Consider the following 288,358-nt stretch of genomic DNA (forward strand, 5'->3'; position numbering starts at 1 on the left):
AGCCTATTATATAATTAACTGTTGAATATCTCATGTAATTTATTGAATACTGTACTGAAAGTGAATAACAACGGTTGTATGCGTACAGAATGGTTTTAAGTGTTTTAATGTTTTTTAAAATTGTTTTAATGTTTTATTTTTGAGAGAGAGAGAGAGAGAGACTGAGAGGGAGAGAATGAGTAGGCTAGGGGCAGAGAGAGAGGGAGACAGGATCCGAAACAGGCTCTAGGCTCTGAGCTGTCGGAGCTGGATGCGGCGCTTGAACTTGTGAACTGTGAGATCATGACATGAGCCAAAGTCATACACTTAACCGACTGAGCCACCCAGGTGCCCCAAGTGTTTTAATGGTTTTAAGGGTATGTTTACCCTCATGATTGAGTGGCTGACTATGTGCTTAATCACTCTTGCACCATCTTGAAGTTGAAAAATCATTAACTTGAACCATGTAAGTTGGAGACTGTAGTACTTTTCAAAGATGCTGACTCTCCCCTCTCCTGTGTATTTCTTAAATCTTGGTGAAGGGAGTGTACCTGGCACTCTTAGGGATATATGGTTACAGGTAAGTGGAAATTTGTTGATGAATAGTTCATGCCAACACTCTTACAAAACAAACTACTAGAACCATTGAATTTATATATACATATATGTGTATATGTCAATATGTAATATTATAAATATATATAATACATATTACATATATCTAATCTCATCTAAAACTATTTTCTTCTTCGTCTAGCACTCAATGAAATTTCTCATGTATTCTCCATACTTTTGTCAAGGTAAATTTGTAAACTTTCAACTGTCTTGCTATTTAAGTCTTGCTATACAAGTTTGACGTTATAACTGGCCCCCAGAATATGCTGGAATCTGATTCTAAGTTGAGGGAAAATGTAAGTATTGGGAGTAGAGAATAAGAAAAACTGGCCTCTTCATGCAAGATGTGGCCTCCACAGATTTGGTGAAGTCTATATAGATTTCCAAATAAGGCAGGAATGATCTCTTCAGACCAGTGAGAAGGGGTTGCTTTTGTTTGATGAATGAGGCTCAAACACTGAGAGGTTATGAGTTAAAGATACTTCAAATTATTTGAATTCTACCATGTGCCCATTTCATTTCTTTGGTTCTGCTCTTTCCTGAACAATGCCTTAATCTTCACAGAAGAGTTCTGACAAGGCTATGAATTCAACTGACATTGTAATTTGGCAATCTGTGGGCTCAGACTTTGAGTGTATTTGGCTCTTTTAGGCCCATGGCTGCAAAGAATAAATTCTTTTGTTACTATCAGAGGAAGTCCTTGATTTTTGGTTCCTACTTTAAGCTAAGAATTTAGAAATCTGATCTTATCACTGTCTTTAAGCTGTCCAGTGTTAGTATAAATAACCACCCCACCCTTCACTTTCTGCCAAAAGTTTTGCCTTCCATGGGCACGTCATTCTAGATGGCTGCAGTTTTATGCCATATGTGTACTGTATGCATTGAGAATCCCAAGCAGGCTCCACAAAGTCAGTGTGGAGCCCAATGTGGGGCTTGAATTCATGAACCGTGAGATCACGACCTGAACAGAAATGAAGGGTTGGATGCTTAATCAACTGAGCCACCCAGGAGCCCCTGTAGATGCCTAATTCAAACAGAAGAGAGTTCATAAAAAGCATCTGGTATTATAGTTTTTTATGAGGCTGGGTAGCTAGTAAGAATGTCCAAATTGCATTACAGAGCTGGTCTGGGGAAAACACTACTGCCAGTATTATAGAGGAGAGGTACCACATCACCCACTGATACCACACACTCCCACACTGAATCCTGGCCTTAAGAGTCATGTGTGCATATCTGTGTGTGTGTGTGTGTGTGTGTGTGTGTGTGTGTGTGCGCGCGCGCGCGCGCGCCTGCATGTATGTAGGGGGACTAGGAAAGTAAGTGTCTGGTAGTTTTGGCTCCTACAGTGGAATGTAGGCTCTCTGCTTCAGAGAGAGGTGATGTCCCAAACAGAGCGAGGATTTTGTATGCTAAAACAAAAAATGTCCACTGCATGAGTCACTGACATATGGAAGGTAATGTAATCAATTAGGAGAAAACACATTGCATTTAAATTTCACATTTATGTGAGGTTTCGTGTTAGTCTGGGTCTTCCAAAAAGCAGATGCCATAATGGCAAGAGATTTATCGGGGAAAAAAAACCAGTGGAGATTTTAAAGCAGGAGAGTGAGAGCAAGAGCACTGACTGGTTGGAAAGGTAAGAAGTAGAAAACTAGATAATGAATGTATGTATGTGATATGAATGAATGTACAGTGAATAAAGAATAAGTAGATAGATTTTTACAAAATGGCTATTGGAGGGGAATGCTATCTCAGAGCTAATCTTATTTACTGATGAATTTGTAATAAGTTTAGGAAAGATTGGAAGAACCAGAAAAGGAGTGACGGCTTGGCACTCAGAAACACTGAATGACAGTGCTGGGGCAAATTCTGCCAGTCTTTCCAATATATTACTCCCTTAACTGTTCCTTCCCATAGTCAACATCTAAAGTTGCTGGTTAAAACCAGTAAAAAGTGTAGCTGCACTGAGAATCCAAAAGTTAGCTTGAATATTAAAAGTGCCAATGGAAAGGGAAAGGGAAAGTTGCAACACAGTTTTATGAAAGTGAAAGGTAGACATAAGAAGACTGATTTTTTAAAGTTTATTTTTGTATTTAAGTAATCTGTATCCCTAATGGGGGGCTTGAATTCAGCACCCGGAGACAGAGTCCCATGCTCCTCTGACTGAGACAGCCAGGTGCCACTGCTTTTCATATTTGGAAGCAAAGTTAGTATCAAGGGGATTTACGATTAACAGGGTTGTGCACAGGAAATGCCATCTTGCAAAGAAATATTTCTGGAATCAGATTCCAAAGGAGGAACTTGCAGTGCAATTATGGTACTGCTGAACCTTGAACAAGAGATTGCATGGTAGGTGGTGTGTGAACTCAGGAACCTTGTAACAGAAACAGGATAGAGGCCGGATTGGAAGAAAAATAAAAAAAAAACACCATTTTTTAAAGTGAGGATGGGAGTGTAATTCAAGAGGACTGCTAAGATTGTCAAGGCAAGAAGCCTTCATATTCGTCCAGAGGATAATCTTACACATCCTTTTAATGATCAGTTCCTCAAGCCCCTAACTTGTTTCCACCAGTTTCCTCTTTTTTTTTTTTTTTTTTTTCTGTTTCCTCGTGAGGAGACCTGAGAGGACCCTGAATCCGTATCATCCTGAAGTATGGAGATTTAAGACTGAATTTCTGTTGATGTCTAGGGAGAGTGGTAAATTGTTGGGAAAAACCTTATACTTGCCCCAAAAGACAACATTTTTCTACAATATTTTTCTTTCCGGGGTGGGGTGGGGCGGTATCTGTGCTTAAGATCAAGAATTTAAAAGACCCTACACACCGTCTTCTAGCTTAGAAAGTCTCCACAGAGAGAAGAAAACAGCAGGAGCAGCTGCCCGGTCTTCGGTGACGGCGGGGCGTACACCAGGCGGAGACCGGGCGGGGCCGGGGCCCTAGGATCCCGCTGAGGGCGAGGCCTGCGCGCAGCACAACCACGTGACTCCTTCGCCCCTTGGGACACCGACGCATGCGCGCCGCGCTCTCGACGAGGCGGCTTTGGTGTTGGTGGCGGCTGCCGCGGTGGCTGTGGGACGGAGACGGTGGAAGTGCCATCCTCGGCTCGGTTGGCCCAGACTGCGGCTCATGGCCTTGAGTGGCATCCGTCATCAGGTCAGCTGGGGCGGGCGTCTTGGAATTGGCCTGGGGGGTGGGGTTGGTGATTCGAGGGACTGGAAGGGGCCTGCCTTGTTTCAGGCCGCACTGGGGTTGCGGCCTCCCTCTCCCGCCGTGTTTGAGGCCAGGCTTGGCCTGGCCTCGGCTCCCAGCTGTCCATTCCTTTCTCCCTCCCACCTGTTGGGTGGAGCAGTGGAAGGTTTCTGTTCTTAGTTAGACCAAACGCTTCTCTGACGAGTGCTTACGGAGCGCGGGGAAATGTGGGCCTCCACCTTGATATAGGAAGCGTTTTGGGGGTGAGTCTGAAGCCCTTGCTTCCTCAAGAGATGCAAACCAGTGTGCCGGGACAACCGGGAATGGAAGGGACTCAGTAGTAGCCGCTAGAGAATTGGGAGAATTCAAATTCTGTTAATTAAAGCTTGTAGGCGCCTTGTAGGGGCGCGCGCTGCGTGTTCTGACTACACTAGTCACACTTTTAGGACCCTGAGTCACAGCACCTCAAATACCGGCCAGAGGTTTTGGCGGCACAGGATAGAAGCAGGAAAAGCAGCCATTGAAGATCTTAATAGGATCTCTTAAAGAAATCTATTTAAAAATAATGTTTACCTTTTGTAGGCAGAGACCAACAGTGTGTTTTTCTCGCTTTGAAATTTAGTAAGTAGTACTGCTCTTTTTATCGATGATATTATAATACCATATTATTTTATGCCTATTTTTTAGTTTGGTGTTCATGTTGCCTTCTCTTTAAGGACTTCTTGTTATTTGGCAACTGATCCAATCTGTTCAGAAATACTTTAAACTTTTTTACAGCTGGAAAGGTTGAAGCTTACAGGGAAGCATGAAGCTCGTGTTGGAACTTAAGTGTTTTGTATGAAGCTCGTGTTGGAACTTAAGTGTTTTGTCTCTGGGAGCTTTAGTGGATTGAAAAAAAACAAACAACTGTCAGGTACCCCCCCCCCCCTCTTCTTCCTCCCATTTATAACCTCATTCTAGAGTTGCAAAAGTTGGAACTTTCCACTGTTCAGCTTCTGGTAGGGATAAAGTGAACTAAAGGACTTCTAAAGAATACAGTTCTTAGACTCTGAACTCTGGAATAATTAGGTGTTGACCAAAGATGGCTAATTAGTAGGTGGTATGAGATATTTGAAATGAGAATTGAAAAGCAGAATTTTTTTTTTTTTTTTTTTAGTGTCAGAGTATTTGGTAATATTTTTACTTGCTTACCTATAGTTGAGTTAGAAAAAGAATTTTGTAAATCAAATGATAAAAGTGTGTGTGTGTGTGTGTGCACACTCCCGTGTTTTAATGATAAAGAACAGGGATACCTGGCTGGCTCAGTCAGTAGAGCATGGGACTATTGATGTCAGGGTTACGAGTTCGAGCTCCATGTTGGGTGTGGAGATTACTTAAAAATAAAATCTTAAAAACTAAATAAATAGAACAGAACCTTCTGTGGTATGTTAGTAAGTAATTCCACATAGAACATAGGATTTTCTGTGTATGCGAAAAATAGTCAAAGGAGATAGGAAGTAGTAGTAGTTCCAGTCAAATGGTGATTTTTTTTTTTTCAAAGACCTGAAGATGACGCAGACATTTATGTAAATATGTGTATATAAAGTTGAGTTTTTGGAACATACTAAGTGTTTAATATGTGGAAACTTAAAAAAGGTCTATCTGTGAACATTCTGTTTAGCCTCTGAAAGTCGTTGCCAAAACCAGTGGTTAGTCTCTTTTCTTAACAGCATTTGTTTTCAAATTGGCTTATCTGTGTTTGAGGAACAGAGTATCTGATTGTAAAGCTAGTTGATTTGCAGTACGCAAACTACTGACTTTTTAGTCCTTAGATTTTTTTTGTGTGTTGCTCTGTTTATGAAAAGAATAATAAACAGTATGATCTTGAGTGCCTATAGAGTTAAAAGAGAAGATATTAAATTAGACTTCCCATTCTTAGTTAAGTATGGGTTAAGTGATCCGCCAAAAAGACCTTTTAAATTTTAAGATGGCATGCTGAATTGTTAGTGAAATGTTTAATGTATGTTATAACTGAACTAAAAGTTCAATGTATGATAAAGAACTGTATTTATTTAATGTACTACACTGTCAGTTTATAATTTATCATGTTTTCTTTCGTGCTTATGAACTTTAGGTCTATCTAATAAGATTTTGTAAGAAAGTGCAATGTAGTAAAAAGGCATTGATTGGTTTGGTGAGTTGAGAAAAGGAGGAAAGTTTTGTTAGGCTCAGAAAACAGGGTGAGCCAAGGCTCAGACATGAAAAATATATTGGGCTTTGTAAATGGCAATGAGGAGGAATACTGTAGGATTCGTATGTTTGAAAAGTTACGTCACTCACTTTTTCAACAGACATTTAATGTGCTGTTACATACCAGACACTGTTTTAGGTTCTAGGAACTCAGTACTGAACAAAACCAAGATCTCTGTTCTGCTGAATTTAACATTACAGTAATATTAATTTATCCGTAGCCTTAGTGTAGCAGTGTTTTTCAATTTTTTGTGACTGAGACCTGTAATAATTTGTACATGTAATAGTGAATCCCAAAAAACAGTAGTTGCATTCTGTATGTGTTTCGACAATAGGCCCTCAATATGTGCCTGAACTCTGATACTTTGTTTTCAATTCTATATTTTTCTATTAAAAAACAAACGAGAAGCTGATTTACGAGAAGCTGATTTGAAAAGCTGATTTGAAGCGGTCTAAAGTTTGATAAACATTACTTAAGAGGGGAGATAAAATAGGAGCACCTGGCTAGCTCAGTCAGTAAAGCATGCAACTCTTGATCTCCGGGTTGTGGGTTTGAGCCCCATGTTGGGTGTAGTGATTGCTTAAATAAACAAACTTTGGGGTGCCTGGGTGGCTCAGTTGGTTAAGCATCCGACTTTAGCTTAGGTCATGATCTCACGGTTTGGTTCGTGAGTTCTAGCCCTGTGTCGGGCTTTGAGCTGATAGCTCAGAGACTGGAGCCTGCTGAGAGAGGGAGACACAGAATCTGAAGCAGGCTCCAGGCTCTGAGCTGTCAGCACAGATCCTGATGTGGGGCCCGAACTCACAAACTGCGAGATCATGACCTGAGCCGAAGTCAGACGCTTAACCAACTGAGCCACCCAGGCACCCCCAAAATTTTTCCTATTTTATTTTTCATTTGCAAAAAAGAACAAGCTGGTCTGAAGCAGTCTACAGTTTGAAAAATGTTGGTCTATTGAGGGAGATAATGATTACTTAAACTATAGCAATACTACTGTGAGTAAAAAGAAGGGGATGGTTAATTCTTATGTTAGGGTATACCAAATAAGTAAATTATTTACCATGTTATAGTGTAATACTATGAATAAAGGAAAAAAAAAATAGGGGCACCTGGGTGGCTCAGTAGGTTCAGGTCACGATCTTATGGTTTGTGAGTTCAAACTCCATATCAGGCTCTCTGCTGTCAGCCTGTCAGTGCAGAGACTACTTCAGATCCTCTGTCTCCCCCCCCCCCCCCCCCCCCGCTTGCACTGTCTCAAATATAAATAAATATTAAAAAAAAAAAGATTGAGGAAGGTAAAGGGAATCATGTGTGCTGGGGATGGGAGCAAGTTACAATTTTAAATAGGGTTGTCCAGGTAGGTCTTATTGAGAAAGTGACCTTTCAACAAAGGAGGAGATAAGGAAGTTATCCATATGAGTATCTGGGAGAAGATAATGCTGGTAGAGGAAACAGCCACCTAAAAGGCTCTAAGGCTGGAGAATGTGGTCTGTTTCAGAGAAAACAAGATGTCATTTTGACTGGGGCTGAGTGAGGCCAAGGGTAGGAGAAGATGAGGTCAAAAGGACAGTGAGTCATGGCAAGGGCAGTGACTTTTACTCTGTGAGAGCAGTGGAGTGACATGGTCTTATTTATGTTTTAAAAAGAATACTATCTGCTGTATTGAGAATGGACTGGGGATTGGGAGCTGGTGGAATGCAGCAAAAGGGAAGAAGCGGGAGACCTGTAGAAGGTTATGGAAGACTGTCATAGTATTGTAGATGAGAGATGAGTGGTTTGAATGAAAATTATAAGAAGTGTGATGCTGAATATAAAAGATTCCGTAAAAAATTGGTTGGGTGTGAGGGAAAGAAGAGTCAAGCAAGGACGAGTCCCCGAGATTTTTGGCCTGAGCAACTGAAAGGAGGGATTTTCTGTCAGATGGAGAAGGAAATGGATAGAGCAGGTTTTGGGGGAGAGATCAGAAGTTCTTTTAAGGACATTTTATAATTTGAAATGACTGGATGGGAATTTGGGAGTTGGCACATAATTAGTATTTAAAACCATGTGAGATTGGGGAGTTAATGGATGTCGGAGTAGATGACCAAGGATTGAGTCCTGGGGCACTCTAAAAGATCACATAGATGGGTGCCTGGGTGGCTCAGTCGGTCGAGTGTCCGACTTTGGCTAAGGTCATGATCTCGTGTTTCGTGACTGTGAGCCCCGCATTGAGCTGTGGGCAGACAGCTTGGAGCCTGGAGCCTGCTTCGGATTCTGTGTCTCCCTCTCTCTCTGCCCCTCCCCTGCTTGCACTCTGTCTCTCTCTCAAAAAAAAAAAAAAAAAATCACATAGAAGAGGAATACCCAATTTGCCTCAGGAGACTGTCACTCAGGTGAGAGAGTGATAGATAGTGAGGTAGGAAGAAGAGATGATGTGATTTGGAAGCCAAGTGAGAAAATATATCAGATGGGAGAGAACATTATCAGCCCAAGGAGAGTGTTGGTTGAGAAAAACAGCTGAGGACAACATCTTGGGAGCTACCAGTTCTTTTTTTTTTTTTTTTTTTTTAATTTTTTTAAATGTTTATTTATTTTTGAGACAATGTGAGAGACAGTGCAAGCAGTGGAGGGGCGGACAGAGAGAGACACAGGATCCGAAGCAGGCTCCAGGCTCTGAGCTGTCAGCACAGAGCCCGATGTGGGGCTCGAACTCACGAACTGTGAGATCATGACCTGAGCCAATGTTGGATGCTTAACCGATGTTGGACGCTTAACCGACTGAGCACTCAGGCGCCCCGGGTGCTACCAATTCTGATAGACTGTGAGAAGAAAAAATTTCTTCCAAATGGTAAGGGAGCAATCCAAGAAGGTAGGAGGAAAGCTAGGTAAATGCGTATGTCAGAAAAGGCAAGGAAAGAGAACCTTTCAAGTAGAAAGTCATCATTCCTGTTGGATGCTGTGAAGAGTGAATCAGAGAAAAACAAAACAAAAAAAAACAAGAGTAGATCAGAAAGATGAATTAGGAAGCATTCAAATGGATTTATACACAAGAAGATTGTGACCTTGGCAAATTTCAGAGTGGTAAGGAAACCAAATTACCAAGTGAATGGAAGTTAGAGAAGTAGAGATAACAAGCTTAGACAACTTAGTTGACTTTGTCCTTAGAATAAAATCCAAATTTTAACATAGCTTATGCTTGATTACCCTTTGCTTTTTTTTTTTTTTTATGTTTATTTAATTATTTTGAGAAGGAGAGGCAGAGAGAGAGGGAGAGAGCGAGAGAGAATATCCAAACAGTCACAGAGCCTGACATGGGGCTCGATCTCAGGAACCATGACATAATGACCTAAGCTGAAAGCAAGAGTCAGATGTCCCACAGACTGAAACACACCCAGGTGCCCCTACCCTTTGCTTGTTTTTAAGTTAAGCTACATTGTAGTATATATGTTATAAATTATTATATAAAAGAAGAAAAACATTTACACATGTTGAATGCTAGTGGAATAGATTTTAGTACACTGAGAGAAACTGATGAAGAGTAAAGATAATTTAAGAAGCAACATTCTTGAGAAGATGGGTGGGAGAAATGATCAGATCATGAGTTGTTCAGGGTATGACCTTTGGTAGGAGCAGAGATACTTAATCAGTTATGACCAAGGCAAGGAGGAGGACCAGTAATGATGGATTTCAGCCATTATAGGAGTGCTATAAAACAAATACTTTGAGAGGGGAAAAGAGGCAAGATTATAAATGAGGTGAGGGGGTTGGGAGGTTGGTATCATAATATATTTCTTGGAGGTGTAAAGAATTTTAAGAAGGAAATGGAGGATTAATGGAGATCTAATAGGATAAAGACTGACCACTGGTTGTGGCAAATAGCTCACTATGAGAAATTAGTATTTTTATTGGAGTGATATGGGCTGGACTGCATAGTGTACTAACAGATGGTTAAATTATTTCTAACTATAGAAATGTCACTTATTTTTAGGTATCTCTTTTATTGACTTTGTTAGTCTAAAACTTACAGGATTTATCATTATTTCTTTAAGAGAAAATTCTACAAGTGTTAGTGTTAGGTTAAAATATGCTTAATTTTAAAGTTTATGCTATATGTTGGCATATTGAAATTTTAGAATATAATCCCAAAGAAATAGCTATTCAAAAATAAGTATTTACATGAGATTCACTGTGACATACTTAGTAAGTATTAGGAAGGACTCAAACCAGATTGAGGGATATTTAAGCAAATATGGACATAGGGTCCTTCTTGCTTAGCGGTCTTCTCTGAACATGCTAAATAAACACTTGTCTCAGAACGTGGCTCTTTCTGCTGCCTGGAATTTTCTTGCGTTGCATATCTGTATAATTGACTTTCCTACTACCTCATCTTCTCCTTTGTTTTGTTCTTAGTACTTAATGCCATGTACATACTGTAAACTTACTTTTTTTTTTTTAAAGAGATGTCTGTATTATTCAACTAAGATGTCAGCTCCTTGTAAGGACTTTGTTTTGTTCAGTTAAATTTCCAGTACTAGAACAGTAATATCTGACACACAGATGTTGCTTACTAAATTTTGAATGAATATTATTACACAGGGAAGTGATACTGGTTAGAAATTTTTTAAAAGTCCTAAATGGAGGGGATTCAGCATAATTTGTACACCTAATTTCAGTAAAATAAAAAAATAACATAAAAAAAGAAATAAAATTGTGTAAACCCTAAAGGACAAAGAACAGAAGAGCAAATCAGCATGAGAATTAACATCTTGGAAGAAACAGATGGACAGGATTTAACTGATGAGCTTAGGTTTTCATTTTTCTGCGTTTAGTTCTGTACTTGCACAAAGGGAAGTTAATAAAAAAAAGTAAGATGGATCCTCCCACAAAATTCCAGAGAGGCTCAGGAATTCCGGGTACCAAGCGCCTCTGAAGATGAGAGTGCTGAATGGAGCTAAAAATTCGAGGGTTGGTTGAAAGTCTGGAGTAGGTTAGACCATAGATTTTCCTTCTCCATGTAGTATAGACAGCAAAAAAACTGAATGCTAATTATTTGAAGAGGGTGGAACCAGAGAAGTGTTGACACAGGTGGTGGGAGGTGGGGCAAGGGTAAAGGGTCTTGATGCAAATGGGAAATGAATGAAAGCTTACATACTGAATGGTGACATCACTAGCCCTGTTTATTTTCTTTGATCCCAGAATGCGTGTTGCCTTCTTATAGATTTTTAAGTTGAAACATTCTTCTTTGGGAAAACTTAACACAAGGGAAGTGATGTAAAGCACTGACATTTAGTGAGCTCCCCCTCAATAGAATGCCATCCTGTGTGGAGCCTCACCAGTTTCCAAACTTGTATCTAGCTTCTGATTTTTTGTGATGCCTCACACTCCTTCAACAGCAGTTTGAAGACCACTCTACTTGGGAGAACAAAGCAAATATTCAAAAGACACTCAGAAGAGATAGTGCTGAGAACAGAAGAAAACTTAAAAGTGACATAGAGAGAGCAGGAGATACTGCACTAGTGAAACAGGAATAGGAAACTACAAAATAGATTATTCAGAGAATTAAAAAAGGGAATTAAAATAAAAATCTAGTAAAAGTGATCTGAGGAGAATGGGGATGGGGATGAGGTAAATGAAGGAAAAGGTAAGAAAAGTAGAGAATCAGTCCAGGAGGTCTAACACCTGAGTAATGTGAGTTCAAAAAAAAGATAAAAGATAAAACCAAGTGGAGAAAATATCACTGAAATGATACATGTGGAACATAAGAATTGAATGATGTAAGTATCTAGATTAAAGTAGGCCTCCGAAATAAATGCCAGCAGAATAAGTAGAAAAGAGTCACCTTAAGGCACATATCATTCTGGAATTTCGGAACACCTGGGATGAAGAGAGATGTTAAACACTGCCTTGGAGAAAAAACCAGGTCTCATATAGAGGAATTTTCTCAATAGGAGTACACTATGCTAGGAAACAATGGAAAGATTCCTTCAAAACTCCTTTTTTTTTAATGTTTATTTTTGAGGTGGGGGGAGGGAGGGAGGGAGAGAGAGAGAACGTGATCAGGAGAGGGGCAGAGAGAGACTGAGACACGGAATCCAAAGCAGGTTCCAGGCTCTGAGCTGTCAGCGCAGAACCTGATGCAAGACTCAGACTCACAAGCTGAGATCATGACCTGAGCCAAAGTCGGATGCTCAACCAACTGTGCCACCCAGACAGGCGCCCCCTTATCTATCTATCTATCTATCTATCTAATCTTTATGCCCAGCATGGGGCTCAAACTCACGACCCCAACATCAAGAGTTGCCTCTTCTGACTGAGCCAGCCAAGCACCCGCCTTCAAAACTCTTTAAGAAACAATTATTTTCATTCTAGAATTTTATATTTAGACAATCTATCATTCAATTGTGAGAATTTTAGAATTGAAAAGTCTTAATTTTTTTACACCACATACCCTTTTTGAGAAAGTTATAGAAATAATTCTCTAAAAGAGGGAATAAGTCAAGAAAGAAAAAGGCTGTTATAAATGAGAAATAAGTGAAAGGAATTCCTTGGATCAAAATGAACAGACAAAACCTAGACCAGACAAGCTATTCTAGATTGCTGCAGATTAGATAGTTTTGGAAAGGATGTCTCCTGAAGGGAAAATGGACTTGATACTATAAGTATCAGGTGTTTTGTTTTGTTTTGTTTTGTTTTTTAAGTAAACTGTGCCACACATGGGGCTCAATCAGACTCATGACCCTGAGATCAAGAGTCGTATGCTCTACCAACTGAGCCAGCCAGGCATCCCAAATGTCATTTTTTTTTTTTTTTTGAAGGACTTTTATAAGGCCTCTACAGGAGTTTGGAGTCATTTTCAAAGACAGCCAAACTTGAAAATAATAAGGAAAGATTTAAAGAGGTAGAAGCAAGGAAATGTAATTATAGTATATAAGGTAGCTTGAAAAAAATGTTTACAGAGGCATGCTAATGTAAACCTGAATGTTGATTTAACTCCAAACTGATAGAAATTAGAGCATATGAGAGGGAAATTGTGAAGGTATGTTTGGTACAATAGTTAAACCCTAATCTTCTGTAAGATGGTAAAAAATGTCTAAAATTGAAAAATCAAGAAATAAGATAGATCTCCAGATAAACTCTATGTTGACTACTAGTTTTAATGAAGTCAAAGTCAACAGCTCTTTCCCTCCTAATACTTATGCAGAAAAATTTAAGTGCATTGTGAAGTTCTTTTTTCTTTTCTGTTATTTAAGAAAAATTTTTTGTATGTTTATTTTTGAAGGAGAGTCAGACAGAGAGTGAGCAGGGGAGGAGCAGAGAGAAAGGGAGACAATCCAAAGTGGGCTCCAGGCTTTGAGCTGTCAGCACAGAGTCCAACTCGGGGCTTGAAATTCACAAACCGTGAGATCGTGACCTGAGCCGAAGTCGGAGGTTAGGAAGGAAGGTTAGGATGCTTAACCGGCTGAGCCACCCAGGTGCCCCTCCTTTGTTATTTTAAAGTATAACATCTTAGGTTTAGATAAAACTTTCTAAGGAACTTGTTTGCCGTGATACTTTTCATTTATGTGAATTTATAGACCTCCACATGCTTTTATCTCATCTGATCTTAACAGCCCTGTGCAAGTAGTATAAAGTGTTTTAGAAGTGAGGAAAGTAAGAATGACCTAGGATCACATGCTTATATTAAGGGAGAGAAGTAGGACTTACTCCCCCTACTCTGTTTATTCTGATATTTACCATTTTATATCTTCTTATGATGAAAGAAAGATCTGGAAATTCTAATTCCTACTAGTCTTTTGTACTTTGTATTTCCTAATTTAGTTATAATTAAACTGTTGTCTTACCTTTTATTTAAAATTGTGATAAAAACCACATAACATAAAATTTACCTTAACTATTCTTAAGTGTATAGTTCAGTAGTGTTAAATATATTCACATGGTTATAAGCAAATTACTAGAACTTTTTATCTTAATCTGAAACTACACTCATTAAACAACTCCCCTTTCTCCCTCACTCCATTCCCTGGTAACTGCATTCTACTTTCTGTTTCTATGAATTTGGTTTGTGACTGGCTTACTTCACTTAGCATAATGTCCTCAAGGTTCATCCATATAGAATATGAAAGGATTTCCTCCATTTTAAAGGCTGAATAATATTTCATTGTATCTACCACATATTATTTATCTGTCAATGAACATTTGGTTTGCTTCCTTCTTTTGGCTGTTGCATATAGTGCTGCTAATGAACATGGATGTGCATATAGCTCTTTGGGTCCCTGCTTTTAGTTGGATATATACCAAGTGGGATTCTTAGGTCATATATAGTAGTTTTGTTATTACTTTTCTCAGGAAACTCCATACTATTTTTTATAGCAGTTGCATCATTTTACAATTCCACTAACAGTGTATGAGGATTCCAGTTTCTCCTCATCTTTACCAACACTTGTTATTTTCTGTTTTTTTTTTTTAAGTTTATTTATTTAGTTTGAGAGTGAGAGTGTGCAGGAGGGGCAGAGAGAGAGGGAGAGAGAGAGAGAGAATCCCACACCCCATGAGATCATGACCTGAGCCAAAATGAAGAGTTGGACACCTAACCGACTGAGCCACCCAGGCACCCCTCTGTTTTTTTGATAGTAGTTATCATAACAGATGTGAGGTAATACCTCATTGTGATTTTGTTTTGCATTTTTCTGATGATTTGTGATATTGAGCATCTTTTCTTATGCTTCCTGGCCATTTGCACATCATCTGTGGAGAAATGTCTATTGAAGTCCTTTGCCCTTTTTTTTTCTTAGAAAATTTTTTTTAATGTTTATTTTTGAGAGAGAGAGAGACAGACAGACAGACATACACACACCAAGGAGGGGAGGGGCAGAGAGAGAGAGAGGGAGATACAGACTCCGAAGCAGGCTCCAAGCTGTCAGCACAGAGCCTGATGTGGGGCTCGAACTCAAGAACTGCGATCATGACCTCAGCTGTAGTCAGATGCTCAACCGACTGAGCCACCCAGGTGCCCTGTCCTTTGCCCATTTTTATTTTTATTTTTTTTTATTTATTTTTTTTTTTTAATTTTTTTTTTTAACGTTTATTTATTTTTGAGACAGAGAGAGACAGAGCATGAACGGGGGAGGGTCAGAGAGAGGGAGACACAGAATCTGAAACAGGCTCCAGGCTCTGAGCTGTCAGCACAGATCCCGACACGGGGCTTGAACTCACAGACCGCGAGATCATGACCTGAGCTGAAGTCGGCCGCTTAACCGACTGAGCCACCCAGGTGCCCCCTTTGCCCATTTTTAAATCAAGTTATTTTTTTTTTTGCTGTTGTTACTGAGTTGTAGTTCTTTACATATCCTGGATATTAACCCCAATTGGATATAAGATTTGCAAATATTTCCTCCTATTTCTGTAGGTTGCCATTTCACTCTGTTGATTGTGTTCTTTGATCCACAAAAGTTGTAAAGTTTGCTGTAGCCTATTTGTCTGTTTTTACTTTTGTTCTCTTTGTTTTTGGTGTCATTTCCAAGAAATCATTGCCAAATTCAATGTAATGAAGATTCCCATACGTTTTATTTTAGAAGTTTTATATTTCTAGGTTTTACATTCAGGTTTTTAATCCATTTTGAGTTAATTTTTGTATATGGTATAAAGTAATGATCCAATTCCATTCTTTTGCATGTGAATATCCAGTTTTCCCAGTACCACATGTTAAAGATACTGCCCTTTCTTCATGGAGTGATCTTAGTAGCCTTGTTGAATAAAACCACCCTGTGACCCAGCAATTGCACCATGAGGTATTTATCCAAAAGATACAAAAATACAGATCCGAAGGGGCACATGAACCCCGATGTTTTTAGCAGCATTATCAACAACAGCCAAATTATGGAAAGAGCCCAAATGTCCATTGACTGATGAATGGTTAAAGAGTTGGTGTGTGTGTGTGTGTGTGTGTAAACATACATACATATGTACATGTGTATAATGGAATATTACTCAGCCGTCAAAAATAATGAAATCTTGCCATTTGCAACGACATGGATGGAGCTAGAGTATATTATGTTAAGCAAAATAAGTCAGAGAAAAACAAATACCATATGACTGCACTCATATGTAGAACTTAAGAAAGAAAACAGATGCACATAGGGTAAGTTGGGGGAGGGTGGAGAGAGGGAGGCAAACCATAAGAGACTCTTAAATACAGAGAACAAAGACAGGGTTGTGGGAGGGGTGGTGGGTGGGGGATGGGCTAAAATGGGTGATGGGTATTAAGTGCTGGATGAGCTGATGAGCGCTGGATGTTACAGGTAAGTGATGAATCACTGAATTCTCTTGAAGCCAATATACTATATGTTAACTAACTAGAATTTAAATAAAAACTTAAAAAGAAAATCATTTATATATGCAAAAGTTTCTTTCTGGGCTCTTTGTTCTATTGGTGCGTTTGTTTTTATGCTAAAACCATGCTGTTGTCTTCTTCCTTTTGTTATTTTTTACCCCTTTGCGGTTTTGCTAATTGGAAGTTATTGTTGTTAAGAATAAAGTGAGACCAGTTAATTGCCACATTATGAAGAATGTGTTGGAATAACTTACTGAAAAATAACTTTAGTGTATTCTTTTGGCTATGTGATTTTTGGAGTAATCAGAAAAAATGATCTCCCTAAGGGTAAGGATGATGTTCTTAATTCTTCTTACAACACTTTAATTGCAGGGTGTGGAGTAATTGATAATGTCTGAAGATGCAGGGGTGTGGTAAATTTGCTGATTCCAGAAGAAACCATTTTGTTCCACTTAAGTGTGCTATTAGAGTAGGGCTGGTAGTAAATGACTCAATGTATCAGCCAACATTCTTTGTTTTTTTGAGTGGCTTTGAAATAAAAGGACACAAGTCAGTGACTGATTTACATATTAATCTTCAAATGTGTCTTTAAAGAAGGGGGGAAAAAGGAAAAAATAAATTGAGAACTTCTTTGCCTTTTTCTAGGCTTTCAAATGGCTTAAGCCTGGAAAAGCTTAGGACATTAAGCAGTAACTTTTTTTCTGGTAGTGTAATACTGTACTTTGAATTCTCCTATACTATATACTGGTGAGATTGCTGCTTGTTTTATTTCTTCTCAGAATCCTCTGTAGACTTCATCTCTGTCTTTTCTTCTCAAATCCCTCTGGCTCTACCCTGCTTACCTGCTGCTTACCTTCCACTTTCCCCATAAAACCCTGTTCATTCTGGTCAGTTTCTCTTGTCTCTGAATCAGTCCTAAATTCTACCCGTTTGTCTGTCAAGAAAGATTATTCTATCAAGTCAAGTGGACTTTTCTTCTATTCTGGAGTAATTATTTTCCTATTATTCTAAAACTTACAGCTTTTCAAAGTTAAGACCACGTTCTGTATTTCATGAGGCTCTTCTAGATGGCTGTAATTTTCAGTTGATTTCTCTAAACTTTGTTTCATTTGAAATTCTCTCTGTTATGCCTGGTTTTTTGATCTCTCTCCCACTGAATTGATAAGAACTTTATCTTATACTTAGGTATGCTCTACCAGCAATGTAATATAGTACTGGATATACATCAGGCATTAAAAACTTTTTGTTTCCATCTGAATTCCCCCCTCATCTTTTTTTATTTTTTTCTTCTCTCTACTCTTCCCATCCCTTCCCACTTCTTTTTTAACATTCCTTAGATTTAGCTGATTATAGTTAATTCTTCCAGTGGCATTCAGCCTCAAAAAGTCTCCTGATTTAATATGTTAAATTTCTTTTTTGGGAAAAAATTTGCTTCATACTGTATTTTTAAATAATGTTTTAAACATGTATTAAAGTTTGGATTTCATATCTGTTTGACAATTGACCTTCTATACACATAAGCTAGTAAGAAGGCAAACTCACAGAAAATGTTTTACAATGAAGATCATATTTCCTTAGTTTACAAAGAACTTATATAAGCCAATAAGAATAAAAATTAGTAATGCAATAGAAAATGTGAATATAGGTTGTGAAAAGGCATTTAAGAAAAAAAGAAAAAAATAGAAATTGGGCTTTTTCATAGTTAAATGCAAATCACAATGAGGTACTACTTTTTTTTTTTAATCAGATAAACAAAAATTAAGTTTTATGGTACTTACAGCTGACAAGGGGAAATGGAGAAATGGCCATTCTAATGCATTGTTAGTGGGACTTCATTTGTCTGCAAGTAATAGAAATTAGGACTTCGTTTGTCTGCAAATAATAGAAAACCTGTCTATTGATAGTAGTTTAAACTAATAGGGACTTACTTTCTCGTACTGTGTGAAGTTGACATTGTGTTATTAGTAGCTTGATGATGTTAGGGCTGGCATTTGAGATTTTTTTTAAATTAAAATATTTATTTTGAGAGAGAGAGCAGAGGAGGGGCAGAGAGAGAGGAAGGGAGAGAATCCACACTATCAGCACAGAGCCTGACGTGGGGCTCGATACTCTGAACCATGAGATCATAACCTGAGCCAAAAATCAAGAGCTGGACACCTAACTGACTGAGCCACCCCGGTGCCCTTGGCATGTTTGGAAAAAAAATGTTTATTTAAGTAATCTCTATACCCAATGTGGGGCTCAAACTAAGAGTTGCACGCTCTTCCTACTGAGCCAGCAGGTGCCCCAGGGCTGGCTCTCTTAATTTTCCTGGCCAACCCCTAATTGACTGCTTCACGGACATAGGTTGTTTTAGATACGATAATGTTCAAGGTGAGAAGAAATTGGTAGAACCTACACTATTTGTGACTGTTCCGTTTAATCAGAAAAGCAGAATCTTTCCCAGGGCTCTGTAGCAGATGTCTTTTTCAGTCTCATGATTCCTTCCTTATATGGGATTAGGTATATTGCTACTTTGACCAAGAACAGTGTTTTATTAGGAAGATGGTGAGAGGGGATATTGGATTAGGCAACTAACAGTGTCTTGCCACATGGCTAATGCAATTTTTCTAGAGGTGAAATGTCAGCATCTTCTCAGATTTAATATACACATATTCTTTGATCCAGTGGTTCCATTGTTCAGAGTTTACCCATGAGTAAGTTTCTGTTCTTCTGAGTTACTTAGAGAACTTGGTAGAAGTACAACTTTCTGGGGCTGAGTCTGCATCTCAGAATCATTGGAGTTGGGACCAAGGAATCTGTATTTTAAAAAAATGGCCTACTAGGTGACTATTGCGTGGAACTGCATTTGAGAATTTCTGTATAGACTGTAAGGAAACTCAGTTGTTTTTTTTAAGGTTTCATTTTAAATGTTTATTTATTTTTGAGAGAGAGAGAGTGTGTATGTATGTGTGCACATGAACTCGGGAGGAGCAGACAGAGAGATAGAGGATCCTAAGTGGGCTCTGTGCTGACGGCAGAGAGCCCAGTGCGGGGCTTGAATTCTACAAACCCTGAGATCATGACCTGAGCCGAAGTTGTACCTTAACCGACCGACTGAGCTACCCAGGCACCCCCGGGAAACCCAGCTTTTTAAAGTAGACATTAAAAAAAAAGGCAGCCAGGCAGCCATTGGCATGCATAGCTGGCTTTTCTTAGAACGAAACAAAACGCCTCCTTTTTTCCTTTGCTTGAGCCAAATTATTGCAGATAAGCCAAAAGAAGTAATCATCAGCCCAGTTATATAGGGAGAACAGGTATTAATATCAAATATTTTTATTGTGTTTCATTTTATTTGGTATAAATACCTGTGTGTCTCTGTGTTTTCATGTATACAGTATATACATAATGAACATCTTTCTATATCAATACAAATGTATGTATTTCCTTTTTAATTATTATTTTGTATAAATATGCCATTTACTAAAGCAATTCTGTTAGTACTTCCTTCTCTGGTTGCTGTTATACAGTGTTGTAATGAATGCTTTTGAACAAATAAATGTTTTTGTGTGATTATTTCTATAACATGAAATACACACAATTTCCATTTGGTACATTTTACTTGACTGTCCACCCAAGAGATATCTTTCTAATTGTTGCCAAGTTAATATCTCATTTTAATTTACATCCTTATTAGTAAAGATATGATGCTTTCATGTTTATTGGTCACTTTCATTTCTTTTTTTGAATTACTTAGAGTCTTAGTCATCTTTTTAATTATATTGTACTATATTAAGTAATTGTGTATTCTGAGCATATTTTAAGAGTAAATCAGTTTTATGGTCTGTTTAGTTTTGAGAATAATCCCTCACTTTAATAAATAAGACACATTTTATGATTTAATGATTCAGTTTCTATTTTAACTGTTAGTGAAAGGGATGAAGCCAGCTGTTAAAATCTATTGTGTTAATATTTTATAGGATAGGGGTGCCTGGGTCGCTCAGTTGGTTATGGGCTGACTTTTGATACTGGCTCAGGTCATGAGATACCCCTGCGTCAGGCTCGGCGCAGAGTTTGGAGCCTGCTTTGGGATTCTCTCTGCGCCCCTTCCCAACTCGCTTGTGCATGTAAGCTCTCTCCTTCTCTTTCTCTCAAAATAAACATTAAAAAAATTTTATAGGAGGGGCACCTGGGTGGCTCAGTCGGTTAAGCGTCCGACTTCGGCTCAGGTCATGATCTCCCGGTCCGTGGGTTCGTGCCCCGCGTCGGGCTCTGTGCTGACAGCTCAGAGCCTGGAGCCTGCTTCAGATTCTGTGTCTCCCTCTCTCTGACCCTCCCCCGTTCATGCTCTGTCTCTCTCTGTCTCAGAAATAAATAAGCATTTAAAAAAAAAAAAAAAAAATTTTATAGGATAAAAGAATAATCTCTTACTATTTTGTGCTCTTAATGAGATGATTAATTTATTATATTTCAAAAATGTTTATTTATGGGGGGTAGAGCATGAGCACGGGAGGTACAGACAGATGGGGGAGAGAGAATCCCAAACAGGCTCCATTTCTCAGCATGGAACCCATGCAGGGCTGGATATCACAAAACATGAGATCATGACCTGAGCCGAAATCAAAAGTTGGATGCTTAACTGAGACACCCAGGCACCCCTGAGATGATTTAATTTAAAAGACTTTATGCAGTTGCTATCCAGATTGTCAAACTTTCATAAATGTATTTTTAATAACTTTATTCATTAAAAAAATCACTTTAATTTTTTTAAATCTTATTTTGTATCTTCTGTAATAAAATCAAACCTAAGGGTACCTGGGTAGCTCAGCTGGTTAAGCATCTGATTCTTGGTTTCAGCTCAAGTTATGATCTCATAGTTTGTGGGATTGAGCCTTGTGTCGGGCTTTGCTCTGACAGCATGAAGTCTGCTTGAGATTCTCTCTTTCTGCCTCTCACTGTGCTCCTCCCCTGCCCTTATGCATGCTCGTGTGCGTGCTTTCTCTCTCTCAAAATAAATTAAAAAAGTTAAACCTAGTTGCTAGCAGTTTTAAATTTATAAGTATGTGTGTTTTCTTTCTCCTTTCTAAAACTTTATCCTCAGCTAAGTAATGAACCTCTCTCTGAAACATTTATATCCAAGACCAGAATATGTTTTGTTAATTTTATTTTTTTTTTAAATTTTTTTTTTTAACGTTTATTTATTTTTGAGACAGAGAGAGACAGAGCATGAACAGGGGAGGGGCAGAGAGAGAAGGAGACACAGAATCAGAAGCAGGCTCCAGGCTCTGAGCCATCAGCCCAGAGCCCGACGCGGGGCTCGAACCCACGGACCGTGAGATCGTGACCTGAGCTGAAGTTGGACGCTTAACCGACTGAGCCACCCAGGCGCCCCTGTTAATTTTATTTTTATCCTACAGAACAAATATTAAAGATATTTTGGTTTCCCAGGATTAATAGCAAGATAAATTTAGACATTGGGTTTTTTATTTTTAGCTAGCTAGGAAACATTGAATTCTAGATATGATTATTTTGAGGGAGCAGGCATAACACTCAATTATTGAAGAATGAATTAAATCCATCTTTACTTCACTTTTACTCAAGCACCCAGCAATAAAATAGCAAATTTTGGGGAAATTTAGATGTTATAGAAATTCATTTATAATATAGAAACTAGCCTGGAGCCTGCTTCAGATCCTGTGTTTCCCTCTCTCTCTGCCCCTCACCTACTTGCATTCTCTCTCAAAAATAGATAAACATTAATTTTTTATTTAATTTTTTATTTTTTTATATGTACAGAAGCTAATAGGGCACCTGGGTCACTCATTTAAGCGTCTGACTCTTTCTTTCAGCTCAGGTCATGATCTCACGGTTTCAAGCCCCACATTGGACTCTGTGCCGGCAGCTGGGAGCCTGCTTGAGATTCTCTCTTCCTCTCTCTTTCTGCCCTTCCTCCACTTGTGCTGGCTCTGTCTCTCTCAAAATAAATAAATAAACTTAAAAAAATTTAAATACAGAAACTAATAAACTTGCTAATAATAACTTACAGGAGAGATCAGAATGAAATTACTATATTGCTTTAGTAACTAAATTACTATTGCTTTAGTAACTGCGGCTTTTAAAAGGTGATTTCGATGATGACAAATAAACATTTAGAAGATGTTCCTCTTTGTGTTTCCACAGATCATTAACTGAAGACAAAATAAGCAACTATGCAAAATTCTCACATGGAAGAGTACAGAAATTCTACTAATGGCAGCACAGGCAACAGTTCAGAGGTAGTGGTAGAACAGTCTGCTGATTTCAGTACTGAGATTATGAATGTTACGGAAATGGAACAGTCCCCTGATGGATCTCCTAATGTGAATACATCTACAGAAGAAAATGAAATAACAAATGTTGTGGACCTTCCAGTGACAGAAACGGAAGCAAATTTCCCTCCTGAATATGAAAAATTCTGGAAAACTGTAGAAAACAATCCTCAGGATTTTACAGGCTGGGTATATTTGCTTCAGTATGTAGAACAGGAGGTTAGTAACTATTTAAATGGGACTAGAGGGACAGGTTAATCAAGTAATACCTGATGAGGCTTTATTGTTTTGTAATTAAAGTTGCATCTTTTATAATTTTCAGATTAAGTTGAATAACATTGGATATGTACATTTTGGCTTCAAAGGATAACTTTCATAGCATTTGTATGTTATGGAAAGACAATATTAATAGACTCAAAGTCTGACATTTGTAAAAATTGGTGTGTGTGTGCATGCATGCATGTGTAGAATCACTGAATTAAAAGGTTACCTTTGAATACCTTGCTATTCAACAGAATTATGTCCTTTTGTTTCAAAGGATTAAGATTGTATATGCAGGAAAAAGAGATGTTGTGTGTGTGGTTTTTAAACCTGTCATTTATTTTGAGATATTACATTTGGAAGAAATAACAAATATTTTCTGACAGAAACCTCCAAGGTTTTTAAACACCTTGTTTTATTTTCATCAGAATCACTTGATGGCTGCCAGGAAAGCGTTTGACAAATTTTTCATACACTATCCATATTGCTATGGTTACTGGAAAAAGTATGCAGACCTTGAAAAGCGGCATGACAACATTAAACAATCAGATGAGGTGCGTACATTACTGAATAAAATTGTCTCCATTAGGTACTGTAAGCCAAATAATAACAAAACAAAGACTTTTTTTTTTGGCTGGCAGTACCTACGATTTATGGTCAAACAATTTTATAGGGTATTTTATTTGCATTTGTCACTCTTGTGGCATTTGTAGCTAATATTTTCTCTCTTTGTTGGCAGGTGCGTTAAACCTCTACAGTTTGTCAAGCTTTGCAGTGCAAGCCTCTGTATTACACTGCAGCTTAACAAGTAGGGCAGGGCTTTTCTCTCACTTACATTTATTTCTCATTTTCCAAACAATATAGTTGGTTTGCTAGTCACATTTGCTACGTCTTATTGCATTTTTGGTCAGACGCTGTCATTGATGCTCTAATGGGTCTGTGCCCTATGGTCTGTAACCCAAAGCCTGCCCACACAACCCGGTCAGAATGCAGGGACTGCTGCGCTTTGAAGATCAAGACTCTGCACGTGGGGATCAGAACATTGCCATGTTCTATCCAACCTCCACCCAAATGGTAATGGTAGATTATTTAAACAAAATTCCAGTAATTAGTATTTCTAAGGTTCACCGGATAACACAGTGTTGCCTCTCTGTTAAGAAATAATTAAATATTTGAAGTACAGTTTGTTGTTTTCTTCTTAGGTGTATCGGCGGGGGCTTCAGGCAATACCTCTTAGTGTTGACCTATGGATACATTATATAAACTTCTTAAAAGAAACATTGGACCCTGGTGATCTTGAGACAAACAGCACAATAAGAGGGTATGGGAAACATTGATATTCAAATGTATTCAAAGTAGGAATAAGTATTCTGATGTTGATAATAGAACTACTTATGCATGGTAAACTGAATGTTTAACATGTATTTCTTTTTCACTATTTAAAAAAATGATACATGTAATAAACTTAATGCATGAATATAAAAATTGCAAATAAAAATATCCTCCTTCATTTGACACCTCTGTTCCTTATGTCCCCAATCCCATTTCTTTTGTGGTTTATGAATTGTGTGTTCTTTAATACATACATAGATGTACATACATGTGTGCATTTTGTACATACATGATTTTTTAAAAAATATAACAGAATGCTTTGGAATCTCTCCCTACTGTATATTTTTAACCATTGCATAAGTATTTTGTAGTGTCAAAGGTACTATCTTTTATTTGACCAAATCCTTATTCATAGGAAATAATCAGTGCTGTAGTAAACATGTCTGTACAAAGTCATTATTTATGTAGAGCATGCTAGAAATGGAATTTCTGTCAAAGAGAATCCAGGGCTAAGTTTTATCAAGTGTTATTTCAAAAGTGGTATCATTTTTAAATTCCCACAGTATACATGAGTAGTCTTATTTCCCAAAGCTGTCCATGCCACTTCCAGTGGTAGCTCGTTATTTTAGTTTGTGTATCTCTAGATTGTTCATCCTAGTTTGTTGTTTTTTTCATATACTCGTATAAGCCATTTACTCATTGCCTGTTCATATCATTTGCTCATTTTACTTTTGGATTGTCTTTTTCTTACTGATTATAGGCATTTTAAAATGTGTTTTCTTTTTTTATCAAAGTATGTGCATATAGTTTAAAAAGTCAGTGTTAAACTGCTTAAGTGTTAAACCCCTGTTGAACTATTTTAGCTGTTTTTTCTGACATTTTCCCACATGTTTATAATAGCAATTCTTTACTGCTCTTTTCTGTCTCTTCAGTTCTTAAGATTCTGTGATGGTAGAGGAGAACTTTAGCTAATGTATACTCTGTTTTCCCTTTACTTATTTTCCACAATGGATAGGTTTCAAAGCCTTCTATTTTTCTTGGAGTTAATTACCCTTTCTTACATCTCCCTCTTTTTTCCCATTTGCTTAGTTTTTCTTTGAACATTTAAAATTTCCCACTCCCTCCCAACAGCTAATTTCAGTAGTCAGTACTAATACAGACTTTCCACGATGTACGAATGCTTTGTTAAGTCATTTTTTGAAGCTAAAAAAGTGTATATATCTAGTGTTATTCTACTTAATCTGAAAACTGTTAAAGTTATACTCAGAAATATAGAAATTCCATTTTTTACCCTTCCTCTTGGCGGGGTATTCTTCTTGGAACCTTCTTTTCTGTAGTCTGGATTAGTCTCTGTTTCTATCTATCGTACAGCAGTTATTTTGGAATTTCCTTCTTCTCCTAATTCTAGCATATGTCTTTACTTCTTTCCTGGGTTTCAGGCTCTATTTTTGAGAGTTTATTAGATGCTACTTTTTCTTGATTGATGTGTGCCTTTAGAGGAGTGTAACTTCTTGATAAAGGATGCTTGGGATGAAAAAAAAATTAAGATTTTGTATGCCTGAAACACTTAGTTGATGGTCCAATGGGGTATAGAACTTCGAGTTGGAAGTAATTTTTCCTTAGGGCTTTGAAGGCATCTCTCCATTCTCATATTGCTTCTGGTGTTGTTATTCAGAAGTATGATAATGCTCTTCTGGATTCCCTTTATATGACTTGTTTTTCCTCATGGAAGCTTATAAAATGATTTATCTTTGATAAAAATGCAGTTTTGTTTGTTTTTTTGTTTAAAGAGTAGATCTTTGTTTATTTACTTATTTTGAGAGAGTGTGAGCAGGGGAGGGGCAGAGTGAGAGGAAGAGAGATAATCCCAAGCAGGCTCTGTGCTACTAACACAGACATGGGCTTGATCTCATGAGCTGTGAGGTCATAACCTGAGCTGAAGTCAAGAGTCAGATGCTTAACCAACTGAGCCACCCAGGCGCCCCCAAAATACAGTTTTCTAATGATATGCTTTGGTGTGGGTTTTCTTTTTCTAATTCATTGTGTTTTACTTAGTGGGTCTTTTCAATCTAGGGTGCTCATGTCTTTCTGTTCTGAGAAATGTTATTATTAGGGTACCTGGCTGGCTTAGTCCATAGAACATGCAGCTCTCGGTCTTGGGGTTGTGAGTTTAAGCTACATGTTGGGTGTAGAGTGTACTTAATAAAATTAAAATAAAACAAAATAATTAGTATTGTATTTATTTTTGTGTTGCTAATTTCCTTTCTATGTTTTTCTCTGTTTTAGTTGTTGGACATTGGATCTTGTTTTAGTCATTTAATTTTCTTATCTTTTACTTTTTTTCATGTCAGATATTGTTTGACTTTTGAGGTATTTCTGTGACCCTTGTATTGGATTTTTAATATCTGCCATCAGTTTTTTTTTTTTTTTTTTTTAAATTTCTTCCCAACGTTTTTTATTTATTTTTGGGACAGAGAGAGACAGAGCATGAACGGGGGAGGGGCAGAGAGAGAGGGAGACACAGAATCGGAAACAGGCTCCAGGCTCCGAGCCATCAGCCCAGAGCCTGACGCGGGGCTCGAACTCACGGACCGCGAGATCGTGACCTGGCTGAAGTCGGACGCTTAACCGACTGCGCCACCCAGGCGCCCCTCTGCCATCAGTTTTTTAACGTCCAAGAATCTTTCTTGTTCGTTGTTCCGTTTTTTTTTTTAAGTTTATTTTTGTGAGACAGCATGTGTATGCGAGCAGAGGAGGTACAGAGAGAGAAGGAGAGAGAATCTCAAGCAGGCCCCATGCTGACAGTGTGGGGCTCAATCCCATGAGGCATGAGATCATGACCTGAACCAAAATCAAGAGTCGGTTGCTTAACTGACTGAGCCACCCACGTGTCCCTCATTGTTCCTGTTCTTATAGTCTCCTATTCTTGTTATGTGGGTTAATGTATTTTTATTATTTTTTAAAAGGTATTAAGAAATGTTGATGTTTTCCTCTACTCCCAGCACTGTTTCCTCTAAAGTGTTTCTGTTTACTTGTTTTTGTCTCTTGACTTGTCTGATACCTGGATTTGTGTTCATGTGAAAGGTGTGATTTTAATAAATGGAATGTAAGCTCTGTGGGTCTTATTTGTGGGCTATTAGTTGGCCTGGCAAGCTTCACAGTAGCGTGATCAAGTGGCCACTCAGGTTTTTGTTGGGGGAATCCCAGTGTTGGTATTCTTATATCATACTCCTGTGTCAGGTGGTTTCTCATTTAAGGATCATCTGATCTGCCTGGAGAATGTATACCTAGCTCCTGAAATCCCATAGCTGGGCAGAAAAGAAGAGGGTTTAAGGTTTCTTACCATTCATTAAACAAATCTTGTAACATCCTGTCTTTAGTTCATTACCTTCTTATCATACTTCCTCTCCCAACTCCCCAACTTTTCTTAGTGTCTGATGTGTTAATTTCCTGAATCATTTTGGGATTCTGCAGGGGCAGTAACATGTGTTTTACTGTCTTAAAAAGGTTAGATATAAACATACACATGTGCACGCACACACATACACACTCAATCCTTTATTACCTATCTTAATATATTCCCTCCAGTTTTAGCACATAACACATTCTTTAAAGTTTGTTTAGGATGTTTCTTTATCGTGTCTTTTTATCATTTTTTTCTTAATGTGGCTCAGTCTTTAATCTTTTGTTGGTGTCTGAGTTTTGTGCCTATCTTGTCAAGAATATATAAATCTGGTGTTTTCTTCTAATTTCTTAATAGTTTTTTGTTACCATTTATTCATCTAGCATTTAAATTTGTTATCTTTTTTAAGACACAAATTAACCTTTTATTTTGTCAGGCTTTTCTATGTTGGTTTAAAATAACTTCTTTATCATATACTAATCTTTCACATGTACATTGATCTATTTTGTTTTCTTGAAACTATTTTGTGATCCATTTTTATGTTACCTGGCTAGTGCCATACTTTTAATTACTATAGCTTCCTAATTTCTTTTGATGTCTTTCAGGAAAATGCCACTGCATTGCCCTTTTTGTATGTTAGCTCAGTGTTAGAATTTGTTTTACCTGACCCACTCAAAATTTGTTAGAGCTTTGATTGGGATTGTATTAAAGTTGTAGGTTAATCTAGGCAGGGTACTTTTATACTGTTAAAAACCCCTGTTGATTATAAGATACTTATTTTGAAAATGTGTATCTAAAAGTTTTATCCCATCGGGATGTCAAATCCAGTGATTAAAATTGCTTACAAAAATCTCTTTGAAATGAGTTAGGTAGTTTAAAAATACATGTGTTTTTTTTGTTTGTTTTTTAGTTATTTTTTAGTTAGCTGGAGATGTAGCAGGAGAGACTTTTGAAAGTTTTAAAATATATGTCTACTTCTCATTCCGTTACAAGGCAGCTGGGTCCCTTCTTGGAGTTATTTTTCCAGAAAATTATTCCTTAAATTGAGATAAAATTAGTTTCTGTCTTCTGCCCTAAATGTATCTATTCAACATTTCAAGTTTAACAAATATTTAAGTGTCTGCATTGACACTCTATATGTTTGCAGTGTGTATGTTTTGCATTATAATTCTGTATAAGATAAAATTCTATAAACATACATATATTCCCTTTTTGTTTCCTTACTCTTTTTTAATAATTAGTTATTGTATACTTTTGTTATTCCTTCTGCTTTTTGCTCCCTGCTTATATGAGAAGCAGTTGAATGTAATTTTGAATTTAGCATAATCTTCTGAAATTTAGAAATAATGTTTTAATTTTTAAAAATTTTTTGAAATTGAGGTATAATTGACATAATAGTTTTAGGCGTACAACTTAAGAATTTGATATCTGTATATATTGCAGGGTGTAGAAATAATATTTTAAAAGTGATTTTATCTTGGAAAGATAACTTAGAAGTAATTTAATTTTTCAGAACTTTCGAGCATGCTGTTTTAGCTGCAGGAACAGATTTCCGATCTGACAGACTATGGGAAATGTATATAAACTGGGAAAATGAACAGGGAAACCTGAGAGAAGTTACAGCTATATATGATCGCATTCTTGGTATTCCAACACAGCTGTACAGTCATCATTTTCAGAGGTGGGTGGAAAAGTCCTATCATTAAGATATATTATGATTAATCAGGTAATTCTTAATATTGAGGATTGTAATTCTCTTGAAATGTCATGTAAGATTCTTTCAGATACAAACAGGAATAAAGTTTCTTGCTTGATAATCACAATTTACACACTTTTGAATTTTGATATTTTTCCACATACCTTATGAAATGTTTAGGAATTTTAACCATATTTAAACAGAAGTTTCTCTATACCCCTTTTATAGATGAAGAATAATGGGACTCCTAAGATATTTCAGAGTGGTGAAGAATGAGAAAATAGAATCAAATTTTAATTATTTTTTGTGGTACTAAATTAACAGTGTACATGGCACATAAAGATGCTTATTTAGAACTTAATGATTTACTTAGGATGCCTTGGTTGGCTTAGTCAGTGGAGCATATGACTCAGTCTCAGGGTTTTAAGTTTGAGCCCCACTTTGGGTGTAGAGATTACTTAAGAAAAAAAAGTTAAAAAAAAACAACTTAATGATGTACTAAAGGTACATTTTTGTGATTCATATAATACCTTATGTTCAAAACTGTGAAAGATCTATTATTTATGTAGTAAATCTAGATCTGTTTATATCAAAATCAAAATCAAAAATAATTTCATTTAAATTTTCCACTATGAATTTGTCCTGACTGGTATCATTTCATTTTTATGAGTACTGTTAAAACAACTAATTCTGTGTGATACGATTTCCACATTCTGTTTTCTGATGTACTCAAAGTGTCCCACTGATATGGACTCAAAGTCTTTCTGAACAAGAAAGTATGTGTTGTAAGTATTTACTATGTTGATAAATACTTGCTTTTTTAGCTACCATATTTTCTATAGTTATGTTACAATTTTTATAAGTAGTATTGTGTTAAAGGCTGTAAGTTAGGTACTTTTTGAAGGATTTTCTAAATTTTTCTTTACTGAAAAAGTAGAAGACTTAATGAAGCATCTGAAAAGTACTGTGGATCAATTTGCTAAAGACAGAAGTTATGCTGATCCAGTTTAGGAATAGGAATGATGTAGATCTGAATATACTGTCGTTGTTTTTTTATGGAGTATAGGAGATGCACAGGTTTCTAGGCAGAAACTTGCTAAAAGACATTATTAACACAAGACTTCCCGTATGCAAATGCTTGGTGAATGTTTGAAAGAATGAATGAATACAAAGTTTTTAAAAATCCTTATGAGAACAAGAGGGTGCCTTTTCACATGCCAATTTTTCTAGGATCTATCGTATAGATACAAAGTCTGTGACAATAAGAACTTTATTGTTGGTAAGAAAGATAAATTAGGAAACACTTGTCATATACCATTTGCCATGTACGAGATGCTGTTCTGAATCCCATATAGTTAATTTAATCCTCACATGAAGCCAGTGAGGTATAGGTACTATTATTATCCCCATTTTATGGAAGTAGAGGCACAGATAGATTAAAATACTTGCATGATGTCACAGAGTTAGTTAGTTGGAAGCTGTTTGGAGCGTAGACAGTGTGGCTCCAAAGTTCTTGGTATAGTTTCCTCCACATCTTTTTTTTTTGTTATTAAATGAATATCCCACTAGATTTTTAAAAATGTATAGATGCTTATAATAGACATTAGTGGATTGCATTACAAATATTGCTCTTTAATCTGCTCTTGTTCTTTTAATATTTTGACATTTTCCTTATCAGTGTATATAGCAAACTCACAAGTAGTGTTTGTGTAAGTAAATCTTATGACATGACTAACTGCTTTGAGAACTAGGGGAATGTTTTCTTTTGCCTAATACACTCCTCCTACTTAGTTGTTTATTTAGCACTAGCTATGTAAAAGATTATATACCATTTAAGTTGTAGAAATAAAGGCTCAAACAAGTTATGTGTGAATGGTGTTGGCCGTCAATCTTGTTGACAGTGTAGAAGAGGAAGCGCATATTTTTTTTAAAAAGTGTTCTAAGTCCTGTAATAGTTTTTCTGTCGTGTAGGTTTGTATACTGGATATACACTGATGACATCTCTAAGAAAGTATCTAATTTAAAATATTGTTAGCATGTGGACTTTGTTGATGTGATCTAACTTCTCAGACCCATGCCCTCGTAGTTCCTAAGCTCCAGAAATAATATCTAAATACTGATAATTTCCCAAAGGGCAGTATTTTTTACTTCTATGGCTGTGATACCTTTTCTGCTTCCCCATTTGTCTGGTTGCTCATATGACTCAAAACCAGATAGCTTAATGTTTTCTATATGAAACTTTCTCTAGTTTAGCAAAACAGAAAGTATTTCTGTCATTTGTGCCAGCACTCTGCCTATTTATTTACATTGTCTTAACGCTAATAACACCACTTTAAATTTATGTCTCTTGTATATAGTTCTTGCACATTGGTCAGTTTCTGAGACTTACTAATACTTTTTATCCTTAATACCTAGGAATAGGGCTCAGTATATTAGATACTCAGCCATTCTTTATTGAATAAATTAGTTTTCAGTAGAAAAAAGGCTGATGAAAAATTACTGCTTAGTATTCCTATTTTATCACCATTTGAAAGAATTTCCTATATAACATAGCAGTTATTTTAAGTTTGTGCTCTGTAAGTAGTTAAAAGTTTTTTTATTTGTATCCTAACAATTTTAATATTTATATGAATATTAAATCTGTTCATTTTCTTACTATACTTTTGAGTTCTTCATTAAAAAAATTTTTTTAATAAGGAAGTCTGTATTTTTTGTCTCCCAGTGGTGAAACGGATCCAAGTTAAGCCTCTGTATCCATTGACTATGCAAAATTTAGATTAGTTTCCAATGTTATTTACATACATGAGTGACAGCCTTAAAATCCATAAAAATTCAGGTGTCAGTAGCCTAAATCAGTTTTAAGAAACTTGGGAAAATATCCATAAGATTGGAACATAAGATAAATATACAACTATGTGTAATAATTTGATTGGAGAGGTTGGTTTGGATCAGCATAAAGACTTTATCTAAGGAGATTGGATTTTAGCCTGAATGCAGGGTAAATGTACTGAAGTTATTTTGACATGGGCTGGGGGGGCGGGGGGTGGGGAGGATATGATCATGCTTACTATTTTGTTTTTCATGTTTACTTTTTAATATTTTTATAGCAATATTGGGGTTGAGATGGGAATAGTGAGACTAGAGGCTGGAAGAGCAGTTTATATTTATCCAGGTGAAAAATGAGGACATGAAGACATATTTAGAAGGTGAAATCAATAGGACCTGGTACCCAGTGGAATGTAAATGATAAAAGCAAAATAGAAGAGATGTAGAAACTGAGTGGTTGGCAGTACCATTAATCAAAATTAGAAATGCTGAGGGTGTTGATTGTGGATGAAATGACACAATTAGTTCAAGATGTTGCATAAAATTTCCAAATTTAGATAGTGTAGCTATTTTAGGTCTTTAGCTTGGTGTTTTTTATTAAAATTTGCATATATATAAACTAGTGTGCATGGATAAAATGAAATGACTTTTTTTCCAAAACACTTTTTGCTTAAAATTAACCTATTTCTTTGTGCAGAGTTTTGGCAATTGGATAGAAAAGTATGGGCTTGAGTTACAGTTTTTAGAGTCACCATAGGATGCTTATTATTTCTGTATTAATAAGATTGGGCATGAATTAAATGAAAATAGATGAGAACAAAATGTCAGATGGAGTCCTTGGCAATCCTAACATTTAGGGACTGATAGGAAGGGACAACCCTCAGAGGAGATCAAGGATCAGTCAAAGACTTGGAAGAAAACCAAGAACGCAGTAACTCTGAGCCAAGGGCAAAGAAGGTTCTAAAAGGAAAGTGTGGTTAAAGGGCTTAAGTAGTGAAGACTTAAGTGATAGTGATAACGTTTAGGATAGAGGCTGTACTGTGAAACAAGTGTCCATTTAATTTTGCATGTAAAAGGCACTTGGTGGCTTTAATTAGGGCAATTTCATTGAAGTTTTTGGCACAGACACAGATTCAGGAGTAACTGAGAAGTGGGAAGGAGCTACAAATGTTTGTTGATCATTTATAAATGATCATTTATAATTTAAATAGGGATTACTATTATTTCATTTTAAAGTAATTTTGCAGAAAGAAAGAAAGAAAACTTTGCAAAATAGCATTGTGCCATTTTACAGATGAGAAAGCCAAGACATAAAGAAGGGAAAACTTCCCATAAGTCAAATAACTAATAATGGACAGAACTAGGATTTGGATTTATGCCTCTCCATGCTTTTTCCATTCCATTGCCAAGGCATGAAGAAAATTAAGTTGTCTGTAGACCATTTAATCAAGTGGTAGCTTTCACCATAGACAAGGAAAGGGTTTGGTTTTAAATCAGAATTTTTTTGGAAGAGTAATGTGTAGTAGTAATTGAAAATGGGATCTAAAATTACGCTTCGTATATAGAGCATTTATTTTCATTGGCTTCTTTTAGATTTAAAGAACATGTACAGAATAACTTGCCTAGAGATCTGTTAACTGGTGAACAGTTTATTCAGCTGCGAAGGGAATTAGCTTCTGTAAATGGACATAGTGGTGATGATGGTCCTCCTGGTGATGATCTACCATCGGGAATTGAAGACATAACAGATCCAGCAAAGGTAACTAAACTTAGGGAAAAAATCCTTGAATGCATGAGAAACTAGACTTTATATCCCTTTACTTCATGTGTTGTATCACTTGTAGCTCATATAAAATTAATTTCTGATTGAGGCAAGTGGGAATTCTTTAGCTGTGGTGTAGTTTAAATACAGATTTAACGTGGAGAATCTATTTTACTATGAGACACCTGGAAATAGCTTAGAAGGGGCATTTTGCCTGTGTTGTGATCTACTAGCCCCTTTTAAATACACACATGAGAAAGTGGGTTTTTTAAAGGAGATTTTTAACTAACTTTTAGTATTGTTAATTGTACTTTACACATAATTGATAACAGCTTAAAACTTATCACAATTATAAGATTAAAGTAGGTGTGAATAATACTTAAATGTAAGCAGTAATATTAAAAAATTTCATTATCTAACTTGTGTGATTTAAATTTTTTCTTTTTCTTCCCAAGCTAATTACAGAAATAGAAAACATGAGACATAGAATCATTGAAATTCATCAAGAAATGTTTAATTATAATGAGCATGAAGTTAGTAAAAGGTGGACATTTGAAGAAGGTGTAAGTGTTTTTGTTTTGTAATAGGCTTCAAAATATAAAGATAGGAATAATGTATTTTTCCGTTTTGAGTAATGTCTTTACTATTTTGTTTATTTAAGTAATAAGACATTTGTCCCACTTATCTCTACCATTATCAGTTTTCTGTTATTAATTTTAGAATCTTATAGAATGAATTCAGATTTACTTGATTTGCAAGATATGTCTACTCTGAACCATTTTATTATAGTTCTGTTTTTAGAATCAAGTTTGAGTTCATACTTTACGTATTACAAAATACACCCATTTTAGATGTGTAGTAAAATGAAGGTTTTCCCCTCACAGATTCTAATTATTTTTGTTTTTGAAATAGCTTTATCGAGATATAATTCACTTACCATATAGTTTACCCATTTAAAGTATATAATTCAGTAGTTCTTAGTGTATTCACAGATACATGCAGCAATCACCATAGTGCATTTTGGAACATTTTCATCACCTCACAAATTCCTTACCCTTGGGGCGCTTGGGTCACTGAGTTGCTTAAGCATCCGACTTTTTTTTTTTTTTTTTTTAAGACATTTATTTATTATTGAGGGAGAGAGAGAGACACACAGAGCATGAGCAGGGGAGGGCAGAGAGAGGGGAAGACAGAATTCGAAGCAGGCTCCAGGCTCTGAGCTGTCAGCACAGAGCCCGACGCGGGGCTCGAACTCACAAACTGCGAGATCATGACCTGAGCTGAAGTTGGTCGCTCAACCAACTGAGCCATCCAGGTGCCCCAGCATCCAACTCTTGCTTTTGGCTCAGGTCATGATCTCCTGGTTTGTGAGAGAGAGCACCACATCGGGCTCTGTGCTAACAGCATGGAGTCTGCTTGGGATTCTCTCTTCCTCTCTCTGCCCCTCTCCTGCTCGTGTGCACATGCACATTAAAAAAACAAAACAAACCTTGCTTTTTAGCTGTCACCCCTCTACTACCTCACCTGCCTGCTCTAGCCCTAAGGTACCGCTAATCTCCTTGATGTTTCTATAGATTTACCTGTTCTGGCCTTTCATATGAGAGTGGAACCATACAGTATTTGGTTTTTTGTGACTGGCTAGTAAATTCAGTTTTGGCATGTATAATGTACATTATGGTATGGCACACTACAGCAATTAGGACATAGAACTAGTCTGTCATCCCAGAAAGTTCCCTTGGCCCCATTTCATTCAGTAACCTGTATCCCACTCCTAGCCCCAGTTACCTACTGATCTGCTTTCTGTTATATAGCATAATTGTTCAATTTTAAATTACTCAATAAAGAAATAAATTTGCTGAAAATAAAAAAAATTATGTAGTGCCATTAAAATGACTAAATAAATAAAGAATACATTCTGTAAAGCCTAAGAAATTTAAGGGGTTTTAGTTGTAAGTTTTTTTTATCATGAAATATGGTGATGAAAATTTTCTTGGTTCACCATCATTAATTATGTACATAGTTTAGATAGTTTGTATTGTTCCTATAGTCTAGTGTTTTCTTTCGTTGCAATGTCCTACTTTTTTTTTCCTGTTATACTTTTGTTACAGATTAAAAGACCTTATTTTCATGTGAAACCATTGGAGAAGGCACAACTAAAAAACTGGAAAGAATACTTAGAATTTGAAATAGAAAACGGGACTCATGAACGAGTTGTGGTTCTCTTTGAAAGATGTGTCATATCATGTGCCCTCTATGAGGAGTTTTGGATTAAGGTAAGAAAATTATATGCTCTGAAACTTGCACATATTATAAACATTGATCTAGTGACTAACCTTTTTTGTACTTCTGTTGAATGTTGTTCATATAACTATATCTGTTGCATTAGGAGATGGTCTGCTTGCAACCAGATTTGACTGCTGCATATGCCAACCTCGTTGCCTCTCTTCGTCCTTCCTTACAGAAACTAGTCTAGTGGTTCAATAAAGGTGCTGAATGGGTTTAAAAATAGAATTTTATCGTTCTGTCACATATTTAATAGCTTGTTCAACTGTAAATTATTCAGTATTTCCTCTGTTTCTGTACGTAGTATGCCAAGTACATGGAAAACCATAGCATTGAAGGAGTGAGGCATGTCTTCAGCAGAGCTTGCACTATTCATCTCCCAAAGAAACCCATGGTGCATATGCTTTGGGCAGCTTTTGAGGAACAGCAGGGTAAGAATGAGGAAATTCAGTTGATATTTTTGGGATTTTAAGTTAACTTCAAGATAAAGTTCTAGGAATTGAGTGTTGAGGGATGGTATAGAGCAGAGGTCAGTCTTGTTTTTTGTTTTTGCTTTTCTTCCTTCAGGGGGTAAACTTTTTTTCTATTAAAGGCCAGATAGTGAATATTTTAGGCTTTGAAGGCCATATGGTCTCTTTCCTGACAACCCTGCCATTGTAGCCCACCCAAAACCATCTGTAGACCATAGATAAACAAATGAGCACGGTTATTTTCAATTAAAAAAAACAACCAGGCAAAGGGCTAGATTTAGCCTGTGGACTGTTATTTGCCAATACCTGGCATAAAGGATATTTCAGAAGTTTAAATCAAAGCATAAACATTTAATTAACATTTCTAGGTAATATTAATGAAGCCAGGAATATCTTGAGAACATTTGAAGAATGTGTTCTAGGATTGGCAATGGTTCGATTGAGAAGAGTAAGTTTAGAACGACGGCATGGAAATATGGAAGAAGCTGAACATTTGCTTCAGGATGCCATTAAGAATGCTAAATCAAATAATGAATCATCGTTTTATGCTATCAAACTAGCCCGACATCTTTTCAAAATACAAAAAAACCTTCCAAAATCAAGAAAGGTGCTTTTGGAAGCAATCGAAAGAGACAAAGTATGTATTTGTATTTTAGAATATCTTCCATAAAAAAAAAAAATAAATGGTCGTTTTTGTTTTTTTTCTTTCCCATTTTGGCAACTATGATGAAAGATTTGGTCTGTATGTAATATATTTTATTACTAAATGAAGACAACAGTCCCTCTAAACTGATGTTGCCATCTTTAACAATTGTTTAAATTATTATGTATTAAAAGGTTGAGAAAATTAAGATTATTGGGTTAAAAAGTGTTGCAGACATTGTGACACTTTGTATTTCCCTCACATTTAGAAATTTCACAACAAATTTACTGATAGTTTTAAGTAGAGGACCTGGGAGAGTACTTTATAAACAAAAACATGGCAGATGTCTACGTTTTAGCAACTGTAACAGTGAGATTCTTTTTTAAAGTATTTCGTTTTACATATCGGTTGGCAAAAGGCAGTGTATAGGAAATTTCTTACTTTTTAGATTTTAAGCTAATGACAGGTCTGTGGAACTGTGGAAACCATTTTTTAATGTTTTGTATTTGTCATGGTAGGTCAAGCCACAGTAAACCTAAGATAAGATACAGGGTCTTAACTTATTGGCATTTAATAATTTTAATAGTTGGGGAGATACCAGGATGATGTCATTACTTATCAGTATGCTAATTAGTTTTTTCACCTGTTATGTGTATGCTGAAAATATTTAACTTGAGTTACATTTTAATGACTTTCAATATTTTTCAAATTTAGACATAAAAATTAAGACATTTTAAATATCTGTGTTCTAATCAAAACATTTTAGAAATATTATTAATTGATACTGCTTTTTACACAGGAGAATACAAAGTTATACCTCAATTTACTTGAAATGGAATATAGTGGTGACCTCAAACAAAATGAAGAAAATATCCTAAATTGTTTTGACAAAGCTATACATGGTTCATTACCTATTAAAATGAGAATTACATTTTCTCAGAGAAAAGTGGAGTTTCTTGAAGATTTTGGTTCAGATGTTAATAAGTAAGATCTTAATTATATATTATTTGAATAATAAATGAGCATTAATAATTTTGTATGAGTTTAATGATTAGTAGAAGTTAACATATTTCTTTTTCCTCATATATATGGGGGTAAATTCAGTTTTGCAAATGTGTATGTGTAACAGGATATATGGTTTGTCTTTCCTTCAAATTGTTTTCAAAATTTTGGCATTGTAATGTAAACAATGAGAAGGCAAGAAACAGCAAATCCTTTGAAAAAGTAAATGAGTCAAGGCTTGAACCTTGAAACACAGAAACAGTATATACACCACAAAAGGTGGATGTGGTTAATCTAGAATAGGGATGCCATTTTATCTCTGATTGGAGGAAACAGTATGGTTGCACAGATGATGCCTAGTGGCCTCATTTCATGCATTGTAAAAAGCTGAAAGTTGAGGGTGGTGGAAGGGGGTGTACTCTAGGGGATTTGGGAAAAGGACAAGTTTGCAACTTATATTTACAAAATAGAAGAGCAGAAGTATTGATTAGAGCATTGCTGCTGTTCCATTCTTAACTGATTGTAGTAGGGAACTATCACAGTTCTTATAAGGCATGTCCCTTCTCTAATTACCCTAATTTAGAGTGATTTCTATTGAAACAGCTGTTGATAAAATGAGGATTATTTGTCTCTGTTTGTGTATGTGTGTATACATTTTTGATGGTTGAGTAAAATTAAAAAAACATTTAACAGAAGTTAAATTTTAATACAGTTGTATATATGTGCTTTACATCATAGTAAATGTTTTCCATGAATTGTCTAATGTAAAATACCTAACAGTCTAATGAGGCTGTAGGTACTGTTCTTATTTTTTTGTTGCTACTGTTGTTCTTTTAATAGATGAAGAGAGGCTTAAAGAGATTAGGAAGTTTTTCCAAGGTCAGTTAGCTATTATTACATTGTGCAACTGGGATTAGAACTTGCTTCAAAGTCTATGCTGCTAACCACCTGTGCTGTATATTTAGTGTCTTCTGTTTGTTTTGCACTGAAGAAAGTGCACAAAAGAAATGGGATATGTAATTCTAGCTTCTAGTCTAGTTGGATGGTTTAATCAGAGGAAATAGGTAAGTATATGAGGTGGCACAGAACTGTTAAGAAGGCTGTGCTTTCTATGGATCAGAATGGATTTGGCATCCTTCACAGAGGAGATGGGGCTTCATTTGGGTACTATGGGATTCTGGTAAGGAAAGAATAAAATTGTGGAAGAAAGTTAAAGTTCATGTGAAAGTAACATCTGCTTGATGGGAGGATTTTTGAAGTAGAAGGTGTGATGTTGATTGTGCTGTGCTTGGTTCAGAGCACACGCAGTGCCATGATTGACAGTAGGAAGCTATTAAGAATTTTGACTGGGATTAAATGACATATTTGAAATTGGCAGTAATATGTGGACAAATCAGAGGCTTAACACAAAGATAACAGGTCCTTGCAAATAAAATTATAGAGGGTCTGGATATCAGGTCTAAGATTGTTGTAGTTGAAATTTAAAAAGGGTTTGACTGAAAAATAGATGAGCTTAGAAATTAGAAACTTAGGAATTTAGGTAGTATGTATTGGTAAGAACTGATTTTTTATTTCTTTTTAATTTTAGTTAGCCAACATACAGTGCAGTATTGGTTTCAGGAGTTGAATTCAGTGATTCATCACTTACATACAACACCCAGTGGCCACCACAAGTGCCCCCCTTAGTACTCATGAGTTGATGTTTAATTCAGCTAAATATATGCTTAAATCCTAGCTGTGTCACTCATGAGTTGATGTTTAATTCAGCTAAATATATGCTTAAATCCTAGCTGTGTCACTTAACTATTTGTGTATTCCTCACTTTTCAGATTTTCTCATGTATAGATTGAGTCTCTTACCACCTAATCCATAGGTGGATTCCTTAAGCCTTAAGGAAATTAGTCCATTTAAAGTGCTTGGTGTTGAGGAACAACCAGAGCACTGGGATTAACAATTTCATAGCCTCTTGAACATTTTGGGGCCAGAGTTATTTGTTGTTATCATTGGATGTGTATATATGCAGATTGCTCAGGGATGTTGTATATGCATGTAAATTATCAAGGTCATTTCTACAGAAATGTTAACTATCTGTGTTAGTAGGGTTAATGATTACTTTAAAAAATAAGGCCATGTTTGTTTTTAAAAAAATATTTCAGAAAATGGTAAAAGGAAAACAGAATCTTTAGGATTTTTCTGTCAGTTTGGCTTCAAGTGACATTGTTTTTGAAGTTCTGAGTTCCAGGTGAGACTTAATACACGTACTATGTCGGAATTTTTTTATTAAAAAAAATCTTCATCAGTGATAAAAATTATATTGTACTTTTATATTAGTTCTAATTCAGTTTATCACATGGTCAAAGTTTAAATACACTTGATCCTAACTGGTGTCAAGTGTCTTTAATAAGCATGGTTAGATTTCAAAAATGTAGAAATTACAGAACGGTCAGGACTTATTTGCACTGGACAAAAACACATCCTCAAGGCCACTGTCTTAGTTGTAGAATAACTTCTTAGGCAGGCTCTCCCCTTGTTTTAGAAAGGATAATAAAAGGTAGCTCTTGACCAATATCCCATCAGCTCAGTCAACTGTAGTAGTGAGAACAGGCACTTTTCTAGTAGCTCAAAAATCCTGGGAGTTATTAAACATCTTGGTTTGGGTCAAATGTTCACTCTAAACCAGTGCTGTGGTTGGCCAGTTCTGAATCCCTGAAGCCCCATTTGAATCACATGGACTGAGAAGGAAAGTATAGAGCAGTGGTTTCCCAAGAGGAAATAAATTGGAAAAGGTGGCTGGGAGGAGGTTTGCTTGCACGTTCGTTTAAAAAAAAAAAAAAAAAAAAAATTATGTTTATTGCAACATATTTTTGTTACCAAGTGAAAGTAAGTCCAAACTTTAAAACTTTAACAGTTTGGCTTTTGTATATTCCATAGGATGTTATTTTTCCTTCCCTCTCAGGCTTCTGAATGCTTACGATGAACATCAAACACTCCTAAAAGAACAGGATTCTTTAAAAAGGAAAGCAGAAAATGGGTATGTAACTTCTTGCTCAGAATGATTCATGATGCTTAAAAAAAAAGACATTTCATTGCTAAAATGCCTTTAAAGATAAATATTAAAAAAAAAATTTTAATGTTTATTGTTTAGGGGGCGGGTTGTGGGGGGGGGAGCGTGCGTGAGTAGGGGAGGGGCAGAGAGAGAGGGAGGGAAACACAGAATCTGAAGCAGGCTCCAGGCTCTGCTCTGTTAGCACAGAGCTGAACCCAGGGTTCATACACACAAACTGAACTGTAAATCATAACCTGAGTTGAAGTCGGACGCTCAGCGCCCCTAAAGATACATACTTTTAAATGTTGCCTTCAGGTTGTGGTAATTTAGATACTTTACATTCATGATTTGAAAAAAAACTGTACAAAACTTGAGTAGTTGAGAACTTTACTAAAACAAATGTACACAGGTAAAAATGTAAACATGCATACATTTGTTTTAAAAGTACTTACCTGTGGGAATTTAAAGTTTTTTCCCTTGTATTTAGGTCAGAAGAACCAGAGGAAAAGAAAGCTCACACAGAAGACACAACTTCATCATCTACACAGATGATTGATGGTGATTTACAGGCAAATCAAGCGGCATATAATTATAGTGCCTGGTATCAAGTGAGTTCACCTAATTGAATTTTTTGCTTGTAGATGTTATTCAAAAATGAAAATAAAAATAATTTAATAATAATTTTTTATTTAATAATTAGGATAATTTATTTAATAATAAAATTAAAAAATTAGGATAGTCTTTTTTTTTTTTTTATAACAACTACTTCTATTCCAGACTGTATAATAAATTGTCTTTTGTGGTTAAGTCTTGGAATTTTAGCACTGAACACATGCCTGGTTTCTTAAATGTATATGCTTTAATTATACTTTCATAAATGGAACCGAGCCAGTTTTAGCATGCTAACATGTGCTTTTTCCTTTCAGTACAATTATCAGAATCCGTGGAATTATGGACAGTATTACCCTCCCCCTCCAACCTGATGGGAAAATATATCAGATGGAATGTATTAAAAGTATGAAATTATTTTTTTTTAATGAGGGATGTAAACATAGCATAAGCTTGTTGTATTTGATAACTTGTCTTCCTGTTTTCTGTGTAACATGATTTGTTTAGTAATAGGGGAAAATGTCACTTAGTAGCTTACCACAGATACTATTTCCTACCATTTATAAAATTTACTTTTTATTGGAGAACTATTTTTTTGATTTTTTGCATTAAGTGGTCTAGAATTCTTTTGCAATGGATTTGCAACAGAAATCCTTTGTAGCCTTAAGGGGTAGGAAAAAAACTGACTGGAAATCATGTCAGTGTAGTTCAAGATACTGAAATATCTAAGGGCTGGTTATTAAGGATTTACCTCCTCTGTAAAAAAAAAAAATGGATTTTTAACCTTTAATGACAAGGTTTTGTCTGTTTCAATTATCCTTGTGAATTTGGATTTAATTGCAGAAAAGATACACTATTAAATACTATGTCTTGGGATAGAGATTATAAATGAAAAAATGGAGTGTTTGCATCCCTTTTAAAAAATGAAAATCATATCAAAAGTATGTTGTTTCAGGAGACTTTGTATTTAGAATATTCATGTAAAACTTGTGAGCAAGCTTTCATTTTGATCAAACTGATCATCTTCATTTTTGTAATAAAACTTAAGACTCCTTAACTAATTGTTATGAATTTATTTGGGGGCAGGTTCACCTAACAATATTAACTTTCTCATTATTAGTGGACCATTGGTTTTGAAGTATACTTTTCTTGAATTTAGCTAAAATCACACCATTTATAGCTTTTTGCTCCCTCTGTTTCTCTGCTTGTCTTCTCACTATACAGGAACATTTATTTAAAGAGGAGTGTGCCTCTGGAAAAGCTGTCTGGACAGTTTTACTATAACTCCCTGTTTTGATTAAATGTTAGTCCTGGTTAACCTAATCAGAACAATTATCTATTAACAACAAATCAATCAAGACACTGAATACATTTTATTGAGCCTTTCAGTTTACAACATGAGGTAAAAGGAAAGTCAGTTCTCTTTAACCAATATTTTACACAGCTGTAGTAAAATATTTCAAACTTTAGGGAATTATAATGGATTACATATATTAAAAGTTGCGGATCGGGTAAACAGTATCTGCATTCTTGAATTTTCCAGTTGACTCTTCCGTTACAATAGTAACCAGCTCTAATTAGTTACATAAGTTTCTTCAAGGCCATGTTTTATTGTTGCTGATGTCTTTACATCTGAAGCATTGCTATTTCAGTCAATATCCACTAATTCCACTTCAAAAATGAGTTTTGCATTTGGTGGAATTCTGTTGCAGAAGTCAAGGTAAACTTGATAAAAATTACTTCTTCTTTCACTCCCAATATCCTCAGTCTAAAATTAGCATTATATCTAATGGATATTTGATATTAACCTCAAAGAGAAGGGCTTTATGAATGACTGAGAGGCTAACACATACTAGCCTAGTGGTTCCCAAAGTATCTTTGTGAATGGTGATCATAATCTACTAGTATAGGCTGACAAGACAAGTTGAGTTTGGACTAGGATCTTCCTTACCTGGATGCCTCACCAGTACTCCCAAATTAGCCACCACCTAATGAAGATGGTTACTCAGTGCTTTAAAAAAAACAAAACAAAAACAAGGACGTGATTTCAATCTAGCTGGGTGTATAGGTTATGTTAAATCAAATTTCGTATGAGGTAGTGCCTTATATTTGCTGTGATTTTTAAGATGCCAAGTTCAGAAAAGTGTTATTTTTATCTGATTGGTTTTGAGATGCTTCACATGAGAGAGAGGCGGCTGTCGTTGGGCCATCTAATTTTGATAGGCTTAGAAGAGGGCTATATTCCTAAATAATTTTAACTGATACAAGTGGAGAGAACTTCCAAGTTTTTTAAAAGTTACTTTAATCCAACTAGTACAATGGGAATGGAACCAACAAAAGAAAAAACAACTTCTCAGTTATTGGATTGTTCTGATCATAATGGTCAGGAGCCATGTTTATTTTTTTGTTTATTTTTTTTTTTTTTAATTTTCACAAACTGGGCCTATCAGAAAAGTACTGTCATTAGTAGTAATCACAGATGCTTACACTATGGTGGACCCATGGTCCCCTTAAATTTCACAACCAGTAATCCCTAACATATGTTCCATTTCTAAGCTTTGAGTACCCATTTAAATGCCTGAAATTATACTGCAGCATAAAATTACCATGAGCCATACTTATACCCTATAATTTGCTATAGTTGTTTGTACTGGACATCTTAACTCCTTTAAGTAAATCCTTCAAATAGTAACAACTGCCTTTCAAAGATGAAAACGTAAACCTCACAATTTAGCTCTTAAAAATCAAGAACTGATTTCAAGAGGACAAAAATGTAAATTCTATTCTAGCTCAGGTTTGGATACTTTGTACTACTAAGACATGTTAACTCCTGTCTCTATTGGAGGTGTCTACACAGAAGCATCTAAGTATTAGGAATACTGGTCTGGACATGATTCCTGATCTGGAAATTAACCTAGATAGCGTCTTTTATACCTTCAGGTGGTCTTCATGTTTTTGTTTGTTTTTACTCACAAAGGAGAAAAGGATACTTGGCATCAGGCTGTCCTTTCTTTCCATAAGCCCATTCTGGTTCAATCTCTAGTCGAGCCTTTTCTCCTTTACTCATGGTCAAGAGTGCTTCATCCCACTAAAGGCAAGAACATGAAATAAATACTAATGATAATTTGCAAAAACTACATGTAAACCTAGAAAACAGTATATACCAAAAAGCATTCCACTACTGAATTTCATTATATTCTAAGGTAATGTCCTTGGGTGAATCTTGGTCCTTTATTTCCTCATTGCAAAAAAAAAAAAAAAAAAAAAAAAAAAAAAAAAAAAAAGATGTATTAATTTTAACTAAACTCTACCCCCAATATAGGGGTAGAGATCTTCATAACTCCAAGATAAAGAGTTGCATGCTTTACCAGCCAAAGCAGCCAGGCACCTTGGGTCTTAAAGTCAGTTACCAAAAAAAAAAAAAAAGAGGTTAGAGTGGGAGAGAGCCAAAGCATAAGAGACTGTTAAAAACTGAGAACAAACTGAGGGTTGATGGGGGGTGGGAGGGAGGGCAGGGTGGGTGATGGGTATTGAGGAGGGCACCTTTTGGGATGAGCACTGGGTGTTGTATGGAAACCAATTTGACAGTAAATTTCATATATTAAAAAAAAAAAAAAAAAAAAGAATAACAAAAAAGTGCTCTAATCATTCCAATGACTCAGGAAATTCCGAGAGTTTTAAAAACTCTGTGCCAGGAACCTGAGATAAAGACCAAATGTATATTTGTTATATCACATCACAGTGCCCAAGGTGAATACAATGCTTTGTTTTCATATTTGTTTTCTGTGACCTTGAATCTGCAAATATCTGTGCAGTAAAGTATTACTGGCTAACAAATCTATATTATTACGAGTAAGTCCCTTCGTCTCTATAAAGATATCTAGTTAACTAGAAGATGAGAAGGCATGAGGTCACTTCACACTTACTGTTCCACATCTGTTTACAAAAATTCCAAAGTAGTCCTTCGTGTCTATTTTAGAGACTGTACATGTGTGGTACATCTCCTTTAAATGATGAAGACACTACTAGCAATGATCACTAACAAAAAGTCATTTAAATAAAATACCTTATAAGTTGACAAAAAAAAAAAAAAAAAAAAAGTCAGTTACCAAAACCAGTTAAATCAATAGGATGCAAAGATATGACTAATATCATATACTCTGTTGAAATGTCAGTCACATAAAGCTTAAGGGATAGAGATCTGTTACATAATGGCAACTAAGAATATGGTTCACTAGAAGAAATACACAAGCAAATTAGTCACAGGAATAGAAAAATTGATCAGTTTGGTATATAGTTAGTATCAACTAGGTACAATCAGGTAGCAGTTAAGGTTATTTTCAACTAAACCTTTAGTTTGAAGATGTTTTATATGCTATTTTAGGCTCTGGATACGATTGAGTTGTATTTTAGGACTTATCACAGTACAAAGAATAACATTGAGGATTCTCATAAATGCATGTGAATAGGTATGTCAGTTACAACGTTTGATGTTGTGAATAAAGACCATTTAATAATAAATGGGCCCTAGAATGACAGCTTCAGTGAAGCTGATAATCAGTGCTACTATCCATTACCTCCTTTTGTACACTGCAGTGGTCACTGCAGCTCAAGCCTATCTTCCCCTTTTCTCAAAGTCTCCTGTTACCTCTCACAAGAAGGGGTGGGTAAAAAAGGCATCCTTAGGTTTGAAAGATTTTTTGGTGTTTGAACCTCGATTGTGCAAGGTGAAAAAACTCAGAACAAACTCTTTCTTCTATGAGTAATTCAGTGAAACAGGTATTTTACCTTTCTCTACCATGTATAAGTAGTACAACTATGTAACATTTTGCAAGAATCTTAAAAAAAAATTTTTTTTAATGTTTATTCATTTTTGAGAGCGCAAGCAGGGCAGGGGCAGAGAGAGGGAGACAGAATCCGAAGCAGGCTCCAGGCTCTCAACTTTCAGGACAGAACCTGACGTGGGGTTCGAACTCACGAACCAAGAAATCATGACCTGAGCTGAAGCTGGATGCTTAACCAACTGAGCCACCCAGGCACCCCTACAAGAATCTTAAAGATAAATTTATTTATTTATTTAAAAAAAATTTTTTTTTAATGTTTATTTATTTTTGACAGAGATAGAATGCAAGTGGGTTAGGGGCAGAGAGAGAGGGAGACACAGAATCTGAAACAGGCTCCAGGCTCTGAGCTTTCAGCACAGAGCCCGACGCGGGGCTCGAACTCACGAGCTGTGAGATCATGACCTGAGCCGAAGTCGGACACTCAACGGACTGAGCCACCCAGGTGCCCCAAAGATAAATTTAGAAAGCCAAACTTTCTGACAAAGAATTACTTTAAGAAGAAAAACAATATTAAAAGGGGCAGGCATTTAATAACATGAGTCTCTACTATATATTATGTGCTGCAGTTAAGCTTATTTGTTTAGCAACCTTGAGGAAGGTTGTACTGTCCATAACTGAGACCCAGAAAAATTGTGCCAGATCAGTTAGCAATGATAGCACTTGATTTGTTAGACTCCAAAGATTTTTTTATCATAGCCCCAATCCTAATTCTTTATGGCACCATACCACAAGTAGCATGTGCCAGAACATCTGTTGATTCATTGCCATTTTTTACTTACTCCTCTGATAACTTTGCCTATTCCAACCTTAAAACTTAAAGGCTTGGCGTTTTTCTTCTTCTTTGAACCTGTAAAACAAATTTTCCTTATAATGCATGATGAAATTAAGTTTCATTGGAAAAACAGTTGACTTAAGTCTTTAAATTGATTTTAGAACTTACCATGCATTTGAAAAGAAAATAAAAATTCAGGAAACTCAAAATTCTATCTTTACATATAGTTATGGTCTAAAAGGTAGAGGAGAGGGACCTATATTTACACCACTAAAACAGCACACTATTCTCCCTTTTACATTGAAATATGAAAGCCTCACTTTGGGACATTAACCAAGTTTAGACTAAGCTTCCCTATATTTTGCTTCCCAATTACCAAGAGATACTTATTCACCCAGCCAATAGTGAATTGAAGACCTCTTCCAAGTAAATCACAGGTGCAAAGACTTCTGGAAAAATTGACAGCCAAGAGAAAGGTACAGCCAACTGCTCATGTACCACACAAATATTTTGCAATGCCTTATAGCTAAAAAGGTAAGATTACATTTAGACTTACTCGTTTGAATATTAGTATCAAAAACAGTCCCATCCTGTAGTGTTCCTGTATACCAGCAGTGAACAACATCTCCCTTTTTGGGAAAGTTGGTTTTATCTCCTTTTTTAAGAACAGATTTTACATATTTTGGTGGACCCTAAAAACAGAAATAACACACAGAGTTATTAACTCACATCCTTCTTTTTGAGAAGGATGACCAAGAGAATTCTAATACTACCAACTGAGACCCAAGTCTGGTCACAGAGTTTCAAAGATTTGGCAACAAACTATTTTCCTTCTGGTTCACCTCTGAGTTAAAAAAACCCACCAACTCATTGCAAGTCTGTGATGACAATGTTAGTAAATAGCCTCTCTCTAATTTCAAATAACTTCCAGCCTCTCTGGAAACCAATGTTCTTTTGACAAAATTCTGTTAATTAACAAATCATAAAATAAATCCTGTTATTTTCCAAGGTCAGAAATATCATTACTATTTAATTCCTATAAAATCATAAGGCATTAAATAAAACGCTGTGACTTTTTTTAAAAGATTTGAGTTGTTACCAATAACGAACATTACTGAATATTTTATTATATCCAATTAGAATGAAATACAGTAATGCTCTATTGGTTTCTGAACTTGAAAATAAATTCACACAATGAATAGAATTATCTATAGAAATTACCATAACATGGGGTACCTGGGTGGCTCAGTCAGTTGAGTGTCTGACTTCAACTCAGTTCATGAACTCACAGTTCATGAGTTTGAGCCCTGCCATCAGGCTCACTGCTGTCTACAAAGAGCCTGCTTAGGATCCTCTGTCCCCTCTCCCCCTTCCCCTACTCGTGCTCTCTCAAAAATTAATAAAACATTAAAAAAAAATTACCATAATAGGCATATTATGCTAGAATAAAACAGGATCATCTGGGTCTTCTTTAAAAGTTAAATAAAGGCTTAACCTAATCAGCAGTGATTCCAAACATGTGAGAAAAGCAAGTTTTTATTACTGATAAACTGAAATGTAAATGGATGGTAAGTATGGTCAGTAAAGGAGCAAGAATTATTTGTGCCGGGGCTTTGTTATTGCCTTATAATTACTAACGTCAAATACTGTAGTAATTATGTGAATGAACTAGAATAATGCAAAAAAACCATTAAATTGGTGATTATGGCTCAGACTTCATGGTGAAGGTGCCAGTCTGCTCATGGATGGCATCCATTTCTGTGTTTCACAAAGTGTCTTTTACAGACCACTCATTGCTTAGTATTGTTACCACTGTTAGAAAAAAAGGGGTCTACCATAATTGTTTCGGAAACACCATGTTAAACAAAGTTAAATATGCCTCTATTCTGCATGATTTCTCACAACTGTCATCAGCTAACATGCACTCTGAATCTTCAAGGAGACAGAAAGCACAGGTTTTGATGATGCTAGAAAACAACCTGGACCTTCTGGAACCTATATAACACACTTTAAGAAATGCTGTTCTAGTTATTTGATCTGATTTTGCATTTCACTGCCAAGAACCTGATTGGTTTATGGTGAGAGGTCAGATCAGTCCCAAGGCTATACCTGAGTTATATGCTTGAATGGACCTGGCTTTAAGAAAATTTCTTAGCTTTGCAGCAATTTCTTTAGTTCAGAATTTTGAGAGTAAACATTACGGTTTCAGTTAACTGGATAACATCATAGCCTCTAAACATGAAAGTATGTTACATAATTATTACTATTATCCTTTCAAGAAATATTTGAACATGTTCTATGTGTTAGAAATTGGAGATACATAGGGTGCTGACAGGGTCTTGACCCTCAGTCTAGAAGAGAATATAGTCATGTGTGTAATTACGTGGGTTATGAGACCTAAACAGGAAGCACAGGGTGCTAAGATGCGAAGTTTATAACAGAGAAGAGCATTTTCACAGCAGGGAACAGCATGAAAATAGTATAGTCTGCAAGGGAGTAATGAAGGAGACAATGGGATGAGATGAGGATAGAAAGATAGGTAGCATAAGTTAAGAAACTGTTTTGTTTTAAATCTTCAGGTCACTGAACAGCCAACTAAGAGTTTTAAAAACAGAAGTTATAGAATCAGATTTGTTTTTTTTTTTTTTTTTTTTAATTTGAGAGAGAGAGAGAGAGCGCAAGCAAGAAGCGCAGAGGGCGACAGAGGATCCCAAGCAGGCTCCTTGCATAGGGCTCAATCCCATGAACCTGGGATCATGACCTGAGCCAAAATCAAGAGTCCAACACTCTACCAACTGAGATACCCAGGCACCCCAACAGATCACTGTGACCTAGTAAGGAATGGATATGAAATCAAAGTGGAAGTGGGGAGACCTGTTAGGAAGAGGTTAGTATAGTAGTCTGGATCTACACTAGATATAGTTTTGAGATACATGTACTGCAAAATCAACAGAATTTGGTGATGATTAGATGCAGAGGAACTGTACAGGATGAATCTCAATTTTTAGCTGAAGTATTTTTAGTCATTTCTGACTGCTGAGCCTGAATTCCTGCACCATCTTGCATTTTCTCCCATCCAATATTCATTCCTACTTGAAAACTTTAACATTAAATACATAAAAGAAAATAAATATATTAACGAGGACTGATTTATTTAAAGTCCAGTAAGAGCTATTAGACACGGTTCTTTACATTAAAATAAGTAAGGTAGAGACAAATAATATAGATACCATGTGCTACAGGAATTTATGCAGTTAAGTATAAAGTCTGGGATGGTGAAAACTTCAGAGGAAGTGATGAGCCCATGACCTGGTTCTTAAAAGTGACATTGAATTGACAAATAGGGAGTTAAAGAGAAAGACACATTAAATAAGAAATAAAAGTATGAGAGTGGGAAAGGGCAGTTTAATAGGCAATGAGCAGACATTTGCGGTTAAAGAAGAACGTTTCTACCGAAGTAGTAAATATGGAGCTGGGCAGACACTGGAAAACTTTGAATGCCAATAATGCTGTCCAACAGAAATACAATGAGGACCACAAATATGATTTTACGTTGTCTGGCTGCCACATAAAACCAACACACTCAAAATAATATGTCAGTATTTAATCAATATAAAAGATAGATTATAAATTCTTTTGTAAAAAAAAACCATACCAAGCTTCTGAAACAGAGTGCGTATTTTACACTGAAAGCACATTTTAATTTGGAGTTGCCATAAAGTGCTCAGTAGCCACATAAGGCTAGGGACTGCTGTATCAGAACAGCACAGTTCTAGACAGTACAGAATTACTAAAGACTTCTGAGCAGGGTATGGTTTGCAAAATACTATTTTACTTAAGTAAAACTTATGCATTTTACTAGAATAAATATTTTAGGGCTAAATGGAGGAAGAAAGAGAATGAAGGCAGATCAATGATTTTTCCAATACTTCAGGTCTGAGGACTTGGAATGCCTGAGAATCAAAAAGGAATGAAGATATAAAAAAAAGATTAAGAAAGATTTAAAAGGTTTGAAAAGATGTTTGAGAGCATTAGTCCTGAGGGAGACATGAGAAGGAAAACATTAAAGATTCAGGAATCTTTAATTCTAAGGTAGGAAGAAGAAAATGGTTACAACTATGTTAACATTTTGGTAAAATAGGAGTATAAAATGATACAATGGTGAAGGAGTATGAGGGCTGAGAACTTGTGGGAGAAGTGTCCAGTAGTTTATGTGGGCAATGTGATGGGGAATGCAGCAAGAGATAATATAAAAGTTGCTGAGTAACAGTGAAATTAGAAATCATGCTTGGCTGATATGAAGCATGAATTTATGCCAAACCCAATAAACAGACTATGATTATTTTTCTTCACAGTGTTCACTCTGCAGCTCCAAAGCACACAGAAAGTAGACAGCAGGAATCAGCCGAGTATTAGCTATGGAATCCAGGTGCTAGAAAGACAGTCAGAGTACATAACTGGGTTCAGGCCTGCCAGTTAAATAAAATGAAGAGGTTTTTAAAAAAGGGATATGGTTTAGGATCCTCACAAGATCTCTTTGAGAGTGTCTCCAGCCCTTACAACCTTTTATTTGTAACTCTCTTTTCCTTAAGCTCTTAATGATATACTATCTGCTGCCTTATCCCTCCTTTATTCTAATTTTCTGGAAGGCAAACTATTTTGCTAATTGCTTTTGTAATCCTTTTAGTAATTATTATACCTTTATTTACTTTAGTAGCTGCTCAGTGTTTGCCCAGTACAATATTTGTCAAATCTTGGGGTGCCTGGGTGGCTCAGTCGGTTGGGCGTCCGACTTCGGCTCAGGTCATAATCTCGCAGTCCGTGAGTTTGAGCCCCGCATCGGGCTCCGTGCTCAGAGCCTGGAGCCTGTTTCAGATTCTGTGTCTCCCTCTCTCTCTGACCCTCCCCCGTTCATGCTCTGTCTCTCTCTGTCTCAAAAATAAATAAACGTAAAAAAAAAATTAAAAAAAAATATTTGTCAAATCATATTGGATGTGATAAACCTCAAAACTGCTTTAGTGTGAATACATATCCACAAATATTAATTTGTGCTTTTCAATCAACAGGAAAATACCACGTAAATTAACTAGCTTTAGTTGTATAAACTTCTGTAATTCTGTACCTGAACTTATATTCTGTCCACAAATATCCAAATGCTATACACCTTCATCATTAGGTCACACCTCTTTATAAGACCTGAGGAATATTATTATTACTATTGGATTATTACCACTGATACTAAGTGCTAGGAATGAGTGAGCTTAGTTAGCAAGGTATTATCAGAAGTGTTACGATTGTAATTATTCAGCTCTACTGTGGCTGTTCTCAGTACTGTCCTTGGCTCTACTGAGGCTCTCCATTTGCAGAAATGGTTTAATATGGCTCTTCAAACATTTGTACCAAAATGTAAAAATCTATGTTGGGAAAGATGAGACAGATGACTCCATACCCTGCAGCCAAGCCTGGACTATATCTATTGCCAAGGATAGCGTGTACATTAGAAAAAGCTAAAAATAGTCACAGTGAAGTATCTTTCACTCAGTCCAACTTGGCTATACAATCATGACCTTAAAATGGCTTTGGAAGCTCAGAAGTTCTGGTCAGACATAGAGGAAATATAAAATACAAAGCTAGAGGTTTTATAGGAAAGCCTTATACTGTACAGTACTGGTTCTTAGGTGTTTTTTATGATTTAGTACACCTAAGGGAGAGAACACACTCCAAATCAGTGTTTGGTTCACTGAAAAGTGCCCATACTCCACCACTCCTAACTAGGAGAAATCAGTGCTGTAAGCAAATACTTTTATCAAATTCACATTAGAAATAAAATAATATTCTACACAAACCTCATCCAGAGTCTCTTCAGACTTGGTTTCTTTGGGTTTATCTTCATTAAGCTTCACACTTTTCACCTGCTCAGACACTTTACTTATACTTTCAGTACCCTTGAAACGCTGTAAGGAAAATGTTCACCATATTCAGGACAGGTTAAAAGCTAGAAGGGACATCTAGATTTTCAACATTTTAATTGAATGAACATCTGCGCCATGAATATAGGCTACATTATTCAAATGTAGATAAATGGAAACCGCCTAGGAAAAATCTTCATTTTAATCAACAAATATGACCCTGAAAGTATTTTACAAGATAAATTCTGAAATGAAATCTTTAGAAAAGGCAACTCAGACTCATATATGAATACCATTCACAAAACTCCTTAATAATGACTCTTTGCTTTGTCATTTCAGAATGAACAAATACTGGAGAATTTAAAATTTGTTTTTCTAAAGGCTCAGCCTCAGTCTGAGATTTTAAATTCATTGGCTTAATCTGGAAATAGAACTTACTTTGGATTTTAACTTTTCAGTGTGCTTATTTGTCTTAAACTATAGGGAATTATTTTTAAGAATTTGGTTCCTTTTAAAATATCAAAACATCCTCCCATACTACAGATGAGCTTTGCTAGATTTGACAGCTAGTCCACTTATGACTAGAGTTAAGAAAAACTGCAGGTGGAAAAACTTAAAAACATATTTTGGGAATAAGTTTAAACCTTCTTTTTGCAAATAAAATATTTAAAATAATATTTTGGTAATAAAATGTAACAATACTCACCTTACTTTCAAAAAGATGGTTATAGGCTGTAACCAAATGGTCCTTGTTAGCTGTCTTAGCCACATTTTTAATGTTTCCTAATAACTTATGTTCTGCAAGAAACTACAAAAAAAAAAAAAAAAAGCTGGTTAGAATAATCTCCCTCACGTAATAAGGGTCTAAATGTTAGAAAATTCCCTTTTATGTTAGCAATTATGCCTTCAATAGAACTACTAATGACAGAAGAAATGAAATAAACATATTTATATCCTACTTCATAACAAAAAGATTTATGGAAGATTAAAAATATTACTTATAAAAATTGACAAGAGTGGAACTGTAATATGTAGAAGATCACACTGTTAAATACTAACCCTTTTCCTTCCCATTATGGAACTCACAGAACATTTATACAGCAAGTACACTCTGGTGACTGGACAATGCTGCTACCGGTAGGCCATGGCCCTGGGAGCCTCAAACCATTGGGCATAGCTGTCTTGACAAATCTGTAACCCATTCTTAGCAGACCAGGAAGCATTATTAGCTAATGCTGGATATACGGTGGTTAAGTATATGGGCTGAGGAGTCAGATCATCTGGGTTAAAATCTTAGCTATCTCTTAGACAAGGGAGTAAGCTTTCCTAAAGACTCCGTTTCTGTATCAGAGTGGAAGATTAGTAACAGCATCTATGTCAGAAGGTTGTTCTAAGGACAAATGCAACTAATGCCTTTTATGTACAGCCTGTCACATGGTCAGAACTCAGTATTAGCTACTGGGACTAATAACATAATGTACTTAATAATTCAAAGTAATATAACTCCATTTATCTCAAATAAAAGACTAAATTGGCAGATGGACAACAAAATACTACTATTGAATATTGAGTCATCAAATTGTAACTTCATCTCAAAATCATGTCTTTGTTTTCCTTATTTTATTCTGCTTCCTTTTCTGCCTTCTGGCCCTTGAATCATCATTGTTGTTACTTTCTCAAAGTTCTTCTGGCATCTTCTTTTGATAAGGCAGCTTTTCTAATACTATCACTATTGTATTTTTTTCTCCTCTGCTTTTTCCTCTTCCCCTCTTAGAGAAATGTTCTAAATGATAAAGGTGGCTGGGGAAAGGTTATTTTGATTAAATGGAAGTAATAAGTTGTTTTAGCACTCTTGTGATTTCTTTAGCAAGATTCCAAAAAGAAATCCAAAATATAAACATCTCCTTGATATCTTATGATCAATAGAACAGTGATTGTCAAATATAGGTTTAAGTATGTGAATTAATACTGGAGAATATGCACTCAAAAGGTTAATGCATTAAAAAATACTCTGAAAATTCCAGTCTCTTGAAATTGTCCCATGTAGGCTAGTTTGAGGTTAGATTCCACATTGGGATGATTTGCTCTGTAACAATTTGATGAAGTACAGTACTGAGGCATTAAATGTTATCAAATGATATGCCTAGTTTATTCTGTTGTTCCAATTGAAATATGAACTGACTTAAGAGAAAATAATTCCACTAGAATGGCATGGTCTTTCTTTTTATCCTGTATCCCCAAACACTAAGCGTAGTTCTTGCTATCGATGTATAAATATTTGCTGATGTCAGGATACTTATTATGGGTGTATGGAACCGGAAGCTAGAGAGTAACTATATCTCCTCCTCTTCAAGACACTTCAAAATGAAAATAAAGTACAATCCTCACAGAAGCCAAAAAAATTTTTTTAAATCCAAGTTTAGAACTTAAATTAAAAATTGTAGAGAAATCATACTGCTGCTTCTATTTCCCGTAAGTGGGGGGTATGCAGCGAGCACAAATTATACAGTGGTTCAGCAGTTTAAGAGAGGCATGGTCTTAATTTCCAAAGGGCAGAGTCTGACAAAAAAAACAACAACCCAAAAAGCAAAAAAACAAACACTTATGACCACAGTCAGTTAAGATGGAGACTATATTGAAAAATGCAGCGCGTACAGTATAAAGAATGCCAAATACATTTCTTAAGTTTGTTTATAACAATGGGAGACACTACCCTAAATGCGCATGTAACTCTCCTAAGTATAAAGGGTGAAAAGGTCATGTGAAGAGTCGAAATTTTAAAAAGTTAACCCGCAATCTACAGATTTTTAAAAATTACACGCACTAGCGTTCAGTATTTAGTAACTGATGAGAAAAGCAAATTGAACATACCGTTCCAACAAAAATATTCACAATCCTTCTCATTTCCCTAATGGCCTACTCCCCTGTAAGGGTCTCATCCAGGTCCCCAGTCCTCAGGCACTAGTCCCAACCCCCAGTATCTCCTGTTTGTTTTTGTTTTCTTTTTTTCATGGTTTCCACCCTCACTCAACGCGCCCAAGGAGGTTCTAATTATGCAATTGCTGCCTGCCTGCCTGCCTGCCCCAAGAAATAAAGCCATTCCCTCCGCCCAAACGAGGCAGCCCGGGAAGGCGGGAGCATGGCTCCGCGGCGCACGCGAGGCCTCTCCGGCCTTCCAGGCCACAGGCCGCGGGAGGACGAGGGCGGGGGCACGGAGGAATACGGAATGTACGGGCATCTCCGGGGGGGTGAGGCGTCCCTCAGCAGCACCAGCCCGGCCGCCCCAACGCCTCTGGTACCGAATCTGAACCGTGGTCCTGTAGAAACTTGATAATGTCCTTCTTGGGGAGCTGCTCGCTGCGCAGCTGCTCCACGGTCCAGGCCCGCTGTGGAACAGCCGCCGCCATCTTCCCCCGCTGCCTCTGCTTTACTGAGCCAGCCCGCCTCGCTTCAGCATCGCCCCGCCCCTGGGGCGTGGCGTGGTCTCCGCCTAGAGCTCGGGGAGGCGGGGTCACGGCGCTACCCGTCGGGATTGGGGCCGGTCCTTGAGTGACGTCAAGGCTGTGCTTTGAGGGCTTCTTTGTTGAGTCCGGGAATAAACCAGTTGATGGAGTCCTTGTGGCAGACTATGCGGATGACCTAAAACTGTCATCTGCTCTTAATTGGAACCATTGTGAGGTGATCACAGTTGGTAGTGATTTTTATTTACTAGCCATTACTCCCATTTGTGTATTACCGACGGGCTTCTATGCCTTTAAGGCCTGTATATTACCTGGTTCAAGAAAACAACAGCAGTCAGAATCTAATTTCATTCTATCTAGTTTTAGCCTAAAAATTCACACCTAAATTGGCTTGTCCATCAGAACAACATATGCCCCACCATCTCCCTTTTAAAAGTCACACAAATTAAACTAAAATACAACTTTTCACTTTCCCTGCCCAAGAAATAAAAACACACGAGAAAGTTTGTCTAAAAGCAAGTTCAAGAAACTTGAGCAAATAAAACGATGTAAAGAAGCACGCTTGCTGATGAGGGTGACGTTATCAATGTTCAAAACAACCTCAGGTGAATGTACTTTTTCTCAATACACGAGGAAACAAATTTAGAGAGGTTACTCCAAGTTGCCAAGGTTTAGAGTGGAGAAGTCGGGAATCATATCCAAGTCTGACGTAGAAAGCTATTGCTAGAATAGAATAATGCCACACTGACGCTTACTGCTCTGTATCATTTATGAAGATGTAATGGTGGAGTATCAGGAAAACCTAACTTTTTTCTTTTGGATTTCCCGATAAATACAGTAGGACCAAGCCATTCACTCTTAACAATAAAACTATTAACATAACGGGTTGACTCTCCAAATACAGTGAAAAAGAGACATTTTTTTTCCTCAGTTTGGATAATGAAATAAGACTAGATATTTAATTCTACCTAAATCCTTTTCACCTCATCTTCTGATTTAAAAACACAGCCAATAAGGAATGTTAGACGCTCAAAAACGTTAAATTCACAAAAATATGGGTATCTGTTGTTCCTAGTATCTCAAGGTTATTTATTTTTATCTTTTTAAGCAGTATCACTTGAGCGATGAGGCCCGGACACACACAGTCCTTGGGAACGGAACTTAGATTTAGAGTCTGTAAAGAAATTAACTACGGACCACATTTAGACTAACTCCTTAACAATGCGCATGCGTCTCCGGGAGGCCGCGAGAGTTTCCGGGAAGCCAGCCAATTATATTTCCAACGCAAACTCAGTGGCGGTATTTTCAACTAGATGAACCGGCTGCAGTCCCGCCTTCACGTTCCACTGTTGTGTGCGAAGGTAACCGATGTGGAGCCGAATGGCGGTTGAGCTGCTGCAACTGCTAGTGTCCGAGAGAAGCGTTTGGTGGTTGTCGGCCTAATGAGCGGACGGCAAAAAACGCTTTTCCAGACGTGGGGCTCAAGTTTTTCTCGATCCGTAGGGGCTCCGGCTTGCAACTCTGGACCTGAGCGGCCTCAGAGCCCTGGCATCTCCAGGGCACGTTGTCCTCCAGCGGTAGAGGTTGCCGAGGTTCCGCCGGATTCGGACGATGATGTATTGCTGGTTGCAGTGTACGAGGCAGAGCGGCAGCTGAGTCTAGAGAATGGCGGTTTCTGCACCTCAGCGGGCTCCCTGTGGATTTACCCAACTAATTGCCCAGTGCGGGACTACCAGCTACACATTGCCCGGACCTCTCTGTTTTGCAACACGCTGGTGTGTCTGCCGACTGGATTGGGAAAGACCTTTATTGCCGCCGTGGTCATGTACAATTTCTACCGCTGGTTTCCTTCCGGCAAGGTGGTCTTCATGGCCCCCACGAAACCTTTGGTGACACAGCAGATAGAGGCTTGCTACCGAGTGATGGGTATCCCGCAGTCCCACATGGCCGAAATGACAGGTATTTTAGAAAGAATGGGCTAATTTGAAATTAAGAGCACACATTCTGGTGGAAATGGAAGTAAAGGAATTCCTGACCCATGTGGAATAGTACCCAGATCTCAATATCCGTATTTTACATCTTCTCCCTTAAGGCATTATCTACTTGTAGCAAGTCTGGCCCTAACGAAAAGGGCTGATTTATTCAATTTTCAGAGACTCCCCGTAGTTTGAGCATTTTGAAGCGATTGATTATGTGTGTATACCCCATTGGTAAGCGAACATGAGGTTTTCTGACTTTCTTCCCCAGAAAGATTTCCCAGTTGAAGAAGGTACTTCTCTGCAGCTATTATGCCATTTTGGTAGGAATTCTCTAAAGACAGGCTAGTTTTGTTGTTTTTAGCCATCGTTGACATTTGGGTCACAGCAGAGTTTAAAACGTAACATTTCCGTGATTTGTTAAATTGTTCTTGTCTGAAGGCAGATTACCAAGCAGGGCTGCATTCTGAAATTAGGCCAGATTGTTTATAAATATTTTAAAGATAATAGCCTTGGTGTTTAGAATGTAGGATGTCGCTTTTGTTTACAGGATCTACTCAAGCTTTAACCAGGAAGGAAATATGGCGCAGTAAGAGAGTCCTTTTTCTTACACCTCAAGTCATGGTAAATGATCTTTCTAGAGGAGCTTGTCCCGCTGCTGAAATAAAGTGTCTAGTTATTGATGAAGCTCATAAAGCTCTTGGAAACTATGCTTATTGCCAGGTAATATTTTATTTAAAAGTATTTTGTACTGTGAATATATTGTTAACGACTATTTTGGTGACTACTTCTTGATGGAAGTTATTGATGTATTATCATTATGAAACAGCCTCTTATTTCCGAATAGATGATGATAGGAACTACTTCATTCAAATCAGTGTCTGTGCTGTCTTTTTTTTTTTTTAATCCTTGACAAGACCATTAGTGTCAGGTGTAGATGAAGAAAGCCTAGTCCTGATTGAGGCAGTGATCCAAAATAAGGTTATGGGTGAGTTTTGGAAGTAAGATAATAATCCAAAGATTGGTAGTGTATATGCAGTATCATTCCTTGGCAGCTAGGTAGAAATCATACTTAACTGTCAAGAGTTGTTACCAAGAATGATTGACATAATGTATGGGACATACCTAACACAGAGCCTTCTGTTGAAGGCACATAAATATGAATTACAGAGGTGAAGAGGTGGGATATGGCTGGAGAGGTACTTGAAGTCCAGGTCATGGAGGCATTTGTATTTTATGCTTAGCAGTTTGAATGTTGTTTGTAGGACACTGGGGATGTAGGTAGTGGAGACTCATTGAAAAGTGTTTACTGGGGTGATACTTAAGATTTAAAAGAGATTAGAAGAGAGAAGACTAAAAGTAGAGTGTACGATGAGAGAGAGGAGCAATTTAGGATGACTCCCAAGTGTCTGACTTGGAAGATTGTGCTTCTAGTCGAGATGGACAGTTCTGGAGACACAGAAGATTTGGGTACTGTGGTAAGATGAGTGCAGTTTAGATTGTTGAGTTTGAAGTGTCTGTGAGGAATCTAGCTATCAAGGCCCAGTGGGCAGTGGGAGACAACTTTCAATCTCAGTGGGGAGTTCTGAGCTGGAGATACAGATTTGGAAATTACCAGCATATAGGTGGTAGGTAGTTAAAACTATAAGCTGGTGATATCAGGGAGAAGGTATAGAGTAAGAATACAAGTGAAAATTGATTTTATTTAGTGCAAAGAGATGAATTTTACTGCCAGTTTGTGCATTTGTAGTTTCCTTGGGGACTTTACGTGTTATTGTATTATATCTCTTTGTTGTCTTCTGAAGAGAATAGTCCTCTTTCTTAGAGTTGATTTTAAGAAGGAAATGGATATATATATATATATATATATACACGCACACACACATATATATATCTGTGTGTGTATATATATGTATATGTATATATACATGTATATGTATATATGTATATATATGTGTGTATGTATATATACATGTATATGTGTATATATGTATATATATGTATATATACATGTATATGTATATATATGTATATATGTATATACATGTATATATATGTATATATATACACACACATATATATCTGTGTGTGTGTATATGTATATATTATTAATATCTTTCCAAGTTAATATCCAATGTGTTAATGTTTCTGCTTGAGAGGGGCATTTAAAAATTTTAAGTCTGTGAATTTACTTTGTAGATTTACTAATACTCAGCAACTTTAACTCATTTATTTTATTTGCAAAAAATTTCTAGCATTGTTAATTTTTTTAATTACAATATTGATGCTTTTATTGAGTACAAAGAGACATACACTGACTTCATTAATATCCAGATACCCCTTAGTGTTTATGCTGTATTGAATATTATAGAGTCCAACAGGCGCACCAAGTCCATGAAGAATGTAGCTTCCTGGGTTACAAACACAGCATCATTTCCTCTTCTACAAAATGCTTGAGAATCCCGCTTTCATAAGAATAGTGTATTAGGGACATTTTGTCTTGCATCAGTTTTTAGAACAATTCTACATTAAGTATGATATTTTATCTTTGTGTGTATTCTCTATTATGTTAAAAAAAAATAATGTTTTTTGAGATTAGTCCAAATTCAGTATCTCATTGAATTCATCCTTGACATAGGTTGAAATAAGAGCAGTTTTTAGATAATCTGATTTAACTGTTTCCTATATCTAAGGTGGAAATCTGGGGTACTGAGAGCTGTTCCTGCAGTTGGGTTTACTTAGGGGTCCTTTTGCCTATATAAGGACCACATGTATCTGGTGAAATATCCAATATTAATCATACCAGAAGGGGTGGGTTGAAATCATACTGCAAAGTCTAGAATGATGCTTTGGTGCCACTGAGAAAATGTGTTAGAATTTAAAAGGAGAGGTGGGTTTTTAAAGTCTTTTCCTAAAACATTTTTTTTTTTTCCATTTCAAATCTAAATTCATACTGGTATTTTTTTTCCATTTTTATGTTATGACTTATCTTAATCTGGTAAGTGTGTATATGGATATAGCTGTAAAGCTAAACTGTGGCCCAGACCACAGAGAGTAGACTCTGCTTCTTTCATTTGCCCTTGAATTCTCATTATTTCGATTTGCCTCTAATTAGGCCTTGACATTGTAGCTTTATGTATATAAGAATCCCTAAAGTGTTTTTGATTGGTGTAGAGTATGAACTTGAATTATTTGCTTTTCAGGCAATGTGACTAATGATAGTTCCATCCCTTAGCCCATCAATACTCTGAATAAGGAATAATGATAATAGAACATTGGAACAATATAATAGCTTGTTTAACAGAATCACTGATATTTTTGTATTGGATAGATGAAATTAAAAAAAAAATTTTTTTTTTTTAAGGTTGTGAGAGAACTAGTCAAATACACAGATCATTTTAGAATCTTGGCTCTTAGTGCCACACCAGGTAGTGATATAAAGGTAAGTAAAATGTCTTTCCATTATTAACAGTTGAGAATATAAGAACTTTTGTATGGGGCCAGATCAGTTTGCCATTCTAGTATTTAGTTTGACATCAAGACTGCATTTCGTAAACATGCCTACCTTGGTTGGAGGAGTTTTTTTCTACATTAGTAGTTTTCAGATGTGAGTGTGCATAAGAAACCTAAAGTAGTTTGTTAAAAGTACTAAATTCGTACATAGTATAAGTGGTTTTTAAATTGTTTATATTTTCAGGGTTCTTTTAAAGTTTTATTTTGAGGGGCACCTGGGTGCCTCAGTTGGTTAAACATCTGACTTTGGCTCAGGTCATGATCTCACATTTCATGAGTTTGAGTCCCGTGTTGGGCTTTGTGCTGACAGCTTAGAGCTGGTCGCCTGCTTCAGATACTATGTTTCTCTCTTCCTCTGATCCTCTCCTGCTTGTGCTCTCTTTCTCAAAAATAAACGAACATTAAAAAAAAATTTTTTTTTAAATAAAGTCTGAGATAACTTAGATTTACAGGAAATTTGCAAAAATTGTAATCTCTATCCTTTGCTCAGCTTCCCTTAATGTTAACATAGAACCATAATAAAATTGATAAAACCAGAAAATTAACATTGGTACAATACTAGTAACTACTCTGTAGACCTTGCTTGAATTTGTCACTTTACCCACCACTGTTCTTTTCAGTTCCAGGGTCTGTCTGGTCCAGGATCTCATATTGCATTTAGTTGTCATGTGTCAGTCCTTCCTATCTGTGATAGCTCCTCAGTATTTTCTTGTCTTCCATGACCTTGATGCTTTTAAGAGTAAATGCCAGGGGCACCTGGGTGACTCAGTTGGTTAGGCATCTGACTCTTGATTTCTGACTTAGGTCATAATCTCATGGTTCATGGGATCAAACCCCTCGTAGGGCTCCATACTAAGCATTGAGTCTGTTTGGGATTCTCTCTCTCTCTCTGTCTCTCTCTTTCTTTCTTTCCCTTTCTCCCCCTCTTCCCCACTTGCATGCTCTCTCTAAAAAAAAAAAAAAAAGACCTAAACATTAAAAAAAAAAAAAAAAAGTAGCTGCCAGTTATTTTGTAGAATATTCCTCAGTTTGGGTGTGTCTGATGTTTTCTAATGAAAACATTGGAGTGAGGTTATGCCTTTTTGGCAAGAATACTTCAGAAGTGATACCGTACCTTTCTTAGGGCATGGTATCAGAGAATACATGATGTTGATTTGTCTTACGGCTATTGCTGTTAATTTTGACTTGGTTAAAGTGATGTCTTCCCAGTTTCTGCATTTTAGAATTACTGTTATCCTCTCTGTTTTCCAATGATGGTTCTTGCTTGCAATAGCAATTTCTGTGGTATTTTCCTAATCATTGTTTCCTTTCTCTCATTTCTTTTACATTTGTTAATGTGAATTCTTTTGTAGTGAAAAGCTATTTCTTCTCTCCAATTTATTCAATTCTTTGTATCAATATGGACTAATAGATATTTATTTTAGTGAAAAGCTATTTCTTCTCTCCAATTTATTCAATTCTTTGTATCAATATGGACTAATAGATGTTTATTTTTATCTATGGGCTGCATTCCAGTGTTATCATTATTAATTTTTTGTTCAGATTATTCCATCTTTGGCCATTGGGAGCTCTTTTAAGATGGCACCTATGTTCTTTTGGACATGCACTTTTTTTTTTTCCTTGTGAACACTTTCCATCTTGCATCACAGGATATTTTATGCTCATTTAATATTTTTCATGTCCCAGCCATGGAATCATTTCTCCAGGGAGCTCTGGTTTCCTTTATTAAAGGAGGATAAAAGTGCAGATTTTGAACCCCATCTCATGACACTCTAATTTAGTAGCTCTGAATGGTCTACTGTATTGAGTTTTGAAGACTTTCTATGTTAAGTTTCAATCCTGTCAAGTTGTAAGACTTTTTTCTTCTGTTCATAGCCTTGATATTTTTTCAGAAATTTCTGTACTGTCTCTGCTCTTACCCCAATCTCTTTAAACATGCTTGATGGTTTTTATTTATTTTTTATTATTTTTTAAGTTTATTTATTTATTTTGGGAAAGAAAAAGAGAACCGGTGGGGGTGGGGGGGGGGCAGGGGCAAGGGCAGAGAGAGGGAAACAGAGGATCTGAAGCAGGCTCTCTGCTGACAGCAGAGAAGAGAACCTGATGCAGGGCTTGAACTCATGAACTGAGAAATCATGACCTGAGCTGAAGTTGGACTCTTAACTGACTGAGCCACCCAGGTGCCCCCATGCTTGATGGTTTTTGTCATCTTTCAAGTCTTTGCTGAAATGTTACACTTCAAAAAGTTTCACTCTAAGCTATCAAAAGTTAGCTCTCCCTATGTTGTGATTTCCACTTGTGTGTGTGTGTTTTTGTTCTTAATCATAATATGTCATTCTTTTACTTATTCATTTATTTGTTGTCTTTTTCCCCCGTGAAAATAGTAGCTATATGATTATAGAGATTATGTCTATCTTGGTCATAGCTGTATTATCAACCCAATGCCTGGCCTGTGGGAATCATTCAAATATTTATTGAATGATTAAAAATATTAATGTCTTGGGGCGCCTGGGTGGCTCAGTCGGTTGAGTGTCCGACTTCGGCTCAGGTCATGATCTTGCGGTCCAGGAGTTCGAGCCCCGCATTGGGCTCTGTGCTGACAGCTGAGAGCCTGGAGCCTGCTTCGGATTCTGTGTCTCCCTCTCTCTCTCTGCCCCTCCCCTGCTCATGCTATGTCTCTCTCACTCTCAAAAATGAATAAATGTTAAAATATTAATGTCTTACTCAGTTTTATAAAATGGTCATAATTCTACTGCAGATTATGTGGACCCTCAGTAACTGTAGTGTACTATATTATGTATTGTACCACATGTTGCGAATACAAAGATGATTAAGATATGATTCTTGTTCTAGAGTATTTTTTATTTGAAATTCTATTTATATAATTTGATAATATATAAATTTGTTAAATTGATTTTATATGATTTGTTAAATTGATATTATATAAATTTATATAATACATTTATATAAATATAATTTGAAATTATATTTACTTTGGGGCACCTGGCTGGCTCAGTCAGTAATGCGTATGACTCATGATCTCAGGATTGTAAGCTCAAGGCCCACATTGGGGGTAGACCTTACTTAAAAACTAGTATATACATGCAATTATATTTTGTTTGTTTTTTTGAAAACTTATGAGGCTTTTCTAGCTTTAAAAAAAAAAGCTCTTGGGACGCCCAGGTGGCTCAGTCAGTAAAGCATCTGACTTTGGCTCAGGTCATGATCTCATGGTTCGTGAATTCGAGCTCCGCATCAAACTCTCTGCTATCAGCTTGGAGTCCACTTCAGATCTTCTGTCTCCCTCTGTATCTCTCCCCTCTCCCACTGTCTCTCTTGCTCTGTCTCAAGAATAAATAAACATTAAAATAAAAATAAAGCTCTTAATTTCTAGACACTTTCAGATTCTCCCCCCTGCCCCCCACCCCCACATTGGTTCATTTATTCTTTCTTTCAATTCTTTTTTAAAAAAAAATTATCATTGAGGTATAGTTGACATGTTATGTTAGTTTCAGGTGTCCCACATTAGTGACTTGACAATTCTATACATTACTCAGTGCTCACCACAATAATTAAAGTCACAATTTGTCACTGTATAACATTATTACAGTATTATTGACTATATTCCCTATGCTGTGCTTGTCATCTCTGTAACTTATTTTATGACTGGAAGTTTGTACTTCACTTATTTTGCCTATTCCTCCACCCACCTCTTCTCTGGCAACCACCAGTTCATTTTCTATATTTAAGAGTCTTGTTTGTTTGTTTTGATTTTTAGATTCCACATATAAGTGAAATAATATGGCATTTGTTTTTCTCTGACTTATTTCACTTAGCATATCCATGTCCATCTATGTTGTCACAAATGGCATGATTTCATTTTTTATGGCTGCATAATCAGTGTGTATGTGTGTGAGTGTAACATACACACTATATATATATGTGTATATATATATCACATGTATGTGAGGTATCTCACATATTTATTGAGGTACAATTGGGTTGCTTTCATATCTTGGCTATTGTAAATAATGCTGCAATAGGTCTTTCACCTCTTTGGTTACATTTATTTCTAGGTATTTTATTCTTTTGGGTGCGGTTGTAAATTGATTTTCTTCATTTCTCTCTCTACTTCTTTGTTACTAGTCTATAGAAATGCAACAGATTTCTGTATAATAATTTTGTATCCTGCAACTTTATTGAATTCATTTATTCTAAGTTTTTCGGTGGAGTCTTTAAGTTTCTTTGAACTTTAAAAAAAAAATTTTTATTTATTTTGAGATGGAGATAGAGAGTGTGTGTGCGTGAGCACTACCAGGGGAGGGGCAGGGAAAGGGGGAGAGAGAATCCTAGGCAGGCTCTGTGCTGTGCTAGGGCTCGATGTCACTAACTGTGAGATCATGACCTGAGCTGAAATCAAGATTCTCTTAACCGACTGAGGCACACAGGTGCCCCTTTCTTTCAACTTTGATCACACTGTCAGTATTTGAATTTATGTTTTTGCTCCAGTTCCCTGAAATTACAATTCAACTTTTGTATAAGCTTTCAGTGAAGAAAATTTAGAAGTACAGTATATCCAGAAATATATTCACATTATATATACTGGAAAATATTCTAATTTATCAATAATTAATTTAGTGTAGCATATACCCTATCTCCTCAATTTCTTAACAAGTCAATTTGTAAAGTACTTCTAAGATATGTTTGTGTCATTTAACAGTAACAAGACTTCTCTGTTCTACACACACACACACACACACACACACACACACACACACACCATTGGACAAAAGTGTTTGCCAGAAAACAAGGAAATCTGGGTTGTAGTTCTGGCTCTAAAATTGACTATGTTACATAATGTTTTGGTGATTTATTTGCTAATCTAAAGCTTCTGTTTTGTCTGAGTCTTCATAAGATGTAGATGAAGGAATATATCACTCCCATTGAAAGGTGCAAAATATGTTTGAGGAACTTATTGGATGTTTACTAATATTCTTATTTTTTAGATGCTTGGCTGGAAAGGCTGCATGAAAGATGTTTCAAAGCCTTATCCTCCTATTGTACCACTATTATAGTTTAAAAAAGGTTTAATATGAATTTTACCACTATTTTATTTTTGTTGGTAGCCTAAACTAAAAATTTAACATGTAATATAATTATAATCATACTTGATTTTGTGTAGGCTGTTCAACAGGTTATTACTAACCTACGAATTGGGCAGATAGAACTTCGTTCTGAAGATTCTCCAGATATTTTGCCGTACTCTCATGAAAGACGAGTTGAAAAGCTAGTTGTTCCCCTTGGTGAAGAACTTGTAGCCATCCAAAAGGCATATATCCAGGTAAGACATTTGTATCATAATTCAGGGTTTTGATGAATGAACTGATAATGTATTTTATTTTGTAGAATCTGGTGTGAGCATATTACATATTTATATCATTTTATATCATTAGTATTTGAAATATTCTTTGAAATTAATATTTTTGGAATGAGTACCCTGTTTTGTTAGTTACTATTAATTAAAGAGGAAATATAAAATGATGGACCATTTCTACAAGCCAATAACAACCTTATTTTTTATTTATTAAAAAAAATTTTTTTTTTAATTGTTTATTTATTTTTGAGAGAGACAGAGACAATGTGAGTGGATTAGGGGCAGAGAGAGAGGGAGACACAGAAGCAGAAGCAGGCTCCAGGCTCTGAGCTGTCAGCACAGCACCTGACGCAGGGCTCGAACTCACGAGCTGTGAGATCATGACCTGAGCCTAAGTCGGACGCTCAACTGACTGAGCCACCCAGGCGCCCCCAACCTTATTTTTTAAAATACACCTATTAAAACACACACACATGCGTATAAATAGCAGAGCATAGAAAACCTAAGTGTATAGCTCACTGAATTTTCATGTAGTGAACACACTTAGAATACATGTCCAGATGTAAACAGAAGCTTCTTTATTTTATTTATTTATTTTTTTTAACGTTTATTTATTTTTGAGACAGAGAGAGACAGAGCATGAACGGGGGAGGGTCAGAGAGAGGGAGACACAGAATCTGAAACAGGCTCCAGGCTCTGAGCTGTCAGCACAGAGCCCGACGCGGGGCTCGAACTCACGGACCGCGAGATCATGACCTGAGCCGAAGTCGGCCGCTTAACCGACTGAGCCACCCAGGCGCCCCCAGAAGCTTCTTTATAAGAAAATATATTTTCAGTATTTTCTTCCTGGGTCTCTTATACAGCAATGATTCTCAACTGGAGGCAGTTTTGCCCACCTGGTAACATTTGGCAGTCTTGACACAGTTTTGGTTGTCATAACTGGAAAGGGTAGAGTACAGTTGCTAGTAGAACCCAATATGTAGAGACTAAGAATGCTGCTTAATTCATCTGTAATGAACAGGATAGACCTCCAACCACAAAGAATTATCTGGGCCAATTGTCAGTATTACAGTGATTGAGAAATTGCTTAGACAGTCATCACATCCAATGGGAAAAATTTGAGGTAACACATTCTTTTTCTATAGCTCATAATTAGTGTCATGCTAAGAGAACATTTTGTTTTCATATCTTCATTGTTATGGATTAAAGATGCCTGCAGATTTTTCACACTCCTCCCATGGAGAGAGAAGATGCATTTTCTTTTCCCTCCAATCTAGACTGTCTCTGTGACTCACTTTCACCAGCAGAATGTGATAAACCCTAAGTAAGCCATGATGAAACTCAGCTAAGCCATGTTCAGGAGAAATGAGGAAACAGTAGATAGCTAGAATCGAAGGCATAGACATATGGCCCCAGTCGAGGTATGTTAACCCTTAACCTCCAGCTATTTGAGGCTCTAGACATCAAAGAGCAGAGATTAGCTGTCCCTGCAGTGCCCTGACAGAATTTTTGACTTTTGACATTTTATTTTACAGTAGTTTTAGATTTTCAGGAAATATGCACAAATAGTATAGAGATTTCCATTGGGGAGATACTGTGAGACTACTTGAAAGTCCTATTTCTCAACATACTTTGGCCTATTTTATTTTATTTATATAATTTTTTTTTTTATTTTTTAATATTTGCATCCAAATTAGTTAGCATATAGTGAAACAGTGATTTCAGGAGTAGATTCCTTAATGTCCCTTACCCATTTAGCCCATACCCCCTCCCACAACCCCTCTAGCAACCCTCACTTTGTTCTCCATATTTATGATTCTCTTCTGTTTTGTCCCCCTCTCTGTTTTTATATTATTTTTGTTTCCCTTCCCTTATGTTCATCTGTTATGTCTCTTAAAAATCCTCATATGAGTGAAGTCATATGATTTTTGTCTTTCTCTGACTGATTTCACTTAGCATAATACCCTCCAGTTCCATCCACGTAGTTGCAAATGGCAAGATTTCATTCTTTTTGATTGCCGAGTAATACTCCATTGTATATATATATACCACATCTTCTTTATCCATTCATCCATTGATGGGGCATTTGGGTTCTTTCCATACTTTGGCTGTTGTTGATAGTGCTGCTATAAACATGGGGGTGCATGTGTCCCTTTGAAACAGCACACTTGTATCCCGTGGATGAATGCCTAGTAGTGCATTTGCTAAGTCATAGGGTAGTTCTATTTTTAGGTTTTTGAGGAATCTCCATACTGTTTTCCAGAGTGGCTGCACCAGCTTGCATTGCCACCAACAATGCAAAAGAGATCCTCTTTCTCCGCATACTTGCCAGCATCTGTTGTTGCCTGAGTTGTTAATGTTAGCCATTCTGACAGGTGTAAGGTGGTATCTCATTGTGGTTTTGATTTGTATTTCCCTGATGATGAGTGATGTTGAGCATTTTTCATGTGTCGGTTGGCCATCTGGATGTCTTCCTTGGAGAAGTGTCTATTCATGTCTTTCGCCCATTTCTTCACTGGATTATTATTCTTCACTGGTTTTTTGGATGTTGAATTTGATAATTTCTTTATAGATTTTGGATACTAACCCTTTGTCTGATATGTCATTTGCAAATATCTTCTCCCATTCTTTCATTTGCCTTTTAGTTTTGCTGATTGTTTCCTTTGCTGTGCAAAAGCTTTTTATTTTGATGAGGTCCCAGGAGTTCATTTTTGCTTTTGTTTCCCTTGCCTCCGGAGATATGTTGAGTAAGAAGTTGCTGTGGCCAAGATCAAAGAGGTTTTTGCCTGTGCCCTCCAATTTTAGCATGCAATAATGGTTCTTGCCTGCTACAGTTATTTCTGTTTGCATAATCACGGTTTCTCCTTTTCCTCAATTCTTTCATATTGTCAACTTGAATTCTTATATAATGAAGACCTGTTTCTTCTCCTTCATTTACTAATTCAGTTCTTTGTATCAATATAGACTAATAGGTATTTATTTTTCTCTGTGCACTACAATCTAATACTGTCATTATTAATTTTGTTGCTCATATTGCTTCAGCTTTGGCCATTTAGAGCTCCTTGTGGTTTTTGGGCTTGTGCCTTTTTGTTTTAATGCTTAACTTTCTGGCATCACAAGATGTTTCATTCTCATTAAGTTTTTCTTGTGTCCCAGCCATGGAATGGACCATTTCTCCAGGAAATTCTTGTTCCTTTTATGGGAGATTGGTATTTTCAAACCAAGATCTGTGTGTTAGGTGTGCTCATTGTTACTGTGGTGTCTTGACCTGAGCCCTTAGTGAATTCTTTTTTATTTTTTTTTAAGTTTTATTTATTTATTTGATGAGGGCCCGGGGGGGTGGGGGAGAGAATCCCAAGGAAGCTCCTCACCACCAGAATAGAGCCCGACATGGGGCTCTATCCCATGAACTGTGAGATCATGACCTGAGCCAAAATCAAGAGTTGGAAGCTTAACTGACCACTAACTTAGCATTACTGCTTGAATTCTTATCTGAAGAATTAGAATCATGAGTAAATGTTTTTTTAATTGAGTTTATTTAATTTTTAATTTATTTATTTTGAGAGAAAGCATGCATGTACATAAGCTGAGGAGAGACAGAGAGGGAGAGAGAGAATCCCAAGCAGGCTCCACACTGTCAGCACAGAGCTCAACACAAGGCTTGAACTCATGAAATGTGAGGTCATGACTTGAGCTGAAACCAAAAATCAGACGCTTAACCAACTGAGCCACTCATGTGCCCCAGTTGTTTTAATTTCTTATGTTTTGAAGTACTTTGTAATGCAGAAATAGATAACCAAAATATTCATTTATCATTTAACCTTTAATAAGTCTTTTTAAAGAAAAGTTCTATAGGATTATGGTTAATATTTTTAAATTGTAACAAATTTGAAGCATTACTAATTTAAGATACGGCAAAGAATTTCAAGTAATCATCTCTTTTTTTAAATTTTAACTTAAAAAAAAATATTTATTTATTTTTGAGGGTGGGGAAGATCAGAGAGAGAGACAGAAAACCAAGCAGGGTATTCGAACTAACAACTGTGAGATCATGACCTGAGCCAAAATTCAGAATCCAGCACTTAACTGACTAAGCCACTCAGGTGTCCCTCATCTCCTTTTTAATTAAAAAAAAAATTTATTTAAATATAGTTGTCATGAAATGTTGCAGTAGTTTCAGGTGTACAAAATAGTGATTTGTCAAGTTTATATGTTTTGCTATGCTCATCACAATTGTAACTACCATCTGTCACCATGCGATGTTACTATATCATTGACTATGGTTTCCTTTGCAATGCCTATTTATTTATTTATTTATTTAATTTATTAATTTTTTTTTTATTTAACTCTTTTTACATTTATTTATTTTTGATAGAGACAGAGCACAAGTGGGGGAGGGGCAGAGAGAGAAGGAGGCACACAATCTGAAGCAGGCTTCAGGCTCCGACCTGTCAGCACAGAGTCCACCGTGGGGCTCAAACTCAGAAACTGCGAGATCATGACCTGAGCCGAAGTCGGATGCTTAACTGACTGAGCCACCCATGTGTCCCAATTTATTTTTTTAAAGTAAACTCTTCACCCAACATGTGGCTTGAACTCACTACCCCAAGATCAAGAGTTGCATGCTATACCAACTGAGCCAGCCAGGAGCTCCTGGAAACTTTTTATTTTGATGTAATAATCACTTCCTTAATACTAATACATTTTCTCATGATTAAAATCATTGCATTTATAAGGATCTAAAAATTATAATTTTTATAAACACATATAGTAGGCATTTAATTTTAGTGATATTTTTAGAGTACTTCTGTAGGTATTATGATCAGCAAAACTGGAAGGGAGGAAAAATAAAACTCTACTAAATTGCCCTATTTTAGGAAATATGAATCAGGCAAAAGTTTAAACTTTTATACAACTGTATTGTTGTAGTAGGTCTTCATCAGGAAGTCTCTGTTTTCCTTCCCTCTGCCATCAAACTCATTCCTGCATCAGGACCTTTCGAATGCTGTTTCCTCTGGCTCTTTCCTCAAAACCTGTCAGCATTCACATGTCGGTTCCAATAGTACCTCTTCAGAGAGACTATCTTTGTTTACCTTTCCCTCAAAAACTATAGTATTACTGTGTTTTAGGTTCTTGTACATTTATCTCTTTGTTCACTCTTTGTTCTTTGCTTCCCTTCATCGGATATACGTTTTTATGAAAGTAGTGACTTCATTTGTCTCAGCTACAAATTCTCAGCCGTTAGGACAATGCTTGACATATACTAGGTGCTTAATAAATATTTCTTGAAAGAATGAATCAACAAATCACATTGAATGTACTCAAGGCATTTTGATTTAGTCAGCCAGACTGCAAATATTTACCTATATGCCAGACTTTGTTCTTCATATTGAGATGCATCAGTGAGAAATTAAAAGTCCTCCATTAATTGTGCTTAGATTATAGTGTGTGTGGGTTGGGGAGGAAAGGGACTTAAGAAATACACAGATAAACATGTATGTCTTGTTATTTAAAAAAATTTTTTTTAATGTTTATTTTTGAGAGAAGGAGAAAGCAAGAGAGGGGCAGAGAGAGAGGGAGACACAGAATCTGAAGCAGGCTCCAGGTTCTGAGCTGTCAGCACAGAGCCTGACATGGGGCTTGAACTCACAGACTGTGACATCATGACCTGAGCTGAAGTTGGACACTCAACCGACTGAGCCACCTAGGCACCCCAACATATATGTTCTTAAATTATAGTTGGATCTAGTAATTGGTTATGCTGACTTTCATATGGATGTTTTCTGGGGATAAATGTTAAGTATTCTTAAGTTTTGTTATTTTGCTGTGTTTACTTCAAAACGTAAGACAAACTTCATTTAATATATGACTTCTATTTTAATGTGTGAGGAAATGATTATATTTGAGAAAAGACTTTATTTTTTTAATGTTTATTTCTGAGAGAGACAGAGCACATGAGCAGGGGAGGAGCAGAGAGAATGGGAGACACAGAATCCGAAGCAAGCTCCAAGCTGTCAGCACAGAGCCTGATGTGGGGCTCGAACCCACCCGTGAGCTCATGACCTGAGCTGAAGTCAAATGCTTAACTAACTGAGCCACCCAGGCGCCCCTTGAAAAAGGACTTTAAACTAAACTTAAACTAAATTTCATTGAAATTTGCAGGTTTTGGAAGCATTTGCCAGTTCTTTGATTCAGAGGAATGTTTTGATGAGAAGGGATATCCCTAATCTAACAAAATACCAGTTAATTTTGGCAAGAGATCAGTTTAGGAAAAACCCATCTCCAAATATTGTGGTAGGTATTTTTAAATTAATTTTGAAGAGATTAAGTTTTAGTGCTATGATAAAATGTAAATAATGGTTGTTTTCTTGGTATATATTAGCTCATCAAGAATTCAGATATGATTTATGTAGTTCATAAAAGCATGAAAAAATCTAGCAAGAATGCACCTTAATGCTTTGAATTAAGTTAATTTTATCTTCTAACTTTTAATAAAGACTTGGTATTTTAGTTCATTTCTGTGTTGCAAAATCAAAGTGCTATGAGAGGGTAGATTCTAACTAACTTTTCACCTAGAGCATCATAGTAAGTTTCTTATTTCTAATCTTCTTAGGAAAAAATTAGATGGATAGGAACATACCCATCAAGCTAGGTCCAAAGTTAGAAGAGATGCTCACAAGTACAAAAAGGCACTGAGTCATTCTTTGAACTGAGAGGTAATGCATGTGCAAAAGAACAGAGGCATTGAATGATGGTATGAAGGAGTCAGTGAACTAGCCATTGTGGCTGAGGTAAAAGATCGAGGAAGTCAGATATGATAGTCTAGGTTGTGTGCACACAAGAATGGTTTTAAATATTACACCGAGAAATACTGATTTTTATCTCATAGTATCTGGGGGAACCACTAAGGGAAACTTTTCTGTAAAATTACATTATATTATACTAAACTTTAATAGGATGTGTTTAAATTTCTGCTAGGAGTTAAAGGTTCATTTAAATTTTAAGTACTAAATCTGAACCTGTTGAACTTGGATCTCACTAATGAGAGTTTATATTTTGTAGAGACAGGGTTTTACCCTTTCAGGTAATTGGGGTGCCATTTTAGGGCATTTATCACTATGCTGTGAACATTTAAAATGGCTATTGCTATTTATTGATCTTAAATGCTACTAGGAATGTAAGGTCCAGAATAATAGTTATCTTGAATAAAGGAAAATAATAAAAATCTATTTTCAGTGGTCTCTCTTACCTTATTACATAGTTACACCTGCTGTATGTTCTCATTAAAGGAATACGTATTTCACTTTTCCTTGAGAGTAGTGGTTAAAAGCACAAGTACCCTGAGCCAGAGTTTGTGGATTCAAATACTGGCTCTACAGTTTCCTCATCTATAAAATGGGCATAACCGTAGTACCTACCTCCCAGGTGTTGAGATTAAGTGAGTTTGTGTAAGTGATGTGCTTAAAACAGTGTCTGGTGCTAAGACAGTGTCACATGTTACTATGGTATGTATGTGTGGTGTGAAATGTTAGTGTTAAACTGTCTGATTAAATTCTGTTCTGGTGCCAGTAACATTTATGAGGACAGGCCAATATGTGACTTATTTTCCATTATATCCCAAATATCTATCTCCATGCTTGATATGTTAAATAGTTTTGAAAGAACAAATGAATATACATACTGCTAATAATTTACCTATAATGAGAAACAGTATATGATACATATTTCTCTCCTTCACTTATTCTCTTTAAAGTGTAAGTTTCGTATTGAATTAAAAAAAATAAAGGCACAGATTTTATATGGAAAATACACTGGCCCCTTTCCAAAGCAAGGTCCTATGATATTCTATAGGTAGACCTTCAATAGAGCAGTAAATTCTACACAGAACATGTATCTTTATTTCTTCCTTTGGTTAAATTTGGTCTGTGCTTGTTTTTCTAGGGAATACAACAAGGCATTATCGAGGGAGAGTTTGCTATTTGTATTAGTTTATATCATGGTTATGAATTATTGCAGCAAATGGGAATGAGATCATTATATTTCTTTCTTTGTGGAATTATGGATGGAACTAAAGGTAAATTATATTAAATTATTTAAAGGAATAATGACATGTTATTATTTTGGTTAAAGATATATTGAACACTTGGGTTACTTAAAAATGCTTTATTTTAGGGGTGCCTGGGTAGCTCAGTTGGTTGAGCCTCTGACTTTAGCTCAGGTCATGATCTCCCATCTCGTGAGTTCGAGCCCCACATCGGGCTCTGTGCTGACAGCCTGGAGCCTGCTTTGGATTCTGTGTCTCCCACTCTCTCTGCCCCTCTCCCACTCACGCTCTGTCTCTCTCAAAAATAAAATTAAAAAAAATTTTTAAATGCTTTATTTACTTAAAATGTTTATTTATTTATTTGAGAGAGAGGGAGTATGAGCAGGGGAGGGACAGAAGAGAGGAGAGAGAGAATCCCAAGCAGGCTTCATGCTCAGTGCAGAGCTCAATATGGGTCTCAGTCTCACAAACTGTGAGCTCATGACCTGAGCTGAAGTCGGGAGTTGGATGCTTAACCCACTGAGCCACCTAGGTGCATCCAAAATGCTTTATTTTAAAAAGCAATAAAATAGGGGTGCCTGGCTGACTCAGTAGAATATGCAGCTCTTGATCTTGGGGTCATGAATTCGAACCCTACTTTGGGTGTAGAGATTATTTAACAAAACAAAACAAACAAAAAGCAATGTAATAGTTATGTAACAAATGACTGTTTTTTTGTTTTTGATAAATTGGTAGTAAAAAGCAAGCCATTTAATACATATGTGACTGTGGAACTGAAAACAGTTGCTGGTTTTTATGTTTAAATTAGAAAAATTTGTATTCATTGCTAAAGTTTAATTTCTTTTAATTTTTATTTTATTATTTTTTAAAGCTGTATTTATTTATTTTCAGAGAGAGGGGCTGGGGAGAGGCAGAGAGAGAGGGAGAGAGAATCCTAAGCAGGCTCTGCACCTTCAGTGTCGAGCCCGATGTGGGGCTTGAACTCACGAACCATGAGATCATGACATGAGCCGAAATTAAGAGTTTGATGCTCAACTGACTGAGCCACCCAGGCGCCCCTAATTTCTTTTTAATGAATAATAAATTTGATTAACTTATTTGTTAATTTGGAAAATCTTTACTTAATTTCTGAAGGAATGACTCGGGCAAAAAATGAACTTAGCCGAAATGAAGACTTCATGAAACTCTATAATCATCTAGAGTGCATGTTTGCACATACACGTGGTACTTCAGCAAGTGGCTCTTCTACTATCCAAAAAGGTCTGGTTTTTCTTTTAAAACTTTATATTATTTCTTTATCAGATTAATTTTGAAATTAGACTTCATTGATCCAAATTATCTATAATCACTTTTATTTCTGTGGCAACGGATCTGTTAAATGCTTAAAGATTTTATTCTTTAAGTTAGGATAAGTATATATTCAAGGTTATAAACTTTAAATAGATGCTAGTAGTTGTTACTGTTAGTGAAAATTCTTTGAACTACCAAAAACTGATTTAAAGCTTAATTCAAAACCTATTTTTCCCATCTACTTTGCTTCTGATTTCATCTGGATTCTCTTTCAGAATGAAATTATAATAAAAATTCAAAGTTTATTTTATAGTAGGGCTTATGTGCTACCCAGATGCTACTTAGTATTTAAATGAACAGAAAAAAAGTAAGATTTAACAAATCTATTTTGAAAAGGATAATTAAAATACATTAATTGAATATAGAAAATATAGAATGATTTTTTGGTTTTTGTTTTACAGGAGATAAAGATAAAAATTTTGTCTATAGTCATCCAAAGTTAAAGAAATTAGAAGAAGTTGTAGTTGAACATTTCAAGTCATGGAATAGTAAGTCATGTTTAGTAGCTTCAAGGCAAGACAAAGTTACTGAAAGAGCTAAAACTCTGACTTTATGGGGAAGATGGGCTTTTAATTACCCTGGATAATAAATGTAAAAAAGAAGATTTCGAGAAGTTTTGGGAGGGTGGGACAAGGGACATGGTGGGAATGTTAAGAATAAGGTATTATATGAAAAAGAAAAGTCAATCTGGGGCAATAGAAGGCAAGCAGACAGTAAAACAATATATAATAGTGGGGAGAAGTAAGGCAGGTAAGGAAATAGTCGTGGAGGAGTGCTGTTTTATATAGAGTGTTAGAGAAAGCCTATCTCTAGGGTGATGTTTGAGTCATTACCTGACGGAAGTAAGGTAGTAAGCCTTGTGTATTTCTGGGGGATGATCCTATCAGGCAGAGAGAATAGTAGATTCAAAGTCCCTGAATCAATAGGGTATATGGTATGATTGAGGATCAGTAAACAAACCAATGTGCTGGAGTAGTGTAAGAGTGGTATAGGCCTGGTGCCTGGGTGGCTCAGTTGATTGAGCATCTGACTTCAGCTCAGGTCATGATCTCACGGTTGGTGAGTTCAAGCCCTGCATTTTGGTGTCAGCGCAGAGCTTGCTTTGGATCCTCTGTGCCCCCTCTCTCTCTGCCCCTCCCCTGTTCATGTTCTCTCTCTCTCTCTCTCTCAAAAATAAAGAAACATTAAGGAAAACAAAAGAGTGGTATAGGCAAAGATTGGAGAGGTAGCTTATAGGCCAAGTCAAGGCTTTGGTTTTTATTTTACAAATGTTTGTGCTTTGTGAAACTGTTAGAGGGACCTTTAGAGCAGGAGAGTGATGTGTTCTGACTTACATTTTATTTATGTATTTAATTTTAAAGACATTCTTTTTTAATGTTTATTTTGAGAGAAAGCACACAAGTGTGAGAGGGGCAGAGAGAGAGGGACAGAGGTTTCATAGCAGGCTCCACGCTGACAGCAGGGAACCTGATGTCGGGCTTGAACTCACGAACACAAGATCATGACCTGAGCCGAAGTCTGATACTTATTTGACTGAGCCATCCAGGTGCCTCTAATTTTTTTTTTTTTTTTTTTAATATTTATGTATTAGAGTGAGAGACAGAGCATGAGTGCGGGATGGCAGAGAGAGGGAGACACAGAATCTAAAGCAGGCTTCAGGCTCTGAGCTGTCAGCACAGAGCCTGACACGGGGCTCGAACTCACGAACTGCAAGATCATGACCTGAGCTGAAGTCAGATGCTTAACCAGCTGAGCCACCCAGACACCCCTGACTTACATTTTTAAAAGATCACTGTGGTAGCTTTTGCAGAGTGTAAACATTAGCATCTTAGGAGACTATCGTCATGTTTTAGAAGATGCCAGATGATGGTGGCTGGTGCCAAGATGGTAGTAGTGGAGGTGCTGAGTGGTTATCGATTCTACATATACTTTGAATTTGGAGCCAACAGTATTTGCTGGTAGATTGGACATAGGATATAAGAAAAATAAAAGGAATCCTTTGTGTGTGTGTGTGTGTGTGTAATTGTATGAACAAAAAAAATTAGGAACAGCATACAGAAGAAAGAACATGCACTTTTAGATGGTTTTGAGATATGTAGGTAGAGATATGTAAGTACTGACTAAGTGAAACAGGATCTCAGAAGAATGATCTGGGCTATTTTTATAGAATATGTATATTCTCTACATATATATGAATAGATTTTGGAGTCTTCAGCATAAAGGTAATATTTAAAGTTTCAGAAATGGTTATCATCACATTACCGGGAATACAGTTTAGAGACCAGAGAAGGCCTAGAATGTAGTCCTTTTAAAGTTGGGGGGGATGTCTGGCTGGCTCAGTTGGTGGATCATGTGACTCTTGATCTCAGGGTAGTGAGTTTGAGCCCCATGTTGGGTGTAGAGATTACTTAAAGATAAAATCCTAAAAAAAAAAAAATCAGAGCAAAAAACCACCACAAAGGAGGTTAAGAAAGAAACTGAACAAGTGAATGGCAGAGAAGCTGAGGGAAGAGACTATTTCAGTGAGAAGTAGTGGACTGTGTTAGATGCTGCTGAGAGGTTGGTAAAATGAACTAAAAAGTGACCATTGGGGGCGCCTGGGTGGCTCAGTCAGTTAAACATCTGACTTTGGTTCAGGTCATGATCTCATGGCTTGTGGGTTCAAGCTCCGCGTCGGGCTCTGTGCTGATAGCTCTGAGCCTGGTGCTTGCTTTGCATTCTGTGTCTCCCTCTCTCTCTGCCCCTCCCCCGCTCACACTCTGTCTCTCTCTTAAGATAAATAAAGGTAATAAATTAAAAAAAAAGTGGCCATTGAATTTGGCAATATGTAAGTTATTGATGTCTTTTGTAGAGGGTCTTCAGTGGAATGAAGGTAGAACTTTGGCTGCATAGCCTGTTGAAGCTGATAGGGTTTGCATTGAGAGTAGCAGTTGGTCAGAAGTTGGTCAGATGTAGAGGCTTGATGCTATGGTAATTCAAAGAAGGTTTATCTAGAATAATTTTCTTTGCAACAGCTGTTGCTTTTTCCTTAGGTATTGTGAATTAACTTTATATATATTAAATCATTTAATTCTTAGAGTTTTTATGAAGACTAAATGAGTTAATATATAAAATGCTTAGTGTATGGCACACACATAAAGATTAACATAAATCCTAAGAAAGAAAAGGATTGTCAAAGTCCTAAGCAAGCTTAAAAGTAAATAACAAAAAAACCTCATACAACATTCAATTATTAACCAGTTACTTTGTGCAAGTCTATGTACTTTATATTCAATTCATTTTAGATATGAAGAAATTAAAGCTTAAAAAGATGAACTGTCACGGTTTCAGATAACCCAGAAAATTAAGTGGCCCACCCTCAAAGATCATGTAATTATTCTGTGTATTCTACTACCTCCCAAGCACAGAGATACTGGGATCAGCTTTGTGATTGACTATAGGGTATATTCTATAGTTAGACTTGGAGAATTAAAAAAAAATTTTTTTTTAACATTTATTTATTTTAGGGAGAGACCACAAACAGGGGAAAGGCAGAGAGAGAAAGAGGGACAGAGGATCCAAATTGGGCTCTGCACTGACAGCAGAGAGCCCGATGCAGGGCTTGAACTCACAAACTGTGAGATCCTAACCTGAGCCCAAGTCAGACATCTAACAGACTGAGCCCCCAGATGCCCCTAACCTTGGAGAATTTACAAGTATCTTAGATTCAGGGACAGAATGCTATGGCCTGGATTAAGGAAGTACCTTTAGTGAACAAAAAGAAAAGGAAATATTTATGAAATCAGTGGGAGCTCTACAATTCTGTGATTCTGACTTAGAAAGTAAAGGCGAATAACAGGCATCATGCATGAATTGAAGTACTGGTTAAAAGGGATTCAGGTAATGTTTATTTGATTTGTTTAGGATTTTTATTTGATTTGTTTAGGATTATTATGACAGCCAATGATTTGTTTAGGATTATTATGATAGCCAATGAGAGGTAGGGAGCCAAGAACATTAAAATTACTAGAGAAGGTAGGAGGAAACCAGCAAAGGTTTAAGACATCTTAAATTACTTTTTTGAAAGAATTATCATTCATTAGTATATAGTTTCAGGGTTGTCTTTTGAAATACTTTTTGTATATTGCTTTTAAAAAAAATTGTAATGAGAGTGTTTTTTTGTTACGTAGCTCAAAATGCCTCTGAAAAGAAATGTGGTGAGACCAGAGTTATGATCTTCTCTTCATTTCGAGATAGTGTTCAAGAAATTGCGGAAATGCTTTTAAAGCATCAGCCAGTTATTAGAGTGATGACTTTCGTTGGCCACGCCTCAGGGAAAAGCATGAAAGGGTTTACCCAGAAGGAACAACTGGAGGTAATTACTTTTGGAGGTGATGAATATTAAAATAATATTGATTAGCTTGTATTTATGCCTCTTTTGTTTTAATTTGTTGGTTAGCTACTTTGTTTTTAAGTTTATTTATTTTAAGAGAGAGACGGAGAGGGAGTGCATGTGAATTGGGGAGAGAGAATCCCAAGCAGGCTCCACGCTGTCCGTGCAGAACCCAGCACAGAGCTCGATCCCATGAACTGTGAGATCATGACCTGAGCCGAAATCAAGAGTTGGGCACTCAACCGACTGAGCCACCCAGGCACCCCTCAATCAGCTACTTCTTAAAGATAATTTTATAGTAAACATGTAAATAAACAGAGGCATATTTTGAAAGATCAGAAAAGTGTTTTTTGTGATTTTGAGACTTTATTCAAGTAAGGTAATGTGTAGTGGTTAAGCAGAAAGGCTCTGAAATCATATTACCGAGGTTGGAATCCTGGCCCTACCACTTAGTTCCTCTACTTCTTGTGCTGCAGTTTTCCTTACCTGTAAACATAGTTGATAGAGTTGTCGCAAGCATTAAGTGAAATCATACTGTAGAGCCTTCAGTAAATGTTTACTATTTATTTATTTTAAGTCACTTTAGTTATATATTCTGAACAAATAATGAGCTTATTTCTTTTTTCTGTTATTTAAAAATCTTTTTTTTCCCTTAGATTTTATTTTTAAGAAATCCCTACACCCAAGTGTGGGGCTTAAACTCACAACCCTGAGATCAGGAGTCACACGTTGCACTGACTGAGCCAGCCAGGCACCCCAAAGATGCATTTTTTTAAAAATTTTTTCTTTTTTTTTATTAAAAAAAATTTTTTAATGTTTATTATTTTTGAGAGAGAGAGAGAGAGAGCGAGCAAGCAGAGAAGGGGCAGAGAGAGAGGAAGACACAGAATCGGAAGCAGGCTTCAGACTCTGAGCTGTCAGCACACAGCCTGACACGGGAATCGAACTCACAGACTGTGAGATTATGACCTGAGCTGAAGTCTGCCGTTAACTGACTGAGCCACCTGGGAGCCCCAATTTTTATTTATTTAAGTGATTTCTACACCCAATATGGGGCTCAACTCACAACCCCCAGATCAAATGTCACATGCTCAACAGACTGAGCCAGTCAGGTGCCCTATTATTTAAAAATCTTAATTTAAAAATACAGTCAGATGAAACCATTTATGCTCTGAATAAGAGGTCATAAGTTTTCTAAGTGCTATGTATGTATTTTTGGGATGTTTTAGACTATTGATTTTTATAAATTGTATACAGGTTTCTGTAGATTAACTATAGGTCTTCATTTGAGTAGTCATTGACAATTAGGTGTGTCTTTAATGTCTAATTAATTTTGACAGATCTTTTCTTCAGTTTGTAAACATTAGTTACAAGAGGAATACTATTCTTTAAATACTTTTTATACCAGTCCTCACTGCACTCCGCAGAGTTTGTTTAAGCTGACTGGATCTGTGGGGACAGTCTAAGAGGTTTCCCTGAATCTGAAACAGAATAACTTTACCTTTCTCAAGTCTGATTATATGTATTTTAAAAGATTCAGATATCTAGCAGGTTATTATTACTACTCTTACATTTATATATGAATGAAAAATGAAGTAGCTTTTTGTCTAAGGAGTTAAGCATTTTGAAATACTGATAGTACCAACCTAATCTCTGGCCAGTTTTATTATTACCTAAAATCATTATTTCCTGAGTTTGTCCGTTACCATAAGAAACCTTATTGATTTTATATTAGCTTTGTCCTTTCCTCACTTAGGTCAGTAATATTTTTATATAGGCTAGAGTAGCAACCCTTTTTCTTATTCCTGCAATAATTGCTTTCCTGCAGTTGTATTCTAAAATAAGCTTTTGTGCAAATAGTTTTAAGTAAATTTTTTCATTTCTTTAAAAACAGGAGATAAAGTGAGAGAGGAAGTAGGAGACCAGATCCTTTAGGACTTTTTAGGTCATTTCCATTTTTTTTAAGTTAAAAAAAATTTTTTTTAATGTTTTTATTTATTTTTGAGAGAGAGAGAGACAAAGAGTGAGAGGGGGTGGGGCACAGAGAGAGGGAGACATAGAACCCGAAGCAGGCTCCAGGTTCCAAGCTGTCAGCACAGAGCCTGATGTGGGGCCCAAACTCATGAACCGTGAGATCATGACCTGAGCTGAAGTCGGATGCTTAACCAACTGAGCCACCCAGGCACCCCAATTTTGTTTTAAGTTTTTATTTGAATTTCAGTTAATTAACATACAGTATAATATTAGTTTCAGATGTATGATACAGTGAGTCACACTTCCATACAACAAATGGAGCTCATCACATAAGTGTACTCCTTAATCCCCATCACTTATTTTAGCCATTTTCCTACCCACCTCCCCTCTGATAACCGTCAGTTTGTTCTGTTTCCAGGTTTGTCTCCCTCTCTCTTCTTTCTTTTCCTTTGCTCATTTGTTTTGTTTTTTAAATTCCATATGAGTGAAATCATATGTGATTTGTCTTTCTTTGACTGACTTATTTTACTTAGCATAATACTGTCTAGCTCCATCCATTTCACTGCAAATGGCAAGATTTCATTCTCTTTTATGGCTGAGTAATATTCCATTTTATACATATATACATACACACACACACACACACACACACACACACACACACTATATCTTCTTTATCCATTCATTAGTCGATAGATAGATACTTGGGCTGTTTCCATAATTTGACTACTTTAAATAATGCTGCAATAAACATAGGGATGATATATCCCTTGGAATTAGTATATTTGTCTTCTTTGGGTAAATACCTAGCAGTGCAATTGCTCGATCATATGGTAGTTCTATTTTTAACTTTTTGAGGAATCTCCATACGGTTTTCCAGAGTGACTGCACCAGTTTGCATTCCCACCACCAGCATAAGAGTGTTCCCCTGTCTCCACATCCTTGTCAACACCTGCTGTCTCTTGTGTTGTTCAGTTCAGCCATTCTGACTAGTGTGAGGTGATCTCTCATTATAGTTTTGATTTGTATTTCCTTGATAGTGATGTTGAGCATCTTTTCATGTATCTGTTAGCCATCTGGATGTCTTCTTTGGAAGAATGTTAATTTATGTCCATTTTTAAATTGGATTCTTTCTCTGTTGGGTGTTGAGTTTTTTTTAAAAATATTTTTTAATGTTTATTAATTTTTGAGAGAGAGAGAGAGAGAGAGAGAGAGAGAGACAGAGTGTGAGAAGGGGAGGGGCAGAGAGAGAGGGAGACACAGAATCCAAAGCAGGCTCCAGGCTCTGAGCTGTCAGCACAGAGTCCCATGTGGGGCTCGAACCCACGAACTGTGAGATCATGACCTGAGCTGAAGTTGGATGCTTAACCGACTGAGCCACCCAGGCACCCTGGGTGTTGAGTTTTATAAATTCTTTAGATATTTTGGATACTAACCTTTTCTCGGCTATGTCATTTGCAAATGTCTTCTTCCATTCCATAGGTTGCCTTTTAGTTTTATTGATTGTTTCCCTCATTGTGCACAAGTTTTTTATTTTGATGTAGTCCCAGTAGTTTATCTTTGCTTTTGTTTCCCTTCCCTCAGGATAAGTTGCTACAGCTGATGTCAAGAGGTTACTACCTTTATTCTACTCTAGAATTTTGATGGTTTCAAGTCTCACATTTAGGTCTTCAATCCATTTTGAATTTATTTTTTTGTATGGTGTAAAAAAAGTGGTCCAGTTTCATTCTTCTGTACGTTGCTGTCAAGTTTTCCCAACACCATTAATTTGAAGAGACTGTCTTTTCCCATTGGATATTCTTTCTTGCTTTGTAGAAGATTAATTGACCATACAGTTGTGGATCCATTTTCAGATTTTCTATTCTGTTCTGTTGATCTATGTGTCTATTTTTGTGCCACTACCATATTATTTTGATCACTATAGCTTTGTAATGTAACTTGAAGTCCAGAATTGTGATGCCTCCAGCTTTACGTTTCTTTTTTAAGGTTGCTTTGGCTATTTGGGGTCTTTTGGAGTTCCATACAAATATTGGGATTGTTCTAGCTCTGTGAAAAATGCTGGTGGTATTTTGAAAGAGATTGATTAAATGTGTAAATTGCTTTGGGTAGTATAGACAGTTTAACAATATTTGTTCTGCCAATCCATGAGCATGGAATGTTTTTCCATTTCTTTGTATCATCAGTTTCTTTCATCAGTGTTTTATAATTTTCAGAGTACAGGTCTTTCACCTCTTTGTTTCGGTTTATCCCTATGTATCTTATGGTTTTTGCTGCAGTTGTAAATGGGATCGATTCCATAATTTCTCTTTGGGCTACTTCATTATTGGTGTATAGAAATGCAACAGATTTCTGTACATTGATTTTTTTTATTTAAAAAAAAATTTTTTTTTTTTAACATTTATTTATTTTTGAGACAGAGAGCATGAACAGGGGAGGGTCAGAGAAAGAGGGAGACACAGAATCTGAAACAGGCTTCAGGCTCTCAGCTGTCAGCACAGAGCCCGATGCGAGGCTCGAACCCATGGACTGTGAGATCATGACCTGAGCCGAAGTCGCATGCTTAACTGACTGAGCCACCCAGGGGCCCCTGTACATTGATTTTTGTATGCTGCAACTTTACTGAATTTATCAGTTGTAGCAGTTTTTGGTGGAGTCTTTGGGTTTTCTGCATACAGTATCATGTTATTTGCAAATAGTGAATGTTTGACTTCTTCCTTGCTGATTTGGATGCCTTTTATTTCTTTGTGTTGTCTGATTGGTATAGCTAGACTTCCAGTACTATGTTAAATAACACAGGTGAGAATAGATATCCTTCTCTTGTTTCTGAACATAGAGAAAAGCTCTTACTTTTTCCCCATTGAGGATGATACTAGCTGTGGGTTTTGCATCTATGGCCTTTATTATGTTGTGGTATATTCCCTGTAAACTTACCTTGTTGAGGGTTTTTATCATGAATGGATGTTGTACTTTTTCAAATGTCTTCTCTGCATCTATTGAAAAGATCATATGGTTCTTATCCTTTCTTTTATTACTGTGGTGCATTACATTGATTGATTTGCAAATGTTGAACCACCCTTGGAGCCTAGGAATAAATCCCACTTGATGATTCTTTTAATGTATTTTTTTATTTGGTTTGCTGGTATTTTGTTGAGAATTTTTGCATTCATGTTCATCAGGGATATTGGCCTATAGTTCTCTTTTTTAGTGCTGTCTTTTTCTGCTTTTGGTGTCAGGGTAATGCTGGCCTCATAGAATGAATTGGGAAGTTTTCCTTCCTTTTCTGGTTTTTTTTTTTTTTTTTTTTGGAGTAGTTTGAGAAGAATAGGTTTTAACTCTCCTTTTTAAAAAAAATTTTTTTTAATGTTTTATTTATTTTTGAGAGAGAGAGAGGGAGGGAGGGAGAGGCAGAAAGAGAGGGAGACACAGAATCTGAAGCAGGCTCCTGGCTCTTAGCTGTCAGCAGAGAGCCTGATGCGGGGCTTGAACTCGTGAACTATGAGATCATGACCTGAACCGACGTTGGGAGCTTAACCACCTGAGCCACCCAGGCGCCCCGGTATTAACTCTTCTTTAAATGTTTGGTAGAATTTGCCTGTGAAGCCATCTGGCCCTGGAGTTTTGTGTCTTGGGAGATTTTTGAATACTGATTCAGTTTCTTTGCTGCATATCAGTCTGTTCAAGTTTTCTATTTCTTCCTGTTTCCATTTGGTGGTTAATATGTTCCTAGGAATTTATCCATTTCTTCCCGGTTGTCTTATAATTGTACTTTTGTGGTGTTCTTATTTCTCCTCTATGATTTGCGATTTTTTAAAATTTGGGCCCTCTTTTCTTTTTGATAAATCTGGCTAGAGTTTTATCAACTTTATTGATTTTTTTTTTTTTTTTTTTTCCCCAAAGAACCAGCTCCTGGTTTCATTGACCCATTCTATTGTTTTGTTTTTGTTTCTTTTTTTAGTTTCCGTATCATTTATTTCTGCTCTAATATTTATTATTTCCTTCCTTCTCCTGACTTTAGGCTTCCTTTTTTTTTTTTTTTTTTTTTCTTTTTCTAGTCACTTTCGGTATAAGGTTAGGTTGTTTGAGATTTTTCTTGCTTCCTGAAGTTGGCCTGTATTGCTGTATACTTCCCTCTTATGGCCACTTTTGCTGCATCCTAAAGATTTTCGACTGTTTAATTTTCATTTGTTTTACTGTATTTTGTTTTTATTTCTTTGATTTCTTGGTTGACCCATTCATGTTTTTAGTAGGATGTTCTTTAACCTCTATGTATTTGTGGTCTTTCTAAATTTTTCATGTGGTTGACTTTTAGTTTCATAACATTGTGGTCAGATAAGATACATGGTATGCTCTCAATCTTTGTGAATTTCTTGGGGCCTGTTTTGTGATCTAATATGTGATCTTTTCTGGAGAATATTCCATGTGCACTTGAAAAGAATGGGTATTCTGATATAGGATGGAATGTTCTGAATATATTTGTTAAGTCCATCTGGTCCAGTGTGTCATTCAAAGCCACTGTTTGCTTATTTATTGTCAATTTAGATGCTCTGTGCAGTGGTGTAAGTGGAGTGTATCCATTTCAGTAACTTTGGCTTTTACTGTGAGGGAGATGGGAAAAGAAGAAGCCCTTTTAGAGAGTTTGAAATAGGCGAGGGTTACAGCCTGGTTTATATTTTAAAAGAATCACACTGGTTGCTATCTTCAGAATAAAGTATAGGGTACTAAGGGTAGAAACAGGAAACCCAATTGGAAGACTTATTATGATACCAAGCTAAAGATGATGGTAGCTTAGACTATAGTGGTAGCATGGAAGGTTGTGAGAACTGGTTGGATTCTGGATATATTTTAAGGTCAAGCTGATGGGATTTATTGACAAATTAAAGTGGAGTGTGAGATTGAGGAGGGTGAAGGGTGACTCCAATGATGATTCCAGGAATTTGGCTTGAGCAACTGAAAAGAGCTGCTATTAACGAAGATGGATAAGACTGTAGGAAGAGCAAGTTTTGGAGAGAAATATCAGTAACTTGGTTCTGGATGAGTTAACTTTGACATACCTATGAGATTAGTGTTTTTTGGAGTATCAAAGTTGATGGAGGACTAGTTTATTTCCTCTTAGTATGTCACAGATACAGTTGAATAAAAATGAATTACTAAAAAAATAAAATTAATGAAAACAATATTCATGGCCAGATTTTTTATTATTAAAGCCAACAAACATAGTATTACTCTGTCAAATTTCTAAACACCTGAACCTCAACAGTAATAAACAGTTCACGAACTACACTTTGAGTTGCATTGTTTTAAATGTCAAATAGAGATGTTGAATAAACAGTTGAATATATGAATCTTAAGTTCATGAGTTCACAGGTTTGTGGAAATATATATTTGGGAATCATCATCATCATATACGTGAGACTGGATGAAATTACCAAGTGATGGAATAGAGATAGACAAGATGTCCAAAGACTGAGCCAAGGGTTTCATTGTTATTAGTATAGGCAGTGATTATGATTTCCTTGGGAATAAGAGTAAGTAGCTAGTAATAGTAGAAAAACCAGGAGAGTGTGATACCTGTGGGCCAAATGAGCAGGAGGAACTGTTTAAGTGCTGCTAGTCGCAGACCTACTGCTAGTAGGTCATGAGATGAAAAATGGGAATTGACCTTTGGATTAAGAGATCAGAAGGCAGGTGACCTTGAAAAGGACAGTTTCATTGGAATTGTGGGGACAAGACTGATTGAGGTATTTTCAAGAGAGAACAGGAAGAGGAGACCTAGAGATAGCAAGTATACAAGTCTTTCAAGAATTTTTGCTGTAAAGGAGAGCAGAGATGGAAGTATTGTTCCTTTGAAATTAGGAGATCTAACAATATGCTTGTATACTGATAGGAATGATCAACTGAGAAAGAAAAATTGTTAATAGAGCAGAGACAAGAGTATAGCTAGTATGATCTTTGAGTAGATGAGGAAACCGATGGGATCTAGTATACAAAACTATAGGAGCTGATCTCAGTTAAAAACGCAGTTTATCCAAAACAGCAGGAGGGAAGGTGAACTATTTAGGCACAGATACAGGTGAGTAAGTAGACGTGACAGTGATATCCTGTGGGAGGTCTTTTTTGATTGCTCAATTTTTGTCCTGTCATCAGCCAAGAATGAGGATGGGAGGAAATGTTGGATGGAAGTTTGATCAAAGAGGAGAGAAGAGGATATAGTTTTCTAGAAGAATGGGGAAAGTGAATGGATTAGGGAATATGAAATGATTTTCAGATAGCACTAAAGGCCCTCTCAAGTGAGGGATTATGAGTTTAAAGTGAAACCAATAAGAATGGTTGGTATTTTCTTCCATTCACCTATGTGGGTACAGGCTTAGATTTGGTTGGAAAGTGGGATATATTCAGTGGTGGAGTTTAGTCAGAGGACTATGATAGGAGAGTGGAGTGAGGGTAAAGTGTAAGCAATGAAAAAATGATAGGATCAGTGGATTACAAATCCTGGTAGAATTTGTTTAATTAATCACATATCCCTTTCTATGATTGATTATTTTTCAAAGTCCCGGCAAATTAGTCAGTGTTAGGCAAATAATTTTTTTTTTTTTCAACGTTTTTTATTTATTTTTGGGACAGAGAGAGAGCATGAACGGGGGAGGGGCAGAGAGAGAGGGAGACACAGAATCGGAAACAGGCTCCAGGCTCCGAGCCATCAGCCCAGAGCCTGACGCGGGGCTCGAACTCACAGACCGCGAGATCGTGACCTGGCTGAAGTCGGACGCTTAACCGACTGCGCCACCCAGGCGCCCCAGTGTTAGGCAAATAAATAATAGTTTCATTTATACATGTTACCTAAAAAGTATGTCAACTATCTTTTATTCATCTGTTAACTATTTATATTAAAGAATTATTTTTCTTTTACATTTCTAAGACTGTGACCCATTTTTTGGTGGGGGGGGGAGCAAAGAGGACATGTGTTTTAAGTTATATACAGGTAATATTAGGTTAGTCTTTCCTTGGCTTAATGTGATTCCAGATTCCAAAGAGAAATGATTAATCTTAACTTTTAATCATGATCACTGGTTATCCCTGTACTCTGAGGTTTCTCATATTCAAAGAAAACTCTCTTACTAAGCTACTGGAAAAGTTTACAAGAGGATTTAATATAAGTTTAAATTTATAATCATGCTTTTGAGGTTGTTGTTGTCAATAATAGAGCTAGTTTAAGGATAGGTGCTCAGTTGGTTGAAGTCCTGAGTCTTGATTTCGGCTCAGGTCATGATCCCAGGATTGTGGAATGGAGCCCTGTGTTGGGTATTCTGATATTTTAATAGGCATTTATAGAGGCTTTACTCAAGTGCATGACTGATTTCTCTGGAATACTATCATTCTACTTTTGTTTCTATTCTTTATCTATCTGTTGAATATTATCTTATTACTACCTCTGTCTGCCACATACAAAACTGCAACTTTGGTGTTATGTGGAGAAACTGAGGCTCAGAGCAGTTCAGAATAAGTTTTTAAGGCTCAAGGAAGTTTTTCAAAATGTTTCGTTGACTTTTTATTAATTCTTAGGCTACTGCAGTTTTATTAAAGTGATAGAAATCTTGGTATAGAAGAGGAAAAATAATTATTCCTTTTTGGCTGTTAGTTGAGCCCCCAGTAATAAAAGGCAGCTTAACAAGAGAAAAACAAATAAGTTTATTAACATATATATCTTATGTTATACATGGGAGATACTCAGGGAAAATCAGTAACTCCCTAAGGTGGCTTAGAATTCAGACTTAAATACCATCTTTAAAAAATTTTTTTTTTTTTAATGTTCGTTTATTTTTGAAAGAGAGAGAGAGGGTGCAAGTGCAAGTGGGGACGGGGTGGCAGAGAGAGAGGGAGACACAGAATCCAAAGCAGGCTTCGGGCTCTGAGCTGTCAGCACAGAGCCCGACACTGGCTCCAACCCATGAACCAGGAGATCATGACCTGAGTGGAAGTCAGATGCTCAACCGACTGAGCCACCCAGCTGCCCCTTAAATACCATCTTAAAAGAGAAAGGAGAGGAGGGACATAGGCTCCTAAGTAGAAATTAATTGATTTTTAGGAAAGATGAATGGGCCCTTAGAAGAAAAATGGGAGGTGTGATAATTTGTAATCAAGTTTGTCTAAGTGCAGGAATAACTTTTAGTTGCCTCTCCTTGTGATGAGTCAGTTTTTTCTGGTTGATGAAAATCTCAGGGGAGGGGATTTATGACAGTTGAGTTCCTTTTGGAGAATCTGTTTTTGGACAGATAAGGGGAGAGGAAGCCTTTCCCTGCTTTTGCTGTTTTTCAAGTGTCTACAGTTCAATATTGTCAATAGGTCAAAGCAACATATTTCGGGGCAGTATGTCCTAGACTCCCACAGTCATATTTTGGGGTGGCGTATTCTGCTACCCTTCATTAGAATGGCAGTATAAAAGGTAAGATAGGAGTTTTAGGAGTAATAAAAGTTTTTACTTTAGATACACCAAAAAATAAATATAAGTCTAGGATATGATTAAGCAGCAGTAATTGCTCTGGGCCATTTACCTGCCCATGGCTCTTTTAGTGATGCTAAATAATATCAGGGATTTCTTATTTATGTGTAAATGATTAGCAAACACTTTTGCCATCACAACCGTTATGTAACCAAAGCATTAGGACTGCTCTTTGCATTTTACCACAATCTGTTTTGGTTTATATTGCCATTTTGCCACTTCTTATTCCATGGTATTCTGGATTCTGATTTATAATCCAATTTCACCATTTTGGGGTGAGTGGAAAAGTATGTTTTGACCTACAAGTCTCTTATGTTTGTATCTGGTTATTTTTAAATCATTCTTATTTTAGGTTGTGAAACAGTTTCGTAGTGGTGGTTATAATACATTGGTTTCTACTTGTGTTGGTGAAGAAGGTTTGGATATAGGAGAAGTTGATCTTATAATATGTTTTGATGCCCAGAAGAGCCCAATTCGTCTTATACAACGAATGGGTAGAACTGGCCGCAAACGTCAAGGCAGAATTGTTGTTATCCTTGCTGAAGGACGAGAAGAACGTGTAAGTAGACTTTCAGAAACGAGATTTGATACTTGAAATTTGAGAAATAAAGCCTAAGACAAATATCAATCTGTTAACATTCAAAGTGGAAACAATCTGTAGGAAATTGTGGTTGATTTTTCCCCCCCACTTTGTAGTAGATTCTGACTATTTATTTTCTTGTAATTGGGAGAATTCTTAACTGGATTCAGTCTCTAATTTTTATCCATATTGAAGAAACACATTTTTTGTACTTCAGTACCAACTTAGAGACACCAAAAAAAAAAAAATCACTATTTTTGTATTATTTTGTTTTACTATTTCCCTGTGCTTCTAAGGCTTGTTTTTTATTTTTAGTTTTTTCTTTTAAAGTGATAAGAGACTTGAATTACATCACTCAAGATTATAGTAAAGTATGAATGTATCTTGCTATAATGTTGAGTAACTTTTGTAACTCAATGGGATTATTTCCTTGGCCCAATATGTCGTTTCATATAGATTTTTCGTTAATTATAGTAGTTTTAAAAAAGTGATTTAAAATGTTTAATAGACCCTTTAAAATTCATCCTGAAAAATGAATTTCTCCCCAGATACTTTTCATGTGATTATAGCATGTTATGTAACATTCTTTTGATCTATAAAATGATCTCAATAAATGAAATATCTGGCAGCTTATAAAATCTGTGTACTATCAATAAATGGATTAGGTTATAATTATGTTACCTCAGGCAAACCACTTAACTTCTGTGTTCAGTTGTTAGTTTTCTTATCTGTAAACTAGTCATAATTGCCCATGTTTAATGAGCACTTGCTCTCCTGGACACTCTTCTAAGTGCTTCAGATACATTTTCTCATTTAAATGATATACAGTGTACAGTAAAGAAAGTTGAGGTGTAGAAAGATGAAGTAACAAGCTGGAATAAGGGAATAGTATTTTTAAAAAAAGCAATTTACACTTACATATAAATATTCGCCTTATTCAAAAATGGCAAGATCCTAAATAATAGATTTCCTTTTTGCAATATAGTTATGAAGGTAGGCTTTTACAATACTAGATTTTGAACTGATTTTTTGAAAAATTTTTTTAATGTTTATTTATTTTTGACAGAGAGAGAGAGAGAGAGCACAAGCATGAGTGGGGGAGGGGCAGAGAGAGAGGGAGACACAGAATCCAAAGCAGGCTCCAGGCTCTGAGCTGTCAGCACAGAGCCTGACACGGGGCTTGAACTCACAGACTGCGAAATCATGACCTGAGCCAAAGTCGGACGCTCAACCGACTGAGCCACCCAGGCGCCCCTGAACTGATTTTCAAGAGTTAATTGAACTGGCCTCAAATTCAAGATAGATATTCTCAGTATTTAAGTGGATCAGAGTTTAATTTACTGTTTATAACAAATCCAAACTTCTTGTCATGGCTAGATGATTATTATAGAAATAATGTAATTTGACATTTGTCTTTGCAGACTTATAATCAAAGTCAGTGCAACAAAAGAAGTATTTATAAAGCTATTTCAGGTAACAAGCAAGTTCTTCATTTTTACCAAGGAAGTCCACGAATGGTGCCTGATGGAATCAATCCAGAATTACATAAAATGTTCATCACATGTGGTGTCTATGAACCAGAGAAGCCTTCTCGGAACTTGCAGCGGAAGTCCTCTATCTTTTCCTATAAGAATGGTGAGTAAAAAACTTTGCATTTGAACCATGCATTTTTTCCCCCTGTTGTTAGTTAACAGGCCATATGTTGATATATTTTCTTTTTGAGAAACTCAGTGTATATTTTAGGATGTTATGAGTGTTGAAGAGGATAAGAGATTATTCACGTGACAAAGGGAAGGAGACAGTGACAGAATAGTGATAGAAACTCAGTGTTGGGAAGATTAAAAATGACCTATCAACTCAGAGAATCATCTTTACAAAATATAGAAAAGGAAGGAAACAGTTTTATTATTGAATAGAGATTGAATCAGATTTTAGTGTGCATTCATAGACAATCCACTAAGGTAATACAAAACAGAAATTCTACCCTATACATCCCTTCAGGTAGTTACAATTGTTTACATACATATTCTCAAGATTAATTGTAATTTATCCTCACATAAGAGGATAGCACCTTTTTCTATATATTCTTTCATAGTTCATCTTCAATTCACCTGGTAATTAAGGTAGCCATTTGTGGTAGCTTTAGTGCCTTTATTCAAAGAAATAAGACTTCTTTTATCTGTGCAAATAGATAGTGAAGGGAATGGTGCCTAGGGCTAAACTTCCCTGGTAACTAGGAGAGAGAGTCACTATCTTCCTTGATGTTTCAGAGAGAGTTCCTACATCCTTAGGGAAACCTCTATGGTTGAAATGCTAACTAGAGGCTTGCTCAGACTTTACAGAGATTCACATAAAATACCAAAGAGTTAAAAGATTTATAAACATTAGGGATCTCTGGAATTATTTTAAGAAAAGGAAGGGGAAGGGGGGCTCCTGACTGGCTTAGTGGGTAGAGCACCTGACTCTACATCTTAGGGTTGTGAGTTCAAGCTCCACATTGGGCAAGGAACCTATTTAAAAAAAGAAAGTTAAAAAAATAAATAAAAGATAAGGAAGGGAAATGGTTTCTTTCCCTTTCTGCAAAAGAGATTTTTTTTTTTTTTATTTTTAAATTTACTCTTATATGAGATAGTGGCCAAGTTAGACCAAGTTCCTGGTGATACTGAGTCAGTGAGAAACAAATACTTTGGTGCCAGGGAGCATATCTAGTAATGAGAGTTGGTAGTTTAAGAACTGCAGAGATTTTGGTGATATCAAGAAAATATCTTGAAATGTTAACACTATGAAGAAGAGAAACTGAAAATTTTTTGTTTTAAATTTTGCTTAATCTTTAACTAGAGCTTTTAAAGAATCATAAAATCATATAGTTATATTTTAACATTTGGAAGGAACCTTGGGGATCATCTGGTTAAATTACCTATCAAGATAGGAGGTATTTCTGCAGCTATTTTTAAAAAATATTTTAAGAAGGAGGTCATATTAGCTTTAGGCACTATGTTATATAGCAGATCTATAAAATGTATTCATCTTATACAACTGGAAATTTAGATGTTTTGAGCAAGAACTCCCAATTTTTCCCTCCACCCAGCCCCTGGCAACACCATTCTGTTCTCTGATTGTGTTATTTTAGATAATATTATATCGATAGTCTAATCATGCGGTACCTGTGCTTCGGTGATTGGCTTATTTCCCTTACCATAATTTCCTATAGGTTCATTCATGTTGTAGCAAATGGTAGGATTTTTTTTTTTTTTTTGAGGGTTGTACAGGGGCAGAGGGAGAGAATCTTAAGCTCCACACCCAGCTCGGAGCCCAATATGGGGCTTGATCTCATGATCATGAGATTATGACCTGAGCCGAAATCAGGAGTTGGATACTTAACTGACTGAGCCACCCAGGTGCCCCAGTTAGGATTTCTTTTTTAAGGTTAAATAATATTCCATTGTTTGTACATACCACATTTTCTCCATTCATCTGTCAGTGGACATTTGGATTGCTTACATCTCTTACATATAGTGAATACTGCTACAGTGTACATGGGGTGCATGTATCTCTTTGATTTCAGTTCTTTTGAGTATGTACCCAGAAGTGGAATTGCTGGATCCTATGGTAGTTCTATTTTTAATTTTTTGAGGAACCTCCATGCTGTTTTCTCTAACAGCTGTACCACTCTATGACGCCACCAACAGTATACTGGGATTCAAATTTCTCCATATCCTCACCAACACTTGTTATGTTTCAACTTTCTGATTGTAGCCCTCCTAACAGCTGGGAGATGATGTTTCTTTGTGGTTTTGATCTGCATTCAGTATTCTTGTTAAATGCATATTCAGTCTCAGCTTGAATATCTTTTAATCTAGAAATTCTATTTCTTTATAAAGGTTCTTCCCTATGTAGAAGCCCTATACAGAAGAAGTTTCTTTCATATGTTGAAAAATGTCTTTGTACCTTCTTCTCATTGATTTAGTGTTATTTCTAGATACAAGGAATGGTTTTGATCCTTTGTGTACTTAAGTAGCAGTTCTTTATATATTTGAAGACGATACCTCTCAAATTTAACTGTCAGTTCCACTGATTTTCATACCATGAAGTTTCAAGATCCTTTCCCCCCTAGTCCGTTGCTTTGGATTCACTTTATTAATGTTCTTTCCATTAATTCAGAGCTGTTAACCAGTGTTATTGCTAATTATTAGTAACAGCTAATAATCAGCTGTTATTGGATATGCTTATTAAACCTCAGACAGATCTACTTAATAGGAATATACCTGTCATTCACAATACTTTGCCAGACCTTTGGCTAAAGAAAAAAGATAGTATGTATAGTTGATCCATGAACAACACTGGTCTAACTGTAGTTTTTTTTAGTAAATATAGCTCAGTACTATAAATGTATTTTCTCTTATGGTTTTCTTAATATTTTTCTACATTTATTATAAGAATATAGTAAATAATACATAAAACATAGAAAGCATATATGTTAATCGACTATTTATGTTATTAGTAAGGCTTCCAAACAACAGTAGGCTATTAGTAGTTAAGTTTTAGGGGAGCCAAAAGTTAAGTGCCCGTTTTTAGCTGGGGCATAACCTAACCCCTGAATTATTTAGGAGTCAATGGTATTTTGGATTCTTTTGAATTTATTTAACTAATAATAGCATCAAAACTTGATTAACTTGGCATTAATTATTCTCAGTGATAATTGTATTTTTGTAAATGTTAAAATAAACCATATGTTTAATAATTGGCTCTAAAATGTAACTAGACATGGATGACAAATTTCTTTTGTAAAATTCTAGAACCTTTTTTTTAGAACCTATTTTTAAAAATATTAGCTCATGTTCATGTTTCTATGCTTTTTTTCCCCATTCTCCCTGATTTTTCTTTTTAAAAAAAAATTTTTTTTTTAATGTTTATTTATTTCTGAGACAGAGCATGAGTGGGGGAGGGGTAGAGAGCGAGGGAGACACAGAATCAGAAGCAGGCTCCAGGCTCTGAGCTGTCAGCACAGAGCCAGATGCGGGCTCGAACTCACAAATTGTGAGATCATGACCTGAGCCGAAGTCGGACGCTCAACCGACTGAACCACCCAGGTGCCCCTTCCTGATTTTTCAAGTGTCACTGATTCATCTTGCTAAGATTGTATGTATAAATGTAATCTTCTGTATATTAGTATATAATTCATCTGGGCTTAGAGATCTGAACTTATTTAAAGTGACTAAAAGATAGGAATGCCTTCCAATTTTAAGAGTCTGAGAGCCTCAAATTGTTAGATCTCAAAGGGACCTGAAAATTTAAACCTGTTATTTAACAAAAGCTTTTTTTTTTTTTTTAAAGTTTATAATTTGTTTATTTTGAGAGAGAGAGAAAGCATGAGTTGGGGAGGGGCAGAGAAAGAGACAGAATTCCACGTAAGTTCTGTGCTGCCAGCACAGAGCCTAACACGGGCTCAAACCCATGAACCATGTGATCCTGACCCCAGCCAAAGTGGGACGCTTAACCAACTGAACCACCCAGGTGCCTTCAAAAGCTTGTTATACAGTATTTGGGAATAGCTAAGACAGAAGTTGTCTGATTCCTAATTCAGTAGACTTTCTGATTGTTTTCTGTCCTCAGTGGTATTGGACCAGAGTTTGTTCTTTATACTGTTTATCCCTTCCAGTTTGCTGATTATTTTCCTTTGTAGAGGTTATGGAAGTCAGAAAGGGTTAATTTAGTATACCTTCAAAAAAAATTTTTTTTTAGTTTATTTTGAGAGAGACAGCGAGCAAGCGCATGCACAGGCAGGGGAGGGGCAGAGACAAAAAGAATGACCCAAGCAGGCTCTGCGCTATCAGTGCAGAGCCCCATGCAGAGCTTGAACTCATGAACCCTGAGATGATGACCTGAGCCAAGATCAAGAGTTGGACGCTTAACCGACTGTGCCACCTAGGTGCCCTAATTTGGTATACTTTTTAAAAAAAAGTGTATTATTTCACTTTCTGAAGCAGGTCTTTTCTGTTTACCTCCACGTCCCCCCCTCATTTAAGACTTAAAGCTAAAAATGCTTTTTAGACTTGACATCTTCCCCTACTCCCAACCAAATGTCAGATAATCTTTCAGATGACAATGATAAGTCATACCAGTTTTCATTGGTAAGTTTTTTGACTCTTTTGTGCCAGATCTTAGACAACAACATGGAGAGAGTCCAAAACGAACCAAGATTGAGAGCCTAGCTGCCTGGCTCTGTTACATTAACAAAGTCATTATGGAAGGTTAGCTTCTGGGACAGGAGGCTGTACTAGTACTTTCAAAGAGGTGAGAGAAAGTTAGAAGATCTATAGAAGCAGGAAGTGACAACCAAATGATTATGTGAAGAATACTGGTTTTGAGGAAGAGAATCAGTCATTTAGCAAATATAAATAGATATAAACAGAGAGTTTGAGTTGATGTTGTGTATTTTGTGTTTGCCTAGCAGATTTTTAAAAACTTCTTTTCAATTCTTTTTTCAACTTGTAGGAATGAAGCAAAGTAATTCAAAGAAAGATTGGTACCTATCAGCAGAAGAATTTAAATTATGGAACAAACTTTATAGGTTAAGAGACAGTGATGAAATTAAGGAAATAACATTGCCTCAAGTTCAGTTTTTATCTTTAGAAAATGAGGAAGACAGACCAGTAAGTTGAACATGTTTTCAGATGCTCTTTAGAGTGATAATGCAATAGCTTTGGGAGTGGAGAGGAATGTGTATGTTTAGAATGTCAGCTTACTTAAAAAATTAAGAATGTAAACAGTTTAAAAAGAATATTAATGTCTAAGTTTGTAGAACTAATTTCTTTATATTCTTTATTGTGTATATATTTTTATTTCACTGTAGTGTATCTACATAATGTCTGCATTTTTCCAATTACTTTCTACTATATGAGCATTTCCATAGGCATAATTTCCATGGTTGTTATGTTACTCTGTAGTATACCATAGTTTGCTTCACTACTTATTTTCCTGTTGTGTTTTTGGAATTCTTTTTAATATGTTACTAACAAAATCATGCTGTCATGAGTATCCTTGTACACTTTTTTGAAACTGTGTAAAACTTTTTTTTTTTTAAGTTATTTTGAGAGAGAGAGAGAGAGAAATAGTATGGGAATGAGGGAGGCACAGAGAGAGAGGGGGAGGCAGGGGGCAGAGAGGAGAAGGAGAGAATTCCAAGCAGGCTATGTGCTGTCAGTCGGAGCCTGGTGCAGGGCTCAAACTCATGAACTGTTATTTTATTTTTCTTTATTCTCCTGAGTTTTTAGTTCAAAATACCCAAATCAATTGATTATTTATAGTAGGCTGATTATACTGTTTTTTAAATAAGTTTATGAAATCTGAGTATGTATATTTATCATTTTTGCTATTTTTTAAATCATTATTCAAGACTCAAGACCCAGCCATTGGAATTCATCAACTCTCTCTATCTGATTGGAGAGTATGGCAGGATCATCCTTTTCCTACGTATCAAGTGGACCATTCAGATCGTTGCCACCATTTTATAAGCATTATGCAAATGATAGAAGGAATGAGACATGAAGAGGTAGAGTTTTGTTGTAACTTTTTCTTACTGATATGATGGTGAAACTAGAATACTTGATATTTATTCTTCTTAATTTGAAGTTACAAGAAACAAGTGTTTAATATAAATAATGATAGTTAGAATATTTTGGTTTCTTATAAAGTTCCTTGTGATCTTAATAGGGAACCAGTTTTCTGCCTTAGGTGAGTTAGTAGACTTAATTAGAAGAATATCATCTAAAATACAGATAAACCAGAGTAAAAATTTAATATACTAATGATTTATATAAACTGTTAGTAAAGCTAGTTTAGGATTCTTGTTAGAATGGGATTTATTGAAATATTCTCCATCACATAGGTCATTTGGTGTATGTCTCTTTGATCCTGGTAGTAGTTTAGAGGATTATTGATTACTTGAGCAGTTTCTTGATTTTCTTCCTTGAGAGAATCAGAATGATGAACCTACTATAAGTATGAAATCCAAAATGTCTGGGTTAGAATTCTAACTCTACATCTTACTAATCATGTATCTATAAATTACTTAACCTCTCTGGACCTCAGTTTCATCTGTAAAATGGGGATAACGATAATACTTTCTTCATAGGGTTGTGAGGATTAAATGAGTTAATGTGTGTAAAGCACTTAGAATAGTAACTGGCAGACTCAATAGATTGTAGCTGCTATTTGTATTATTAGCTAGTGTTCATGAATACATATAGAAAGTAATTATTTGTGGATCCCATAAAATCTGCACTTATATGTGTCCACCTCTATCCTAGGCCCAGTTATACATCATTTGGCTAAATGAAATACTCTGTCTGTGGGAAGCATAGACACCAGCAGGGAGACAAACATTCTCAAATGAATACTTAGTGTACTTATTATACAAAAAAATTAGTTAATTGCTCAGTCCCTGAATAGTAGAGGAATCCTGACTAAAGTAGCCACTCAGGAGGAAGAGGGAAGTGTGGGTCAGAAATGGGGGGGGGAGGGGGGGAGGGGGACTATTGTTTTAGATTTAGAGATCAATAAGACAAATTCACTCTAAGAGTTCTTGATTGGGAAATTTGTTAAAAATAGTATATTCCAGCCTACAGCCTAATAGATGTACCGGTACATCTATTTCAGATGCTCTAAAAGCTGTTCTTAGTTTACCTTTATCAAGAGAGTAAATTTAACATACATATATGTGGTTTGCATTTATATACATTAATTACTTAAATATCGGTTTTTTTAGGAAATTAGAATAGTTGCTCAACTAAATGTTAGAAGTGAAAAACTTAGTGTTTATAATCTTATGTGTTTATTAAGTTTGTTCTTTCTGCAAACAGTTATTGTGGGTCTTCCATGTATTAAATTTTGAGGATGCAAAAATATTGACTGATTAAATATAATTTATAATTATACAGTAGTGCCATTTATAATTTTGTTTGATTTATTAGAATAATTTTTAAGTTATAAGAGAAAATTATTTGAATAATGTAATACTGTTTGGAAAATAACATAAAGTAAACTCGTTTAATATTGGCTCTTTTGTTTTCTTGTGACTTTTTCATTTTCCGATTTCCTAGGGAAAATGCAGCTATGAATCAGAAATTATATCTCATTTACAAATGGAAGATGTTAGTTCAACATTTCGTGCTTCCAAGAATGGATACAATCCTCTTGCCAATGGCACCTTTACTAGTAACAAGAAATCATCATTTTCAAGGAATATAAGTCAAGACAGTTCATTCTCAGTGGCAGAATCTGATAAAGAATGTGCTGAAATTTTTAAACAAACTCAAATCAAACCTATTAAAATTGCTTCTTTAAAGAAAAAATCTTCTAAAGAATTGAAAAAAGATCAGCCTAAAAAAGAAAATAATGATGTTGTTATGGATTCTTTAGATACTGATGGCGGTGCTACTGTTGAAAATATTTTTCAGGTAGACGTACTAAATGATAAAAGGGCCTCAGATATAGATGAAGTTGCTGCTGCCGTATGTGCTGTCAGTGAAAATGTTGTTCATCAGCCACGTGGATTGATGGAAGGTCAATTCATAAATAAATCTAGTTCATTTGTAGGAAATTTTTTAGATTCTGGTTATAACAGTTTCATTGATGAGAAATATGTTTCATCTAGCTTATTTCTTCCATTTGAGGAAGAACTTTGTATAACTAGAATAGATGACAGATTTTATAATTGTCATTCATTAACGGAAGAGGTACTAGTTAATGTAGAGAGATTTTTGTCTCATTCTCCTCCACCTCTCATTGGACTCTCAAATTTGGAATATGAAATTGCTAAGGGTTCTGAACTTGATAATTTGCCTTTCCTACCCTGCACTGAGTATTTACAGAATGATAAATCTACCCGTATGATGTCATATTCACCTGTAAATTCTCAACAGGATTTAGAATTGAATTCGCTTAAATCTATTAATCATTCTTTTGAAAAAAGTTGCTTTTATAGTGCAACTAATGATAAAATTTCTGATGACCCAAGCTTCAATGACTATGTTGATGAAGTACATAAAGATAATATAAATGAAAATTTAGTATCCAGCAGTCATATTCAAATAAACATAGGCCCTCCAAAGTATTTAGTTGAAAAGAAAAATTATAGAGATAGCAATGGCCTCCCAATACTGCTCACTGATCAGGATGAGAGTTTACCACTATTCAAAGATGTTAATACAGAGTTTAATGATGTGAGCCTTTCTCCCTCAAACAATAAATATAAATTTTCTTGTGTGCCAGACAAACCTGCTGTAAGTGAAATGGCACCTGTCTCTCAGTTCTTAATTTCTGATGAACTTTTGTTAGACAATGATTCTGAACCCCAAGATCAAATTATCTGTGATACTAATAGTTGGAAATCTCATCAAGATTTGAGAGGTGTGCATGAGGAAAACCTGAAGAGTGATGAATATGTTTTTGACTGCTCTAAGGATTTATTCTCTGTTACTTTTGATTTAGGATTTTGTAGTCCAGATTCTGATGATGAAATATTAGAACATGCATCAGATATAAATAATAAGTTTTTAGATCTATCTGAAAGGTGTTTAGATATTAAGGAGATAAGTGATGCAAATTATGCTTCAAATCAAGCAGTAATACCACGAAATCATGTTGCTAGTTCTACGAGTAGAACCATTACTATCCCATCAAGTGAAGATAAGTGGAGTCCAAATTTTGCACAATTTCCACTGAGTGCAGCAAAAAATAAAGAATTTATGTCTCCTGGTTATTCTCAATTTTCTTTGCCAGTAGGAGAAAAAGTTGTGAGTACACCACTTTCTGAATCAAACACATTGAACTCATTTTCTAAGAGAAAGGAAAAGCCTAGGACACCAGATTCTAATAAGGGAAAAGTAGATCTACAAAGTTTCAAAGAAATATTGAATTCAACTTTTGATGATTCAGGACTTTTTGTAGAAAAGGCTAAAAGCAGGGAGCAAATCAGTCTTCGTCAATCCCGTCATCTTGCTGAAGGTAAGATTCCATCTTAATAAAGCACATAAATCTTGCTAGAATAATTTACATAAGCTTCTGTAATTTTTCAAAATGTAATTTTTCAATATTTGGTGTATTGAATGAGATCACTGATGTATATGTATTTCTTAAGTTGATGCTTACTAATAAAAGATGTATTTTATCTGCATATATTTATGGCATGCATGCCATGGGAAAGGTATTCCTGCCCTTTGGCCCCTGCCCCTTGGCTGGAAAACCCAAACAATTGTGTGACATATACATTTGAAAAGATCATAGTAAATTGTGGAAATAACTACCAAATAAATAATAAGATAGTGGATATTTAGGAGGTTCAGAAGATGACAGAATTGTGGACTGGGTTAGATTGGTAATGTAGATTTCTTAATGTAGATTTTCATTTTGACTCTTCAGGAATATTTACAATTTGAATATGTTGAAAATAATAGGGAATTTGGTTATAAAATGAAAACAAAGGGAAAAGGAAGTGTAAGATTTGGAGGGAACAGTATAAAGTAGATGATTCATATAGCAAAATAGTTGAAAAAAGTTGAGAAACAAGACTGTATTTGGAGGACTGAGATAAGACCACAGAAGTTCCAGAGAAATCTCTGGCTTTCTGTGATCTAATTCTAAACACTTGTAGAACACTAGAAAATATAGTGATAGATGTTTGGTACTAAAATGACTTAGTAGTATTTAAGTACTGTGATAGAACTCAATTCTAGCTTATGTATAGATTATTGTAGCAGGCTGTAGGGTAAAATGAGTTTGCTCTGAAAATTTTTTTTACTTTCCATGTTTATTTTCCTTCTTTCTTTCTTTCTTTCTTTCTTTCTTTCTTTCTTTCTTTCTTTCTTCTTTTCCTTATTTTCATACAAATCATTATTATGATTTCAGGAGTAGAATTTAGTGATTCATCCACTTATATATAACACTGGGTGCTCATCCCAGCAAGTGTCCTCCTTAATGCCCATCGTCCATTTAGCCCATCCCCCCCCCCCCACACTCAACACCCCACCAGCAATCTTTAGTTTGTTCTGTGTATTTAAGAGTCTCCTATGGTTTGTCTCCCTCTCTGTTTTTATCTAATTTTTGCTTCCCTTCCCTATGTTCATCTGTTTTGTTTCTTAAATTTCACATGAGTGAAATCATATGATATTTGTCTTTCACTGACTTATTTTGCTTAGCATAATACACTCTCATTCCATCCACATTATTGCAAATGAAAGATTTCATTCTTTTTGATCACTGAATAATATTCCATTGTGTATATATGTATATATTATATATATACATACATACATGTACACACACCACATCATTATCCATTCATCAGTCAATGGACATTTGGGCTCTTGCCAGACTTTGGCTATTGTCCATTGTGCTGCTGTAAACATTGGGGTGCATGTGCCCCTTCAAATCAACACTGCTGTATCCTTTGGATAAATACCTAGTAATGTAATTGCTGAGTCTTAGGGTAGTTTTAGTTTTAATTTTTTGAGGAACCTCCATACTATTTTCCAGAGTGACTGCACCAGTTTGCATTCCCACCAGCAATGCAAAAGGGTTCTTCTTTCTCCTCATCCTCGCCAACATCTGTTGCTGTCTGAGTTGTTAATTTTAGCCATTCTGACAAGCGTGAGGTGGTATCTCCTTATGGTTTTGATTTGTATTTCCATGATAATGAGTGATGTTGAGCATCTTTTCGTGTGTCTGTTAGCCATCTGGATGTCTTCTTTGGAAAAGTGTCTATTCATGTCTTTTGCCCATTTCTTCACTGGATTATTTGTCTTTTGGGTGTTGAGTTTGGTAAGTTCTTAATAGATTTTGGATACTAACCCTTTATTTGATATGTCATTTGCAAATATATTCTCCCATTCTGTCAGTTGCCTTTTAGTTTTGCTGATTGTTTCCTTCTCTTTGCAGAAGATTTTTATCTTGATGAAGTCCCAGTAGTTCATTTTTGCTTTTATTTCCCTTGCCTCCAGAGACATGTCAAGTAAGAAGTTGCTGTGGCCGAGGTCAAAGAGGTTTTTGCCTGCTTTCTCTAGGATTTTGATGGCTTCCTGTCTTATGTTTAGGTCTTTCATCCATTTTTAGTTTATTTTTGTGTATGGTGTAAGAAAGTGCTCCAGGTTCATTCTGCTGCATATCACTGTCCAGTTTTCCCAACAGCCATTTGCTGAAGAAACTTTTTCCCTTGAATATTCTTTCCTACTGTGACAAAGATTAGATGGCCATACGTTTGTGAGTCCATTTCTGGGTTCTCTATTCTGTTGCATTGATCTGAGTGTCTGTTTTTGTGCCAGTACCATACTGGCTTGATGATTACAGTTTTGTAATACAGCTTGAAATCCAGAATTGTGATGGTTCCAGCTTTGATTTTCTTTTTCAGGATTGCTTTGGGCATTTGGGGTCTTTTCTGGTTCCATACAAATTTCGGGATTGTTTGTTCTAGCTCTGTATAGAATGCTGGTGTTCTTTAGACAGGTGATTGCATTGAATGTGTAGATTGCTTTGGGTAGTATTGACATTTTAACAATATTTGTTATTCCAATCTATGGACATGGATTGTTTTTCCATTTTTTTTTTATGTCTTCTTGAATTTCTTTCATAAGTTTTCTAATAGTTTTCAGTATAGATTTTTCACCTCTTTGGTTAGGTTTATTCCTAGGTATTATATGTTTATTGGTGCATCTGTAAATGGGATTGGTTCCTTGATTTCTCTCTCTGCTGCTTTATTATTAGTGTTTAGAAATGCACCCAATTTCTGTACATTGATTTTATATCCTGTGACTTTGCTGAACTCATGGATCAGTTCTAGTAGTTTTTTGGTATAGTCTTTGGGGTTTTCCAGTATCATGTCATCTGTGAAGAGTGAAAGTTTGACTTCCTCCTTGCCGGTTTGGATGCCTTTTATTTCTTTGTGTTGTCTGATTGCTGAGGCTAGGACTTCCAACACTGTGTTGAATAACAGAGGTGAGAGTGGACACCCTTGTCATGTTCCTTATCTTAGGGGGAAAGCTCTCAGCTTTTCTCCATTGAGGATGATATTAGCTGTGGGTTTTTCTTTGGTATATGGCCTTTATGATCTTGAGGTATGTTCCTTCTATTCTGGCTTTCTTGAGGGTTTTTATCAAGAAACGATGCTGTATTTTGTCAAATGTTTTTTCTGCATCTATTGAGATGTAAATCTTTTATTATGTTATTCTCATTGGCATCAAGGACATGATTTATGAATGTTTCATTTAAGATGAAAACTTATTTAAGGTCTGGAAATATGTTTAATTTTTAAAAATTAACTCTTTTGCATAGTTTTGGATATACTCTAACATTTATATTTTTACCAAGTTTATGTTACCTTTGAGCTTCCAGTATTTGCTTTTAACACTTTAATATTAAGTCTCTTAATGGGTGAGATCATTTTTCCTATCTTTATGTCAGATTTTCATTAAAACTTTTTCTAGCATTATATTTAACTACCAACTATGGGCAATATAAACGTATTTATACAAATGTTATTTTAGTTAAATATGTGGTTATTAGCAAAAGTTATCCTCTTAATTTCCTCACTGGCTCTGTTTTATTTTTCTGTCTCCTGCTGATTTTTTTGGCCAAACTTCTGAAAAACTCTTTTTAAATAATGCATCCATCAGGGGCACCTGGCTGGCTTAGTCAATTAAGTGTCTGACTCTTGATTTCAGCTTAGGTCATGATCTCATAGTTCATGAGATCAGACCCCACATCGGGGTCTTTGCTGCATTGCATGGAACCTACTTGGGATTCTCTCTCCCTCTCTCTCTGTCCCTCCCCTGCTTGCATGCTGTCTCTCAAAATAAACATTAAAAAAAAAACAAAAAACTAACATTAAATAATGTACCCAATCAATAAAATAGTTGTGGATGAACTTAAATCTATTGACCAGATTCATTTTTTAATAAATTTTAGATGAACAATTAACAAGCAGTGAAAGTGAAGATGATGAGATTTTCCGAAGAAAAAGTAAAAAAACAAAAGGAAATGTTTTAGAATCCCCACAGGTGAGTCAGTAATGACAACAATGTGATTATATAAAGGCTTTTTCCTCCCTATCTGCCCCGCCCCCACTTAAGTCTTTTTTTAAAACTTTTTATCTATTTATCTACTTTATCCAGGATGAGAAAAATGGGGAAGTTGTTTCCCCACTTCATGCTGTGAAAAAGCGCAGAGTTCCTCTAAACAGAGTAAGTAGATAATAGATAATGCATAGTAGTTCAAATTATTTTAGAGTAAATATTACAAGAAAAATATTTGTGTAGGTGAATGTAGGTGTATTTGATCTAATAGGTATATGGTTAACACAAGAATAGTAATTCCTATGTGATTGGAATTTCTGTTTCAAATTTATACTTCTTTAAAAACTATTCTTACTTTAGTCAGTACACTTCAGTTCACTAAATATCTGCTCTCTATCTACTGTGTAAGATGCTCAGGGTACTACTATAAGTATGATATCCTGGAATTGTCTAAAGTCACCTACAGTCTTAACAGGAGAGACAGATAAGTAAACAGATAATTTCAATATAATTCTTTAATAAGTGATAAAAAATTATAAGCCTTTAGCTTAGTCCTTAGGAGTTCTGGAATGTTTCTTGAAGATATAAATACCTTAGAGCATATATGGTAGTAAGCCAATGGAAAGGCTTGCCAAGAAAGCTAGCAGCTTAATGAATGATGCAAAGCAGGAAAATAGCATCTCTTTATTACTGGATTGTAAAGACAAAGAGTGCCAGGAAGTAAAATTGCAGAAAAATTTGGGTCAGTTTTGGAAGGCCTTATTCTTTCATTTGCTTACTGAATGGGTTTGAAAGAAGGAAAGAAAGGAGTTCAAGATGAGTCCCTGGTTTTTGGCTAGGGCTGTTTGGAATATGTTTCACAAATTTAGAGAAGGCAAAAAGATGATAAATTCAGTGTTGAGCATGTTTGAGTTTGAGGATTTTGTGGAATAGTGATGTGACAGTGTCTGGCAGGCATTGTCTGGCAGGACTGAATCTGCAGTTTAGGTAGAGGGCAAGTCTGAAGGCTAATGATGTTCATTTGTTATCAGTTTATAGCTATTTGATAACTAAAAGTTGAGATTAGGTAATATTGTGTATTTTAATTCTCTAATGCAATTTAGGAGAAACTGCAAAATTATTAAAAATGTTATCAGCTCATGTTTATTTTGTATATACTCCTATAACACTTCACTAGAAAAATTGCTTTAGCTTGCTACCTTAACTGGAATGTCTGACTGCCTCATCATAAATGAATTAAAATATTGACAATGCTGGTGATCAATCCATTTTAAAGTAAAGTTTTTCCTGTTACTTGAAATTATTTTGGTAAACTTTTGATTGTTTTGATTGGTTTTATGTTGTTCTGAAGAGATATAGTGATAGGCCTCATTGTCAAAATTTGTCATGGTTTTAGTCATTTCTTGGTTGGAAAGGGCTGTACGTTGATGACTGATTCTGAGAGTTATATTTATAGTCTTCATTAATTTTTGTACAGCCCTTTAGGATCTTCTAGAGGAGATAAATGAAAACTATAAGTATTCATCATATGCATTTGATGTATACTAAATTGAATGAAGACTATAGTAGTACCTAATTTAGTGTTTTAGTACTTAGCATCACTTAACTTTTAAATTCTTAAGTATTATGTATTTTTAACATGGCTTTGAGTTGTGAGAGTATTTTATTTTTCTAACAAAAAATGTTAGGTCAACTATTTAAAAAGAAAAAGAAAATAAAAGCAAAAACCTGTGAGAAATACATTAAAATACAATTCAATTATCGGGGCGCCTGGGTGGCGCAGTCGGTTAAGCGTCCGACTTCAGCCAGGTCACGATCTCGCGGTCCGTGAGTTCGAGCCCCGCGTCAGGCTCTGGGCTGATGGCTCGGAGCCTGGAGCCTGTTTCCGATTCTGTGTCTCCCTCTCTCTCTGCCCCTCCCCCGTTCATGCTCTGTCTCTCTCTGTCCCAAAAATAAATAAAAAACGTTGAAAAAAAAAAAAAAAAAAATTAAAATACAATTCAATTATATTTTCTTATGCAAGATATTTTTTGAATTATTACAGTTAGAATTTTCATCTAGTGATGAGAGTGACAATTTTCACAAACAACATCCACAGTTAGAAGACTTCAGGGGTCATAACAGGAATGCAAACAGAGGCATCAAAGTCCAAAAGAAACAGAGTCACCTTAAGGTAAACTTTTTTCATTTTCATATATATATGTATTTAAATATATATATACACACCCATATATCATATGTATTAATAATAAAAATTAGGTTTTACATTAGTAGATTTCTTGTTAAAATTTCTTTATAGGAAAAAATCCAAAAATTAAAAATATTTTCACTCTAATTTTACTTGTTTTACTGGAATTAAAATCTCAAGGTGTGATAGTTTAGTTTCTTTTTATGTTTTGAAATTATCTTTCAGTGCTTTGTTATTTTGAATGACTGAATGAAGAAACTTTAGTGAAAATTTAAGATTCAAACTGAAAAAATACAGAGACAGAAATCTGAGTTTTAGATTATTTGTTTTTACAGTCAGTACATCATTTTTCTTATGTCTATGCGATACTCAAATCCTTGGAAAAGAATCCTCAGCACCTTTTTTTTTTTCCTTTTATGTTTATGAGAGGGAGAGAAGAGAGGGCAAGGGTGAGGGCAGGGGAGGGGCAGAGAGAGGGAGACACAGAATCTGAAGCAGGTTCCAGGCTCTGAGCGGTCAGCACAGACCCTGATGCGGGACTCGAATTCACGAACCACGAGATCACGACCTGAGCCAAAAGTCAGACGCTTAACCGACTGAGCCACCCAGGCACCCCTACACCTTTTCTTTTTGTAATCAACCTTTTTGTGGTGCAGTATTTTTCCTGGCAAAAATTAGCCAGAAGACTTGGGAAACTCTCTGCTTATTAAGAAACATCCAGCAAGCTGACATGCTGAGTTGTACTGTATTTTACTTACAGTAGAGTTATCAGAGGAAAATTTAAATAGGTGTGCTACTTTGGCATTTCTTCTTGAAGTTTTCTTTTTCTTTAAAGCATTGGCAAGAAATCCATTTTACAAAACTATTTCCAGTTATGTAAGAAAGTAAATTATTTTCTTAAGTGTGTTTCCTTGTTTTCTAATTTGTCACAGCTTGCAGCTAGAAAGTTTTTAGATGACGAAGCAGAACTTTCCCAAGGAGAGGCAGAGTATGTTTCATCAGATGAAAATGATCAGTCAGAAAATGAACAAGATTCCTCATTACTTGACTTCTTAAATGATGCAACTCAACTCTCACAGGATATAAATGGTAAATGATATAATGATGCTTCTTTTTCTTCTAGTTTTCAGTGATTTAACATGATTATGTTTAAATATTTTAGTTTTTAAAGATCTTTGAGTTATAAAGGAAGAAAATTTGGTATGTCTGAAATATTTGGTCACTTTCAAATTCTGTAATGTTTGCTTTATTTTAGACTCGGTTGCTTATAGGCTTCTGCTAATTTGATCAGATCTTACCAGAATGACCTGGTTGGGTCAGTGTCATATGTTCATTGTACAAGTAGTTAGTGACTACTGTGTGCTGGTACTGTGTAAAGTTCTTGAAAAAGCTGTATCAGTGGACAAAAATCCTTGCCCTTATGAAGCTTCCATGTGAATGGAAAGAGATAAACAGTATACACAACAGTTTACATAAAAATGAAAAAAAGAGTAAGATGAGGATTTGGAGTGGGAGGAGCTAGCAGTATTAACCATGGACATGGTGTAACTTTAAATAAGGTAATTAGGGGTAGGCTTCATTGAGAAGATGATATTTGATCAAAGATTAGAAGGAGATGAGGACTTGAGCAATGTTGAATGTTAAAAACAGGTGAGATACAAACCTAAATTTATTAAATTTGCCAAGTAAGAGAGATCTGCTTTTGGAAAACAGTCTCTCCAAACAATGCTTGAGCAGATCTTATATATATTAATTACAGATGAGTCTGATTAGAAATAGAATAGAAATAGGAAATAGGAAAGATTCTGGTGAGATTTTGTGTTCTAATCTTTCACAAATCTTGCCATTTATTTTGCTCCTGTACTCTCTGATATGTTGTAAGACAGCAAATTTTCCCAAGCTCTACTTGAGAGAAAAAAAGGTTTTAGGGGCACCTGGGCGGCTCAGTTGGTTAAGCATCCAGCTTTAGCTCAGGTCATGATCTTGTACTCTCAAGTTTGAGACCCGTATTGGGCTCTGCGCTGACAGCTCAGAGCCTGGAGCATGCTTCAGATTCTGTGTCTCCTTCTGTCTCTGCCCCTCCCCTGCTCACGCTCTCTCTCAAAAACTAAAAAAAAAAAAAACATTAAAAATTAAAAAAAAAAAGGTTTTAGAGACTTAAGTTCTCAGTACTATGCCCTTGATACTGATATGACTTGCAGAATAAGGTTTCTTAGTATTATGCCCTTAATGTTCAGTAACAGCGACTTTTGAAGTTTTGCAGTATTAATCTGGCGGGGAATATTGATGCAAAGGCAACAAGCAATGTCCAACTCATGGTCTGACTTATTTTAGTAGTATCACTCTAGCTTCACTGTTGAGAATGGTCTTCAGGGGAGCAAAGGTGGGAGAAGAGACCAATTACAAGTTCATTGCAGTAATCTAAGGAATGATACAGTCTTTTACCAATGTGGTAGCAGTGCCAGGGTCAGAAAGATTGGATTGTGGATACTTAGAGCTGCCAGGTTTTCCTGATGGATTTGAGAGAAAAAAAGGAGTCAGTGTGTTTGGGCAACAGGAAGGACATAGTTGTTGCTGTCTTATATTAGGCAGGCTACAGGTGGAGCCCTTAGGATAGGGAGTAAGGAGATCTGAAACTCCATTTTAATTTTTTTAATTTTTCAAAAGTTATTTTTTTAATAATCTCTACACTGAGTATGGGGCTTGAACTCACGACCCCTAGATCAAGAGTTAAATGCTCTTGTGACTGAGTCAGCCAGACATCCCTGAAACTCCATTTAGACATAGTGCATTTAAAATATGTAGGATTTCAGGGATGCCTGGGTGGCTCAGTTGGTTAAGCGTTCGACTTCGGCTCAGGTCATGATCATATGGTTTGTGAGTTTGAGCCTCGCATTGGGCTCTGTGCTGACAGCTTGGAGCCTGGAGCCTGCTTCTGATTCTGTGTCTCCTCTCTCTGCCCCTTCCCTGTTCATGCTCTGTGTCTCACTCTCTCTAAAAATAAACATTAAAAAAAATTTTTTTTTAATATGTAGGATTTCAAAGTTTTTTTTTTTTTTTTTTTTCCATTTGTATGACATTTGGGAAAAGGTAAAAACAGCAGGGACAGCAAATAGATTATTGTTTGTCATATGATGCATTTGTCAAGACAGAAGTGTATCCTGAAGGAGGATGCATTTTATTGTATATACATTCTACCAAAAAAAAAAAAATCTAGGGGCGCCTGGGTGGCTCAGTCGGTTAAGCATCCGACTTCGGCTCAGGTCACGATCTCACTGTCCGTGAGTTCGAGCCCCGCGTCGGGCTCTGTGCTTACTGCTCAGAACCTGGAGCCTGTTTCAGATTCTGTGTCTCCCTCTCTCTCTGACCCTCCCCCGTTCATGCTCTGTCTCTCCCTGTCTCAAAAATAAATAAAACGTTGGGGCGCCTGGGTGGCGTAGTCGGTTAAGCGTCCGACTTCAGCCAGGTCACGATCTCGCGGTCCGTGAGTTCGAGCCCCGCGTCGGGCTCTGGGCTGATGGCTCGGAGCCTGGAGCCTGTTTCCGATTCTGTGTCTCCCTCTCTCTCTGCCCCTCCCCCGTTCATGCTCTGTCTCTCTCTGTCCCAAAAATAAATAAAAAACGTTGAAAAAAAAATTTTAAAAAAATAAATAAAACGTTAAAAAAAATTAAAAAAAAAAATCTATAAAACAAAAAAAGTCTCTGAAAGCTCCTAGATCTGAGTCCTTCTAAATAAGAAACTAGAAGTAAAGTCTCACTAAGTTTATAGGGATTTAGCATGAGTAAGGAGTGGATAGGTAATCAGGAGGATACCTAGTAGTTGATAGCTATGCTATGGAATGGAGGGAAGGGGAATATTATTCAAAGAAAAAATTATACATCTTGTTCCAAGCAGTGCGGTCATTAAATTAGTGTTAGCCTTGAAAATAACCTAAGTTGATTAATTTAATCACTCCAAAAAATGTAATGGAAAATGAGAGACAAAAATAAAATTGCTCTCTGATTATAACCCAGAAAGTACACATAAATAGAAACTCATGAGTTTCCCAGTTTTTGCTTGACAGCAAGTTATGAAACGACCTTACCTCCTAGCTGTGTCTTTTGATGTCTTTAAGCATATGTTTTCTTTTTTGCCTGGATGTCTTATGTTTTATTTAGTACTTTCTGTAAGTCAAGTACAGTCCTCAGATTTTCATACACATTTATTTTTCATGAAAAGACACTACCTTAATACTCATTTTCAGAGCTAAGGCAGAGAGCTTAAATGAATTGTCACAATCATGCAACCAGATGGTCTGATTTTGAAGGCAAAACTAACTTTACAGTTTTTAATAATTGTTTTTAAACTTGTTTCGATATACATTAAATATCTTTTGTATAAAATAATTCTGCAGGTTTGAATTATGTGAATTTGGAATAGGTCAAAGTTAAATACTCTACTGGTTTTCATTTAAATAATTCTGCTACTTGAAATTCTTACTATCTTTACACAGATTCTGAAATGAGAGCTATTTACATGAAGTCTTTGCGTAGTCCACTGATGAACAATCGGTATAAAATGGTCCGTAAGAAGCATAACAACATAAATATTTTCTCACAGGTATGAACTATAGAAATACAGTGGAGAATTTCCTGATGGTAATGTTGAGATATGTTCCTGTTAATGAAGTCTCCATTTTGTTTCTAGTACTGGACTGTCAGAGCTATTTGGGATAATTTCTGCTCTGACTCAGAAAGGTGGACTAGATGAATTCTCAGAATCCCTTTTAGTCCTAATTTGATCAAATTACCCTATCTTTAATTTGAGCTAATTAGAATATACTGTTGAATTGGTTTCCAATTAGGAGAATATTTAAAAGAAGTGAATGGAATTTAATCATGAGTTACATTTTTATTTCTTATTTTTTCTTTTATTCTTTTATTTGTCTTGAAAATTATTTTTTATAAAGATGTTATTTTCTAAAATTATAGATTATTTTTGATTTATGGACAACATTTTCACATTAGTCTTCTTTGTTAATAAATTGCCAGTATTAAGCTTGGTGTAATGTTCATATCTCTGTACTTCCATTGTGTTTGTTATGTAGCCCTTATCACATTGTTTATAAATTGTTTATTTTTCTGGCTACCTACAAGAGACTGTACATTTCTAGAGAGTAAATCATTCTTTTTATAACCCCAGTCTCCCCATTTTTTTCCATAAAGCATATACTCAGTATTATGGTAGTTGAGCACAAGTGACTGAATTAATGAAGTAAGTGAAATAATCATAAAGATTTCATGTACTTAAAAGAATGTTAAATACATACTGATTTTATGAAAGAAATTTATAATATGCTAATTTGTATTTTTACTGTAGATTCCTGAGCAAGACGAAACCTATTTAGAAGACAGTTTTTGTGTTGATGAAGATGAGTCTTATAAAAGTCAATCAAGTGAAGAAGAAGTGTGTGTTGATTTTAACATAATAACTGAAGATTGCCTTGCAAGTGGGAGCAAAAACTATAGAACCAGACGTGCAGTAAAGCTAAAACAAATGGAGATGAGACAAAATTGTGCACGTTCAAAAAAAAAATTATCCAGAATTATTTTACCCGGTGACTCGAGTGAGGAAGAAAACAATGTAAATGATAAAAGAGAATCCAGTCTTGTGGTTAATCCAAGCACTGTTAATAAGAGCAAACAGCAGGACCATTGTGTCAATAGAGTGCCTTTTGGGTCTTCATTGCAGTCCAAGGACCATTCTGATCCAACTGTTAATCAGTCACTAAAGCAGAGAGGACAGATACCTCTCACTTTAAAAGATGCAGTTTCTGATGTCTCAGACCTCAAACCTCGGAGCTGTAATAAAATTGAACGTACTTCACCACCATTCCCTACTGTTGATTCACAGAAAGACTGTAGAAAATTTCCAATTCATTTGAAGGTATGAATCAAATTAGAGAAAAAGCCTTATGTTTACCGAAAGGGTTTTTTTTGTCGTTTTGCCTTTTTAAGTTTATTTATTTGTTTAAAGTAATCTCTGCATCCAATGTGGGGCTTGAACTCACAACCCCAAGGTCCAGAGTCACATGCTCTTCTGACTGAGCCAGTCAGGAGCCCCTGTTGTTTTGCTTTCTTTTGTGTTTTGTATTAAATAACTAGGTCAAACAAAAATTAGCAAGTGGTGAAATTCTTCAAACAAGAAAATAGCACGCTAAATTATATTGATAATTTGTATAAGGATGCGTAGGTTTTAATTTTTTTAATGTTTATTTATTTATTTTTGAGAGAAAGAGGGTGGGGGAGGGGCAGAGAGAGGGAGACAGAATCCCAAGGAGGCTTCACACTGTCAGCATAGTGCCCACTGTCAGTGTAGTGCCCTATGTGAGGCTTGAACCCACAAACCGTGAGATCATGATCTGAGCGGACATGAAGAGTCAGAGGCTTAACCAACTGAGCCACTCAGGTGCGCCTTTAGGTTTTAATTTTTTAAGTGTGATCACAGTTTTCTTAGTAAAACTCTGTAAGGAAACTTGCTAGTTTTATGAAAAGGAGATAGGAAAATAGTCTTCCTACAAGATAAAATTAACAGAAATTACATGCTCAGAACTAATTCCCCACAGATTAACTTTTCTTTTCCCCGCTGAAGGCTTCAGATATGTAACTGTCTTTATTGAGGAGAAGAGTTAGGGACACTACCTGATTTCCTTCGTTTACATTTCTCTTTTTAGAATGGCTAAGTATTCCAGTTTCCTGCTTCTCCTTGTCTTATTATTGCTGAAATAATCCATCCCTAAAACCACTTTTAGTTTTTAAGAGTTTATAGTTCTAGGGGCTTATAGTTTAATAAGTTTATAGTTATAGTAGTTAAATAGGGGTTAATTAAAAGTTTAGTAACAGGAATCCCTTACCTGTATATAACTGATTCCTTTCCTTGATTGTCATCTTGGAGTGAGACCCAGACCTAACCTTCTATTTCTCTGTAGTATTCGGGTGTTTCAGGCCATTGTGCTGTAGCAACATGCTTCAGTGTTGACCCAGGGGCACTTAAATTGAAGTTTACAGTTTTAAATTGTCCCCAGGCTTTTTTGCACAAAGTTATTTCTTCAAGACATACTTAGGATAAGGTTGACTAGGTTAAGTCTTGTAATAGATTGGGGAAATAGAGGCTACTTCATTTCTCTGAGCCTCAGTATCCTCAACTGTAGTATAAAGATAGTAATCCCAAGGGTCAAGGTAGGTAATATGGTCCCAGATTCATGATGGTTCAACTTACAATTCTTTGACATTATGATGGTGTGAAAGCAATATGCATTCTGTAGAAACCATACTTCAAATATTGAATTTTGATCTTCTCCTGAGCTAGCAACTTGCGGTATGATACCCATCATGTTGGCAGCCACAGTTCCCAGTCACATGGTTACAAGGGCAAACAGCTGATACACTTAGAACTTTTATGTACCCATACAGCCATCCTGTTTTTCACTTTCAGTACAGTATTCAGGAAATTACCTGAGATATTCAACACTTTCTTATAAAATAGGCTTTATATCAGATGATTGCCCAGCTATAGGCCAGTATAAGTGTTCTGAGCACAATTAAGGCAGGCTAGGCTTTGCTAAGCTATGATGTTTGGTAGGTTACTTTAAATGCATTTTCTACTTATGATCTTTTGACTTATGATGGGTTTATTGGGAGGTAATCTTATTATAAGTTGAGAAAGATCTGTCTATGAACAGTACTTTGAAAACCACTAAGCACTAGCTACATTTCTACGTTGGCATGCTCTAGCTAAAAACTGGATTCAGGCTAGTAATACTTTGGGGACTGTGAAAAAAGACACATATATTTTTACAGAAATGTGTTTTAAATTTTCTTCTGTTACCCTATGATTCCATGTAGTATGATTCTTCTCACTTGAAATTAGGAGGGGAAGAATTTGAGGTAGTTTTGAGAAGACAGAAAATAGACTATCTTGTAGAAAACTGTTAGATATATAAAAAAAAGTTAACATCTATTTTGTCATGCATATTGCAAACAGTATTCCATGTCAGTCATTTGCCTTTTTGTTTATTTATGGTGGTTTGTGCCATAGGAAAAGGTAACTTTTTTTTTCAGTCTCAATTTTTTCTTTACGGTTCCTGAACTTCAGTGTCATGTTTAGGAAGCCATTTTCTACTTCAGAATAACTAAGTAGTTCCAGTACTTTTGTTTTGATCTTTAGTACCATTTTTTCCTTTACTACATTTATTTTTTGCTTTTTGGAATTGAATACTGAATTATTTTAAAGATTATTTTCTGAATGATTAGGATTTCTATCTTTAGCTTAGGATATAGAAAATTGGAAAGAGCGCTCTTCCATCCTAGTAACAACAAAAAAAGCCGGATAGTTTCCAGAATCATGGTTTTATCTGAAACTATTATGGAGCTGAGGGTGTAGGACAACCAATTGGTCTCATTTCTAAGGAAAGACAAGTGTCTCCAAAGAGAGACTTATTGATTTGGGACATTCCCTGGGCTCTGTATAATTTGGTAAGAGGAATTGAGCTAAACCTTTTAATAAATTGCAAAAGGCAGTGAACCAGCATGAGAGTTTAGAACCCCTGGGAATTGCAGACAAAAGGGGAGTTCATAACCTTTTGAGGGCTCTTCTCCATAGACTCATTGGGTGTTCACAGGAAAGATTGAGAATCAGAGAAAGCCTCCCTTGCTGATGCCACGGCTTGGGGGAAGTGACCAGCAATTATTGTGGAAAGGCAACAAACCCCATCTGGTTCCTTCTACCGTATTTCCCCTATAGAACAAAAAGCTTTAAGCTGCTGGGGATTACCAGCAGACCTTATAGCTATTCCTCAGGGCCTAGGTGAAGAAGACCCTTTACAGATGGAGGAAGGCAAGAATTAAAAAATGTTCTGTACCTGAGACAGGGGCATGAAAACATCTTGGGCCTAGATCATTAGCTATCTCCAGCCCTGGGAAGGGAGGGCAGGATCACTGTAAAGGTCCTGTTTTGGGAACTGACGGACACAAGTCCTGCTCAGGCTGAAGTAGAATAGAACTTACCCTCTCCTCCTGCCCTGCCACCATGCCACCCCATGCACCTAGCATTCCCTCCAACTAGGCTAGCAAGCACTTAGTAACATAAAAGCAGTCAACTGCTGAGAGGAAGACAAGAGTATGAGGAAAGAACCTCTCTAAGGTACAAGGAAACAGAGAAGATCGAAAGCTGAGAGAACATTTGGAAAAATCATCTGACAAACCTTGTCCCACCCTAAATCCAAATAACACTATGGGAGTTTGAAGCCTCTAGTTGTACCTAGGGTAATCATAGCAATAAACCCAAACTCATCTCAACCTTTGACTAGACCATGATCCCTGGGATCATGACCTGAGCTGAAAGCAAGAGTTGGACGCTCAACCACCTGAGCCACCCAGGCGCCCCAGATGAAGAATATCTTTAATGAGCCCATCAATAGACTTAATACAGCCACAGAAAGAACCAAGAAACTTAAAGCTAGGCCTGTAGAAATGACGCAGTATGAAACACAAAGAGTGAAAAACAGAATGGAGCATCCAAGAGCTGTAGGATTGTATCCTATAGTCTAAGATACATGTAATTGGAATTAAGAAGTGAGGAAAGGATAGAAAGTGTATTTAAACAGTCAATGGCTGAGAATTTTCCAAAGTTAATGAACACTGGCAAATGAGTATGTGAGTCTGTTTTGAGGTCTTTTTGGTATATACCTAGGAATGGAATTTCTGGGTCATACAGTAATTCTCTTTAACTTTTGAGGAATCGCCAGTTTTCCACAGCGGCTGCACTATTTTACATTCCCACCAGATATGTATGTTCCAATTTTTTCACATTCTAACAACGTTTATTTTACTGTTTTATTTTGTTTTTAATTTTAGCCATTCTACTAGGTGTGAAGTGGTAGCTTGGTCCTTCATGTATATAGTCACTTCGGTCATACTGAAGGAAGAAAAAAAGAGTTAAAAAAAAAAAGGAAATAATATTATCAGTAAGAAAAAATCAACTTCAGGTGTTAGAAGTTTTTGGCACTAATATATATTTAACCTGATACCAATATTTTCCACCTTTGCAGGTTGGTAGTGCCCTGGAGGATTCTAGCACGTCAATGGCATACTGTTCCAACTCAAGACCACATTTGGCTGGCACACATGCTTCTCTTAGACTTCCACAGGAAGGCCAAAAAACTTGTATTCTTGTAGATAGTTGTGAAATCACTTCTGGTTCTGAAGTAATTTCTTCCTTAAGAGCAGTTCATGGCATTCACGTAGAGGTCTGTCCTCTAAATGGCTGTGATTACATTGTGAGTAACCGCATGGTGGTAGAAAGGAGGTCTCAGTCTGAGATGTTAAATAGTATCAATAAGAACAAACTCATTGACCAGATCCGGTACCTACAGAGCATGTTTGAAAGAATATGTGTGATTGTGGAAAAGGACAGAGAAAAAACAGGTTTGTGTTTTTAAATGTTTTTGTTTATAAGGCTATAAAGGAACTCAGCTATTATTTAGTTCACTCTTCTGTCAGGATGTAGAAAACTCTTAAAATATAAATACCTGACTCATAAATGTTACTTCATACTTATACAAAGCCATGCTTTTCATTAGTCATTGTGTTTATGTTTTTGTTTTTGTTTCATAAATAGGTTTCTTTCTGTATTTTTTACTCATTGTGTTTAAATGAGTTTGAGAGTTGAAGGGTGAGAAACTGAAGGCAAGTGAACCAGTATGTCTTTTTTTAGGAGCCCCAGAAAGGATTAGCACCTTTCAGGCAGCAGTGGGAAAAGGGACAAGGATTCAGGGGGTTTAGGAGGTAGGATTAGCAGTAGTTGGTGAAAGGAGGCAAGAATTACTTTTTTTTTTTTTTTTAGGTTTATTTATTTTGAGACAGCGTGAGAGCTCCAGTGTGTACATGCACACACGAATGGGGAAGGTGCAGAGAGGGAGAGAACCCCAAGTAGGTTCCACGCTACCAGCATGGAATCTGAAGCAGACCTCAATCCCACAAACCATGAGATCATGACCTGAGTTGAAATCAAGAGTCTGACGCTTAACTGACTGGGCCACCCAGGCATTCCAAGAATTACTCTTTTGTGTTGACCAGTTTCTTGGTCACTGGGCAGTTAGGTAGTGGTGCTCTTTATTGAAATTATGAATATTAGAGAAGAGCAGATTTGAGGCACAAGGGGTGTTCAGTTGAACACACTAAGTTCTTATTTGGTAGCTCAAATAGGTGCATAGGAGCTTCAGTTAGGGGATTTCTATGGCTCATATTTAATTATAGGTGGAGCCCTGAGGATGGTGTAAAGGTCATGGAATATGGAATCAGAAGACACTGAGTTCTGGTGTCACTACAGCTATGTGATGTTGCATTGACAAATCACTCCCTCTGAGGGATTAATAATATACTTGTCCTATTCATCTTTCGATGTTATGAGGATTATGTGAAATCATATAGGCAAATGCCACTATGGAAGAGTTCAAGAATTATACAGTCATAACAGGATATAGTAAAAGAAGATAGCATAGTTTATGTAAAACATTGGTTTGGTAATTGAGCATTGTACCTTTTTATCCCCATGCTGTCACTGGTAAACTGTGGCCTTGGATAAGTCACACTTTCAGTAACCAAGTTTTTTTCTTAGTTTTATTTTATTTGACAAGTGAGGGCTTTATATTCAGTGATCTCTTGGGTTCTCTTAGTGCTAAAATTCTATAATTTCTTCTTCACCAACATATCCTTTATAAAGGAAATAAATTTGGAATAAAGAGAAAAGTAACATTGCAAAAGTTACGGGGGGGGGGGGGGGAAGTTATGTAAAAAGTTTTGTTTTTCCATAATGAAAAGTGCCCCTAAAATGATAGAGGGTAGAATATGGAAAGAAATGAATGGGAAAGGTAAGGAAGTAAATTAAGAGGCAAGAGTTAAAGCTGACATTAAAATGGGTATGCAGGGTTTTGAGTTATTCTTAGAATAAATACGTAAGATTTTGTATCAAGCCAATACTTGAGTTATTTATCAGTTGTAGCATCATGAGGAATTGTAGAGATAAGTAATATGGTCTTGGTCTTCATGAATGAATTATCTAGGAATATAAGCTCTCCTCTGCCTACTCATCTTACTATTTGATACCAACTGAAGACACTTATAAAGATAGTTCTTATTTTAACTCCCAGGTATTTGAGAGTCACTTTAAATCTTTACTAGTAGGGTTTCTCATTAGCATAATGTGGCACTAATTTGCTTAATGGTCGTAGATCTTGGGATTTTAATATATAGTATTAATGATTCTACTTAATGTAAGTTACTCACGTTTGCATTTTCCTAAATATGAAATATTTAGGAGACACATCCAAGATGTTTAGGAGAACAAAGAGCTACGACAACTTGCTGACTACCTTAATTGGGGCCGGAATCCGAGTTCTTTTCAGTTCCTGCCAAGAAGAAACTGCAGATTTGCTAAAGGAACTGTCTTTAGTAGAACAAAGAAAGAATGTTGGTATTCATGTTCCAATAGTGGTGAACAGAAATAAATGCGAAGCACTTCAGTTTTATCTAAGTATTCCCAATATAAGTTATGTAACTGCATTAAATATGTGTCACTGGTTTTCTTCTGTGAGAAAGATGACTAACAGGTATGTCAGTCTTAATATTTTTAAACGGTTACTGTAAAATGATTCTTAGAACTACTTCATAGAAATTTTATTTAAAAAACTAAACATGTATAGTGCGTATTAGAGTATCTCATTCAGTAAAGACTTTTTGCTTCCCAATGTTACAGTCACTGCATGAAGTTGAGGATGTTAATGGAGGGAAAAGATAGGCACCGCCTTTGGGAAGCTTAGAGTCCTCTGAGAGCTAGACAGCGCTTGTATTTGATCTTGCATTCTAACATTTCTGGGCTGTTTAGTTCTAGAAGTAGAAAAATATCACAGTATAGATTTTACTAGTTTTTGATTATTATATTGCTTGAAAAGGAAAATTTTAGAAAATGGGTTATTTTAAATTAAAGGCCCAGGTAAGATGTTGAAATTGTTATAAGTGACTTTGAATATAGGGAATAAGTATGTTTTATTTAAACCATGCTAAGGACATATTAACTAGATGTAAAATGCTTAGAAGAAATGCTTTTCTTAAAGGCTTATGTTTGGTGTTCTTTAAGCAAGTAAGAATATTGTGTTAAGTCAAAAAGTTCTAATTTATTTTTCAGCTCACCTCAAGAAATCTCCACATGTGCACAAGTAACTCATCAGAAGGCTGAGGAGATCTATAGATATCTTCACTACGTATTTGACATGCAAATGTTACCAAATGGTCTTAACCAAGGGAGACTACAATCTGATGCATAATGATACTGCTCGAGGTGCGGTTATGAAAGAACTCTCACAATACTAAATGCATTTCAATAATCATTGCTGTGGTCTGTGATAATCAGTTTAAAATATGTAAAATAATATTCCCACATGTTTTATGTGGTGTACATTTTTATTTATATAGATTATAAATTATTTTAAAAGAAAACCTGACGTTCAGTAATCATTTTCATTAACTAGATTATGAAACTCATTCTTTTACTGAAAAAAAAAAAAAAAAAAGGTTTACTGAAGGAGCTATTAAGAAAGTAAAAGCGGGCGCCTGGGTGGCTCAGTCGGTTAAGCATCCAACTCTTGGTTTGGCTCAGGTCATGATCTTGCGGTTTGTGAGTTCGAGCCCCACATTGGAGCCTACTTGGGATTCTTTCTCTCTGCCCCTCCCCTGCTTGTGCTCTCTCTCTCTCAAAATAAATAAATAAACTTAGAAGTAATAGAGTTAGAGACATATTTTAGAATTTTTCCAAAGATTATAGTACTGTGGTTGCCATTTGTTAGCATTAATAGGTTGAGGTGTCTGCCACCAACTTAGTGGTCGTAATTTTTCCTATATATAAATCATATCTAGAATATTTTCAATGTCCTGAATCTACCTATATATTGGATAAGGGCAGTGTGTATATATATATATATATATATATATATATATGTGTGTGTGTGTGTGTGTGTGTGTATAGGGCAGTAGCTGTATTGTGAGATAAATGCTCTAGTAATTAGTAGAGTTGGAAATTTAACTGAGTATGTTCATCTTACCAAAAGTGTCTCAATCAAGTACAGTCAGATCCTGTTATTATGAACTTCACCTTACACTTTTTTTTGTTGAAATACCATATTCAAAGAAGTGGGATATTGGCTTAGATTTGGGAAATTTAGTATAGATGAGCTGTTGAATAGGGACGTCGTTGTGCCCGTAACAGTGTATCTGTGATATTATTAATATTTTAAGACAGACATCTCCACGTTTATATCTGCAACATCTGAGGCCCTTCTTTCTAGTCAGTCTAGTGCTGATGCAGCCTTTAACTATGGATTCCCACCCCCACCGACACCCCCATTTAGAGTTTATTCTGTTTGTCTTATTTTTTCTTGCTACACTGTAGGGTAGGTGAACCAACATCACAGCGGAGAGGTCTCCTTGCCTTAGACTTGGCAGGGGCTTCAGAGTTCATCTAAATCAAATTGCTTTTTTTCTTATCAGGTGATTGAAGTGAGGCCCACAAACAAGTGACTTACTCAAGTTTACTGGGAAATCCAGAACCAGAACCCAGGAACTAGATACAATTATTTTTCACTAAAAAGTTATTCTAATTGTAAACATAGCTTCCTTGGGGTAGTATAAATTCTTAATTTTTCTGAGACTAGCAGATTTCATAGTTTTGCTATTCAATAATTCTGTCAAAGCCAGAGAGAAAAGAAGTTCTAGAAGTTGTTGGCTGATGTGCAGCTATTGATTTATTTCTCAGGCTTAAATTTACCCTTTAGTATCTTGCTTTGCTATAATGGACTGGACTTTTTGAATATTTCTACCTACAGTGAGCATGATTTAAGCTTTGTCAGTAGAAGGAAGAAAGGGGCTTCTTTCTTGTTCCAGTATGTTGTTTTGCTGCTTCTTGTTCCTCTTACATGGGGTTAGCGGTGCATGTGGGTGGGGACATTTGGTGGTTCTCTGCCTTACCTCAGCAAATTCACATTGACTTGGGCAGATGACCACCTTGCAGCATCTCCCATGCAGACAACAGTGTGCTCAAATTCTTTGTGTCCACCCATCAGACAAAATATAAGTTAACATGGTATGAGGGACATAACCTAGAGGATTTCACTTACTTATGCTTGCTGTGTACAGAGATTTATCCATATTTAAGCTGCAATAGCCTTCATACTCTTACTGGTAACACTGAACTTTCAGCCCTGCTGATGATTAATCTTTAAGCGCGCTTTCAAGTGTCCTTTGGAGGTTACTTCAACCCTTCCTAGCATAACTTATGTTCTGATGGGACTAACCAGGTACCTGGCAGGTGGGATACAATAAAACTGACTAGGAAGGACATTGAAGCAGTTCCAATAGGACACAGGGAATTTGGGGGAGGAGGGCCACACTCTTTGGTTTGTATTAAGTCTGTGCTGCATCAAAATTATCCCTTTGTTTCTCAGTATAACTACCTTCTAACTCCTTAAAAGGAGTTAACGTTAACATTATCCATTAACATTAATAAGCAGCATGGTATTATACCAAATACTGGCAACTTAAGTTCTACAACAGTATTTCACTCTGAAATAATCCCTCATTTGTTCCATCCATCCACAAAGACATCTAAAAGTCTTTGTGGCAGAAACAATTATGATCTCAGTCTAACTGTAATATTCTTGTAAAATCTTATGTTTCTATAAATCCTATAGTTTTATAAACTGACTAAATTCTTAAAAAAAATTATGTTTTACTAAAAGTTCTGGCATTTTTTTGAAGAAACAAGCTGAACCAATAACAAAATGCCTGTTTAATTTTAATGATCCAGCAAAATACAAATCCAAATGTTCTAAAAGCAAAATTTATTTGAACAATCTAACTGGAGAGAAAGGGTAAGTGAATATATACTGTAACCAGAGGAGAAATATTCTGTCAAATTTTAAAACAGAATGACAGAATAAGCTAAAGTTTATTTCCAAAGGAGCTGTCTGAAAGGAGGAAAATAATGTTTTATTAAGACATGGCATATTAACTTGACTCTTTATAATGGTAGATCAATTACGTGAACGTCTAATCCAGTCTTTTTAATACTAAGGCCAAATGTAAACTATGAATGTCTGCATATGTAAATAAGGCTTAATGTGACAAAATTTATTCTCTAATTCTACCTAATAAAAGTACTAAATTTACATAGGTTTCATAGCTGTGCCAAAGATAAATTTTAAGGAAAAAATCAAGTGGTAACAAATGCTAATACAGTTGTCATGAATTTGTAGCCAGCAATACAGTCTACTTTTTATTTCCCCTCCCCTACCCCTTAAGGGTAGCAACATTTTCTTGGGAGCTTTTTAAAAAAATCTGTTTAGGACATGATTTTCTTAAACAGATGCTTAAGAGAGACTTATCTAGAATATTTTAATGTTCAAAAAACAGAAATATACAAGTATGTATACAAGCAAAACAATTTTCCTTATATTTTAGTAACCTATATCAATGAACAGCATTCTACAGAAGGATGTTTTACTCTGAATACAAACACCTAAAACCTTTGAGAAGGAATCCACAATTTCATATGAAGGCACATTATAAGGAAAATAATATGTATTCCAAAAAAAGATATAAATACACTGTCTGCTTCTTGACAAAAATCCTGGAAATATTTTCTCATTTATACTATGCAGAATCAGAGTTTGAAAAATAATAATCTTTCTCTTCTTCATCTAAAGACTCCATAGCATTGGTGAAAAGTTTTCCAATACCAGAGTGTTCTCCTAATTCTGTAAAGAGAAATTTAATAAAAAAGATTAATATACTTCTAAAAGTAATTTCAATGAAATTGAAAATAATGAGAAACTGAATAGGTCTGCCCACTTGCAAGCAGCTAATTTTAGTACCATGTGAATAAAGAGACTATCTTACAATAGAACTGAGCTACCAAAGAAAGATACAAATAAATTACCTTTGTTATACAGAGTTTTTTTCCTTGATGTTGGAGTTGAAAACTCAGTTTCAACCTGTAAGAGAGTTCATGTTAATAGCTAAATAGTACCTCCTGTGAATTCTGCCTCAAACATAAACAGAATAAGCTTGCTTCATCCCCTGAGTACCTCGAACACATGCCTATAACAATACCTAATCACATAAGTATCTGTGAAACATCTAATTCTCCTTTAAGTTGAATTTATCCAGAGAAAGAATACTTCTTCAATGTTATTTCCCACTGCCGGCAAACTATAAGAAAATATTACAAACTAATGCTAATGCTATAGAGGTTACAAGATAGTCTATGGGCCTCTGACAGTTGCCAAAATCTAGGTACTCATTCCATTCCATGACACTAGCAAAACCTAAATTGTTGATAGACAAGTTTTAAGTGTATGATTGAGACTTACTACATCAGTGCTTTTAAACTATTGGCCATGGCTGGCTATCTTTAAAAATGAAAAGGAATAGAATAGAAAATATGACAGGGCATATTCACTGTATTAAGAGTAAATATTGTTGAAACTTTCAAGATACACTCGTGTTCAGATTGTGACGTAAATGTACTTTGAAATGAGTTAAAACACTATTATATCATTTAGCTCTCAAGATCATTCAGTGACATTAAATCAATATGATTCCCACACTGATGGTACATTTTACTCATATATGAACAAAACGAGATTAGAAAGTTCAAGTAGCTTATTATAAAGCTGTATGGTCAGTCAGATCTTGAAATAAAAATTTTTTGACACTAAATCTTTGCTCTTTCTATCCTCATGCATTGACTAAAATATGAGTCAATGAAAAAATAGGACTAAATCACAAAGATACCATAGTTTGGTAGACTACTCAAATTATGACCCATTAAGAAAAACAAAGGCCCAGTAGTGCTTAGGATGATGTCAGAAATGCAGAGAAATAAAAATTATTAATAGGAATAGTCCTTATAGATCTATCCATATGAACTTTTCATCATTATGCAGACAGAACAGACTGAATGGATTAGGATCTTGCTACCACTCAGTATGGTCCATGGATCAGCAACACAGACACCTGGATTTGGTGAGAAATGCAGAAATCTCAAATCTGCTGGATCAGAATCTGGTGTTTAACAAGATCCATAAGGGACTTCTATGCACATTAAAGCTTGTGAAAAAACTGTCAAAGCAGCCTAACTTCACACTGGCAAAATAGGAACTAGAAGCCAAACAAGTCTTTCTTACTATGTTGATTCCAGGTCCTCTGCAACAAACCAAAATTTCATTCTCATAAGGAATGTGAGACTGGAAAAAGAGAATCTAAGAAACATGGAATCTGTCTACACCTTCAATTTTAGAGATTTCTTTTGAAGAATTTAGTCTCCAGGATGATTTTAAACCAAACTGCCCAGAAGTGTCTACCATTTCCTATGGACAAATGAAACCCACAAAGATTGGATGTGATTATGTAATGCCAATGTTTAGTTTAGAAACTCTGAGAAGAATTATACTGCATGCATGCTACAGTAACAGTATTTCAACATGGGCGAGGGAGGAAGAAATTGCCATAACCTGATCAGAAGGAATATACAATCAGGAGAAAAGGTGGTCTTCAACATTTTTACCTCCATAAATTGTATTTCTCTAAGATTAACTACTTTGAGAGCAAGGACTTACATAACTTAAAACTCCACAATTTGCCATCTATCAATATATCAACAGATGTGATGAATAAATGAATACTTACTGTTTTTTTCTTGATATTGCCCCAGACAATGCCACCTTTACTTTTATGTTCTTTTTGCATACGAAAAACATATTTATCACAGTCATCCCTGTTTGAATACAAAATAGTTTTGTCAACATTATCATATTTCTATTCACAGGTTGAACAGCAGTTGACCAAATTAAAATGTGTTCCAAGCTTTATTTAAAAAAATTTTTTTAGCATTTATTCACTTTCGAGAGACAGAAACAGAGCATGAGTGGGGGAGGGGGCAGAGAGAGAGGGAGACACAGAATCTGAAATAGGCTCCTGGTTCCGCGCTGTCAGCACAGAGCCCAATGTGGGGCTCGAACTCTTGAACTGCAAGATCATGACCTGAGCCAAAGTCGGACGCTTAACTGACTGAACCACCCAGGCACCCCTCCAAGCTTTTCTAAAAAGTGTATTTTCTGGGAAACAAAAGCAAAAATAAACTATTGGGACTATATCAAAGTAAATAGCTTCCCCCTCCCCGCCCCCCCACCCCCGGCAAAGTAGATAGCTTTTGTACAGCAAAGGAAACCATCAACAAAACTAAAAGGCAACCTATGGAATTGGAGAAGATATTTGCAAATGACATATCCAACAAAGGTTTAGTATCCAAAATATATAAAGAACTTATAAAACTCAACACCCAAAAAACAATCCAATTGAAAAATGGGCAAAAGAAATAGACATTTTTTCCAAAGAAGACATCCAGATAGCCAACAGACACATGAAAAGCTGCTCAACATCACTCATCCAGGAAATACAAATCAAAACTACAATGAGACAGCATCTTACACCTGTCAGGCTAAAATCAGGGGTATCTGGGTGGCTCAGTCAGGTGTCTGACTTTGGCTCAGGTCATGATCTCGTGCTTCATGAGTTCAAGCCCTGAGTTGGGCTCTGTGCTGACAGCCTGGAGCCTGAGATTCTCTCTCTCCATCTCTGCCCTTGTCCTCATCTCTCCCTCAAAATAAATACACTTTAAAAAAAGAAAAAGAAAATGGCTAAAATCAGCAACACATGAAACAACAGGTGTTAGGATGTAGAAAGGGGGGAATCTTGCACTTTTAGTGGGAATGCAAATTGGTGCAGCCATTCTCGAAAACAAGAGCCTCCTCAAAAAGTTAAAACTTGAACCATCCTATGATCCAGCAATTGCACTACTAGCTATTTAACCAAAGAACACAAAAACACTAATTCAAAGGGATACATGTACCCCGATGTTAAGAGCAGCACTATCTACAATAGCCAAATTATGGAAACAGCCCAAGTGTCCATCAACTGATGAATGGATAAAGATGTGGTATACATATACAATGGAATATTACTCAGCCATCAAAAGGAATGAAATCTTACAATGACATGGATGGAGCTAGAGAGTATAATGTTAAGCAAAATAGGTCAGAGAAAGACAAATACCATATGATTTAATTCATATGTGGAATTTAAGAAACGAACAAAGGGAAACAAAAAGAGGCAAGCCAAGAAACAGACTCTCAACTATAAAGAACTGATGGTTACCAGAGGAGAGGTAGGGGGATGGGTGAAACAGGTGGTGGGTTTTAAGGAGGGCACTTGCTGTGATGAGCACTGATAATACAGAAGTGCTGAATCACTATATCATACACCTGAAACTAGTATTACTTTATGTTAACTGGAATTTAAATAAAAACTACAACAAAAAGGTATATTTTTCTTTTCCATTTTTAAAAAGACCATGGTGTACTGATAGAAATGGACAAAATGCTTCAACCAAACATTTTAAAGGAAACACTGAATATGAGCATTCTAGGAAATTATGGTTTTGCTTACTGTTCATTGTCCCATTTGTGCCCTTTCCAACCACTATCTTGCTGCCTCTCTTTTCCAGAATCCAGAGACTTCTTGTCCCTGGACTCCCTTTTATTAGACCTCTCACTCCTTTCTCCTGTTCACTTTCTTCCCCATCACACTGAATCTCACAGGTAACCATTTTAAGGATATACCTGGTGATGAAAACTCTCAATTCAGTCTTTAATTCAGTCCGCAAGTCTTTTATTTCTACATAGTTACATCTTGTTTATATTCTCCACACCAACTATGAAATTTTTTTTCATTTCTTTTTACTTTCTTTCCCCTCTCATTCTTAGCAAACAGGCTTGACTCAAGTAGAGTTACAAACTGAAGCCAAACAGAATGGCTATTTCATTTCTCCCTGCAATTTCTAGTGCTGCTTATGACAGTAAATCTCAGTTGAACAACACTTCTGATTCTCTTGGCTCCAAGATCCTTTTTGATCAATGATCTTTTCCTTTATGACTATTTAGGAGCAACCTTAAAGGTATGACACGTAGAAATTTCTAAATGTGTGATTGTATTAAGATATTAATGTGAACCACAAACAATGCTGCGTAGCTAGTAAGAAGCCTAGCCAGCTGTTCAGGATCAGTACCTCATGACTCTGTTGTCAGAAGAAGTCACTTCTGAAGTGATAAAAATTGTTTCATTATTGAAAATTGTTATAAAAAGGAAGTAATCTATTCGAGCTGGTGAGTCAAGAGATAGTGTAGAGGCCTAGGAGACATTTTTTAAAATAAAAAAGTTTTAGGAAATATATTCATGATATAAATGAATCTATGTATACTATGTAGTCTATAAGAAAAAAGAATGTATTCCTGTAATTGTAAAAGTGATACACCAAAACTCACTTAAATGTAATTCAATAACCTAGATAACAGCTGGTGATGTTTTTAGTCAAGAAATTTCCTTTCTGAATACATGCTGTTGTGAATTGGAATCATATTGTATATAATTTAACTTCTTAGCTTTTAAAAACTATTGTCTACTGAACACTATTCTTTGTCATTAAAAATTCTTGAAGGCATGGTTTTTAATTATTACTTATTCTATTATGTGGATAAATCCTAATTTCTTAACTTATTGGACATTTAGGTCATTTTTATATTTTTAGTATTATGTTTCATGATGAACATCTTTGTTCATACAAATTTACATACATACTTGCCCAAATATATTTCCTCAGAATTGACTCACAAAACCCAAGAGCCAAAGAGATGAGTATTTTAAAGCTTTTCATGATTTGGCCAACGTGCTTACCAAAAGCTTTGTCCAAAATTATACTCTGAATACTTTCACCTGCAATGAATACTAAATAAAAAATAAACAAAAATAATTTGTGGATTGCTGGGGAAAAAATATGTTTTTAATAAATAAATGCAAATTAAAATTTCACCAAGCTTCAGGAGACGAATGAATACTTTTTTCACAGTCATTATTATTGGCTTTTGCCTCATACCCCATGGAAATTACTCTTACTAAAAACAGCATTGTCCTGCTTGATTGCCAGATAGAATGGCTTATTTTCAGGCCTCATTTTTATTACTTTCCATTTTTTCTCTGTGTCATTCAATTGCTGGCCACCCCTGATTTTTCTTAATTTTATTTATATTTTAAGTGCTTCTATATTCACATAGTTCAAAATTCAAAAAGCTTCCCTCTTATTCTACTCTCCAAGCTATCTTAGTTTCTCTTTGTAGGGATCACCCGTTTTCAATTTATGTATTCTATAAGAGATATTTCATCAAAGGAAAGCAATTCTGTATATATACACATATATATGCAAGTATATACATATACATACATAAATACACAGCTCCTATTTACACAAATGATAACACGTAATTCACTGTATCTACCTTTTTTCATTTAATAGATCGTGAACATTTTTCCGTAATAATAATTTCCTCATTAATTTCTATGGCTATATAATATACCAATTTTTGTGATTAGTCCCAGTGGTGAGGATTCGAATTGTTTCTAGACTTTTGCTATTATAAACAATACCCTAAAAAGCTGTACATTCACTATTCTAAAAGCAGGATGGATAGGTTAAAGACTGCGTGTATTTACAATTTTGATAGATATTTACAAATTGCTGTCTGCAGAGACTGTACTAATTTACCTTCTCCTCACTAGTAATGCATGAGAATGGCTTTCTTTTCCTCTTAATTTGTAGGAGTGCTGTATTAGGAATACTAGCCTTTTCCTTTGATGGGTTCCATATATTCTTTTCTCAGATTACTGTTGACCTTTTGATTGCTTAGGGTGGTTGGTATGGGGTAAAACTTTTTATTTGGTTGACTTTACCATTTGTTTTGTTAGTGTTTTCTGAGTCTTGCATCATAGTTAGAAAAGACTTTCACTAATCTACAATCATAAGATAATCCTCCAAGGTTTCTTTAGGTATATTTTATAGTTAAATTTGTTACATGCAAAACTTTGATCCATTTGGAATTATCCTGAGGTAAAGTGTGAGCTGTGTGTCCCTACACTACTGAACAACACCCCTACTTGTTGAAACTGTCCAACCTTTACTTCTAGAAACTATCCTTTCTTGATTTCCTTTTTAATGATGCCTCTTCTCATTATTGACATCTGCTCTCTTCAACTCATGAAATGCCAAATGCTGATGCAGAGATTACAGTATCATATGCATATTTACCTATTTATAGAGGCTAGCATGCCAGGACTGACATGCTGACACTGAGGAGTTTTTGCCAATGGAAAGACAACTGATGATGGAGTTGTTGGATTTTTGTCCATACTGGGGAGAATATCATCCTCTTCTGCACTGTCCTGGAGACTTGGCAACTAAAAAACAAATATTTCTTACTAGCCAGCAGGCTCCCCTAAGAATGGGATTTCTCATTATCACTAAATATTTTTGGGTGGGATAGAACAGAACCTTAACCTCTAAAAAAACCTTATTTTCTATTGTGTTAAATGGAGACAATGACAAAGTTGTGAAAAGACAGTGTCAGCAAATGTTTTCCGTAATGAGTTAGTATATATTTTAAGCTTTGTGGTGCATACAGTCTCTGTCCCAAATATTAAACTCTACTGTTGTAGCATGAAATCAGACATAGCTATGTAAACAGTGAGCATGTCTATGTGCCAATAAAATTTTGTTTATAGAAAGTGTGGTCTACCGGATTTGATCCATGGGTCATGGTTTGCTTACCTTTGTGTAATCAGAACAAAACAGAATTAATTCACTGAATATTATAGGAACTCAAGCAAGTATTAAACTTTTGTGTATATATCTAGTAAACAGCAATTCAATCATTAAGATTTTATCTAAGTTTACATCAAAACATTAGAAAAAGTGGATTTATCCCACAGAAAATGAACTTACTTCACTGCTTTCTACGTTTTATTATTTTTGTTTTTAAAATGTCGCTACTATTGCATTTAAGCCAAAACATATATAAAACCTGAAATGATGGTAGAATTATATAAAGGATATAACCTCTAAAGGACCATGGTTGTTATGCAGGGAACACAGTAAGAGACTCAGCTGGCTCCTTTAGAGATCTCCCTTTACAACCTCTGTAGGCAAATGGAGCCTAGATAATGATGTTACTAAATTCTTAAAGCATTTGTGTAGCCTTTTAATATTGGAGATAATGTAACAATATTAAGAAATGAGGGGCACCTGGGTGGCTCAGTTCATTAAGCATCCAATCCTTAATTTCAGCTCAGGTCATAATCTAACAGTTTGTGGGATCAAGTCCTTGCATTGGGCTTCACCTGCCAGCACAGAGCCTGCTTGGGATTCTCTCTCTCTGCCCCTCCCTTGCCCCTGTGTGCTTGCTCGCTCTCTCTCTCTCTCTCAAAATAAATAAAGTTAAAAAAATACATTAACTGAGTAAATTAAAAAATTATCCCTGATGGTTAGCTCACTAAAAGATTTTATACTTCTATCAGTTGTCTATATCTATCCATTTTTGCATTAACCTTAATATTCTTAACATTTATATTCTAGAAATAGTCTCAAATTTGTACTTTATATTGTATTTGACCATTTATGAAGAACATCCTTATTGGATATAGATTGCTTCCAGTTTTTTGCTGTAAAGATAAACCTGCAATGAAGGTCTTTGTGGAGACTTTTGGCTTCTTTTGAATTTCTTAGGATAAATTTCCATGAACAGAATTAATCTTATGGCTCTCAAATATTGCCATGATGCTTTCCAAAAGGTATGATTCACTTATACATCCACTGATGTATGACTATTTCCACTGCTTTTTGTTATGGAAATTTTAACTTTTTTGTAAAAGATTCTGTAATTTGGAATATATACATATGATTTACTTTTTTTTCCTCCAATTGCTAGCCAGTATAACTAACCACTTTTCCAAGTATTCATTCAGCCTTTAAAATATTTTCTTGCCCACTTTTCCCCTGTGATCTTGACAATTTTTAGTATTCCAGTAACATCTGAATGAGTTCTTCATATTATAAGCATTGTCTTTATTTGTTGTAAATATTTTTCCCCAATTGAAGTTTTTAGTTGTACGATTTTTCATACTACAAAAAATATTTTATACATTCAAATGTCAACTTCGTGCTGTCATCTAATCCTTCCATTGAATTTACTATAGAGTAGGTAATAATCTTTTCTTACCACCTTTTTTTTTTGTTTTTAAGTAGGCTTCATGCCCAGTGCCAAGCCCAATGTGGAGCTTGAAATCATGACCCTGAGATCAAGACCTGAGCTGAGATCAAGGGTCAGATGCTTAACTGACTGAGCCACCCAGGTGCCCCATCACCTTTTTAAGTTTGCCTCATTACATACAAAATTTTAAATATAGACGTTTAGCCTATTTCTGGGTTTTCAATTTGGCTCTACAACCATTACACTGATGAGAACAGCATGTACTGGCAGACTGCTTCCTACAGTACATTTTGGGTGATGTCTGTATAGGCTATCAATCCTTGGCCTAAATACTAGGGATGAACACTAACCATATATAAAAATGAAAGATGTAAAAGTCAATATAAAGAGAGCAATGATTTCATGCATTTAAGACTCTTACCACTACTCTCTGGTTCTGCAAAGGTGTTGTACTGAAAAAATCATCATGATCATCTTTTGGCAACTGTTCCAGAAAATTCCTCATTTGCTGCTTCCTTTTAAGAGTTCCCACTTTGGCAGTTATCTTAATCATTTGCTTCTTATCGGCATCACCTATTTTGCCTTAAGAGTTAGCAAACATTTTGATAAGGATTTGTTTATAGTAAGTGCTTTAAAGTTAACAGATTTTACAAAACCTAAACTGTTTATCTGTATTAAGTATACTCACCTACTATTAGTAAATCTCCAATATAGCAAATGATTTTTTCTATACTGGGATCTATGCAGTATGACTAGCCCACAAGATACTCATGAAGAAACTACATAAGATTAGCCAGTGTGAGGTGAAAAAGTTCTATACCCTGTGAGAAAGGTTACCTCCCATATTCCCCTTGCTGAATGCCTAATTTATTGATTTTGCAAAAATATAAACCTTACTGGATTAGGGTAGGGATAGGATATGCTCTAAAGCTTAGTACAAGCCCTGTCATAAACCCTGAGCAGGAATGCGTACTCCTGGGGAGTACAAAAACTAAATTTATTTTTAATTTTATTATGAATTTCTAGAGGGTCTTTCCCAAGTGGCCTCAGATTACAATAGACTCTTTGAACAATAATCCAGATATTGGAATCTTTGGATCTAACTGCATATCTAACTAACTGCATCTAGTTTCCTAGAACAAACTCAAAGCACAAGGCTGCTAAGGCTACTATTGATAGAAGTAACTGTCTAGATAAGACCTAAAAATTAAATAATGACCTTTATAGTTCTTTCTAGCTTTAACATTTTGAGAAAACACCTATAAGATGATACATAAATATCAAATACATCTAGTGACTAATCAGAAATCAATACTGAGAACTAGGCAAAAACAATTTATAAAGATTACCATTTTGGCCTTTGGGATTAACTGGTTTTTTCTTAGTGACAGGTTTCTGGGATTCTTTTCCTCTGGGGTCTTCCATGTACTTCCTCTGGCATTCTTCAGCAGATCGAGAACCTACAGCCATTGCTACATCTGACCAGAAACCAGGTTTGTGCTTTGGAAAAGATGCAAAAGCACTATGGAAGACCAAAACCAGTTGAAGAACCAGAAATTCAAATCAATAAAAACAACATCCTGAATGCATACCACTAAATCAATGAGATTTATTGAGCTAAAGGAATCATTCTAGATAACTGTTTGAAAAGAAAATACCATTATTTCCATTCAGTAACTTACTTGAGTGCTTAAAATATAAAGGTGTAATTTTACATATCGAGTAGATACCTTCTATTTTGTTGTATTCTATGAAACCTGAACAATCATCCCAGGTCTTTCTTTCAACATCTTTTTCCTAAGTCCACCTATCAGTGATTTGATCTTCTGGGGGACTTTAGCATGACTAACTTTTCAACAATGTTGCTCAAACCTTGCTGGTGCTAAGTATATTGGAAAATGAGCTCTTAGTTCCTATATACTCTAGGTTATAAATTCTTATTAAAAAGTGTTATTCTTGGGGCACCTGGATGGCTCAGTTGGTTAAGCGTCCAACTCAGTTTCAGCTCAGGTCATGGTCTCACAATTCATGGGATCAAGCCCCATGTAGAGCTCTATGCTGTCAGCTTAGGATCCTCTCACATCCTATCTGCCCTCCCCCACTAGTGCACACGGGCTCTCTCAAAACAAACTTTTTTTTAAAAGTATTATTCTTGCTTTCACTCTATTATAATTTACAGAATGTGATGTTTTATATATAATTGAGGGAAATGAAAACTGAAAGAGAAAAAAACTGTTAGTCAATATAAGGTTGTCATCTAATTTAACAAATGAGTTACATTCTAAAGTTTATTTGTAAATATTCAGAAACTGGTACATGTATTTCTGCTCCCCTCCCTCCCAAATATATTTTACGTATTGCAGTTAAGCTGGCAGTTCAGCCAGAAAAGATCTAATTAACCTATGCAGCGTTATTATGCTGGTAAATTTTTAAAATCAGCTCTCACTGAAATAGTCCTTATTTGTAGTGTTTGCCAATTTCCATATTGTAAGTAACTATTGTGGCTGATTTCAAGCTACCAACATGATGTCTCTGAATGTGGAATAAGAAATGTGTGATAGGACACAATTATACAGAATTTCCACCATACAGACACAAATGATGTGAAGAACTTAAGGCATATATAACAATAATAAAATTTAGTAAAATAATTAGGAAGTGATGAGTTAGGGTATTAATAAATTTACTTGTAAATCTGTGTGAATCTGATCTTGTGAATGGGTACCAGGTGACTACAGAATACCACTCATTCCATGTACAAAAGGAAGACAAATACTTATTGTTAATGAATGCTCTACTCTTTTGCACATAATCATTCTACAGGTGTTCTAAAGTAGAGAACTAAAAGGATATGGAGGCTCAAGCTTCCATTTGTGTACATTGTTTTCCATTTGTGTACATCATTAATTTGCAAGTGTAGAACTGCTAGGACTATTTTTCATGATAAAAATACTTAATGCGGGGCGCCTGGGTGGCTCAGTCGGTTAAGCGTCCTACTTCGGCTCAGGTCATGATCTCACAGTTCGTGGATTCAAGCCCTGTGTTGGACTCTGTGCTGACAGCTCAGAGCCTGGAACCTGTTTCAGATTCTGTGTCTCCCTCTCTATCTGCCCCTCCCCTGTTCACACTGTCTCTGTCTCATGAATAAATAAGCATTAAGAAAATAAAAAAATAAAAATACTTAATGCATTTAATGAGAAATTAGTCTGTAATTAACACATCTCTAGTTTATCCTAGATAATTTTTAAAGGCAAATATAGTCATGTCACTCCAATTCTACTTAAAACTTGCTTTCATAGGTGACAGAGGAAGAAAAAAGCAACTTGCTTTTATAATTCCCTAGCATGAAAACCAAAGCATTTAATATGACTTTCATTGTTCTGGTCTCTCTAGTCTCATCCCGTACTGTTCGTCCCTCATTTTCTGTACTCCACTTATTTTGGCCTTCTTTTAGGATTTCTAAATGTGTTTTCCTCCTATCCACTTTTACATATGCTGTTTTATTTCAAATGAACTTATCATGGAAATTTGGCTTAAATAATTCTTATTTGTCCTTCAGATCTTAGTTCAAGTACCTGCTTAAGCTAAGTCAGATTTCCCTGATCTATATTCTCCTAAACTTAAGAGTGATTATTTGCTAACTAGGTTATAAGCATGATGAGTACAAAACTGGGCTGCAACTCAGAGACATTGGAGTTTAGATCAGAAGTACAAGCAAGCAGGGCACCTGGGTGGTTCAGTCAAGGTTAAGTGTCCAACTCCAGCTCAGGTCATGATCTTGTAGTCCCTGAGTTCGAGCCCCACATCGGGCTCTGTGTGAACAGCTTGGAGCCTGGAGCCTGCTTCAGATTCTGTGTCTCTATCTCTGTCCCTCCCTTGCTCACACTTAGTCTCTCTCTCTCAAAACTAAATGAACATTAAAAAAAAAAGTACAAGCAAGCAAATAAGGCAGTAAAACAAGTAAACAGATTCATAAAGTCAGCCCCTTAAGATTTCAATTTAGTAGGTTTGCATTGGCAACACTTCACATTTTTCAGAAGTTCCTCAGGTGATTGTTCTGCTGTGCAGTCAGGATTAGAATTACTTTATGTTAAAAAAGGAGCATTATATCCCAATTGAGTGGGTAGCAGGAATACGTGATGACAAAGAAAGGTTACAGGGAAGAGGTGACTGATATGTGAGGGAAAATTTGAAGGATGGATAAAATAGAACAGTTGAAAATGAGGCAACAGTATTGACAAAGAAATGAAGATGAGGAGACAGGACATAAGGTTAGGGAATAGACAGTAGTTCGTATTTATAGTATGGTAAATTTCAAAGGAACGGCTGCAGATTAGAGCTTTGAAAAAACTAGAGAGTCCAAACCCAAGCTTGCCATATCTAAATATTTTAGTAGTATGCAGTCTAGGCACCTTAACATATATTTTTTTTAAGTTAACATACAGTAAATGGCCTTTTTGCATATGGTTCTAAGAATCTTAATGGATAAACAGATTTGTAGAACCATGATCACAGTTAGGATACAGAAATGTTCCATTACACTGAAAAAAATTCCTAGTGCATCCTCTTTGTTGTTGTCCACCACTATAATCACCAGCAACTGCTGATCTCTTTTCTTAGTTTTTTCTTTCCAGAATGTGATATAAATGGAATCATACAGTATGTAACCATTTGATCTGGCTTTTTTCACTTGGCATAATGCCTTTAAAACTCATTCAAGTTGTTACACACACCGATAGTTCTTTTTATTACACAGTCGCCCATTCATTTAAGAGTGTACCATGGTTTATGTAGAAAGTTCTATGGAAACCAACAGAACTGAGCTCTATAAAACCACCATATAAAGTTGTTTGTGAACTTCTGTGCTCACACCACAAATTATGATATATTTTCATTTCTGTTCAGCATTTTTTTTTCTCTTGAGACTTTGTCTTTTTTGACCCATGGATTATTCACAAATATGTTATTTAACTTTCAACTGCTTGGAAATGTTCCTTTGATTTTTCTTTTATTGATTTGTAGTTTAATTCAACTGTGATGAGAGAACACCCTCTGTATGACTTCAGTTATTTTAAATTTGTTAAGGTTTGTTTTGTGACCTAGTCAATGTTCTATCTGGTGAATGATCCATCTACCCTTGGGGAAAAAAATGTATTTCTTTCCCTATTGTTGAATGGAATGTTACACAAATGTTGATTAGATAGTTGGTTGATGGTGGTGTTCAGTTCTTGCATCCTTGCTAGTTTTGTCTACTAGTCAACCATTACAAGAGAAAAGCATTGAAGTTTCCAACTATAAATGTAGTTTTAACTTTTCAGTTCAGTTGTTTCCTTTTAGTTATGTCAGACTTTGATTCATGTATTTTGAGGGTTCGGTGCATATACATTTAGGATTGCTCTCTTCCTGGTGAACTCACAGTTCTATCATTTTGTAATGTTCTTTATCCTTGATAATTTTCTTTGTACTGAAATCTTTGATAGGGTACAGCCACTCCAGCTATGAGTGTGCGTATTTTTCTACCTTTCTACTTGTAACTTATCTATTCATATTTGAAGTGAGTTTCTTTTACATGGTAATAAAATGGAATGTTTTTAAATTCATTCCGACAATCTGTTTTTTAAATGGTGCATTTAGATCTCTAACATAATGTTTGGATTTAGGTCACCCATTTTATTTGCTTTCTGTTTTGTTTCCTATTTCTCTATTTCTTTTCTGTATTTTTTTTTTTTTTAGTATTTTATCTATTGTATATAAAAAAAAATCTTTGTAGTTTTTAGTAGTTGCTCTAGTGATTACTACAAACATACTTAACAGTATTTTACTGTATTTTAGTAGTTGCTCTAGTGATTACTACATACTTAAGTTTTTTACTGCTCAAGTGGAATGTAAAAATTTACCATCTTCTCCATTCTTCTTTATATTGCTTTGTATTAAATTTACATATATTGAAAACCCCACCATACAATGTCAATATTTGCTTTCAGCCATTAAACATTTTAAAGAACTCAAGAGAACAATTTATTATTTATCCAGATACCATTTCTCTTGCTATTCCTTCATACCTGATACTGACTGCCTCCTTCCTCTGTCCTCTCCATTCTGTTATTGAGCCTATCTAGTAAGTTTTACATTTTGATTATCCTATTTTTCCAGTTCTAAAATTTCCATTTGATCCTTCTTTTTATCTTCTATTTCTCTCTGAGATTTTCTAAATTTCTGTTCTTTTCAAGAATGTATGCTCTTAGTTCCTGGAGTTTTCTTTTTTCTTTTTTTGAGTAGAGAAATCTGTCTTTATTGGCTAAACAGGCTACTTGGGAGAGATGAAACAGGAGGAGTAGGTGGCCCAGATGCTGGTCCTGTCCTGCTTCAAAGGCTTGTAGGTGGTGAAGAACTTGCCCACGTAGTGGTCAATCACCTTGGGCTTAATTTCCACCTGGTTGAAGGTCTTGGCATTGTAGACAGCCAACACACTGCCCACCACCTCGGGCAGGACGATCATGTTCCACAGGTGCTTCTTAACCACCTCGGACTTCTCCATGGGGAGAGCATCCTTCTGAGGCTTCCTCTGCAAACTTCCGTTCAGCTGCCACCACTGCACAGCCCCATACAGCTGCATCAACGGCTTGTAAGATGCGTCCAGCAGCTGGTCTAAATCCACACCGTGGTATGAGAACTTATGGGAAGGTGCACTTCTTCTTCTGCTCTACTTCTGCCATCTTGTCGGCCTTTTTTTCTGAAGCAATTTTATATACCTGCTTCAGAATCTTGTCAGATAATTTCAACATCTGTGTCATCCTAGCAATGGCATCTGTTCTTTTTTTTCCTATGAGAGTTAAAAATTTTCCTGGTTCTTCATATACTAATTTTGGATTATTTCCTAGGCATTTAAAAATACTGTAAAACTCTGGGTCATGTTTGTATCCTATGGAGAATGTTAATATTTTTGTTTTAGCAGGCAATCAACCTGGTTGTAACCTGAACTATAAATTCTAGTCAGTCTTTTGCAGTTGCAGTTTCAGTATCAGTTCCATTTTTAAAGTTTTGCAGTGATATTAAAATATTCTGTGTAGGAGACACTGAGTGGCTGGCTTGGAAACTGGGGGCCAGTCTACCTCTTAGTTCAGTTGTCAGTCTTGGGTATGCTGTTTAGGATCAAATCCTTAAATGCTCAACTCAGGAGTGAGATCTAAAATTCATAAACAGGGGCGCCTGGGTGGCTCAGTCGGTTGAGCCTCTGACTTCGGCTCAGGTCATGATCTCACTGCTTGTGAGTTCGAGCCCCACGTCGGGCTCTGTGCTGACAGCTCAGAGCCTGGAGGCTGCTTTAGATTCTGTCTCCCTTTCTGCCCATCCCTGGCTTGCACTCTGTCTCTCAAAAATAAATAAACATTAAAAAAAATTTTTAAAAAAATAAATAAAATTCATAAACAACTTTATATAAGGTTGTTTTCCCTAGATCTTCCCTTTGCAACTTTTAGTTCCCCAGGATTCCTGTTTTTGGTTCTTTGGCAGAAAGCTAGGGCTTTAGTTACCCACCTCTGGAGTACATATCACACAACCGCATCTTTCTGCAGTGTGAAGCACAAAAGACAGAAAAAGAAACATGTAACACAAGTTACCCTACACTTTCTGAGTCCTATATTCCAGAAGAGAAGGTTTCCTACTTTCAGGATTTTAGGTGCATATGGGCTCCATATGCTGCTGTGATTTTTACCCCTGCAGGACTGTACGCAGACTGGGCCATAAGAGAAAGGAGAAAAGAAAAAGAGAACTGGGGATTTCTTTCACTGTTTCTGAGTGTTAGTAGTCCCCTTCCCTCTTCCTCAAGCCAAAAATATAAGGCTTTTCTTTGAACTCTCTTAGTCCTGCCTCAGCAACAATTTCTAATTTTTAAGTGGCCTTAATCTAGGTTAAGGAACACCAGAGGAAAACTGGAAATCTGCCCCCACTTCAGTGTTACTTAAAATTCTAGTCTTTCTGGGAATGCCTGGGTGGCTCAGTCATTTTCCTGATTTCCTCATCTTACTGGGAACTGGAATCTTTGCAGTTCAGGTATTAAAATAATCTTCTTAGATGATATGGATATACAGTAAACGTTGAGAACCTTTACTATAACGAAACAACAGGAGAGATAGCTGGAAAGATAATTAAGGTAAAGTATGATATGCTGTCAATTTAAGGCAGAATGATCTCCATATAATTTGAAAATGAGTAAGAATGCAGTGAAGGTTTCTGATGTTAGAATCACAACTATACATTAAAACTAACCTGGGGGCGCCTGGGTGGCTCGGTTAAGCGTCTGACTTTGGCTCAGGTCATGGTCTCACGGTCCATGGGTTCGAGCCCCGTGTCAGGCTCTGTGCTGACAGCTAGGAGCCTGGAGCCTATTTCAGATTCTGTGTTTCCCTCTCTCTCTGACTCTCCCCCATTCATGCTCTGTCTCTCTCTGTCTCAAAAATAAATAAACGTTAAAAAAAAAAACACAAAAATTAATCTGGAGAGGGGCGCCTGGGTGGCTCAGTCTGTTAAGCGTCTGACTTCAGCTCAGGTCATGATCTCACAGTCTGTGAGTTAGAGCCCCACATCGAGCTCTGTGCTGACAGCTCAGAGCCTGGAGAGTGCTTCAGATTCTGTGTCTCCCTCTCTCTCTGCCTCTCCCCAACTCATGCTCTCTCTCTCAAAAATAAATAAAACTTGAAAAAAAATTTAAACACAAATCTGAAGATATATAAAACAGATCACCAGATGAAAAAAACAAAGTACAAATACAAGGCTACTTCCATTAAAGTAGGCAGGCATTAAAAGTCTGAAAAAAAGTAGTGTCAAGAAAGGGTGCAGATGGAATGGTCCTGTGGGAAAATCTATAGTTCCTTGGGAACTAATTAGATTTTTTAATTTTTACTTTTCATTTTATTTATTATTTTTTATTTTTTTACAAAGTTACACAGGAATAAAAAACACTGGGAAGGGGTAACCCCCTCATCCCCAGGAGTGGGCCAGGGGGACAGAGGCTACCTGAGGTATCAATAATGATCAAGGAGTTTAAACCTAGTTGACTGAAAGAATTCCATTTTCAGAATCAGGAATGTCAGACAAAGTAGATAGGCAGGGAAAAAATGTTTGGTTTTTGACATATTAAGTGAGAATCTCTGTAAATGAGATTTATAGAGAGATGTCCAACAGGCAAAGGGAAATAAAAATCTAAATATAAGAATTTAGAACTAGAGATACAGACTTGGGAATCCCTGTCCAAAGAGTAAAGTTAGAACTATAGAAGGAAAAGACCATTGAAGACTACATTATAATAGGAAGAAAGCATCCAAAAACAAGAACTATGGAGAAGAAGGAAAATTATCTTAACTACCTGAAGATAAGACAGAGAAAGAACACTTAAGAAATTAAAAAAGGAGCGTAGTGGCACAGAGATGCCTGAGGAATGGTGTTTCAAGAAGGTAGATCTGAAAATAAATTCCAAATATTATAAGGTTAGGGAGTACTCAAGCAAGTGAATCACTGAATGTAGTATGTTTCTATGCTCTTCACTCTGATCAATCACATCTTCCTTTCTACTAGATCATTTCCATCAACACACCACCATACTCTGGCATGAGTCCTCTTACAAACAAGCAATCAAACATATGTCTTCCCTTATCTTCACATTCTTCTATTACCTATCCATTTTGTTGTCCCCTATCACTGCCAATTTCTTGTGTTGTCCACCTAGGTTGTTTTTACTCTTTCACTCACTCTTCATTGCTTAGCTATGTTTTAGCTTCCAGTGCTACTGCACTACTCAAACTGCTTGTCAAGGCTATGTAGCCAAATCCAATTCTTGTCATACTTGGTTTATTACTAGCACTAACCATGAAACCTTGGATGGATCACCTAATTTTTGAGGCTATTTCTATTCTATAAATGCAGGGAAAAGAGCATCTTAAATAATCTGCAGGTCTGAATTCAGCTTTAAGGTTTTAAAACAGAAAAAATAACAATAAAATATTTCTTAAAATATGAAGATCTGAGAGAGCAGCATTTGTCTATGTTAAAATATTTTCCCACACCCTGAGGTATAAGTGGCAAATAAATTATACTGTATACAGTGTACATGGGATCACTTTATATACATTTCATGGGGAAATGATCACCACAATCAAGATAAATGACACATCCATCCCCCACACAGTTACCCTTTTCCTGAGGGGGAGGGTAGCTGTCTTGAAATATTAAATGGAAAGAAAAGAAGGTTAACTTTTCCTTTGCTCATGTGCAAGTTGTAGAGATGGCCACAAGGTACCTAGTTAGAAGTTTTATCTGTATTCTCCCTATATTCTTTGTATAAATTGTTATTTCTCTCCATGTGTTTTTGGATATTTTCCATTTTAATGATTAGAGGTCACTAAATCAGCCCTTTATTGGAATTTTTACGTCTTCGACTGTTGTGTGGCCACTCTAGATATTTCAGAGTCAAATCTAACTACTTACCAATGAAGTTTCTGTAATTCCTTCTCATTCCATTCCTCATCCTGAATTAAACCAGGAAAACATTCAAAGGGATGCCTGTTTGTCTCATCAGATCTGATCGCCTCAATAACTGGAAACTCATTCCTAATACCAGACTTCTGAAGATTTTCTTTAGCAGAACATCTAGCTTTCTTTTGTTTGATATAAAATTCACTTTCACTTTCTTCAGTTTCAGATTCAGAAATCACTGGGATTTTCCTTGTGGTGTTTCTTGTGCTTTTCCTCAGGTGAACCACTGTTTCTTCAGGATTTCTTGCTGTATTTTTCTTAGCAACTGCAGCTTTCCTTCTAATTCCCTTTTCTGTTTCACTCTCTTCACTAGACAAATCTGATGAGGACTGCTGCTTGTAAAATGACATAGACACATTTTTTATTTTCTTCGATTTTGGTAACAACCTTGCATTTTTCTTAAAGTCAGAGGTGACCATTTGTCCTTTTTTAGGACTAGATATTTTGATTTTCTGGTTGACAGTGAGTAAATCACATTCACTGCAGTCTTCCTTGTTTTTACTTTCATGGCCCTCACTAAACTCAAATGCATTTTTGAAGGTTTTTGTGGGCTTACTGATCAAACTGGTAGTTTCATTGAAGTCTGATTTACTTTCTTTTTGATGCTTTGGCACTGCAAAATCTGTAACTGCTTTAATAGTGCTATAAGACAGATTATACTTCATGCATTTTTGTTCTATCACTTTTTTAGATTTAAGTGGTGTCATTAAAATATAAGCTTTCTTCGGATTAAGAGCCATACATTTTCTTTCTTCGTCCAAGAAAAACGGTTGCCTTAAGGTCAGAATGTCAATGGATACATTCGATTCTTCAGTTCTCTCTTTAATTTCATAAGACAAAACCAAAGATCAAAATCTCAAATTAGCTACAAACAAAGCACAGATTTTTTTTTTCTAAAATAAAATATATATTTTTTTTCTCCATAAACTCCATTGTACACACTACTGTCATTATTAGTTTTTCAGAAGCACCGGTTGATTCAGATTACTGCCCCTTCAATTGTAAACATATTTTTTATACCAACCGGTCCTTGACTTCTTAAAGTCTACTTAGTGTACATATAAGTTCCTCTGTCTGGCCTTCAATGTAGTTCTAATCTCTCACTGTACTCAAATGTGAACCAAATTCTATGTCTACTACACCACGGTTTTCCTGATTCTCAACTTTTCACTAATATCATTCTACATGGAAAGTTTTCTTCACTCAAAAACCAAATCACTACCTGCTTCAATTCCATTCTATAACCCACCTAATCCACAAACTTTATCCTGATTCTCTCATTTGAATGAAAACTCTCCTTCAAATTTCCAGAATACTTTTAAATAATGCCATGTTTGACAATGTGCCTTGCATTATACTTAACAAATTTGTCTTTGAAGTAGACTGAAAAAAAAAAATCCTTAATGGTATGAATTTTGTTTTCGCTTTTGGAATCTTTTTTTCTTTCTTTTTTTTTTTTTTTGCAGTTAGTACAGAGTCTTTCACATGTACAGTAAATGATAAATCAGTATTTGTTAAATCTTATTTAGGTGACATAAGAAAACCAGTAAGGTTGCAAAACCTTACTAGGTATTTAATATACGGAATGGAAGCTATCCTAATTAGGGGAATATGGAACTCGAAAGGTATGGATGGCCCTATTCTCATTCCCAGTGGTGGCGGTGGAAAGACATTTCTGCTGATTCACCCAAACTCCATGAAGTATCATGGATAACAAGCAAACCAGAAATTGAGAATCTTTATTATACTGTGTCACTAAAGAAAGCAAATTAAAATGAGAGAAATTCTCTAATTTGAAACTTAAGAAACCAGAAGCCAAACTAATTTAATTTCTAATTGTAAATTATCCAATTGCAATTATAAATATATACAAATTATAAACTGTCACAGCAACCATCCTAGTTAAATACTTCAATGACCTACACATGTTACGTACCACTTTACAAGATGAATGATAAAATTAAAGACTGATGAGTAATGTTGAATGCTGGGGAGAAAAGAAGCCACTAAATTATAATTCATGGAAAAGTGGTACTGATAAAAGGTAATCAAAGTTTCTATAAGATTTCTCAATGGAATTATCTATCTTTGTGAAGGAAGTGTTTTCTTTTAATTCCTCATATAAATCTGACTCAAATGTTTAACGGGAAATTTGAAAATTTTGAAATTTCTAATTTTGAACAAATCACTTTTAAAATATTTTTATTCATTTTATTAAATAATTTGAATGAAGATTCAAGCTATTCTGGATACTTTAACCTAAGTTACATGATCCTGATAGTCTAAACAGTATTGCCTTCCTCTCTACTTCTTTTAAACACTTATAAATGTTCTTCACTTTCACTACTTTCCACTTATAAGAATACAAAAAAATGCTACTAAGCTGATGGATTTAACTCAATATGAAATTTCAAACTTGCTAATGTGTCAAGAAAAGTTTCTTTAAATCTGTTATATAGGATTTCAATGAAATCATACTGGAAATCCACACTCACACATAGCTAAACTATGGCATTAATTTAATAAAGAGATTCATAGCCTTTAAACATTCCAAAAAGCATATTTAAAATGATATACAATTCTGTTTTTAACAAAAAGATTAGGGAAGCCTGGCTGGCTCAGTTGGTAGAGCATGTGACTCTTGATCTTGGGGTTGTGAGTTTAAGCCCATGTTGGACATACAGTTTAAATAATTAAATAGATAAATAAATAAATAATAAAAATTATTTAGTGCCAAGATAAAGGGAGGCAAACCTACAAGTAAATATGTATGGTATGTAATGTAATGGATTTTTTTACTAATGTAATGGATTTTACAGCAAATCATGCTGTATAGAAAAGCAAAACCCTATTGTACATCTGAAACTAGTAACACTATGTTAATTATGCTTTAAAGAAAAAAAAAGTAATTCTAAAAAAAAAACCAACAAAACAATAGACATTTATAATGACTGTAATACTTAGTTTGCCATTTTTAGATTTGGAAATTTAAGACATCACTTTTATTATATTAAAAACATTTCAAATAAGAGCTGTATGCTTATTATAAAACCAATAAAGATATATCACCTTGCTTCTGACTTTTAATTATCCTTTCATTTGTTCTTTCACAATTTTCAAGTTTCTTTGAAGACAACTTTTCGTATGCTTTCTTTCCAATTATTTCCTTCAAAACAAAAAGTTAGCTTTTTAACAACTACTATCTATAAACATGACCTCAAGCATTTTCACATTATGTATCAAGCATACAAGTATCTAGGTACTTGCCGTTCTACAAATTTCATTAGTGGAGGTATTTAGAAACTCATTTGCCAGAGCCTGAGCTTTGGAAGCACCATGTGGGCATCCACTATCTTAGATATTTCTTTTATAAATTTAATACATGTGATTTGTTAGGTGCAAACACACACACACACTTTAACCCTAACTCTAAGAGCTAACCTTTCTGTTATTACTGATTACACTTTCCCAATGAGACACTGAGAAAATAAGTATCAAGCAAGACATTGCCAAACTGATTGTTAAGCTGATACTTAACAGATACTTAACAAACAAAATGATTTCTGATTTGGTCCCAAAACTTTTTAGTAGCATCACACCATCACTCTTCGTATCATAGGGTATAGTAAAAGTTTACCTGATCAGTTAAGTCATTTTCTCCTCCATTTTGACAAGTATTATGCCTTTGGTCATCTGAGAGCCTTAATCGTGGTTTATTTTGGCAATTATCATGGCACACGTTTAATTCTGGGGCTGCTGGCAACCTCCTGCGCTTACCATTCTTCAGTTCTATGAGTACAAAGATGGAGATTTCAATAAATTATTATATATAAGCTGCCTTTCCATATTAAAGAATTCACTTTCGAAATATTATCTAGCAAGGGCTGTAGGTTAATGTTCATACTTTTTTCCAGCAGGGAGGGTGCGATGGGATGTTAGTCAGATTATAGTTTTGGCAAAGAGTGAACACAAAAAAGTTCTGCCAGCTACCTTTATAGTAATGGACATTCAAAAAAAAAAAAAAAGAAAAATCCAGGCGCCTGGGGTGGGCTCAGTTGGTTGAGCGTTCAACCCTTGATTTCAGCTCAGGTCATGATCTCATGGTTTGTGGGACCAAGACCTGTGTTGGGCTTTGTGCTGAGCGTGGAGCGTGCTTACGATTTTCTCTCTCCCTCACTCTGCCCCTCTCCCCAGTTCAGGCACATGTGTTCTCTCCTTCTCTTTAAAAAAAAAAAAAAAAAAAAAAAAAGCTGAATGCTATGAGCAGACTGCACTACAGTTTTTTAAGTATTAAAAAATAATTTCAAGGCAGTACAAGTCAAAAACTCAATACAATATAAACTATAAACAGATAAATATGGAGCTCATGTAAGAATTTACCACTATATCAGCAGAAAAGAAGAGACATACCCAAATGACAACAATCAATGTCATAAGTGGTGCTGGCTCTTTGCAGAACATCTGTTTGGTTTTCTCTTGCATTATTTTTCGCTGATTTTTGTACGTCAGGGACAAATTTTCCAGTTTTCTGTTTTTGTCTGGCCTTTCTCTCTTTCTTTTCACAAGCCCTAAAACACAAGTGTAATATTTTTCCTTTAATTTTTATCTCAAAAAACTAAAACAAAAAAACTAAATTTAAATAAAGTCCCTCAGATAAAGTTTTATGCGCCCAGCAAAGATTACCTTTAATCTTACATTATTTAAGTCTTCATGATTCTACCCTTTCCCCCACAAAGAACTTAGGTATAAGGTCTTAAGTCAAAAGAATCAAATAAAACTCAAGTGCTTCCTACTCTATGCACTCTTACATCTCTACTTAAGCTAATCCTGTAAAAAAATTACAGGACAAATCCTGCCATTACCTATTTTTGGAAATAAATTTTATTTATTTCACCACATTCATCCACACCACCACATTCATTCAACTACTGTCTATGGCTGCTCTTCTGCTACAAAGGCAGAGTTGAACAGTTGCAATAGAGGCAGCATGCCCATAAAAACACTTCCTATCTGGCTCTTTACAGGAAAAAACTGTCCCCCCCATTCGAAGTTATTATATTGTACTATGATTAATTAACTTATATCACAGTATCCCCTATGAGTTCCTTAAGGGCAAGAATTAATCAAATTTTCTTTGCTTTCCCTGTGCCAATACAGTGTGTGCTAAACAACTGATATTAACTTCTGAAGGAATGAATGAAAGAAAAAGGACCAAGAACTTTACACTCATGTTTAATAGGTACACCCTCTCAAAGGGTGGGTGAATGAGGATGCTTCCTGAAATGTCAACACTGTTATTTTCCTTTTACATTTATTTCATATGACAGAAATTCTAGTAAACTATTGCTTTCTAAAGATCCAAGATCAAGAGAACTACTTCAAAACTTTCATTTGCAGAAAAAAAAAAAGAAAACCAATTTACATTGGTTACATGAAAAGATACATTTGTAAAACCTCCAATTTTATACCCAAAATGGGCACATTTTATCAAATGCAAATTATACCTCAATAAAGTTAGTTTTTAAAAAGTTAAGGAGTACTTTACCTTAATTGTTCCAGAAAATTATCAATATGCTCTTTCCACTTTTCTGGAAAGCCAAACATAAACTTCCTTATGAGATAATTTGGATATCCTATTCAACAAAAAACAAACAAAAAATTACCTAAAAGCCAAAAATTTTAAAGGCATGTAATTGGTTCACTAAGTCATTAAAAACATATACACTTATTGCTAACTGTGGGCCAGGCACAGCCACAAATACTAAGGATTCATCAGTCAACAAAATGAAACAAAAATCCCTGCCTTCATGGAACCTGCCTTTTCATGTCAAACAGAAAGCAAACCAATAAACATACATTTTTTTTTTTGTTAGATGGTCATCAATGCTATGGAGAAAAATTATGCACTTAATGGGTCAAGGAGTATTAGTGTATTTATGCTGAGGGAGGAATGGGAAGCAGATTGCACTTTTAAAAGACAGAGAGGTTCTTACTGAAATAGCATCATTTGAGTAAAGCTCTGAAGGACATGAGGTAGTGAGTTTAATATGGGATTAAAACACTGGAAGCAAAAGGGACAAAGCAAAAGGCTATGGTGTGTGTGTGCCTGGCCTGTCTGTAAAAATTAGTGCAGATGGAGCAGAGTGAAGAAAGGCTAGCACTAGGAGGCTCTTCAGAAGGGAGTAGGAACAGTGGAGGAACATGAAAGATTATAAGGCCTTGTGGTCACTTCACGACCTAGTCTTTGACTGTGGGTGAAATGGGAAGCTATATGAAGATTGTGAGCAGAGGAGCCACAGGATTTGACTCACTTTAACAGGACTGTATTAGCTGCTATTTTGAGAAGTCTGTGGAAGTAAAAGTGAAGAAATAACGAGACCAGTTAGGATTTTGTAATCATTCAGACAAAAGATAAGGGAGATGTATATACCATAGAGGTCAGCAGAGGCCTGGGTTCTGGATATATTTTTGGAGATAATGCCAATAGGATGTACCTACCCACTAGATGTGGGTGTGAGAGAAAAAGGATTTAAGATCTCTCCAAGGATTCTGGCTAGCCACTGGAAACAAAGAAAGGGGGAAGACCATTAAACAGATTTCAGAGAAATCAGGTTTTAGACACATGAAGTTTGAGATGCCTGTAGATATCCTAGTGGAGATGTCAAATGGGCAGATGGAAAATGAGTTGGGTGGCTTGAGGAGTATTTTTGGTAAGAGACATAAATTTGGCATTTGTCATCATATAGATGAAATTTAAAGCCTAAAAGAAATCAACACAGCACTGAGTGTGGAAAGAGCTCTAGTCTATCCTATTATTCAGAGGCAAAGAAGAAAGAGCAAAATAAGCAAATAAACTAAGAAGGAACAGGAAGTGAGGTGGCATGAAAATTGGAATACGGTGTTCCAGAAGGCAAATAAGGAATTAAAAGGAAGTAAGTGTGATTAAGTTCAGTAAACATATATTGGATTTAACAATGTGGGGGCCACTGGTAACTGTGATAAGGGCTGTTTGGTAAAGATTTGGGGTTTAAGGCATGATTAAAGAGAATTTTTTAAAAGTGGGAAAGAATTCAAGGAATTAGATATAACAAATCTTCTGAGTTGTTTTGCTGTAACTAAGAGCAAACAGTGGCTGAAATAAGTGGAGTTAAAAGACTTTTTTGTTTGTTTTTGTTTTGACAGGAGAAGGGAGAATTACTAGAGCGATATCCTTGAGTAAGAGAAAAAATGAGAAATAGAGTACAAATGGAGAGGCTGACAAAGACAACATGAACAGTTCATTCATAACAAAAACAGATATAGATGCAAGCAGGTCAGTTAGGTGATGGTGAAGTTCTCTTCTGATTGTTTCTATTGCTAAGGTGCTCCCCTCCCTGCCACCTCCTCTGTGAGTGGGAGAAAGGAGGAATTGAAAATTTGTAAAAATATGCAATAGTCACTAAGGAGGATGGGAGAGTGAATGCATTAGGGAAATGTGGTAGGATACCAAATGGCACTAAGAGACCACAATTTTTGCTGGTAATCACCATCTTAAAGTAGAATGCTCAGGTGTGTTTTTCTTCAGCCACATTACCATGTTCAAGGCATAGACAGAAAATTAGATTATACCAGGAATGGGGTTGTACTGGGCAGGTTCAATAAACTAGTTAAATTATAGCCTTATAATATCTCACATGAACTTTTTAAAATCACTAGACCGACTCAAACTGTCAATAAGGGTGATTAAATTAGGGAAAAATGACCAACACATATAATAGTTTTACATAATGTGGTCAATTCTGTTTTAAAACTTAGTTTTGATTGATTCATCATTTTAAAACACCTAATTAAGAGTAAAAACATATATATCAGTTAGAAATATGGTTAACTGCTTCACTGAAAGTAATTTATCAACTAATAATGTCAGTCATTACCTGCTTCTTTCATGGAAATCCGGTCTATCATCCCTTTTAATATATAAATGTTGCCTGATAAAGTCTTAAGTTTGTTGTGCTTAATCCGTTCTATAATTACATTACTGTGCCAATATATGTTAGTGATGTCTCTAGGAGAAAATAGCGTAGTTAAGGCCAAAATATTCACATTTTACCAATAATCACAATGTACATATATAAGCATACAAATTATACTAAAAAGTAATAAATTTGCACCCCAGCTACATTCGCAGTGTTATTCATCTAATTACAAAACATCTGAGGGCCAAACATTGCAGAACTCAACTGCCTTGCTAATGTGATCCTCAGAATATGTGCCAAACTGTACTGTGGCCAAACCAAACCACTAATATAAAATTTATCCTCATCAAGGAAGCAGGGGCCTTCTCTAAATAACTGATGCTGACAATGCCTGCAACTTCATCTTAACTGATGCCAACTTTCCAAAGAATGATTTTCCTGTCCCTCTCCTCAGAGCCTATACTGTGTTAGATTTCATGCAGTTATATAGTTTGGATCCCTCTAATCTTGCGGGTTTTTTTTACCCTCACTACACAGCCAAGTGTTTTTACCTTCCTCTTTAAAAAGTACCAAAAAGAGGTTCCAGTTGGGAAAAAAACAAACTGTAGAATCAAATCACTAACCCATAAATCTACTCTTCTTATTTCCTTAAATGATGCTAAGAATATAAAACAGAAAGAACAAAACTTTAAGATGTATTAGATAGATGTTGAACACTCCCAATTCATCAGATAAACATACTAAATACAAGCATAATATGACAGTGAAGTTCCTTTCATTTGGTCAAATGGGATTAAACTCCTACTATTTTAATACAGTGATCTTGTTCCTTTTTATTTTATTTAACTAACATTTAAATAGCACTCTAAAAGCACTGTCTTCAAGTCTTAAAAATATTAATTTAATACTCAAAATAACGCAAGAATGGGTAATATTATTATCACCACTGCACAGAGAAAGAGACTGAAACTGAAAAAGGATAAGTAACTTGTCCAGGTCATATAGCTTGGAAGATAGCAGCAAAAGGGATTCCAACAAGGCAACATAGACTGTCTCTTTGATATTAAGGAAATGGGCACAAGACAAGCAGAAATAGAGTGGGAAAGGCAGATTTTAAATAATCAACTTACAAACTTCTAGGTAAGTACCCTGACCAGTAATATCCTGTATTATTTTATTACAACCTTTTATTACAAATATTGTACCACTAAGAAATTGGTTTCGAAAAAAAGGAAATGGTGGTAAGAGAGTAGCAGAATTAGGCAAAGCCCACTTACCTGATGATACTTTTGCTTTAGGGAGAACCAGAAAGTGCCAATGATTACCTAATATGTAGCTGTATGGCAAAGTTTTAAATAATTCTGATTCCTTTTCTGGATCAGTAATTTAAATCTGGTTGTCCCAATTTACATGTGAGAATCTGAACTGAAATGCATGTAGTAAATATTAGCTAACTATATGTAATTAAGCAGAGAATACCAGTCCACTTATTAGAACCTCTGAAAAAAAAATAAAGCGCTGTGTATATAAATTTGAGCTGTTACTATTCTAAAAGTAACTTAACAGGCAAAACCAAGAAAGCTGTTCATAATCAACATGGTCAGGTACTGCATAGTCATTTTACTTTCCTGTCTTCAGTCTGTAAACTTGTTAGAAAGTCTTTTGTTTTGTAGGAGGATGCTATTTTCCATCAATCTCCTTCAAGCTCTTATACATGAGTATCTTATTTTGTTATACATTTTATAAAATATTGAAATGTTATACTTACGTCAATTTTCCTTCTACACATATAGCAGTATTATTATTGATGACTTTAATCATCCATTCCTGTAGTTGGACCACCTAATCAGCATAAAATGAAGTATATATTCCCTGTATTACTTGTAGCATAAATATTACAAAATCAATTTACATTAAATTAAAAGAAAAACTCATATAAGTAATGCAAATGATTCCTTAGTGCTCATCTATATAAGAATCACATTCTATTTCAAATAGTAATAAGGCATGGGGTGCCTGGGTGGCTAAGTCGGTTAAGTGTCCAACCACAGCCTGGGTCATGATCTCACAGTTTGTGAGTTCAAGCCCCGCATCAGGCTCTGTGCTGACAGCTCAGAGGTTGGAGCCTGCTTCGGATTCTGTATCTCCCTCTCTCTGCCCTTCCCCTGCTCACATTCTCTGTCTCCCTCTCAAAAATAAATAAACATTAAAAAAAATTTTTTTAATAGTAATAAGGTAAAAACTCTTAAATATAATGAAACAGAAAAGAGGGAGAATGAATGGGGGTTATACTGCATAATTTGCTCTCCAATCCAAAATCAATTATACTTCAAATATTATGTCAAATATTTCCACCACTGGAGAAAAAAAATTACCTAAAATTCTAAGGTATCCATTAAAGACAAAAGACCTAACTTAGAAAAAAGAATCAGTTATATAGTATACACTTCACCGTCACTCTTATCCCCTAAAAAATACAGCATTTTGTTTTTGCAAGGTTGATTTTGAGTTGCATTCAGTTTTTTCTAAACTATGAAGGTGATTGCTAATAATCTGTATTTAACAGCAATCTATCCCAAAGCAAACATCTAAACAGCTCAGAAAATTCTTTATTTTAGGACAAAATACAATTGTAGAGGAAAATTTCTATGAATGTCTGTATGAAGGAATTGCTTTTATTGACTAACAATTTAACACTGAACTATTTCTGATGAGAAATTCAGCAAAAGTCATAAAATAATTTGAATAGCCATTTACTTTACATATAAAAAATTACAAATTTATAAAGATAAATTCTTCACTGGTAGTTTTATGCTAAGCCAGAAAAATGTGCTAAAATGGAAGGTGCTCTTAATTATTGCACTTCTCAATTATGTTCATTTTAATTTTTATTTTTTTTCCTCAGTTATGTTCATTTTTAAAGTTACAGGTAGAACTTGGGGAACAGGCAATGAAATTCCTTTTTTCTTTTTAACACTTCCACATCTGGAACTACCTAAGATAGATCAAAGAACAGACAGATGTAGATGATATTAAAAATAAAAACCACTAGGCAGTGCTCCAAGCACCTTAGATTCAATGACTCATGTTAACCTTGTAACACTAGGAGGCAGGTAATATTATCCTCATTTTATAAAGAAAAACTACAAAGTCTAGTTAAATACCTTGTCCATGTCACATGCAGCTAGTGAGGGGCACAGTGGGGTTACAAATTTGGGAATTCTGGCTCTAGTATCTTGTGCCATCCTGCTTACATAAAATATCAAAATGTTTATTCATAGTCATTCAGCAAATATTTCTTGAGCTCTACTATGTGCCAGGCACTGTTTTAGGCAGTGGGTTTTGGCAAGAAAAAAAATAAAACGGCTGCCCTATTAGAGCAAATGTGTAATGTGTGTGTGCATGCACGTATAAGCACAGGGGTTGAGGGGGGAGAGGATGTGTGGAAGCAAGTCGACTGGTGGTGGTTATATCCAAACAAATGGACAAATAATGTCTGCCAGTGATAATTATCAAAAATAATTACAAGGGGAGAAGTAGGGGGATCCATACTTCCCGTGTCTCTCAAAGAAAGAAGTGCAGAAGCCAGAGGACTTTGAACCCCAGAGCCTGGGAGGAAAAGAGACTGAATCTACCAGGAAGAAAACAGGAAAACTGGAGAAAAGATAGGTGGGTGACTGCGAACTGGGGGAGATAAAAAGGGCTGTGTGGGCACGGAGGTGAGAGACTCCCTTCCGCAGAAAAACAAAGGAAACAGAAAAAGCGGCTAGGGAAGTGCAGGACCATATCTGGACAGGAGAAAGACCTCAGACTGAGACTGAGAGGGATCCTATCTCTAACTGAGGGGCTTTCTTTGCACTGGGGTCGGCTGCCTGTCCACGCACCTGGGTAGGTCAGGGGAGCAGTCTGCAGTTGGAGAAAGTGATTCCCTCCCTGCGGGGCTGCGCGATAGTACAAAGCCTGCCTGCGTCTGCCGTCCCCGGGCTCAGTGGCTGGGCTGAGGACACAGGCCGCAGTAGGAGAAGGAGGCCCCCTCCCTGGAGTGCTGTGGGAAAAGACAAAGCCTGCCTGTGTATGCCACCCCAGGGGGCTCCCCAGCAAGGTAGGTCGGCTGGCTGCACAGTCTACAATAGGAGAAAGTGGCCCCCTCCCTGGAGTGCTGTGGGAAAAGACAAAGCCTGCCTGTGTCCGCCTGCGTTCACCACCCCTGGCGGCAAGTACTGCGGTGCAGTCTGCAGTAGGAGAAGGCAATCCTCCCTGAAGTGCAGAGGCACAGACATATCCAGCCAGGACCACATATCGGGCTGCATTGAGAGAAGCTTCCCCAGTGCCAGAGTGCACGGAACAGGACTTTGAGTCCTAGCCAAGCACAGGGTCAGGGGAGTTGGCAGAGAGAGAAGGAATGCCCCGTCTGCAGCCATGGCACAGTGAGGATGACTCAAACTGAGTCCACCGGGTCCAGCTCTGTGGAGAAGAGACTAGGGAATCACCATCTCCCCGCTGCCGCCACCACCACCACCACCACCACCAAGGCAGGGCCTCAGGGATCACTCAAGGGGCCCACAGTGGAGGTGGGTCCAGACTACACCAAACCATGCCCCTTTGCACTGGGTAACTAACTGCCTATCTACCAGAGCGGGACAGACCCTGCGGACAGCTCCTCCAAACAAGTGCAGCAGCGTTGCCTGGATTAACTCTAGGTCAATTCTGGATATATAGATATATTCTACCCACCCCATTTCTCCTCCTTATCTCTTCCTTCCCCTAGGCTGGTTACTCTGGTTATTGGTCTAAACAGACATATTCAATCCATTGTCTTGATACATGTTCTACACCTCCTTCTTAACACTCCCTTCTCTCTCTCTGAAATAATCAAGCCATATAGTTTCTCTGTCTAGGTAACTTTATCTTTGTTTCATTTTCTCCGCCTCCTTCTTTATTTTCCTTTCTCTCTCTCTGGATTAAGCCTTTTAGTCTCTCTGCCTCGTCAATGTTTATTTTTTCTCCCCCCCAACCCCCGCCTCCTGTCATTTCTCTCTTTGTATGTGCTCCTCCTTCAGCACTGCCTCCACCCTCTTCATTACTTGTAGTTGGTGTTTTGGGGTTTCTTGTTTTTAGTCTTTAGATTTTTGTTTTTGTTTATTTGTTTGTTTGTGTTGTTTGTGTGTTTGCATGTTTTTGTCTCCTGTTTGTCTATCTGTTCTCCTTTACAGGGCTAATCCAAAGAACAAATCAAAGCACACCTGGTGGGGGGTCCAAAATATCACTAAGAGTAGAGTAATAAAATAACCAAAGTCACAACAACAGACAGCAAGTAACAATCTTCGAAAAAACACCTCCTGAAGGGCCAGGCTGTGGACAGTGTATGACCCTCCTTTAATATAGCAGTGCTCGCAGGTGCAGAGCACACAACAAGCTTTTAAAACACATAAGGGACAGAAAACTAGCCAAAATGATGAAACGGAAGAATTCTCCTCAAAAGAAATTCCAGTAAGTAGCAACAGCTAATGAACTAATCAAACCAATTTAAGTGATATAAGTGAACAAGAATTTAGAATAATAGTCATAAAATTAATTGCTGGGCTTGAAAAAAGCACAGAGGACAGCAGAGAATCTACTGCTACAGAGATCAAGGGACTCAAAAACAGTCATGATGAATGAAAAAATGCTATAAATGAAGTGCAAAATAAAACTGAGGTGGCCACAGTGTGGACTGAAGAGGCAGAGGGGAGAATAGGTGAATGAGAAGATAAAATTATGGAAAAAGAGGAAGCTGAGAAAAAGATTAAAAAATCCAGGAATACGAGGGGAGGATTAGAGAACTAAGGGGTGCAATCAAATGGAAGAATATCTGTATCATAGGAATTCCAGAAGATGAAAAGAGAAAGAAAAGGGCTGAAGATGTACTTGAACAATTCATAGCTGAGAACTTCCCCAATCTGGGGAAGGAAACAGGCAGTGAAATCCAAGATGCACAGAGTACTCCCATCAGATGAAACTTGAATCGATCTGCTGCATGACATATCATAGTGAAAGTGGCAAAATACAAGAATAAGGAGAGAATTCTGAAAGCAGCTAGGGATAAACAGGCCTTAACATACAAAGGTAGACATATAAGGGTAGTAGCAGACTTATGTACTGAAACTTGGCAGGCCAGAAAGGAATGACAGGAAATCTTCAATGTGATGAACAGGAAAAATATGTAGCCAAGAATCCTTTATCCAGCAAGCCTGTAATTCAGAATAGGAAAGATAAAGGTTTTCCCAAACAAACAAAAACTGAAGGAATTCATCACCACTAAACCAGCCCTACAAGAGATCCTAAGGGGAACTCTGCGAGTGAAATGTTGCAAGGACCACAAAGTACCAGAGACATCACTACAAGCATGAAACCTACAGACATCACAATGACTCTAAACCCATATCTGTCAATAATAACACTGAATGTAAATGGACTAAATACTCCAACCAAAAGACAGAGGGTATCAGAATGGACAAAAAAACAAGACCCATCTCTCTGCTGTCTACAAGAGACTCATTTTAGACCTGAGGACACCTTCAGATTGAAAGTGAGGGGATGGAGAACTATCTGTCATGTTACTGGAAGTCAAAAGAAAGCTGGAGTAGCCATACTTACATCAAACAAACTCGACTTTAAATTAAAGGCTGTAACAAGAGATGAAGAAGGGCATTATATAATAATTACAGGGTCTATCCATCAGGAAAAGCAAACAATTATAAATGTCTATGCACCGAATTCGGCAACACCCAAATATATAAAACAATCACAAACATGAGCAATCTTACTGATAAGAATGTGGTAACTACAGGGGACATTAATACTCTACTTACAACAATGGACAGATCATCTAGACAGAGAATCAATAAAGAAACAAGAACCCTGAATGATACATTGGACCGGATAGACTTGACAGATATATTTAGAACTCTGCATTCCAAAGCAACAAAATATACTTTCTTCTTGAGTGCACATGGAAATTCTCTAAGATAGATCACATACTGGGCCACAAAACAGCCTTTAATAAGTATAAAATAACTGAGATCATACCATGCACACTTTCAGATCACAATGCTATGAAGTTTGAAATCAACCACAGGAAAAAGTCTGGAAAACCTCCAAAAGCATGGAGGTTAAAGAACATCCTACTAAAGAATGAATGGGTCAACCAGGCAATTAGAGAAGAAATTAAAAAATATATGGAAACAAAATGAAAATACAACAATTCAAACGCTTTGGGATGCAGCGAAGGCAGTCCTGAGAGGAAAATGCATTGCAATCCAGGCCTATCTCAAGAAACAAGAAAAATCCCAAATACAAAATCGAATAGCACACCTAAAGAAACTAGAAGCAAAACAGCAAAGACACCTCAAACCCAGCAGAAAAAGAGAAATAATAAAGATCAGAGCAGAAATAAACAATACAGAATCCAAAAAAAACAGTAGATCAGATCAATGAAACCAAGAGTTGGTTTTTTGAAAAAATAAGCAAAATTGATAAACCTCTAGCCAGGCTTCTCAAAAAGAAAAGAGAGAGGACCCAAATAGATAAAATCACAAATGAAAATGAAATTATTACAATCAATCCCTGAGAAATTTTCAGGGAATACTATGAAAAATTATATGCCAACAAACTGGACAACCTGGAAGAAATGGACAAATTCCTAAGCACCCACACAGTTCCAAAACTCAAATGGGAAGAAATAGAAAATTTGAACAGGCCCATAAATAGGGAAGATATTAAATCAGTTATCAAAAATCTCCCAAATGGGGCACCTGGATGGGGCTCAGTCAGTTGAGCGTCCGACTTTGGCTCAGGTCATGATCTCACGGTCTGTGAGTTCGAGCCCCATGTCAGGCTCTGTGCTGACACCTCAAAGCCTGGAGCTTGCTTTGGATTTTGTGTCTCCCTCTCTCTCTGCCCCTCCCCCACTCATGCTCTGTCTCTCTCTCTCTGTCAAAAATAAATAAACATTAAAAAATAAAAACAAAAATCTCCCAACAAATAAAACTCCAGGACCAGATGGCTTCCCTGGTGAATTCTACCGGACATTTAAGCAGAGATAATACCTATCTTTCTCAAGCTGTTCCAAAAAACAGAAAGGGAAGGAAAACTTCCAGACTTATTCTATGAAGCCACCATTACTTTGATTTCCAAACCAGAGAAACCCAGCAAAAAACGAGAACTACAGGCCAATATCCCTGATGAATATGGATGCAAAAATTCTCAACAAGATACTAGCAAATTGAATTCAACAGCATATAAAAAGAATTATTCGCCATGATCAAGTGGGATTCATTCCTGGGTTGCAGGGCTGGTTCAATATTTGCAAATCAATCAATGTGATACATCATATTAATAAAAGATAAGAACCATATGATCCTGTCACTAGATGTAGAAAAAGCATTTGACAAAATACAGCATCCTTTCTTAATAAAAGCCCTCCAGAAAGTTGGGATACAAGGAACATACTTAAACATCATAAGAGTCACTTATGAAAAGCCCACAGTTAATATCCTCAATGCGGAAAAACTGAGAGCTTTCCGCCTGAGATCAGCAACACAACAGGGATGTCCACTCCCACCACTGTCGTTTAACATAGAATTGGAAGTCCTAGCATCAGCAATCAGACAACAAAAGGAAATCAAAGGCATCAAAATTGGCAAAGATGAAGTCAAACTTTCACTTTTCACAGACAACATGATACTCTACATGGAAAACCTCACAGACTCCAAAAGTCTGCTGGAACTGATACATGAATTCAGCAAAGTCACAGGGTACCAAATCAATGTACAGAAATTGGTTGCATTTTTATACACCAATAATGAAGCAACAGAAAGGGAAATAAAGAAACTGATCCCATTCACAGTTGCACCCAGAACCACAAAATATCTAGAAATAAACCTAACCAAAGAGGTAAAAGATCTGTATGCTGAAAACTATAGGAAGCTTATGAAGGAAACTGAAGAAGATACAAAGAAATGGAAAAACATTCCATGCTCATGGATTCGAAGAATAAATATTGTTAAAACGTTAATACTACCCAAAACAATCTACACATTCAATGCAATTCCAATCAAAACTGCACTGGCATTCTTCTCAAAACTAGAACAAACAATTCTAAAATTTGTATGGAACCACAAAAGACCCCAAATAGCCAAGGTAATACTGAAGAAAACCAAAGTGGGAGGCATCACAATCCCAGACTTTTAGCCTCTACTACAAAGCTATAATCATCAAGACAGCATGGTATTGGCACAAAAACAGACACATAGACCAATGGAATAGAAAAGAGACTCCAGAATTGGACCCACAAAAGTATGGCCAACTAATCTCTGACAAAGCAGGAAAGAATATCCAATGGAAAAAAGACAGTCTCTTTAACAAATGGTGCTGGGAGAACTGGACAGCAACATGCAGAAGGAGAATAAAACTAGACCACTTTCTTACACCATTCACAAAAATAAACTCAAAATGGATGAAGGACCTGAATGTGAGACAGGAAACCATCAAACCCTAGAGGAGAAAGCAGGAAAAAACCTCTCTGACCTCAGCCACAGCAATTTCTTACTCGATACATCTCCAAAGGCAAGGGAATTAAAAGCAAACATGAACTATTGGGACTTCATCAAGATAAAAAGCTTCTGCAATGCAAAGGAAACAATCAACAAAACTAAAAGGCAACTGACAGAATGGGAAAAGATATTTGCAAATGGCATATCGGATAAAGGGCTAGTATCCAAAATCTATGAAGAACTCACCAAACTCCACACCCGAAAAACAAATAATCTAGTGAAGAAATGGGCAGAAGACAAGAATAGACATTCTTCTAAAGAAGACATCCAGACGGCCAACAGGCACATGAAAAGATGCTCAATGTTATTCCTCATCAGGGAAATACAAATCAAAACCACACTGAGATACCACCTCGTGCCTGTCAGAGTGACTAAAATGAACAAATCAGGAGACTATTGATGCTGGAGAGGATGTGGGGAAATGGGAACCTTCTTGCACTGTTGGTGGGAATGCAAACTAATGCAGCCGCTCTGGAAGACAGTGTGAAAGTTCCTCAAAAAATTAAAAATAGATCTACCCTATGACCAGCAATAGCACTGCTAGGAATTTACCCAAGGGATACAGGAGTGGTGATGCGTAGGGGCCCTTGTACTGCAATGTTTATAGCAGCACTTTCAACATAGCCAAATTATGGAAAGAGCCTAAATGTCCATCAACTGATGAATGGATAAAGAAATTGTGGTTTATGTATACAATGGAATACTACTTGGCAATGACAAAGAATGAAATCTGGCCATTTGTAGCAACGGGGATGGAACTGGAGAGTATTATGGTAAGTGAAGTAAGTCAGGCAGAGAAAGAAAGGTATCGTATGTTTTCACTCCTACGTGGATCCTGAGAAACTTAACAGAAGTCCATGGGGGAGGTGAAGGGGGGAAAAACGTTACAGAGAGGGAAGGAGGCAAATCATAATAGACTCTTACATACTGAGAACAAACTGAGGGTTGATGGGGGTTGGGGGAGAGGGGAAATGGGTGATGGGCATTGAGGAGGGCACCTGTTGGGATGAGCGCTGGATGTTGTATGGAAACCAATTTCACAATAAATTATATTTAATATAAAAAATAAAAATAAAAATTCTCCCTGTTCATGTTCAAAATAAAGAAAATAGTAAGTATAAGGAATACTTACTTAGTAATGGAAGGTCTTGGAACAGAGAAATGAATAAAGTGAGGAATAAGCCATATGGGTATCTCGGAGTAGAGTCCTCCAGGCAAAGGGAACACGTACAAAGGCCCTTAGCAGATAGCACAGAGGGCAAAGTAGCTTGAAAGGAGTAATCAAGAGAGCAAGGGGTAGGCATGTCCAGGACGAAATTATGTAGAGTCTTGTAAACTATGGTAAAGGCTTAGGGTTTTCTCTTGAAGACAGAAAATTTAGAGGATTTGGAGCAGAGTAATGAGATGATTTATTATTTTAAGGGGCTACTAGGTAGAAATTGGACTATATAAAAAATCTGGCTTCTTTCTGGAGAGGGAGGCAACAGAGGAAGCAGGGAGACCATTAGTGTATATATATTATGCAAGAAATTATAGTGCTCTGGACCACTAAGCAGTGATTGAATAGTGAGAAGTGGCCAAATTCAGGACAGCAGAATCAACAGGATTTCCTCAAGGTTTGGATGTGGTGTATAAGAGAAAAACAAGAGTCTCAAGTAAATCTAAAAATTTTTAACCTAAGTATTTGGGGAAATGGTATTACTATGTACTAATATTGAAACAAAACAGAGAAGTTTTGGGGGGGAACAAATCATATTAAATCTAAAATTCCTATTAGATCTCAATGAAGAAGTCATACAGACAACTGAATATGTGAGTGTGGGATTCAGGAGAATGTTCTGGACTGGAGACATGTATTTGGGAACTATCAGCAGAGAAATGGAATTTAAAGCTATAGCACTGGATATACAGTCTTGTAAGTGTGAATAGATACTAGAGAGTCAGTTTCTAGGACTGATTTGGGGGAATTCCAACATTACGGGTTGTGACAAGAGGAAGCAGCAAAGGGGAATGAGAAAAATGGCCAGTGAGATAATAGAAAATCAAGAGTGAAATATCCTGAATTAAAAAAAAAAAAAAAAAGTGATACATTTTAAGAAGGATGTTTTGATTCACTGTGTTAAACCTTTGTAAGCAATGTAACAGTAAGAAATAATAACCATTGGGCTTGGTGATAAGGAGATTACTGGTGAGTCTAAAAAGGACAACTTTAATGGAGGGGTGATTATAAATGTCCAAAGTGGAACATATTTAAGAGGGAATGAGAAGAAATGAAAACTGTGAATACATATAACTCTTTCAAGGTGTTTTGCAGTTAAGTAGAAACAAACAAAAATTGGATGGTAGATGAAATGGGATAGGGAGTAAAAGGAAGGTGGGCTTAGTTTTGTTTTTTGTTTTTTTTTTTTAAATGCAGGCTCTGCCCCTCCCCTGCTTGTGCTCTCTCTCTCAAAATAGATAAATAAACTTAAAAAAAAAATGGGGCACCTGGGTGGCTCAGTCAATTAAGCATCCTTTGGTCTCAGCTCAGGTCATGATCCTATGGTTTGTGGGTTCAAGCCCCATGCCGGGGTTGGCACTGACAGTGAGGACCCTGTTTGGGATTCTTTCTCTACCCCTTCCCTGCTTGTGCTCTCTTTCTCTCTTAAAATAAACTTAAAAAAATAAAATAAAATGCAAGCCACGTTTCAACACGTTTCTATGCTAATGGAATGATCCAAAAGAGAGGAAACAAGGGGATAATGAGAGGGACAAAATCTTTTAGGTGGTAAGAGGAAATGAACTGGCCTTGAAAAGGGAGCACAAGGGGCGCCTGGGTGGCTCAGTCAGTTGAACGTCTGAATTTGGCTCAGGTCATGACCTCAAGGTTCCTGAGTTCAAGCCCTGCATCAGGCTCTGTGCTGACAGTTCAAAGCCTGGAGCCTGTTTCAGATTCTGTGTCTTCCTCTCTCTCTGTTCTTCCCCTGCTTGTACTCTCTCTCTCTCTTAAAAATAAATCAGCATTAAAAAAAATTAAAAAAATAAAAGAAACGGGAGCACAAATTGTTCATATAACAGAAGGGAAAGCAGAATATGTAGATGAAGCAGTAAGTAGATTGGCAGATTTAATAATGGGAATATAAGGCTCTCAATAAGTTGAGAATGAGGAGGAGAGAGATTTGGAGATCTTAAGAGAGAAAGAGCATGAAATATTATTCTATGAAAGTCAGAGTGGAGGGTGGATTGACAAGTGAAGTGTAGCAGGACTGATATGCAATATTGAGAGTCCACTTGAGGTTTGTTGTCAAATTTAAAATGAGACCAGTCAGTATGGTTGTGCATTTTGTTCCAGCTGCTGCTTCTTAGATATAGGTATATAGCAAAAGAAGAGATAATTTTAACTAAGGTCACAACTTTGTTAAAAGGGGACAGAAGGAAAAGCAATAGAGAACTAAAAGTTAAATCAAAAGAATGGTTATAATAATAAGGCCATGGAATTTGTGTCAGGTAAAGAGGGAAATGAGGACGAGAGAGTTGATGGACTAAAGATTGCCTTAGGTAGAGTATTGATAGTGGGGGAAGAAGAGTGGTAGGGGTAGAATTGTCTAGAAAGATAGGAGTTGGTGAGAGCAGGATGCTTGAAACTGAAAATCTGGTGCAGGTACTGGCAAAGACAAGGTATGATGTGACTAGAATAGTGGATAAGGGAAAGGTCGCTTAAGATCAAGAATTTAAGGAGGCCGGGGGCACCTGGGTGGCTCAGTCAATTGGGTGTCCAACTCTTGGCTTCAGCTCAGGTCATGATTTCACAGTTCATGAGTTCGAGCCCTGTGTCAGGCTCCACGCTGACAGGGCAGGGCCTGCTTAGAATTCTCTCTCTCCCCCTCTCTGCCCCTCTCCTGTTCACTCTATCCATATAAATAAACTTTAAAAATATAAAAAAAAATAATAATAATTCAAGGAGGCTGGATGGATTATCAATATGGATGTTGGTGTCACCAGAGTTGATGACAGAAGTAGTAACAGAGGAAAAAGTAACAGGTATTAAACACTTCAATAGTCATGCAACATGACTATATTGTATTTTATGTGACCACAAAAAGAGGAACAGGATCAATAAAGTTTTACAGCACATACATCAAAGAAGCTGGGGCAGGGGAGGGTTTCTGTTAAAGACAAAGAAGGAAAATGGCCTGAAACCGTAATGAGGAACAAAAGAGGCATATTATATCATCTCTAGGTCCAACAATGTGGGATATGGGAGAAAAAAGAACCACCATTTAAGAAGTCATATTCTGGTTATAGCAAAGTTAAGAAAAGTTCACAGAAGACTGAGAATATAAGATTTTGCTAATGACATACCTTGAGTTCAAGAAGGTACAATGTAATGTTTGGATAACTGGAGATGAGTGAGAGATAGTGTCAGAATTAGGGGATGTATAGAACTGTATAGAGATAAGAGTCTTGGGAGGCTTAGTCTTCTCGTAGTAAGATAAACAGCACTGTAGCAATGATAGTATTAGTGCTGTGGGATCTCCCATTACAGTTGTCCTCAAACTTTTTTGCTCAACCCATCTCACATGTTTTTAAAGCAAAATCTAAAAATTTTCATTGTAAGTCTAAATATTTGTGAATAATGCAACTTCTAAGAATACACTGAAATATAAAACTATGTTACATCACACTTTCAATTTAGACAGGATTTATTTTTTTTTAAGATTTTATTTTATTTTATTTATTTATTTTTTAAAGATTTTATTTTAAAGTAATCTCTAAGGGGCCAAGATGGTAGAACAGCACAGAAGTTTTTTTGCATCTCTCATCCCTGAAATGCAGCCAGATCAACACTAAACCATCTTGTACACGTAGGAAACTGATTTGAGGATTAACACAACAATTGTACAACCTAAACCACAGAACTCGGCAAGCACACTGCAGCATGGAGAGGTGATCTCGGGGAGAGAGAAGCCGCAGAGGTCAGGGAGCTGTTTTTGCTTGTGGAGAAAAGACGGAGACAGGGAGAGAGTACAGGAAAAGCACCCCCCACCCTGAAAGCACCTGGAGAGTAACTGGAAGAGTGGAAACAGCCACAAGGGACTGAACAAAAAAAGGAAGAAAGCAGAAAGAAGAAGGTTTAAATTCCATTAAGACTCTATAAACAGGGGGAGCACAGAGTCTGAACTCTGCAGCTCAATACCTGGCAGTGGTCTGGTGGGAAGGGCAAATCCCCAGGAACAGAGAGCAAGGTCCAAGGGCTCCTCGGGCCACATAAAGAGTGGCAGTTCCCCTCTGGGAGAACATCTGGTAGATGCTGTAGGCAAAGGTCCCAGGGGACCCTGGAGAACAAGCACATCTGCTGGTGTTGGAAGAAGGATGTTAAGGGGGAAGTCCGGTACCAAATGTATGTTGTGATTTGCCATAATCCCTGAAACGCTGCTGCTACATGATCACATGAACTTTTTCTGGGGCAAGCTGGCACCCAGCCACAGTCTCTGGGCATTGGCAGCAGCATAGTCTCATGAATGAAACTCGGGGCAGGCCTGCACCCAGTCATTGCTCAGTAAGACCCTCCCCCAGGGGGTCTGAGAGGGAGGTCAAAGCTGCAGTCCCTCAGAAGTGAGGGGGGGTTGAGAAATACAGCCCCACTTATGATAAAACTTAGGAGGAGGTGCCTCCTGGCAGCCTGATGGCATGGTCATGGACACTGTAGAAGCGAGGAATATATGGAAACTGGAGGCAAAGGAAGGATGCTTGATTACCGGTAGGGGAGAGCACAGAGTTCTGATACTAGAGACTGGGTAGCTGGGTGATGCCATTTTCAGCCCTCCCATGCATGCACATACATGCCTACATCTTCCATAACAATCCACCCCAGTAAGCTAAGCAGCACCATCTGGTAGAGAACAGAGCCATTACACTAAGTCCCGCCCAACTAGGCCAACCTCGTTCTTGAAGAACACAAGTCTCTCCTTCTGCTTAGTTTACAGACTATTAAGTGCTTCATAGTTTGACTTCTAGGGGAAACAGGATGTAATTTCAATCGTATTTCATTATATTTATGGTCCATCTATTCAATTTTTTTTCTTTTTTTCTTATTCTTTAACACAGAAAGAGAAAAAATTTACTTTTAATTTCCGTTTTTATTTAAAAGATTTTTCTTAAATTTTTTCTACTATATTTTTTATTTTTTTGTAAATTTTTTACATTCTATTTTACTTCCATCACTTCATTTTATTCTAGTTTACTGTTTTCCTTTTTTAAAATTTTCAAACATTCTCCATTTTCCTTTTCTTTCCCTTTTTTCTCTGTCAAGCTTCTTTCTCAACCAGACCAAATCACACCTAGGATCTAGCATCATTTATTTGATTTTTTTGTGCTGTTTTTTATTAATTTTTTTTTTACTTTATTAATTCCTTTTTTCCCTTCAAAATGACAAAATGAAGGAATTCACCCCAAAAGGAAGAACAGAAAGAAATGACAGCCAGGGACTAAATCAACACAGATACAAGCAAGATGTCTGAACCAGAATTTAGAATCATGATAATAAGAATACTAGCTGGTGTTGAAAATAGCATAGAATCCCAATCTGTGGAGTTAAAACAAGTCAAAGTCAGGATGAAATAAAAATGCTATAACTGAGCTGCATTTTTAAATGGATGCCATGGTGGCAAGGATGGAGGAAGTAGAGGAGCAAGTCAGTGATACAGAGGACAAACTTATAGAGAATAATGAAACAGAACAAAGGAGGGAGACTAAGGCAAAATAGCATGATATAAGAATTAGAGAACTCAGTGACTCATTAAAAAGGAATAACGTCAAAATCACAGGGGTTCCAGAAGATGGAGAGAGAGAGAGAAAGGGGTAAAAGGGTTATGTGAGCACATGATAGCAGAAAATTTTCCTAACCTGGGGAAACACAAGACATTAAAATCCAGGAAGCAAAGAGAATTCCCATTAGATCCAACAAAAACTGACCATCAACAAGGCATATCATAGTCAAATTCACAAAATACTCAGGCAAGGAAAGAATAATGAAAGCAGCAAGGGAAACAAAGTCCTTAACCTACAAGGAAGACAGATCAGGTTCAGAGCAGACCTATCCACAGAACCTTAGCAGGCAGAAAGGAGTGGCAGGATATATTCAATGTGCTGATTCGGAAAAAATATGCAGCCAAGAATTCTTTACCCACTAAGGCTGTCATTCAGAATAGAAGGAGAGATTAAAAGTTTCCCAGACCAAAAACAAAGGAGTTCATGACCACTAAACCAGCCCTGCAAGAAATTTTAAGGGGGACTCTCTGAGGGGAGAAGAGATGAAACAAAACAAAACAAAAAAACCAAAAGCCCAAAAGCAACAAAAACTAGAAAGACCAGAGAACACCACCAGAAACTCCCAACTCTACAGACAACATAATGGTAATGAATTCATATCTTTTAGTCCCCACTCTAAACGTCAATGGACTAAATGCTCCAATCAAAAGACACACGGTAACAGAATGGATAAGAAAACAAGATCCATCTTTTGCTGTTTACAAAAGACCCACTTTAGACCTAAAGACACCTTCAGATTGAAAGTAAGGAGATGGAAAACCACCTATCATGCTAATGGTCATCAAAAGAAAGCTGGAGTAGCCATACTTATATCAGACAATCTACATTTTAAAATAAAGACTGTAACAGAGAGATGAAGAAAGGCATTATATCACAATTAAGGGGTCTATCCACCAAGAAGGCCTAACAATTGTAAACATTTATGCTCCAAACATGAAAGCACCCAAATATATAAATAAATTAATTACAAACATAAAGAAACTCATTGATAGTAATACCATAATAGTAGGGAACTTTAACACCTTACTTACAGCAATGGACAGATCATCTAAACAGAAAATCAATAAGGAAACAATGGCTTTGAATGACATATTGCACTGGATGGACTTAACAGATATATTCAGAACATTTCATCCTAAAGCAGCAGAATACACATCTTCTCGAGTTCACATGGAACATTCTCCAGAATAGATGACATACTGGGTCACAAATCAGCTCTCAACAAATACAAAAATTTCAAGATCATACTGTGCTTATTTTCAGACCACAACACTACAAAACTCAAAATCGAAAATCGACCACAAGAAAAAATTTGGAAAGATAACAAATACTTGGACACTAAAGAACATCCTACTAAAGAATGAAGGGCTAACCAAGAAGTTAAAGAGGAAATTAAAAAGTACATGGAAGCCAATGAAAATGATAACACCACAGCCTAAAAACTCTGGGACGCAGCAAAGGCGGTCATAAGAGGAAAGTATATAGCAATCCATGCCTTCCTAAAGAAGAAAGAAAGGTCTCAGATACACAACCTAAACTTACACCTTAAGGAGGTATAAGAACAGCAAATAAAACCCAAAACCAGCAGCGGACAGGAAATAGTAAAGATTACAGCAGAAATCAATGCTATTCAAACAAACAAAAAACCCAGTACAACAGATCAGTGAAACCAGGAACTAGTTCTTTGAAAGAATTAACAAAATTGATAAACCCCTAGCCAGTCTGATCAAAAGAAAAAAGAAAGGACCCAAATAAATAAAATCAAGAATGAAAGAAGAGAGATCATAACCAACACAGCAGAAATACAAACAATATTAAGAGAATATTATGAGCAATTATATGCCAATATTTTGGGTAATCTGGAAGAAATGGACAAATTCCTGGAAACATATAAACTCCCAAAACTGAAACAGGAAGAAATAGAAAATTTGAACAGACCCATAACCAGTAAAGAAGTCAAATTAGTAATAAAAAATCTCCCAAAAAACAAGAGTCCAGGGCCAGATGGCTTTCCAGGGGAATTCTACCAAACATTTAAAGGAGAGTTGGCATCTATTCTCTTGAAGCTGTTCCACAAAGAAATGGAAGGAAAATTTCCAAACTCTTTCTAGGAAGCCAGCATTACCTTGATTCCAAAACAAGACAAAGACCCCACTAAAAAAGAGAACAATAGACCAATTTCCCTGATTAACATGGATGCAAAAATCCTCAACCAGATAGTAGCCAACAGGATCCAACAATACATTAAAAGAATTATTCACCACGATTAATGGGTTTATACCTGAGATGCAGGGCTGGTTCAATATCCATAAAACAATCAATTTGATACATCACATCAATAGAAGAAAGGACAAGAACCACATGATCCTCTCAATAGATGCAGAGAAAGCATTTGAGAAAATACAGCACCCTTTCTTGATAAAAATCCTCAAGAAAGTAGGTATAGGATCATACCTTAAGATCATAAAAGCCATATATGAAAGACCCACCTCTAATATCATCCTCAATGGGGAAAAACTGAGAGCTTTCCCCCTAAGGTTAGGAACATGACAGGGATGTCCACTATCACCACTGTTATTCAACGTAGTACTTGAAGTCTTAGCCTCGGCAATCAGACAACACAAAGGAATAAAAGGTATCCAAATCAGCCAGGAGGAAGTCAAACTTTTCACTCTTCACAGATGACATGATACTCTATATGGAAAACCCAAAAGATTCCACCAAAACCCTGCTAGATTGATCCATGAATTCAGGAAAGTTGCAGGATATAAAATCAATACACAGAAATCGGTTGCATTCCTACACACCAACAATGAAGCAACAATGAAGAAAGAGAAATCAAGGAATCGATCCCATTTACAATTGCACCAAAAACCATAAAATACCTAGGAATAAACTTAACCAAAGAGGTGAAAAATTTATACTAAAAACTATAGAAAGTTTATGAAAGAAACTGAAGACACAAAAGAATGGAAAAATATTCCACGCTCCTGGATAAGAAGAACAAACATTGTTAAAATGTTGATACTACCAAAAGCAATCTACATATTCAGCATGATCCCTATGAAAGTAATACGAACATTCTTCACAGAGCTAAAACAAACAATCCTGAAATTTGTATGGAACCAGAAAACACCCCGAATAGCCAAAGAAATCTTGAAAAAGAAAACCAAAGCAGGAGGCATCACAATCCCGTACTTCAAGTGATGTTACAAAGCTGTAATCATCATGACAGTATGGTACTGGCACAAAAACAGACACTCAGATCAATGGAACAGAATCCAGAATCTAGAAATAGAACCACAAATGTACACTGAATCTTTCTCCTTGAACTTGGATTTCCATTCCACTTCATTCAGAGAATTTATCCTAATATAACATAGTGTGATGGCCTAAAGTGTTTTAATGATCATTCTATATTACTTTACAGGAAAAATTCTCAAATATTCAGATGCTATAATTCTTTTCTTTAAAAAAAAAAATTAATGTTTATTTTTTTGAAGGAGAGAGAGACAGAGTGTGAGGCAGGGAAGGGCAGACACAGATTCTGAAATGGGCTCCAGGCATGGGGCTTGAACTCACAAACCGCAAGATCATGACCTGAGCCAAAGTTGGACACTTAACCAACTAAGCCACCCAGGCACCTCTAATACCTTTCTCTTTTAATAGCTGTTAATAGTACCCAAGAATCAGGAAAACAACAACAACAAATAAACAAAAAATAAGAAATGAACTCAGTGTTCATCCCCAAAGGGAATAAGTAAACCGTTGAAGATGATACAACTGATAATAGAGCAAAGTTAAAACTTAACACTTGGATTCTCTTACTTTCAACCCACTGCACTTTTCACTAGAGCACCCTGCCTCTACACTAAATAATAATGAAACATGAAACTGTTAATGAGAGAGCTTAGGAGCTCAAGCTCTTGAAGAATGAGGGTAAAAACACAAATGTACATTGGCCTTCAGTTTTCCTACCTTAATTTCTTTAACTTCATTTGAAAGAGTTTGAGGTGTACTTGGAAGAGAACGATTTGAAGCATTTCTTTTTGATTTCTGAGGTATTGTTATATGAAATCTTGGAGTTGCAAGCACGATTTTACATGTATCATTCATGGAACCCAGAAGATCGGTCTCTCTGGGCACTGAGTTCTCATTTCCTTCCTTAATTTCCTGTTGTGAAGTCCTTTTTGTTGCCACTTTACTATCAGAAACCATTAACTGATCATCATTTTTAACAGGAACACAGTTAGTATTTAGAGTCTCAACAGTAGTATTTTGGGATTTTTCAATGATAGAATCAACACCTTCTAAAACAAAGGTGTCCTTTTTAGACTTAGTGGTTACAAATGTATTCTCCTTTGAGTGAAGAATTTGTTTATCCAACTGAGTTCTAGGTAATGTCTTGTTTGAGAATCCTGCAGCTGAAACATTTTCATGTTCTTCGTTCAGAAATGGAATCTCTGCAAAAAAAATACAAAGCCAAACAAAATTTAGAGAAGAATCAAATGAAATTAAAAGAGAGAAATAGAATAATATAAAACCGTTTATATATGAAAGAAGTCTTCAGGTTAGGAATGCTCCACCCTTCTGCCCAGTGTTTCTCTGAAATGGATTGCCTACGCCGGAGAATAATTATCCAGAACATTTAACTATACATTGAACAAAACAAAAAGCACTTTACCATAAGTTAAATTACGCAGAGGTGCTTTCTTTTCCTGCTGACATTGAATCTTTTGCTTTATCGGAAGGAAAGTACTATTTGATGATTCTAGAGGAACTTCTTGCACTGAGGTTGAGTTTTTTTTTTTTTTAAAGAAAGAGGAAATTGAATTATATTAGTCATTGAGAAGAAAAAAAGCCTTCTTAAAGTCTTAAAGAGTTACATTCAATAATGATCAGATCAATATAGTACACTTCTGTAACATAGGAGTTCCATTTCTCATTCTGTTTTTTCATGCCTTCATCACATTCTATCTACATTACACCAAGAAAGAACTTTTTCTAAACTCTACATGTTATAACTTGCCAGCTCTAGACAAAAGTATATTACTGGACTTAGAAGCTTAGAGATCTGGAATACAATTCTGGTGCTGCAACAAATCAGATAGGTATATCTTAAGATTATATATGAAGTACCATCCAGTCTTGAATATTCTGATTCTGCTTCTGGTTGCTGTAAATTTCTCAAATGTTGAAAGAACGGCCAAAGAGTTGTGGCTTATATGTTAAAAGTTGAAATGTTGTGACTCAATAGCAGACACAACCATAATTTATACCCCTCTGACATCTCTTTAGTAAGGCTTCAAAGGCAAAAATCTGGTAGGCTTATCAACTAGACAAGTACGGACTAATTGTATTGCTTACATTTTATTCTACTTTGCATCCTAGATGGTTTAAGTTTTATTTCTTGATGGTTGAGTTTCTTTTACATAAAGAGGGGAAGGTAATAGACTTAAAACTGGAGGAAAAAATCAATTATTTTATTTTATATGTTTAATTTCAAATATTATGATTGAAAAAAATTGGTGGTGACTTTGCTTAAGTATGTAGCTTTAGTCTTAGAAATCTTAATATGAAGATTTTTATCATAATGATGTGTGTCATAAAAGGATAAGTTTCTATTTCTTTAGCTCATTCTATTAGAAATGGCAAGGCAATGTAGTAAAGACAAACAGGTAATTCAATCAGATATAACAGGCTATAGAATCTGGGTCATTTATTTTAGAGTACAAAGTTCATGTAGACTATTTAAAAAGTCTCTGAAATTACATACAAAATTTGTGTTTGTATATACGTGCATTTTCTGGGGAAAGAGTCATCAGATTCTCAAAGCAATGAGTTGTTTCTTCCTCTCTAGTTCCACTTGACAAATAAAATATGTTTTAATGTGCATTATTTCATTTGCTACTCCCTTTTCTCCAAGACTGTATGAATCAGATTTTGTGTATTCCCCTACCTCTATCTTAAGCTCCCTTAGAAAACTCTTTTTGTGTTAAAATATAACACTGTCTTTGAAATACAACAGTATATCCACAATCTATTGTGCAGTAAAGAGCATGGGCTTTCAAATACACACCTGTATTAATTCTTAGCCCATTGCTTATCATATGTCATACATAGAGCAGACATAACCTTTTTGTAAGCCCCATTTCCTAGACTATTAAATGAGCATCTACCCATAGTGTCTGCTGAAAGGATTATGAGATAAATCCATATAAAACATATTTATCAATTACTGTAACTCATTAAAAATCTCAACTTCAAATGTCTCAGATTCTGACCACTTCCTATCTTCCCAGATTATTCTCTCAAATCCAACGACTATCCTAACAACACCCTACACTTCTTTATACTTCCTCATTTCCTTCAGGTCCTCTTTATATAACTAACTTAAATTTCATGGTGCCCTTACATACCACCTTTGTCCTCTTCATCCTATCTGATAAAATTACAATCCTGATAAAATCCAACTCTCTGCCTGCTCCTGAGCAGCATCTGTGCAGCTAAATAGGGCTGGAGGAAAACTCATAACCATATTTATTGCTCTCATTTAAATTCATGCTCACAAGTTTCAAGCAGGTCCTTAATGTTACCCAAGAAATCAAATTTAGGCCTAGACTCTTCCATTCTCCTGCATTATTCAAACCTCCACCTCCTCAAACTTTAATACCTGCTTCCCATGCTTACTCTCAGCTGATGCCTTTACTGTGTACTTCAGATTATTTCTCCATACAACACTGCCTATCTTCTTGTTTGATTTATGGTCTGTTTATGTTTCTTGCTGAGGCCAAAATCTCCACTTTTAGATTCAGTTCCCTTTCAACTACTCAAGGGTATCATACTACCAATTTTAGTTTTTCCTTCCCTACTGGATCATTTCCAATAGCATACAAAAATGTTCTTTCATCATACATTAAAAACAATATTTTAAAACCATATTGCCCATATTTCTCTGCTGTCTTCTAAGAGTTATCTATATTCACCACTGTCAACTTCTCTCCCTCACATTCTCTCTTGAACCCTCTTGAATCATGTTTTTGCTCCTATCACTTCACCAAACTCCCCTTATTAAAGCCACCAATGACCCTCATGTTGCTAAATCCAGCATTCAAATCTCAGCCTTTATCTTACTTCACTCATTAGCAGCATTAGATACAGCCAAAGACTCCTTCCTTCAAGCATTTTGTTCCTTTGGCTTCCAAAGTATCACTCTTGGTTTTTCTTCTTCCTCATCTTCTTCTCGTGGTCTTCACTACTATCTTTTATTTGAAATTCCAAATTTTGGGGTGCTCCAGGATACATCACTGAATGTTTCTCTTTTTACACTTACTCCTTGATGATCTCCTTTAATCTCTTTAAATACCATTTAGGTGCTAATAATTCCCAAGTGTATTTTTCTCACCTGAACCACTTCTCTAAATTCCAACGAATTTTTTCAGAAGTGTTAATTCACATCTACACTTCAATTTTTAATAGATATAGCAAAATTAACATACCAAAAATGTAATTACAGAGCCCCCTGCCCTGTCTATTCCATATCAGTTAAACCACTCTAACCTTCCAGTTACTCGGGCAAAAAACAAACAAACAAACAAAAAAACAAAAAGCCAAAAAACCAAAAAACAACCCAGAACCAACCAAACAACATAAAACACCCTACAGCCACCCTTTATATCTTTTATGTTCCACATCCTATGAGCTCTTCCTTCAAAATACACCCAGAATCCAAGCACGTATTATTTTCACTGCTACCACCTAAACCAAACTAACACCATCTCTCACCTAGATTACTACAGTAACTATTTCAAATCGACAGTGAGTGATATTTTTAAAATGAATCAGATCTTGTCACTTATCAGCTTGGAACCCTCCACTGATTTCTTACTTTGCTCACGTAATAGCCCAAACTCTTACATTCATCTATAACACTCTACATTATCTGACCCTTAATTAGCCCCCCTTCCCCACCTCTATGCACTCACTCTATGATTTACTAATCTCATAACTGGTCCTTGAATTTGAGGAATGCTCCTATTTCAGGGCATTTGTACCAGCTGTTACTTTGTCTGGATCATCCTTCCCAATTCCTCCAAGATATCCATCTGTATCTATCTATCACCTACTTCAATGTTTTGGTTCAAATGTCATCTTCTCATTGAACCATACCCTGATCACCACATGGAAAATTACAACCTACTCCAACTGTCCCCATCATCCTTGCTCTGCTTTTCTTTCCATAGCACTTCTCTTCTATTGTACCATAAAAACTACTAATTTAAATTTGTCTCTCCCACAACCTGAATGTGAGCGTGTTAGGGCTGGGATTTTTGTCCACTTTGTTCACTCTTATATCTTGAGTACCCACAACAGTATAAGACATAATAAAAATAACACATTATAGCTTTTCAACCAACACATAATAAAACTAACCTCTTGGTGAAATGTTATCTGATTGGAGTGATATGTTGTTTTCCTTTTCTTCACAGACGCAGGTATTCTGCAATACTCTTTTCTCATCTCCTTTGGGAGTGAAAATTTTCTTTTCACTTTTCACTGGTTCCAACAAACTACTGTTGCCTGACGCTTGTTCTTGCTTGTCACGCAGTACTTTTTCTTTCATTCTTTGAAATATTTTTCCTGGTGATTCATAGTTTGCTTTATTTTTTAATCTATCCTTGTTGGGCTTTATAACACTGATATCAAGAGAGCTGTTAGAGGAGGTAGTCTCTGCTAGCATGGTAGAATGAAATATTTTTTTATTATTAAAATTTGTCATTTCTAGGAAATGAGTTTTTTCATGGTCATTCAATTTTAAAGAGGGGTTCTGATATTTTGCCAAATCTTTTACAGGAGTAAGTGTGCCTGCAGGAATGCTGTCAAAAAAGACTGCATGCATAGGCATATTTCTTCTTTGAGAAGATGTCTCTGAAGACAAATGAATTCCTGGATGTTTCAAAGGTGTTGCAATCATCTTGATAAACAGTAGCAATAAGTTTTCTCTAACAGATAATTCACTTAACCACAGTTTCCAGGATAGGAGACTTTCAGCAGGGGCCCAGAGGAACCTGTAGTTCAATGTGAAATCAACCTTTATCATGCTTTGATGCAAAAAAGATTATTTGCTTTCCATAATTATATTATACTAAGGCTTAAGTGGTTCATAACAACACTGGATAATCTATAGCTCACAAATCTAAGGTTTCATATTTTTGTTAAAGACTCATTTTATTATTATTTTAGATGAGCAGTTTGGTCTTTAAATTTACTTCTCTAAAAAAAGCAGCATTCATCAAATCATCTACTTAAGAACACTAAGAACTGAATATTGAGTACCTGGTTTTTAAAGATACTTGAACCTCAAGTCCTGGAGATTCCAATCTAATATTTACATCAAAAAGCATTAAATTACATCTGCATATGGTACTATATTAGACTATAAAGGATTAAATTTCACAAACATAACTTTTCCCTTTAGGCACTTAAATTTAAGGCAGCAACTATGATGATATGTCTTAATGAAAGCTGAAAAATTCATTCAATTTTTTAGTTAAATCATCCCCAGTCTTGATTTTGTTATGCTGCAGAACATTTTAACTATGAGGTTTTAGTTGAAATACCCTCAAATCAAAAGTAAATTATACTCATTATTTTTAAAAGTTAATTCTATTTACAATTTTTAGAGGCAATCATGTACTTGAGCATACATGGTCTTAGACTTGTTTTAGCTTGCTTTTATAAACACATTTTATTTCCCACACCTAGAAATTAAGATTCTAAGTGATGAACCATACACTTGCATTCTGTAATACTTAGTAAATAAAACATTTCCACGCAAGGTGCTTGGAACTTACTAATTTCACCTTACTGCATCTCCTATTGCTGAATTTACAACTATTCTAACCAGTCTTTGACATCATATAAACATAAAAAGCCTACCACAGAAAATATTAATGTAGTCATATCAAAGACTCAAATATCTTTACTTAAGTAACTTCTGTGAGAAATATGCAAGATAAAAATTCATATACAAATAGCATTTTATCCAATAGTTTTTAAGAGAAAAAAGAAATAATCCTCAATAACAAGAACTGACAAAGCAGGCTATCTTGGGTCTAGCCCTGTGACACAAAAATCACTGAACTCTTCCACAAAATGTTAATCCAGTAAATATGTACTAATGCATAGATTTATGTGTTTGGCAATGTGTGAGTGATAAGAATCCTGTTCTGGGAGTTAAAATACTCACTAGCAGTTCACTTTAAACTCTCAAAATCGAAAGTGAATAAATTGAGCGAAGTGCACAAAAAAAAAAAAAAAAAAAAAAAAAAAAAAAGGCAAAGTATGTGCAGGTTTATAAAATCTCAATTCTTCACAACCTAAGGAAATGCTCAACAGAATTACAAAATACAAATAAATTAGTGGAACTGAAAACAGGACCAATCTGTAGTAGACGTACACATTAGTTTTTTCATCTAAAGGCAGATAACTACGGTCCTACTGAAAGGCTTAAAGAACCAGCATATAACTCCTCTTGCATGTTGCCCAACCTCTTCCCTCCCAATTCAAGCATGTTATAGCATGGAGATGAGCAGTCAAGATTCTGAAAAACCTCAAATTCCACCCCCGTCTCCAAAAAAGACACAGAAGATTCCTAGGAGCCCCTATTTCCCATTATGTTATAAACAGCAACTCAGCAGAAGTCCAAAGAGTTGGCAACAGTTGTCTGTGGTTTCAGTGTGGCTGGTAAAAGAGAGGATGTGGAGGGAAAAAAATTACCTAGAATTTTCTGACCTATAGCTTTGCAGAACAGATACAGAAGAAAACAAGAAATCACTTGTTAGAGGCCAAACACTCAAAGCCCCATTCTCCTCCTGGTTAAAAAAGAGCAAAACAGAGAAAACAGATTATGATGCTCAGACTCTGATAGAAGAGACACATGCTAGAGGATGCGGATTCAAGTGACAGGCATTCCTAGGTTGAGGAAAACAGTATCCTGAAGGCCAAACATACTTGACCTAACAAAAGATTGCTAGCAAGAAACTGTTAGTTCCTTTTTGGACTAGAGAAGGGAAGGTGAACTCTAAAACGTTATGCTTGTGCTTCACTAAGTGCTTAAAACTATTTGAAAAATCTGATCTTTGTCATTTACTCTGAATGTTGGCAAATGCTGATGTACGAATTAAAATTTGTTATTTATTAAAATAAAGACAAGCATGGAAAATCATTAAATGAAAAATCTAGCTATGAGCACTTACAGCATATGTAAATATATAAGTAAGGCTAAACAACTGTTATTATCATGGATATGAATGATTCTGAATGTAACTGTTACTCTTTTTCCCAAAATTACATGAAAAGCTTTTCTAGGAATTTACTGTCATGGTAGCAGCAGTAATTGAATTATTACTATAATGGAAAGAGTCAAAAATCCCAAAGAACACCAACCAAAACTGGGAGGTGGAGGTGGGAAAAATGAAACTAATTTTAAGTTAACTGGCAAATGATAACACTTGGGGTGGAGGTGGGGGGACCCAGCACTTGACATATAATATAAATAACATTCAAAGAGACCAATGAATCAATTTTAAAAATGATCAACACAGAAAATGGCCAAAAGGCACAAAAGGCAATTACTAAAGAATACAAAAGGCCACCTAGGGAGTCAAATGACACTTCATTTCACTAATAAGTGAAACTAAACAAACTAAACAGTGGAAGTTCTTAAGTTTAGCAGATTGGTAAAGATTAATTTCAAAATACAGGTGTGCATGCTGTTGTTCAAGAAATTGCACTTCTAAATTTTTTCCTTACAGAAACTACTACATAAGAATTCAAATATATGTAAGTAGCAATAACAGTGGATATTTACTGCATATATGTCAGACACTACATAACCTTACAGCAAATAATCTTAAGAGTTCTGAAGATGAGGAAACTAAGGCACAGGTGCCCAAGGTTCCACTGACAACGATTCAGAGCAGGACCTAAGTCTGACTGCCAAGCCCAAGTTCTTAAACAAGCACTATACAGGGATATTCACTGACTTACCGGAGAAATTATAAATAATCTAGATCTTCACCACTATGGGATGAAATTCTGCTACATCCATACAACCGAATTCTGTATATTCAATAAAAAGATATATGCCTGTATATGTACTGACAAAGAATATAGTTAGGATATATTAAAAAGGAAGCAGAACAGGACGTACAATTGCATTTCAGTAAACACACACGAGCAAAAGCATAGGGGGAAATATCTGGAATCATACCAAATTGTAAACAGTGTTTAACTTTGAAGAGGAGGATGAAGGGCCCTCCATTTTCTAAATAATTTTATTAATATCCACATGTGTTTGCAACCAATGTGAAATTTAACCAGAAAAAAACATGAGCTCGATGGATCAACGGTTTCTATAGCACTGTGGATCTTGGGGTCCCAGGGCAGTGACGCACACAAATCATTCTAACGTAAAGCTTTTTTTCTTGCTAGAAGTGATTTTAGAACAAAGGCCTACAGCATTCACTTACAAAACGAATCTGAACGAATAGTGGTCTACTCTCTTGATAACTGCAGTAGACACGCAACAAATATGTACACAACGGATGAGTGAGTAGTCGTGAAACTCCTACCAAAGCTAAAAACTTACAGAAGTCTACGCGGACCGAGAATGTTGATGGGCTGGGACCCTCAGCGCCAGAGGCGGACCGATGGCAGGGGGCGAGGGAAGCAGAGCAAGGAGTTCATACCTTGGGTGAAGAGCCTGATAGAGCTAGAAGGCGGCAGTCCGGGCTTGGCTTCGCACGGGGGTGGGCCGGGCGCCCCAGGGCTCGCGCCTCTGGCCCAAGTCGGCTCCAGCCCCCCGTAGCCCGGCCACAGGTGACCCTCACTTCCTCAGCGAGGCTCTCTGACACAAGTTTCGGAATTCAAATTTGAAGAGCCCGCCCTCCAGCCAGCCCTGATTGGCGCGCTCCGGAATGGCGTCACCGTGCGACTCAAGAAAACTGGCGGGGGGAGGGGGGGCGGCCCGTACCGCGTGCGCAGTGCTGTTTCCACAACAGGTGGGTAACCCCAAGCTGCCACGAGAACCGAGAGCACCGCTCTAGTCTTCCGCAGAATTCTTTTCGTTTACAGAGGGCGCGCGCCACCAGCGCGTTCCGCCGCTCCTCCCGTTATGCTCTGCGACAGGAAGGCTTACGTCAGACGTCGGCTGCGTTCTTCGGCGCTACTGCGGTTTTTTAAGTTTGGCCTTTCTCGGCCACTCTTCTACCCTACTGGTTTGGTAGCCCGTGGTGTATCGTCGCTGTTGCTTACCTGTGTGAAGGAGCAGCTTGCCGAGTTCGTCGGAGAGCTTTTAGCCCTCCCTGGCTGCCAGATATTTGAGAACGAGAAAGAACGTTTTGTTCTTGAGAGGATAATATACTGAATGCAAAGTTAAACTTGCCATGGGATGTTTAGTCTGAACTATTTCCCCAAGAAGTGTGATGTTTTTTGAACCTCATCTTATCGAATCCTAAAAGTTTTAATCTTGACGACTGAGGTTGCAAAGCAGTTTGTGACAGTGTCACTTAGACTGAGCCTGCCTTAGATTGATTGCACCCAGTGATTCTGTACTCTTAACGACCGCGGAGTGTTGTGCATCTTCCGCCTCAGCGCCCTGGCAAGAAGCATTCGCTGGCTGGAAGCATCGTACGGGGCTCCTTGTTTCAGTGTTGGGGGCGGAGAAGTAGGAGCCAGAAGAGTGACGAATGTTTTCAGTCCTAAACCCCTTCCAGCTCCGATTCTGCATCTTCTCTCCATTAACTCCGCCCGCTCCCCAACAAGTCAGAACGGGACAGGAGAGTTTATGCCTCATCCAAGAAAATTCCTTAGCGTCCTAGAACCATATATCGCATTTCTCCGTTAACACCGGACTGAAATGGTTATAAAGGATTGATTTTTTAAAGTGACTTTCGCAATCCCCTCGTCTAAATCTTGTAACCACTAAGTAAGTCTTGTACACACAATATTTAGAATCCGAAATAAAAATTTAAAACGTGCAAATGAATGCAAGTAAGGAGAAGAAACCAGTTTCGGCGAGGAGAGGAAAGCAAATCTACATAGATAAAATGAAGTTTCTGTCTGTGCAGCATAATGAGAAAATGGCTGGACATGAATTTGTACCAGATTTCTGGGAAAAGCTACACTTAAGATACCTGTTAAATGACATGTATGAAAGTGTATGAAATGCATTTTGTGTGACAGAGAGACTTTGAGGGGATAGGCATTCATATTCCAAAGCATCAGAAATAGAAGTATAAAAGGTTTTTATGCCTGATATGGAGATGGCCGTGTCTCACACATTCAGCCAGAATAGGAACCTTGAAATATTAAGAGTAGACTCTCAGAAATATACACTTTCATTTTTTTAATTAGTCATTTTTCTTTTGAGGAGTAGCTAGTGCCTACCAGACTCCAGGGTGAACAGCAACAGGGATTTATGTAAGCATGACTAATGATTTTACAAACAAAACTGGAGAAAACAGTTTGTGGATAACAAAGTGTGATGACAAGGCATACAGGCCAAGGGACAATGTTCATCTGTCCACTGGGACATCAACATACTGCCCTGGTTGGGCCCTCCTTTAAGTTTCTGTCAAGAGGGGAGAGCTTCTCCAAGTCACAGCCAGCCACCTGGGACAATCTGTCCAGGCTTAAGTCTGTTATTCATGGAAACAAATGCAGACCCACTTAGGGTCCAAGGGACAGACACAGGAGGAAGGGAATCAAAACCACACACTGTGTGGGAGCTGCTGCCAAAACATCTGGGTCTGCTTAGCCTGAAAGAATATTCCCAGGACCATGGTAAGTTCCAGCAGGGAACAATCAGTACAATTAACCATATGGCATTTTGGAGATAATTAGAAAAAAGATGCTCTTTCTTTAAGGCTGAATATTCTCAACCAGGGGTGATTTTGCATACCCCCCCCACCTCAGGGGGGGGGGGACATTTGGCAATGTCTGGAGACATGTAAATCATAAATGTCACAATTGAGAGGAGTGCTACTGGCATCTAGTGAGTAGAGGACAGGAATGCTACTAAACATCCTACGATGTGCAGGACAGCCCCTCCACTACAAAGAATTATCTAGTTTAAAATGTTGATAGTGCCAAGGGTTGAGAAATCCTACACTTGTAAGATATAGCCCTATCCTACACTTGTAAGAAGTTTAGACTCTTCTCACTCTCTCAGCTGTGTTCCCTTTTGTAAGGTGCAACTATAGAATCACTACTGCTATGTCGGGGCCTGGAGGAGAGATGAGGATGCAGTCAAAAGAGAGGTTATCCAGGCTGTGCGAGGGGAGGACCCTTCAGTGGAAAAAACTTCCAGAGATTGCTATGTGATAGAGTCAATATTACAAACATATCATTAAAAAATTGTAATAAGTGCTGTCGAGATATATCAGGACAGATCCTGTAAGAAGCTGATGGTACGATGGATTTAGGAATACATGAGATTTATTGGGAGATAATACCTGTGAAGGTTTAAGGGAGAGGGAGAAGGATTGGGCCTGATAAATCTTCAGACTTTGATGCAGATGTGACATTTGTGAAAGAAAAAGGGAGAAGGAAGCAGAATTGGACAGAGGGAGCCTAAGCTTGCGATGCATATTTGACAAAGTATTGGCCAACCCAATAGGGAGACTTGGGGTAACCCATCAGAGGTGTCTTGAAATGGGCAGATCCTGGAATCCAATATTGTGGAGGCTGCCTGGGAAAAAGATGGCCTTGACTCAAAGGCTTAATAAATATTTTTTTAGGGGTACCTGGCTGGCTCAGTTGGTAAAGCTTGCCACTCTTGAGCTCAGGGTTGTGAATGCAAGCCACTTTGGGTGTAGTGATTACTCTAAAATCTTAAAAAAAAATTTGATTAATTTTTTTGGATTGAGATATAATTGATATATAGCATTATATTAGTGTCAGATGTACAACATAATGATTTGATATATGTATATATTGCAAAATGATCACAATATGTCTGGTTAACATCCATCAGTACACAGTTGCATTTTTTTCTTGTCATGAGAAATTTTAAGATCTACTCTATTACCAACTTTCAAATATAGAATAAGTATTATTAACTACAGTCACCATGATGTACATTCCATCCTTAGGACTTATTTATCTTATAACTGGAAGTTTGTACCTTTTGACCACCTTTGCCCATTTTACACATCCCCACCCCTGCCTCTGGTAACTACCAATCTGTTCTCCATACCTATGAGTTTGTTTTTATTTTGTTTTGTTTTTAAATTTCATGTTAAAATAAAATCATATAGTTTTTGTGTTTCTTTGCCTGGCTTATTTTACTTAGCATAATGCCCTCAAGGTCCATCCATGTTGCTGCAAATGACAGGATTTTCCTCTTTTCATTTGGTTAATTGTCCAACTTCAGGTCATATACCTACCACATCTTCTTATTTTGTTTTGTTTTTAAATTTCATATTAAAATAAAATCATAAAGTTTTTGTCTTTCTCTGCCTGGCCATTTTTACTTACCATAATGCCCTCAAGGTCCATCCATGTTGTTGCAAATGGCAGGATTTTCTTCTTTTATGGCTGAATATTATCATATATATTATTTACATATTATATATTTTATTTATATATAATATAACATATATGTGTATATATATTACATATATATGCCACATCTTTTATCCATTCATTCGTCAGTGGACACTTAGGTTGTTACCATCTTGGCTATTGTTAATAATGCTGCAGTGAACATGGGAGTGCATATATCTTTTTGAGATAGTGATTTCATTTCCTTCAGATATATACCCAGTGGTACAATTGCTGGATCATATAGTAGTTCTATTTTAATTTTTGGAGCAATCTCTGTATTATTATTATTTTTTTTAGTGACTGCACCAGTTTACAATCTCAACAGCAGTACACAAATATTCCCCTTTCTTCACACCCTTGCCAACACTTGTTATCTCTTGTCTTTAAACAATTTTTTAAGTTTATTTGAGAGAGAGAGAGAGAGAGAGCGTGCGTGCGCACGCACAACTGGGGGAGAGGCAGAGAGAGAGAGGAGAGAGAGAATACCAAGCAGGCTCCGCACTGTCAATGCTGAGGCTGATGCAGGGCTCGAACTCACAAACCATGAGATCATGACCTGAACCAAGATCAAGAGTTGGATGCCTAACTGTCTGAACCACCCAGGTTCCCCTCTTGTCTTTTTGATGATAGCCATTCTGACAGGTGTGAGGTGATATCGCATTGTGGTTTTGATTTGCATTTCCTTGAGGATTAGTGATGTTAAATCTCTTTTCATGTACCTGTTGGCCATTTCTATGTCTTTTTGGAAAAAATGTCTATTCAGTCCCTTTGCCCATTTTTAAATCAGATTATGGGGTTTTGCTTTGCTTTTGAGTTGTGTGAATTCTTCATATATTTTGGATATTAATCCTTTATGACGTTTATGATTCACAAATATTTTCTCCCGTTCTGTAGGTTGCTTTTTCGTTTCATGGATGGCTTTCTTTGCTGTGCAGAAGCTTTTTAGTTTGATGTAGTCTCACTTGTTTATTTTTGCTTTTGTTGCCTTTGCTTGTGGTGTCAAAGTTTCTAACTATTTCTTGAAATATTCTTTCTTCACCATTCTTTCTTCTCTCCTTCAGGGCCTCCCATAATGAATATGTGGATGTACTTGATGGTTCCTGTAGATATCTTAGGTTCTGTTTATTTTTCTTCATTCTTTTTTCTTTATGTTCTTCAAACTGGATACTTTCAATTGGCCTATGTTCAGATTCACCCATTCTTTCTTCTGCCTGCATAAATCTGCTATTGAAAACCTCTAGTGAATTTTTCATTTCAGTTGTTATGCTTTTCAGCTTCACAACTTATTTTTGGTTCCTTTTCATAATTTCTGTCTCTTTACTGATATTTTCTGTTTGTCGAGAGGTTATTCTGCTGGTTTCCTTTCACTCTTTGTCTATGGTTTTCTTAAGCAATTTGAACAGTTGACTTAAAATTTTTGTCTAGTAAGTCCAATGTCTGTGTCTCCTCAGGGATAATTTCTGTTAATTTCTCTTGTGAATGGGCCATAATTTCTTGTTTCTTTACATGCTTTGTCATTTTTTTGTTAGAAACTCGACATTTGAATATTAAAATGTACTATCTCTGGGGGTGCCTAGGTGGCTCAGTTGGTTAATTTGTCCGACTTAGGCTCAGGTCATGATCTCACAGTTTGTAAGTTTGAGCCCTGAATCAGGCTCCATGCTGACAGTGTAAAGGCTGCTTTAGATTTTCTCTCTCTCCCTCTCTCTTTCTGCCCCTCCCTTGTGCATGCTCTCTCTCTCTCTCTAAATATAAATAAATAAACTTTAAAAAATGTGCTAACTCTGGTAACAGATTCTTTTCCCTCATCAGGATTTGTTTTTGTTTCTGTAGCTGTTTGCTTTGGGCTGTAGCCGTTTGCTTGTTTAGAGATTTTTTTGGACACTATTTTTGTAAAGTTCATATTCTTTGTTATGTGTGATATCTGAAGTATCTGTTTCTTTAGCTTGTGTTTGTCTAGTGTTTGACAGAGATTTCCATGATCACCAGGAACTAGAATAGAATGAAAAATAAGTGTTAAATAAAATAAAATAAAATTTCATCAGAGGTGAAAGCTCAAGGTCTTCTCAGGTCATTTCTGCACATGCATTCTGCCCTAGGACTGTATGTGTCTTTCTAAATTACCCAGTATATGCAGGCATTTTTGAATGTCCCAATTTTCCAAAGAAACTCTTTTCCCAGCTTTTCCTTCCATTCTTTCAGTGCACCTACTATTTGCCTCAACAGTAATCTTTTGCTCCAGGCAATGGTATGTTGTTCATTTTTTCTGACAATTTTTTGAGGAATGTGTGGCCATTTTTCTGTGCTGACTGACTTCCAACTTAAGCAAATCAAAAGCAGGCCCCTTGCATCATTTTTTCAAGTAGCACCCAGACAGGTGGGAACAGACAAACACAATTCTTTGAGAATGAAGTCTGTTCTGCTCTCTCTGGAGCAAGAGACTGGGGTCCCATTCTTGGAATGTGGGATTCTGTCTTCAAGACTGCTACCTAGCCAGGAAGGAGAATTTAGGAATGGCAATTAAAAATGCTTCTCATAAAATTTTGCTACTACTTTTAAGTTGCCTCCTTTTTAATTTGACATTTTCTTGGTTGCTATAAACTTTTGACTATTTTCCAGAGTACTGACAAAGCTGATTCTAACAATTTGATTGTTTGATGTAAAAAAAAAAAAAAATGGACTCTTGGAATTACCTGTTTTGCCATTTTTGCTTGATCAGGCTTTTTGAGTAAAGAAAATTGTCTTCTAATAAAGATGAAGAATGTCTTCTTCTACCAGATCCATTTGTTCCTCACATTTTAAAGGAATGAAATACAGAGGCATCTGTTTCTGTTCCACATGATTTGTTTACCTTAGGGAGATAAAGTTTTTTCTTCTCTCAGGAGATGAGGGTGTAGCAGTGTTGCAGTTGTTATATAAGCTCTCAGATTCATAATTTCAGGGATATTAAGAACCCTGTTTGTATAGGTGCAGAAATAACCATCTGGCTGTTATCACATCACTTCATACAGGGAAAATGGATCTTGGGACACTAATGTGGTTATTGCTCTAAGTAGTAATAGTAAGTCCTAATCTAGAAATCTCACGTTTGCTATTAAGACAAGAAAATAAATACAGGATTAAAACCTTATATACCACTAAAATAATTTCATATCCCACAGCAGTAGGAAAACCATACTCCAGGTCGTTTTATTATGTTAATGGATCAAGATAGCCTTCCAGGAGGCAATATTATTTAAGCTGACGCCTAAAGAATGTTAGGAGTTAACTAGGAGAAGGAGGGGAAAAATTCCTGGCAGAAGGATCATCTAGGATGATGACACTGAGACGGAAAGAATGTAATGGTTTGTTTAAAGACTTAAAGGATAAAAGCTCCAGAAGAGTGGTGGTGGATAAAGTTAAAGAGGGAGTTAAGAGTCTGATCATTTTGAAGGAGCCTGTTAAGAACTCTAAGGGAAAAGTGAAGACACTGAATGTTGTTTTTTTTTTTCAACGTTTTTTATTTATTTTTGGGACAGAGAGAGACAGAGCATGAACGGGGGAGGGGCAGAGAGAGAGGGAGACACAGAATCGGAAACAGGCTCCAGGCTCCGAGCCATCAGCCCAGAGCCTGACGCGGGGCTCGAACTCACGGACCGCGAGATCGTGACCTGGCTGAAGTCGGATGCTTAACCGACTGCGCCACCCAGTCGCCCCCTGAATGGTTTTAAGTAAGAGAATGACAAGGTCAGATTGTTTTAAAGAGATCCCCTTGGCTGCAATGTGAAGATGATCATTTTCTAATGCAGGAAATAAAAAACTAAACAAATATTGATGCAGATAGAAGAAGCATGACTCAATGAAGTCTTCTGGCAAATAACAGAAAAGAGATCAACTTTAAAAAGATAGGATGGCTCAGGTATATTCTGCCCATAAGTGGGGACAAATTAGATATTTTAATCACCTTATTTTCTTTTTCTACAACTTATTGAAAGCTTAAACTGCTATTTTAGTTTACTGTTAGCTTTTCATTTAAAAGTAACTAGAGATTTATAGGACGTTGCAAAGGTAGCCAGAGAGTCCCTGAGTACCCTTTGTATATTTTCCTCCAGTGGTTACATCTTATATAATTATAAGCATAGTACAATACCCAAATGGAAATTTGACAGTGATATAGATGCATATAGCTTTATGTCAATTTATCCTATCTGTAGATTTGTGTAACAACCACTACAATCAAGAAAAAACTGAAGGGGAACCAGGGTGACTCAGTTGGTTGAGCTTCTTCTGCCTTTTGATTTCAGCTCAGGTCATGATCTCACAGGTTGTGAGATCATGCCCCACATCAGGCTCTGCACTGTCAGCCTAGAGCCTGCCTGGGACTCTCTCTCTCTCCCTCTCTCTCTGCTCCTCCCCTACTGTTGTGCTTGCTCTACCTCTCCCTCTCTCTCTCTCTCAAAATAAATAAATAAACATTAAAAAAAAGAAACAAAACTATTTCATTACCAGGAAGATCACCCTCATTCTAATCTGTATAGTTACACCCATACCTGCCCCCACCACCTCCCTGCCCAACAATTCCAAACCCTGACACCACTGATATGTTTTCTGTTTCAGTAATTTTGTCATTTCAAGAGTGTATATAAACAGACTCATTATAGAACATGTTCTGAGGTTTTGAGATCGACTCTTTTTTCCCACCCAACATAATGCCTTGAGATCTATTCAAGCTGTATCAATAGTTTGTTCATTTTTATTTATATATATATACCTACAGTTTGTTTACCTATTCATATATTTATGGAGATTTTAGTTATTTCCAGTTTTTTGGCATTACAAAGAAACTGTTATAAACAATCATTTACATATTTTGAGGGATTTATTTTCATTTTTCTGGGACAAATCCCCACGAGTGTAATATCTAGATCATATGGTAAGTGTGAGTGTATGTTTAGTTTTTTTAAGAAACTGCAAATTATTTTCCAGAGTGGCTGTAGCATTTTACAGTTCCACCAGCAATGTATGAGTGATTGAGTTTCTAAACATTCTTACTAGCATTTGGATTTTAGAATGACACTTTGGCTCTATGTGGAGAACTGATTAGAATGGTATGACATTGTAGAAGGGAAAAACCATTTCAGAAGATTTTGTAGCAGTCAAGGTAAGACATGATAAGAGCCTAAACCCAAACTTTGACAGTGAGGATGGACAGATAGAAGAGAGATTAAAGGAGTGCAGTTGACAGAATTAAATGGCCAGTTTTATGTGGGACCTGGGAGATGTAAAGTTTTGTTTTGTTTTATTTTATTTTATTTTATTTTATTTTATTTTATTTTATTTTGAGAGACAGAGCATAAGCAGGGGAGGGGTGGAGAGACCGGGAGATACAGAATCCAAAGCGGGCTCCAGGCTCTGAGCTGTCAGCACAGTGCCCTATGCGGGGCTCAAACTCATGACCTGAGCCGAAGTCAGACGCTTAACTGACTGAGCCACCCAGGCACCCAAGGAGATGGAAAATTTTAAAACAAAACTTTCTTATTTCTGGTTTGGCAATTTGATGGATAATGGCACCATTTATAGAAGTAAATAGTATCAGAAAAAGTATTGGTCGCAGGCTAAAAAGATATGTTTGGTTTTGGACATAGTGATTTTGAAGTTCCTGTGTAGCATCCATGTGGGATTGGCCAGTAGGCAGCTCGTTATATACATCTGAAAATAGCATACTCATTAAGAGAATGGATTTTGGATTCAGAGAAACCTTGATAGCAATCCCAGTTCTTTCTTTTACTCTTTATTCATCCTCTGGCAAGTTACTTTACCTCCATTTTCTCATTTATGAGACATAATTGTTGTGACAATTAAATAGGGTAATATGTATAAAACACATAGGGGCTGGCATATATTAAGTACTCAGTAAATGGTAGTTGCTATTATTATTATAGATTCACAATTTGAATAATGTTCTCTCTATTGTCAAATGCTGCCCCAAAGACAAATGTGATAAGGGCTAGCTAAAGTACAGTCTTTGGATTTAGCAACAACGAGGCCTTGGGGGACCACACGTCTTCAGTAGGGCAGAAACTCAGTTACAGTAGGTTAGGGAACATTTGGGTGGAAATGCATGGAGATAGTCACAGAGACTCCTTCCCTCTTCTGTACTCAAGAAATGTCTAAAGAAAGGAAAGAGAGAGCAAGAAGAACTTCTAGGGCTAAAGAAATGTTTTCCCCCCAAGGTTGGAAAGACTTGACTTTGACTTAAGTAGGATTTTTTTTCTTAGGGCAAATGCTGATGAATTATTAAGCTGATACAAATGGAGGGACATTTCTTTTAGAATAAGTAGCTGTAAGGAAGGACGGAGTGGTTGGTAGAGATGCATGAGGATTTTTAGGTAAGGAATAGCCTTAAAGTTGAAATCTTCTCATGGTTTATATTTTTGACTATGATATAAGAGAGAGATCATGTGTTAAGGGTGAGCTAGGAGTATTGAAATATTTAATCTTCACTATAATTCCTCTGTGAGAAGAGTGATTACATTTTGGAATAGCATTAATAGAAGACATGAAGGTTGACTTGAGAGAGAAACAGAATGATTGTTGGAGCATATTGAACATCAGGCTAAAGCTGGAATCAAGATTTGCTGTAGCACCAATTTGTAGGACTGGCAATTTTTGTTTCTGATAAATTTTATGAGAATAAAAGAAGCTACATAAAGCTACCTAGAAGCTGCACTGAAGCCAACCTGAAGTCAAAGATTTGAGATGGAACCAGTTTACAAAAGAGTCTCAAATTATTAGGAAATAAACAGGAAATGGTTTGATTTTCCAAATCTCTGTTTCCAATTGTGGTCTGTCAAATACCTGTTTCTCTAAATAGTTACCACCCTGAAAATATCTTGACCTAATTCTGCCACCTGAAGATCCCTGTCACTCAAAAGCACAATATTCTCCTTCCCCTCCAGGAGGTGGGAATGCCTAAAATTTCACTGTAGTCCTGCTGCCTCCATCTCCTCCCTGTGCTGAGATGATTCCTAGGAACTAAGTTGGGAATGAAGGAATGAGATGCTAAGACAGATTTGGTTTCTTTTTTGCTAACTCATCTGAATCCACAGTGAGTGACCGCACTGCAGTGTTTGCAGTGGCATTTATTAAGGGCCAAGATGGCATGATGCCCAGATGTAATATTTAGCCTGGGGGTACCTGAGACTCTTCAAAGATCAACTGGAGTGAAGCCTGGAGTCCTGCTTGGTGATGCATAGACTGGTTATTGTCTTCATTCTTGTTTCTGACTGTTATGCCAATTGACCTAACTTCTTGACCAGCTTTTAAAACTTGTAGTTCATCTTCAAGGCTCAGACCCACTATCTCATAGCCCCTAAGGTCCAATGTAAACAGACATCTGACTCTTGAGTCCCTTCAGTTGTCTGCTCATCACACACTATCTTCTTGGCTCCTAAACCATACTGGCACCTATATAATTTGTTTTAGAATGTTCTCAATGGTTGTTTTCAGCCATATTTGCCAGCAAGTAGCTCTTCTTTGCTAAAAAACAAAATCTACAGATGGCATAAGTGATGGCTTCGTTGCATTGGAGGAGGTTCTGACTAAGGCTCTCCTGTAGTTTAACTCTGACTCCACCTTGTGGTTAAATAGGTGACTGCACTGGGAACCTTTTATTCTGGTCTTGCCTACTGCCTACTGCTCTCTTAAATTGGTTAAAAGCAATTTAGCTTAGCTTTTTTTCTGTGGATCTAGATCTGGTTTACACTGACTAGATGAGTTCAGTGAGTTGAAGGAAAGCTCTTTCCCTGTGCCTCAAGGAAGATTTCACCTTGATTTCCCATAGGTATTCCAAATCAACATCTTCAGAATAGAACTTTGCATTATGCAGCCTACTGTCTCCCTTATACACCCCCTCCTTGCCCTCGCCCCCTTCTCTTCAGTGAATGCCACTCTGAAACTCTCTTCTCCTCTGCTCTTTATCTCAGTGAAAGACAGTTCATCCACTGCTAAAAATTAGAGGCTTAAGAGCAATTCTGATTCTTTTTCTTTTCTCCCCTTCATTCCTTTATTCTGCCTCAAAATTCCAAATGACATCTCATTTTCAGTCTCTTTCCTCCGTTCTTCTGCTACTGTCCAAGTTATGACAAGTACTCTTTGAGTTGGCGTTTGTCTACTTCTGAGCCTCCTCTCCACTCTTCACCTCACACATCTAGTAACACTTATTGTTCCTGGAATACAGGGAGCTGTTCCCTTTTGTTTAGGAACAAACACCTGTAGATCTTTCTCTCCAGCTTGTTCCGGTTCCCTAGAGGCATGCTACAAAACTTCCACAAGGATGTATCTGTTTGGGCCTGAAGGAAGCAGTTGAATCACACTGAAGAGATAATGGAAGGGCACCTAGAGGAGAATTTAATGAGGGGAATATTTACAAACAGGGTCCTTCAAGGATGGTAAAATACCTAAAGACTAAAAACAGTTGGAAGCCTTTATCTCTTGTAGGCCTAAAGATGCAAGGGGAAAGGACTGTGTTACTGGAACCTGGAAAGATCTGTAACTGTATATGGGAGTACACTGAACAGTTACTGTGTTTAAAAGCAGAGGAACATAGCTACTGTCAAAAGTGTGTGGTGGTTGTTGGGGGCTGAGGTAGGATACAGAGTCCAACCCCCCTGTCCTTCTACCCTTTGTTATTCTGCTGGTGTCTCACTGGCTGATTTCAAATGATAGCAAAGGCAAAGGAATCCTGGGTGATGTAGTCCATGGAGGTATCCTCCCAGAGTAGGGCAGAGAATGGTGGAGAGCTAAACAAAGAACAGTCAGCACAGAACATAAACTTGTCTGCTAGTGTTCCATGAGGGGAACATGGGGAGAGGGCTGGGATGTCACCTTTCAATATGAAGACTTTCAATTAGTCTGTTTTCAGATGGCAACTTAACCCTCAGCTTTAAATAGGTGTCCCCAAATCTAGGCTGAAGAAAAAGGTCATGGAAACTTTTTTTTCTTTTTAATGTAGACTCTCAACCATTTCTCCTATTTTCCCCTCAGTTCCACACTCTGCCTTCAGATATACCTGGAGCATAATTACAATTCCTGAAATTTTCTGGCATTTGTGATATAAATCAGCTTTTTTCTTGCTGGTTTCCTTACCCCTGCAGGTTAGGTCTCTGATATATCTTGTCCACTAGGTCAGTTTTCACTGAAACATTTCACTAAAGACGTTAGCTTTACTATTTCTGGTATTTACTATTTCAGAAAGATCAGGAAAATACTAGAGAAATATCAATAGGCTTCACAAGGTCATTTGATAAGGACTTCTTAAATTTTAGAACTTGGGATGATATATGTATTTCTGAAATGACTGGCTGAACGATGCCCACTAGTGGTTGCTTTGATGGTTCTATCTGCCCCAAACTGTGAGACTTAACATTAAAAAAAATTTCCCCAGTTTTATTGAGAAATAATTGGCATAACATCACTGTATAAACTTAATGTGTACAACATGATGATTTGATTTACATGTGTTGTAAAAATGATTACACAATAGGTTCAGCTAACATCCATCATCTCATATAGATACAGTAAAAAGAAAACAAAAAGAAAAAATTTTTTCCTTGTGATGAGAACTCTTAGAATTAACTCTCAGCAATTTTTCAACATATCATACAGCAATGTAAATATAGTCACTATGTTGTTCATTACATCCCTGATACTTACTTATTTTAGTTATTTATTAAAAAAATTTTTTAATGTTTATTTATTTTGGAGAGAGAGAGAGAGAGCGCGAGCATGTGGGGGAGGGGCAGAGAGAGAGGGAGACACAGAATCTGAAGCAGGATCCAGGCTCTGAGCTGTCAACACAGAGCCTGATGTGGGGCTTGAACCCATGAACTGCAAGATCATGACCTAAGCCAAAGTCAGATATTTAACTGACTGAGCCACCCAGGTGTCCCAACGTACTCATTTTGTAACTGGAAGTTTGTACCTTTTGACCATCTTCCTCCAATTCCCTCTTCCCCCAACTCCACCTGTAGTAACCACAAGTCTGATCTCTTTTTTATGAGTTTAAGCGTTTCTTTGTTTTATATTCCACTTATTAGTAAGATTGTACAGTTTTGTCTTTCTCTGTCTGACTTATTTCACTTAGCGTAATACCTTCAAGGTTCATCCATATTGTTGCCAATGGTAGGATTTCAGTCATAAAAATGAGGAAATCCTACCATTGGCAACTACATATATATATATATATATATATATATATATATATATATATATATCCCAACTTCATTATCCATTCATTATTCAACTGACACTTAAGTTTCCCCATGTCTTGGCTCTTGTAAATAATGCTGCTATGAGCATGGGGGTGCAGATATCTTTCCAAGTTAGTGTTTTCATTTCTTTTGGATGTAGTCCCAACAGTGGAATTACTGGATCATGTAGTAGTTCTATTTTTAATTTTTTGAGGACCTTTCATACTGTTTTATATACTGGCTGTACCAATTTACAATCCTTGTAACAGTACACAAGTGTTCCCTTTTGTCCACATCCATGCCAGCATTTGTTATCTCTTGTCTTTTTGATGATGGCCGTACTTACAGACACGAGGTGATATCTCATTATGGTTTAAATTTACACTTCCATAATGACTAGTGATGTTGAACATCTTTTCATGTACCTGTTAGCCTTTCATATACGTTTTTTGGAAAGTATCTATTTAGGTCCTTTGCCCATTTTTAATTGGGTTATTTGTGTTTTTTCTATTAAGTTGTATGAGTTTTTCTTAAAATATATTTTGCATATTAACCCCTTATCAGATGTATCATTGCAAATATTTTTTCCTGTTCTGTAGGTGGTCTTTTCACTTTGTTGAGGGTTTCTTTTGCTGTACAGAAAGAAGCTTTTTAGTTTGAGGTAGTCCCACTTGTTTATTTTGATTTGATTGCTTGTGTTTTAGGTCTCATATCCCCAAAATAATTACCAAAACATTTATCCAAAATATTTATCCAAAAAATAATTACCAAGACCCATGTCAAGGCTTTACTTCTTTGTTTTTTCGAGGAATTTTATGACTTAAGGTCTTCCATTTAAGTTTTTAATCCATTTGGAGTTAATTTTTGTGAGTGGTGTAAGATAGATGTCCAGTTTCATTCTTTTATGTCCAAATATCCCGTGAAACTAGCACAATTTATTGAAGAGATTGTCTTTTCTCCTTTGAGTATTCTTGGTTCCCTTGTCATAGTTGGCCAACATTTTAATTAAGGATTTTGATGAGGATGATAAAGAAAGGCAAATCAAATGTGCCACCATTGTAACTCTAGGGTAGAGAGCAAATGTATGGTAAAATCAGGATACAAAATATCTTCAAAAGGCTTGATGGGCTAAATAAACTCAATAGAATTTAATTGGGGAGTGAAAAAGGTCTTATTGGGGTGGAAATAAGTGGGTTCCTCAAAACCATAACCAACTACAGAAATGTAATGTAGAGAAGTGGCAAGGAAGTAACATGTGCATCCTAAATATTATGAAAATTTATAGCTTTATGGGGTTACCTTTTCTTTTAACAGTCAAGTACAATAAGTCCATACTCTTTCTTATGTAACTTTGGGAAATCCAAGGATTTAGGCATGGCAGGGAGATGGTGGTTGTGGAGTTTATGTTCTCTCAGTGTCTCTTGGAGAGACCATCTTCATGGTCTTAACTACTACTTTTCACTCATTTTTTTTCCTAGTGAATTCTCAGTCTTTTCTGTTTCTTTTTCTCTCTTTCTCACTTTCAGGAGAGGGAAGGGATAAAAAATCCTGACTGAGATATCATGTTCTCTACATTCTTTCTGGTCTCTGACGTGGAGTAGCTGGTTAGTTTTGCTCATTGGACTGGTGACTACTGAGATAAGATTCATTCTATCTGCCTTTCAGGGTGCTAATGTATGCTGCTGGAGTGCATGGTCTTACATACTTTAAGGTGTCTTGAAGTATCCCCACACCATGGCCTCTCTTTTCTTCCCAAGGATCTCAGACTTGCATATCCCTTCACTGGAGGCATATGTGGGTCTAGTGCATAAAAGGACTACACATAGGGAACCAGGGTTGCTGCCTCCATCTTATCCATCCACAGCTGCCTGAAGTTGCTACTGTTCTGTCCCTTTGCCATGTTGGAAGTGGTCACTGTGTGCAGAGCTTTTCCTTGGATATAGAGATAGAAATGTATCCCAATATAATTGTTTTGGGAATACAAGCATTTCATTTGATGAATGTTAAAACATTATTTTGATAAGGGATCCATAAGCCTCACCAGACTTCCAATGAGATATATTTGGAGATAGGACCGTTAAGGAAATAATTAAGGTTAGATGAGGTCATTAGAATGGGGCACTAATCCAAAAGAACTTGTGTCCATGTAAGAAAGGGAAAAAACACCAGAGTCTTTTCTCTCCATGCACCGTAGAGGAACAACCATGTAAGGATGCAACAAGAAGGAGGCCATCTGCAAGCCAGGAAGACAGCTCCCCCAGAAACCAAATTGGCCGGCATGTTGATCTAGGACATCTAGCCTCCAGAACTGTGAGAAAATTCTGTCATTTAAGTTACCCAGTCTGTGATATTTTGTTGTGGCAGCCTGAGAAGACTAAGGATTGGGAGGGAAGAGGAAGAGGAGAAACATTATAAAGGCATGTGCAAAAAATGTGGGGGTGATGGATATATGTTTATTATTTTGATTCCATTCAATCTGTATACCAACTTGGGGAGAATTGCGTGTTAACAATATTGCTTCCAGTAGATGAACATCATGCATACCTACTTATTTAGATCCTCTTTAATTCTTAATTCTTTTTTTTCAATATATGAAATTTATTGTCAAATTGGTTTCCATACAACACCCAGTGCTCATCCCAAAAGGAGCCCTCCTCAATACCCATCACCCACCCTCCTCTCCCTCCCACCCCCCATCAACCCTCAGTTTGTTCTCAGTTTTTAAGAGTCTCTTATGCTTTGGCTCTCTCCCACTCTAACCTCTTTTTTTTTTTTTTCCTTGCTGTTAAGTTTCTCAGGATCCATCTAAGAGTGAAAACATATAGTATCTGTCTTTCTCTGTATGGCTTATTTCACTTAGCATCACACTCTCCAGTTCCATCCACGTTGCTACAAAGGGCCAGATTTCATTCTTTCTTATTGCCACATAGTACTCCATTGTGTATATAAACCACAATTTCTTTATCCATTCATCAGTTGATGGACATTTAGGCTCTTTCCATAATTTGGCTATTGTTGAGAGTGCTGCTATAAACATTGGGGTACAAGTGCCCCTTTGCATCAGTACTCCTGTATCCCTTGGGTAAATTCCTAGCAGTGCTATTGCTGGGTCATAGGGTAGGTCTATTTTTAATTTTTTGAGGAACCTTCACACTGTTTTCCAGAGTGGCTGCACCAGTTTGCATTCCCACCAACAGTGCAAGAGGGTTCCCGTTTCTCCACATCCTCTCCAGCATCTATAGTCTCCTGATTTGTTCATTTTGGCCACTCTGACTGGCGTGAGGTGATATCTGAGTGTGGTTTTGATTTGTATTTCCCTGATAAGGAGCAACGTTGAACATCTTTTCATGTGCCTGTTGACCATCCAGATGTCTTCTTTAGAGAAGTGTCTATTCATGTTTTCTGCCCATTTCTTCACTGGGTTATTTGTTTTTCGGGTGTGGAGTTTGGTGAGCTCTTTATAGATTTTGGATACTAGCCCTTTGTCCGATATGTCATTTGCAAATATCTTTTCCCATTCCGTTGGTTGCCTTTTAGTTTTGTTGGTTGTTTCCTTTGCTGTGCAGAACCTTTGTATCTTCATAAGGTCCCAGTAGTTCATTTTTGCTTTTAATTCCCTTGCCGTTGGGGATGTGTCAAGTAAGAAATTGCTACGGCTGAGGTCAGAGAGGTCTTTTCCTGCTTTCTCCTCTAGGGTTTTGATGGTTTCCTGTCTCACATTCAGGTCCTTTATCCATTTTGGGTTTATTTTTGTGAATGGCGTGAGAAAGTGGTCTAGTTTCAACCTTCTGCATGTTGCTGTCCAGTTCTCCCAGCACCATTTGTTAAAGAGACTGTCTTTTTTCCATTGGATGTTCTTTCCTGCTTTGTCAAAGATGAGTTGGCCATACGTTTGTGGGTCTAGTTCTGGGGTTTCTATTCTATTCCATTGGTCTATGTGTCTGTTTTTGTGCCAATACCATGCTGTCTTGATAATGACAGCTTTGTAGTAGAGGCTAAAGTCTGGGATTGTGATGCCTCCTGCTTTGGTCTTCTTCTTCAAAATTACTTTGGCTATTCGGGCCTTTTGTGGTTCCATATGAATTTTAGGATTGCTTTTTCTAGTTTCGAGAAGAATGCTGGTGCAATTTTGATTGGGATTGCATTGAATGTGTAGATAGCTTTGGGTAGTATTGACATTTTGACAACATTTATTCTTCCAATCCATGAGCAGGGAATGTCTTTCCATTTCTTTATATCTTCTTCAATTACCTTCATAAGCTTTCTATAGTTTTCAGCATACAGATCTTCTACATCTTTGGTTAGATTTATCGCTAGGTATTTTATGCTTCTTGGTGCAATTGTGAATGGGATCAGTTTCTTTATTTGTCTTTCTGTTGCTTCATTATTAGTGTATAAGAATGCAACTGATTTCTGTACATTGATTTTGTATCCTGCGACTTTGCTAAATTCATGTATGAGTTCTAGCAGACTTTTGGTGGAGTCTATCGGATTTTCCATGTATAATATCATGTCATCTGCAAAAAGTGAAAGCTTGACTTCATCTTTGCCAATTTGGATGCCTTTGATTTCCTTTTGTTGTCTGATTGCTGATGCTAGCACTTCCGACACTATGTTAAACAACAGCGGTGAGAGTGGACATCCCTGTCGTGTTCCTGATCTCAGGGAAAAAGCTCTCAGTTTTTCCCCATTGAGGATGATGTTAGCTGTGGGCTTTTCATAAATGGCTTTTATGATCTTTAAGTATGTTCCTTCTATCCCAACTTTCTCGAGGGTTTTTATTAAGAAAGGTTGTTGAATTTTGTCAAATGCCATTTCTGCATTGATTGACAGGATCATATGGTTCTTATATTTTCTTTTATTAATGTGATGTGTCACATTGTTTGATTTGTGAATGTTGAACCAGCCCTGCATCCCAGGAATGAATCCCACTTGATCATGGTGAAGAATTCTTCTTATATGCTGTTGAATTCGATTTGCTAGTATCTTATTGAGAATTTTTGCATCCATATTCATCAGGGATATTGGCCTGTAGTTCTCTTTTTTTACTGGGTCTCTGTCTGGTTTAGGAATCAAAGTAATACTGGCTTCATAGAATGAGTCTGGAAGTTTTCCTTCCCTTTCTATTTTTTGGAATAGCTTGAGAAGGATAGGTATTATCTCTGCTTTAAACGTCTCGTAGAACTCCCCTGGGAAGCCATCTGGTCCTGGACTCTTATTTGTTGGGAGATTTTTGATGACTGATTCAATTTCTTCGCTGGTTATGGGTCTGTTCAAGCTTCTATTTCCTCCTGATTGAGTTTTCGAAGCATGTGGGTGTTTAGGAATTTGTCCATTTCTTCCAGGTTGTTCAGTTTGTTGGCATATAATTTTTCATAGTATTCCCTGATAATTGCTTGTATCTCTGAGGGATTGGTTGTAATAATTCCATTTTCATTCATGATTTTATCTATTTGGGTCATCTCCCTTTTCTTTTTGAGAAGGCTGGCTAGAGGTTTATCAATTTTGTTTATTTTTTCAAAAAACCAACTCTTGGTTTCGTTGGTCTGCCCTACAGTTTTTTTTTAGATTCTATATTGTTTATTTCTGCTCTGATCTTTATTATTTCTCTTCTTCTGCTGTATTTAGGCTGTGTTTGCTGTTCTGCTTCTAATTCCTTTAGGTGTGCTGTTAGATTTTGTATTTGGGATTTTTCTTGTTTCTTGAGATAAGCCTGGATTGCAATGTATTTTCCTCTCAGGACTGCCTTTGCTGCATCCCAAAGCATTTGGATTGTTGTATTTTCATTTTTGTTTGTTTCCATATATTTTTTAATTTCTTCTCTAATTGCCTGGTTGACCCACTCCTTCTTTAGTAGGGTGTTCTTTAACCTCCATGCTTTTGAGGTTTTCCAGACTTTTTCCTGTGGTTGATTTCAAGCTCCTTAGCATTGTGGTCTGAAAGTATGCATGGTATGATTTCACTTCTTGTACACTTATGAAGGGCTGTTTTGTGATCCAGTATGTGATCTATCTTGGAGAATGTTCCATGTGCACTCGAGAAGAAAGTATATTCTGTTGCTTTGGGATGCAGAGTTCTAAATCTATCTGTCAAGTCCATCTGATCCAATGTGTCATTCAGGGCCCTTGTTTCTTTATTGACCATGTGTCTAGATGATCTATCCATTTCTGTAAGTGGAGGGTTAAAGTCCCCTGCAATGACCACATTCTTATCAATAAGGTTGCTTATGTTTATGAGTAATTGTTTTATATATCTGGGGGCTCGGGTATTTGGCGCATAGACATTTATAATAGTTAGCTCTTCCTGGTGGATAGACCCTGTGATTATTATATAATGCCCTTCTTCATCTCTTGTTACAGCCTTTAATTTAAAGTCTAGTTTGTCTGATATAAGTATGGCTACTCCAGCTTTCTTTTGGCTTCCAGGAGCATGATAAATAGTTCTCCATCCCCTCACTCTCAATCTAAAGGTGTCCTCAGGTCTAAAATGAGTCTCTTGTAGACAGCAAATAGATGGGTCTTGTTTTTTTATCCATTCTGATACCCTATGTCTTTTGGTTGGTGCATTTAGTCCATTTACATTCAGTGTTATTATAGAAAGATATGGGTTTAGAGTCATTATGATGTCCGTAGGTTTCATGCTTGTAGTGATGTCTCTGGTACTTTGTCTCACAGGATCCCCCTTAGGATCTCTTATAGGGCTGGTTTAGTGGTGTCGAATTCCTTCAGTTTTTGCTTGTTTGGGAAGACCTTTATCTCTCCTTCTATTCTAAATGACAGACTTGCTGGATAAAGGATTCTCGGCTGCATATTTTTTCTGTTAATCACATTGAAGATCTCCTGCCATTCCTTTCTGGCCTGCCAAGTTTCAGTAGAGAGATCAGTCACGAGTCTTATAGGTCTCTCTTTATATGTTAGAGCTTGTTTATCCCTAGCTGCTTTCAGAATTTTCTCTTTATCCTTGTATTTTGCCAGTTTCACTATGATATGTCGTGCAGAAGATCGATTCAAGTTATGTCTGAAGGACGTTCTCTGTGCCTCTTGGATTTCAATGCCTTTTTCCTTCCCCAGATCAGGGAAGTTCTCAGCTATCATTTCTTCAAGTACCCCTTCAGCACCTTTCCCTCTCTCTTCCTCCTCTGGAATACCAATTATGCGTAGATTATTTCTCTTTAGTGCATCACTTAGTTCTCTAATTTTCCCCTCATACTCCTGGATTTTTTTATCTCTCTTTTTCTCAGCTTCTTCTTTTTCCATAATTTTATCTTCTAGTTCACCTATTCTCTCCTCTGCCTCTTCAATCCGAGCCGTAGTTGTCTCCATTTTATTTTGCAGATCATAAATATCATTTTTTAGCTCCTCCTGGCTGTCCCTTAGTCCCTTGATCTCTATAGCAATAGATTCTCTGCTGTCCTTTATACTGTTTTCAAGCCCAGCGATTAATTTTATGACTTTTATTCTAAATTCACTTTCTGTTATATTGTTTAAATCGTTTTTGATCAGTTGAGGGGAATTTTTCCATTTCGTAATTTTGGATAGTCCCTGTAGTGGTGCGGAACTGCGGGGCATTTCCCCTGTGCTGTCTTGAATAACTTGCGTTGGTGGGTGGGGCCACAGTCAGACCTGATGTCTGCCCCCAGCCCACCGATGGGGCCACAGTCAAACTGGTGTGTGCCTTCTCTTCCCCTCTCCTAGGGGCGGGATTCACTGTGGGTTGGCATGGCCCGTCTGGGCTACTTGCACACTGCCAGGCTTGTGGTGCTGGGGATATGGTGTATCAGCTGGGGTGGATCGGCAAGGTGCACAGGGGTGGGAGGGGCAGGCTCAGTTCGCTTTTTCTTCGGAGATCCACTTCCGGAGGGGCCCTGCAGCACCGGGAGGGAGTCAGACCCGCTGGAGGGATGGATCCGCAGAAGAACAGCCTTCAGTGTTTGCACAGTGCAAGCAAGTTCCCTGGCAGGAACTGGTTCCCTTTGGGATTTTGGCTGGGGGATGGGTGAGGGAGATGGTGTTGGCAAGTGCCTTTGTTCCCCACCAAGCTGAGCTCTGTCATCCGGGGCTCAGCAACTCTCCCTCCCGTTGTCCTCCAGCCCTCCCGTTCTCTGAGCAGAGCTGTTAACTTATAACCTTCCAGATGTTAAGTCCCTCTTGCTGTCAGAACACACTCCGTATAGCCCCTCCACTTTTGCCAGCCAGACTTGGGGCCTCCTCTTGGCCGGCAGGCTGCCCCTCTGCCCCAGCTCCCTCCTGCCAGTCCGTGTAGCGTGCACCGCCTCTCCGCCCTTCCTACCCTCTTCCGTGGACCTCTCATCTATGCTTGCCTCCAATAATCCGTTCTGCTAGTCTTCTGGTGATTTTCTGGGTTATTTAGGCAGGTGTGGGTGGAATCTAAGTGATCCGCAGGACGCAGTGAGCTCAGCGTCCTCCTATGCCGCCATCTTCCCAGAAGCCCCGCTTCTTTAATTCTTAATTCCTAATTAGGCCTGCGTGTCATTATATATGTGTTCTCTACTCCTACCAAAAGTAACCTGAAGAGAAGGTAGAAGATATAGTCTTCTTTCCAGAAAGAATCAGTGATCATGGACTTAATTTATTTGTGAAAAAGATATCAGGGTTTTGGTTGGCAGTTCATTTAGTTAATAATAAACGTGAGTATCTGTAGGAGTTATTTGTTGGTTGCCTCTCTAGCTTCCTTTCACCCTTCTTTTGGTAACAATATCTAGAATCTGGTCTTATTTCTAGAATTTAGTCTTTTCCCGTTCTCAATACTATATAGTTCTAAATGGTACTTCACCTTTGGCCCTAGTGATAGAATAGGTGACCAAGGCTTTAATCAATCAGTATATTGTACTGCCTGATCAGTGTTTGGGTCAGGGTTGACAAATGATCTAGGTCACTCATAGTAAATCTTAGGAGATTTGTTACTAGGAATGTTACTGAATCCCAAGTTTGGCTGCCTGTTGATTGAAAAGACAAGACTCAAAAGGTGAGTGTTGATTGGAAAGGAATATGAGCTTTATTCAGGAGGCCAACCAACCACCTGAGGAGAAGATGTACTTTTGTTCAAAAGCCGACTCTGCAGTTTCTGTCTAGCCAAGAAGATTTTAAAAGGATTGGGGGTCATTAATCAGGGAGAGAGTGCAGTGGCCTATAACATTTCCTGATTCTGTGTAGATTTAGTGGTGCCTATTTACAGTTTTCAGTGCTTGAAGATTGTGGAAGAGGTCTAATTTCTGTTCTGTGATGTGTGAGGTCTTTCTATTCATCTTCTAGAAAGGAATGTAAGATTTATAGACATACAAGAAAGGTTAGCAAATCAATCATATGAACTTAAAGACACCTATTTAAGATCACCATGCTAGTTATGAAGATCAAGGTGGCCTCAGGAAAGTACAATTTCTTGTTTCTCATGGACTTAAATCAGAGATGATGTGAGCAGTTTCTGTGGTTATCTTGACACCATATGTGAAGAGTTTTGCCTGAGAAAAGAATAAATACAGAACAAGCAGAGCCAAGATATGGAGAGAGCAGAGCTAGGCTGTGGATCAAGGTACATTTCAACCCAGCAATAGCCCTTGGCGTCTTAATTACATGAACGAATTTTTCCTTTATTCCTTAAGCCAGTTTGAATCAACTTTTGTCACTTGTCTTAACTCATGTGTAACTAAAAAAGTGTATGTAATATATGACAGCATTACCATAAGTATTTGGAATAAATGCAGTGATTAATATTCCTGCCCTATTCTGGACCCAATATATCAGTCCTGGAGTGTTATGTTTGTTACAGGATGTCATTCTCAAAGAAAGAGGTGGAGGAAGAAGAGGAGGAGTAAAAAAAGGAGAAGAGAAAGAAGTATAATTATGAATGGCCAAAGTGAAAAGATGCTCAATCTTTCTTCTAGTTAGATAACCAAAAATAAAAACAGCAATGAGACAGCACATTTGACAACTATATTGGTAAAGATTAAACTGTGATTATACTCAGTCCTGGCGAGGGCACTTGCCCACACAGTTGCTAGAAATAGAAATGTTTACAACTTTCTAGATGGAAATTTGATAAAAGCTATCAGAGTTTTAAATGTATGTATCCTTTTAGCCAACAATTTTGCTTTTAGAAGTTTATTCAAAATAATTAACTGCATAAGTATCTGAAAATATATGTACAAGGATAAGTGAAATATTATTTATACGAATGAAATGAAAAATTATCTAAATATTTTCCATAGGTAATTGGTTAAATAAGAAATGGTACCTTAACTGAGGGCTCATGGGGGGTGGGAGGGAGGGGAGTGTGGGTGATGGGTATTGAAGAGGGCATCTTTTGGGATGAGCACTAGGTGTTGTATGGAAACCAATTTGACAATAAATTTCGTATATTTAAAAAAAAAGAGGGGTGCCTGGGTGGCTCAGTCAGTTAAGTGTCCGACTTCGGCTCAGGTCACGATCTTGCGGTCTGTGAGTTCGAGCCCCGCGTCGGGCTCTGGGCTGATGGCTCAGAGCCTGGAGCCTGCTTCCGATTCTGTGTCTCCCTCTCTCTCTGCCCCTCCCCTGTTCATGATCTGTCTCTCTGTCTCAAAATAATAAAATAAACATTAAAAAAAAAAATTAAAAAAAAAAAAAGAAATGGTACCTTATACAAATTAATGCTTAAAACTTATGAGAGAGCCTTTAAAACTGATGAGGGATGTATAGGTTTTGCCACAGAAATGCCATGATTTTTTTTAAAAGATTTAAAAAATTTTTAGAGTAATCTCTACACTTGAATTGGGGCCTGAACTTACAACCCTGAGATCAAGAATTGCATGCTTCACCAACTGAGCCAGCCAGGTGCCCCTGCCATGATTAAAAAATATATTTATTTATTTATTTTGAGAGGGAGAGAGAGAGAGAGAGAGAGAGCACGCGCACAAGTGTGAGCAGGGGAGGCCAGAGAGAGGGAGAGAGAGAATCCTAAGAAGGCTCCATGCTCAGCATGGAGCCTGATGTGGGGCTAGATTTCAGGAACTGAGATCATGACCTGAGCTGAAATCAAGAGTCAGGTGTTTAACTGACTGAGCCACCCAGGCACCCCGCCATGATTATTTTTAAGTGAAGATGCAAAACAAGTTAAATAATAGTAATTACACTATAATCCCACTTATTTGAACATATTTTTGTTGCATTTAAAAAATTTGAAAAGATATTCTTTGAATTAGCCAGTAACTCCTAGGGTTCCAAATTCAACTCAAATTAGTTTATACAGAAAAGGAGATTTGTTGAAGGGACTGAGTAGTTCACACTAAAAGAAATTACGTGGCACCTGGGTGGCTCAGTTAGTTAAGTGACTGACTCTTGATTTCAGCTCAGGCCATGGTCTCTTTGTTGTGGATCAAGCCTGGTGTAGGGCTTCTTACTGGTTATGGTACAGATACAGATACGCATTGTATAATTCTAAAACAAGAATGGGAGAAAAGATTTCTCTCTTTTAGCTTCCCAGTATGAAAATCTCAGGGCAGGATTTTGATTAGCCTTGTATTATATGCCCACATTTTTGACCAATTAGTGTTACAATGAGGGTTAGAGTCTACAATTTGCCAGCTTGTTGTCATGGTTGAGGACTGCTTCCATAAGCACGAATATGGCCCCTGAGGTATAGCTGTGGACTGGAAAAGCCATCCCAGCTGTGTCTATTTTATACATTAAAATATTAACTGTGGTTGTTTTGAAGAGGTGGGATTAGGAGTGAGGCTTTTACATTACATTTTATATACACCTCTATTAAAAATTATTTATAGTGAGAATATATTTCTTTCATGTGGAGTAAAACAAAGTTATTCCAATTTTGAAACAAAAAGATAAATGATAAGAACTTAGTATTGAACTCTAGTTTCAACTATAGTATTGAAAAGAAGACTCAGGGGAACATGATAGTTCTGTTTAAATATTTATTGGCTACCTTGTAAAAAAGTATTTGTATAGTCCCAAGGCTATGATGCATGGCCCTATGAGTTAGAAAGAGGGGATGGAGGCCATGAAGAGGTGTTGGGTACACATAAGAATTTTCAAAGTTAGAATTTTCTAAGAATGGAGTGCATTGCCTCAAGAAATACTAAGTTCTAACATAGGTTCAAATATAGGCTAGATGATCACTTGGAAAAGGTAATACCATGGAGATAAATTATTAGAAGTGTATGTGAACCAAGTAACCTTGAGTTCCTTTTCTCAAGGGTAAATCTGTTTTTTAGGTTCATTTTGTTCATGCTCGATAAAAATAGTTTTGACTTTTTTGAGCCATAAAATCTCCTTCACCTAAATTATACATGAAATTAAGAGAAAAACATTCTTGTTTTAAACTTAGTATTTTACTCTTCCTTTTTACATGTCTAAGCACCAAGTAAGGAGGAGATTTTAGAAGATGGCATAATAGGAGGACCCGAGGTTTGTCTTGTCCCTTGAACACAACTAGATAACTATCAAATCCTAATGAATATCCAAGAAATAGACGCGAGGACTGATAGAACAAACTGCGCAACCACAGGGAGAGAAGAGGCCACGTTGAGGAAGGTAGGAGGCATGGAGACATGGTTTGGGGGAGAAATGGATTTTGGGTGCAGCAGAGGGGAGGAAACCCTGGTCTCAGAGAAAGGTGAGAGAGAGCAGAGTGCACAGAGATATGTGCAAGGAGAATACTCTCCAAAGCCATTGGCTGGAAAAACAAGAGTGGCTGATTTTGTGAGTTTTTGTAACCAGCAGGGCTCGAACACTGGAGTTTTACATGTTTGTGGGTTTGGCTGTGATAGAGCCCTGAGGGTGCTGCCCTACTCCTAAAGAGAAGGCACACAAGCAACCCGGCATAGAATGTGTGACCTGAGGATCACCTAAGGCACAGTAGTAGAGACTGTTGGCTCTTCTTGGAGCACATCTGTGAGAGATGGTATTCACAGAGATGCTTCTCCAGGGACAAAAGAGCCATTGGGTTCCATTTCCCACTCCCCCCCCCCCCAACCCTTGGCATAGGTACAGAGACATCTGCTGAGGGTGGCTAACCTGGACACCATCTGTTTAGCCTGCTTGCTCCAGATCCCACACCCCTGTACTCTGGTGCGACTGCCCTTGGTCAAACCTGCATCTGTCTCAGTGCAGTGAGACTTTCCCCCAGAAGACCAGAACAGGTCCCCACCATACCAGGTCCCTAAAGTTTGGAGTTTTAAAAGTCAGCAGGCTTGGCTGGAATAGAAGCCAATGTACACTGTGCTGCTCCAGGCAGGCAAGCAACCTTGAGACAGACAGCATGAAAACAGTGATCTGAAAATGTCTGGGATGCACAAGAGGAAATTATCTGCTCTTTTGGGAGTGCTTCTGAGAGCGGCAAGCACGGACCCCCCTCTCTGGGGACAAAGGAGCTGGCTAGTGCCATTTCCCTCCCCTGCCCCTAAGCATAAACCAACTTCAGTAAACAGCACAGTGCAAACACTGGCTGCTTAACCTGCTTCACCAAGTCCCACCCTCCTGTGTTCTGCTGGTACTGGTTTTCTTGGGTAAGTGTGCCGAAGGACAAGCTCAGTGGGCCCCTTCCCCAGAAGACCAGCAGAACCCCCTGCACACACAGCATTTACTGACCAGAGAGTTCTGTAAGGCTTCAGTTCCAGTGGAAGTAGCACCATGTCTCATTTAACAAGCAGACCAGAGCACACCTAATTAAAACTCATCACACTCTGGTCAAGGTCCAAACACTGCCCATTGCAGGCAAGGAGAGCCTCTACAGATAACTGACCTGAAGGATGAATCAGTCAAAACACAGCAGCAGAGTGCATACAACACACACCAGAGACACTTCCTGAAACGCCATACCATGGACACTGTTATGACCTTTCCTTCATAAAGCCATTACTCTCAGGAGCAGGAAACAACAGGCTTTTCTAACACATGGAAGAAGACAGAGACTTAGGTAAAATGCCAAGACAGAGGAATTCATCCCAAAAGAAAGAACAAGAAAAGGTCACAGCCAGAGATCTAATTGAAATAGACATAAGTAATATGCCTGATGGAGAATTTAAAGTAATAATCGTAAGGATACTTGCTGGACTTAAGAAAAGCATGGAAGACATCAGGGAGAACCTTACTGCAGAAATAAGAGTTAAAAACAACCAGTCAGAACTGAAGAATATAATAACTGAGATTTGAAACAGACTGGATGTAATGACCTTAAGGATGAAGGAACCAGAGTAATGAATAAATGATATAGAAGATAGAATAATGAAAAATAATGAAGCTGAACAAAAGAGAGAATTATGGGTCACAAGAATAGACTTAGGGAACTCAGAGACGCCATCAAATGTAATAACATTCACATCATAGGGAGTACCAGAAGATGAGAGAGAAAAAAGGGAAGAAGGTTTATTTGAGGATATAAAAGCTGAAAAATTCCCTAATCTGGGAAAGGAAACAGACATCCAAATCCAGGACACACAGAAAACTCCTATCAAAATCAACAAAGCAAGCCAACACCAAGACATATTGTAGTTAAATTTGCAAAATATAGTGATAAAGAAAAAATCCTAAAAGCAGTAATACAAGAGAAGTCCCTAATTTACAAGGGAAGACCCATAAGGATAGCTACAGATCTCACCAGAGAAATTTGGCAGGCCAGAAGGGAGTGGCATGATATATTCAACGTGCTAAATGGGAAAAATCTGCAGCCAAGAATACTCTATCCAGCAAGGTTATCATTCAGAATAGAAAGAGAGATAAAGAATTTCCCAGACAAACAAAAACTAAGGGGGTTTGTGACCATTAAACCAGCCCTGCAAGAAATATTAAAGGGGACACTTTGAGTGGGAAAGAAAGACCAGAAAGGAACAAAGAAAGTGACAAACACTAGAAAGGAACAGAAAAAATCTTCATAAACAATGACAAAACAAGTAATAAAATGGCACTAAACACATATCTATCAATGACTATTCTGAATGTAAATGGACTAAATGCTCCAATCAAAAGACATAGAGTGTCAGAATGCATAAAAAAAAAAAAAACAAGAGTCCTCTATATGCTGCCTACAAAATACTAATTTTAGACCTAAAGTCACCTTCAGATTGAAAGTAAGGGGATGGAGAAACATTTACCAGGCAAATGGAAGTCAAAAGGAAGCCAGAGTAGCAATACTTATATCAGACAAACTCAATTTTAAATCAAAGATTGTAATAAGGTATGGAAAAAGACATTATATCATCATAAAGGAGTCTATCCAACAAGATCTAACATTGGTTAATATTTATGTCCCCAAACATGGAAACACCCAAATATATGAAACAATTAATAACAAACATAAAGGAACTCATTGATAATAATACAATAATAGTAGGGGACTTTATTTTTATTTATTTATTTATTTTGAGAGGAGAGAGAGTGCATGTGCTTGCAAGTGGGTAAGGGGCAGAGAGAGAGAGAGAGAGAGAGAGAGAGAGAGAGAGAATCCCAAGCAGGATCTGTGCTGTCAGAGGTGGTATATTATATATATGCTCAGCCATGAAAAATAATGAAATCTTGCCATTTGCAGCAATGTGGATGGAACTAGAAAGCATTATAGAAAGCAAAATAAGTCAGTCAGAGAAAGACAAAAACCAAGTAATTTTACTCATGTGGAATTTAATAAACAAAACAAATGAACATATTGGGGAATAAAGAAAGATAAGCCAGGAAATGGACTCTTAACTACAGAGAACAAACTGAGGGTTAATGGAGCGGAGTTGGGTGGGGGGATGGATTAAATAGGTGATGGGTTCTGAGGAGGGCACTGGGTGTTGTATATAAGTGATGAATCACTAAATTCTACATGTGAAGCTAATATTACACTGTATGTTAACTAACTGGAATTTAAATAAACATTTGAATAAAGAAAAAAAAGAATGGGGATTTTAGATTAGACTGTGACATTTTCTAGATCTAGCCAGTTATTAGTTAAACTAAGGTATCTTCTCTTCAGAGTTAATAAGTACATATGCAGTCTCAATATCTACCTAAATAAAGTCATTCATTTCCAATAAAACAAAACAAAACAAAATAAAACAAACTTAAAACAATAAATACTAAATAAGCAAACTTTCAGTCAACTCTTTATAAAGTCATCATCAATATATTCTTGAGAGCTATTTTTTGTGGTCTACCAGTCTTTCTAATTAGAGAAAGTGGATTTCACAGTCTGAATCCTTGAATCAGGGAATTAGAACTCCAGATTTTTTTCAGAGCAGCAATACACCCAACTAAAGGATTATATTTTCCAATCTTATTTTCAGGTAGATGTGACCAACTGACTGAGTTCAATGGTAGTGTTGTGTGGGACTTCTGGGAAGGTTCTTACTGGGAGTGGGTTTGGTTGGAAGAGGATTAATTTGCCTTTTCTGCTATTTTGGAATGTGAATGTGTTAGCTAGAGCTCAGCAGTCATCCTGGTTCATGAGGCAACTTTGAACATGAAAACTATTCACAGAAAACGGAGGAGATAGAATGATTCAGGGTCCTTGATGCTTTTCGTGGAGCCACCCTATCACCTCTGTATTCTTAGAGAAGAGAACAAGATTTTTTTTTTTTGCTTTACGCTTTTTTTTAATGACTATTTATTGCAGCCCAACTGCAGTTCCTGATACGATGAATATTTCTTAGTCATACTTGTGCTCTCCTTTGAAACCAATGATTATATTGAGAGTAGGATAATTTGTAGAGTAAAAGAATGAGAGTGTAGCACAAAGAGATCCTATTTCCTCGTAATTGCTTAACATGCTTTTAAGGAGTAATCTTAGGCATGAGGAAGAGGATAACTACCATAACAAGAGCTAGTATGTATTGTGTATTTACTTATTCAAGACACTGTTGAAAGCACTGCACATGAATTGACTCCTTTAATCTTCACAACCTCCCATGAGGCAGTTACTCACCCATTTTATAGATGAAGAAATCAATGCACAGAGAAGTTAAATATACTTGCCTGAGGACACACAGTTGGCAGAGCTGGTCATCCATCTCCAGGGCTCATGCTATACTTTCTGCAAACAGGGATCTTATAGGGAGCCTTCTGAGAGCAAGTAATAGTATAATGCACTTGTCCTAAGACCTAAATCCAACAGATACTTCATACATGGAAAATTAGTGATAGTTTGAGTTGCTAATATGTCAACAAAAGCATGGTACAGGATATACAATTTCTGTGATATGATGAGTAAAACAATTCAAATGTGTGATGTAGCTTAAATGGCAGTGACTTTACATTTTTGTGCCATTTTTTTTGTATATGAAAGAAAATGCCCATTATTTTATATAATGTATATTCTTAATTATGTTTATTTGACTTATTTTTCTATCAAATAGCGATTTCACTTTTCCTTTTTGTTTCAGTTGACATGTTTGTATGTGGGCAAAATGATTTTTAGCAAATGATTTTTTTTTTTTTAAAGAGAACTTTTGTTTCAGTTGACATGTTTGTATGTGGGCAAAATGATTTTTAGCAAATGATTTTTTTTTTTAAAGAGAACTGATTTTATTTTAAATTCATACTATTATTTTTGTAGTACTTAGATATATCTATCTCTGGTTAATATATGTCCCATGTGAGTTGGATTTCGTTAGCATCCTAAAATATTTAATTCGTCTTTCCAAAAACTGTTATAACTACTTTTTCATAAAGTATTATGGCTCACAACAAAGTATCTAGTTAAAACCTGATATTCAAAGTAATTGAAGGAATTCAGAGATAAGTTTTGGCGCCTTGTTCCTTGAATGAAGCAGAGTAGGTAGGGCAATTCTGATAGTTAACTAAAATGATATAAAGATATTAGAATGCTCCATTAGAGACAGCTTATTTCTGCTCCGATGAGAGGTGGCTACTCAGTCTTGACACATGTGCTTCATGGACTCTCGGAGATGACACTCCTTAGGGATGACCCTAGAAGACTCTTAGAGGAACAGGACATGGGTTGTTTTATACTTGCTATTAGTCATCAGTAGGTAAAATACCTGAGTGCTGATTATTTTCTGTTTCCCCCACTCCTCTTCCCCAGATTTATTTTCCACCCTTCTCTGCCCTACTTTTTGCTACTGGAGGTGGATCCTGATAAACTGCATTATGTAGACTCTTGTCCTCTGGCTTCCAATAAAGTAACAGCAAGAGGTTATAGGCAGTGGGAGGCACGAGCAAGAGGTTGTAGGGTGTGAGGAGGGAGAGAGAACAGATGAAGGTGTTTCTCCCTTCTCTCTGTTCCTGCCTTATAGCTGTGTTCTGTCTGTGGTTGAATGCTACACACTATAGGCTTCCATTTTCCTAACTCCTCGGTCACTCCAGCTCCAGCTTGTCCTTTAGGCCTAGAAGTGGTAACAGTCCCATAGTGCTCAACATTGCTGTTGCGTATCTTAACTCTTCATACATCTGTGGATAGTCTCTTTATTAAAATATCTGCAAACCTCAGCTGAGTGTCTTCTGTTTCCTACTGAGACCTATACTTTGGGAGCTGACTAAGGCAGGTTAGTATACCCTTTTGTAGTGACAGAAATAGTCACCTGCATTATAAAAGAAGATTCCTGAGGCACCTGGGTGCTCAGTCGGCTAAGCGTCCCTCTTGATTTAGGCTCAGGTCATGGTCTCATGGTTCATGAGTTCAAGCCCTGCACTGGGCTCTGTGCTGACAGTGCTGAGCCTACTTGGGATTCTCTCTCTCCCTCTCTTTCTCTGCCCCTTCCCTACTCATGTGCACTCTCTTACTCTCTCAAAATAAATAAACTTAAAAAAAAAACCAGAAAAGATTCCTGACAGATGATGTGAAGTATCCAAGTTTTTTTCTTTGGAAGTCTTTGCAAAATAAGAGGAATCTTCTCTTTGGAACAGTTTATGTCTGTTTAATAGATGAGATTAGAATATCAATAACTACCATACTTTTGCGTACCCAAATGGTTGTTCAACAGTGCCACTCAGCCATTTCAGAGCTATTGTGCAGTTTAAAAATATACAAAAATGTCTTTTGCTGTTTCAGTTTTTAAAGCGTCTTCTCCCCACTCCTTTTTGCAAATCTGAGTCAGTTAAAAAAAAGTCTTATAGAGGTATTTTCTTAGGTTTTATGATTATCTAAACTTGGGGGGGTGAACATAGAACAAATGTAAAATTTATTTCAGCTGGGTTCTGAGGATTTTCTTCTGCAGATGTTTTTTTATTCCTTTGGAAAATAGAAGCCAAGGCTATCCTAATGTCCAAGGTTCAAATAGTGAGTATGCTTTGGTTCCGAGTGTATTATAAATATAAAGATAATTTCATTCATATCCACATAATCCAGAGATGAATGTACTGATGTATTAAACTGGTAGTGGAACCAATAGAAGTTTTCTGTCATATTTCTGCCTCTGTCTTAGGAGAAAATATGCAATAAAAGATAACCCCTCTGTTCCTCATGAAATAGTCCTGAAAATCACCACCCTCTCTCTCTCTGGCCCAGTCCTGAATTAGGTGATGAGCAATAAAAAGCTCAAAACTCTTATCACAGTCTGAGGTTACTGTAGTGAACCTTGCATCTATTCTATTAAGATGACTTCTCCAGAGCTAAACTTACTTTTCTGATTCTCCTAAGGATGGGAAGGATGGGAACAAGCACAGTAAGCCATGTCCTTTCATATGTCACATCCAAAGGAACAAATGCCAAGAACATAAGCATTTGCTAACTTGGGGGCAGTAGTTTTTGGCTCTCTTCTAGTTTTACTTTTGCCCACTGTTACTGAACTGAGCCTGGTGGGAGTATGGGTAGGGGAGGAGACATGGAAGTTTACCAGAGGAAGAGGAATCAAAGAGAGTCTGAAGGGGTTCATGGAGGAGGGAGGGAGAGGAGCAACTTTGGAATTGAGCATTATGCATTAGTTCATCTCAACAAAACAGTGTCTCATTAAACATGATCCAATATCTATGATTCTCAGTTGAGTTTTACTTTTTGGACCAATATACCCTAAATATATAGGGCATGGTAGAATAAGAACCTGGAGGAACTCCATCCATGTATTTGTATTATTGCAGTCTTGTAGAATATGCCATTCCCGTGATTACAGAAGTCATTGGGAGCTGTTTCCTGGTTTGGTGTTACATGAAGCATAAAACCAAGAACCTTTAGATTACCTAATGAATGGGTGATATTTCTGGATATCAACCCATCTTTGTGTTCTATGATGTAGTACCTTAGAATCTAGTGTCTAAGCCGGCATCATTTGGGGTTCCTGATGTTTAAGTCTTGAGGCTTCTAAGACCAACATTATCTTCTATCTCTAAATGATTCGTAGTGCTCCCTACCCATGAATGGTAGACTGTGATTTTGATCCATCATGACTTACAGAGTGTATTTAATCTCATGAAATCATATTTTCTGCCTGCTTCCTTTTCTTTGTTACAATAAAGTGGTTTCTAGGGTGCAGGTGTTGTAGTGAAGCTTATATACCTCCTGTAAGACCCATAGACTGAGATTTAATGACTTTACTAGTGTGGTAGGCAGGGACATACACCAAGCACATTTGTGGCAGTATTAGTTTTCTATGGCTGCTGTAACAAATTATTGATTTAAAGCCACACAGATTTGTTTGTTTGTTTGTTTGTTTTTACACAGTTCTGAAGGTCAGAAGTCCAAAATCAGTGTCACTGGACTAAAGGCAAGCTATAGGCAGAGGTAGTTCATTCTGGGAGCTCTGAGCTCTGAAGGGAGAATCTGTTGCCCTACCTTATTCAGTTTCTAGTGGTCATTTGTATTCCTTGGCTTGTGCCCCCTCCCCCATCTTCAAAGTGTATAACTATAATTTTTGCTTCCATCATTATGTTGCCTTCTCCTTTAACTCTGACTACTCCTGCATCTATTTTCAAAGAACCACCATGATTACACCACCTCTTCAGCGGCTCCCTTCTTCCTCCTCCCAATAGTCTAAGATATTCTCTGTTCTCAAGACCCTTAACTTAATCACATATGCAAAGTCCCTTTTACCGTATAGGGTAACATTCACAGGTTCCATTAGAACATGGATACATTTGGAAACATTATTCAGCCCACCACAGCTGTTAAGTCTCTTTCTAGTGTCTGCCTTTGATGCAGAGAACCACTTTCCCTGAAGTCACATCCTGTCTGCTCAGCTTGTATCGGGTGACTGAGTGAAACAGCAGTTTAAATGCCTGGCCATTTTGGCCCAGCCTAGGATAGTTTGATAGGCAATACTAGCTTCAGGGCTCCATGCCAAATTGATTGAGGCTTTATTGGATGTTTGTTATAGTTTAATTTCTGTCTTTCCTCAGTCCTGTTTTCTCCTCTTTCCTTTCATTGGTGTTGATCATTAATCAACATCTTGTACCTCAAACTCTGATCCATCTGCTTGTAGAGAACTTCAGTTGCTGGCTGTTGGACTGGGAGTAGGCTAAAAAGAAAACATTGATAAGGTGGGATTTTAGAGTTGGATTACTCACTTCCTGGCAGCCAATGAAGAACCTAAATAGTTTCTGACAATAGTGGTGGTTCATTGTTAAGCTTTTATCCTTAGCGAACTGGGAGGGTAAACTGGTATATGGGAATATACTAATGGGTGAATATATTAGGTATTGGAGATTTATGGAGGAAAAGTCCATATATGCATATATACAGATAACAAAATTGGATGGCTGTTACTAAGTATGTGACCTGATACCTGTTTTTGTAAATAGAATTTAATTGTAATACAGCTATGCTGACTTATTTATATTTTGTCTATGGCTACTTTTGCACTACAATGGCAGAGCTGAATAGTAGCCGCAGAGATAGTATGACCCACAGACTCATACACAGAATTATTTACAACTTTGCCTTTTACAGAAAAAGTTTGTCAGCTCCCAGTTGGATGCTGGAGTGGTAGTACCTATCACACCTCCATTTAATTTACCTGGCATCTGCAGAATCCAGCATATCTTAAAGAATGACTGTAGACTAACACAGCCTCATCTAATCACTGTGGATTAGTTTGGCCTTAGGTATGTGGTGAGTGGCCACTGAGTTGGAAAATGCTTTCTTTTTTATTTCAGGTAGAAAAGAGAATAAGAAACAGTTAATAGTCATATGAAATGGATAATGATATGTATTTATAGGCTTGTCCCAGGGCTGTTTTAAGTCTCCTACCTTCTGTCAAAATATAATCTGAGTAGATATGGACCATCTTGTCATTCTGCACTATATTACTTTAATGACATTATATTGATTGAGTTGGATTTGCAAGAGATAGCTAGCACAGTGGAGGCATTGGTAAGATATGTACTCTAGAGTGTAGGAGACAAATCCTACGAAGATTCAAGTGCCTACCACATCCATAAATATTATAGAGGCCTATTGATCAGTGATGTGCCTGGATATATCTTTCAAAGTAAAATACAAATTACTGCATCATATATCTCTTATTAAAAAGGAAGCACAATACCTGGTGAGCCCTTGAGTTCTGAAGGCAGCATAATTCCATTCCTAGGGATACTTCCCTGGGTCATAAGTAAGAGGCTGCCAATTTTAAATGGGATCTAGAGTAGAAAAGAGCTCAGTGACAGGTTCAAGCTGTGGTGTAGGTAGCTTTGCCATTTGGGCCATACAGTTTGGCAGAACCTATTATGTTAAAGGTGTTGGTGAGAAAACATGTTACATGGAGATTGTCACAAGCCCCAGTGGGAAAAGCCTAATGGAAGCCCCTTAAGTTCTGAAGCAAGGCCATGATTTTCAGTGGAGAATTATATGCCTTTTCATGTGCCTCTATTTCCTGGTGGAGACACAATGCCTGGCCATGGAGCATCTAGTGGCCATCTATTTAGAAATTTCTATGATGGGCTGAATCCTGTCAGACTCCCCAAATAATAAGGTCAGATAGGATCAGCAACAGTACACTGCAAGATGGAAGTGGTACATTTGGGAGTAAGTACAAGCATTACCAGATGGTACAAACAAGCTTCATGAGCAAATATCACAGACCCTCATGGCGGAGTTATATCAGTGCCGTTCCCTCAGCTCATGCCTCTGATTATGTATGGATATTCTGTATGGTATTCTGTATGGACTATCTGAAGGGTAAAAAGAAAACACAACCTTAATTTATGGATGAGTCAGCTTAGTATGTAGATGAAAGTCAAAAATAGCCCTACTCAATGGTAGCCTTAAAAGACAGAAGGTCCTGGAAATCATTGTCTACTATATCCTTTGCACACAGGCTTTTATCCTATCTTACTGGCACATTTTTTTCCTGTTACTCATAGTTCCTGTGTCATTATATTTTAAAGCCATTAACCTTTCAAATAATTTTATGGAATCTACTTACTTGCCTCTTTTAAGAATTATCACCCATAACTTTGTCAGGTTCCCTCATTTTCAAAGAAAAGGAACCTTATTCAACATGCAGATTGGTTACCCTTTGACCCAAGAACTGTACATCAATGCCAAAACTCATGGCCCTACCAGTGTAATTTGTTTCTTGAAATATGAGTTAGTTTCTTAAGACTTAGCTACTTTAGGGTTTTATCTCTATGGTGATTACAGGAGTAAAATTAAACTCAAATCAAGAAGTGCTTATAAAACATGGTAATCTATTAAGGGAAAAGAAAATGTGTTTAGGTAGTTTTTTAATAGTAAAAGGAAATGGTTTCTTGAAAGACAGAATAGGTTGGAATTTTGTGATCAGACTTTGATCCAAAAAAAAAAAAAATAAATGCAGAGAAAAAGAAAGGAGAGTAATTATAGAGAAATTGGACATTAAAATCAGTTAGAAAACAGATAGAAATCTGAGAGCATGAACCTACTTATAGTCGTGGCCCTTCTGCATGGGCACTGTGGAAGAAATTCTGAAATTTCCTTAAATGAGTGTGTGTCTTTTGTACTGTTGATTATTCTCTGGAATTTTCTTTCAGGCTTCATTTGAAAATACTGTTACAAAGCATAAGAGATTCTTAAAAACTGAGAACAAACTGAGGGTTGATGGGGGTGGGATGGCGGGGAGGGTGGGTGATGGATATTGAGGAGGGCATCTTTTGGGATGAGCACTGGGTGTTGTATGGAAACCAACTTGACAATAAATTTCATATTAAAAAACAAAACAAAACAAAAATGAAAATACTGTTACACATATATTATCTGGTAAAACAGATCCTGTTTGATCAGAGGTTAATTCAAGGCTGCTGCTGCTGAAGATGATGATGATGATTTTGCTCTACTGCAGAGCTTTTTCTCCCTATAAATGTGTACGAAAAATTATGTGAAGGAAGTTTCTCACAAAAGATATTACAAAATGAATAATTCACTTGATTCTAAAAACTTGCCAAAATGCAGAAGCAGTGCTGGAATTTAACGGGTTTCCACTAGATGGCAAGCATCCTCTTTCAATTTCTCCATGGCATCAAGCTAAAAAATTGCAGCTATTTCAAACTTACATGTTTTCATGAGACAGCTGCACTTGTATCAAAAAATGATAAAGGCCTGATTCTCAAGCTTAGTCAGATTTAGAATCAAGTTATTCAAACTGAAACTGAAAATATATTATGGTGCTCAAAAGTTTTATCCAGAGAATATATATTCATTCGTTCATGTGACAAACACTGTGTACCTCTTATGTGTTTTCCATACTTTGTTTCACTTACTCCCCTCCCAACAATGATATCAGATGCTTTAATTAGTCCATTTTTGGGGACTGAAATGGCATTTTATCTAAGAATGAAAAGTTGGTTTAATGTCAGCAAACTCAAACAATATAATACACAACATTAAGAGAATAAAAGAGACTAATGATACAATCATCTTAATAGATGCAGCAAAAGCATTTGATGAAATTCAACACTCCTTCGCATAAAAATTCTCATAAAACTAGGAATAGAAGACCACGTCTTTAAACTGATAAAATAGATCTATATAAAACTTACAGCAATATCATAGTAATGATGAAACATGAAAATCTTTTCCCCTAAGATTGGAAAAATGGCAAGGATGTCCACTTGCACCACATCAATTCAACATACATATGAAGTGCTCAGGACAAGGCCTGGCACATAGGTGTTCATTCAGTAAATGTTACTAGCTTCTGGGTCACACGAGGTACGTGTTCAGCTTCGATAGATATTGCCAGATAGTTTCCCAAAGAGGTTGGTGAGGACCCTTTTTAAAATGATAATCTTTTTGTATTTTTTAAAATTAAAAGAAAATATAAAAAATAGTCCTTTTATAATAACCATTGTTAATGTTTTTGTACATTATCTTTCAGTCTTTTTATTGCATGTTTATTAATTAGCTAAGATTGTGCCTTTTTTCCAGCTTTGTGTCTCGCTTTTTAAACTTAATATTAAAAAAAACATTTTCCCATGCTTCAGAAAATGTAAAGGCTTCTACATCTGTGATTTTAATAAATCAGGAAGCTTACTTTGTTCTTATTTACAAATTCTGAAAAAATATTTTTTGTCAAATAATTCCAATAATTATATTACTTAACATAATATCCTCTAGGTTCATCCATGTTGTCACAAATAACATGGTTTCCCGTTTTTATGACTCAATAATATTCCAGTGTATACATACACACATTTTCTTTATCCATTAATCCAGTGACGGACATGTAGGTTGTTTCTACATCTTGGCTATTGTGAACAATGCTTTCCCAAAGTGCTAGGATTTGAATGCCATAATACAAATTGATTCATTTTTTTCCATTAATGGTCTGTGGATTTCTTTAAATGAGGTCCATGTTAGAGTCCATAGATGTCAGGGTTCTGCAAAACTGCCTAGGATCCAAGTTTCCAGGATCTATTAGTCTTACTTTAGAGATTGGGAAATGGAAGCTTTGAGAGATTAAATAATATATTAGCTGAAGATAAACTGTCTAGGTTCAAGCCTAGATAGTTTGATCCATAGCCTATTCTCCTAACCACTACTTTTTAAGTGTTTTTTCAAAAACATAGTAAATTAAAGTATTTAGCACAGTGTTTGACACATAGTTGTGTTTAAAATATTAGTTACTATTTTCTTCTCTCTTGTAGACATTCTAGCATGACCTTTGTGAAAGACTGTGTAAAGAAATAAGAATGATTGCAAAACACTATACTAGAGCAAATAATGTCTGGACAATGTTACCTATTTATGTACAAGATGAAAAGAAATGACATAAAACTGTATAAATTTACCGTAGAGAAAGACAGAGATATATCTATATCTGTCTGTCTATCTATCTATCTATCTATCTATCTATATGTATCAGATGAGGAAATTGTCTGAAATAAATCATAACTTCATTAACAGAAACTGTTTCCTTATAAATGCTTCTTGCTGTAGAAGAATTTTATATGAATACAAATTCAATAAAATGAAAGTTTAAACAGAAGAATATAAAACAACAGAATGAAATAAAAAGGCAAGTGCATAGGGAAACTCACTGAGATAACATTTTAAATCTAATAAATGTGTTAAAAGAGTAAGGAACAGAAATGATAAAATTCATGTTAATGTAACAGAAGAAAGGCATAAGATTACAGTGAATGGAAAGCAGGTGGAGATGAAAGCAATTAAGAAGAGGAAGACAGACATGGATGAATGACAAAGATAACTGGTATCTCTGAAGTAGACAACAGATGGTGAAAAAAGTATTCAGAGATACAGTAATAGAAAATTTCTTTAATCAGGAAGTGTACACATCTAACAGGAAAATCTGATATTGAATATCAACATTGAGACATGTCCTGGTTGTTATTGAGCCTCAAGGACTAAAAAAAGAAAGAATTCTTTTTTTAAATTGTTTTTAAAGTTTACAGATTTATTTTGAGAGAGAGCGAGGGTGAGGGAGGGGCAGAGAGAGAGAGAGATGGAGAGAGAGAATCCCAAGCAGATTCTGTGCTGTCAGCACAGAACTCAATGCGGGGCTTCAACTCACGAACCGTGAGATCATGACCTGAGCTGAGATCAAGAGTCAGACACTTAAAGCAACTGAGCCATGCAGAAGCCCCAGGAAAGAGCTCTTTAGATATCAAGCAGTAAGAGCAAGTTACTTACAAAGGGGAAAATTCAAGCTGGTGTCAGACTGTTGCAGAAACACTTAATGCTAAAAGATACAGATATGCCTACCACATTCTTTGACAAAGGAATATTTGTCTAAATATTCAAAATATTATGTCCACACATGTTATCATTCAAATATGAAGGATTCAGAGAATGAGTATTGAAGATCTTAAAAAGAAAAAGAAAGAAATCAGCACCAGGTCTCATCAAATGGAGTCCAGCTAATCAAGAAATTACTAAAAAATAGAGAATCCAGGAATGGAGACACACATCTAGTGCTCTCTAGTGTACTAGGTACTGGGGTTAAAAGATGAGTAAGGAGAGGTGCCTGGGTGGCTTAGGTGGTTGGGCGTCCGACTGCAGCTCAGGTCATGATCTTGTGGTTCATGGGTTCAAGCCCCGCATCTGTTTCTGTGCTGACAGCTCAGAGCCTGGAGCCTGCTTTGTGGATCCTGTCTCCCTCTCTCTCTGCCCCTGCCCAGCTCATACTCTCTCTCTCTCTCTCAAAAATAAATAAAACATTAAAAAAATTAAAAAAAAGATGAGTAAGGAATTTCTGTTCTTAAGGAACTTAGCTTAGTGGAAGAGAAAGAGATGTCAATAAATTTTTTTGTGTTTTATTTATTTATTTTGAGAAAGAGAGAGAGAGAGAAAAAAAAAAAATCCCAAGCAGGCTTCATGCTATCAGCACAGAGCCTGATGTAGGAATTGAACTCATGAACTGAAAGATGACCTGAGGCAGAATCAAGAGTTGACTGCTTAACTGACTGAGCCACCCAGGTACCCTGAGATGTCAATAAATTTGAATAGAGCATATTAAGTGCTACTACATTGGTAGAACAGAGGGAAGACTAATTCTACTGAAACCTGAGACTTGAAGGATATGTACCCAGGAGATAAGGGGAAAGCACCAGAGAGGACCATTTTAGGAAGAAGGAACAAAGGTCAAAGACTTGAATGCTTGAGTTGGCAGTGTGAGATGGCTGTATGGTGGGGCATGTGGAAGTAGCAGGATGTGAGCCTGGAAAGTCATAAGCAGCTCATGAAAGGATCTGTGCATTTGTTAAGGGGGTTGGACCACTGAAGGATTCAATCTGGAAAATAATTTTTTGTTTGCATTAAAAAATCACTCTGGTAAAAATATAGGGAGGAATTAAAGATGTTTGTTTAAAAATCCTGGAGTGATCACTTGCTTGAAGTTGTTTAGGAGCAGTTTTGCCCAGAGATGAGGACACAGGGTTCTCTCCACAACACCTCCGTGGGGCAGGGTGGGGCAGAAAGACAAAGGGGAGGATTTAATAAGATCTACGTCATGACTCTCTGTAACTGTCATTTTCACAACAATCTGCACAAAAATTCAATTTCCTATTTCAAATACAACCTCACATTTGGTATTATAATTTTCTTCTTGCCTTTGTCTTTGATGTTCTTTCATTTCAGTATAGCTACTTCATTTGATCTTACTTAGTAGCATCCTTTGCACCTTTACAAGCAGTAAGCATACTGAATGTGTTATCATATCCACCAGATTTGTTTTCCCTGCTTAAGTACAATTTTCCTGTAACTTTCATTCTTGCCACCACAATCAGTTATTTATTCATTATTTGACAAGTTCATACAAATTTTTATTCCAGTTAATTTAAAAGGAATGCGGGACTCAACAATATATGTATTATTCACGTGCTTTAGTTATTTAAATGGGAGTACAGGGTCCTGACTGTGGAAGATCAAAGCTAGAAGAGAGTTTTAAAGTCTACATTTCTCAAATTTCAGCGTGCATAGGAATCACCTGGGGATCTCTTTAAAGTGAAGATTATAAATTGGAAGTAAGGGGTGGGGCCAGAGATTCTGCATTTTTAAAAAGCTCATAGCTGAGGCCAATGTTACTGATCTATAAACCACACTTTGAGTCAGAAGGGACTAGGGTACAAGTAAAAATACCCATATATCTGATTCCTGTAATTGTGTAATAAATATTTATAACTGGAAAATTTTCTATTTGACCATATCTTGTAGATGGGCCATGAATCCGTTGGGAAGTTCAGGAAATGCTATGGATAGAGAATGCCATTTAAATAAAAAATGGACCATTTCCTTCTGAGTACTTGTTTGCTTTATATGTAAAGTTAATTCTACTGAATAAATCATGTTTTTTATCTCACAACGTCTTGAGGTGATGTCACTTTGACAGCTGGGGCTTTCTTTTTGGACGTTAGACCTCATTACCAATTAAGCCTATGTAGTAACATACTTTTCCAAGGTAAAGAAAAAGCACTATTTTTATTGAGCGATAGTCATCTCAGTGTATTGTAAAAATAAAGCCTGATAGTATGTGATTTCATTGATATAAGCTCATTTAGAAGAAAAAAATCACTTGAATTGTGTAGTAATATTTTAAGCTCAGATTTAATTTGTATTCATTTCCAATAGCAGTCTGCATTAACCATAAAAATTTCTAAAGCAAAAGAAGGGAGAAAAATTAGAATTAATTATTGGCAAACATTTTATTACTCAAGGGAGTAGCTATGACTGTTTAAAAATAGCTTTAGAGTTGTGTTTGGAACCTGTTTTCTGACATGCTTTAATTTAGCATAATGTTAGCACAGTTTTCTTATCTCTGGTAAAAGGGTTTGTTTTGGCTGTAAAGGAGTCACTCCTGGTTTTCTTTTCCTCCATGCATCTCACACACAGCCTGTGAGTAATAGAAATGAAATTGTGTGGTAGACTACTCACCTGGCTCATAAATGTGGTATTTTTCCTTTGCCATTTGTGCCTTTTGTCACACTGAAAAAGGTATCAGAAAAGGGCAGAGAGAAAATAGTTTCTCCTAAAAGTGTCACACAGCCCCCTCTCTCTTGACATGTATTAAGATTCAGACAACAGGAAACACTCGCTTTATGGCGCAAAGGAGTGTTATGTTGGCCTTACAAGGTTTTTGCTTTTTTTTTTTTTTTTTTTGTTTCTGAACATCTGCAACTCCCTCAGGATTGTGCTGCACACTAAAAATAAAACAAATATAGCTTGTGATTCACCTCGTTTTCACTGAGTCAGGGCTGTAGATTCTAGGGAAGATTCAGTGACATAAGAGAGTTATAAAAATGGAAGTAAAATTGCTGAATCCAAAATGAATTTAGAAGATGATCATAGTAACTTATGTATGCCAAAAATCAAGCCTAATATCTGGATGTTCTGACTTTCTTCAGATTTTACATAAGGAAATCATTTTAATATTGTATTGTTACAGCCCTCATGATTACCTGGAACCCTTAGAGATTCTTTATGTGGAGCTGCTCACCACAGATATTAGTATGAGAGATAATATGCATTAGAGTTTATGTTTAAAAGAAATCAGCTGATCATATCTCCCTCAGATCAGTCTCACTCAAGGCAATACTTTTAATAAATTTTCAGCACAATTCAACTACTATTGTGAAGAGAAGGAATTAAAAACCTAGGCAAGGATGCTATTAGCTAGTGTAGGCTTATGAATAGACAGACAACTACAATAAAACTCTCCTGGCAGAACTTTTTCTCCCACAACTCTTAAGTTTCATGGTTAGAAATTAATTTCTATTGGCCTTGCAGGTTTTGGTCTTTTAAAGGTTTCATACTAAAATATAAACATGCTTGTAAGGCATAGTACATGAAAAACACAGAAATTGGATTTTTAACTTGTTTGAAGGCTGTGCTCAAATAGTGCCTAAAATAGATCTCTAGTAATGGGTCTTTTGAAATGTTGGGGTCAACATTTAAAAATCATTTTATTAAAATGACATACTCATTAACCTGGGAAATGATGAAGCTGGGAGACATAGCTTATATGTCAAATGATTGAATTAAAATATAAGTGATCCTAATTAGCTGGAATGGGAGATCAAAAGTTAAATCTAAGAAAATGAAATTTCCTAAAACTGAATACAAAGTGCTTCACTTAGGTGGGGGGAAAAAGACAACCAAAAACCCCGTGCAAACTTTAGTAGATGTGAAAACATCTTAAGGATATCATTGACTGTAAAGTTAAAATAAGTTGACAGTGTGATATAGTTGCCAGGGAAAAAGAAAAAAGCAGTAATCCAGTCATTGGTCCTATCACAGGGAAATAACACCTTCCCTTCCCTGTAAAATACATTTGGTAGATTGTGTTTAGTTCTGGGTATCATATTTTGAAAATGACTTTGACCAACTAGAGTGTATCCAGAGAAGAGTGAGCTGAAGCCACATCATATAAGGTATAGTTGAGGGAATGTATACAATGGAGGAGAGAATAATTCCTGCCCATTGGAGCTCATATTTTGACAGAAGAGATAGATATATAGACAAATAATTCACAACACAACGTGGTAAGTGCTTTGCCAGTAAATGACAGGCAGTTCACTAAGGATTGACATGTGGTCAGTGAGTTTACAAACATGTAACAAGCAATTCAGATAACTCAAATTGGCAACAAGAAAACCATGATTATGCCATACCAATTTATTGTCAGCTAAAGCATGTACTCAGGAAAGTCTGTTCTTGGGTCAATCTATGGGAAATACATCCTAAGAGGAGCTTCCTTAACAATATTCTATGAAAAACACCTGGGGATTTTATTTGCTGCCAAGCTCAGTTGTGAGTTCAGTATCCAAAAAAGCCTATGCTATTTTTTATAATATAATAATGAATATATAGTATGCAGAATAATGAGAATAATTTAAGTAGCATAAGAGTGTTTCTGATAAAGTACCATTATTTAAAATTTAAAAAAAATTATTTATTTATTTTGAGAGAGAGAGAGCATGAGCAAGTGGGGGAGGGGCTTGAGAGAGGGAGAGAGAATCCCAAGCAGGCTGGGTGCAGAGCTCAATGTGGGGCTTGATGTGGGGTTGGAACCCACCAACAATGAGATCATGACCTGAACTGAAACCAAGAGTCAGAAGCTTAACTGACTGAGCCATCCAGGTTCCCCTAAAGTATCATGATTTAAAGGGAATGTTGACAGTATAAGCCAGATCATTTTCCAGATATGAAGTACAAAAGAAGGAACTGAGTTTTTTTTTTTTAAGCTGGCAAAAGATGATTTATGACAAGCCTAATCAAATATTTTAATGCTACTTAATGTCATTTGGAAGAATGATTAGAGTTACGCAGTTATAGCTCCAGAGAATTAACTAAGAACAAATCAGAGAAGTTAAAGAGAGGGAAGTTTTGGCTCAGCCCCAGTACCTGACAATTGCATAGGACTGACTTTTGATGTAATAAACTCCCTGTGTATAATGGCAGTGATGATCTAACTTATCACCACTCTCTGTATCCATGTCTTTTGTCATGTAACTTAGCAGAGCCTCCCACTATGGGCAGTTTGAGCTGTTCTACCCCTTAACGCTGGGCTGAACCATGTGACTTGTTTGGTCAATGGGATGTTAGCAGATGTGATACAAGCGGAGGATTGATGTAGGCTTGCACGATGGGGTTTGTTTTCTCCTATATCTTTGTGGGGACCATAGGAACATGCTTGGCCTAGATTTTTGGAGAATGAGATGCACATGAGTCATCTTGGTCTTTCCCGTTGAGGCGTTTATAAATCAGCTGAAGGCCAGCTGGCCCCCAGACATACAAGTTGAATACAACTAAGTCCGGAACTGCCCAGGCAAGCCCACTTTAAATTGCTGATCCATTTGTTTATTATAAATTGAAAAAAATGGTTATAGTTTTAAGTCACTGTGTTTTTAGGTGGTTTGTTATGCAGTATTATTGTGCCAATAGGTAGCTGACACATTCTCTGTTGGTTAGTCATGTTCAAGAAGGAGATGATTGGCTATCAGTCAAGACTGTTATAGGAAAAAATACTTGGGTGAATACTTAGACTAGAAGAGTTCAAAGATGGTTTCCTTCTCATGGAATACAATGGTAATATTAACATAATAATTTTTTTAATTAAAAAATTTTCTTATTTGAGAGAGAGAGTGCATGCGCACATGTGCAAGCAGGAGAAGGGCAGAGAGATAGGGACACAGAGGGAGAGAATCCCAAGCAGGCTCCATGCACAGCATAGAGCCTGGTGTGGGACTCAATCCCATGACCTTGGGATCATGACCTAAGCTGACACCAAGAGTTGGTCCTTCAACCAACTGAACCACTGAGGTGCCCCCATAATTGATAGTTAATGAGCAATTACTATCTGCCAGGCATTGTTTTACACATGTTAGTATTTACTCCTATGAGGTAGTTACTAAAGAAACAAGCAAAGATAATGCAAATAGTAAGTGGTGGATCTAGGATTGAACCTAGGCATCTGGTTCTGGATATCACACCCTTTACCAGCACGATGTGCTCACACTGGTGCATGAGCCATTCCTAAAGCCCATTGGAAAGTGGGCATAGCTCCATATATTCATTAAGAGTAGGAAAAATAATCGCTTCTCTAAATGCATTTTTTTTTGATATAGAGAATTTTTAAAACATGAATTATATTAGATAGCATTTAAAAGGATTTTTTTCCTGGTAAAATCATTGGCAATTACTGCTTTCAACAGTCTTCCAACTTTAAGATTCCGTGATTCTTAGACACAATCTATTCTAGTTTTAATATACAAGGGTTTTCTTTTCTTCAAAATAATAATCTAGTGAAAAGCATTACATGCAAATTTTCTTAGAGCACTCAGTTTATACTAAGTAGTTCATAGGACCATTTATGAAGAAAATATAAATTTGCAGGTGATAGTAGAAATGTTCTGCTTATCTACCAAAAAAAAGATGTATTACAACATAAAAAAATTAAAACAAAATGCTCATTAGTCAAACTATGAGTGATAGCATTGTATTTTAATAAAACCCCTTTATTTCAACTGATTATGCAAGTAGAATTAGCAGTAACTTTCAGTTGGTAAGTTAAACATGCTGTGTCAGTGTTTGGTTATGTAGATATTTGGGGAAGATGGCTTAATCTTTCATGTCTTGCTGGATGCTATAATTAACTATACTACTTTCATGGCAACAAAATCTGTATTTTGATACATTATCTGCAGCAGAAGATAAATATTGAATAGGATTCAATGGGAACTGTTGAAACACATCTTTTGTAAACCTAATGAACTTATATGAGTTTAGCAGATGCGCTCTGTTTTTAAAGTTGTTTTAAAAATTATATTCTCTTCTGCATTGCTTGCTTTTCTAACATCAAGGCAGTATGGTACTGGCACAAAAATAGACACATAGATCAATGGAACAGAATAGAAAACCTGGAAATGAACCCACAAATGTATGGTCAAGTAGTCTTTGACAAAGCGGGAAAGAATATCCATGGAAAAAGTCTTTGAAACAAATGGTGTTGGGAAAACTGGACAGCAGCATGCAAAAGAATGAAACTGGACCACTTTCTTACACCATACACAAAAATAAATTCAAAATGGATGAAAGATCTAAATGTGAGACAGGAAACCATTAAAATCATACCTATTTTTAAACTAAGGAACTTGGCAGCAGGGTGGTAGGATCTTTTTTGAATGTTTGTTTCTTGAAAAAAATCACCACTATTAAAAAACTACTTTAATGCAAGTGATCTCCAGCTTTCTTCACACTTTTCAAAAAGGAATAAACATATTTTTTTAATATGTAAAAATATTTGACCTAATGTTTATACATATGTATTTATGTAAAAAATAAACATTATTTTAAATAATGTCAGTCAGTTGAACCTTCTTGGCAGTGCTGCATTGGCAGTTTGAATTGGGATATTCTGGACCAAAGCTATTTTAGTTATTTTCTCTAGATCTGTTCACAGTCTTTCTTTCACACATGTGAATGGATTTTCTTATTCACACGAAAGCAAACTAAGTGAAAAGCAAAAAAATTTCATCAGCAGGAAAATGAATTATATGACAACAAATACATAGCTATACTAGGGATAGAAACATGGCTATTTCCCCATTCTGGGCTCATAGTAGAGAGCAATAATTGATAATTCTTTTCTGCTGAGTCCAAACTCAGATTGATTGTGAAATTATGTAAGAAGTTGTTATAACAAATATATTAAAAATTCGCCCCTCTTTTATTAAGCAAATATAATCTTTCCTTGGTTTGAAGCGATGCTTCATTGACTATTCTTAACACAATGCTCCAAGTAACTGCTGCCAATTGGTTGCAGCTATAGATAAGTTCAAAATCTGTTTATTATTCTGGAGTTATACTGAACTTAGAAATGTCCAGATGATTAATCAGAGTCTTAATGTAATAAAAGTAAAATATCTACTGATCATTCTCTAGGGACCAAGCACTGGGTTCAGTGTTACACCTGCATTATCTCCTAATTCTCACAGGAGCCCTATGATGGTGGTATTATCATTATTTCCATTTTACAGATGAGAAAACTGAGACTTAAAGGGATTAAGTAATTTGCTCCCAGTCATAGAACTAATAAGTTGGTGGCCAATATTTAGATCTGCTCCCTCTGACTTTCTGACTTCACAGCTCAGACTCTTAACCATTATTTGGTATCAGTTCTTTTCATTTAAGTTTTGGTGGTGTGTAACAATACTGTTTTAGGCTACCTGCATACTGTGCTGATTACACTTTTATGCAGAGCTGGCTTGTTTTCTGGAAGTGGGGTGGAGAACTTGTTGCTCTCTTTGTGAAGGAAAGAAATGAGCCAGAAAGCACATTATGGGAGTAATTTCTTATAGCATAGTGTTAGGAATTTGGAACATCTTGATTTTGAAATTATGGAAGACGTTGTCCTGGTATATTAAAAAATACCCCACCCCTTTTATTTTATTTTATTTTATTTTTTTTATTTTTTATTTTTTTATTATTTTTTATTTTTTTAATATATGAAATTTACTGTCAAATTGGTTTCCATACAACACCCAGTGCTCATCCCAAAAGGTGCCCTCCTCAATACCCATCAGCCACCCTGCCCTCCCTCCCACCCCCCATCAACCCTCAGTTTGTTCTCAGTTTTTAACAGTCTCTTATGCTTTGGCTCTCTCCCACTCTGACCTCTTTTTTTTTTTTTTTTTTCCTTCCCCTCCCCCATGGGTTTCTGTTACGTTTCTCAGGATCCACATAAGAGTGAAACCATATTACCCCACCCCTTTTAAATTAAACAAGTATGTTTCCTTGTTTTGAAGTGATGCTTCATTGGTTATGAAAGGTGGCTTAGTCAGAATTAAACATGACCCTTTAACATGGGTTGAGAAATGAAACCAAAACCTTAAATAGTGCCCTGAAGTGCTATTATAGAACTGGCAGTGTATGCAGGCCTGGAAAATATTAATTCATAAAGAATAATAGATGTTAATGCTCTGCTTAGCATTTCAATGTCACAATTAAAAATTCTACAGGAGAGTTAATTGAATATTTTATGCTTCTAGAAAGGGCCTTGATCTTCAGAATTGCATACTAATTCTCAAATTTCTTTTGTATAATGCAGAATCCCTTTAAGGAATTAAAAATTCATTTATATTTCAGATGAGGACATTATATATTTACCAATTGTTTTATAAAGGAAATATCTAGAATTAATATATTAACTAAAAATTTTGTAAGTCAGACTTTTGAAGCTTAAGCTGTGCACACAAATTATCATAATTCTCCCATGTAATGGAGCTCCCTTTATATGAGCAATAATTATTATTTCTAATTGTAATGTCATTGAGTTGTCAGATGAGGATGCAAAACATTACATGCCCCAATTTTCACTTATTAATAATCTTATTTGGCCCTTTCCCTTTTCCACTTTGTGAGTTTTGAGCTTTTCAGCCTAGTCTTTATTTTTCTCTTGATGCTAATTAATGAAATTCTGGTACTAGCAATAAAACTGTGGGGACTTCTAACTGCTGATGAAAATCTCAGCAAGATAAGAAGGATAAAGTATTCCCTCTTCCTTTATATTTGCAGAAACACACACACACAATTTTATTTTTTGTCATAAAAACATCCTTGAAAATTTTGTTTCTAGCAAAGGGTCTTGTAAGATGCTTGGATTTTATACATCGTTGCTATGTTCTGGGAAAGAAACCTGTAACCCCTAAAAACTCTACGATGCTGTTGCTCATCTTACATGATAATTTGTTGTTCTGAAAGTAATATTTAGAGCAACATTTCTGTGTTCTGAAAGGTAAAAATATTCAAAAGTTGAAAACCTTAAAAAGGTTAAGTCAGAAGGGAATTATTGTTACTTCTTTTATTTTTCATATGCCAAGGGGGAAAAGATGAAAGCTGTTGGATTCCTTATTTGAACAAAATTTTTGAAAGTCTAATCTATTTGACTAGAACTGTTTGTTAAATTTATGATTGTGTCTTACTGAAAGGAGAGCTTGAAAGGCTCTTAAGAAATTTTTGTAATGTATGCCACGCCATGCCGGACTTTCCTTATTTGAAGAAGTGGGACGGATGCTTAGTAAAACATCAGCCCAGCTCAGTTCAGGTAGGAAGACAAATGGCTGTGGCACTGAGTCAGTCAGGCACAAGTCAGGGCTCAGGCTCCCCATGCAGAGGGGCTCCAGGTTGTTGCTTCATTGCTGGCCAAGTAGGCTTTGCATGCGACACAGCCTTGAGAAGAGCTGGACAATTGGAGTATTCGCCTTTGGAATTAGGGCTTCCTTTTCTCTCTTCTGTTCCTAAATTAGGATGAATTTATATTAGTTTGACCTTGACCTTAAGAGGTAGGAAGCCTCTTAAGGAATTTTGAATTTTCCCATCTTCTCATGAAATGCCCCCTCTTGCTTTGATGTATAGCTTCTTTCTCTAACTTTTCCCCTAAGCCACTGGGAAAGCAGAATATAAAGCATAAAAATCAGCCTCTCTCTAGACCACTGAGGACCTTCCCTAAGGGAGAAATTGATAAGCAATTCCCCTTTCCTTCTATTGTTTTTCATTTTCTCCCTGGAACGAACCAGGAAAGAAAGTGAGTGGCTGTTTTCTTTTCTTTTCTGTTTTTTTTTTTTGAGACTTTTAATAAGGTATGGATAGGTTAGAATCTTATTTTACCTAAGCCTGATGAGAGTAACTTTCTCAGCTGAGCCTTCTAAATCAGAGAAACTAGCATGCACATCATTATGGCATGTGCTGTTCTAGAAATGCTAAGCAATTTTCAGTATGTGTAAATCTCAGTCTCAGTTCACTTATGGTAACATTGTGTTATTGAATGATAGATTGAGGTCAGAAAGAAAGAGTGGTATCTCAGACCATTAGGTTGTACCTTTTCATACCAACTTAGGTTGTCAGTTTTTATTTTCTTATGAGGAATACTATCTATAAGAACCAGACACTACAGTTGTTGAAGTCCTTGTTGCATCTGTAATGCATTTACTGAATCCCTTGTAGTGAACAATAATGAGATTGATCAAGACAGTTATGTGGTGTTTTCAGCCGTTTTAAAATGAAATGTTGATGGACATACATTCAGCCCTATTTGTAGTATTACATTTGGTTGTGAATATGGAACTTCAAAACAACCTACCCCAGTTAGGAGCACAGTCAACATGAAATCCAATGTATGAAATTTCAACTTTATGCATTGCTACAAATATTCACTTTAACAAAAAGGTTTACCACAGATTAAGTATTGTGTTTCTAATTCATTTGAAATGATTAAAATAGAAGATTCATTTTGAATGCACAATAAAAGCTTTTCAAACAATAGCAGTACTTCTGTCTGTTAAAAACTAAACAGTATTACAGGATGAATAATCAGGAATATGGTAAAAATATTCTAAGAAAGAAATACGGTAAGGAATAAAATATGAGGCCTCTGTTAATTACAATGAACCTATCTGAGGTCTCTGGTAGTTTTCTATCTGATGTCCCCTTTTGGATTTGATTATTTTGAATTTGGATGTGGATTAGGGTGTGTGTGTGTGTGTGTGTGTGTGTGTGTGTGTGTGTGTTACTAAACTCTATAGTTTGATTATTTTGAATTTGGGTGTGGATTAGGGTGTGTGTGTGTTTGTGTGTGTGTGTGTGTGTGTGTGTTACTAAACTCTATAGTTCAGAGATCTAGTTCTAAAAAAAACTAAATAAGAACCACAAAAGCAAGCAAGCAAACAAAAATCAAAGCAAGCAAACAAACAAAAAACCTTTCCCAAAATGAAACAACTGAACCCTTTGTTGATATTACCTATTAAGTCAGGGCAAGAGGTGATTCAGAGTTGTTCTTTCTGCAACACTATGTGGATATGAGTGGTCCTAATTAGGAACTTTTAGTTCTGAGTTATATTTGTAGCTTATTGCTTTGTGGAAGAAAGAAAGGGAAGAATAAGGAGACTGTAAAGACAAGATATCAAATAAAAATTATTGTCCATTTTCCAGGGGCCTGAACCACAAGGTCTCTAAAGCTCTACCACTATTACTAATTTTGTGGTAGTTGTGGCAGGTACAGGCTCGCACGTTAGAGATGTTTACTAAACTCTTTTTAGATACAATGCTATATCTATCAAAGTGATTTTTTACTTTCAATAGCTTAATATCTCTTCTTTTAAAAAAGTTTTTACTTAAATTTCAGTTAGTTAACAACAGTGTAATATTAGTTTCAGGTGTACAATATAGTGATTCAACACTTTCATACTTCCCTTGATGAATAGCTTAATATCTTTTCCATCACTTTCTTGGACATGAGACTGAGAAAGACTGAGTTGCTGGAGAAGCTGTTTCTTTTCAGATTTACACTAATTTTCCTAGCAAACACACCCATGTAAGTGGGTGAACGTCCTGGGAGGACCTTAACTTTGGTTCTTTGGTTACCCTGTATTTATGTTAAAAAATTTTTTTTAAGTTTATTTATTTTTGACAGAGACAGAGTGAGAGCATGAGCTGGGGAGGGGCAGAGAGAGAGGGAGACACAGAATCCGAAGAGGGCTCCAGGCTCCAAGCTGTCAGCACAGAGCCCGACGCGGGGCTTGAACTCACAAACTGTGAGATCATGACCTGGGCCGAAGTCGGACGCTTAACTGACTGAGCCACCCAGGCGACCCCCCTGTATTTGTGTTTTATTTGTATAATAAGCATGACAAAATTTCCTGATTTTGACCCTAAATTTTAGCATAATATGTTTGATTCAGATACAGAAATTGTTTGCTCTGAGAGAATGGGGACAAGTAGAGTGTTTGCTTTGTTCTAGACAGTTATCACTGCTGCTTTGGATGACTATGGAACATGATAATTAGTAGCAGTTAGAGACTGATGACCAGAGCAAATAGAGGCCTTTTCAATATTGTATATGGATTGAGATGATATACCACCCTACAAATTAAAGAAAAAAATTTTTTTAAGGTTTTTAACTCATCCCTTTTGAATAAGCCTCACGCATCTTGAGTCAATAGAGAAGCAGTGTGATAGATGGAAGGATCAGATGATGGACTCTGTTTGAATCTTGACTTTGTTTTTACCCTTCCAAGCCTCCATGACTTATTTGAAAAATGAAGATGAATAATATTGTCTACAGCATCTAAATGTAGTCTGGATTAAGTGTTATAATGTATATGTAAGTGCTTTTGTAAAATTGCTAAGAGCTATGACAATGGCATTTAATAGTACTCCCACCCAGCCTCTACTCCCTCATGCATTTCTTTCTCCTATTTATGTCAGTTCCAGGTAGTGTAATGACCATATTTTGGGATAAAGAGGTGAGACTAGAGTGAAATTGATTTATTCTGCTCTGTGGGAAGTTCTGTATGCTTCCTTTAGACTTTCCATTTCTTTTAGATTTAGAGTTTGTGCAGATGAAAAATGTGTGGATGAGAAAATGATTTTCTTTATGAACATATTGTTCGAACAGCTTTTTATACACAGCCCGGCAGTGTAGCAAACAACCAATTTTATGAATTTGTCAGTTAACACATATAGCATATAGCACATAATGCACATCATCTAAAAAAAGAAGATAAAGAGAGATGATAAAAATAATGAGCAGTGATGGTGATGAAGGCAACTGCTCCACCTAGGCCTGGATTCATATTCAGGGCAGTTTTGGCATCAGTGGGGCTGAGCTTTCCAGGGATACATAGGCAGGAAACAGCAGGATAGGAAGAAACAAGGAAGCCATTTCACACATGGAATGTTCTATGTTTCTTGTCAGCTGTCCTATTGGCCACCTGACTGCAGACATCTACTCAATGCTTACAGACAGCTTATCATGACTTGCAGTTCGATTCTTTAGGGCATTCTCCTCCACACCCTCTGAGGTAATTGCCCATGCTACATGTGTTCTATCAGATGAAGTCTCTTAAACAAACTTTATTATGGACAGGTCCATATAAAATATTTCCCATTTTAACAATAAATACCACTTTACACTTACATATTTTGTACATAGACACATAAACTCTTCAGCACCCATAGGCATATATACCTTTATTTATAGACCTTGGGAAATGACAACCATTATATACTAAATACTGGGGGAGAATGAACTCAACATGTAAGTTTGGAGTCCTCTCCAGATCCTTCTATGAGAGGAGATAAGTTGAACTATCATATTAATAATCGACACTGTTCTGATATTATAAGGAGATCTGGCAGATCAGGTGACCTTTACTCTCCCCTCATCTGCTGAAAATTATGTCAATATAGCATTGTATAGCTAGGTGTCAATATGGTGTATTTCCTGGTTCGACTCATTCCCTGTTAATAGATTAGGCCAGTGTTTCACAACTATTTTGACTTGTGACCCTGACTAAGAAAGCATTTTATATCATGAGCCAGTACATGTGAACCTAAATAAAATATATAACATAATTTTGAAAAATGGATTTCATGATCTTTTTTTTTTTTTGGAAATAGTTGCAAAGCATAGTTTGAAAGCTTCACTAATTGAAAACCAGTTAGCTGAGGTATGGAGGCTAATTTTCTAATGATCAGTTATGGCTCCCTCTGAAAACAAGGCTAAGGTGGGAATGGTAAAGACTGATTTCCTTCATTTATTCCCTTACACATTTAAGATCTGTGAGGCTGGTCTTGAGGGATAAAGGAGTCTCATCATGACCTATTTGAAAGATCAAAAAGTAAGTAAAGCCATTGAACCAGATAGGTTTAGAAACCTCTTAGGAAAAAGCAAGCTTTCTTTCCTGACATGACACCTGCTCCTCCTCCTTCTCTTCCCCTCTCCATGTTACATGGATGTAGGCAATATGATGACAGAAGGGAGAATTTGAAGCTAGAAAGGTTACTGTAATGTGGGGACTTAGAAAATTTTCATGAAATCTTCTGTGTCAGGCTGAGACCATATCTTTGATCTCTGTAGTTGCCAATAAAATCTTACATTCTGCCAATCAAATTATCTCTGATTTAATTATGTTACCCCAGGACCTTTGGAGTTATTGATACTGGGAAGTGTTGTGTGCAGCAAGAGATGGGTTCCTGTAGCCTCAGTAAAGTAGATGATTTGTCCCTTCTGTCTCTAAACTTCTATGGCCTTACTGTTTATTTCAGATACTTTAGTTTTTTGCTATATGCTGTTTGATACAGTCTCTAATTATTTCATGATTATGAATTGTGTTTCTTCTAGGGAATTTCTTGATAACACTATTTATTTATTTATTTATTTATTTATTTATTTATTTATTATTTGCTTATTTATTTATATCCTTTGCATAGCTCTAGGTAGGTACTATACTGCCCAAATGCTTCTTATTAGTTCATTTAGTCAAAGGGAAAGAAGGAGTCCTAGGCACTGCTGTTCCACTTTTAAACTAGGCTCTTGTCTTTGCTCTATGACTGTGAGCAAAATATTTTGGACCTTACAGTATATTATTTCTTCTTTTTATCTTTTACAAACCTACTACTTCATGTTCTCCCAAATCTCCACTCCTGATTCCTCGTGTTTTTTTTCCCTCAAATCTTCCCTCAGATCTTTTATTTAGACTTTAGTATAAACAACCGATCCTAAGTTACAGAGTTATCCCCAGAGGCATTTATACTTTTTTAAACTAAGGGAAGAATTTTAGTTATCTGGCAGGAATAGTAGCTAAGATTTATTAAGGATTTACTATGTTTCATGTGCTACTCACCGCTGCATGTAGATTAATTCATTTAATTTTTACAGTAGCACTATCAGGTAGGTGCTATTATTATATTTGCCTTATAGATCAGGAACTAAATCACAAAGAAGTTAGGAATTTCCTGAAATAAGTAGGCCTATAAATGGTGGAGCTGGGAGTTGAAACTGGGTGATCTGTTTTCAGCACTCTCATGCTGCCAACCACAACATTATGCTGCCTATATCCTTTCTGAGTTATTTCTTTGGAAAATTGATTATTCTAGGTCCATGTAGTCATATATTGACTAAAAAAATACCAGGCAGGCTCTGCTTTCAACTCAAGACAAGCCATTTCACTACATTAAAATCTATGGTAGGCTCTGCTTTTTTTTTTTTTTTTAATTTTTTTTTTCAACGTTTTTTACTTATTTTTGGGACAGAGAGAGACAGAGCATGAACGGGGGAGGGGCAGAGAGAGAGGGAGATACAGAATCGGAAACAGGCTCCAGGCTCCGAGCCATCAGCCCAGAGCCCGACACGGGGCTGGAACTCACGGACCGCGAGATCGTGACCTGGCTGAAGTCAGACGCTTAACCGACTGCGCCACCCAGGCGCCCCAAGGTAGGCTCTCCTTTTGCTCTATGCCTTCTTCTAGCTGGCAGTTGGGACTTTGCGAACTTTGCCAGAATTTATCTTTAGAAACAATTTGATTATAAGGAAAGCAATTAAGACATAGTCTTCCTAGTGAAAGTTCTGTTTTTTAATTTAAAAAAAATTATTTGTTTTTTGAGAGAGAGAGGGCGCAAGTGATCTAGGGGCAGAGAGAGAAGAGAATCCCAGGAGGGGCAGAGACAGAGAGAGAGAGAGAGAGAGAGAGACAGAGACAGAGACAGACAGACAGAGAGAGAGAGAGAGAGAGAGAGAGAAGCGGGGTTCACCAGAAGCAGGGCGGGTGCTCACAGGGCTGGTGCTCACTCTAAGTGGAGCTTGAGCTTACCCAATGTGGGACTCAAACTCACCAACAGTGAAATCATGACCTGAGCCTAAGTCAGACACTTAATGACTAAGCCACCCAGGCTCCCCCTAGTGAAAGCTTTAATTAATTGGTGTACTAATTATTTAGTCATTGTTTTTTTTTTTTTTTTTTTTAATGTTTATTTTTGAGAGAGAGACAGAGTGTGAGTGGGGGAGGAGAAGAGAGAGAGAGAGAGAGAGAGAGAGAGAGAGGGAGACACAGAATCCGAAGCAGGTTCCAGGCTCTGAGCTGTCAGCACAGAGCCCGATGCGGGGCTTGAACCCACCAACCTTGAGATCATGACCTGAGCTAAAGTCGGACGCTTACCAACTGAGCCACCCAGGTGCCCCATAGCCATTGTATTTCAGTTGCAATTGACGCTCTATTGCCCCAGCATTGCAACTTTATCAGGGTATTGAGAATATTATCTTGGGCACAAAATTTAAGGAGGCTAACCTTGCTCTTGCAGTCGATAAGAGAGTGCCTTCTTAAATTTTGTGCCTGGGCACCTCACTTGCTTTACCCTAGACCCTGCCCTGAAAACTACTACTAATGTCTCATTAGTCTTTTCACAAAATGCACTTTTTATGTAGTTTTTAATCACATTGTTGAACAACTGTGTATTTTTCTCTGTTCATTTGACATTACAACATAAGCATTCTCTCATGTTATTAATAATCTTTTAATGAATATCTTTAATAGCTCTCTTAGAATCTATCATGTAAATATTTGTATAATAATCATTTTAAGCACTATCACACACATCATCTCATTTCAATTCTCATAATCTTATGAGGTTAGTGGACAGATGTTATTAATTTTTACAGATAGAAAAACTGAAGTTTTGATAGGCTAAACATCTTGCTTGGGATCATAAAATTACTGCATAGCAAAATCAACTTTTAATAACTGCTAATTGTTATTGCTATTAATAATGATAACGACCAGTAGTATTCATTGAGGGTCTGCTAGAGTGTCAGAGATGAATTCTTATTTCTTCTTAAGGACTATGCTTTTCATTATACCATTTTGATTAATTAAATCAGGACATGTTGGAATCTTGTGGCATAGACTTTTCTTTATAGGAATTCAGAGGAAAGGAATGTGCAGGGAGGACTTTCTGAAGGTCAGACTTGAATTAAACCTGAAATGATGAATGGGAATTGGGAGGAAAAGAGGAAGAGACAGTAGGGAAGAAGTGAGAAAAGAACAGAGTAGAGGCATGAGTGGAGACAAGTGTGGGAGGGATGGGAGGAACGGGAAGTCCATCGTAGACAAAGGAACCTTCACAAGCAAAAACATGGAAGAATAAATATATTGTAAGAAACTGCAAAGCCCGACTACTTTAGTGTGATTGATGCCTGTTAGGAAGTGAGGCCAAGTTAGATTATTGAGGTTGTTTTTATGGCCCTTATAACTGGAATGATCTTTTAGAAAATTTACTTGCACATGTTTTTCATATCTTTCTGTAGCTGTGGTGGAAACTGAGAGCAACTCCTTCTGTTGAATTTAATTTCTCTTTTGAGTTTTCAGTTTACTCAAAGATATACATTTGCCCTTTCCTCATTCTCTGTATTTAGAAATTATCACCCTGAAACAGACCAGGATTCTTATAGAGTAGGGTGAAATCCCTCAGTAATTCTCTTGATCACACGTGTAGTACTATTCCTTGGGGGAAAAAATCTCATTTCAATCCCAGCTAGAAGTCAGCTTATTCATTAAATCCTCAGGATTGAGACCCTTTGTATAATTTTAACAAGAAATTATATCGTAAGAAACTCATGCCTTGACAAAGGGACAAATCAGACAGACCTCTTCCATCTTTTACTTTCATAAAATTCTTTCCACAGGGACAGACTGCCATGTAAAGTTTTATTTCTAGGATGCCTTTTGTGTTTAACATTTCAAAAAAATCACTCGTGAATAGTCAAATAAAAAACTTGATAAATCAAATAGGAAATACTTGCTGCGTATACTGTGTGCTCAGAGTAGACTATTGTGTGTAATTTTTAAATGGTATATATGGCTGAACTCTTCACTTGTTTGCTATTCTTTTTTCAATTCTGTTTTTTTTAAATCATCTTAAATCAATGTAACTATATGCTTATTTAAAATTACATAGTAGATGGCCTCCACAAATAGATAATTAAATGTATCAAATAGGGTTCTTTGGGCTGCAAGTAACAGAAGCCTTGACTTAACCTAAACAGTAAGGTCATTTATTGTCTCAAATAAAAGGAAATTCAGAAGTAGAGTAGGCGATAAATGTAACTGCGTTAGTGATACACTAATGGCATTGGGACCTAGGCTCTTTTTTCCCCCCATTATGCTGTCAGTAGTACTGGGTTTCAAACCAAGGCTAGTTGCCTTGTGATTTTTCACTGGCTGCCGTCTTGTCTGCATGGTTGCATGTTTTCTTATTCATTTCCAGCTATAGAAAGACACCAGTTTTTTGTTTGTTTGTTTGTTTGTTTGTTTTTGCCACTGCCTTAGAAGGAAAGCATAATACTTCTAAAAGCTTGCATTTCTCTTCTCATGTCTAATTGATAATAATTGTGCCACATACTCATTCCTGAACCAATCACTGGCAAATTTGCACTTAAATAAATTTCTGAAGCCACAATTTATATTACTCAGTGGAAGAATGGGAGAGTAACTATCGGGTATCTGTTATAAGCATCACCACAATGACTTTATTAACTGGTTCTGGGTTATTCCCTATACTTTATGACTTACATTATAATCTTTCATATTGTATTATTATTATACAAAGCACAATATAGTACAAAGCATCTGCTACAGAGAGTTTTATTAGATATAAAATGTCTTTCTTTCATGTTTTGAATGGTTACAATAGCCTGCTTGAATAAATTTCATATATTGGAATCCAAAAGTTAAAATGCTTCTCTCCCACACTGCTCTCCTAAGTCAGAAAGGATTCCTGAGGGAGGGAACAGAGGACTAATCCTCGATTCTTGAATATAGTGCCAAAATTCCATAGAACAGAGGTTGAATCAAGCAATAGGGATAAAATACAAAATAAAATGTGGTAAGCATGAAGCTGGCAGCAACTACAGATTATTCTCTTCCAGAATCTTCCATGGTATCTACTATAAACCTCTTTTTATTGTGTATAGTCTTGAGTCTGTTTTGAGGAGAGATATAGGCTTAAGTGTGCATGTGTTCATACATGTGTATTGGGAGACAGAGAGAATCTGTTCCTTTACCATAGGATTTCTATAGAAAAGGATAGCCAGTTGGTTATTCAGAATGCCAGTCCTAAGCCCATCTACACTGAGTAATAGAAAAGCATATTCTAATAACTTGACAAGAAAACCAATGCTAAGATATTTGTTGCTGAATGTTATAATTTCTCTTATCTTTAGCTTCTGTCAGTAACTTAGGGCTTTGGCTGTTTCAAAATTTTGCTATATCAGTTATTGTGTGAAAGAAGAAACAGACTTGGGACTGATACTGTGTTCCTCAATTGGAATGGGTTCATTTGTTTATTCAATGCACATTTATTTAAATACTTTAATGGGCCAGGCACTATGCTAGGTGCTGAGGATATACTGGTGAACAAAACAGACTTCTCTCTTCCTTCGTGATTCTTATAATCTAGTAGAGTATGGTTGGAAGATAGGAGATGGATTTGCTGGTGATGTAGATTGCTGAACACAAAGAATGGAAGGAACCTCATAGTTATTTGGGTCCATACTTTAATGTGATAGAATAAGAGACAAAAGTCTAGACAAGTTTAATTATATGGCTGGGGCCAAATCAAGTCAATGGCAGATCCAGGAATAGAACTAATGTCTCAGCTCACTTAACACCCAGGATCCTTTTTGGTGAAACTATATTTTTTTCATGCTGGTGAAGTGTTGGACCACGAATGTAACACAATGCCTCTGAGAGTCACAGACTGTTCCATTTTACTCTTGGATCTCTACTTCACCCCTAAATCAAGTCTTGATTGTAAGGTAGATACTCCTTGGACATTACTTCATTTTTAAACTCCAAAAAGGTACATTTGCATCACATTATCCTACAAAAACAAACATTTAGAATGCAAAGTAGCCATGAGATGATGATTATTTTTTAAATAAATGAGCTAGTTTAATAGATAAGGCATACCCCCCAACAGTACAGATGATACATCTTTGTAATCATTCTGCATTGTTTCAGCTGGCTGTGAGAGAACTGCCAAAGAAGCTGGAAGAATTAGGTTCCATGAATTATTCATTGGATTCAGTTTAACACTCTCATTATTTATAGTGCTTCAGGTTTGTCTGACTATTTGCCTTAATAAGGATGGGAATAATGACTTGGCAGTGTATCTGTTTGCATTAGTATGTGTTATTGTTTGCTGAAATAAAGCCCAAGGTATTTTCAGAAATACACCTCTTTAAAAATAGTCATGGCTAAGAAATACTGCATTTCATACCTTGGGGCCTAAAAACTTTTATTTGTATGAAATATTTTATCCCTTAATGAATATGATTAATACAAGGAGCTGCATTCATATTTAGGATATCATTGCTTATTGTTCAGTTAATGCATGGTGGGATCGTATAAATCTTTCTACGCCTGGTTTATTTTGGAATTAAAAAAAAAGTATCTAAAGAGGCAAACTAGAACTAGTTGATTGAAGTTGGTATGTATACTACAGCTCTGCTCTTTGGAATCCAATGATAAGTATTTATTTTAGAGGGGAAAGTTTGCTTTGTAGATTAGACCATAGCAATTATTTCCCCAATTATTTATTAGATTAAGTTTATGTATATGTTGTGTTCAAAGTGTAAAACATACCTGATAGGTAAATTATTCCCCCCACCTCAGGTTTTTATTTAAATTCATTTAATTGACATACAGTGTAATATTAGTTTCAGGTGTAGAATCTAATGCTTCATCACTTACATACAACTCAGCAAATGTGATGAACCAATTCTGAAGAATGCAGTTTATTACACAGAAGCATGGAGGGAGGTAATTTTTGTTTTTGAGACAGTTCTATTAGACTCCATTGATAATTGCCTATTAAAGGAATAAGAGAGACGAGAAGAGAAGGGAAAGGTATTTAGATGGAAAAGCAAGAAATAATAAATCATTAATAATGCCCAGAAAATATTTCTAATAATTTCCTATACTATTAGATTGATTGAATTTTTAAAACAGCTAGCTACCTAGCTAAGGCTCTACAGTGGGTGGAGGATTAGTTTGAATTTCCTTGGCCATACGGTTTTCCATCTTTTTGTAACGTAAAGCACTGTGCTTCTCTTCAGTAGGACTTGCCATCTTTAATCCTCAAGCTGTGATTAGACCACAGTACAGGCAACTTTGTCTTAATTTGAAGTATGATCCAAAGTCTGCTTTGTGAGACTTTGCCAACGGGTACTCCTGTAGCTCACCTCTACTTTGTAGAAAATTCACAGATTGGTTACATAAAAAATTCATGATCTCTGACATCAACTGGGCTCTCAATGCTACCGAAATATCCTTCTGTATTTTCCTGGTCACCTCTTTCCTATACTCCACAGTAGCTATGTAAAATTTCTTTTTAACATTTTAAAAATATATTGTTTTTATTTTTTTGAAGATTTTATTGAAATTCTAGTTAGTTAACATGCAGTGTGATGTTAGTTTTAGGTGTACAATATAGTGATTCAACATTTCCATACAACACCCGATGCTCATCAAAAGTGCCCTCCTTAATCTCCATCCTATTCATTTTTTAAAAAAGTTTATTTATTTGAGAGAGAGAGAGAGAGAGAGAGAGAGAGAGAGGAACAGGAGATCCCAAGCGGGTTCCACGCTGACAGCAGTGAGCCTGATATGTGGCTCAAACTCACAAACCATGAGATCATGACCTGAGCCAAAGTCAGATGCTCAGCTGAATGAGCCACTGTTCCCCCCTTCAGACGTGAAACTTGTCCCACCTCTTTCATCACTCATAACAGATGACTCCACTTTCTACTGACAGAGAAAACAAGACTATCAAATGCAAACTTCGTTACTCCCTGCCACTGACCAACAGCTTTGACCTCAAACCATCATCTTTTTATTTTCCTCCTGTGAAATGAATGACACACTCTTTTTTGATCTGAAGTTGATCATCTCACTTAGAGAACACTCTTTTTCTACCTGCCCAGACACCTTACGTATCAATTATTTCCTTCTTTTGTACTTTTAACTTCTCCCTTTTAACACTATAACCTTTTGTATTAGTTATCTATTGCTGCATAACAGTTTACCATCTTAAAACAACACATGTTTATTATCTCACAATTTTTGTAGATCAGGAATGTGGGAGATTTTGGCTCAGAGTCTCTCATGAGGTTGCAGTCAAGATGTCAGCCTCAGGGGACAGTCATCTGAATGCTTGATTGGGGTTGGAAAATCTGTTTCAAGATGGCTCACTTACATGGCTATTGGCAGGGAGCCTCAGTTTCTTGCTAGCTGTGAGCGGAATGAGTGTTCTGTGCCACATGGACCTCTCCATAGGGCTGCTTGAGTGTCTTCACAAGATGACAGCTGGCTTCCTCCAGAGCTAGTGATTCAAGAGAGCAAGGCAGAAGTCACAATGTCTTTTATCATTTACCTCAAGAATCACACACCATTATTTTTACACTTTCCCATTCCTTGCACAGATCTGTACTATTCAATGTGGTAGGGGGTAAGCAGGACGCTACATGAATACCAGGAGGCAGGGATTATTAAGGTTGTCTCTGTGGCTGGCTGCCATAGTTTCTCATAGACTTTGAAACATATTTAATGTTCGCCTATCTTAAAAACAAACAAATGCAAACAACTAACCAAACAACTAACCAAAGAAACAGTTACACCAAATAATCTTGTAGTGTACAACCTCTTCTAAATTTTGCCTTATTTTTCTCCTTTTTTTTCTTTTCTTTACATTTGAAATTCTTGAAACTGTTGTCTATATTCTTTGCTACTGTTCTCTCCCTTGCATTCATTTCTCAATCTTTTGCCATATAGACTCCTTTCATTTCACTAAACTACTTCTGTCAAGGTCCTGACTTCATCGTTCTGAGTGCAATGGATATTTTTCAGCTTTTTATTTTTACTTGACCTATCAGTAATATTTGACACCATTGACCTGGTGTCACACTCAACTCCTTTCTGAAAAATCTCTCCTTCTCTAGTTGCTCTGATACATCACCTTCTCTCTTGCTTCTTCTTATGTCCTTTGACCAATATTTACCATTCTTTAGGTAATCCTCAAAGTATTGTCATTCATCTTTTCTCACTGTATACATTCTTTTGGGTACTATTCAGCACTATCGTGACTTTAAGAATTAGTTATGTGTTGCTGACTCCCTGAATCTACATTTCCAGACCACAATTCTCTCTGAACACAAACCCAACAGACACTTTATCTCTGCTTGTGTATCATACAGTTGTCTTACACTAAAACTATCTCAAAACCCAACTTAATATTTTACTTCCAAACTTTCTACTCCTGTTATGTTTCCAAGCTCTGGGAATGACACTGTATCCACTAGGTGGCAAATTTAGGAAGCCCAGCACCATTCTCACTTCCTTCCTCTCTCTTACCTCTAACATTTCATCAACTTGCAAGTTATGGTGATTCTCATTTTTAAGATATTTCTTGGATTTGTACATTTATCTCCATTCCCTCTGCCATTTCCATTATTTAGTCCTCTGTCACTTCCTCTTTGGATTACCTCTTTGGGGCTTAAAAAGTTTTATTCCACTCTTGCCCTCTTTTAATCCACTTTCCACATTCTCTTTCAAAATGCAAATCTGATTGTTATTCCTCTGCTTAAAACTATTTTGTTCAGTTTATCTGTCTGTAAATGTCACATTTTAACGTTTATGGTTTTATAATATGTTTTCATATTTATAACATCATTTTTTCCTTTTGAACAACTTTAGCTATTCTTAGATCTGTCAAAATGGATATTTCTGTGGAAATAAACCAGTGTACCAAATATTCAATCCATCTTTTCATTACCACCTCTCAGGAGAAATATATCCATAGGGACAATACCAGAAAAAGCAATATTATTTTTTTCTAGCCTAAGCTTTGACTCAAAACCTAGTGGAATCCTTAGTGCTGGTGAGTTAGGTTATTTTTGAGTACTTCTTTTTCTTTTAAAGTTTATTTATTTTGAAGGAGAGAGAGTGAGAGAGGGAGAGGGGCAGAGAGAAAATCTCAAGCAGGCTCCACTGTCAATGAAGAACCTAATGTGGGTCTCAAACTCTTGAGCCATGAGATCATGACCTGAGCCAAAATCAAGAGTCAGACACTCAACCTACTGAGCCACCTCCACCACCAGGTACTCCTCCCTTTTTAATTTTTAAGTTTATTCACTTATTCTGATAGGGAGAGAGAGAATCCCAAGCAGGCTCTGTGCTGTCAGCACAGAGCCCAACATGGGCTCAATCTCACAAACTGTGAAATCTTGACCTGAGCTGAAATCAAGAGTCAGATGAATAACTGACTGAACCACCCAGACACCCCTGAATACTTCTTTTTCTTAGAATAGGCAGACCAAAGTACATGTCTTTTCCCTCAGGCTTATTCTGGTTTCCCAGTTGGCTTTTTAAGAGGGTAGAAGGCAATGAGATATGGGTGAGGAGATTACTTCTTTCCAAGGAAGTGAAACACCTGGGCCCCACTTCATATCTCCAGCATCACTGAAGTTAGACATTCCCAAAAGACAATGCTGTAACCCAAAGATCATTTTGGAATTTGACCAGTCCATGGAAAGCTTCTTCCATCTTAGGGATGCAGTGAGTAGGGCCTCTTTAATTTTCTAAACTTGATAGTGTTTTGTGTGTTTTACTACTTTTCTTTGAAGAAACTAGCTTTGGATCTGAGCAAACATCAAATTAAAAAAATACATTTCTCTGTGGGACTTCATATAGAGTACACTGATTATTGAAGAAGACAATATCATTAACAATATGTATACTGGAAATTCAGGAGTGATTTCTTATGTCTATTTCCAGCTTTTTATAAAAGCCAGAGGCTTAATACGAAGAGCAACTCAGTGGAGGTGATTCCAGGACCACTGCTTTATATAACTCTATTCAAATAGACTATAAAGTATATGCAAGGGGAGTTGGGGGAAGAGTGTGCTTTTCACACAGAATTCTAAGTACATAGTGCCCCTGGAGTTTTCAGATGTAGTGGCTTCAGGTGAACCTTTGAGGGACTAAAATGGTATGTCCAAATATGTCGACTTTTTAGTGGTTCAACTTGATTCTTCTTTTTATACTTTTAGAGTAATATGAAGCTATTTTCCTCTTAGACTTTTTTTAAAGATAGTTCAGAGCATGTAAAGGAAAAGGCATATTGCTTTTTCCTAGGGCAATTTGTCTTAAATTCTCTTGGCTAAGATTCTACAGAAAGAGGAGAACAGACAATTTGAGGTTGTAGTTTCTGACAATGGCATTGAATGCTTGCACTTCCTGTTAAGCCACTGCATAGCATGAAAACAGATAAGAAGGTGACATAGATAACATCCTATATTGAGAGTTCAGGAGCCTAATCAGTGTCCTGGTTTCAACATTAAAGACTGGGCCACTTTCATAATCATTCATTATTTCATTCAACAAATATTTATTCATTAATATTATATGTACTATAAAGAACACAACAAATATTGTCCTGATGAAGTTATGAATTTAGTATGGGGTAGAGACAAGAAAATGGGCAATTGATAAAGTGTAACAAATACAGTCCTGTTGAGGATCCTTTTTCAGATTGCAGACTGCTGACTTCTCATTATATCCTCACATGGTGGAAAGAAGAGAGGGAAAGCAAGCACCCTCATAACCCTTTTAAGGGCATAAATCTCATTCATGAGGGCTCTACTCTGATGAGCTCACCTAATCCTAATTACCTCCCAATGGTCCCAACTTCTAATATCATCACACTGGGGAGTAGGGCTCCAATATGGGGGGGCGGGGCACAAGTGTTCAGTCCATAATAAATGCTATGCAAGATAAAATGGAGGAGGTTCCTAGACCTAGATTTGGAGCCCTGGTAGCACAGAAGACTACCTAGAAGAAGTGGTATTCAAGCTGAGATGTGAAGGATGTATTGGAATTAGTAAATCAAAGAGGATATAGATGAATGCTCCTAGAGCAATAGTGGAGAGATATTGAACTCAACTCCACTGAAACAAAAGGCAGAAGGTTTTTTTAATGTATTGAGGTGACGTAGTGGAAAAATACTGGAGAACATAGGGGTAGGAGTTGGTCAGTGTGATTAGGCCATCTGCCTTTACTAATTGGCACTTATAGAAGTTAGGCTCCTACCCTCACAGAGAAACTAGGAGTTAGAGGTACTGTCTTTCTCCATGATTACATTTCAAAAGGATAGCTCTTAAATCCTTGAGAAAGACATTCCTTGGCTATAAGACTAGCAAGAGGCTGGGAGATAATTTACCCTCTAAGAGGGGCAGAGAAAGAATTATAATTTGAAATTTTCTAAAATAAATGCTCTATGAAAAAGGGAGGTCAGGGGGCTAACTTCAGGAAGAAACCCAAGTTTTCATCAAGCTGAAGGGAATGTCAGGACTGTCTTGGTCACACTAAGAATAAAATTAGATATTAACTGTTGCTAATTTTGAGACTAACTTTTTAATCTTTACAGAGCTGGATTTGCTGGATTTGTGTAACAAATTATTTCTATTGCAAGAAAGAGTATTTTAAATTTTTAAATAGTCAGCTTAGGTGTAATTTCTTTTTATTTTTGTGGTAATATGAAAGTGTCTTCTATTTTAGGAGTTATTGTTTTTAGGCTTTATGGAAAGTTTTTAGCCTTTCAGGTTAATCTTCCCTATCACTGCTGAGGTAATTTTTCTAAATAAGAAATTTGATGTCACAAATTTTCTTATGATCCTTTCTCTTCAATTTTAGGATAAAATGAAAACTCTGCAGAGTGAAATATGCAAAGTCTCTCTCTCTCTCTTTAACAATAAGTCCTACTTGCTTTTCCAGACTTTACTTTCCTCCTTTCAGTTTCTTCAGCCCTTTAATTTTCAAAGATTTATGAAGTTTTTTTTTTTCAGCCTAAATTGTCCTTGTCTCCTTTTTTAAGGTCACTCTTTCTTTTCTTTCAACTGGCATGACTGAAATCTGTCTTGGCATCTATCAAGTTGTATGAATTTTCTTTCTCCTTCCCTAGACTCTGAGCTCCTTGAAGGCAGGGACTATAATTTTCATCTTTTTCCCCAAGTTGAGTGCCTGACAAGTGTTTAATACAAACTTTGTTGTACAAATGAATAAATGAAGGTGGGCAGTTAATTCCTTTGTGACCATGACAATTAGCTGTTGGATGACTTATTGAGTTATTGCTAATGGAATAAAGGAATTTTTCTGCTAACTATTTACTAGTAATTTCATAACTTTGTTCTTCCTGTTCATCTAAAAAGAGAAGGCATAAAAGCACTTAAACACCCATAGTTAAATTAACACATTAATCATTGTTTTTCTGGAGAGAGCATCTGGTTTTAAATGGGTTAAGGAAGAAAATATATTGGCAAATCAGGATCTCTACTTTTAGTTAAGGAGTGAATATGAGGTATAATTCCTGAATTTTTTAATAGATAAGCAGCTCTGTGGATAGAAAAACTTTAGAAAGATTGGAGAGTGTCCAATTCCAATGAAGTAATGTTCCGTCTGTTTAATTAAAAAAACAGATGGATTATCTGGCCTGCTGATGGCTAGAAGTTTGGTGAAGATGATACTTATTTTTACTCAGAAGGAAATGGAAGAGGAAACTCTTATTGAATAGGTTTTGTGTTTTTATCAGTCTCCTTATAGTCTGTTCTCAGCATTTTTAAAAGCTGAAAATAGGAATCAGAGAGGGTAGGCCACCTAAAAGATGGTAAAAATCTGCCACATTGCTTAGATGGCATAAAATCAAGTGTCCCATTTCAGAGCTCACTTCCAATTATATCTTATTTTATTTGTGTGTTTTCTTGTGTTTTGTATATTGACATTACTTCAGGACAACTTATCCATCAACAATTGATCCATCATGATCGATTGTGTTCATGGCATTGAGGAGCCAATTTTTCTGGAATTGTTGCTGCGTAAGTAAAAATTACTGTTGTTCTCTAAGGCCTTTACAGAATTCTTGCAGATTTCAGTAAGCATGCTATTTATTTATGAATTAAACAAGTACATATTAATGTATAGTTCCTGTTCACATTGAACTTATAGTATAGAAGATAGACTTTAGTCAAATAATCTTATAAATGAATTTAAAATTGCAATCATGATCGATGCCACAAAAGATATATGCATTAATGTCCTGAAGGCACACATCTGAAGGATGGAAAGAAATTAATTAGGCAAATGTGAAAATGGTGATAGAAGTGGTGGAAAGTACTGGAAGAGTGTTCAAAGCTGCAGGAGCATTATGTGCAAAGGGCCAGTGGTGGAGAGCATATATAAAGTTAAAATTACTGGAAGAAGGCCGTTGTGGCTGGAGGACAGCAATGGCTCCATGTAAGGTGAGGGTGGGGGCCATGATGGAGATGATGCCTAGACCTGACCCTGCAGAGGATTGAAGACCATGTTAATGATAATCAGTTTTTATCTTAAGAGAAATGGGAAGTCACTACAATATTATAAGTAGGAAGTTTGACACAGTAGGATCTGCATTATGAGATCACTGTGGCTGCCAATAGAGAATGCAAGGGAAAGAGTCATCCCTAGTTAGGAGATGGTAGGAATTTGTACTAAGGTGGAGCGGGCTGCCCCATACAGTTGTATGGAAAATGCACTGCACAAAAGCTCTGTGCTCCACTTGCCCATAGATTTTTATCTACTCACAGGGAGTGACAGTTGGTGATAGATGAGAAATGTGGATTACGAGACAGGGAAAGGTCAACAATGACTCCTGAGTTATTGACTAAGCTACTGGATAGATGGTGATGTCATTCAGGAAATATGCTTGGATTTATGACTGAGAATATTTTTCTATAGATTGATGTATAAGGCTTTATACCATCTTTAACCAAATAAACTCTCTAGCCCTATCACTTGGCATTTATCTGGATTACAGTACAGCCTAGCCATAGTAAGGACACCGAGTTCCTGAAAGTACTTCCATGCTCCCATGCCTTTGCTAACGCTATTTTCCCTGGCTAGACTTGAATATCTTTTCCCTATTATTCTGACTGGAAAACCACTAAAAACTTAAAAACAACTTAAAACCACTTAAAAACTTTAGGTTCTAACCAAAGAAGACCTAATCTGTAGCTTCTTACCTATTCCTTCTGCCCAAAGAAGAATGAATGTACCTCCTTAGTTTCACCCAGAACATTTGTACATGCTTCTAATGCTACTTAACCAATTACCATTTGATGTCTTCCATTGAATTGTGGACACCTTGAGAGTAACTGCCTTTTCTTTCTTTGTAAAGATTAGTTTTCTTCTTGTTTTTGATCACATGGCTTAAAAAGTCAAAAGTAAACCAAGGCTTGTTTCAAAAAGGAGCAGACTCCCCTGCCTTGCTTTCCAGCCACTTTCATAGGCAACCATTTTCAACAATTTATACATTGTCTTTTGATCATTTATTGCCATATAAGCAATATGCTATTCTTAATTTTTTAGTTTGAGGCATTATCTATTGACTCCCTCCTATGAAAAATGGTAGCTTTTTATTTTTGCAGTGTTGGTTCTTATCTCTCCTCTTCCATTCTTGATTTTATATTTGGGTCCTTTCCTTTTTCTTTTTGATCATTATGGCTAGGGGTTTATCAGTTTTGTTAATTCTTTCAAAGAACCAGCTCCTGGTTTCATTGATCTGTTCTACTGTGCGTGTGTCTGTGTGTGTGTGTGTGTGTGTGTGTGTGTGTGTGTGTGTTTGGTTTCAATATCATTAATTTCTACTCTAATCTTTATTATTTCATGTCTTCTGCTAGTTTTGGGTTTTATTTGCTGTTATTTTTCCAGCTCTTCTAAGGTGTAAGGTTAAGTTGTGTATCTGAGATCATTCTTCCTTCTTTGGGAAGGCCTGGATTGCTATATACTTCCCTCTTATGACTGCCTTTGCTGCTTCCCAGAGATTTTGGGCTGCGGTGTTATCATTTTCATTGGCTTCCATGTACTTTTTAATTTCCTCTTTAACTTCTTGGTTAACCCATTCATTCTTTAGAGGGATGTTCTTTGATCTCCAATTATTCATGGTTTTTCCAAATTTTTTCTTGTGGTTGATTTCAAGTTTCATAGTGTTGTAGTCTGAAAATATGCATAGTATGATCTAGATCTTTTTGTACTTGCTAAGGGCTGATTTGTGACCCAGTATGTGATCTATTCTGGAGGATGTTCCATGTGCACTTGGGAAGATGTGTATTCTGCTGCTTTAGGATGAAATGTTCTGAATATATCTGTTAAGTCCATCTGGTCCAGTGTGTCATTCAAAGCCGTTGTTTCCTTGTTGATTTTCTGCTCACGTGATCATCTTTCCATTGCTGTAAGTGGTATGATGAAGTCCCCTACTATTATGGTATTATTATCAATGAGTTTCTTTATGTTTGTGATTAATTGATTTATATATTTGTGTGCTTTCACACTGGGGACATAAATGTTTACAATTGTTAGATCATCTTGGTAGATAGATTATGATATCTAATTATTATCCTTAATTAATGATATAATGCCCTTCATCTCTCTGTTACAGTCTATTTTAAAATTTAGATTGTCTGATATAAGTATGGCTACTCCAGCTTTCTTTTGGCGACCATTAGCATGATAGATGGTTCTCCATCCCCTTACATTCAATTTGAAGGTGACTTTAGATCTCAAATGGGTCTCTTGTAAACAGCATATAGACGTATCTTGTTTTCATATCCATTCTGATACCCTATGTCTTTTGATTGGAGAATTTAGTCCATTGACATTTAGTGAGTACTGAAAGATATGAATTTACTATTATTGTGTTTCTTGTAGAGTTAGAGTTTCTGGTGGTCTCTGGTCCTTTCTAGTCTTTGTTGCTTTTGGTCTTTTTGTTGTTGTTGTTGTTGTTTCATCTTTTCTCCCCTCAGAGAGTCCCCCTTAAAATATTTTGCAGGGCTGGTTTTGTGGTCATGAACTCATTTAGTTTTTGTTTGGGAAACTCTTTACCTCTCTCCTTCTATTCTGAATGTCAGCATTGCTGGATAAACAATTCTTGGCTGCATATTTTTCTGATTCAGCACATTGAATATATTCTGCTTCTCCTTTCTGGCCTGCCAAGTTTCTGTGGACAGGTCTGCTGTGAACCTGATCTGTCCTCCCCTATAGGTTAAGGACTTTTTCCCCTTGCTGCTTTCATAATTCTTTCACTGTCTTTTTGTGAATTTGACTATGATATGCCTTGTTGATGGTCGGTTTTTGTTGAATCTGATGGGAGTTCTCTGTGCTTCTTGGATTTTCATGTCTGTGTCTTTCCCCAAGTTAGGAAAGTTTTCTACCCTGATTTGCTCACATAAACCTTCTACCCTTTTTTCTCTCTCTTCATCTTCTGGGACTCCTATGATTCAGATGTTATTCCTTTTTAATGAGTCACAGAGTTCTCTAATTTTTATATTGTGCTGTTTTGCCTTAGTTTCTCTCTTACTGCTCTGCTTCATCCATCCTTGCCACTGTGGCATCCATTAAAAATTGCATCTCAGTTATAGCATTTTTAATTTCATCCTGACTAGATTTTACTTCTTTTATCTCCACAGAAAGGGGTTCTATGCTATTTTCAAAACAAGCTAGTATTCTTATCATTATGATTCTAAATTCTAGTTCAGACATCTTGCTTATATATGTGTTGATTAAATCCCTGGCTATCATATCTTCCTATTCTTTCTTTTGGGGTGAATTCCTTCATTTCATCATTTTGGAGGAAAAAAATATTAATAAAATAAAAAGTTAAAATTAAAAAATTAAAAACAACACAAAAAATCAAATAAAGGAAGCTAGATCCTAACTGTGTTTTATCTGGATGTTGAAAGAAGCTTGATAGAACAGAGAAAAAGGGAAAGAAAAAAAAAAAAGAAAAAAAGGTAAGAAAATGTTAAAAAATTAAAAAGTGTATACAATAAAATAGAATAAGATGAAATGAAGAGAGTAAAATAGAATAAAAAAGATTTACAAAAATATAATAAAAAATTAAACATTTAAAATAAAAACAGAAAATAAAATTAAATTTTTTCTCTTTCTATATCCAAGAATAAGAAAAGAAAAAGAAAAAACATGACTAGGTGGACCAGCGAACAGAATTAAATCTGAATGAAATTACATCCAGTTTCCCTTAGAAGTCAAACTCTGAAGCACTTTATAGTCCATACACTAAGTAGGTGGAGAGTTGTGGTTGTCCTCTAGGACTTGGTTGGCACAGTTGGACAGGGCTTAGTGTAATGGCCCTGTTCTACACCAGGTGGCATTGCTTAGCTTAATGGCATGGATTGTTGTGGCATGTGTATGCATGTATGTGCATGAGCAGGAGAGGTGAAAATGGCATCACCCAGCTTTCCAGTCTCTAGCACCAGAGCTCCGTGCTCTCACCGACCAGCAATCAAGCACCCCTCTTTTGTCTCTGGCATCCATCCACTCCCCACTTCTATGCTGTCTGCGACCAAGCCGTCAGCCTGCCAGGCAGCACCTCCATCCAGAATTTTATCTCAGATGGGGCTATGTTTCCAAACCCCTCACTTTTGAGGCCCTGTGGCTTAGACCCACTTTGACCCTATGGGGGAGGGTCTTGCTGAGCAGTGACTGGGTGCTGGCTTGCCCCCAGGAACATTCCTGCAATTGCACTGCTGCAGAGGCTTGGAGATTGTGGCTGGGTGCCTGCTTGCCACAGAAAAAGTTTGTGTGATCATGTAGCAGCAGTGGTTCAGGGATTATGGTAAATCACAACACACAACCAGCACCAGGTTTCATCATACCCTAGCAACTTTATTCCAAAGCCAGCAAACGTGGCTGTAATCTGGGGTCCGCTGGGACCTTTGCCTGAGTGGAGGCCATATGGTCTCCACCAAATGCCCTCCTAGCAGGGGAGCCACTTCTCCCTGGGTAGCCCATGGACTCCTTAAACTTTGCTTCCTGCTTCTGGGGATTTGCTCTTCCCACCAGAGCACTGCCAGGTATCGAGCTACGGAATTTCCAACTCTGCTTTCCCCTGTTTATAGAGTCCTAAAGGCATTGAAACCCTCTCCTTTTTCCTTTGTCCCTTTCTTGTTTAGTCACTTGTGGGTGTTTCCACTCTTTCTCTTTCTCTCCAGCTACTTCTGGGGGAGTGCTTTTCCGGCACTCTCCCCCATTCCTCTGTCCTCTCTCCACAAAAACAGCTCCCTACCCTCCACAGCTTCTGTCTCTCTCTCAGTTCACCTCTCTGTGCCGTGTACCTGCCAAGGTCTGTAGCTCAAGTCATACAGATTGTTGTGTTAATCCTCAGATCAATTCTCTAGGTGTACAAAATGGTTTGGTGCTGATCTAGCTGCATTTCAGGGATGAGAAAAGCAGAGCACTTCCATGCTGCTCTGCCATCTTGGTCCCTCCTCCAAAAGATGATAGCTTAAAGATTTTTTTAATGTTTATTTTTGAGAGAGAGAGTATGAGCAGGGGAGGGTCAGAGAGATAGAGGGAGGAATAGAATCTGAAGCAGGCTCCAGGTTCTGAGCTGTCAGCACAGAGCCCAATGCATAGATTGAACCCACAGACCATGAGATCATGACCATGATTTGGTTGCTTAGCCAACTGAGCCACCCAGGCTCCCCAAGATGATAGCTTTTTAAATGAAGGATTTAGTGTTTTTTTTTTTTCACACCCCACCTTAAGCACACACATTCCCTAGTATGTATGTATACTAGTGTGTCCCTTCTTGTCCCTTATCCTGTCAATAGAGCTATATTGCAATTTTGGTTAGTTAAAAGTTTGGTGTTTACATTGCTGTTACTTTGTGTATGCTGTTAAAAGCTGAACCATACAGTAGACATGTATATACAACTTTTTGCTTTCCTTGAGGTTATAATTTTCATTTTTTGCTTTGTTTTGTTTTCTACATACTTTTTAATTTGTCTCCTCTCAATATGCTCAAACATATCAGGTAGTCCATTAATTTCATCTTCTTAAGAAGATGAATAAAAAGGGTTGAAAATGTATTCTACCTTCATATCTAACTGATAGTTTGGCTGTTAATAGAATTCTAGCAAATAATTTTAGGAAATAATAAATAAGTTTTAGGAAATAATTTGAAAGTATTTTGTTACCAACCTTTAACATCAGTGTGACACTTGACAAATTTGACTCTAATCTGATTCTTGATTTTTTTTTTTTGTATAAAACTTCTACTCTTGGGAGCCTCATAAAAGATGAGCCTGCAATAGTCAGAGACGCTCTTGTATTACATTTCAATATACAGAGAGGCATGGTGACATTCTGGAGAGGGTGTGAATTAGACAAACTTCGTTCAAATCCTGGCCCTGTCCATTACTGACTGAACCACAGAAATAAGTCCCTTCGTGTCCCTGAGCCTAAGTTTCCTAAGCTGAAGATAGAGGGCATGATACCACCATTTGGGGTTGAGTGAGGATCAGAAAATGAGACCTATAGTAGATATCTTACCAATTATCATCAGTATTATTCTTTGTGGATTATCACAAAAAAGATGACCAGTATCTATTCCTCAAAACATTATTTTGCTGAATTTTGAGTGTCAGCACAGAGATAAATCATGAACTTTCAACCAGGAAGGATTTTGTCTTTGTTTTCTAGCAGATTTTTTGCTTTTATAAATTTGAGTGTTTCTCAAAAGTCCTTAGAGTTAAAATTTAGATATCTTGATTTTTTTTCCTATTTGTAAAAGTAAACCATGCTCATTGCAAAATACCTAACCGTTATGGAAGCAAAAGGAATTAGGAACTCAGCTGTTAATTTATTGACTTACTCCTACTTAGGGTTGATACATAAGAAGAGAGAAGATGACCTGGAAGGTAAACAGCTGCATATGCCTATCATGAATAGGACTTCTATTTCATGTCCTATGGATTAAAATTCTAGTATATTGAACTCTTGGTTAATACATTGCATAAAAACATGAGAGGATATATTTGGATAGAGCCAAATTACTTTGAGGAGGAAGGTACTGAGCTGCATATAAAAGGAGAAAGAAAAATACTTAGATAAACTAATGAGAACAGTGGCTAATGATGATACCATATATGACTTGGAGCAAAGAGTGAAGGAGTTCTTCATAAGATGATATACCACTTAGGAAGAGGTCAGTAATGCTGCTTATGCCCTCAAATTTCTCCTTAGTGTTATACTAAGTAACCAAGAAAGTGAGCTTAGGAAACATTGGTGGTTTGAAGCTCAGGACTGAAATGTAGTCAGGCAACAGCATATGCTATTCAGAATAGACATGTTAGAAGTGGAGGAAGAATATTGCTGTGAGCAATTACAAATATGCCCATGAGAAAACCCATGGAGAGAAAAGAAAGAGAAAAGAAACAATATTATAGTGGAATTTCACTATTGGTCACATTGTAAGTTTGTATGATCAGATCACAAGAACTTCCATGAGGGCAAGCTTTGGTGGAGATGGGCATTTTAAGCTATCTAGAACATTCTAAACCTCTAATTTGGCATGTTCTTGACCTGTTTTACTGATAATTTTGTCTAACTAGTTAAAAGATCTGCTGCTTGGGACTTAATTCTGACCAGAAAGAGAAATATTCTGGTTATGAAAAAGGGAGCATATTTATCAGGCAACATGGCAGTCACTTTTTATAGAGTATATTTTTTCACTTAGTAAATTATGAAGTAAGTATTAGAATACTAGCCTCATTTTTCAAAGGGTGAAATTTGGGCTCAGAGAAGTTATATAAGCCATCTCCCTGGTTGAGTAATGAACAAAATATGGGATTACAATCCAGGCTTTGTGACTCTAAGCCTCTTGTCTGTGACTCCATGACTGCATACTCCATGACAACCAGTGAGAAGAAGACTGGGCATAATAAACAGCCTAGATTTTAGGAAGGCAGATTTTACAAAGTTGAGAAGAAAAAAATAGGCATAATTATATGGCATGAGTCCCTGAAAGAGAAATGAGCTAAAGGTTTAGAATATTATCAAAGAGGCCATTCTTGCCACATGATTACAAATGAGGGAGAAGAGGAAGAAGGACCCAAAGAAATCAGCATGAGCACACTGAGGATTCCTAACGAGCTCAGATGTTAAAAGCCATGACCAAAGATAGAAAGAAGAGCACATGACAGAGGATGAAGTGAGACTGTCATAGACTTTTAAGAATAGAATCAGAAGTTGAGTCTTATAAAAAGTATGATGCAGTTAACAAAATTAAAAAAAATTTAGAGTATAAGAAAGTTAAAAAAGTATATGTTCAGCTTAGGACTGATGGAAAAGCCACTGGGTGAAAAAAGGAAGAAATGAATCAAATCCAATTTTGCTTCTATCTTCTCTGTGGAAAAAAAATCTTAAAATTGATAAGGATAAAACAAAGATTTGAAGGAGGCATATAAGGCTATAAAAGTGAAGAGATTTTAAGAGGACATCTACTGTCTTCAAATGAATAGAGTCTCCAAAATAACCTCTGAGGAGATAAAGAACCGAACTGCTCCTGGTGTCTTGGTATCTTGATTCACTAGTGCCTGTTATAACATGGAGCCAGGAGGACTGATTTGAAAGTGAAAGTGGAGGTACCACTCAGTAGAAACAGTCAGATGGATTGGGTTTTGAGCTAAGGTTGGATAGTTGATAGATTTAGTCAGAAGCATCAAGCAAAAGACAACAACAAAAAATGTAAGAGGAAGAGAGGCTAGGAAAGACATTTGACCCAGCAGTGGTGACAATCATGGGTGCATAGTATCAGTCTTGTAAATAACTGCACCAGTGACAAGTTTGTTTTCGTGAACTCGCAGGCAGGATGGTGAATGGAAAAACAAGGTTACCTTGAAGAGAGTTAGTAGACACTGAGATATACTGAAAATTACCTAGAAAGAGACCTGGAAAACACCTAAAGTTGTCAAGCCTCAGAGAGATTGGAACATTGGAGCTAATGTGGGGCTGATCCAAACAATTCTCTAGGATTGAAGGGCTGATCCTTCTCGACCCAGTGGCAACTTTTAAAAGTGTGCTCACAACTTTGAGCACAGTTTAAAAATCTATTTGAAATTTACCATTTTATAATGTTTATTATTAGAATAAATAATGCCATAAGCAAAATCTCTTTAAAGCATACATTTCAAGTCTCAAAGATCTTAAACTGAGATTTTCTATAGCTAAATGTAAGCAATTTTCCTCCGAAGTCCATATTAAAAAGAGAATATTTGTCAAAAATAATTAAGTGATACTGTTAAATGAAAACATTTGAAGTGATGTCTTGTTTTTCCCTGTTTTAGAGATTCCTGTGATATGGATTCCTAGATTGTCATAATGAATTTAATGTATAGCAATATCAAATTATACTTTAATTTCTTTAGATGTTTCTTATCCATACAATAAGAGGCATAGACTTGATGAATTCTCTTTCTGTCTCTCTGTGTCTATTTCTCTGTCTCTTTCTTCAGCCATCACATTCTGTAGTTTTCTTGGTAGCCCAGAAATCAAGGCATTTTATCAAAACAAATGAAATAAATGTAAATCAAATAGGCAAAGGAAGTCTATTTACCCGGCGACATCTTAAAGTCACTTGCTGGCAGTTGACAGCCCCCAGGTGAGATTGCAAGACTAAAAGAAATGTCACGTCACAAAGGAAGAAACCAGTGCCCATGGGTTAGACAAAGAGTGAGGTTCAAAGAGAAGAGGTCACAAATGTGTCTGGAGATTAATGGGTCCAATTTATCTCAGCTTTTACTAAGTTCAAGGTCTTACTATTTATTTCTTTCCTTTTATGAGCTACTGATTTTTTTCCTTTGTCGGCTAATTGCAATATATGCTATATTAGTTCTTAGCTCTCCAGCTCATAAGGTTAAATTACTATGTTGCTCCTTAAGCCCTGAAGTCTCCATTTCCTTTTCTTTCTTCATTTTTGAAACATTTCATTCTAGCATCCTGGAAATGGTTCCAAGAGCATCTTGTCACCATCATTCAATACTAAATTTTCTTGAAACAATAACAACAATAACAATTCCAACTTATCTCCAGGGGAATACAAGAGAACACCCAAATACAATATGCCTGGTATCAAGAACTATGAAGTTGTCTAGGATTTCACCCTGTCTACAACCTCACAAGTTAGCCTGCATGATTTCACCAGTGCTGGCAGAAGACACAGGATTTCTGAGTTAGATACAAAGGACATTGTTACTCAGCACAGCTGTCAGCATGAGCTTCATGTTCCCCTCAGTTCCCGGTAATCCCCAAGTCCTACAGGGTTATACATAGCAGGCCCAGGTAGATGCCTCACAGACAGTGGTTTGCATCGGAGCTGAGTTCCTGCACAATGAATAAAGATAATAATGAAAGGCAAAATAAGACAAACATTGGCTTTCAAGTTTGTTTAATGTCTTTTCCCAGTTTTTTTCCCATTTGTACTCCATATTTGAATTTATTTTCTTTAGAAAATATATGTGTCTTATATATATGCATAATTTTAAACTAATATCATATCCTCAATTTTATATTCTGTGGTCATTGCATGGTCATCGGTGGAAAAGCAGAAAATAATATTAAAGGATTAATTTCCATAAAAGAGTCAAGTATAACAATGTTCTTATTCCATTTTAAGTTTGGAGCAAAGGGCAAAAAAGTTCTAGCAGTAAAGAAGTTTGCTTTCTCATTTCTGTGACATCTTTTATTTTTAGTTTATATTAAAATATTTAAAAAAATTTAAGTTTATTTATTTATTTTGAGAGAGAAAGCGAGTGAGGGAAGGGCAGAGAGAGAAAGAGAGAGAGAAAGGATCTCAAGCAGGCTCTGCTCTGTCAGCACAGAGCCCAGGGCAGGGCTTGAAAGCACAAACCATGGGATCATGACCTGAGCTGAAACCAAGAGTTGGATGCTTAACCAACTGAGTCACCCAGGTGCCCCTATATTAAAAGCTTTTAATGCTAAAATGTTCCAAGTGGAAAACCTTTGTAAGCCTCTTCAACAAATCACTGTGTATTAGAGAAGGGCTATGGAGGTGATGGTGTTGCACTCAGAAGTCACGGCCTCATGCCAATGTTCCAAAATGATAAAACAGAATAAAAACATATAGTTCAAAAGCCTTAGTTTCTGGGAAGAACATTTTGATACCCCTGTTTCTACTGTTTCTAGGCATATTACTGTCAAATTATACCCTCTCTTATCTCTTTCTACTGGGTATAATTCAGGCCCAGTAAAAATTTTTCCATGAATTAGAGATGTTTGTAATTTAAAACACACGTGTTTATGCCAAATATTTAGTTTAATTTTCTTAAGACCATTGCAATTCAGTATACAAGGGAATGTGGACCACCCTGGAAATGATTAAATGTAGAGGCTTTCACTGTCCTTCACACCTAGACCAAATATGTAACTGATCCATTTGATCAGGCTGTATACACCACATCTACCTATTCCAAGCAGAATTTCAAAAGTTTGTTTTTAATTTTATGAAAGGGAATATATATTTATACATATACATAAAATATACACATATATTCCCAACGAAACAAATTCTGGAACCTCTGGACACATGTACAACAACTGGTTTTCAGTATGATTTCAGAGATTTGAGAAAGGTTTAGTGCCTTCATTGTAATATAGAGTTACTCATAGATAAAACATTAACTCGGAAACTTTGTTTATGCTTAGCCACCTCTTCAGAAAAGGCCAGTAAAATAGCTTAGCTTTAGTTGTGCTCCCTCCACCATTCGAAACTTTTGGCATTTATTCAGTGCACCTCTGGGGTCTCTGTATCTCTAATGCTTACAGAAATTTCTCCCACTTGTCTCTGAGGGAAGTGTTACTTTGAAGAAGATCAGGAAATTTCCCTTGCCATGACTAGCCTCCCTCTTCTCCTATTCCTCCTTGATTCCTCCTTGGACACAGAACTTGGGAATCAGCCTTCAAGTATTCAGCCTTAAGTTCCTGACTTGCTTTCTAACAGGAGTGACATCACTTTTTCCTGGCATGGTGATTAAACAACCCTGGGCCCCTGGCCAGCTGTGTACTTGGAAGCCCTTGGGGACCTCATCTGGAGCTCTGCTCCAATCATCCCAGTGCCTGTACTGTTCTTAGTCACCCTCTCCCATGAGCAGAAAGAGGAAGGGAAGCTCCTTTTCATTTTGTCCTTCCTGGTCTCCTTGGGGTTTGGCACAGTTCCTCCTTCAGCAGGTAGTTGTTGCTTTTTCAGTCCTGCTGTCAAATTGGTGTGGGTCAAGATGCACAGGGATTATCTGTCCCAGCTTCATTTCTTCCTACATTCATTCGAATTCTCCAGATATCCTGGCTCATACCATGGCCGAACCTTTAGAAGGACTGATTCTCTGTCTTGCAAGCCTCTATGTTTTTTGCTAGCACCATGGGCAAGCTTTGCAAAAGGAACTTTGTGCCTTGGATACCTGGATGCCTGGCCTTTCTTCTTTCCTTGCCCTGAGGAAAACTCTTCCAGTTTCTTCATTTGAACTTCTTCCCCATGAGTTCCCTTGGGAACCTGAGAAGATTCTCCCTTCCATCTCCGCACCCCCTTACCTCTACTGATTTTTCAAATTGATCAGATACATACAAGCCTGTATTTAGCATCATCTTTTTGGGAAACTCCATCCCAGAGAATATGCCAAGCACTGTTCCAGTCCTTTGCCATCCTCTTCAGTGCTGGTCAGTGAGCTGTGGTTGGTATCACAGAGAGTGACTCACCCACTTATCCTCCCTAGAGGGGATTGGAGGATGGAAGGAGAGGCTGAACAATCCAAGCATTTACCTGCCCAGACGCAGAATCTTTACACAGATGTAAGCCAGTCAGCAGTCATCTTCCCCTGGGCCAGGATTCCAGGTACTTGGTGCTTTCTTTTCTTTCTTTCTTTCTTTCTTTCTTTCTTTCTTTCTTTCTTTCTTTTCTTTCTTTCTTTCTATGCAGTAATGCCAACAGGGGGACTAAGAAAGACAATCTTGGCTCTAGTTACATGATTTACTACTCAACTTTGGCTTGTCCAGAGTTAGAAGAAGAAGGGTCATCAGTAGAATTTATAGATCCTATGTGAGAATAGAAAAAGTCTCCTTTTTCCTAGGCTGATGCTGGCCTTATGCAGCTCTGTACTCAGCCTGGCAAGTGGACTTCAGCTCCCACATAGGCACTTGGCTACACATGCCTGGGCAGGGCCCAATTTAAGCTATAAGAATGTAGAGACTCAGTTAATTTTGTGTCACATTATTACAGTAATGACATGATGTAATGTAGTGGTGAGTTTATTTTAGAGGCAGAATTTATTTTAATAGTTTTACAAATGACTCCAGTCTCATATTTATGGAATCATTAAACATCTGAAGTAATCACCTAAATTTTTCAGTTGTACCTCATTGATTTTTATGAAGGAGATGATATGCTTTAGTATATTCACAAATTTGGGATTCATGAGGGCTCAGACACATCTTTGGGTATAACAAAAGCCTATATTTTCAAACCATTTGGATAACTCTATATTCTTTTTCCTTCATTCCAAGGCTACTTTACACAACATAGGTTGGGTCTATTTTAATATTACTTTATTTTAAACATTACGTATCTTCTTTTTCTATCTGAAATATTTTGAGAGACCTAATTTGTATGTATAGGAGGTTAAACCATTAGGTAAGCAAGATCATGAAAATTAAATGTGCAGTCATAAAACAAAATTGTTAATATAGTGGACACTTACATGATTAAGTGATATTATGACTTATTTTATACAAATATGAAAAACAACATGCTATTCCTTACATCAGATAATTGTTCAGTGAGGAAAATAAATCATACGGTGTTAAGGTACATGACTTCTGAACATTGTTGGGAAAATTTCCAAACATATTGGCTATCTAACATAAAGCTGAACTGTTTATTGAAGAAATCTGTTGATATACTTGACGATCTGTTTCAAGGAATTAAGTGTATACTGAAAACAACAACAACCAAAAAGAAAGCAATTATCCTGAAGGTCATTTGGCCTCTTTAAACAATATACATGGTAATAATTGAATAATTAAGGAATTTAATGCAGGTGAGTTGTAAACTAATTTAGCTATGAGCACTAACATCTTGTACCACAACTATGGGAAATGCTTTTTAAATTAAGCACTTTTTGATAGCTCCAACTGCCTTTGTAATTCATTATTCTTCACTCTCTTCATTTTTTTAATCTTTAAAAGCAGACTGCATGCTGAGATGCCATAAAACTTCATTTTTAATTAGTCTATAATGGTAAGGGTCACATTTCAATATCTGCAGTATAAAAGCAGTGTACTTCAGGAGCCTGGGTTTAATGTTTTACCAGCATAGCATGGGGTAGCAGTTAATGTTTTTATTTTAAATAAAGGATAAGAATTAACTTTTTAAAAAAGTGCTATATTCTTGGCTATGAATATATACTAATTGATGAGGTGAGAGAGAGTGCTTCATTGTAATTAAGAGCTGGAGATGAAGCCAGCTCAAATTAGTTTTTTGAATAGTTCAGGTATATGCATAGCTGTGATCAATAATGAACAAAAATATGATGGGAGGCATTATTCTTGTTCTGGCCGCTGTGTCTCAGCTGCCACTGTTTTCTTAACAATGGAAGGTATTATTAGCAGGAGGGCACATGGCACGGGCAAGGGGAGGGGCAAAGGTTGTGACATAACAACTTCACTCTAAGTGTTGAAGGAGGGTGTGAGAAGCATCTAGGTGCAATGGTACAAAAAGGCAAAGCAACAAAAGAGAAATAGTCTGGGAAGGGTAGCAGCCTAGGGCGTATGTTTACCATTTCATTATTTATTTACCCAGACATATGCAGGATTGCTATTTGCTAGGAGAAGTATTAGTAATAGGAATTTCTTTCAGTGATTCAAAGGTGAATAAATCTTTTCTTTTTGCTGAGCTATAGTGGTTAGCACTCTGATATGCACGGGGCTGATGAACTACCCTCTTCTCATCTATTTACTTTATGGAAGATATAAGGCTTTTAAAAATCAACTTAAGGTCTAACATCAGAGATGAGCAATTCTGGAAGATTTTTCTTTTCTTTTTAGCTTTTTGGGATGTAATCAAGTCTATCTTAAGAACTCATCAAGCCTTAAAAGGTAAATATTTACAAGCAGAAATAATTCTGACAAGTATCAACATTACTCAAAGTAAGAAGTGTTTATAGATCCCTGGAAAGAACTGAGAACCTGAGTGTCAAGAGACATGGAGAGTTCTGGGCGTGCCTCTGGCTGGCTGATGACTCTGGGCAAGTTGTACAGTACCTCTAACTTAAAGTTGTTTTTTTTTTTTTGTTTGTTTGTTTGTTTGTTTTTTGCTTTTTTACCTGAAAAATAAGGAGGTTGGCTATGTTCCTGGATTTAAAAGTATTCTGTGGAGCTCCAGGATTCTCAGAGGTGCCTCACTGTCCACTTTGGAGGCTGCATGTCAGGGCTGCTAGGTGAATGCCCTCTGCTGAGCTTTCTGCTAACCCAGATTTTCAGCTCTTATCAGTTGTATGTATTAAATGTGGCTAAAAATATTTGAAAAACACTGAGTTAAGATTAAAAATAAAATAAATTCAAAATTCCTGAAATGGTATTTCCCTGGAGATAAAGCACTTTGTCTCTTAATCTTTTTACTATCTAGCACATGCCAGGCACTCCGTATATATTTATTATATGAACACAGTAACTGTAATGTACAAGTGGGAAGGAAATGCAAAAACAAAAGGTATCATATTTTTATTTGATAAACCTGGGTGTCAATTCTCTGTAGCTTTTGATAACCAGTAGTGAAGAGCAATGTGGACTGTTTGATGTGCAACAGATAATTTTATTGGATTTGTGTACATAATGAGAAATTCATTCTAAGAACACAAGCTGTATTATTATAAAGTCTAGGAAACCTAGACAGAAAAACTGGAAAGTTTGGAACATACTAGAAAAGTAACTCAGTTTAATTAGAAAACACAATCTAAAGAATGAAGCTAGTTTGCAGTTTCTTTCAAATAGGATTGAATACTCTTTTCCTTTATGCAGTTTATAAATACACAAAACATTTTCTTTGCATGAAAATATATATTTTATGATTTCTTCTAAACAGAGAGAAGGTTTACAATTTAGCTTCTCCAATAAATAATGTTTTGTTTGTGTGTTGCAAAAACAAAAAAGAAGCAAGAATAACTCTAGCAGATGCTTAAAGGTTTAAGATTAAAAACATAGGAAAATGTGATTCATGACTGTTGTTATATGGACCTGAATGAATACTCCCAAATCACAGCTAGAAAAATTTTAGAGCAAGCTGACTTAACTTAGGGTAATCTCTAACTGGAATGGAATAGATGAACAAGAAAAAAATATAGTTGACAGGACTCCACTAAAGAAAACAACATTTAAGTGAATAATGAGATATTCTACTGCCTAGAGGAATTACCCAGCCTATGGTAAGGTGAAGTCAACTTCAATTGGCAAGAGGTTTGTTTTAAAAGTGAAATAAGAAAAAAGTCTTGGCTTACAAATGATATGGGAAGATATGTTATCAACAGGGGAAAATTTAGAAAATAGCAGCCAACTTATTTCTGCAACACAACTGAAAGGAGGAAGAAAGAAAGCAATATAATGTACTCTGGTTAAGCAGTTACTTTGCTTTATCCTTACTAACAGGGCTTATCAAGATGGTTCTGGAAATTGAATGAATGTAAAAATGAATCATGACAGACATTGGTGAAATACCTTATTTCTGTTTCTCTTGGTTCATTGTTTCTTGCTTGATTTTCATGGGGAGTTTAGAGTCATTTTCATTCTTTAGATAGGTAGGTCCTGACTTCCCTAGTCATGAGTTTGGATAAATAATTACAGGAGGAAGGAGGAGGTAAAGTTTCTGCTTCTTCTTTCTCTCTCAATCTCAATCTCTTTCTCTCCCTTCAGCATATCAACATATCAGTGTCAATGAATCATGAATGGACTCTCTGGTTTTAAGCTTGATTCTTAAATTACCAGTCTGACTATGATGTGATGATGCTTATTGCTATATTTGAGACAGCCACACTTTGTGCAGCTTTAATGAGCTCATGTCTAAGATGGTCTTATATCATATTAACAGGGTAAAAAAATAATAGTTTGAGTTCCTCCCAAACAACTCTAATCTTGACAATTCTTTATTTTTATTACCTTTAACAGTTATTAGAAGGAGAATATTGTTTTTCTGACTTGATTGGATTACTTAACTCTGTTCCAATGAATAATAATACAGTATCATTCATGAATTTTTATTTTTTGCCCTATTTCAGGGCATAGATAGATCTGCTTGATATCTAGCATTATATCCCAGAAAAAAAGGAGAATTGATGAAACTAATAACCAAACTCCATAATCTAGACATGTTGCTTATGCTTTAGTTCTTGTTCTAAAGACTAAGAAGGTGAGTTGGAGTTGACTTTAGCACCAGAGCCAAATTCACAAGGAACTTATTAAGATGGCATAGTGGTCAAGTTAACTATTGAAGGAAAACGCCCAGTATAGGAAGTACCAATAGTTATTAGCAAATCCTGTTCAGAATTCAGTGTTTTCTTCTTCCAGTAAACTGATCTGTCATGGCAAATATCATGGTTGTAATTTCAGGGTTAGGCTTATCAAAACCTATTTAAATTGTAAAGTACTTTATTTTCAATATTATTAGTGTTTTACAAGGTTACTGACATTCTTATCATTTATGAAAGTCCCAGACTGCTGCAGAGACATATATGGATATTTGAGGACCTAGGTGAAACTGTGAGGGACACAGGGAAACAATCCAGTATTTTCAGTAGCAGAGAAGAGAGACCTGTTTGAAAAGCCACTGGTTTTTGACTGCTGGTAGCTTCCACAGCAATGTCATGAGAGGGATTTTGTGGGACTGAGGAGGACAAGGTTATGGCAGTTATTCATATTATGGATTTTCAGGCACTTAGTCATAGACGTAAATAATTTTATAGATAGGAAATTACTGCCTGATGGGATAAATATAAATCAAGACATAGAGTATAAGTGATAAACCTTGATTTGTCAGCGACTGTCCTCACTTATGCCTGATGTCGTGGCTTAATTATAATAAGATCCTCCACGATGATACCCAATGATCCCTGCTTGCCAGTGTTCACACTCTACCACATTACACCAGGGTTGGTCTGTTTGACCAGTAGAATAAAGCAAAAGTGATTATATGTCGTTTCTGAGATTACATTATAAAAGGCACTGTGATTCAAACTCTCTTTTCTCTCTTTCTCTCTCTCTCTTTCTGGTCATTCAGAAAGCCTGGTACCTTGCCAGGAGCAGCCTTCATGGAAAGGCCTTGGAGAAGCCTGATACCTTGCTGGGAACAGCCTTCATGGAAAGGCTTATGTGAGGAACTGATCCATCCCAGTCAAGCCTTCAGATCACTATAGTCTGGGCCTATATCTTGACTGCAACTTCATAAGAAACTCTGACATAGAACCACCCAGTTAGACCTCTCTTGAATTTATGACCCTGGGAAAGTGGGTGAGATAACGAGTATTTGTTATGCTGCTAAATTTGGGGATAATTTGTTATGCAGCAAAATATAGTAAATAGAGTACCCCCTCTACTTCCAAAAGTGTTTTTATTTGGATGAAAAATTATAAAGTCACATTACATAAAGCTGATATGTTAACACAAGTCTAATTCATGAATTTATTAGGGATTTTTATTTTCTATTGACAGCTGGAGATTTCACTCTGACATTAATATGCAGATACTTATGAAGGTTATTAGAATAAAAAAATTTGTTAGTGCCAGAAGTCTAAATCTGTAGATTCAGAATCATGAAAGAACAGTATAGCAGAATAGACTGGAATATTAGATTTGGAATAAAATTTTCCTGGATTTGAATTCTGACTGTATAATTTACTGGCTTTGAAAACTTATTTAACTTTTCTCTGCCTCAGCTTTACATTAAAAAAAATGAGGGTAGTGGGGTGCCTGGGTGGCTCAGTCAGTTAAGTGACCGACTCTTGATTTTTGATCAGGCCAGGTCATGATTTCATGGTTTCATGGGTTTGAACCCTGCATTGGGCTCTGTGAGGACCGTGAATGGAGTCGGCTTGGAATTCTCCCTCTCTCTCAGCCCCTTCCCTGCTTGCACTCTCTCTGTCTCTCTCAAAATAAATAAACTTAAAAAATGATGATAGTAATAGTACCTCTCATAAGATTTTATTTTGAGGGATTAAATATGTGTAAAAATCTTACAATGATGGTTGGCACATATAACTATTCAATAAGTTACATATTATTTTTGCAATAAGGAATTAAGTTGATGTTTTTCCTCTGTTCTATTTATGCCCCAAAAGATGTTCCCTTTCCAATAGTGTTCTTTATGATACATTTCTTAAATAGTTGTATGTTCTTACTGTGTGCTACAGGCATTAAATAGAAATATGTTATCCTTTAAGAACTTACAAAGTAGTTGAGAAATTTTCCATATGCCTTCAAACATATTATTTATGTTATATAATGTATCATTAAATGTGCATATATGTTACAAATAGATTATATATGTGTATATTAGCTACAAAAATTATTCAACTCAAGGACTAGATGATAAGGTACAGGTTGTATACAACAGAAAATGAGAATGAATTAAAAAAAGAAAAACTGAGACGGAGAACCAGAATGGGATACCTTTATGGATATGGTAAAGTCCTTTGAAAGAAATGTAGGAACTGGAAGATCTCAGTGAAGGGGGGCTTCAAACTTGATGAGGTGTCTATCTTATTGATTTTATTAATCTTGTTGACTACCATATCCCTAGCCTCTCAGATGTGCCTGGCAAGTGGTGACTATTCAGCAAATATTTGTCAAATGAATTTGAGAAAAACTATTAAAGAGTAGAAAAACTCTTAAAACAGTAAAGAGCAATGAGAATTGGCACAGTTGGAAAGGACAGCAAAGGACTGGCTGCTGGCTAATTTGGTGGGAAGAATTTAAGAGAGGAAGACATGTTTTGGTGACATGGGTTTGAAGCTTAGTTACAGTCAATGTAGGAGTCTTCAATATCGTGGTGATGGTTTAAGCCATGATGAGACAGGTGATCTCTCCATGAAAGTGAATTTGGAGAGAAATTCTCCATCAAAGAAGTGCAAAGGTGCTGAGGTCTGCATGGGTGTGGGGTAGAGAGTGCGGTGTACAGGCATATAAGTGAGGGGAAAGAGAAGTTAGAAGAGCCAGTTTAAGAACCATTAGAGGAGGTTAGAGGTCTGTGGAAGATAGTGTTAGAAAAGAGATGATGGCCAACAATAGCAAATACTGCAGAGAGATTTCTGTTTGAGAGTTAAAAATGGATCTTAGATGCCAGTTTCAGACTCTAGAAGGAAGATTTTAAGGAACTCGGGGACACTGAAGAAATGAAGATGGCATTTATAATCAACAATTTGAAGAGTTTGTGAAATGAACAAAATAAATAGAATCATAGTTAGAAAAAAGCAGCAGAGCCAGTCTTAAAAATTGAGACTCTGAGTGTTGGAAAATGAAAAAAAAAAAAAAAAGAACTGTTAAAAGACATTTGTTGAATACTATATAAATATACTGCCAGACTTTATTATGAAGATTGTCCCTTACATTTTGTATTGTATGGGGATTATATTGCCTGTAATTTGCTTTAAAATATTTCAGTACAAACAGTGTGAGGTACATGGTGTATTTAAGTTAATTTTCTGTTATAGCTAAGGGGCTGTTAGTGAACATTAGAGGGGCCCTAATCAGAATTTACATTCCAGGGGTTGTTGGTTACTCTCTGAAGTAACTTAATGAGGAATATACACTCCAAAGGTTGCTATAGCAAACAACTCAAATATCACCATCTAAGTAAGTACCAAAATGTCCATTAGTTAACAAAAGGGATCTTAGAAATAATTATCCCCTGCTGAAATGAGTGGTGCTCAGGAAATGCTGAGGACTAGAACTGTACATTCATTGCATCTCTTGAGAAAAACAAGGGGTAAAAATTTGGGAAGAAAATAACTTATAAAAAATAGTGCTGGCAGTGACCTAGATCTGGAGTTCCAAGAACTCCAAGAACTCTACAGAGTTGGCTGGTGTTGCTTTCAGGATATTATTGTGTCCACGTAATTTAAAAAAATTTTTTTCATGTTTATTTATTTTTGAGAGAGAGAGAGAGAGAGAGAGAGCGAGCAGGGGAGGAGCAGAAAGAGAGGGAGACACAGAATCTGAAGCAGGCTCCAGACTCTGAGCTGTCAATCTGAGCTGAAGTCGGACACTTAACCGACTGAGCCACTCAGGCCCTCCTTATTGTGTCCACTTGGAATTGAACCTTTTAAGTATTGAGGTCATCAAGATGCCTTACAGGACAGGGAGGTATGAACTTTACCAAGCTTACAAAATAATCTTATATAACTATTTGAGTCATGATGGCTAATGAGTGTTTTTATATATAGCAGAATTTGTTTTGAAGCTTACTTTCACTGTAACATACTACCTGGAAGTCAGGTTGTGGAGGAGTAATCATAGCACTTACCCCTATCTATAGTGTGGTACGACCAGGGGATATACATGTACAGACAAATAAGGCTGGTGTAGCTGTTAAGAATAAGGCAAAAAAGAAATTTTCCTAATTTCTGGCATTTTCTAAAAGTTTGCTAGTTTGCTTTGTAGTTTCCATATTAATCCTATTTATTGCCCATGTCTCTTCTCAATTATGTGGTAGAGTGCTTTAATGACCCCCATTCTTTACCTCTCTTTGTTAACCACACCATTTGCCAGGTAAGTTTACCACTCCTTCCATATTTTCCTTTCTATTGAATCTGTGATTGGACATATTGCTTGCTTCTGTTGATGGAACACTAGAAATCATGATATAAGCAAAACTTGAAAAAGTGCTTATGTGATTTCTGCTGTTCTCTAGTAATTCTGCTACCAGCACAAGAAAGACATGGAACATGTCCAGCCTAGCCTTCTAGTTTTAGGAGGAGGATGAGACACACTTGGAGTGGAGGTGCCCTAGTTAAGCTGCTCTAGATGAAGTCATCCTAGAGCGGAGTCCCTGGACAACTTCCAGTGCATGAATAATGCACAGTAGGTACATGGGTGAGTCCATTTGAGTTAAGCTGACCTCTAGCTGACTCACAGACATGTGAACTATAATAACAAATAACTTGTTTTAAGCCATTGAGTTATGTTGTGGTTTGTTACACAGAAATAGCTAACTGATACAAGCATGATAATGTCCATTTATGTCCTTTACTAGCTAATAAAATATATAAATTAACTTTCCCTTATAGCATGTATTATATGGGAATTATTTTATTAACATAAGCTATTTTGTTATGTAGGTTTTTGCACAAAAGGGGAGACATTTATTTAGTTATTTTCTTCAAAATGATACTTCTTTACAAGAGAGATAATCCAATGAATAAACCTCTCAAGGTCATCTACTCACAAGGCTCCACTTGTGAACATTTTCCCTTTATGTACAGGACAGAAATTCAGTCCCTAGAGGTTTAACTATAAAAATTTTCAGAGGTATAAGTTGTGCATTTTATTAACAAGGGCAGAAATAGAATGGATTTTTCAACTGTCATAGACCTTGTGCTAAAAAAACATGTTGCAGATTTTTACTGGGTACTGTACTGTTTTAACCTTCCTAGAATGATTAATGACCACCTATCAACACCTATAGATCATGTGTCTGTGTATTCATTTCTTATCCTAGTTAATTAATTTGTGTCTTTTTTATTGACATCAAAAATTTTTACATTACTAAGAGCTGAACTACCTCATCAATTAAGCTTAACATGGAAAAGAAATGTAAGGGGAAAAAAATCTAATGGCCAGCCAATGTATTCTCTGAGACAATTTTATTTTCTATGAATAAAGCCCTCCTTTGGTATTCTTTTTAAAGCTATCTTAAACACATATCAACCACATAAAATTAAACTCATTATTTCTCTCTGCAAGAAGAAAAAATAATTCAAATGATGAATTCCGTATCTATAATGAAATACGTAGACTTTAGAGAAGAGGTAATTTGTATTTAAATTACTTGACTCATCAAAATTATATATAATTTATAAGTGATTCACTAGCTAGAGTTATTTAAGTTTATTAAGGGGATGAGTTTGGTGGAATGAGGATTTTATTTCCTTGTAAAGTTTCCCTTTATCTTTGTGTTTCAATGTTGATAACTTCTGAAGGTTTCATATGATCATCTGATATATACATCATGCCAATTTTGTCCTAAGTTTGGCATACTTCCTTCTCTCTAAAGTTAGGGTATGTTTTTGGAGCAATCCTTTAAGGCAGTAGTATTAGTAGGGTAATGCTTTGGTCCCTGACTAGTTTTGGTTGCTTGTGATGATGTGACTTTATCCTAAAGCGAGGGGAAAATAAGTAAGTCCAAGGGTTAGAATTGCATATTGCTGACACACTTATGGAGAGCCTGGGGGCATGAGGCATGCCTCCTTTTCTGAGTGCTTGTGGACCTGAAATAAATTGGCTTGAGGGTAAATAAGACTGATAAGAAATCTGAGTAGTCCATCACAGTGCCATCACTGGCATCTGTTTGAAGATCATACAGGGGTTTGAAGAAAGGTTTTGGTTCTCATTCTCTCTATCCTGCAGAAACTGAGATACATCAGTACAACTTATGTGTCAGTTTTATAAGTTTTGTGGCAAGTGATTGTGATTGATCCTACTTTTGATTCCAAAGATGGAAATCAGTGTCCTATCCACTTTAGATAATAGCAGCACACCAAATTTTACATAATTTTCACTGGATATTGGAACTCGAACTTTATTATCTTTAAAAATATGCAGAGTTTTGACATTCCAAATGCATTCATATTCATTTCTTCTATTTCATATTTTCTAGTTATTAGCAGTTAAGAAATAAAGAGATTTTTAAATCATATGACTTAAATCTGAATTTGACAAAAATGAGTCATTAATGGGTTTTCTAAGAGCACAGTCACTTGTGGAAACAGGAAGAATCGAGTGTCATTGTTGATGGAAGAAAAATTATCTCTGTGATAAGATACGTATTTTGGGTAAGAAATTGATATCACTATTTAAATGAATAAGGACTCTCAACTGGAAATGTCTTTTATATTATGTGACATAATGCATAATTGCCTATTACAGTTGTTGATGTAGTTTGTGTATAGGTTATGATGTTCATTTGAAGAACATCCCACTTATAAGGTTTATACAATACAACGTATAAGAAACTTGGTGCCCCAGAGTTTTAAAAATCATTAATCATAGTGAATTAAGACAGTTAATCAAGGCTTTAGACACTGACTAAAGATTGTCCCTGAGGATTTCTACCTTGAAAACCTTTAGAAAATGATGGTTTTTGCTTTCTACTTGACTGCCTCAGTAAGCCAATTCATTTTCTTCAGGAGCAGCTCAAGGTCAATGATATGACTATGTCAGCTTTAAGTGATGTTGTCCCTCACACATGTAAGCTGGAGTTTCATTGTTATGACTGATGCTGAGAGTGGTACTGTCAAGAAGAACCCATCAAATTGTCTAGGGGGAGATTAAATAAAAGGAAGGACCAGTAATATTGCACATTTCAATTTGTATTCAAGTGAAAATATTTAATTGAATATTTATACCTCTAGATGCAATTACATTTTTTTTACTGTAAATGGTATTACTCTATCATAAAAATATGCAAAGGAATTAGGCAAGGCCATGGTATATTACCCTGGGGAAAAAAATAAAAGAAAATATCTAATTGGGTTAATATCTCTAAATTTTATAATTTCTGTAATTAGTTTCAGATGGAATTTCTTAATCAGTTTTTTCTCCTTTGATTCTCTTGGGCTCTCCATGGTAGTAAATTATTTCAGTGCTGAGTCACGGAGATTGGATTCTTGAAGTCCTGGCAGAGGCAAATGTCTCATTAATGCTTATCTGAGAGACATCTGTGATGAGCTTGTATATCCCACCAATTTGCAGAGCTGATCTGAAGCTGAAGAGCAGTTCTGAAGTAAGGCAGACTGGGGACAAAGAATCCACCAGAATAAGGTGATCACATCTGTGTTTTCAGAAAATTACCTCATTACCCCCAAATTATATGTTGAATTTCTTAAGGCTTAACTATATAAACTCCTCCAATATATCATCCTCTACAATTTGAAAGTGAGTTGAAGCATTGAGTCAACTGTCAGGAGAATTCAAGCTCCTTAAATCCACTTTGCTTGGACATACTGGAACTTAGATAATCCTGAAATTTGTTCTAATTCTTTACTTAGTTTTGTAGAGACATTCTTGTCTCTGATGCAACAATGACACACACTTCTTTCCCAATATCTGTTTTTTTAAATAATTTTTTAAAGTTTATTTACTTATTTTGAGAGAGACAGAGACAGCACAAGCGGGGGAGGGGCAAAGAGAGAGGGAGAGAGAAACCCAAGCAGGCTCCATGCTGTCAGCTTAGAGCCCAATGTGGGCTGAGCTGACCTGAGTTGAAACTGAGCCAGATGCTCAAATGACTGAGCGACCCAGGCGCCCCCCCTCTTTTTTTTTAAAAGGAAAAAAGAATGCCTTGAATTTGTGGCAAAAAATCATCTTGAAAAAAATTTTAAATAGACATTTTTTCGGGGCACCTGGGTGGCTCAGTTGGTTGAGCATTGGACTTTGGCTCAGGTCATGATCCTGCATTCATTGGTTGGAGCCCCGCATTGGGCTCTGTGCTGACAGCTCAGAGCCTGGATCCTGCTTCAGATTCTGTGTCTCCCTCTCTCTCTACCCCTCCCCTGCTCCCATCTGTCTCTCTCTGTCTCTCAAAAAATAAAATAAAACGTTAAAAAAATTTTTTTTAATGGCCAATTTTTTCCAGCAATGTATGTCAGGCCTAGAGTTTATTACCAGAATACATTCTATAGTGAATGGCAAAGTAATAAAGGGGAAAAAAAGATAGTAGGAAGTAGGTGACATTAAAATTAGTGATATGTTGCTTTCATGTCTCTTTTCTAAGAATTATGGTTAAAATTATGTCATTTTAAAAATGAGTTTTAAACATTAAGTTGAAAAATAAAAGCAAAGCATTGTTATAAAAACACCAAATGATACTGTTCTGAAGAATTAGAATTAACTATGAAGTACTTTTCAGCCATTAACTTGTATAATTTCCAAGGCATTTTTCTGTCTTTCTCACTATGCCTCACCATACCTTGGGCATAATACTAATGCTGAATTTTACTCATGTATCAGTGAGCAGGATAACAAGTGTTGAGAACTATTTTAAACAAATTAACAAACAGGTAATAGAAGGGCACCTGGGTGACTCGGTCAGTTAAATGTCCAACTCTTGATTTTGGCTCAGGTCATGATCTCACAGTTTGTGGGTTTAAGCTCTGCATTGCTTGAGATTCTTTGTCTTCCTCTCTCTCTGCCCCTCCCCTACTCTCTTTCTCTCAAAATAAATAAATAAACTTTATTAATATTTTTTATCAACATAGTTTTTCAAAAATTAAAAAAAAATTATTTAAATCCAAGTTAGTTAATATATAGTGTAATAATGGTTTCAGGAGTAGAATTTACATACATCACTTACATATAACACCCAGTGCCCATTCCAATAAGTGCCCTCCTTAATGCCCATCACTCATTTCACCCATCCTCCCACACGACGTCTCCAAAAACCCTCAGTTCTCTGTATTTAAGAGTCTTTTATGGTTTCCTTGCATATCTATTTTTATCTTATTTTTCCTTATCTTACCCTGTGTCCATCTGCTTAGTTTCTTAAATTCCACATATGAGTGAATGATATTTGTCTTTATTTGACTGACTTATTTCACTTAGCATAATACCTTCTGGTTTGATCCACTTATTGCAAATGGCAAGATTTCATTCTTTTTGATTGCTGAGTAATATTCCATTATCTATATCTATCTATATCTCTCTATGTATGTATGTATGTGTGTATGTATGTATCTATCTATAATTATATACACCACCTCTTCTTTATCCATTCATCAGTCAATGGATATTTGGGTTCTTTCCATAATTTGGCTATTGTTGATAGTGCTGCTCTAAACATTGGAGTGCATGTGCCCCTTTGAATCATTATTTTGTATCCTTTTAATAAATACCTAGTAGTGCAATTGCTGGGTTGTAGGGTAGCTCTCTTTTTATTTTTTTGAGGATCCTCCATAATGTTTTCCAGAGTGGCTGCACCAGCTTACATTACCACCAACAGTGCAAAAATGTTCCCCTTTCTCCACATCCTTGCCAACATCTGTTGTTTCCTGAGTTGTTGATTTTAGCCATTGTGACAGGTGTGAGGTGATATCTCACTGTGGTTTTGATTTGTATTTCCTTGCTGATGAGTGGTGTTGAGCATCTTTTCATTTGTCTATTAGCCATTTGGATATCTTCTTTGGAAAAGTGTTCATGTCTTTTGCCTATTTCTTCACTGGATTATTTGTTTTGTGGGTGTTGAGTTTGATAAATTATTTATAGTTTTTGTATACTAACCCTTTATCTGATATGTCATTTGCAAATATTCAGTTTGGAGGAATTCATCCCAAAAGAAAGAACAGGAAGAAGTGACCACCAGGGATTTAATCAACAGATATAATTAAGATGTATGAACTAGATTTTAAAACCACGATTATAAGAATACTAGCTGGGGTTGAAAAAAGCATAGAAGACCCCATAGAATCCCTTTATCTAGAGATAAAATAACTAAAAACTAGTCAGGCTGAAATTAAAAATTCTATAACTGATATTCAATCTCGAATGAAAGTTGTGATGGCAAGGATGAATGAAGCAGAGGAGCAAATCAATGATACAGAAGAAAAATTATGGAAAATAATGAATCAGAAAAAAAAGAGGAAAACAAGGCAAGAGATCACGATACAAGACTTAGGGAACTCAGTGACTTATTAAAGAGGAATAACATTCGTATCATAGGAGTCCCAGAAGATGAAGAGAGAGAAAAAGGGGCAGAAGATTTATGTAAACATATTCTAGATGAAAACTTTCCTAATCTGGGGAAGGACACAGACATCAAAATCCAAGAAACACAAAGAACTTCCATTAGATTCAACAAAATCCATCACCAAGGCATATCATAGTCAAATTTATAAAATATACAGACAGGGAAAGAATTCTGAGAGCAGCAAGAGCAAAAAAATTGCTTAACCTACAAGGGAAGCCAGATCAGGTTCACAGGAGATCTGTCCACAGAAACTTGGCAGGCCAGAAAGAAGTGGCAGGATATATTCAACATATTGAATTGCAATAATATGCAGCCAAGAATTCTTTATCCAGCAAGGCTGTCATTCAAAATAGAAGGAGAGATAAAGAGTTTCTCAGACAAACAAAAACTAAGGAGTTAATGACCACTAAATCAGTTCTAGAAGAAATTGTAAGTGGGACTTTCTGAGTGGAGAAAAAACAAAACAAAACAAAACAAGACCAAAAGCAACAAAGACTAGAAGGGACCAGAGAAACACTAACTCTACAGGTAGCACAATGGCACTAAACTTGTATTTTTCAATAATAACTCCAAATGTAAATGGACTAAATGGTCCAATCAAAAGACATAGCATATCAGAATGGATTAAAACAAACAAACAAACAAACAAACAAACAAACAAACAACCACCAAGACCCATCTGTATGCTGCCTAGAAGAAGCTAATTTTAAATAGTTTTTAAAATATTTATTATTATTTTTGAAAGAAAGGATGCACATAAGTGGGGGAGGGGCAGAAAGAAAGAGGGGAACAGAGGATCCAAATTGGGTTCCATGCTGACATCAGAGAGCCCAATGAGGGCCTTGGACCCACATGAGATCGTGACCTGAGCTGAAGTCAGATGCTCAACCAACTGAGACACCCGGGCACTCCAAGATTCATTTTAGACCTTAAGATACATGCAGATTAAAAGGGGATGGAGAACCATCTATCATCCTACTGGCCATCAAAAGAAAGCCAGAGTAGCCATACTTATATCAGACAAACTAGATTTTATTTTATTATTTTATTTTATTTTATTTTATTTTATTTTATTTTATTTTATTATTATTTTTTTTTTAATATATGAAATTTACTGTCAAATTGGTTTCCATACAACACCCAGTGCTCATCCCAAAAGGTGCCCTCCTCAATACCCATCACCCACCCTGCCCTCCCTCCCACCCCCCATCAACCCTCAGTTTGTTCTCACAAACTAGATTTTAAAATAAAGACTGTACCAAGAAAGGAAGAAGGGCATTATACCATAATTAAAAGTCCTATTCACCAACATCTAACAATCATAAATATTTATGCCCTCAACTTGGAAATGCCCAAATATATAAATCAATTAATCACAAACATAAACAAATGTATTGGTAATAATACCATTATTGTAGGGGATTTTAACACCCCACTTAGAGCAACGGACAAGTCATCTAAGCAGAAAATCAACAAGGAAACAATGGCTTTGAATGACACAATGGACTGGATGGACTTAACAGATATATTCAGAACATTTCATCTTAATCAACAGAATACACATTCCTCTCAAATGCACATGGAAAATTCTCCAAAATAGATCACATACTAGGTCACAAATCAGCCCTCAACAAGTATAAAAAGATCTAGATCATACTATGCATATTTTCAGACTACAACAGTATGAAACTTGAATCAACCACAAGAAAAAAATTTGGAAAAACCATGGATAATTGGAGATTCAAGAACATCCCTCTAAAGAATGAATGGATTAATGAAGAAATTAAAGAGGAAGTTAAAAAGTACATAGAAAGCCAATGGAAATGAAACATGACAGTCCAAAACCTTTGGGATTCAACAAAGGCATTTACAAGAGGGAAGTGTATAACATTCCAGGTTTTCCTAAAGAAGGAAGAAAGGTCTCAAATACACAACCTAACTTTACACCTAAAGGATCTGGATAAAGAACACCAAATAAAGCCCCAAACCAGCAGAAGAAGGGAAGTAATAAAGATCAGAGCAGAAATCAATGATATTGAAATAAATAAAAACAAAACAAAACAAAAAACGGTAGAACAGAGCAATGAAACTAGGAGCTGTTTCTTTGAAAGAATTAAAAAAAAAAATTGATACCCCCGCTAGCCAGATTTATCAAAAATAAAAGAGAAAGGACCCAAATAAATAAAATCATGAATGAAAGAGAAAGATCATAACCCACACTACAGAAATACAAACAAAAGAGAACATAATGAGCAATTATATGTCAACAAATTGGGCAACCTGGAAGCACTGGATAAATTCCTAGAAACATATAAACTCCCAAAACTGAAACAGGAAGAAATATAAAATTTGAAAAGACCTATAACCATTAAGGAAATTGAATCAGTAATCAAAAAAGAAATAAGCTTAAAAAAGGTAAATATATAATGAAAGCTGATGTCCAATGAATAGCACAAATTAAAATGGCTAATAGGTTGATATTCTTCTTTTTAACTTTGAGATGTTAAAATTAATGTGTAGAGAAAGGAATAAAAAAATTTAATGTTTAGTTATCATCAGACAAGATCCAGAAGAAAAATAATTTAAAACAAGTAGTCATACAATCATGTGTTGAATTCTTTCTATTTTGAAAACTGAAGCAAGATAATTCATCTTACAAATTAGTAATATATTACAACAGTGGTAATTATGCTTATGCTGGTATAATTAAGTCATGGCATGATTGAGAGTCTGTCTGCCCTCCCAATTATAAATAAATATTTTAAGCCATTATCGTAGGATTCCATGCTGTTTTCAGGGATGAAATTTTCTTCATCAAATACAAGTCAAACCTTAAATTACATGAGCAAAATTTGCTATTTTCTGCAGGTTTCCTTGTAGTGATGTGTGGAAATTAAGACTAAGGTTCATAATCTTAATTTGCTTGTGTTAAGTGGAATGGAGAATAAAGCAATAAACATTTAAAATAATGATAAAGAAAAGAAAGCCTGGCAAGAAATAGCTTTTGGGACTAAAAGAGTTTACTATCAAGCTTTATTGTACTTCAGGTTAAGTTAGCTCTCCCAGCTTAGTTTTTGAAATTAGCTGTAAGGTAGAACTACAAATATAAACAAGAGCTTGTTCATAAAGGGTCTTGAAATCATGTGCTATAATACCCAATTTCTCCATATTGACCAAAATGAAATATCCTAACTGATCACTTAATTTATTTCTGTTCTAGGTGGCATCATTTGAATTCAATATGGAATTAATTTAATCTATTCCAAGCAACATTACAGACATAGCAAATCATCCATTTGACCTTATTGAATCATCAAGAAATATTTGCATGTCTGAGTTCATGACACTTTAATAGATAGTATTTCTTCTTTTAACTGTCATTTATTGGGTGCAAAATACCTGTATGCATATTGCTAGGTTCTGGGGGTAAAATGCAGAGCTCTGTTCTTATGAAGCTCATGGTTAGTGCAAGACTTGGGGAAACAGTCACTTGCTGTGTATGATATGTGCTGTGAGTGAGACAATATAAGGTGCTTTGAGAAAGGTGAAAAAGAAGAATATCATCTAAAACAAGAGGGATGGTGGGGAAGGAATCAGGGAAATACTGACCAATATGTGTTAAGTCCTTGCTAGATGGCAATTGACTCCTGGTTTCTTTTCATACATTTCCCTATTCAGTGCTCACCAGAACTGGATGAAGTAGTGGTATTATCCTATTTTCTAAATGAGGAAACTGGAGTTTTAAGAGGCTAACTTGCCAAGGACAAACAACTAAGACACTGTTAAACTGAGGACTTAATTCTATATTTGCATGACTCTAAAGCCCATAATCTCAGTGTCTACTCTGATGCATAACATATTACAAGAACTGTGCATTGTTTGAATTAATTAATTAATTAATTCATTCATTCAACAGGCATTTACCTACCCAGGCATTGTGCTAGGGCCTAGGGATACAAAGCAAATTCAGAAATGGTCTCTTTCCAGAAGGAGCTTTTGGTTTAATAGTTTGGATATGGCCATGTAAGCAGTACCATAAATAGACAGTTTATTATAGGTGCTTTATTAAAAGCATATATGAGATTCAGTAGGGGGATAAAGTTTTGGTGGGTGTGGGGAGTCAGTATTTGGTTAAGAAAAGATTAACTGGGAAGATGATACTATCTGAGTCCTGAAAAATGGATAAAGGAAAAAGAAAGAATGGACATTCCACAAAATAAAACAAGCTGAGAAAAGCTATGGAGATATAAGGTATACTGGGTTTGGAGGTACTATCCAGCAATTCTGTATGACCAAACTATAGGAAGTGGCATGAGTAACTTTGATGCAGTAGAGAAAAAAACTGTTTTGGGAATAGAACAAATAGGATTTGGTGATCGGTAAATGTGGGAAATATACAATAATACCAAGACTTGTCTTCGTTGGTTGGGTAGCTGGTATTGCAACTTCCAAGAGAGTAAATATGAAAGAAAAAACAGGGTTGAAATTGGGTTGGGGAGAAATAATAAGGATAGTAAGTTTAGTCTTACATATGTTGAGTCAGGCAGACATCTCTGTTTTACAATTCTGTGAGAATGACCCATTCTTAGACAAATTACATTTTAATACCATAGATACCATAGAGTGATTTGCTTTTGGAATATTAATTTTATTTTCCAAAGCTGAGACATATCTTTGTAAGTCAAGGACACACAAAACTCCCAAGTTGTCTCTGAAGAGGCAATTGCAATTTTAATCAATTATAATAGTACTTGCTCAAAGCTATTAAAAGGAAGAAGTTAAACAAAATGTCTGTAGGTTATTTAAAGTGATACTGGAAGAAACTGTCCAGTGAGTGACTTTAGCAGGAATGTTGGAGAGACTTTAAAACAATGCCTTAGAATGACCTCTTTTAAAAATGACAAAACCCTTGGGAAGATTATTTAGATATTAAATAAAGATATTTGTAACTGGATTATAACTAAGAATTACTTGAGAAAAAGGAATTACAAATCAGATAATTTTAAGGGAAACTTGCAGAATTGGTGAGACTATCAGATGTTCTTCCATGAAGATATCGGTGCATTTTGGATGGTTCCCAAACTGTGAAATGACCCAGAGGAAACAATTCTTTAGCAAACAGCTAATACACAGGAACCTCAATATTAATATTTCTCTAGGACCTGAGATAATATTTTTCTATTTGCTCTTCCTGGAAGAACCTATTATGATTAAACTTCCACAATCCTACCTGAGGATTTTTTTTATTAAAAAATGTTTTTAAATGTTTATTTATTTTTGAGAGAGAGAAACAGAGTGTGAGTGGGGGAGGAGCAGAGAGAGAGGGAGACACAGAATCCGAAGCAGGCTCCAGGTTCTGAGCTGGCAGCACAGAGCCTGATGCAGGGCTTAAACTCATGAACCGTGAGATCATGACCTGAGCTGAAGTTGGACCCTTACCGACTGAGCCACTCAGGCACCCCCTACCTGAGGTGGTTTCATTCAGGAGATTTCAACTGCTAAAAGGAATGGGGCTATAAAATTCTTAATTTCCTGGTTAGGACATGCTAGCCTATTGGTTTTCTTGAAATCTTGCTCTACAGGGTAGCTTTTATTGGCATAGAAAGGCTAGTAAAGTATTCCTTGGGGTAGGAGTAGTGCCCAGGACTTAGGTTCTGTTTTTCCCGGTGACTTTGGTATTTCTAGCTGGGCTCAAACTCTCCCCATTTTGCTCCCATTTACACAAGTCCCCTACAGAAAACACCATGTCCTTTACTTCTACAACACTGTACAACATGAACATGTCCAGCTCTACTCTCTTACAATAATTGTAACCTTCAAGTCTTTGTATTGCTTGTAGCAGAGGATAGGGGGAGAGGCAGCATATCCTGCCCACCTGCCTAAACTCCTTGGTTTCTGTTCCCCATCCAAGCCAGACCTGAGCACCATGTCCTGTCATCTTTGGCTGTCTCAGCTGGAACTGAGCTGCTATTGCTGTTTTTCTGTCTTGCCGTGGCCAGTAGTCATAGGACAGCCAGGGTTGTGCCTTTGTCAGTCAGCAGCCATCCTCCCATTTGCCGCACAGGAAATCTGAAGATCATCCTTGAAAGCTTCCTTCCTCTATCTTCCTCTCTGCCTTACTCACATCCAATAATCACAAAATCCTTTAAATTCCACTTTGTTAATATCTGAGATTTGTCTAATATCCTCTAGCCTCATTATATTTAACTTCACTTTCTCTTTCCTGTATTCTGGAAATTGCCTTATACTGCTTGACATCTTGCTCTCTTGACTAAAATCCCTTCGATAGCTCCCCATTTACCCAAAAATAATGTAGAAGACCCTTATGATGTGACCACAGTTTATTTCTCCAGTCTTCTCCATTGCCACTCTCCATTTTACACTCCAGGATACAGGTGTAGTGTATTCCTTGCAGTTATTGAACAAGCTGGACACTCAGGTAGGTGCCCTTCTCATCTGTTATAATGGCACCATGGCTTGCTATTGAAGATATTTGTCACCTGCTATGGCATGGGTGCCAAGCAAACAAAACAGAGAATAGTTCATTCAGAATGAATAATGGTTATAAGCAGCCAGTTAAGTATCTGTCCAGAGGAGCCCCCATTCTTATCCATATAGCACTTACTACAATAAATTGCTATCTTGCCTTTTAGAGTAGAAGCCTCTTATTTCTGTTGTCTTGTTTCTGTTGTATTTCTAGTTATGTTGTAGAAATTCCAATGTTTCCGATTAATTTAGTGAATGAATTTGGCAACTAAATTCCTGCTCAAGGATCTATTTTTTAAAAAGTTTATTTAGGGGCACCTGGGTGGCTCAGTCAGTTAAGTCACCAACTTCAGCTCAGGTCATGGTCTCACAGTCAGTGGGTTCGAGCCCCACATTAGGCTCTGTGCTGACAGCTCAGAGCCTGGAGCCTGCTTCGGATTCTGTGTCTCCCTCTCTCTCTGTTCCTCCCCCGCTCATTCTCTGTCTCTCAAAAATGAATAAATGTTAAAAAAATTTTTTAAAGTTTATTTAGAGAGAAAGAGAGAGAGAGAGAACACATGCTTCTAGCTAATGGGCTGTGAAGGGAAGTGATATGGATCACTCTTCAGTGATGACCATGGAAGCAGTGTGTTGGCATGAAGCAACCAACCTGAAAGCAGCCTCGGTGGCTGAGCCACCATGAGGAGCCCAGCTGCACTACAGATCACTTGACTTACAGTGGACACACAGCCCCAGAGTGTTGAGCCATGAAAACTTTGGGGTTATATGTTAGGCTTAGCCTCTTCTGACTAATGTAGATACTGGCAGTTGGAACTACTACCACAATGGTTGTTTGCCATCAGATTGTGCTCCATGAAGTCCCCTGGTGGACTATCTTTACCATGCATGCATGTTTTTTTGTTTTGTTTTGTTTTTTTAGTTTCTCACTTTCAAACATAAATGGACAGCAAAGAATCACTAGATATTTAAATAAATGTTCCTGTATTAAAGAGAGGGATCGTAACAAAGGAATACAAA

The 288,358-nt window shown here is 36.6% G+C and overlaps 4 protein-coding genes, 1 non-coding gene and 1 pseudogene across 15 annotated transcripts; 3 read left to right on the plus strand and 3 right to left on the minus strand.

The window, feature by feature from the left end:
- The first annotated feature begins 3,598 nt into the window (after window positions 1-3,598).
- PRPF39 (pre-mRNA processing factor 39) lies at window positions 3,599-42,998 on the plus strand. Of its 5 annotated transcripts, none has more exons than XM_060619624.3 (14): window positions 3,599-3,746; window positions 22,481-22,827; window positions 23,298-23,423; window positions 24,072-24,190; window positions 29,118-29,285; window positions 33,720-33,885; window positions 34,344-34,451; window positions 35,997-36,161; window positions 36,476-36,602; window positions 37,010-37,278; window positions 38,084-38,268; window positions 41,243-41,317; window positions 41,820-41,940; window positions 42,259-42,998. In XM_060619624.3, the coding sequence occupies exons 2-14, from the start codon at window positions 22,510-22,512 to the stop codon at window positions 42,313-42,315; spliced, it is 2,004 nt and encodes a 667-aa protein (XP_060475607.1). In that variant the 5' UTR covers window positions 3,599-3,746; window positions 22,481-22,509; the 3' UTR covers window positions 42,316-42,998. The 5 variants fall into 5 exon arrangements, with proteins under 5 accessions (XP_060475607.1, XP_060475612.1, XP_060475613.1 ...); XM_060619628.2 differs by lacking the exons at window positions 3,599-3,746; window positions 22,481-22,827 and adding exons at window positions 23,609-23,677; window positions 23,781-23,943 and having other exon boundaries at window positions 23,313-23,423; XM_060619629.3 differs by lacking the exons at window positions 3,599-3,746; window positions 22,481-22,827 and adding an exon at window positions 23,781-23,943 and having other exon boundaries at window positions 23,306-23,677.
- On the plus strand, window positions 37,357-37,442 carry LOC132670662 (small nucleolar RNA SNORD127). Its single transcript, XR_009606880.1, has one exon. It is a non-coding gene; the product is annotated as a small nucleolar RNA SNORD127 (small nucleolar RNA).
- A 293-nt stretch (window positions 42,999-43,291) lies between the features above and the next one.
- Window positions 43,292-56,932, minus strand: FKBP3 (FKBP prolyl isomerase 3). 2 transcript variants are annotated; one of them, XM_060619631.3, is made up of 7 exons: window positions 56,766-56,932; window positions 54,173-54,274; window positions 53,404-53,511; window positions 48,114-48,249; window positions 47,565-47,632; window positions 44,932-45,029; window positions 43,292-43,644 (listed from the first exon to the last, which is right to left on the minus strand). In XM_060619631.3, the coding sequence occupies exons 1-7, from the start codon at window positions 56,871-56,873 to the stop codon at window positions 43,590-43,592; spliced, it is 675 nt and encodes a 224-aa protein (XP_060475614.1). In that variant the 5' UTR covers window positions 56,874-56,932; the 3' UTR covers window positions 43,292-43,589. The 2 variants fall into 2 exon arrangements, with proteins under 2 accessions (XP_060475614.1, XP_060475615.1); XM_060619632.3 differs by lacking the exon at window positions 56,766-56,932 and adding an exon at window positions 56,338-56,657.
- Window positions 56,933-57,276: 344 nt separating this feature from the next.
- FANCM (FA complementation group M) lies at window positions 57,277-128,642 on the plus strand. Of its 4 annotated transcripts, XM_060619615.3 has the most exons (24): window positions 57,278-58,886; window positions 59,454-59,626; window positions 62,268-62,345; window positions 67,599-67,757; window positions 73,953-74,084; window positions 75,732-75,864; window positions 76,969-77,094; window positions 77,586-77,672; window positions 81,354-81,538; window positions 92,380-92,586; window positions 94,029-94,242; window positions 99,103-99,260; window positions 100,004-100,159; window positions 101,709-103,614; window positions 107,566-107,657; window positions 107,772-107,840; window positions 109,717-109,845; window positions 110,793-110,949; window positions 114,353-114,459; window positions 115,219-115,785; window positions 119,948-120,323; window positions 122,215-122,506; window positions 123,082-123,234; window positions 128,149-128,642. In XM_060619615.3, exons 1-23 carry the CDS (start codon window positions 58,370-58,372, stop codon window positions 123,218-123,220), a joined length of 6,159 nt encoding a protein of 2,052 aa, XP_060475598.2. In that variant the 5' UTR covers window positions 57,278-58,369; the 3' UTR covers window positions 123,221-123,234; window positions 128,149-128,642. The 4 variants fall into 4 exon arrangements, with proteins under 4 accessions (XP_081652050.1, XP_060475598.2, XP_081652049.1 ...); XM_081795923.1 differs by lacking the exon at window positions 128,149-128,642 and having other exon boundaries at window positions 57,279-58,886; window positions 77,589-77,672; window positions 123,082-123,378; XM_060619614.3 differs by lacking the exon at window positions 128,149-128,642 and having other exon boundaries at window positions 57,279-58,886; window positions 123,082-123,377.
- Window positions 125,772-183,185, minus strand: MIS18BP1 (MIS18 binding protein 1). Of its 3 annotated transcripts, XM_060619618.3 has the most exons (17): window positions 182,741-183,184; window positions 178,422-179,056; window positions 174,673-174,777; window positions 173,967-174,451; window positions 155,354-155,427; window positions 153,544-153,674; window positions 151,176-151,263; window positions 150,041-150,198; window positions 149,268-149,419; window positions 148,700-148,796; window positions 145,583-146,450; window positions 136,450-136,622; window positions 135,522-135,682; window positions 133,144-133,292; window positions 128,637-128,724; window positions 126,886-126,940; window positions 125,772-126,703 (listed from the first exon to the last, which is right to left on the minus strand). In XM_060619618.3, the coding sequence occupies exons 2-17, from the start codon at window positions 178,960-178,962 to the stop codon at window positions 126,600-126,602; spliced, it is 3,429 nt and encodes a 1,142-aa protein (XP_060475601.3). In that variant the 5' UTR covers window positions 178,963-179,056; window positions 182,741-183,184; the 3' UTR covers window positions 125,772-126,599. The 3 variants fall into 3 exon arrangements, with proteins under 3 accessions (XP_060475601.3, XP_060475604.2, XP_060475605.3); XM_060619621.3 differs by lacking the exon at window positions 174,673-174,777; XM_060619622.3 differs by lacking the exons at window positions 125,772-126,703; window positions 126,886-126,940 and adding an exon at window positions 131,739-131,789 and having other exon boundaries at window positions 182,741-183,185.
- Window positions 137,992-145,576, minus strand: LOC132669599 (small ribosomal subunit protein uS19 pseudogene; annotated as a pseudogene).
- Window positions 183,186-288,358: the final 105,173 nt, after the last annotated feature.

Source organism: Panthera onca, chromosome B3 (assembly GCF_046562875.1).
Source record: "Panthera onca isolate mPanOnc1 chromosome B3, mPanOnc1 haplotype 2, whole genome shotgun sequence".
In the NCBI taxonomy this organism is placed as follows: Eukaryota; Metazoa; Chordata; class Mammalia; order Carnivora; family Felidae; genus Panthera; species Panthera onca.

Excerpts from the sequence above, each read along its gene's own strand:
- PRPF39 (XM_060619624.3), top strand. The coding sequence starts at position 22,510 with ATGCAAAATTCTCACATGGAAGAGTACAGAAATTCTACTAATGGCAGC. Across the intron at positions 23,424-24,071 it reads ACATTAAACAATCAGATGAG|GTGTATCGGCGGGGGCTTCA; the intron begins GTGCGTACATTA and ends TTTTCTTCTTAG. Across the intron at positions 41,941-42,258 it reads ATTATAGTGCCTGGTATCAA|TACAATTATCAGAATCCGTG; the intron begins GTGAGTTCACCT and ends TTTTCCTTTCAG.
- FKBP3 (XM_060619631.3), bottom strand. The coding sequence starts at position 56,873 with ATGGCGGCGGCTGTTCCACAGCGGGCCTGGACCGTGGAGCAGCTGCGC. Across the intron at positions 53,512-54,172 it reads ACCATCTTTTTGAAAGTAAG|CGTTTCAAGGGTACTGAAAG; the intron begins GTGAGTATTGTT and ends TTTTCCTTACAG. Across the intron at positions 48,250-53,403 it reads CTGAAGAGACTCTGGATGAG|GGTCCACCAAAATATGTAAA; the intron begins GTTTGTGTAGAA and ends TTCTGTTTTTAG.
- FANCM (XM_060619615.3), top strand. The coding sequence starts at position 58,370 with ATGAGCGGACGGCAAAAAACGCTTTTCCAGACGTGGGGCTCAAGTTTT. Across the intron at positions 103,615-107,565 it reads ATCCCGTCATCTTGCTGAAG|ATGAACAATTAACAAGCAGT; the intron begins GTAAGATTCCAT and ends AATAAATTTTAG. Across the intron at positions 107,658-107,771 it reads ATGTTTTAGAATCCCCACAG|GATGAGAAAAATGGGGAAGT; the intron begins GTGAGTCAGTAA and ends TACTTTATCCAG.
- MIS18BP1 (XM_060619618.3), bottom strand. The coding sequence starts at position 178,962 with ATGATTGCAACACCTTTGAAACATCCAGGAATTCATTTGTCTTCAGAG. Across the intron at positions 174,452-174,672 it reads TCTGCGTAATTTAACTTATG|AGATTCCATTTCTGAACGAA; the intron begins GTAAAGTGCTTT and ends TTTTTTTTGCAG. Across the intron at positions 146,451-148,699 it reads AATTAAAAGTCAGAAGCAAG|AGAGAACTGAAGAATCGAAT; the intron begins GTGATATATCTT and ends ATGAAATTAAAG.